We start from the raw sequence: 288,358 nt of genomic DNA on the forward strand, positions 1-288,358 counted from the left end.
ACTAGAAACATCTGGAATATTCCAACGTAGCAGTGCAGATAATGTACCCTTTCTTTCAATAAAGGCTTTGAGAAACATAAAATATCAAAAATGCTTAAGAACTACTTAGAGCCTCTGCTACTTTTTCCTTTGTCTTCCAACATATGCCAAGTCTTGCGTCTTGTATTTCCATGTGTGTGTTTTCATTAATTTTGACTCAGATGCTCAGATTCTTCATTAAAGAGAATTCACATTTTGTTCAATCGAATCTTAATCATATTAATTATAATGCTCAAATCTTGATGAGTTATACTTCTCATATAGGATCATCCCTTTAGATAACTCTATTCCAGAGAAGTAAGACAATGTAGTGTCAACCATAGAATTTCTCAATTATTTGAAAAAGAAATTAAAAAGGAATATTTAAAAGGTATATTTTTCTCATCTATGACTCTAGGTAAGGTTTTGTTTCAGAAACTAGAAGTCAGTTTTGTTCCTTCAAAAGAATTATGTATTATAAGAAACAAGGTGGTTTCAAAGTTGCTATGTCCTACCACCAGTACTGTGAATTCTAGTACAACTAGCAAGACAGAAATCTTGAGTGGTACCACTAGAATAATTCAAAAGAGACTGTTATCCAGGGGTCAGAATTTGCTGCACCTGCAAATAGCACGCTTGTGCTTCTCAGCATCACAGACTGGACTCTGGCAGACCAGTGGGGACACAGGTCCCTGAGTCTGCTGCTTGATAGAGACACTATTAACATGAGAGGGAAGCGGGCTCTGCCATTGGTTTGCTACACAAATTCCACAGAATGCATGTAAGCAGAAGAAAACCACCTAAAAACCATGAATAAGGGTGTATCTGAACAAATTCTAGAAATGCACATTAGAAGTAGGTGGCAAGGTTTGAAAAGAAGGTGAATGTCAAGTCCCAGGACCCACTATTGAGTTTTAAATTTAAAAACTATCTTTTTGTCTGTCTGTCTGTCTTTCTCTCAAAGCCCCTTCTGAGCTGTGTAGAATCATTGATGTGAACCAGTGACTACACATTTCAGAAAATACTTTTTTAAGCCAGGTAGTTCAAACCATTTGTTCCTACTTTTAAACTAATTTATATGCCTTATATAGGATGGAACATTTATTAAATAATATCTGAATACCAAGTGTCATGCAACATATGGAAAAAACAACATTCATTATTTATTTTCCTGGTTCCTAAGGTGTTATGTCAATTGTTACAAGATAATTAAGTAAAATATGAGAGTAAGCAGTTTTATAACATTTATTGTTTGGGTCTAGAAAAAAAATTACAAATTTGAAAGACAGGTGTTAATGAGGAAAGCCAGATAGATTTTTACATCAGTAGCACCAATCACCAAAACTGTATCTTCAACATCTCAATTGATTAAAATGATAAAAATATGCATAATTTAAAAACACAAAAATATATAAGATACCATATGATTATATAAATAGTTTTGTATATACATATGTTTAATAGACCTATCTATTAAGAGAAAATACCTCTTTTTCTCCCTTAGATAGGTCAGGATTAAGACATGCCACAATCAAGTGTTTTTTTCTTTGTTTTATTGAAAGATGTATTCAGATATCCTTCAGTTTCAACTATAATTTGATGCATTATTTCAGTAAACATACTTAGCAATTAAAAAAAGTCACTCAATAGTTGCATTATTTTTCCAATTTCTGTAATTATTTAACAATTTTATGTGTTTTATTCACCACTGTATCTGCTGCAATTTTCAAAACAATTGATACCTAGCTACTTTTCAACATTTGTTGAGCATATGAGTGTTAATTATGGGAGCAATGCTCATAATAGCAAAATAAACTACAAAAATCCTGAAAGTCGGAATTAAGTAATTAGTAGTTTTTGATATTTCATATGATTAAATGTTATTCAGCCAATAAAACATTTGCACCAAATTATTATGACAGTGAAACAATTGTTAATTAACACAGAACAGTCTTATAGTAGTTTGAATATCTCAAATACACTAAAATTTTAAAAATCAGAAAGTGTGACTAATTGTGGACAATGATTACATATGTTTTTAGAATCAGCCCTTCTTACAGGATTCTCCCAGGTAAGAGATATACATTTCTTAGTCATTTTTTCCTTGTGGAGACCTTGTGCTCAACACTTTCAATTTAAGAAAGGAGAGGTTTATTTTGGCCCACATTTCTGTTCATAGTCAACTGGCTGCAAAGCAGGATGGCCTGGCAGAGGCACCTGGTGGAAGAGAGCTGGACCAGGAATGGAAATTAGGAGGCAAAATAAGTGAAGGGAGGAGCAAGGAAGACACAAGTCCTCCCACTTTACTGCCTCAGTGACCCAGCTCTTCTGGCCAGATCCCCTCTCCTAACCGCAGAAGAGCTTTAAATGCAGCAGGAGACCAACGCCCTCCTGATCTAGTCAACTCCTGAAAGTAATACCTATTAATGCGTGAGGCTTTGAAGAAACATTTAGATGTAATAAACCATTACATTCTGCCCCTGGCCCCTCAAAGAATCCTGCACATCTCTTTATGCAAAATGCATTTAGTCCCTATCTAAGGATGACCAAAGTTCTAACAGTTTCAGTGGTACCGAAAATTACAAATTAAGAGTCTCATTGGGAATTTTGAGGCACACTGTTCCCATATGCCTCTTTAAAAACTCAGAAGGTTAAAAACTGCCTATGTACAATGGCACAGGGTAATCATTCTCATTCTAAAAGGATAGATGGGAGAGGGAGAGTGGGCAGAAAAAATGAGGCCAAAGAATACCAAAACTCAGGAGGGTAAACTTGAGAGCCTGTACCTCCCAGTCCACCACCCAGGGCAAACTGTGGCGAGATGTGAACTTCAATCTGCTTGGGAAGCTACAGTCTACAGCTTTGCCACTGGTTGTAAATTCTCACGGCCTCTCTCTTGGGCTGGCTTTACTCCTTGTTATTTTCCTCAGGCATTCCATGCTCTTGGGATTTCCAAATTCTTGGGGTCTCCATTGTATTTTTGGCTTGAACACTCCCCTCTCAAGGTTAGACTGACCCTCCTTTCAGGCCTTCTAAAATGTGGATTGTAGCCGCCATGACCCCACAATCCTTGCCTTCTGCATGTAAATAAAACCAGCACCACATGAATAAGCAGTTTGCCAAAAGCTGGAGCAATATCCAAGCCTCTTGAATCTTGCTGGTGGTTGCAGTGCCTGAATATCTAAGAGATCTAAAATGAATCGCAAGGAACAAATTCCCTAAGTTGCCCATCTCCAACAGAGTACCCTGTAGCTCTTTTCTCAAAAGAAAGTATTTTAGCCTTGCACACTTGAGACTTCAAAGGAAGCGTTCCTGTTTTCTGGGTTGTCCTTCAGCCATTTTTCCTGTTGTAAAGTACTAAGCTTCTTTGTAATGCTATCTTTTCAGCAAATAAGCTTTCCTTGGCTCCAACTTTGAAGGCTGCAACTTAACCTAAGCTTTCTTTTGGGCTAAACTCAAAACTTAAAAAAAAAAAGTTACCTGCGTCATTGCTTTTGATTCTCTTACTAAAACTGGCTAAAACTCCGTACAGTACTCATGTCACAGCATCAACATTAGACTGCCTTGAAATTTCATCTTCCAGATTAGTCTGCTGCTGTTAATCTGAAGCTCCCACATAGTCTTGGGATATAAATAAAATGTAAGAAAGTTTTCTGTTAGTGTACAACATTCATTACCTGGTATCCAACTTCCAATGAAGTCTTTGCTCCCCATTAAAATCTCCAGAGCTTGGTCTTTTCCATCTACTGTTTTATTTTGTTTTGTGTTGTTTTGTTTTTTAATGGGCATTTTGTTCTTTGGAGTTCTGACTAAAACCTCCCATAAAGTTTGGTTTATAATATTTTAGGACTGCTTCTTCAATCAGTATCTCTAAAGCTTTCCAAACTCCCACAGCTCAGTTTGAAAAGCTTCTGAACCCACTTGGTCAGAGAGTATCACAACAACAATCCTCCTTCTGTGTTCTAAAAATCTGTTTTAAGACTTTTCTCATGTCTGGGACACAATATCCAACATCCACAACTTAAAGGAGGAAAGTTTTGTTTTGGATCACAGTTTGTAGATGTTTCAGCCCATAGTTAGCGGGCTGGAAGGCAGAATAACATGAAAGAAATGCCAAAGGAAAGACTGTTCTTGGCATGGTGTCTGGGAAGCAGAAAGTGATCAGAGGAGCCAGAAAAAGCAATAGATATTGCCAGCTCATACCCACCGTGACCTGTCTCTTCTCTGCAGACCTCACCTCTCAACAATTCTTCTATAAGGCCCCATAATTCAGTCATTTTACAAAAGCCCCGGCCAGCAGTGCCTGAAATTCTTAGAAGACATCTTAATATAAACCATAGCAGTACAGTACAGAACTGTCTACATATTGAAAATCCCTCACATGTTAATCTGGTAACTCTAACATACCCTTGAACACTTCTTTGTCTTGACAAATATACATACGACATATAAATTAGTCATCTACTATGCTTGGTTTCTCTATACTCTGGCATAAAATTCAATGCTGACTTCAGGTTAATGTTTTCGATATAAAACATACAGATTTTTTAACCATCATTCATACTATTTTTTTTTTAGTTTGAGATAAATATAATACCTATATCTAACAAAGATTAAAATATGACCAGCTCTTGATACATATTTCAACAAAATGATAGATCCTCACAAACAGTTGTTGAACTGAGAAGTTTCTCCAAATCATGGAAGGTAATTACTAGTTTGTGGCAGATACCACAACAGTCAGAAACCTTGTCTCACGTTTAGAATAAACAATTTCCATTCCAGTGGGTTTACTCACATACTCACATGTACTATATTATGAAGAATTTTAAAGCAAACCCTTCATTTTGTTTCACCCATAAGTGTACTGTTAAAAAATATGATTCTAGTTTCCATCATGTAGTTTTAGATTTATCTGCATACACTGATGACTCCACATAACTTTTGGAATTTAAACACTATAGTCACAAAAGAAAATATGCGTCTATGCCCACACACACAAACACATACGCACAAAAGTCAGAGAGAAAAAGGAAAAAAAAAAAGTTATGCACCAAATGATAAAAGCCAGAAAATTTCTGTAATTGGCCAGAAAGAATATTGTATAAGAAAAAAATAGCTTTTACCACTATCCTGTGTTATTTATTTTCTACTTCACTGCATAAATTAGCAACAAGAAAGATATCAGTGTTCTTGTGGAACAGATTTAAGCTGACCAGCTTCCCTGAGGCATTAGTAATACCAAACTCACTCTCTTAGAACGTCCCAGAGCTGTGTATTATAATATCAAGCAATTATCTCTTCTTAATCATGCTTTACCTTACTAGTTGACACTTAAGCTGACAAATAGACATGGTCATCAGGCAAAATTCTCTCTGGAAGACTTATCTCCTATGTTCTAAAACAGAGCATAGTAAATAACTACCTGAGGGCCAAATTGGCCGCCACTTCCTGTTCTATATGTAAAATTATATTGGGGTACAGCAGTACTTCATTGCCATGGTATCTAAAGCTCCTGTCACACTAGAGAAAAAAGGCTAATTAGTATGAGAACAAATGGCCCTCAAAATCAAATGTATTTCCTTGCCTTTTACAGAAAGAGCTTGCCAACACCTGCTCTAACCTGAGACTGAAACTTGATTTCTGATGCCTCCTCAGCCACATTATGAGCGGAGCTGACAAGCACCTAAGCAAGCTTCCATAGAAAAAATAAAGATATAAAGAAAATAATACCTCATTAAAGGTAAATCAGATAATATAGGCCACAAGAAACAAACAATTTTAACATAAAAATCTAAAACAAATGTGCTTAAAGATAGATGGATTGACAGATATTGTCAATCCAAAACAAAATTAAAAATCTATTTTAAAATGAAGAAGTGTTAGGCAGAAAAATGTGTTGTGATCATAGAAACAAAAACTAGATTATTAGTAGGCTGAATATTCCTGAGATGAATTCATAAAAGGGGCATTATATTGAGGAATTTTAAAGACAACAAGAAAAGCTAAAGACATAATGACACATAAACTTCAAATCATAAAGTTTACCAAAGTAGGAAAGATAACTGGAAAGAGAAAAACATTTGAATAAGTCAATAAAGTGTGGAGACTTTGTATTTTAGTAATATATTGGACTATTAATCTATCACTAAAACAGCTACAATTACTGAATTTTATATTTTCTTCAAAAATAAAAAAGCTGAGAGGATAGGAATTCGCATAGAAAGTAAAGGAACCCTTGAAAACTCAGAGAGATAAACTCAACCTTCAAGTAGCATTTGCTCTGAGGCCATTTGTCAAACGTGACAAATCTGCGCCCTGCCCTCTAGGGTGCAAGAGGACAGAAGAACAGCCTGGGCTGGTCTGAGAGCAGAATCCAGCAAGAGACTTGTGTTAGTGCTGAAGGCCTAGTTGCTAAGCCCATACCTCAGAGTTAAAATAGAAATACACTTAGTCATTCTATATTCTCCACTAGGCTAAGAACTAAATTCCCTTAACATTTGAACTAGGAGGATGGAAGGACCCATCTTTGAAAAGCTGAAGCTAAAAGATGACTCAAGATTACACTACTGGAGCAGTTTCATATTTAGCATATTGCATTTTCTGAGATTCATTTTCTTTTGATTTCGTCTTACTGTTTCACACTATATCATTCAACCAAGATTAATTTATTAATTAGTCTCCTTGTGCATTGTGACATAATTGTCACTGTAAATGATCATCAAACAGATATAGCAATATTAAGACTAAAATGGGATTTCAAGCAATAAAGTGAAGAAAAGTCATTTATTATTGTTTACTTGGGAGTATTGGTGATCCATAAAATACTACTTTTAAATTGTGGGCATCTTAGTTTCCACAGAAACCATGATAGTTGTAGATAAGTGGTAATAAGCTCCTAAAGAAAACATAACCAGGCTTTATTGAAGACAAACACCTCTTCTAAGCCTCAAAGCATAGCAACAGATAATTTTCTAATAAAAGTAGGAAGCTCACACTAAAGCAAAACTAACTGCATATGAGACATTTTGCTATGAGCTGACATTCACAACAGCAATGCAAAACAGAAGAAGACTATTACGTGTTTGTGGTATTAGAATTGTGATTCACAAATTTATAAGAACAGCAAAACTATACTTCATGTGCTGAAGAAGTAGAAGGGTAGCTTGATAATTTTTTAGGAATCAATTATCTATGAGATAATAAAGCAGAATATTTGGGTTCACCAAGAATTCAGTGATGTAACTGAAAAATAGACGCATTAAGATGCATATTAAACACAGCTGAAGAGTAATTTTGTGAAATGGAAGATAAGCCAGAAAATATTTAGAATTCATCAGAGAAAATGAAATTTAAAAGTTAAAGTGGTCTTAAAGGCAAAGAAGATATGAGAAATTATAACAAATATCAAACTTCTAAAAATAATTAAATTGACAGCAAAATTAAAGTCAAAACTTTGATTTAAGAATCTCTTAGTAAATATGCAAAGTGATAGTTGGGAGCCAAAATATTTCCATATGAACTGAACTATCAATAAGGAGAGGAGCACTGAGATATCCTGATTGATTTCCTTTATTGTGGGGTGTATTTGTATAAGAATAGCATATGATCAGAAAAGTATGTGAAAATGAACCTAAAATAATTCTGCGCGCAAACGAACTACGTTGGACACACCACAGCTAAGTTCAAAGAAAAAAAATTCAGGAGCAAAGACAAAATAGTGTTTGCACCAACAGCCGTCATTCTGAAGGCAATTCACAACCTGTATTTCAAAGGTGAGATAAATAGTCTAGAAGAAAATGCTTAAAACAGTGAAACAGATTTAAATCAAAAGTGGAAAATATTATTTTTTTGAAAATAATGTTGTGCAAGATTAAAATAAAATAAAATGAGTTAAAAAGCAATACCAAGTTAAATTGTCAGTTGGAAAGTAAATTAAAGTATTTAAAATACATTATTCAAAAAGAACACTTGTTCTTTCTTGACACATTGAATTATTTTACTATTTGAGAAGAATTCATTTTGTAATTTCTTCAGGTAAATTAAACTAATATGCCAAGAAGTATAAAGGGAATGAATAGACTGTCTTTTCATGGCTGCTTTGATATTCTGAACAATTTCAAAACTTTCAGTGCAATTTCTGACAAATAAAAACCTTACAGCGTGTCTGCATCCACTTAATTCACTGGGTCTGACACTCTGCAGTTTCTAGCTCTTCTCCAAATTCAAATAAAATGATCATTCAAGACAAATAGTTTGAATTAGTTCTAAACATCAAGATAGAACAGAATGAGTAAAGATATTTAAGAAAGAGGACATGCAGAATGGCTTCAAAAAATGCAAAGTGCAAAGTAAATGTGTTTTGAACAACAGGGAATATTTTGAGAGCAATTAATAGAAGTCATTTGACTATAATTCTTTTTCAAAAAGTAAGTTTTAACTATTTTGTATTACATCTTGTATGTTGATTTTAATTTTGTGTGTAAATTTTATTTATAAATGAGTATATTACCTTAGAGTCACCACAGAAAACTTCTCCTTATTCAAATAGCTACAGCATTACCTAGTTCATCTTTGATAATCCTCTATAGGATATGTTCAGAAAGTTATTTAATGGACTGAATATATACATGTTTTCAATGTTTATTCTGCCATGTTTATTTTTTTACATTAAAAGTTACACACGCACACACATATATTAAACTCCTTATTTTACAAAATGAATGATTTTCACCTGTTTCTCCAAATTAAATTACTGACAAAAAACAAATAACAAATTTAGTACTGTGGATATCTGAAGATTATACAAGAGGCTCTCTGAACAAGAAAAAAAACACAAATCCATGATCTTCTGCAATAAAAATCTGAATGATTTCTTTGTGTTTATTCTTTTCTGGATTATGAATTAGCAAAGAAAACAAATATTCTACTAAAATCACATATTTCTTTAGAATCACATATAATTGCTATGATTTGTAAAAACTGTGCCTCTATTGTAGTTAATCTAAAAATCTTTCTTAATGGTAATGGCATTAAAATTTTAAATTGTTGACACAGAGAAGATTTTTTTAGAAAAAGCTTACAATATCCCTTTTTAAAAATAGTGTAGGCAAATAGTTTTGAGTTAAAAATGCAGAAATGGTTAAGTTTGACTTTCTGGTCTGTTTCTAATTCACTCATCATATTACAGCAGAGGAACACACAGAAGTGAGTGCTCTAACATAAAAGCATTGGTGATAGTTTTAGAACCAGTTTCCATATTCTCCAGTCAGTTTAGAGTCCATGGGCACGTGCAGGACGAGATTTGTGATCAGACCTATTGTTCTTGATTGTTTTCGAGACCTTAAATAAAGAAAGGCACTAGGAGAGTTTAAAGATTTTTTTTTCTTCCACTCTCCTTAGGCAAGAAGGAGACTTAGACTCTTAACCAGATCCTTTTAGTCTGCATTTAACTTGAAGACGGTCGACTACAGATGTAGGGCTGACAGCAAACAGCAGAGGGCAGTATTTACTCATGCATGAATTGTCTCTGGGCACACAAAGTTGGAAGTTTGTGGAGTTCCTGTGGCAAAAATGTATGACATATGCCCTACATTTGCATTGTTTGGCTTAAATTCATATTTTGTAAGTTGGTTTCCTTAAAGGGAAAAAATACTGACCTGATTCCTAGTCATTTTTTTTTTTTTCTTTTAAAGAAGCAATGTAAGCGGCCACAGAAGTAGGTACAGTGCTTCCAGGGGAGTTCATCTGAGTGTAATACGTGGCATGTGGACTTTTTTCCCTCTAACATAAATAAGGTTTAAATTTCAATGTACTCATTCTATTTTTCCATGTATATTTTTATCCCGAACAAAAGCAAAGCAAAGCTCTATTAAATTTCCTTTGGCTACAAAATGTCAAGAGCCAAATTACTCCAGCAAGGAACAAAATTCCAAACTTTGCAACAGGAAAAGATCTCTCTCTTTCCAAAGGGCTGCCATTGTTATTGTTGTTGAAACCCTAAGGTTAGGGCACCGACACCTGGAATCCAATTGGGAAGGAAAACAATACAGAGCAAACACTGAGTTCCCCTGGCTGGTCCTACCGGAAGTGAGCAGCTGGTGCTCAGGCCTTTCAGAGCTTATTACCAGGAAAGTGGGGAAGAGGGGCAAGTGGACGCAGGTTTAGGGTTCAGCTCTCCCTGGACTGCATAGAGCTCACTGGTAGACTAGGGAGTGGGAAAGAGTTGGTCCGGATTCTGTGGGATCACAATGCATAGCAGCTCCCTGCCTTGCATTGAGACAGAAAGGGCAGGAAACGGTTAAAGCAAATCTGAGCTGCAGCGCATTCCCAGACAGGCTTTGCTTAATCCTTCCTCCCCGCTTTAACAGACCCTCGCCCCTCGCCTTTGTTTTATATCTCTGGCCCCCCTTACCCCTGAGTTATTACTAGAGTAACAACCTAACGGTCTTTCCCCAGGCCCTGCCACTAGTTATTTATCTGCAAACCTGAACCCACCCCCATCCATTCTGCGGCAGCTTTTTGCTATTATTGCGCTGACATCGGCCAAGATTTGACCATGAAGGAGGGAGAGGGGAGAGAAGGAGGGCAGGGGGGCGGGGGTGAGGGAGGGGAGGAGGGAGGGAAATCCTCCCCCTTCTTAGCGCCCTGGCTCCGGGGCTCCCACACCCCATCCAGCCGTCGGGGAGGCCGGGGAGATCCGCACCCCGAGTAACCACAGTGAGGGCGCCCGTGGCCGGAGCGCCAGGCGGGGCCCAAAGGGACGGGAGCCCGGGAGAGGCCGTGGGTGACACGACCCGGAGCTAGGGGGAGCCCGGCAGAACTCCAGTGCGGGATCCACGAGCGGCGAGCAAAGTTTCTGAGTCCTGTTCTAGCTCGCGGTCTCCTCCCCCTCTGTTTGTGTTTTACGACACTGTGTATGTGCGTGTGTGTGTGTGTGTGTGTGCGTGTGCGTGTGCGTGTGCGTGTGTGTGTGTGTGAGAGAGAGAGAGAGAGAGAGAGAGAGAGAGAGAGAGAGAGAGGGCGCGCGCCCGGGTGTGCGCGCAGCGGGAAGGGGCGGAGGCGGGCGCACCGGGAGGAGGCGCAGAGGGGCTGCTGAGCTCCGCTCCGCGCTGCAACCTTCAGCCCCAGCTCGCGAGGAGAGCGCTGGCAGGCGCCGTCCGGAGCAGCAGAGGGCACCGTCACACCCCAGCGCCGAGTTCCCAGTCTCCGCCGCCAACCGGGAAGGAGAAAGAGGGGCAGACCACCCCCTCTCCCAAACAAAAAGCCTTGTGGATTACAAAGTGAAACTGACATGGGACAATAAAAGCAAAGATAACGGGGACAGGGACGAGGTGCTCTGGAGTGGGCTTCTGATTGAGGCCGCCGGAGAAAGATTCCCATCTGGAATGGTGAGGGGAGGGGACTCGGGGACCCCGTGTGGCTCCTGCCTGACCCCAGCGAGGCTGAGAAGAAAGGGGGACCCGCGCTCGGTCTGGATGTACAAATAATGGGTCGGCAGGCGCCCAGGCAGAGGTGAAAGATGCGGAGCAGCCCAGGCGGTGCCCGGGGCCGGACCGCCGGCTGGAAGCCGCAGCAGCAGGGTCCGCGGCGGCGGCGGCGGCTGCAGGGACAAGGGCGCAGCTGAGCGCTCCGGGTGCGGGCGCTGGGGCGCGAAGGCGAGCGGGGGCAACGCAGCTCTCCAAGTGCCTGCGCGCGGACGCCGCCGCCCGGGCCTGGCCACCACTGCGGGAGGACGCTGGCGGCGTTGCAGCCTCGCTCTAGACGAGCGAGGAAGCAAGGAAATTCCTCATCTCCATTTTTTGTGAAAGGAATTCGATTCTCCCGTTACCCACCGCTCCCTCTTCGGTGCGCAGTTGTGCTGTTTCGTCGCTACCGTCGTTTGTTCTTCCTTCTACAATTTCTTCGCTTTGGGTAAGTTAGTTCTAAAGTTTCTCAAGAAAACTGTTTACAATTAGCCTCTTCGTGTACCTTGAATGCAAGCAACCTCTCCCAACTCGGAACCCTCCGGGTGAAAACGCTTGGACTCTCTGGATTTAAAACAAAGTAAAGGAGAGAGGGGATTCAGGAAGAGGTCCCAGAAACTTTTTTGGGAGTTTAGTTTGCAAGAGGGTTCCGCGGAATGCCCGGGCGCTTTTGGCCGCACCATCGCTCCTGCTGTACGCGTCCAGCTGGCTACCTGGAGCCTTTGGCTGATGGGACTTACTTTGGTTGGACTGGAGGCTCTTGGAAACACCAGAGGTCTCAGACCCAGCTGAATTTTTGTTAGTGCTACTTAATCCCTGTAAATACTATTCCGTTCTCTCCGCTCTTTCGTTCTCTTCTTCGCACCGACCCGGGGAGCCAGGACCATGAACTTGGCAGCAGGCAGGGCTCCTGGGCGCCCGTGGCTCCCGCTGCACACTCTGTCAGGATTCCAGCTCCTTCGAGTCTTTTGGCTGCTGTCACTGCTCTCGGGGCCAGCGTGGGTCCATGGGGCTGAGCAGCGCCAGGTGTTCCAAGTGCTGGAAGAGCAACCTCCGGGCACTCCGGTAGGCACCATCCAGACACGCCCGGGCTTCACCTACCGGCTCAGTGAGAGCCACGCCTTGTTTGCCATCAATGCTAGCACGGGAGCTCTGTACACCACCACCACCATCGACCGCGAGAGCCTGCCCAGCGATGTGATCAACCTGGTGGTCCTTTCCAGCGCTCCCACCTACCCTACTGAAGTGAGGGTGCTGGTGAGGGACCTAAATGACAACGCCCCCGTCTTCCCGGACCCCTCGATCGTGGTCACTTTCAAGGAAGACAGTAGCAGTGGGCGCCAAGTCATCTTGGACACTGCCACCGACTCGGACATCGGCTCCAATGGTGTGGACCACCGCTCCTACCGCATCATCCGGGGCAATGAGGCAGGCCGTTTCCGCCTGGACATCACCCTGAACCCCAGCGGCGAGGGCGCGTTCCTGCATCTCGTGTCCAAGGGCGGGCTGGACCGCGAGGTCACGCCGAATTACCAGCTGCTGGTGGAGGTAGAAGATAAGGGCGAACCTAAGCGGCGGGGCTACCTTCAGGTAAACGTGACTGTGCAAGATATTAATGACAACCCCCCAGTTTTTGGCAGTTCCCACTACCAGGCGGGGGTGCCTGAGGACGCGGTTGTGGGCTCGAGTGTCCTGCAGGTGGCGGCGGCTGACGCAGACGAAGGGACCAACGCGGACATCCGCTATCGATTGCAGGACGAGGGGACCCCTTTCCACATGGACCCAGAGACTGGGCTGATCACGGTGCGAGAGCCGCTAGACTTCGAGGCACGGCGCCAGTACTCGCTCACGGTGCAGGCGGTGGACCGAGGCGTGCCCTCCCTCATCGGGCGCGCTGAAGCGCTGATTCAGCTCTTGGACGTGAATGACAACGACCCGGTAGTGAAGTTCCGCTACTTCCCTGCCACCTCGCGCTATGCCTCTGTAGATGAAAACGCTCAAGTCGGTACTGTGGTGGCTCTGCTCACTGTGACTGACGCAGATTCCCCTGCGGCCAATGGGAACATCTCCGTGCAGATTCTCGGGGGCAATGAGCAGCGCCACTTTGAAGTGCAGCGGAGCAAAGTGCCAAACCTGAGCCTGATCAAAGTGGCCAGCGCGCTGGATCGCGAGCGCATCCCTTCCTATAACCTCACTGTCTCCGTCTCGGATAACTATGGGGCGCCCCCTGCCGCAGAGGTCCGGGCTCGGTCCTCCGTGGCTAGCCTGGTGATTTTTGTTAATGACATCAATGATCACCCTCCTGTCTTTGCACAGCAAGTGTACAGAGTGAACCTGAGCGAGGAGGCGCCCCCGGGAAGCTATGTGAGCGGGGTGTCTGCCACTGATGGCGACTCTGGTCTCAACGCTAATCTGCGTTACAGCATCATCTCTGGCAATAAACTGGGATGGTTCTGTATCAGTGAGCATAGTGGCCTGGTGACCACAGGGGCTACGGGGGGCCTCGACCGTGAGCTTGCTTCTGAGATTGTGCTAAATATTAGTGCCCGGGACCAGGGAGTTCACCCCAAGGTTTCTTATGCGCAGCTCGTAGTGACACTCCTGGATGTGAATGATGAGAAGCCAGTGTTCAGCCAGCCAGAAGGCTACAATGTGTCTGTGGTTGAGAACTCCCCTGCAGGGACAGAACTACTGGTGCTTGGGGCAACTGATGGGGACTTGGGTGACAATGGCACAGTGCGCTTCTCCCTACAAGAGACTGAGAGTGACCAGAGGTTATTCCGCCTGGATCCTGTATCTGGGAGGTTGAGTACTATCTCCTCTTTGGACAGGGAAGAGCAAGCTTTCTATTCCCTGCTGGTTCTGGCGACAGATCTGGGCTCCCCTCCCCAGTCATCAGTCACTCACATAAATGTGAGTCTTTTGGATATGAATGACAACAGCCCTGTATTCTATCCAGTCCAGTACTTTGCTCATATTCAGGAGAATGAGCCTGGAGGTAGCTACATCACCACAGTGTCTGCCACTGACCCAGACTTGGGTCTCAATGGAACTGTCAGATACAGTATATCAGCTGGGGATAGGTCTCGGTTTCAGATCAATGCTCAAAGTGGGGTTATTTCTACAAGAATAGCCCTAGATAGAGAAGAAAAAACAGCTTACCAGTTGCAAATAGTGGCTACTGATGGTGGGAATTTACAGTCTCCCAACCAGGCAATAGTTACTGTCACAGTACTGGACACTCAAGACAACCCACCTGTATTCAGCCAGGCGGCCTACAGTTTTGTGGTTTTTGAGAATGTGGCTCTGGGATATCATGTGGGTAGTGTGTCTGCATCCAGCATGGATCTCAATTCCAACATCAGTTATCTCATTACTACTGGGGATCAGAAAGGTATGTTTGCAATCAACCAGGTTACTGGGCAGCTCACCACAGCCAGTGTGATTGACCGAGAAGAGCAATCCTTTTATCAGCTGAAGGTAGTGGCCAGCGGGGGCACAGTGACTGGAGACACGGTGGTTAACATAACAGTGAAGGATTTGAATGACAACTCTCCTCATTTCCTTCAGGCTGTGGAGAGTGTAAATGTGGTGGAGAATTGGCAGGCAGGTCATAGCATTTTCCAAGCCAAAGCTGTGGACCCAGATGAAGGTGTCAATGGCATGGTACTCTATAGCCTGAAGCAAAACCCTAAGAATTTATTTTCTATCAATGAAAAGAATGGTAATATTAGTCTTCTGGGGCCCCTGGATGTTCATGCTGGCTCCTATCAAATAGAAATCTTGGCATCTGATATGGGAGTTCCACAGCTCTCCTCTAGTGTCATCTTAACAGTGTATGTCTATGATGTAAATGACAACCCACCAGTGTTTGACCAACTTTCTTATGAAGTCACCCTTTCTGAGTCAGAACCTGTAAATTCTCGATTCTTTAAAGTGCAAGCTTCTGATAAGGATTCAGGAGCAAATGGTGAAATTGCCTACACCATTTCTGAAGGAAACACAGGGGATGCTTTTGGCATATTCCCAGATGGCCAATTGTATATAAAAAGTGAACTGGACCGTGAACTTCAAGACAGATATGTTTTACTGGTTGTTGCTTCTGACAGAGCAGTAGAACCCCTTAGTGCTACTGTGAATGTTACTGTAATTTTAGAAGATGTAAATGATAACAGACCTCTTTTTAATAGTACTAATTACACATTTTATTTTGAAGAGGAGCAGAGAGCTGGGTCATTTGTGGGCAAAGTAAATGCTATAGATAAAGACTTTGGGCCAAATGGAGAAGTAAGATATTCTTTTGAAATGGTGCAGCCAGATTTTGAGTTGCATGCCATCACTGGGGAAATTACAAGCACTCATCAGTTTGACAGGGAATCTCTTATGAGGCGGAGAGGGACTGCAGTGTTTACCTTCACAGTCATAGCAACAGATCAGGGCCTCCCTCAGCCTCTCAAGGATCAGGCCACTGTACATGTTTACATGAAGGACATAAATGACAATGCGCCCAAGTTTTTAAAAGACTTTTACCAAGCTACAATATCAGAGACAGCAGCCAACCTGACACAGGTTTTAAGAGTATCTGCCTCAGATGTTGATGAAGGTAAAAATGGACTTATTCATTACTCTGTAATCAAAGGAAATGAAGAAAGACAGTTTGCAATAGACAGCACCTCTGGTCAGGTAACACTGATTGGCAAATTAGACTATGAAGCGACACCTACCTATTCTCTTGTAATTCAAGCAGTGGATTCAGGGACAATCTCTCTCAATTCAACCTGCACTCTAAATATTGATATTTTGGATGAAAATGACAATACTCCTTCATTCCCTAAATCAACACTGTTTGTTGATGTTTTGGAAAACATGAGAATTGGTGAGCTTGTGTCCTCTGTTACTGCGACTGATTCTGATTCAGGTGACAATGCTGATTTACATTATAGTATTACTGGGACTAACAACCATGGAACTTTTAGCATTAGCCCAAACACTGGGAGTATTTTTCTTGCCAAAAAGTTGGACTTTGAAACTCAATCTTTGTATAAACTAAACATAACAGCAAAAGATCAAGGAAGGCCTCCTCGTTCATCTACAATGTCAGTGGTGATTCACGTGAGGGACTTTAATGACAATCCTCCTAGCTTTCCTCCTGGAGATATTTTCAAGTCTATAGTTGAGAACATTCCCATTGGTACATCTGTCATTTCTGTAACTGCACATGATCCCGATGCAGACATTAATGGGCAGCTATCCTATGCCATTGTTCAACAGATGCCCAGAGGCAACCACTTCAGCATAGATGAAGTCAAGGGGACTATATATACTAATGCTGAAATAGACCGAGAATTTGCTAATCTCTTTGAGTTAACTGTAAAAGCCAATGATCAGGCTGTGCCAATAGAAACTAGACGATATGCTTTGAAAAATGTGACCATTTTGGTTACAGACCTGAATGACAATGTCCCAATGTTTATATCACAAAATGCCCTTGCTGCAGACCCTTCAGCTGTGATTGGCTCTGTCCTGACAACAATTATGGCCGCTGACCCAGATGAAGGGGCCAATGGAGAAGTGGAATATGAGATCATCAATGGGGACATTGACACCTTTATTGTGGATCGTTACAGTGGTGATCTGAGAGTGGCCTCAGCACTGGTGCCTTCACAGCTGATCTATAATCTCATAGTTTCAGCAACAGACCTGGGCCCCGAAAGGAGGAAATCAACTACTGAACTGACTATCATTCTTCAAGGCCTTGATGGACCTGTTTTTTCCCAACCCAAATACATAACTATTTTGAAGGAAGGGGAACCCATTGGCACCAATGTAATATCTATAGAAGCAGCTAGTCCCAGAGGATCTGAAGCCCCTGTGGAGTACTACATTGTTTCAGTTCGTTGTGAAGAAAAAACAGTTGGACGCCTCTTTACTATAGGGCGCCACACTGGCATAATTCAGACTGCAGCCATTCTGGATCGGGAACAAGGAGCCTGTCTTTATCTGGTGGATGTTTACGCCATAGAAAAATCATCTGCTTTTCCCAGAACCCAGAAAGCAGAGGTAATGATACGGTATCACTTGTTATTTATTGCTGTGCTTTTAACAATGATCCTTTTTTTTTTTTTTTTTTTTTTTTTTTTTTTTTTTTAATCTGCACCGGGGATCGAACTCACGACCACCTGCTTGCAAAGCAGGTGCTTATGCCGCCGCTGAGCTAAATCCCCAGCCCCTAACAATGATCCTTTTTTATACCTGTATTTACTTTCAATAATTATTTACCTTTATTATCAATTCTTATGAAGAGGAACACATAAAAATGCTGTGTCACAAAGACTAACAGAATTTTGTGAATTGTAACTCTATTTCTGGTTTTAGTCAAATGATAAATGTTTCTTCACTTTGAGCTTCACCTCATAGCAATAACACATATAAGGTTAATGAGGAATATTTAGTCCTTTTAGAAATGGAATAAAAGAAAATGCATTTGTCTAAGCTAAGTCACTGAACTAACCTAAGCACCTTTTAGTAAAGAAGTCTTCTGGAGAATGGGCAATTTCAGGATTAAGAAATCCCTCTTCCAAAATGAAGAGCTTTGGTAGAAATTGGCATGATGCCATAGCTTTTTGAGGTGAGTGGTGATGGACCACAGAGTGATAGTTTATATCATGGGAGTATTAACTTTCACATCCTCAGCAAACTTGGCAATTTCTTTATAGACAGTGAGTAATTTTAGTGTGCTAAGCCAAAGTCAGGGAGATTCCTGATTTTGTCTGCCTTCACATTTTAGACAGTCTCTTCTGACTTATAACAATCATTTGTTATAAGCAACAACACGTGTTACATAATCCCATGCTTTACAAACTGAAGCATGTGATGGGACATGAATGACCAGAGACTGCAAAGTCTTTCTTTGAGTGGGGAGGGGGGGGGAGAACTATGTTGTTTAGTGTCACAATATAGGAAAATGTCCTGATTGCTGTTGAGTAAGAAATTGGTGTTTTGTAGTATACACCAAGAAAATTCCAAGCTTGACCTTCCCTGGGCTATATTTTATGTTACTACTTCCGTGTATCATTGATTTATTTTTATCAATTGAACTGTTGGTTTAATAATCAACTAGAATTGATAAAGCCACAATCTGGAAAGTTCTTGTTTTTGTTTGTTTGTTGTTTTTTAAACTCATTTTCCACTTTTCTTCTTTTCCACTTTACTCAAAGTCACTCCGGTGTCTGTCACTCAGCCAAAAACAAAAAATATCAAATGTGGTTTGTGATAGTTGGCAGTGATCCAAACACAATATACTAGTGCAATTGAGGAACCAGTATTTGTTTTCTTGCTTTCTTCTCTTTTTTTGGAAAGGTGAGTGATTATTTAAATTTTAAATGTCCATTTATGGCTATTATCTCTTGGATTCTCTGTGATTCTTTTTATGATAACTGGCTGTGTCTATTCTGTGCATTCAATGCATGTATGTAGGGTAGTGGCCATTAGAAGTAATTAGTTATACAATTCTTAGAGATACAATTCTAAAAGGAATTCAGTTGTGTCTTACATACAAAACCTGAAAGGCTTTCTAGAGAAATTGTTCCTTTTGCCTATTAATTTTTAGAAAGATTTTTACAGAGGAGCTATTTGATTTAGTTCAGGTCATGATTTACCATGATTTATATGTAATTTTAGTTTTATTTGAATTATCCTTTCCTATACACCTCCTCTATCTTTCTTCTCTACAGTTCTTTCTTTTTAAAAAAAAGTTTGTTGTACAATTTTTTCTTAAATGAAGAGATTTGATTAATTTAAAAGTTTAAATATTTATTAAAGGAATGTAATTTAGTCATTCCCAATATTGGATCAATTTGTTAAACTATGTTACTAGGTGTTATTTAGTCTAGTGTACTATATTTTATTAGGACAATAATGGAGAATGACAGTAAATATTATTATAGCTTGAAGATTTGTTGCTTTGGTTTGTATCTATTGGATAGGCAAAGGTTGGCTTAGCATAGGAATGGGAAACAGTCCTGCCCCTGCAGGCGGCAGGAGGATTAACAAATGGTAACTACCAATAATTCTGTTAGCAGCAGGGGATGATAAATCTTTTACTTTTTTATCCTCAAGTAACATCAAAATCAAAAAGGTACTCATATTTGCCATATAATTGTTTGGTTAGAAGCATAAGGAAAATATAATGTGGTAATTTTTACAAAAATAACAAAGTATGCCAGAATATCCTCTGTGAACTAAAGTGCTGAAATTACAAAGTTTGAGTTTCCAAATTCCAGCCACTACTAAAACTAGAAGCAAATGTTGTTCCCCAAAAGGTATTAAAAGCAATATTTGGGGTTAAAATATCATATTATTATTGATTGTCTCTTTCATGTGTATACAATGAAGTGCTTTTTTTCTCCTGCACAATGGTTTATAATGAATATATATATATATACATATATGTATATATATGTATATATATATATATATGATGTCAGAGGGTATTTTTTTATTTCTTTCTTTCCAAGTGATGACTTTGTGTCATAAAAATTTTAAAATGTATATCTATCTACAAGTGTCTGATTACATATTCATGTTTCTGGCCAGAATCAAGGCCAGTCACATTCCATGTGCAAGCTGAAGGTCAGCAGGTAAAAGAGAAACAATTTAAATTCATGCTTTTTCTAATTCTTGACAGTTGTGTGAAGAGGGGAGGATGAGAACAGGCAGAGACCTATGACTTAGGTATTGTTCATTCCAGAGATTTTTCCAGTGTACACATTTACTTACACTACCTGTCATACCTAAAGGTTTGACATGAATTGAATGTCTTTGAAGAGTTGCTTTTAGGGTCACAGATGCAGGATCTATTATTTTTTATTTTGCCTATCTTCTTTAATGAATAAATATAACCTTGATTATGTTATAATAGCTCATCAGCAGTTTGTATGTTTCCCTAGGTTTAATACAGTATGACAATGTAGCACTTGAATGTTTATTTTTAAATACGATTATGTAGGAGCATGCAATTTGAGATTCTGCTTGGATATCACTGAGATGAAGATCTTTGTTTAATTAATCTTTGTGATTTAAAAACAGTGCACTCCATGCTAGATGTTCAGATAATATTTGCTGAATGACATGATGTATAAACTAAGTCAGAAGATATGTCCCTGTGCCTCAGGAATCATCAACAGACAAAAGCTAAGGGAATGGAAGGGCCTAGTGAATCAGATTCCATTCATCAAATAAACTAAGGGTAGAACATATTAATCATCTCTGCCCTACAAATAAACTGAGTATTGTCAGAATTCTTGAAAAGGAAGGAAGAATTAAATGAGTGGTCTGATAGAGTATTTAAATGGAAAGAGCAAAATATATGCATATGTAGGTAGGGAGTGGCCAGGTTGCCATTTTCACACTTACTGGTTCCAAAAGCCCCTACATGTTCTTAGAAAGAATTCCAAGAAGGCTTTGCTTAGGCTCACCTTAACTATTGATAGTTACTATTTTTAATATTAAACCTATGAAAAAATAGCATTCATAATTTCATGAAATGTGCACCACTTTTTATTTTGTTTAAAAACCTTAATTTTTCAAACTTAAGTAAAACAATGAAAAGATTGATGTTATTTTACATTAAGAATCCTCTAGCATCTGTTTTAACAGAGTGCAGCTGTGTTCTCAAATCTTGTTTAGTCTACTGCAATGTGTTGGGATCCATAAGTTACTATATCTGAAACAAATCCATCCTCAAAGATGTATTGAGTTGAATAATGGGGAAAACTTTGGCTTGATATCCTTTTCAATAATTATTGTTTTTAATATTAATATTAACGAAGTTCACAAGTCATAGTTCCTTCAAATTTACTTGCAGTCTGGAATTTGATCACTATCTGGAAACTTTTCACAGTTTATTATCAAAAACTGCTTAGGATCTTTGTTACTTTCTTGGTGGCTCTTTTAAACTTCTTCATGACTTAGAAATAGCAGACATATATCACTTGGAAAATACTGGTATGAATTGTGAGATCTTATCCAGAAATAATTTTTAAAATGTGCTTGTTTTTGAATTGCCCAATGCAGTTATATGTATTTTATCTTGACTAACATGCTGTCTCAAAATATACGTAGTCCATGGAAAGGCTAAATTTAACTAGCAGATAGGTTGCCTCACATAGTAATTATTTTTGTGGTGACAGCTCATAATTTCCACTTTTTACATTTTTAAAAAGTACAATATATCGTGATTAACTATAATTAAGTTTCTGTACCAAATTCTCTTAAAATGTATTCTAAGTGTAATTAGGTACCCTTTGATCAACACCTGGTCTATTTCCAGCAGACTTCAGTAACCACCATTATGTTCTACTTCTGTGAGGTCAATGTTTTAGATTCAATAGATTAGTGATATATACACATATTTTGTGTCATTTATGCTTTTGTGCCTGCTTTATTTCATTTAACAGCATTAAATACAGGTTCATCTATATTGTCACAAAAGACAGGATTTCACTGCTTTTTATATATGGCAAAATACTACCTGTGTGTGTGCTGGCATGTGCATGTGCGTGCTTGTGAATCATACTTTCTTTATCCACTGATGGACATTTAGGTTGAATTTATGTTCTTGCTATTGTTAATAATGCTGCAGTAAACATGGGAGTATGGATATACCTTTACAATACTCATTTCATTTCTGTTGGGTATATACCCAGTGGTGGGATTACTAGATTACTATTTTCCCTTTTTTAATACTGGTTTCCACGATAGCACTGCAAGTATCCATTTCCATTGCTATAGTTTAAATCTTGAGTATCCTCAAAGGCTCAAGCGTTAAAGCCTTAGTTCCTTGTAAGGCATTATTGAGACGGTGTGGAACCTTAAACAGATGGGGTAGTAGGAAGTGTTTAGAGCAGTGAGACTGCTCCTTTGAGGGAGACTGTGGAACCCCAGTCCCTTCCTCTTTGATGCCTGGCTCAGGCTGTAAGAAGTTTTTTCCGCCACATACTTTGGTCATAATGTACTGTCTTGCCACAGGCCCCAAACAAGCAAGTCATCAATTGGAACTTCTGAAATTCTAAACCCAAATTAGCCTATGCTATTTAAAGTTAAATAGAGTATTTTGTTATGGTGATAGGAATTTGACTAATATACTCACTAACAGTGTGTGCCTAAGTGTTCCCTTTTCACCACATCCTTGCCTGTATTTCCCTGGTCATGTTTTTAATGGTCATTCTCACCAGAGTGAGGTGACATCTCATCACAGTTTTTATTTGCATTTCACTAGGTTCCATTGATGGCCTACATTTTTATATATGTATTGGCCACTTGTACGTCTTCTTTTTAAAACTCTCCAGGTTTCCTGTCCACTGCTAGTCCAGTTATTTGTATTTTACTGTTGACTTGTTTGAGTTGCTTATGTATTTTGGATACTAGCCACTCCTCAGATGTATAGTTTGCAAATATTGTGTCTTTATAGGTTTTTTTCTTCACTCTATCTATTATTCCTTTGTTATGCCTTTCAGTTTGATGTAGTCATACTTGCTAATTTTTGCTCTTACAATCTGTACTTCTGAGATATTATTCCAAAAGCCATTGCCAAGACATGATTTAAAGAATTTCTTCTATGTTTTCTTCTAATAGTTGTACTGTTTCAGGTCTTGCCTTTAAGCTTTCACTCTGTTAGACCTTTTTGTGTATATGGTGAGACAAGCATTTCCAATTTTATTCATCTGAATATAGATATCAAGTTTTTCCCACTGCTAATGAAGATACTGTTCTTTCCCCACTGTGTGTTCTTGGCCCTTTGTTGAAAATTATTTAGTTGTAAATGCATGTACTTATTTCCAGGCTTTCTGTTCCTTTCTATTGGTCAGTATATCTGTTTTTATTTTAGAACTTGTTTTGATTACAGAGAAGGCTTTCAGTGTTTTGATGCTCAACTGCATGGTTATAACTTACTCAAAATTTTAATTTTTACTTGAAAGTTTGAATTTTGCCACAATTAACAGCTTTTTGAAGTGTCAGTTTCTCTTTTCTTATCAAACCACACAGCATAAACTCGCTTAGTTATTCTTTCACGTGAAAATTATAATCCACAAATAAAACAGGGAGGTCACCTCACAACTCAGCTCACAACATGCTTGTCTTTGCAACAACCACTGTTCTTAGGTACAGACTAATGTGCCTTTGTGCACATGTTACTGTTTGTCACACAGAATATTGAAAATACATTGTGACTGAAGTCTTGCTTTAGTATAATTAATAATTTGGCTGGTTTTTTTTTTCTTTTTATCGGTACCGGGGATCGAACTCATGGCCGCCTGCTTGCAAGGCAGGTGCTTATGCCGCTGAGCTAAATCCCCAGCCCCATTGGCTGTTTTTCAAAGAGTTTTCTTTTTGACTTTTAAAAAGAACTGATATTTTACTTTTCCTGTGTGTATTTGGCAATGAAGAATACAATTACTCCTTCAATACTTCGGAGATACTGTTCTAATTTATGCTAAGGTTCTAGTAGTTTACTGCTGCTACTTTTGTACTTTTGATATAATTGTCAGCACAGTGAACAAAGCAAACAATATTTTGCATTATTATGAAAACAGTTTTGCTCCCAAACTTCTTAAATGGATATTTGGTTTTCTCAGAGGTTCATATATGATGATAGACAGAAGTATTGGTCAGATTTGGAAATTCCAAAGAGGAGGGAAATGTGAGAGGAGAAATTATATTAAATTATGGTAAGATTTTTTTTTGAACTGGGGATCAAACTCATGACCTCGTGCCTGCTAGGAAGGCGCTTGTGCTGCTGAGCTAAATCCCCAGCCTTATGGTAAGACTTTTAAGGAGGACAATGACTCACTAAACACTAGAATGAGTTTTAGATATTGGACAAATTAATTTTCATCATGCTGGATATGAAATGAAGAAACTTTTATTTCAGAAGGTTTAGAATCAGAATTCATTCATCTTAAATGAATGTCAATATATTTTCTATATTTTCCTTCATAGATAAAATGTAAAGACTCTCTAATAACAATAGTAATAATTACTCTATAATAACAATAATAATAATTAACAATAGTAATAATAATTGTTATATTTGGTCATTGAGTTGTAATAAATGCTTTATTAGGGATTTTTGTCATTGAAACTTATCACAACAGTAATATCATTCCAATTTTGATAGTTGTGAAAACTGAAACCCAGAAAAGTTAAATAACTTATATTTAAACAGAAAGATCACATCCAGATTTGGGTAACTCCAAAAATTTTATTCATCACTGCTATTAAACCAATAGTGATTTGCAGTTTAAGCTAAGAGAAGAGTTGTTTAGTCCTAGACACCAAAATGTATTTATGCTTTTTAATAATCCTGTTTTTTCTATTTTACTTGTTCTTAAAACTTTAAGAATTATTGTTACACCTTGAACAAATTAAGGGAGAATCCAACTGGTACCTGTTGCCATGAGCATCATCAGGAAGTTGGGGACAGTCCGGAGTCAGGCAGTGACGCTGGCCAGCCACAGTGCCCACATGGGGCCATGTGGGAATGTCTGTGGGGCAGGGAAGAGATGGGAATGAGAGAGAAGAAGCTGAAGCCAGAAAAGGGCCACAGGGAGAGAAAGAGCCATTCTTAAGGATAATGATGGGGTAGGAGGGAATTAAGGATGAAGTTTATTTTAAAGGAAGGAAAACATTTTAATGCTTTCTCTGCTATGGAACTCCACAGTGATTCTTTTTAAAAATAATCTATGATTATTTTCCGATTTTGTTTCCCATATTAACATATTTTAAAATTTATTGAACAAAGTGTTGTGAATTGAAGCTCTTTAAAATTTTTAAAATCAGGAACAAACATGTGTCACAAACACAATTATACATGGCCAATTTTGCTCATGCTGCATATTTTAAATACTGTACGTCTTCCTGATGCTTGATTTGGTTTTGCTTGTTTAGGTGACAGACTTTCATAGATAGAACTCATCTGTTGAGGAACTTACTGTGTATTTTTTTTTCCTTCATTAAAACCTTTATCATTTGAATGCTTAATTGTTCCATCATGTTTTGAGGCAATTACACTAGGAAGCACTTTCAAAAATACTTACGAGGTAAGAATTCTGTGGAATCAATTTTTCATTGCTTTGTCTGTAGCTTGTGCTTTGTCATCATTAGAATGAAAAACTGCCCAGGAACCTCATTAGTCGTGAAGAACATTAGTTGTGACTATAGAGGACTCATGGGCCCCAAAGTGGGTCATTTATTCCTAGAATTAATAAATCCAAGGCTCAGTTCTTTAAAATGGATATCCACTAGGTAGTCTTCCTAATTAGGAGCTTATGAGTGGAAATAGGAAAAGAATAAGTGGCAAATGACATGGGCCAAGATTAACTTAAGTTTCTTTAAATGTTCCAAATGTGCCTGCCTAGCAAGCATGAGGTCCTGAGTTTGACTCCAGGTACAATAAAAGTGTCTCAAATATAGAGTATGGTGAATTTTCTCTAATGCTTTCAGGCTTTGAATAGTCTGTGATAGGAGTAGCCAATATTTAATAGTCTGTTAAGTAAGGAGAGGAGAATACAGGAATGCAGGCAAGTGGAAAATTTAAGAACATCTTATTAGACAAATGTGCTTTAGAGAATTCACACACATACGCATTCATTATGCAAAGACTATTGCTTATTCCTTGATGTCAGTATCATGATGCAAAATTGGAAAATGAAGATACAAAAATGAAATTAAATCTAATGGTCAGATAAGATCTATCTAGTAATTAAGAATTAACTATTCCAACACAGTGTTCTTTACCTTCCAGACGTATATGCATGTCCACAAAACAGTAAAAAACTTGAAGATTTTAAGGAAATATTAGTGACATTTAGAAACATGCATGTCAGTAGTGTAATTTTGGTATTCTTCATGTAATCCCCACACAATGCTAATTAAAGTCACTTATTTTAAGAATGATTAATGCGTTCTGTACTTTTACAGGTGTACAGATTTTACTATGTAAAAGTTACCATGTTGTTGTTTATTTTTGTTCTGGTGATTGAAGAGGGGAAGTGCCATTTGGGTGTTGACTCAGTATTAGGGTTACTTTGGTCCCTATCAACCTTTGTCTGTATTAGCCTTGAATAAATAGATTTACAATCTGTCAATCCTTCATTCTGAGTTATTAAACTGAGGGCAGGAATGTATTTCCATTATCTCACTTACTAACTCATTTACAGTCTTCCCTTTTTGGCAACACTTTAAAAAGAATTGTCTGTACCTGCTTCTCTTTCCATCATTGAAATCCATTCTTAACACACTTGGCTCCTGCCACTTCAATGAGGTAATTCTTGCCATGTTCATTGTAGTTAATTCATAAAGACCATTTGATACAGTTGGTCTCTCACTTCTGTTAAGTACATTCTTCACTCAACTTCTGAGTCACCATAATCTGTGATGTTTTTACCCTATTTTTTGAAAAGTTTATTCTTGTCTATGGTCATACTACCCTGAATGCATCTGATCTAGTCTGCAAAGTTTATTCTCAATTTTCTTCACGAGCATCTCTACATCTTCTCAAATACCTTATGTTAAATGTTAAAACACCTTTAAAATCAGTCCTTATAAGTCTTCCCTTTTCAATTCATAAATCATCTCCTGAGTATGCCGATCAGTTTAGTAGTGTTAAATAACATATGTACACAAAAGGTACCAAAATTTTCTCTCCAACATATTAGTCTCTTCTGAAATCTATGTTCAGCTTTGTAGGACTTCTTCGCTGTTTTCTTGGTTTATTAATAGATATCTTATAATCCCGTTTTTTTTTACCTCTGAGTTTCAATACAACTGTCTCAATAAAAATTAGTCTCAACCATCTATTTCTTAGTTGATGGCAATTTCAATTGTTTGATTATTCAGGTAAAAAAAACTTTGACTTTCTCACACCACATACAATCTGACAAATTATCTTCTTATTTTAAGATATACGGAGGCTTGATCAGCTCTTCTCAAGTTCACTGTTGCTTGCTGGTGTAACTGACTCACCACCGCTGGATTACTGAAGATGTCTTCTTGATGGAATCTGACATCTTTTCCCATGGTTTTCTTCCCTTGCCTTCTTGGCTTCTGACTGCACTGGCTTCTGACTATCCCTAGAACTTACTGGTCACTGATGTCCCTCAAGACCCTCTACAAAGAACTTTGTTTCTTTCAGAAATTAACTTGGGTGGCTGTCTCCCATATTTCTCATATTTGCTCTTGTATTTGATGCTAAATGAGGGTGAACTTTCCTTTATGGATCTCATTCTCGGCAGCACTTTTATGTCCATCCTCCTCAGATTTATCATCCCTTGTCATCAGCTTCTGCTCATCTCCCACAAGCCAAATGACAAAATTCCTGGAATCAGTTCTTGGAATTCTTCTTTCTAGCCTATGATTTTGTTCTACTTGAGAAGCACAACCAACTGCACTACTTAAAATTCATATATGCATCATAGTTGGAAGCATGCGTGTACAAAAAATTGCTAGCCTAAAATTCTGATTTTCTTCTTTTAGTCATTCTATCCTTCATTAGAATGGATTTTTCTTAAGGCCAGTACAGGGCACCTCGGTTCATGAACACTTTTGTTTGCAAACAGTTTAGTCTGCAAGCAGAAATATTCAGCAAAATTTTCTTTTCCTTTGCAAACTCTGCACCGACTGCAGTCATCTTTTCCAGAATCATGGGATGAATTAAATTTTGTGAACTGAGGTACAGCTTTCTAGGACTTTTTATCTGCTATATTTACTAACTGATCTCAAGAGTCTAGAATATTCCTTGGAACTTAGTTTTGTTGACAGACTCATTGACCAAAAGAACTGGCATCTCCTCTTTGGCCCTTGCTCCTCTTGGTTTAGTGTGGTAACCAAGTGATCTTTGATATCATTTCATTTGCTTAAAACATCCCATCACTAATAGAAAGAGACAAATCTTTACAATGACCCATAAAGCCATAAGTGACTGCTCCAGTTACTGACTTTTCTGTTTGCTTTTCCTGTAAAGTTTGCTTAGCAAAGATCCTGAGTGTCTGGTACCTTGTTCTCTGGCATTGCTCCTCAAAATCTCTTCACATAGTGTGCTCAGCCTGGCTTGCTGACTTCCTCAATTCCTTCAAGTCTTTCTCAAAGTATCCTTGCAAAGTTCTTCCTCCCTCCAATGTTTCTTTTTCTCTTTCCTTCTTGTTGTTTTTGCTTAGTCCCTATCATCACCCAACACTACACATATTACTTCTCTATGATGTTTCTGGTGTGTCATCTCTCTAAAAATTTATATTCAGTGAGAGGAAAGGCTTTCATCTGTTTCTACTCTCTGCACAGCACCTACTGGCTAAAAGCAGATGCTCAGTAAATCTGTGATAAACTAAGAAATCACTGCTGATAATGCTGCAGGTGTGTTGCGTAAGCCCTAGGAGCTCAATCAGTGATGCATGCTGAAATAAAGTAGCTGGTTTTTTTTTCATCTCTCAAGTCAAGTCTTGGAATTTCTTCTGAAATTAGTGAAGTTAGCTAAATTGGCTAGGTTTGATTTTCCTGGGTAAAATAACAGGAGCTGAATGACTTCACTGCCTGATAGTCTTGTAACCCAGTCTCTGTATAGGATCTGTGAGCTACACAAGGGCTACTAAATCTTCTTTATGAATATTTGGTAAAGTAAAACATTTCATGTAACATATACATATATATATATATATATATATATATATATAATATGTGTATGTAAACTGAATGAAGCTAGGTATGAGTGCTATGTTTTAAAAATTGCTTCAATAGAAGATAGGGTGGTCATTTTTACCTTCATTTTGAAGTAGAGCACAAATTCTCATGATTTTTGAGTATTACAAATTCTAAATTAACTAGCATTCAGGGTTTTCTGACTTTGCACTGAATCTCACCATTTTGTAAGTGGTTAATGTCCAGATTGTTTATTCATCCATCATTTTATTGTTGCTGACAGTAATGATTTTAGTCCCTTGAGAGAAGCTATTGATGAATTGTAAAATTTTGAGAGGCTTAGTGACTGAGGAAACAAACAAACAAGTAGAATATTAGAAAATGCAGTGTGTCTCATTTTGGAAATCTTATCTACTAGTTAGATAACACTAGTTCGTCTTTTAATATCCATCGATCATAGTTGATTGTTGACTACCATCAAATTGTGTGTGATTAACTGTGAATGGCTTTTGAAAAAACGTATTTGTCAATTACTTAATGAAATTCTCTTAACTGAAGTCAAATTGGCAGGTCCCATCAAATAAAAGCTAAACTGTGTTTCTTCAAAACTCTTTACAAATCATATAAATTTTAGCTACTTCTTCAATAAAGGTTTGTCATTCATAGTTAAAACATTTCCTGAAAAATATGTTTTATCGTTTTGTAAAATTTTTAAAATAAGCAGATAGAATAAATGAAATACACTCTCACTTCACAAAGATGAGATATCGCTGCTTTCTATATTGTTCTGAAGTATTATTTATTGTAGCTATATAATTCTAGTTAAAATGACTACCACTTTATATATTTTGCATCCACTTCATTCTGCAGTGGACTTGAAAGTACTTACAAAAGTACACGCACAATGAAAAAATAAAGTAGCTAAATAAATCTATAGAAATTAAAAATGGGTATATCTACAGATAATCATATAATGTATAAGATTGGCATAGAGAAATCTGTAATTCAGGTAATATTCTGAGTTCATGGTCAGCTTTCTATGGGCCAGATTAGACAGAGAAACAAGATCAGATGTAGAAACCATGGCATTCTAAGAGTAAACAAATACAAAAATTCGAGACTAAACAAAAGAAATACAGATTTTTCTAAAATACAGATTTTAAAGAATTTGTCGCAGTGGATGCTAAAAATTGTGAGGATGTTTTGCAACATCTTCACTAGCCCATTAACAGATTTTCAGCATCTCTTTATTGTGATATGGATTTGTGGCAAAGCCTAACACTGCAATTCTAGCAAATAATTTATGTGTCAAAAGAGATTCCCTTTTGGTAAAGTGCTTTTGTTCAGCTTTTTTAAATGAGTAGCATTAATATTTTATAATCACAGGAGGAGTGTTCCTAATGGAGTTTTTCACATTAACTTATCTGTACCACATTAACACATCTGTAGCACATTACAGGGAAAAGCTGACTGTAGGTGTTTTCAACAAAATTTTAACGTGATCTATGATCAGCGGTTGCCTTTCAGTTATTTCCCAAACTATTCTGCACTCAATTATGCAGTTACTTAGAATACTTGACACAGTCTCCTTCAATTGGTGGCCTAGACGGCTTCCGCTAACTCAAGAGATGGATGCAATTATGCTGTGAGATAACACAATTTGCCACTGAAGATACTGATGCTTTTTAAAAGATGTGTTATGTTTTCAAATATTAAAAATGCAATAGAATAGCTGTCACATATATTTTTCCATAGTGGAAACACTAAGTCCCTAGGGTGGAAAGGCAAGGAATCTGGACTGAGCCAAATGTAGCACTGAATGGAAGCCCCTGGGTTTTAATTCTGAGACAGTCATTTAGCACCTTGATCTCTAATGAGAAGCCAAACTATGTCATAGTAGTCCCCTTCCTTGACACGCCTAGTTGGCAAAGGGATCACAGAGTAGAATTCATTATTTTCAAACTTGTACTTACTGTTGACTCGAGTTCTCTAAATGAGGATGCAACTTCTTTATGATCTTCATGTTTTCATCATCATCTGTCCAAAGATGTTTTGAATATGAAATTGAAGACCGAAGCATTTAGGCTGTGCAAATGTAGCTGCTAGATAACACCTTAGGCCCTGGCCTCTTGTTCTTTCCCACCCCAGCCCACTCAGCTGTCACTGACCCAGCAGATTGCTGTACCTATGCCTTCCTTTCCAGAGTCCAGCAGTAACTAAGAGCTGTAACTTTTCTCTAACATGACATCATTTCTAAATTCATCATTAAATCCAAAGGAGTATAAGTCATATCAGTTGCTAAGGCACATAATATTTTATGCATCTCATTTCTGTAAATTTAAAACAAAAATATGAAATATCATTGTTATTAATATTTTATTAATACATAGTGACAGTACATAATAATTTTGCATTCATTTTTGGGACTTGGAATATGTATATAACACATCTTAATTGATTATATCATCCTTTTCCTCGTGTTCCACTCCCTTCACTTTTTTTTTTTTTTTTTTGTCTTTTTCATTTTTATCGGTACCAGGGATTGAACTCATGACTGCTTGCTTGCAAGGCAGGCGCTTATGCCACTGAGCTAAATCCCCAAAAAGGGGATCATTTTTGATCCCCTTTTTATTTGAGAAATATCTATCTCCCTACTTCCCATTATGTTTTATTTTTCGATTTATTCATAATTTGTGTTTCTTATATTGTATAAAAGAAACCATGAGATATTTATGCTTGTGTGAGCGATTTATTTCACTTAGTATTATAGTCAGAGGGCACATCTATTTTCCTACAAATGACTCTAATTTTCCTTTCTTATTTCATATTTACAATTTTCAGATGTTTGACTGTCTCCGAAATTCCCTTAAAACAATGGACACATTTTACTTATTGCTTTAGTACTATTTTAAATGTCATTACGTCAAAATACGTAATGGTAAATTAGGAACATGATTCAGAGTTCCTAAAGGATACTAGATTACATTACATTACCGTAGCACTATCTCTTAATATTAGTAGCCATATGGCAGCTTTTTAATTGTTACAAAAAGTTGACCAATGATCTATTTTTTAAAATGGTAAATTCTGCCCTAAAAAGATAATAATATTATTGCATGTGCATAGCTGTAGGGACAGAACAGTTTGTGTGGCAGAGCCAGTTGAATATTTTATTACTCTGCAGAATAAAATAGGAGAAATTATCTATACATTAGATTGTAATTAGTTGCAAGTTAAGTCATGAATCCTTCTTGTCCCGAGTCTGGAGGCTGGCAGAGTAGAACACTGCTTGACCCCTGACTTGATGGAGAATGAAAGAAGAAGGAGCAAAAATTTTCTTTGTACAAGATGGTTTTTGGGTGGGAAGGATAACACAAACTTGCCAACTATACAGGTCAAACTCAACACAGATGGCCGAGGCCAATAGAGCTACCTCTTGTGTTTTCTTCTCAACACCTTTGTGCATGTGTCAGAATATTTATACTTCCATGAAGATGTTTTATTGCTCAGCAATGAAGAGAATCCACTTATATTTAGAAATATGGATGTTGGCTGATGCGTGTGAGGGTCTTGTGAATAATAAGTGAGCAGATGTGATTTTAAAGGAGAGGTGTCTGTTCGCTGTGTCTAATGTGAAACCTGCTGTACATTTACTTTTGAGGTCCTATCATCCACCTTAAATGCAATTTGAAATTCTGTTTGAATAAATGACCTAAGAAATAGATTTTTTTCATTGACTAATATACCTTAAATGAACAAAGTAAAATATTTGAAGCATTAAAACTGTAATTTAAATTTTATTTATATGACTTTATAATCTCAAATCCATTTTTAAATCTCCCTAAAATATACTGTTAAACACTTCACTTTCTCAGGGAGTTGTATGTGATTCCTAATATTGAGAACACATGTATATTGCATGATGAAGTAGTAAAATGAACATTAAGTTGGAAGTCTACTACTTTGTTCAAATCCTGCCATTCTACATAGTCTTGAGGCAGAAGCTGATCTCTGAACTACAGTGCCATCATCTGTTAAATGGAGAGAACCCTAAGTTGTAAATAAGTGTGGTAAGGACAATGTGTACTACACATATAGTTTAGATTTTTCTTAAAGACTGTTTTCTTTACTTTTGTTGACCCTTCATTCAGTTGCTTACTCCTTGTGTGGTCCAGAAGGCGATGATTAAAAACACAATGTAAACAACAACTGGTCATGTAAATAGCTACTGTTGATGTAGGAACTTGATGACATTTCTAATGATAGATGGGAAGCAAAACAATGCTATAAATTCTATTTCCTGATTGTAGAAAAATTAATACGGAAGTGCATTAAAAACTCCTTGGTAATTTTATTCATTATATGGTTTTAGGTGGAAAAATGACCTTTAAATTACAGTGACTAGCGAGTGGAAAGGTACAACTAACAACAGAAAGACTTAGCTAAGATTGGGAAGTAGATGTTAAAATATTGTTTTAAAATATGGTTATTTTAAAATAACTTTTAAAATATTGTTATTTTGCAAATGTTTATTTTAGGTAAATTATGCAGTTCTTTTAAAAATTCAATATAGAAGCATGTAGATAAAAGAAAATAATATTAAAGATAATATTTGAATGTTGAACTTTATCATAACCACATTTTACTTTATGTGTGGAATATAATGCATATTTTCCTTTTTAAAGCTAGAAAATGTAATTAAATACTATTTTTAAATAAGAGCAACTTGGCTTCAAAGAACGTCAGTGAATCATATTAAGTTAACATTAATCATATTAACTTTCCTTTTAAGGGAAGATATGTTTACAAGATATGAAAAATTACCTTGTGAGGGTGGGATTTATATTTAACTGAGTTATTTTGCATGTTAATCTAACTTTTGATGGACAGACATCTTTGTCATTGATAAACATGGAACCTAGTTAAAGCATCATGTTTTGCTTTTAGTAGTAATTCTGGAGAGAAGGAAAATATAGAAAATACAGAACATTTTACTTCAACTCAATAACTGATAGTTCACATAACTTTATTAATAGAACAAATAACATGAAATATGAACTATAAAATGCATTTATATGTCAAAACATTTATATACCCACAACCATATATATTTATACAAAGATTTCTTTGAAGAATAGTGTATAGAATATAAAATTTCCCCTATAAGAGCAAGTGAACAGAAAATAAGATGGCTTTGTTCAAATTTGATAATCCTGGGAAGACAAATAAAACTCTGTTACAGAGGCTTATTGTATTGTGAGAAGAGCAAGGACTTCTGACTTAGACACACTTGGGTTTAAATAATAGCCATGTGGAATCTAATATACTAAATTATTGGTTGTTTCTTTTTGTGCCATCTATTTCATATAGTTGCTTTATGATGTAAAACAAATACACTTATGTGTTTATACCAAATAAATAGGTATTCACATCTTTCTTTTTTTATTTGCATAGATGCTAAATTTGTCTTTCATTTAGATAAGATAGCTAAGACAGAGCACTGAGAACTACATAAATAACCTTCACCTATTTGAGAATTTCTTGGGCTGTTTCCATCAAGTATTAAACCTATTTTGCTTTGGATGGGAGATGGAAATGAAAGGAATGTTGATTTTTTGCCTGGGTGTATCTAAATCAATAACCAAAGACTTTAGATTAGAAGGAATAAATACCCATACTTTGCTCCTATTTTTTATTATGAATAATTTATTGGCTTTTGTGTTATCTTCAAATCATCAACTTTCATTGCATTATTCAATGTGCCAGGCATGTTGTTTAATAGTGAAAATTCAAATATTCAGTTTAGATCCATTGCTTTTGAGAGGAAAATAGACTAACAGGAAGAGGTATATGACATGTTATCAGAAAGTATAGGACTACGTTAACCATTGTCAATTTCCTATCATTTTGTATTAAAATTCTGTATCATTTTTATTGTTTTTAATTCTTTTAAGAAACATAATATTCCTGTGATGAAAATAAGTTTCAATAATTGATCACAGAAACTGCTTTCACAAAATTGAGATTATTTTTCACATTGAGGTTTTAAATTTTGTACCTCATAAGGGTTTGTCTGTATGTTTAAATTATTTTAAGGAAAATCATTTTCTTTGTCTCTATGCTGAGACAACATCTGTAAATGACACCTTCCTTTATTCCTTGCCCATTTTTAAGGTATTACATATAAAAATCACTCTATGAATAAATGGAGCTTGATTTAGTGGTCTGTGTATCCCCTGTAAATAAATGGGGTTTGATTTACAGCCTGCCCACGCTGGCCTTGTCCTGGCGTTGCTCTCATGAACCCTGGTCAGGACTGCTGTCAGTCCTGATATGTTCCCTTCCTGTCCTGTTTGTGCCTGTCTGTGCCTTTGCCATCGCTGCCCTCAAGAACCACCTTTGCTCTATGATTTCCTATATCTGTGTACATTTAATGACATATTTATATTTGAACAAAAACGTTATGAAGTAAGTAGCTCACAGAACACAACATAAGAAATGAGTCTTTTTATTAAAAGGTTAGGTCTTGTAGCAGAGATTATACATTTGCACATTTGGAAAATCTTGACAGTTAGTCCAATTTTCTCTTATTTCTCTGAGCTCCCAGTAGTAGCAGCAGAAACAATGGTAGCAACATCAGTAGCTGCAGCAATAATAGCAACAGCAGCGGCAGCAATTAGAGCAGGGAGAGCAGGAGCAGAACGAGTAGTAACTTTAGAAGTAACTTTAGCAGTAACTTTAGAAGTGGTTGTACCACCGTAGTAGTGGCAGTTGTAGAAACAACAGTGGTGCTACTGGTGGCCATAGTATTAATAGGATCAATACAAGGAGCACTAATAGTTACCTTTCCTAAGAGAATAGCAACTCAAAAATTCTATAATATTTTGACATTAGTTAACAAGTTATTGCAAACATTGGTAGCAAACAGTGAAACTATTAATGCTAAAACAAAGGAAAAAAGAGTCTTACTAATTAAATTTTTATAAATATGTTTAATAAAAATTTTTATTGCTCTCCAAGTCTCTCCTCTAACTTCTCAGGTGAGAGATTACATTCAACAGAATCACTTTTATTTATTTGTACACTTATTGTGCCCTGAAAAAGAAAATGAGAATGATACTTTTTATTAGTGCAAACCAATCTTTAACTAATTAAAGCTTCATAAGAAAAGGAGTATCTCAGAAAAAGATGTACAAAAAAAGAATAATGCAATACAACTAGGTTTTAAGTGTTCAGTGTTTCAAGGAAAAGGGATTTCTATAACCCATGCCTCAGAAAATGTATTTAAAGTGAACTAAAATAACATCTGCTTGAGTCATTTTAAAAAATCCATTGGTGCCCTGAAGCAGTAGATATCTGGGAATTTATGCTGATGTTTGAGATGTAGATTTAATAGTATATGATATATTGTAGATCTTCTTTGTGCAGTAGGGCCTCTTATTCTTTGTAGTATAGTTCTGCAGTTGTGGAATTACTATTGGTATAGAGTTCCAAAGTTTTTCTTATTTCTGACAACTTCTTATGGGTGAGATGCTGGGAGTTATAGTAATATCTGTTTATGAGGAAATTGATTAATGGTAAATTGAACTTTTATCATTAGGATAAATTATATGCTCAATATCTTTTTAGAATTATGACTAATATATTGTTCAATATCTTTTAATTCATATATATTTTTTCCTATCTAAGATCATTCACATTTTCAAATAAGAATATCTTTCTTGAACCAATCAAGATTTAACCAGCAGCTATACGTGTAGCATCCTATACATTACAGAATAAAAGCACACAAGAAAAACTGCAATTTAACTTAATTGAAACATGTGCATAGCCATCTGGAGCATATAAAGATGTTTGCTATTTTAAATAAAGGATTTTGAATTAAACTAGAATTCTTTTGTGTCTTCCAAAGACATTGATGTATGACACTATGTGTGGTTTTCCGTCATATACAAGAGATTAATGATTTCCTAAATGTCTTTTCATTCTTTTGTTTCATACAATGTATGCAGACAGTTAAGCAAAACAATACCTTTGTGGATACATAAACAAAGAAAGGTGCCAGAAAGTAGTCCAAAATATTTTGTTGCAACCACTCATCAAAGATATAAAAATATAAAATGTTTTCCCATGTAAAAATGAGCTTGGCAATGTTGAATATTGTTTAAATTATGAATGAACAAATTGATGATTATTTCAATACTACATATAGCTGATTTTTATAAAAGAAATTATTAAGGATTGTAAAATACATCTAACTTTTAATCTGTAAACTTCTAAAATTTGAACTTGATGACTGCTTGAACGTGATTGACAAAGCATTAGTCAAATATGTATGATCTTTTCCAAATGAAATAATTTAAGTGAAGGTATTTTTATAGTAAAATTGTTTTGAAACTCTAATTCTTCTAGTTTGATTAGAAATAATAACTTTGTTGTAAAATATGAAATTCTTATTGGCAACATAAACTTTTTATTTAAATTTTTAATATTTTCATCAATTTTAACTGTATTTATAAATATACTCTTTATATGTATTATTTGTATGAATCATTCTTAAATGAGTTACTTTAATGTAAAATTTTCATGCAAGTTGGTCACCAAAGAAATAGGATTTTGTTAGTTCTTGTCCAGACATATATGAATCTCCATATTGAAAGAAGGGAGACAGTTTTATGTAAGTTCATGTACATACGGCTGGGTGAGAATTACAGCAACAGAAATTCACTCTAAGAATAACATTCAATCAGAGACTATTGAGGTAATTTAAAAACTGGTGAATTCTTTGTTAATAGATTAGATATAAATTATATGTTAAATGTATGCTTGACGTTGTACTTTGTTTTAATGTAGGCTTCACAATGAGAAAAACGTTTTTTCTTTACATTTTTTTCATCCATTTTCTGATGTAAAATGGATATATCATTAAATATAAAAAATTCACAAAATGGTGCATTTGTCACAATATGATCATGCAGGACACAGAATTTTTATAGATATAATCATGTATTTGGTTTTTATTCTGAACAATAACAATCATTTGAAAGTGAAAAAAAAATCTATTAATCCATAGTTAAGCATATTAAAATGAGACATAAAATGTCAGTTTGGAGCATTTGTTGATTCCTTCTTAGTGTTACTTCTATTTCTTAGTATATTACATCAGTTTTTCAACTGGAAATATTTCATCTGTATACAATTCTTTTGAAAATAATCCGTGCATATAAATCAATACTATATAATTTTAAAATTGCAAACTGTGTTATGACAAACTAAACCATTCAATATGAATTGCACAAGTATCTTAGTTCTTAAACAGCAAATTTTGTCTAATTTTAGTGTAATTTTATGTAGGGGAGGTATTAAGCTCAAAATAATCACTCATATGGCACTTCTACATCATAGCCGACAGCTTCTTTAAAACGTTATCTGTGATTTTTACAATAAAGCCTCAATTTTCCCCATGCAAGTAGAGGTATTTACTTGGAGTCTGAATCTGCCCCTGTGCTTAGTTGTAGGTGACTTTCATCCATCGAGGTAGATGATAGTTCAGTGTTTGTCTTACTTAAGTTGAACTATTTATCTGCACGTGTAAAGCAATGATAAACTAAACAACTTCTGGCCTTGGTGTTGGTTAATTTAGGGATGACATCTAGAACCCAAGCGCCAGGGCCCCGAGTTTCTCTTGCATCACTTTCCTGACCCTGTTACTATGTACTTGATATTCCAATTTGACCCTTAACTCTGTCAGGCATTCCCATTTGACAAAAAGAAAAATAGATATTTTGAAGAAACTTCATTTGAAACAGTATTAATAGTAAATTTTTTAACTTAACTTTTGAGCACATTTTAAAATCTGAGTTTGAGTACAGATTATCTGATATAAAATTTTTACAGCTCAAAAATGTAAGTTAGAAGCAAATATTTATCCTTTTCTAAGAGAAAATGTGGGAAGACACCTTATAGAAAAAATAAAGAGGGTAAACATATGGAAGAGGATCCAAAAATGAATTAAACATATTATTGGTTAAGTTAATTTGAGCAGGCTTCCTAAAGGAAGGTTGATCTTGGAATCACGTGGGTTTCATGTAGAGAGACAGCATGAGAAATTTTTGAAGCTGAATTTAACCCACTTGAGCTTGCCTCAGACCGCGTTATGCTGTACTAAACATAATGACTTGGTTTGCAGCACAAGTTAGATGACATGAGCAGGAGGAGTACATTAGGAGAGATTTCTTGCAAAGTTAAGCAATTTACAGTTTTAAAGTTGTAGCAATATTTTATAGTTCAATTGCTACAAAGCAACCATTTCCTAATAACATGGAACAGTTGTGAAAATTTTGACAGAGCACATCCAAAGGACATTGCTTGTGTACTCTGAATGCTAATATACTCTTCAGGAACTTGTCATTTTAATATATTGTACCCTGAAATCTCCTTTTGTTCTGGTGAATGGGTTTTCCAACTACCCATTAAAAATGGAGGCAAATTTATTAGGCAAATTATACCACTTTTGTAAAGTAATTACACAAACAGCATGAGCGTGGTCAGACCAGAAAGCATGCTGCAGTTTTATTTTAATTTACCGTTCCTTGTGAGCTTACTGATGTGGGGATTATTAGACCTAGTACTGCCACTGGCTAGATGATTCTAGAATATTCCCCAAATAGCGGTTCCTACTTTGGAAATACTTTGTTGCTACTTATTTATTTTTAAGGGTGCTCAGGTTGGTGGATGTCATTTGTCTTTTCTCTGTGGCTGATTCCCTCTCATCATCATTTTTTAGGTTAAGAGTACCTGTACGGGAGGAAAATATCTTTAGTTGCCTTCCAAGTAGAATTAATTAATCCCATCCCTTAATTTCATAACATCTTACTCATACCACAAATATAATACTTACCACATTGAGTTACAGTTATATTTGCATTTGCCCCCCTCACCTGTGTATGAACTCTTTGAGTCTCTTGTATTTCTCACGCACTCCTGAGTCTTTTTGGGGAGTCTGAATTGGTTACTGGCAAATGGCAATGATAAATACTAAGAAAATGAATACACGAAAATGAAAAAATGAATTGTGTAAATGAATGGAATGTGCTTTTTTTTTTTTTTGGTGCTGTTGTAGTTATTTTCTGATTTTCCTCTTTTATCCTTAGAAAGTATATGTATAATTTGATCACAGTGCAAATTGATAATAAAAACAAAGGTTATCCTAAAAAGGTTGACATTTTCTTTGACACACAGTAGTCAAGAAGTGCTTAAAACTAGTGAACTAGGTGCCTCCAGGAAACAGACTATGGAGCTAACCAATTCCTACCTAAGCAACATAATATAATTTCTTTCTTAGAAGACAAAAAGAGAAAACATTTTCTGTGAAAGAAAAATATCGGCAACTCAGGTGCTAAACTGGCCTGTTTTGAGTGATTTGAGAACATTCTGTTTGAAAGGACATCAGTACAAACAAGTTTCTTCCCTGTTTTAGGCCAAGGGAAATGTCTAATGGCTGCTTAAGAACTCCTAAGTATAAGAAAGAGGAAAGTGATAAGAATACATATTACTTTCTTGTTAGTAAATTATTTTTCAGTTTTATTTCTAGGCTTCCCTGGATGTTGCTACTATTACCATTTAATTTTAGGTCATGCAAATGGTTACCTTTTGTAGCTCTTAATGACTCTTTTCCTCTCAATACCGCTCTCTCATGCATTAGTTATACACTGTGATTTACATTTCTGCTTGGAATTTCTTTCTAGCTTCTAATTCAATTAGAATGCACTCAAGAGTTTTGAGAGGTTACAGTTTAGATAAATTACCATATGTTCTATAAATAGAATTACAGTTTTATCCTTAAAATGATCTGTCCAATATATTTTAAGCAAATCTACACAGATTTGTGCTTTAAATGTTAACCAGGTAGATTTTTCCCAGCTGTCCAGTCAAGAGTACTGTATTCAGTGTCACAGTTCAGTTGAGCTGTCCTTATCTGTATGAGATCAATCTTTTGTAGAAGGCAATAAAGGTTTTCTTATTTCGTTTGCTTTTACTGAGTCCTCCCCCACTTTTAAATTTTAAGTAATGCTGTTAGTAGGTCATTAGACTTTGAGAATTATTCACTTTGTTAGCTAAACACTAAAACCTTGTGTCTTTTAACTCTGATTAGTGACACTTTAATAAAGTCATTTGAAGTTCAGTGGACTGAATTTTCCAACTTTTCTGATGTTTCTATGGTCACAGCAAAGCAACCTGTATTGAAGCTTGTATACAATCTTTTAAATGCAAATCTTGGTTAAACCATGTGTAATTTTGTACATTTGACTTCAACACCAACTGCAAAATGTAAGGGTTTAAAATAAAAGAAACAAAAGTAGGAACAATAGTATCCTTTTTTATTTTTCAAATAGGGTACAATCAGGGAAGGGAAAGAGAAAAGTTGTCATTTACCAAACTTAGGTCTCTGAAGATAAAACCTTTGGCGATATAAATATTTAATGGGCACACATTTTTTGAACTAGTGAGAACAAAAGCTCATTTTCTTCCACATGATTAGATAAGGCTAATGCAAAATATAGATTGCAAAATTCATGTATCTATCTATCTCTATCTATCCATCCATCCATCTATCCATCCTTGATTTTCTTTTTAAGCTAAATTAGAGTACTTCCAGTTGGCTATAATTCAATCGTGCACGGTAAACTCACTTTAGAGGAATTAATGCATTTTGTATTCCACTGAGAGTTGAGTGAACATTTACAACACGTGAGAATGGAAAGGATGAAAAATTATGGTTGTCTTTGGTTCACAAGAAGCCAAGGTGGCAGGTCATTGACTTGATTTTCATGGGAAGGCTGATTCTAGCCTGCTCGCATATTCAGGGCAGAACAACCTAGTATTGACAGCCTTGGTTTGGGAGGGGAGCATGCGGCAGCATTGTGCCATGGTTTGTTGAGGAAAAACAAGGGAAGATTTAAAACAAAGCTCTGAATAGAAACAGTAGTCCTTGTGTCTTGAAGCTGACTGACTTTTCCTCTGTAGTGTTTCATGAAATTATTTCTCTTCTCTGTAAAAAGGGGTTATAATACATTGGGAGAAATTTTAATGATATAACTCACTGACACCCAGGACTGGGGGCATTTGTACTATTTATAATAAAAGAAATAAATTGGGACCATACATGCAAATACTTTAAGAAAGCCTGAGCCTGAGAGGTGCTCGCCAAGAAATAATATAAGAATATTAATGCTAATACTAATCGGTTCATTTTTCCAAAACAAATGAATCAGTAAACATTTTAATTTGTTCTCGAAATCTTAATATATTTAGATGTTTGTGTAATACATTCAATCATATTGGAAAATAGACTCATCATTTAATTATTGCCTTTGTGAGTTTTACAAGGCATTTTTCCCTTTATACCAATTTAGCTACTCAGTGGATACCTTCTATGAATAATTTTCCTAAAAATTCTCAGCAGTGTTTTCAGAGGCAGGATCCAATGCTTACAAAATCAGGATATGCAGCAGAGATTGAATAAATGATTGTGTTTAATGAGTAAGAACATCAATAAATTATGACAAGTAATGATAACTAACAATAAACATAGAACTTTATTGTGTTTTCATTGAGTAATACTGTATTTTAGGCAATGATTAAAATGAATATGTATTTTTAATTGGGCAGACTTCTGAAAAATGATAGCAAGGGTTATTTGAATTTCTTAAAATTGTTCTACTTTTTGTGCATAGTATTTATGCATGTTTGTGAGATATGACTTGATGTTTTGATTATGTATCTATAACATATTGATCAAATCAGTGCTTGTCAATCACTTTAAGCTTTTTTCATAAATTATTTGTGATGAATATTGTATTAGTTATGAGGTTTTCTTTGCATGAGAGCTTGTGAGAATATTTCACAAGAAATATTTTGCTTTTGATTTTTATAGCTTCAATTAATGAACATCAACCATAAATATTTGTTACATCATATGATTATATGTCATTATTATAATATACATAATATAATATGTATTTATATATGGTCTTCAGTATTAAGACCTGTTTTACATGTTCTACTTAGCAATTTGTAGACATATTGGTAGAAAGGCAAGATAATGATAGTAATTAAAATGATACAATGAAAAGTACAAGAAGAAAGGTAAGAAAATTAATGTAATAACATTTGTATTAGCTATAAAAGTAATTCTCAAGAATACAGTGGGAAAATAGTTCTCTAGAATTCCTTCTCTGTTCATAGCAGCATTTCAGTTAATTGACATTTAAAAGTGTGTTTGCTAACACTAAACCAAAAACTTTCATTTCTGAAAATAAAAATTAATTTGCATATTAGAATATTTACATGTAATATATAATTTGAATGTTATGTATAAAATTACATCATGAGTACAAATCACTTAGTACCACCCAAAATTAGAATTTTTAGAAACATTCACTTTGTTACTTTTCTACTGAGAAAAATATTTTGTTTATCAAGTGAAATTTACATTTACATTTTAAATATAAATACATTTACATTTTACAATCAATATGGATTACTTAAAATATTGAGCTGCTTTGAATGTGTATTTGCTAAAATCTTGATTTTTGAAAGCATTCAGAAGTTTATAGTTGTAACGCTGGATATGTGGTTAAAAATTAATTAGCTTCTGAATTTAGATATATCCTCAATTGGTTTATTCATTGTTAGGAGTTGGCAGTTTTATCAAAATAATTACACTTAGGTATCAAAACCTGTGTGTTTACAATTTGGGTTAACTAGAGTTAAGAGCTAGAGCACAGCAACTTTGAACAGGCAAGAAAAATTATGAGCCTACCTCAGTGGACCCAAGATTCAGACTTTACAACACTTGGTTTCTGAAGTAGCTAAATTTATAATGCTGAGAACATTGCTACAACTTTCTGCATCTGTTTCTTTATCAGTAAAATATCTACTTTAATTACAATATGTACTAATTAGTTGATGTACCAAATCATCTAATGTTGTAGTTTATATATTATAAGCAACAAGATTGAAATATAGTTGCTTATCACATACATTAGAACATGTCTTTTGGTACATAAAATTGCACATTATAAAATCTCAAAGTTCATAGAACTTCACAACAAAATAAAACTGTCTATGTCTGCAACAGAATGGAGCTATTTATATCTAGGTTGTACATTTGAGAAAGGTGAAGGATGGATCTCAATGTCTGTTTTGTCCTGGTCATCCCTGCATCCCAGTGCTGAGCTCAGTGCCCAGGACACAGGGTGTAATGAATGACAAATTGCTGAGAAAATGACTCAACATGACAGAATTAGTGCAGTAAAAAATTATATTCGTAACCAAAAGCTGTACACTGGAAAGGCAACTTTTTCTATTATGCATCCATAAAGTAATAATTTTGGAGAATAAGTAGATATAACACAAATACTGAAATCTGGACATATATGCCTACATCGACAATCTCAGCCATAGAGATGTTGATGATACTACATTGTACTCATGCTTGAAACAGGTGGTTTTTTTTTCTTATATGAAAATGCTGAGTTTCCTATGAAATTAAGTTTATGAAGATTTATTAATATAAATCATATCAAACATATCCAACATAAAACATGAAAGAAAACATAAAAGACATCTTTATTTGAAGTTTATTAAATGATGAAAGGTATTGCTTAGATTATATGTTTTTAGAATTTCTGAGTATATTAAAATCAATGGCTAATATCTCTATCTTGATAGGGATGCACCTAGGAAAGGTAATATTCTATTTTGCATACTATTAATACAAAGTGTTGAGTTTATACCAGCATCCTGAGAAATGAAATGGGTTGCAAGTATAAGTTTAAAAGAGTTTTAAATGAATTTGTGAATACTTTTCATACCTTTCTACAAGTGCCTCTGTCTCCACAGTCAGAGACGCCATACACTCAGTCAGTTTTCATGGATCTTAAGTTTTTGCATTTTAGGGTTTAAGTTCATACCTAGCGAGATTTACGTTGACTTAAGCAGACAAATAGCAGAAGCAGAATTATATATGTCTTGTAGGACCCTGTGTAAATATATACATTTCCATTTTTCTATTAGCAACAGTACATTTCAGAATTTGATAATGAGTTCATTTGGAATAGTATCATTTTGCTAGGCATTCATATAATCACATAACTTACATTCAAATTATAAAAAGGTGCACAAATGCTTATTTTAGAAAAACAAGTATTAAGTTTTATAAAGATGAGGACAATAAAATCTGATTAAAATCTGTCTTAATGCAATCCAAATTGTTTTCAGCTGACCCTAAACTCAATGTGAAATTTCAGATACATGTATTGAATTTACAATTGCTTATTTCATTAACTTTCTTTTGAAACTGTTATCATTTTTCCATGTGTGGATCCATTAATTACAGTTACATTTTGATTTACTAAATTTTTATCCACTGAAAATTGGTTATTTGATACTTGATAAAAATGAGCATTTCACATAACGGGCATATATCTTACATTATGATTTTTGTTGGGTAGGAAATCTTGCACGAATACAAAGGAATAGTAGGTTTGATTCCAGCAGTTCACTAATTTTAGAGCCAATTGAATCCTGAAGTAGTTAGGTTATGTTTATCTTTGGTCACAGTCAATGTTTTCTTTCTTTTTTTCCCAACAAGATGAGAAATTTGAAGCTTTTTCTCTGCTTGGACCATGTCAATTAAAGAAAACTTTGAGCTGACCTTGCAATTGCTGTAGCTTTTTCTTTATTTTCTAAGTACAAATCAAGACTCCATCCTACTTCATTTGGGTGATCTTTTTAAAGTCCTGTTCCTTAATGCTGACTTAAAGCAAAAAAATCAGTTCAGTGACTTAGTTTCTTGTGTACAACAGAAAGAATCCAGTTTGGTCTTTGTAAGGAGTGAAAGACTAGGAAGGAAGTATGTGTTGTATAGCCAGTGTTTGGAGTTGGTAGTTTTTGCTTTTGTTTACTGTGTTTCTCATTCAGTGCGAATGTTCCTATCTATAACAAGCTTTGGAGAAGCACCTTTGTCCCCAGAGCTGGCCTCCAGGAAGGCTTGGATCCTTGCAAGTTGGGAGAAATGGGTACTGGCTGTCATCCACAGGAAAACAGAGCAAGTTTATAGAGCTCCTGCTGATTTCCTTGAAAGTCCTCCTCCTCATGCACTGCAGAAAGCCATTTAGTGTAACCAGGGGACAGACTGTAAGCCAAAAGATTTCTAAGGTATCTATTCATCTCTGCCAGTGGGATAGTCCGTTCAGTTGCAAGAAGGATGACTCACCATTAAGGCAGGGTGGCTTACCGTGCTTCCTACTCTGATGACTCGGAATGAAGGGATCCTCAAAATTACTATGAATATTGGATAGAGACATGTAGATAGCGACCTGGTTTTCTCAGCAGAAGATTCCTGACTCTAGATTGTGCATCGCTTGGCAGCCAACTGGAACCTGTACTTAGTGGTCATATGATGTGGTTGATTGATCAGATTGGAATAAACCTTATTTCTGGCTTTTAAAATTTTGTTTACCTCATCTTTACTAAATGAACTTACATTTCAGGGCAAGGGAATCATATGAATTTCTAATTTTTGTTATTAAATTATAAGTGTGTGGTACCATCAACTTGGAATTAAAAAGTACTATCAAACCCTAAAATCATCACTGATCCAGTGACTGATCTAAAATGTTTCGTAAGTTTTATTTTCATGTAGGTTTTTATCAATGTGCTATTTTATGTTTCATTATTTATAAGTTTTAATGCCAGAAGTATCAGTCATATATAGATCTGCAAAATAAAATTTCATTTTTTAAGAAGTCATGAAAATTACAATGCATTTTCTTGTTTCCTCTGCCATTTTATAAGGATTTATTTTATCAAGTCACATTAACTGTACCAGCCTTGTCAGCATTTTTTTTTTTTTTGTCTTTTTCCTTTTTATCAGTATCGGGGATCAAACTCACGACTGCCTGCTTGCAAGGCAGGCGCTTATGCTGCTGAGCTAAATCCCCAGTCCCCTTATCAGCAATATTAGAAAACTTCATATTTCTCTTTTCCATCAGAAAGGATTGAATTTCACTGTATATGTAAGAATTTCTATTCATGTCACAAAAATTTTACTGCTTTAGATTAATTTATAGAAAACAAAGGCATGAATAAGGATTCAAAATTGTGCTATGTGTTTTCAAAATGTGTCACTGGACATCAAAAATATTTGTACGTGTGTCCATCTGATCATGAAAAAATGACTAAGCTTTTAGAATTTTTCCTACTAGGGTAGCTTCATTCCAAGAAAGTTATCTTCAGAATTCCCTCGTTTGTTACAAAATTCTAGATTTCTGATTAAGAAAAAAAAGTTGGTTCTGAGAAATACCTCCTTTTAGGCACAAGATTTAATGTGATAATTGAAGTCATCTCAGAAAGAGAGAGTCTCTGTGGAATTTTTTTACAGGGGCATGACAACAAGTAACATATATACACTAGGCTTTTTTAAACTTTTAATTAGAACTTTTATTCTAACTAATGCTTTTAATAAAGGTGTTCAGATTGGTGTTATAGATCTTACTTTACTTTGCACAATATGTCATATAGAATAATAATTATGAAAGTTATCACACTTAGAGGTCTGTGCTTAAAGCAAACATACTCAAGTGATTACGTGAAAGGCAGTTACAGGTTTTTGGAAGCATTCTGTTTATCATTTCATGCAATGATTTTAAAACCAGAGCTAAAGAGGCCTCAAGGGTTGGGAGAAAATTTTCCATGAAATTTTTTTTCTTTTTCATTTCAACCACAGTAGCTACATATTTAACTGATTTGAATGATTTCTTCAATCTATCTTTTATTTGACTATAATATTTCATTGTTCAGGATTAAAAATGTTTGAACAGAATAGGTAATTACTAACTGTTTTGTTTGAAAACGTACCAGCATAAAGGTTGCCAGAGGATTTGGGAAATAAATACATCTGTTGTGTTGACTGTTCTTAAAGAGAGTGCTTTTACAATTGTTACATTTTAAGCCTATCAGCATTTCCAAGTACTCCATCTTTGCCTGTAAGAGTGAAGACATGTTAAGTATGGTCATGTTACTTCTCCATAAGGTTAACAAGTAGTTGGGCTAATTTCCTCTCTGAGAACAGTCACTTTTCTCGTATGTAGGTCCAATGGATGTTGTTCTTTTCTGAAAAAGAAACCATGGGTTTTCTTTGCTTCTCAAATGCATTGCAACTTTGACCTTAGTAGAAAAAGGCCAGTATCAATTGTCTGGACCATAGGACTATTAAAACTCTATTGGATGCAGTGAACATATTAGAAAAATATTTTGTTTCCATATTGCCTTGACCCCAGCAGAGTTCCCCGAACATAAATATGCCCTCGAAGGGTCTTTTTAAAATTTGGATTTAGCTATCTTCTAGATGGTGATATTCAGGTATGATTCCACTCTTAATTTGAAGATGTTTTCACATACTTCTGAAATTTTAGAAGGGTGAAAAATTTTAGAAGGACCCAAAGGGTATATTTTAACTACTACAAAGATTTTAAGTGACCCAAACCAGATCTTACTTTTCAAAGAAATTTTAGTTCCACAAAAAGTTTGGCATTCAGTCAGACAGTTTTACAGTAATTTGAAAATGAAGACCAGCCAGCATTTAGTGATGGCCGTCTACAGAAGTTTCAGCAAAACTTCATCACAAACCAAAAAAGTACCCATTGCCTGTTAGGCATCTTAACATCTGTCTACTATTTACTTGTTCATTTTTGTATTATTTAAGAATAGGATGTAAGTTTAAAATTTCTTTATTTCTTCTTTGTTTTATAATTGAGTCTTGCATTTGAATTGGATCAGAAGTATGATAATTGTTTTTTAAAACAAGCCCTTTACTTATTTACTATCCCTTTTTCAACCTGTTAGTTGCTATAAGGCTCGATATTATGTTTAAATTCAGAAATTGCTAATTTTCTTTAGAATAAAAGAGTGCTGAAAAAAATCTCATGATTTTAGAAAATCTCATTGTCATTATTGTGTTATAAAAGAGATATGTTGATTCTATAATATGACTTATTCATACACATCTTCCTTTTTTGAAAATGTACTTTTGTTATATTTTACTATGTGGAATAAAATATTTACCTATTAAAAAATTTCCAAACGAAAACTTAGAAAAATGTGCATTGATTGAACTGTGATATTTGAGAATTTACAAAAACATAATTATAGAATCAACCCAAAGAGCTCAGAAACTTTATATAATCAATCATCCTTTCTTTAGGAGGAATTCAGTTTTAAACTGATAGGTAGATAGATAAACATATGCTGATGAAGAAAAATCTTTTTTAAAAAGCATACAATTTTTTTTTCCAAAGCTTGTAATTTATAAGGTACTAAACTAAATACTGAAGCCATGCAAATTTAAAGGAAATAGAAGTAGATTTCCAGGTCTTTAAAACAATGGTGGGAAATTATATTGCAGCTTCAAATAGATTAGAAAAAAGTCCTGTATACCATATTACTAAAATGGCTTTATAAGATTTTGACATGAGTTTCATAGATCATCAATGGGAAAATGATCATTTTTGTCCAATGAACTAATGTTAAAGTTAATAGAAAATTTTTCTAATGAGAGTTGTTAATGAATATTTTATTATTAATACTTAATTTTTTTGCTTTTGAATATGTTTTCATTTTGTTTTGTTTTGAATTCTGGAGCTGAGGATAGAATACAGGACCTTGCGTGTGCAAGGCAAATGTTCTACCATTGAGTTGTATACTAAGTTGTACCAGCCCCTTCTATATGATTTGTAGTCAAACACAGGAATAGCTAGCATGTGTTAAAGGTTATCTGCGCAGAGTCAAATTTCACAATTCTGTATATAAACTTTCTTTATTGTGTCAAGCTGTGAGTGAATTGTGATTATTTCTTTGTGGTATATGAACAAATTATTGCTCCCTTCCTTACCAGTATACAGTCATAATACATGCTAGGTAAAAAGACAAGTCAATTTAAACAGTAATAAGATTTACCAATCTCAGAGTCAACAAACCTGTTCAGGCCAAAAATTAAACAATAATTTTATCAGTCAAAGACTGCAGCTGTAAAATAATGTCAAATCTCAAAAGTAACTGAAAAAGTGTGTGGAAAGTGAAGAAAGAAGGAAAAATTTATAGTAAGGTGAATAATAAACTGTACTGAGAGTTTAATAAAAGGAATTTTGAAATAGTTGGGTAGGATGAAAAATAAAACTAAAAGCTTAGTTTTTAACTTAATCTGAACCCTGTATCACACACTGGGTCCTGAAGGAATTGTTTAAAACGAGATAGGAAAATTTCTGAGATCTTTTAAATTTTAGAGGGAGAGAGTCATAATGTTTAACTTCAACTGTGAATTTCTCTTATGATTCACCTTGCTTTCATTCAGATGTGAATATAAAATAAATTTGGTATGCTTTATACTTAAAAATTTAAACATTGCACTTTTCCAGAATATTACGCTATATTTCACATATATGTGTCATGTATATGTATGTAGATATGTATATGTGTGTGTGTGTGTGCGTATAAGTTGTTTCCCACTTTGTTAGAGGACCTTCATATAGTACATGAAGGAATTTGAATAAACCAGTAGAAGATATTTTTTAAGAAATATTCATTTCCAAGCAAGTAATTTATAAATTTATTATTAATTTGCTATAATTCTGAAGCATATTTACCTCTCAATCAAAGCAAACAACTTCTAAGCTATTTATTATTTCCTTAATTGTAGCAAAGACTTTTAAAATATTCTGAATAAATTGATATGCACTACAATAAATAACAGTAAATTCCTTTGATCCATCTTATTGTAGAATATATTCCAAACGTGTTTCAAAATGCATTCACATAAATAAAGAAAAGTTTGATCCTGAAGTTTTGATTATATGATGGAAAAACTGGCACAGACTTGGTTTAAATGTCAGACTTGGTTTTGCTAACTTTGTGTTTTTGGCCACGTTTTTTAAACTTTGTGATACTCGACATTCTTATCTGTGAATGGACTAAACAGCAGTCTTAGGGTTTTATAAAGACTAAGTGATGTAATTTTTGTATCACACCTGTACATTTTATGTTATATGTAAAGTATTTTACATCTTTATCTCGTTTGTTTTTCTGGTAATGTTGTTTTTCTGGTAATCTGGTGCCTCGAACACTGTTTCCAAGTAATCAGTAGAATCAACTGAATTAGAACAAGGGTGGTTTGCCGGAGACAAATTTACACACACAGACACACACACACAGACGCACACACACGCACACACATACACACACGTTGCTCATCATCATTACCGTGAGTGCATATGCAATCTCCAGTTTTTTAAACAGATCATTTTGCTGCAAGGACATTGAAAGTTTGCCTTACACTGATATACAGAAGTGCAGATAGCCCCCCACCAATAATGTTTGTGTTGCAGGATGTTCTCCATCACAGCTGCACTCCTTGATTGGCACAATAATATCCTGCAAGTAGCAGCCCTGCTGTGTAGATCATGTTTTGTTTTCTTTCAGCAGTGTATCACAAGTATTTCCTCAGTGGACTGAAAAGGCCCGGAGTGGAAGGGTGATAGCAGCCTGGTCTGCATGAATGACTCTGAATGATTTCAAAGAGAAAAGAAGCAGCTGTGACAGTGTTCACAGGAGCCACTCGGGTGGTCTTATCTTTGTAGTCTAACAATAATAGTACACCCTGGATTGCATCCTCAGCTTGCAAAGACCAGAGTTTCCCTAAAGCCATGCATTCTTGTCCCTAGACATGTCGTAAACCGGCATCTATGATAGAAGGAATGACCTTTCTATCTCCTTGGAGAATTTGTCTTCAGGGTTAGTGCAGAGAAGACAAGTACACTCTATAAATTTCTTCCATGTCTGGATCAATATTTCTCTTATCTAGTTACTTGAACTAGCATGTAAGAGATTGGTACTTACATGGAAACCTAAATATATATTTTTGACCAGGTATAGAATTATAAAAATAAGTCTTTTACTTACGAAGATGATCATGATAGTAATAATATTCTGCTCTTAAGGAAGAGCTAAGTGCATTCCTTTTGTTTTGCCATTTATGGGCCATGAGCTATGCTTTTCAGTTTCAAAATATCCTATATAAGGTTATCTTAAAATGTAACTTTTATTAGTGACAAGACTAAATACTGTAGGAGGACATACTTTGCCACAAGATAGTTTGCATAATATCATCTAATACAATGTACATCCTAGAGAAAATCTCTACAAATAGGAATATCAATAAATTGATTTATCTATATAACATATATATGTATATATGAGGATTCATCTATATATCATAGATATATATGTCAGTAGATACAGAATACAAATACATGGTGGAACGCTGCATGTTGAACATTTATAAATTTAAAAAAGTAAACATTAAGTTCTCGTGGATGTGACGATGTCATTGCATTTACTTTACCTTATAATCTCATTGTAAGTATACCAACGCCTTCCTAATGTGTTTTTATAAAAATTACAGGGTTATTGTGACTGAATAAAATAGAGTGATTGTGTCACATACAATGTTACATAAAATATAACATAACCAATTGTCATGAAGGAAAAGGCTTCTCTGTTTTCAACTATAGAAGCCTAGGTTTGTGAGCACCTGTAAACAGGAAGAAGGATTAAGGCCATCTCACTGGTCACAATAGAGTGCATAGTAAGTTTTGTTTGCCAAATTACTTTCTAGCAAATACGTATTTCTGAATGAGTTATTGATGGTTTTTATGATGAATATACAGTTTCTTGAGTCATCACGTAAGTTAGTATTTGTTCACTTAAATTGATAGAGGATCCTAAAGAGCAAAAAGATCTCTAAAACAAATCCAAAGTAGATTTACAACTTAATTCAGTTAATACATGTACAGGTTTAAACATTTAAGTAGTAATGAATAAAACAGAAAAATCAAATGAAATTTTAATAAGCAAAATTAGTATCTTCCTCATCATCTAAATGAGATGTTTTTACATTTTCAGCTGTAATTAGTAACATTAAGCTTTCACACATAGATCCTGTGGATGTTATCTTATGTGTAAACTCTTATGGATTTTATTCCTTTCACTAAACAAAGGCAAGATGTTTTATTTCTCCATTGCAAGTCAGGTTTAAAGTATAACAATTAAAGCTGAACAGTGCTGGCATATGCTCCACGGATATGCTTGAGTCAAAAGTTTCTCAAAGAACTTAGACTTTCTTCCTAGGGGGCTGTCGTTTACCATGCCTGCTCTTGTTCATGGTGGTGAACAGACTCAGACCACTTTTGACACTATCAAGTCCCACAGATTAATGGAGAAACTGTGTCATGCAGCTCTTCTCCTACACCTGTGGAAAGAAAAGCTGACTACTTCACAGAACTGTAAGAACATTTCCTTTCCCTTTAGCATTAGTTTTTTCCTACTCACTTAACTTTTAATACACAAACCTAACTATAATTCCTTTAAACAAAAAAGGAGAGAAAAAAATCCACTATTTTATGAGTGTCTTCTTCAGAAAAAAATGAAGTGAGAATTCAATTGACTGATGTTAGCTTTTGAAAAAGAATTTTAGGTTGGAATTAAACTTTTTAAAAATAATTTAAACTTATAATGATAGACAAATTGCCTGTTCTGTAGTGAAAACTATGAGTTTTTGTTACTATCAACATCCACATTTGCTATATTTTGTGAGATTTGATGAGGGTTATTGACCTAAGAAGTCAAATTTTTCATTGGGTAGAAGAAAGAAGACAAAAAGAAGTGAAAAATGAGACCATTTACACATCCTGTCTCTAGAATCCAGAATCTAAGTTACTTAAACATGTTATCAATAAAAAACATAATTGAGTATTTCACTGTTGTTTTTTAGAAAGGAGTTAACTGTGCATTATTCATGATCATCATTAAGATTTACTTAGTTTAAATTTTAATCAGAATTAATAGTTGTCTTGTTTATTTTTCACTTGTTTCTGAGACAAAATACTTGATACCCAAAAAGAAAGAAGGAAAGGTTGATTTATCTTACAGTGTTTGGAGGTTTCAGTCCGTACTGGCTCCAAGGCATGGGCAGCATGGCTAAGGGGCAACCATTCAAGATGGCCACAACTGAGTGAAAGGGTGAAAAGGGTGAAAGAGGAAATTGCAGCCTTCCCTCCCTTATATTTTTTGCTGGCTACCCATCCCTGGGCAGGTGCAGCACTCACACCACCAATCCCAGTGCTAGACAATGAACCAATCACAAATGCTAGACTCAGCTGCCTTCCAAAGGCCTGCCCCCCATGAGGCCTTTGGGGGACATCCAAACCAAAACCATAACACCAATCAAACGTTGAACCAATGGAAGCAGCAGCACCCACATTTGCATAGCATATTTTAAGTTCTACTTCATGCACACAGGGGCACATTTAATGCTTTCTGTAGGCCTGTGAGGTAGCTATTTTTACTCTCAACATTTTCCTAATGTGACAGAGATAATTCATCTACTGTTATTAAGGCCAAATGTGAGAACAAATCTTACTCTAGTGAATTATGTTATTTATTAAATATCCATGATTCTGGTGGATATTATTGTTTCTTAATAGTGAACTACCTGTACTGGAATGCTAAATTAGCAATATGTGCTGAAGGGAAATTTACCTCCTATTCCCCAATACCTGGGTCATACATCTTTGGTAAGTGACATTTTTTAAAACAACATACTTCATATATTTAAACACAAATAACCTACATTGTTGTGACTAGACATATTGCTATCACTAATTTGACTAACGAATAGTGTAAGATTTATCACTTAACAAAACTGAAGAATCATTTTTGTAATTCTGCTATCCTATTTTTCTTTTAAATGGAAAACAGCTATCTTAGTGTTAATATGAATATGATAATCTAAAAGAAATAGAAGTTTCAAAGGAAAAGTGTAATAATAGGCAGTAACTGTCAGAAGAAAACTGAACTGAATTAAAACTCATATTAAATCATAACTGTGTGCTATCAGTATTTAGGGAATTTATGCCCTTGTGATTTTCCTTGTTGGTGTGTGTGTTTGGCACTCTTATCTTATTGCTTGTTTCTATCTTTTGTTCCTAGCCCCATCCTGGATCTCTGAGGGATAACAGCTTCAAAGTTTATGCTCCTTAGTCTTTTTTCTGTAAACACCATTTATTGCTTCTCCATTGAGTTTCATTCATTCCAGTTCTCTAGACAGACTTTGTTTTGAACATAACAACTGAAACTCACGTATCCTGAAGTCTTCTCTTTCCTTCCATGATCGCGTTTCTATCAGTTTCTCTATGCTTGCTCAATGTCCTTTCTTTCTGTTAATCAAGTCTCTGAAATTGTGTAAGTCTTATATTCCTTCCTGATGTTCCTCTTTCAGGCCTTACTGGTGCTAATACTTCTACTCCACCAGGAATTAGCAGCTTCTTACTTCTTTCCCGAGTGGACAAGATATCCAGATTCACAGTGTCTGGGATCACATTCCACTTTCATGATTTACTCACTCTGTTTCCTTAGCAAGTCAGTTAACTTCATTAAGCCTCAATCTAATCATCTCCAAAATATGGATAACATTCCTCTCAGAGACCTGTAAGGAGGATAAAATTATGCAGTGACTATAAAGTTCTTTAGCAGGGAACTTGGCACATAGATCACACATTAGCTGTACTTACTATTACGCCCTCAGGACAACCCCACTGTGAAGTCATTATTTCTCACACAGTCCGTGAATTTGGGAGCCATTTAATTAAACATATTACTTCCAATGACCAGTGTGAAAAACTATCATCAGCAAGAAGCTCTCAACTTCCAGGATAGGCTGCCTTGCTAAGGGATGATTGCAGCACACCTGAACCATTGGCATTAAACAAAGAACACAAGCACTAAATAAACAGCACGCACTCCCTGATCTTCTTTCAGAAATCGTGTGCCTTTTGGACAGGGGACTGGACTGAAGATTTGATATATAAACACATCCATCTTTACCTTATTAAATTGTTAGCCTACTAAAGACTGTAAACAAAGTGTGGTTTTGCTAATTTCTCTAATCCTGGGATGAATACACTATTGTACACTGTTTAGGTACTTCTCATTGAATTCATTGTTGAATTGCTAGCTACTATAAGGCTGAATATTTCATTTTTCCCCTCTGAGGCAAAGTTCAATTCAATTAGCTACAATGAATATGTATTAGATGTCAGCTCTCTCAGAGAGATTCTGTGATAAGTGTTGGAAGGAAATCAAAGCTAATAAAGTCTCTGCTGTTTGGGGTTCAATCCATTATTAACTAAACATATGAAGCAGTTCAGTGTGATATGACAATGAAAACAATAAATCAAGGGGGAATAAAAGGAATGAAATCCATCCATCTGTGTTAATCTGGAATCTAGGTGAAATGGGGTCAATGGATGATGCTTTTTTTTTTTTTTTCCTGATGGGGAAAGGCCAACATGGCTTTGAGAGGACTGAGAAATACCAAGTCACCATCTCCACTTTGAAGAATGGAGGGGCAGGTGATGCTCCCAAAGACCCATCTGAGAAATGCTCATTCGAAATGTTTGAGCTTGATAACAGAGAAAGCCAATGAGGCACTGTCTGCCTCCGCTGACCTGGAGTGTACCTATGAATAAGAGCACGCTTCAGGGAATAGAGCAGGGAGATGGTGTGGGGAGGCAAGAACAGAGAAACGTGATGACTTTGTTACCTGTGATTTTTCTGAGCCTCTGATCCATGTCTTATCTTGTCATGGACTCCGTTCATTAATGCTCAGGTGCAATTCCCAAGTGCACTGAGTCAGCCAGGGGTGCAGAGACTTTCACGAGCAATGGGAGAAAAGGACTCAAATCAGATTTCCACTGCTTGGTTACACTGCTGCACTTTTTATTTTGAGCTTTATATTTTGTTACTTCTCTGACAAAGCCACGGGTAGGCTTTGAACGAGAGCACCCTTAGGCTTCTCTCTGTCTCACTGGCTGTATAGATGGCTGAGCCCTGTCCAGGATCTTTGACAGATTCATCTGTAATAGAAGGAATACTTGTTTTCTTTGTTATTTCAAAACATTGATCCTTAATTTCCTACAGTTATTGATGAGTAGTATTTGTGTATGTATATGTTTTCCAATTCCTCTGCTCTTTAGTGACTATTAGGGATATGCTAAATTTAAAAAAATTTCATAGTAAAATACACAAAGGCATTAATCCTTTTCAAAATACTTCCCTCTCATGTCAGATACTCCTAAACCACTGATCTTGTTCTGAAAGTCTTTTTCTATGACTGTCTTTGATTAAAAATATACTGTGAATGTTGCTGCCAATACCATCCGATGAAAAGCCCACTCATAAAACGTTGTGTCATTATCTGCCTTATTCTTCCGATCACCATGAGACTTTTCACTCTTCTCCAAAGTCAAAATGATCACAAAATGTGTTTTGAATTGACTCAGGACATCAAGTCACAGAAGTCACAGAAGTTCAATGAAAGACCAAAAAACAACTTTCAGAACGGCTTCAGAAAGTGGCAAGAGGGATGAGAAAAGTGTGCTGGAGGCAAAGGGAGTATTTTGAAGTAGATTGATGGGAGTGTGCCTGGCAGTGTAATAATGTTAAATATTTATCATACCTTTTACATGGCATATATTTCACTAGCGCTTAATAGCAGGAGGCTGTAAACTGCTTGAGGGTGATAGCCTGTGCTCCTTTCATGTCATGTCTGACAAGAATTTGGGTATGTATTGAAGGCTATTCAATGAGAGAATAAATGGAGATTCTATTACGACAAGAGAACTACTTTATGAATTTTTAAGATAAATCATTTCTCTTTTGAAAAGAGCCATGAAAGGGATAGAGTCCTCCAAAATATGCAAGTAAAGAATTGGTTAGAGGAACTCTTCTTTTTGGGGGTGGTGTGGAGATTCACATGTTTACTTGACCTTTATGACATAGTTGGATATAATATGAATTTAGTAGGAAAATATTCAATGTTGCTATTGACAAAGGAGAATTTGTTAAAACCTATCAATTATTATTTGAGTATAAAACTTTGACAAATAAAATGTTCAGTGCTCTAAGGCTATGAGATAATATCCAAGCTATTACGATCACATCATAAGGAAAAGTAATCTTTGCTAGCTTGGTAATCACTTGAACAATTTGTGTAAGGTTGTGAGCCTCAGAGAATCGATTAGAAAATATTGTCAAATTAATCAAAAGTTTATTTCTTTCATTCTATATAGCAGGAAATGGTACTGAAATTCTCAGTCAAGTTTCAGAGAAATGTAATGTTATATAAAAGAAACCATATTCATGTGTTTTTTGGTACAAATAAGAATAGATACATATTTTTAAAAAATGTAATATGTAACATACAATCATATTATCAGCTCTAATAAAATGACATCTTAATGAAATTGAATCCATATATATGATGTTATTTTTAATCTGAAGGATTAAAATAGTATATATTTTACAAGTATTTATATTCAGCTACAGTTCATTTTATTCCCATTGTACACTAATACTCTGAAGGTGGTTCCCTGAGTTAAACTTTAGTTTTCAAGTAAATTATATAACTTTACAGCATTTGATTGTTTTTCTTGTTACTGTCTGTTCTCTAGCAATATAGCTTACTGTTGAAAACTAGATATTTTTTACAATTTCATAGACTCTAGACCGTTGTATCTATTCACTGTTTCATCTTCACTGTGTGTCAGAAAAAGCCAATTCTCCTTTTATATGAATGCATGTTGATATGTTGATGGCTCCTTTTTTAGTTTATAGTGCATATGTATAGTTCATGTGTATAGTACTTGAGAGGTTTGTGTATATACATAGTACATCTTAATCCTTGTTCTCATCATCTTTGCCTTCCTTCCCGCATCCCTCATCCGTGTCCTAATTTCCTTATTTTGTTTAAATAAATGTTTGCGGGACATACTGTTCCTCATTTCCTGTGTGTAGGGGGAGCACGCACATGACACACCTCAATTCTGTTTTTTAATGAGCTGTCCCCTCCATGGTCCTCTTCTCTCTTTCTGTTTTGGGAAGGTCTCTCCCCTTACTTCCTATTATCTTTTATTTTGCTCTTTAAGTCTGAGATTCTCGTAAAAAGGAACCATCTAATTTATTTTCCGTATAATAATATTCTTAAGGTGTATCATTATCTTACAAATGACTTGTTTGTTTTTCTTTATGGTAGAGTAGTACCCCTTTGTGTGTCTATAACCCATTTTCTTTCTTCAATTATTTCTTGATGGAAACAGACCATTCTCAAGGTTTAGCTATTATGAATTGTCCTACTCTAACCATGAGCATACATGTATCATTGTAATATGAGTTATTTAACTTTTGGGAGAAAGATACACAAAAGGAGTGTCAAATGGAATTTATATTTTCATAATGGAATTTCCATTATGTTTGTACTAGTTTACATTCTCACCAGCCTGCAAAACTTTTAACACTTGGCATTAACACTTTCTTGACACTTCTTTTTTGGTTACTTTTCTGAATGTTCTCATGTATTCTCTCATTTGTTCTCCTTTCTTTCCTCCTGCTACAAATAAAATGCAGTGTTTTTTTCAAAACCTTTCCTTGAACTCCTGACTTTTCTCTGTATAGTGTCTTAACCATTTAAGCAATGTTAGCAATTTTAGCACAGAACCATCAAAATTTCAAATTTATGTCCATCACTCTCTTCTATATAGTAGACAGTATAGTAGTGACATGCTAAAAATCCTTACCACTCAACACACTTCAGTCTGTCTATTGAGGTTTCTAATAGTAGCAAGGTTTTCAATAGATTATGATGAGTACATAATGAGAAATATAAGCTTGAAGAAAATCTTGGCATAGAAACTGCAGTAGACTGTGGGTCACTAAAGGAGTCACAGTGAACATGATTTTAAAACTGTAACTTAAAATTCACTTACATAAATTAGGCAAAGTTCATTGATCAGAAGGCAGTGTTCCAAGCATAAAGCACAGCATATGTAAGAGCATAAAGGTGAGAAAGTATATAACCCTAGATAACTGAAGACTGGGAAGTATTAAAAGGAAAAAAAAGGAACAGGAAACAATAGAGTTGGCCAGGGCATAAGTCTGAAGGGCTCTGCAAATTAAAACTATTACTTTTCTCACACCAAAAGAAGCAGCGATGGACAGTTTTCATCAAATTATGATTTTATCTTTTTTTTGTGTGTTACACAAAAGGCCTTCTCAGTAATATATATATATATATATATATATATATATATATATCACAAATGCAGAGAAACCAGTTAGAAATTGGTGGCATTGAGTCTTAGCTGTGATGTACATAAATCATGGAACTGTATAATGATTGGTGGTGAGGCTGCAGATATATGCTTTAATTTGAGATGAGCCGAAGAAGTGGTACTTGTGTGTCTTACTGAGAAACTGGATGCAATGGGGGGCTGATGCAAGTGACAGAGACGGCATCTAGGTTTCAACAGTTCAACAGTTAAGGAATTGTGTGAAATGGAGGAAGGAGGATAACAAGAAAACAACAAATTAGTTTGGCCTTTTGCAGTGTAGCATTACTGCAGAGACACTCAGTGGAAATGTCCAGGAGGCAGATGGATATGTGATCTGGAGCACAGCAGAGCCAACTTGTTTAAAATTTAGATTTGGAAGTTACTATTCACAGACGTATCCTTCTATGTAGATGTATTATCCAAAACTGAACTCATTTTCATGTTAAATGCTGTGCCTGCTGCATCAAATCCTCAACTCTGTCCCACGAGTCCCATCTCCTTTTATTCTTCTTCTTAAATATAAATCAACTGTGCTATTATTTTTCTTATTCATATCAATCTTTCTAATTCCAATAGACTTCCTAACTTCATGTTCTAACCAGAATTATTACATCTTTAAGGTAGCAGTATTGGTTGTTAGAGGGTTCTTGGCTTATTCTATTAATGTAAAATGGTTTTGACTATTAAGTCCATCATTTGCACAAATATATTAGCTGTGGGGAAAGAAGAATATGGAAAGATTTTTGAGATATGAGATAAGGGAAAAGGGAAAAAAATTAATATTTGATAAAACTAGTAAGGGAGTCATTATAAATGCCTTTGCAAATAAATAGACTAGAACTTTTTTCTTTTTCTTTTTAACATAGCAAATATGCACCACATGATATTAATTTATTGTACCATACTACTACTCCATAAATCCTCAAAATCAATTTGAAGCAGTTTTTGATAGATCTATGAATATATATCTGCTGTACAATTTGGCAAACACTTTACATATATTAAAAATTTAATATTCAAAAAATTATATGAAATGCTTTTTTATCCCACTTTACAGATGAGGAAATTGAGAACACAGAGGTTATGGAATGTTTTCCCCAAGGACAGGTAACTTATTTTTTTCCAAAACCATTTTCTTTCAACAAGAAAAAGAAAAAAAATAAAAGAAATTAAAACAAAATTTCAAAACAGTTCAATCAGGGGACAACAAAGGTACATACACATTGTCATCCCAAAACATTCACCCAGAGTGTGAGATATCTGCATTCAATTGCAGATATCAAACAATAGTAGCACAAATATTTCTCTTCAGTGAACTCAGAGAAATTAGTAGTATAACTGTCTTAAGTATTCTTGTATACATATGCATACACATATAAATAGATAGTTTCAGCTTCTCACACTAATTAGATAACACAATGTTCATACATGTCTCTTATTTATTTCACTAATGAGTATGGTCTCAAGTTGCATCCATATACCTGTAAAAGTCTCTAGTTTATCCTTTCTTCTGACTGAGTGGTACTCCATTGTATAAAAATACATCTTTTTTATCTATTCCTCAGTCAGTAGGCATTTAGGTTGTTTCCAAGATCTGGCTATTACAAATTGTGCTGCTATAAACATGAGTGCACATATATTACTGTAGGATGATGTTTTTAATTGTTTTGGAAACATAACCAGAAGGGGAATACCTGAATTGAATGGAACCTCTAGTCTATTTTTTCTGTGGAATTTCCACACTTATTTCCATAGTGGTTGCACCAGTCTTCATTCCCACCAACAGTGGATAAGGTTTTCTTTTTCCCCACAACCACTCCAGCACTTGGTATTGGTTGATTTCTTGATATTAGCCACTTTATAGGGTGAGGTAGAATCTGTGTTGTTTTACTTTGCATCTCTCAAATGACCAGTGAAGATGAGCATTTTCCCATGTATTTATTTACTATTTGAATCTCTTTATCTGAGTAGTGTGTATTCATCACATATGCCCATTTTTGGATTGGGTCTTTAAATCTGAGAAGACTTGTTTTTTTTGAATTCTTTATATGGTCTCAATAGTAATCCTTTGACTGAGGCACAGCTCAAAAACATTTTATCTCACATTGTGGGTTGTCTGTTTACTATTGGTGGTTTCTCTTGCTGTGAAAAAGCTTTTCAAAAGGGTGAGTTATCAGTTGTAGATTCTTTTTCATAGTTTCTGTGCATTTGGATTTTGTTCATAGAATTTTTGTCTATATCAGTGTCTTCAAGAGTTTTACATACTTGATCTCCCAGCAGATTTAATGTTTCTGTTTTAATATTAAGATCTTTGATCCATTCTGATTTTATCTTGGTGCATGTTGAAAGACATAGGTCCAGTTTTAATTTTTGGCATATGTAGAGCCAGTTTTTCCAGCATCATTTATTAAAGAGGCCATCTTTCTTACAGTGACTGTGTTTGGTACCTTTGTCAAAGATAAGGTGGCTTAGTGTGTCAGCAGTTGTTTCTGCATCTTCTAATCTGTTCCATTGATCTTCAGGTCCTTTTTGTTGTTGTTGTTGCTAGTACCACACAGTTTTAAACACAATAGCTTTATAGTGTAATTTCACATGAGGGATTGTGATGCCTTTGTCTTTGTTACCCAGGATTGCCTTTTGCTGTTTTACGTCTCTTCTGGTTCCAGATGAACTTTAGAATTATTTTCTCTAATTCTGTAGGTAGGCTGTTAGAATTTTGATGGGGACTGCATTGAATCTGTATAACAATTTTGGGTATATGGCCACTTTCACTATATCAGTTTATCTTACACAACAGCATGGGATATCTCTGATTTTTCCAATATCCTCTTCAATGTCCTTTTTCTGAGTATTGTAGTTTTCAATGTAGAAATCTTTTACATCTTTTGTTAGGTTGATTCCTAGGTATTGTATTTTTTGGATGCTGTTGTAAAAAGTATTGTTTCCCTGATTTCTCTCAGTGTTTGTTATTTATATACAGGAAGGATATTGATTTCTACATGTTGAATTTATAACCAGCTACATTATTGAATTTGCTTATTAAATCTGCTAGTCTTTTGGTGTAGTTTTGGAGTCTTCTAAGTAGAGTATCATGTCATTTACAAATAATATAATTTAAATTCTTCCTTTCCTTTCTTTATTCCTTTTATTTCCTTCTCTTTTCTAATTGCTCCAACTAAAGTTTCTAGGACTGCGTTTAAAAGAGTGGACACAGTGGACATCCTTATCTTGTTTCTGATTTTTGAGAGAAAGGTTTCAGTCTTTGCTCATTTAGTGGCTGTTGGTTTGTCATAGATAGCTTTTATCAGACTGAGATAAAGACCATCTATTCCAATTTTGTGTAGGGATTTTTATAATGAATGGGTGCTGGAATTTGTCAGAAGCTTTTTCTGCATCTATTGAGATAACCATATGATTTTTGTCCTTGGCTCTGTTAATATAGTATATTACATTTATGGATTTATGTATGTTAAACCGTCCTTTTATCTCGGGGATGAATTCCACATATCATGGTGTACAGTCTTCTTGATAATTTTCTGCAGTCTGTTCACCAGTATCTTATTGATGATTTTTGCAACAATATTAATTAGAGAAATTGGCCTGTAATTCTCTTTTTTAGTTGGGTCCTTCTCTGGTTTTGGTATCAGGATAATACTTGCTTCCTGGTATGAATTTGGAAGCATTGCTTCTCTTTCAATTTCATTAAAATGTTAGGTCTTCTCTAAATTTCTTGTAGAATTCAGCAGTGGATCTGTCAGGGCCTAGACTTTTCTTTTTTGATAAGTTCTTAATTACATCTTCAATTTCATGTATTCATATTGGGTTATTTATGATTTTTATATCTCCTTCATTCAGCTTTGGTATTTTATACATATCTAAAAAGCTGTCCATTTCTTCTGTATTTTCCATCTTATTAGAATACAAGCTTTTAAAGTAGGTATAGATAATTTTCTGGATTTCTACGGGGTTTGTTTTGATTTCATCCTTTTCATTCCTAATTACATGGGTTTGAATCTTTTCTTTGCTGTTTTTATTATAAGGTTAGATACGTGTTACAGTTTGTGTTTTGATGGCCCCCCTCATGTAGTCAAGGAGGCATCTGAGTCTAGCATCTCTGATTAGTTCCTTGTCTAGTGCTGGGATTGGTGGTGTGAGTGCTGCACCCACCCAGGGGCAGGTAGGTGGCTTACAATATAAGGAAGAGAAAGAGGCATGCTGTCCTTTTTGCTCTTTGCTTGTAGCTGCCATGAACATCTGTCTGTCACCCTGCCTTGGAGTCAGTTGAGTATAGGCTAAAATCTCCAAAGACTGTAAGCTAAATAAAACTTTTCCTTCCTTCATTTTGGGTGTCAAGCATTTTGTCTCAGCAATGAGAAAAACAAGTAACCAAGACAATATAATCTTTCAAAGCACCAACTCTTCAATTCATTGATTCTTTGCATTGGTTTTTTAGTTTCCAGTGCACTAATTTCTTCTCTGCTCTTTATACTTTCCTTCCTCATATGAGCTTTTTACTTAGTCTGCTTTTCTTCTTCTTCTTCTTTTTTTAAGCAATTTGAGGTTCAACATTAAGCTGTTTATATGCACTTGCTCTGTTTTCTTGGTATGATATTTATTGCCTTAAGACTGCTTTCATTGTGTCCCAAAGTTCCAGTAAGTTGTACTGTCATTATCGTTCAGCTATAAAAACTGTCTGATTTCTTTAATTTCATCTGTGACTCATTTGTTGCTCAGTAGGGCACTATTTAATTTCCATGTGTTTATGAAGTTCTTGTGGTTTCCTTTTACATGGATTTCCAATTTCATTGCACTTTGCTGTGATAGTATGCATAGAATAATTTTAATTCTTTTGCATTTACTTAAGCATGTTCTATGTGCCAGGATATGGTCTGTTTTGAAGAATGTTGTGTGTGCAGCTGAGAAGAATGTGCAATCTGAAATTGTGGGGTGGAACACTCTATAGACTTTTACTACGTCCATTTGTTCAAAAGTTTGATGTAATTTTAATATTTCAGTGTTGATTTTTTGTTTAATTCATTTGTCTTTTTGTGACAGTGAAGGTCTCCCAATACAATTGTATTAGGGCTTTGATCTTTCATGTCTGTAGTAATCATTTTATATAGTTGGGTACACTGGTACATGCTGCATATATATTTATGATTGTTATCTTTTTCTCTTGGATTATTTCCTTTATGAGGATATAGTGACATTTATCTCTCTTAATTAGTATTGTCTTGAAAGTCATTTTGTCTGAAAATAGAATAGCTACCCCTGCTTTTCTTTTGGGTTCCTGTAACATTGAGTATTTTTTTCTATCCTTTGACTTTGTCTGTGAATTTATTTTTGAATTAAATGTGTTTCTGGCATGCAGAATATTGTTGTATCTTGTTTCTTGATCCAGTCTGTGTCTTTTGATTGGTGAGTTAAGAACATTAGTTTTGACGGTTATAACTGATATGTATTGACTTAAGGGACAGATAATTTATAACTGCCTGAAACTGATTTTAAGCAGGTGATTTGGCTGCAGAGTCTGTACTCCTATCCATGAAATTACAGTACTGCTAATATTTTAAGCACTTAATTATGTGCTAAAATCATATAAACAATACATAAAATTAAATATGTCAATGTACATATTTTAGATATCAGGTAGGGGAAAATAATATACTTTATAACTAGTTCAAACATCTTATATCAGAGTTAGCAAGTTATGTTCTGGTTCAAAGTGAGCCAAACACTAAGAAAAATGATTAAAACTAAAGCTTTCTATTTGAAAACTCTAGATTGATCATGGCCATTTATAATCAGACATGTATAACCTCCATCTGTCCTTAAATAGAGCATAAGGAACTAAGGAGCTGCTTCAAAGTAGTATTTATATCTGAAAGTTAGGTTTGGTGATCTTTGCTAACAGATTTGTTAGAGTTTCAAACAAGCAGGAAATGTGTGCACACGCACGTGTGTGTGCACACAAGTGCGCATACGTGTGTAAATTCTACCCTGACTCAGCTAGGTAGATATGAACAAAAGGGAAAAAAGCAATTTCCTACCTGATGATGGGGAAATCTCTAAATTAGTTAGCCCAGCAAATCTTGTCCCTTCTGCTTTAGATTTTATGAGATTTTCTAAATTAGGCAGTTGAGTGTTTGTTGCTAGTTTAGAAATTAATTTTCTGGAGCCAGTATGAAGTGCTTAGTATTTATAGACAGAAACTTTGGCAAGGGATTTAGATTTTGAAATGGCTTTTCACTGTGGTAGAAGAACTTGAATAGATTCAAGTGCAAACACAGACTGGTAGAGAGTAGTGGGGGGTTGTAGAAATAAAATGTATGACTGAGAAAGTCATTTTTTCCAGTATCACTTACTGATTATTAAAGCTGTTTTTCAATCTGACTCATTTTGAGGGCAGCTCCATAACATTCGTAGTAAACAATTTATGCAGTTTTAATGTAAAATAGACAAAGAAAAGCAAACTAAAAAGATATTTTAGAATAGAGTGGGATTTGAGCCAGTGAGCATGACTGATAGAGTCTTTGGAGTGAAGCCAGAAAGTCTGTGATATTTCTCTAGCTACACACACACACACACACACACACACACACACACACACACACACGGTATTGGATAAAAACTGTTAACTCTTTGTATTAAATCTGAGACATTCTTGATTCTAAAACTCAAAACAATGCAAATTAATATTTTTAAAAGTACAATTAAAAATAATGCACACACAAATGACTTTGATAAAGTTCTACTTCTCTCTTAAAGCTCTGTTAAGATAGGAAAATATTTTTTTTTTTTTTTTTTTTTTTTGAGAAAAGGAGAAAGTTGGACTGTAGCCAAACGCCTGCTGAGGAATTCTTAAGAGAATTTCTGGAAACTGTACTTTTTAAGGTAATCGTGTTCTCCATGCTTTCGTGGCCCCAAATGTTACTTGAGTCAATTTAAAGTCTCATCTATTTGTGCCTTGTTTTTGTACAGCTTTTAGACTTCAGTGGTCAAGTTTCGCCCTGGCAAGGTGACAAAAAGAAAATATTGTGTTTGGCACTACACAGCCTTCAGATACTTTAGGGATGAATATGCCAAGGGAGAGTCATATTATATTGCTTGAATTATATTTTTCATGTACGTCTCTTTATGTTAGACAAATATAGGTCAACCTTTTGCTTTTCCACCAAAATTAGATTTATATCAGATACTTGATATCCATATGCTGTGGTTGTAGTGAGATGTTTTAGCAGGCAAATAAGATAAAAATCAGCCCAGCGCTAGTATGAATGTAATATTCAACATTTTATCAATGCCATTTGGTTTTTTTTTATAAGGGAGAGAGAACAATTTTGACCATCAGAAATGACACAGGGAAAAACGTTTAACTTCCTTGTAATTATTTGGAAGATATATCTCTTATATTAATCCATTCTATTGTTTAAACTGAATAGTGGAAATGTGGCCACAGATTTTTTTTTAAAATTCTAGTAAATATATATGTGACCTAAAATTTGTCATTTTAATCAGTTTCAATGTATGGTTGAGTGGCATTAAGTACATACACATTCTACTTGCAGAGCATTTTCATCTCCCCAAACTGGACTTCATTATCCGTGGCACTAATTTCCCATCTCTCTCACCTGCTGCCTTTGCCAGTGACCATCCTGTTTTCTGTTCCCATGAATCTGTCTACCTTAGCTAGCTTCCTTTTCTTTTCTAACCAGCTTGTTTCGTGAATTACATCTTCAAGTTATCCTTACTGTAACAGGTGTCAGAACTTCTTTTCTTTATAAGACTGAATAATGTCTATTGCATACATGCACCACATTTTGTTCTTCCAAATGCACACTTGGGTTGCTTCTATCCTTTGCTATTGTGTGCACTGAGTCTTAATATTATGTGATTGTAAAAAAGAAAAGGAGGGTGTAAAGTGATACAAGTTATATTAAATTTGGAGACAGAGAAATTAGAAATAGTTCTGCTGTATATACGTAAATCAGTTCTTTCAAGTTTAGTTTCCTATTTTGTATAATTTATAGAAGTACAGTTGTGTGTCATATTATTATTTAAATTTATATGTTTTTAACACTTTCCTATCTCATATTATATATTTTCTCATTATGACTGGGACTCATAAAGTGGGGCAGTTCCAATTCTCAAAATGAGTACGAGATTGTGACAAATGTTAAAAACTGCTTATTAAACTGCAAAGCAACAAACAATGTAATCAATTATTCCTACCCCTACAGTGTCAAAATACACAAGGATTCAAGATAGGGGCTGAGAATTAAAAGTTTTCTGATATAGCTATAGATAGCACATGGGGTCAACCATCTGAGTTAATGAAGAAATACTGCAATTAGATCCATATGAGAAATTACCAAATAGTGTAAGATGTGTAAGATAAATCTGATTTTTCAATGAAATCAAAGTCTCAATGGCTTTGCTGAAGACTGTATCAGTCAGCCCTTTCTTGCTGTGATCAGATACCTGAGAGAAACAACCTAGAGGAAAAGTACGTGTTTTTTGGCTCAGGGTTTCAGAAGTTTCAGTCCATGGACTTTGTTAATTTTGGGCCTGTCTGAGGCAGAGTATCATGATGCAGGACATGTGGTGGAGCAAAATGACAGCTCGTGGTTGATAGGAAGCAGAGAGGTAAATAATAAGAGCAAAGAACTAAGGGCAAAGTATAGCCTACAAAGACACACACGCAGGGACCTGTTTCACCCAGCTATGCGTATCTCTAGCAGCCTATTCTACTATGAACTCATAAATGAATGAAGCCATGGATGAAGTCAGTGTGCTCAGAATCCTCCAGTCATCTTCCAAAAAGCCTATCCACAATTGCAAGGAGTTCAGAAATTTTTCCAAGTCAAATGAAATGACATAGCCAAAGTTTAAACCCACCAATAGGGTGACAAAATTCGTCTTCCTGTAGAAATTCATTAACATGTTTCCAACTAGGTGAAGATAATAGACATGATAGAAACTAATGAGAACTATATACATTTTATTCTACACTATTGTTTTCTGTTTAAATGAATTAAGATAAATAGCATATTTGTAACAAAGTGAGAGTTTTATTTAGTCAAAGTCATGTACAGCCCACAAATGGTACAGTTACCAACATAGTGATTTAGAAGCTCTAATCTGAGATACGTTCTTTTAGCCTAGAGAGTGAGATGACAGAATTTCATCAACTCTTGACAATGGTAAAATTTTACTGTCACTTTCTATGTTATAGCTGTCTGTGAGTCTTACGTAACAGGTAATTTTCCTCCTCCCCTTTCACATACTTTGTTGTAAAGGGAATCAGTGCAATAAAGCAATTAGCCTATAATCATGTTTGGGTACCTTTGAAGTTGTATTACCCCAAATTTGGTGACAAGTAACCCATTTTCAAAGTTCACCTTTTCCTTTTTTTTTTAAATCTTATCGGTACCAGGGATCGAACTCACGACTGCCTGCTTGAAGGCAGGCGCTTATGCCGCTGAGCTAAACCCCCAGCCCCAAAGTGCACTATTTTCAAACTCACAAGGCATCAATGTGTTGCTGTAAATCAATGGTCCTGAAAATATTCTATAACATTACCAAAATATACTTTGGAAAAACTCAATAAGAAAGCCGGTATCTATAAGGAACCATTTTTCACTTCAATATAGACAAATTTTGTGAAATCAGATTAAATTTCTTTCTATAATTATTAATTGCAAAAGCTGTCTTCCTTACTAAGAGCTTTGCAAGATACCATATCCATACTATAACGTCTGCTGTTCTAAAGGGCATATACCATTCAATGGTTTTTATTGTATTCAAAAACCTTTCATAATGCTTTTTTCTTCTCTCTTTGTTCATTGAGTATCTAGGCAGGCTAGTAATGTACATATTGGTAGTATTCTATAAGGATTTGCTTAATTAGCCATTTGATGAGTACAAAGATGTAGAAAAAGAATCCAGGTAACCCTACCCCTATTCAAATGAAATGGCTTGTAAAATCAGAGGGAATAAGTAAGTATTCTGATATATTCTTCAGAAGAATGCAAATAACTGAAATAAATAACATATTTTTTGATAGTGTTTGTCGTAATGTGGACACATAAAGTCAGTGTACACTTGTTGCTATTAGATAAATTGACCAGCGTAACACTTATTCTTCCTATACCTGATCTTTATTTAGGTCTAGCTTAAATTCAATGAAAAATAAGTTAACACTTGAAATATTTGTTCAAAATTATGTTATTACTTGAGACAAGGCAGCATCATAGTATATAATGATAAAGTGTAACATTTTCTTATAATTTTGTTAGTGATTTAGCAGCTCATAAATCCAAAGACAGGAAAGTGAGATCACTAGTTAGACTCTCTCAGTGATTCTAATAGCAAGAACATTTTCACTGTGGTGACATTCTTTGTTTCGAACTTAAGTGACACAACACATTTGGAAAAGCAATTAAATTATTTAGCAGGAGTTAATAAAAAATAAAACACAGAGAAATCCTTAAGCTTTTTCTATCCTGTTTCACTTTTGCCCCCAGTCAGCAGTGACTTGACTGTCCATTGTCATGACACCAAGGGACACTTTCCTATGTGTTGGCCCAGGCTTTCACAGTCTACTTGGGTGCCCTGGTGAGTGAGATTCCTTAGGGCTTTGGTCTGAAAATGTGTATTTTGAAAATTCTGTCTAGTGATTTTAATTCACAATCCTGCTTAGAAACTGGTCAGGGTCATTAAGTTTATCCAAATGTCTACTCTGGGCTCGTTAATTTTCATAGCAATATATAAAAGCAAGCACAATCATTGGTCATGTAATATTCCATTTCACATTTTAGGCAACTGCTAAACTATTTTGTAAAGTTTAAGAATTTTAATCACTCAAAATCCTGGCTAACAGTGTTATTATTTTTTTTAAAAAAAAATCATAACTCTTATAATGATATGAAATGTTATTTCAGTGTAATTTTTATTTTATGTTTCTTTTGACTAATATTTTTAAGTATCCATTATGTGTTTGTTAGCCATTCATATACCTTTTCTGGGAAAATCTCTATTCAAATTATTTATTCTATTTTAAGTCATATTATTTATATTTTATTGTTGAATTATACCTGTTGCTTAATTATTCTGCATGCTAAGTTCCTGTTAGTATGTGACTTGCCAATGTTTTCTTCCATCCTATGTGTTGTTTATTCATTTATTCAACAAAATTCTCTTTGAAGCAGTGTTTTATACTTCAATGAAATCTAAATTGCTAGTTTTTTATGATTTTTGCTTTTTTCTATGTTTCTATTACTGTAATATGTACTATAATTTTGATTCACATAAGTAAAGCTTTCCTACCTGTTATTATATTTGAACATATAGGGTTATGTTAGGTCATAGAGTTAGGTCTGATTGAATTTTGTACATGAAGTCATGAGCAAAGACCTGAGAAATAGTAAAATGTCAATAAATGTTTGTTGAATAAATTAATACACTTCTGATATTTTTTCAATAGGAAAATTTAAAACTACTGAAGAATAGAATAATTCTGAATAACGAATGAGTTTTTATTTTTTGAATATAATTAATTTTAGAAACTTGTTGGTCATCTTCACACTAAATGCAGAGAGAGACTCCTTCCTAAATTAATTCTGCATGCATGCATATTTAAAAGCATGTCTCAGCCAACATCAGGTAAATCCAATTGCTTGACTTTATCTTGCAAAAGCTGAATGAGTGAAGACTGGCCACTTCCTTTATCTCTATAAAATCAAAATATCCAATGATATAATCTTACTTATACTGTTATGAGTTGAGCAAAAGTATGATTATTAGACAAAATAATCAAACCTTGTATTTTCATGGAGATCATTCATAGTAGTAATGCGGTATTTATAATTGGCATAGCTTTTTCTACTCCTTGAGTCTAATTTCATGTTTTGCACAAGTATACAGATATTTTGCATTATGCTAATTTTTGTTGTAAATATCGTTAGTCTTTCAGAGATTTCTTCAAAGTAAAATATTTTTAAAATATTAAGCTTTTTATCATAATGTTATTACATTAGAAATTTTGGTTCTTTGTGATGATAGGTTTAAAACAAATACAATTCCATGCCAAAACATCTTTTTAAAGAAAAGTTCTTTTATCATTTCATTCCTTATTTTTTTTCTTTTAAATTAGTTTCTACTTTGACTGCCTTCAGGAGATTACTCTTTAGGACATCATATCTCAGTGTAATGAGGGTTGGTGGTTTGTTCTTCTCTGTTCTTCATTTTGTATGAAAACATTATTTTCTCAACTTGCATGTGTGTAACAAGAAAATGCACTAGTGCAATGGACAAACTGGCTTTGAAATCATTGAGAAATATACAGTAAGTGACTGTATGTTAGGCATTAGGCTAAAAATGAATGCAAATGTTTCCTTGATTGAAATTTAGAGGATAAGCAGTTTTTCTGAGCCAAAGGTATACCATATTTTCCTGAAAATAAGACATTACCAGAAAATATGCCATCGCTTGGTTTTTCAGAATGCATTTAATATAAGCCCTATTCCCCAAATAGGCCCCTGTTAAGATCCTCATCCACAGGATTCACTGTGACTTGGGATGTGTTAACATATTGGATTACAAACTAATAGTAACTATAATAAATACTACCATGATGTTAACACCTAAAAATGCATGATAATATGAATTGTGATTAAGTATTTGTAAATACCCAAGCAGGCACCTTTGGACTAGAAAGGTAAACACCTATGTAAAAAACGAACTCACAACTTATTACAGAATGATCAATTGGACAACAGACACAGGCATGACAAATGGGTACACTTGATAATGGAAGGATATGGTTGTGCCCAATACAAATCTTCATAATTCTGTATGTGGTGTGTTGTAGTGATGTACTACCAGCAGATTACAAGGACAAAAGATGTTCATTCAAGGGGAACTCTATTGCTAGATGGGAGACATTGAGGCCAATGATTCTATAGTACAGGATATGGTGTCATAAGAAATAGGCTGAAATTCTGGGTTTCAAGCATTACAGTGATGTTTCAGAAAGAGATGACATGACTGTATTTCAATAAATGTAGATTTTTGTGCAGGAATAAGTAAATAAATGTAGATTATTTTACATGAAAAAAAATGACATCCCCTGAAAATAAGCCCTGTTGTGACTTTGTAGTGAAAAATTAATATAAGACCCTAATTTTTGGAAAAATACAATACGTTGTCATACCAAATGCATCGTCTCTTTTGATATTTTATCGTTATTGTTCTTCTGCAGTGTTCCTAGTTTTGTATACCTTGGTACTCTTAACAAGAATCCAATCTGATTCAGCTCAGATGATGATTTTTTTTTAACTTGGGTCAGATACTCCCATTCCCTATTCCTAGTGTTTAGTTGGTGTGAAAGGGTAGAGAACTAGATACCCCCGGTTTTGAGTTGCCCTTTTTCTCGGATAGTTGTATGAAATAGTGTAAATGGAAAGTTACAGAGAGTAAGACAGTTGTAACACTTGCCACTTTCTGAATCGGTTCTGAAAATCTTCTTCTGTGTCTTTAAGAGTTGCAATAAAAATTCCCATGAATACTGCTGCTGAGCCACCCAGTGAAGAAGCAAACTCTTAAAACCTTTGTCGTATGCATTCATCCACGTTATTGGTAGGATCTGCTGCCATGCGACTTCTGGCTTTTCTTTAAATCCAAGTGAATATGAAAGGTAAATATTTAAATTGATTCAGGAAATCTTGGTAGCGATGGCAGCACAATCAGTGACACTCATGAAAAAGGACTTCCTGAACTGCTTCAGAACGAAGCAAGAATGGATAGATGTGCTTGAAGGAAGGAAGAATGTTTCAATGGAGATTAGTGGGAACATGTCTTACTATAATATTTTTATATTTAAACATTTATTCTTTGTTTTGATCATACTTTGTTCCTCTCTTTTTAGATAGAACAGTAATTCATTATTTCAAACAAAAATTACAAGGAAAAATCAGTTAATGTATTCATTTCTTTGTCCTATTTATCAGTTAGCTATTATGTCAATAATGTTGCATAATAAAAAGACAAAACCTCAAAGGCTCACAAAAATACACCTTCATTCCCTTGAATCTCTGCATAGTTTTAGTTAGGCTTAATATTAGGTGCTTTTGGTAAGGTTTGATGATGGCTGCATAACTCTCAGCTAAGATTCCTTTATTAAATTCATTTTTCTTTTCTGGAAGTAGTGGGCTAATGGAAAACATTGTTTTAATGACCATGACAGAAATACAAAGAGGAAGCACATTTCAAATATCTACTTATGTCATATTTGTAAATATCCCAATGTCCAAAGTAATTGTCATGGCTAAATTCCAAGTCAGGAGACAGAGACAGAAACACACCTATAGTAGCAGGAAAGTAAATTTCTCAAAAGGACAGGTGAAGAGTTGTGGCCAATAATTCAATTTATCACAACTTGTAACTTTAATACAAATAAAACAGCTCGTCTAGTTTCAGGAGTCTTAATGGAAGCCATCTCTATTTACTAATGCATCATACATTAAGCAAGGAAAAAAGGAATATTTTTGTTTATTTACTTCTCATTAAAATTTTTCTTTGATATGTGTCTACCGCATTTGGATTGACATCCACTGAAAAGTGCACTACGTAGTACTTTTGCAGTGTGTTTGTTTTGAAGAATAGTATAAAACTTTCCATGCAAACCACACATATTTTAACTTGATCTTTTATTCTGCATTTACTTTTGGGTGTCCTTAAGAATCTGTTAAAATGCAGAAATTATGTAGTATTGATTTCAGGAAAAGTTGAAGTGGTTGCACATGACTGCCTTTGCCTTAAGAGAAATCCTTATTTGGTTTTAATTTGAACAATATTGAAAGCATAACAACACTAGCTTTTTATTATGTCACCGCACATTTAGTGAGTTATGGAAAGCATTTAGTTTCAGGAGTGGAGTTAACTGTGTCCTATCCACACTTGCAGCCATTCTTGTCATCTCTGGCTACTCTCCAACCCTAGCTCTTACTCATCATATTTCTTTCCTAGTAAGACATGCATTGAAATTCCCAGAACATATGCAGCTGACTGCTGAAAGTTTTAGTGGTTTAATGTAGAGTTGAACGTAATTGCTTTTGTTTGAAAAATATAGTTGGCATAGATACATACATGTTGCTTATATGAGAAATATGTTGTATTTTTAAACTCATTATGCTTATTTTTACTTTGCTTTTAAAAATGAAGCTAAAAGAGCCTAAAATGTGCATGCTTCTTTGAATCCTAATATTCCAGAATACTTGGCTAGACAACACATCTTCATGTGAAGTAAATGGACAGATATGTAATATAATTTAAATTTAACATATGAATTTTGAAACAATATGTTTATTAGCCCAAAATACCAGAAAAGAATTTTCTTACTCCTACATTAAATGTTGTTTAATCAAGTATTATTATTTTATGTTCTTTTATTGTGTTTTCATAAAAATATTTTAAATTGGTGTTTACTTTAACATTTAAATACTAATTGTCTAGTGAAGTGCTTTGCCTAGCAATTTTTTATTTCTAAAGAAAAATATAATTAAATGCACGAGTGATCCTTGAAAACTGATTTTGAGTCTCCAACAAATTTGTGTTCTCAAGTGTTTGTGGCTTGAATAGGCCAAGGTGGCTATACTTAGTAGGTTGCACTTAGCCCCTGCCAGTCTTCCAAAAGGGAATTATAAGGGTTTATTTCTCCAAAGTGCGATTTCTCTCATTTTCATCAAAGATTTCAGTCTCAAAATTTCAGTAACTCCCTCAAGATTACACAGGACACTGTTGTTTCAGGCACCACAGACTCTAGAATTTGGTTGTTTATATATCATAAATGAATAAATAAACACCTCAAAGCATTGTTCATAGAATAAGGTCAGACCTTACATACCTCCACAGTCCAAACATTACATTCTTGACATTTAGGGCATTTAAATGTAAACTGTTTTCTCTTAGGGCCTCCTCATAACTAAAATGTGAGTCACTTGCAAACCATAATAGATTTTGGCTCTGTTACATGATGAAGTGTTCTGGATACAGTGAAACATTTCACCCAGACTCATGGCAGTAGAATTCCCAGTGGTCACCCAAAATAGGGGAAAAAATGAAGAACAAAATTATAGGAAATACGCAGACCCTATCACCATCTTTTGGGGCAGTGCAGCTCTTAATTATGACTAAGAACCGGAAGAGCCTAAACCCAAACATGATAGGGCTAATGAGTATTGAACTACCTTTCTCCTATGGTTAGATTTAACTATATTCTTGAAATTTTACATTAAAGGCAAAATACATTCTACCAAATGAAATTATGTAACGTTTTTCTATAAAAAACTAATATATGTGGTCTAAGTATCTGTTATTTAATTTGAACTTTGACTCTGTAACTACCAAATACATAGAATTTGGGAGAAATTAAAGAAAGATTTGTTTTGGGGAGCCTATTTAGAATATGAAGTTGTATAGATCAATGATTTACATTTCAAGTAGTAATATGGGTTTACTTAAAGAGAAAAATGTGAAAATGTTGTGGAATGTTTAGAAGTTAAATTTGACTATTTACTAGAAGTTGTGGGTCTAATATTTCCATCCTAATGGCTTTTTAAAATTAATGGTGCTCTGTCTTCATTCCCAACTTGAAAGGCAGTGTAGAGACCTTTCTTTGCACATCTGGCCTTGACACGGTGACACTGTGCTGTCAACTAACCCTGGGCCTTTGCATTGTGAGCAAACTCCTATTCCTCTTTCTCAGACAGGAAAGGTGGAGTTTTCCTCTTCAGGGTCAGAGGAAGTGGCAGCTCAGGCATGAGTGCCGTACTGATCCAAGTTGGGTAATTTGCTTTCAACTTTAACTCCTCACTTGAGTCTCAATGCCGAATATTAAATAGGAGATTTCCAGTGTCTTATTTCACTCTGATGAAATAAAAATTGCTTTGAGTGTAAGATTATTTTCCTTACTGAATTTCAGTGGTACTTCCCTAATGGAAACGAGGGCATTATTTAGCTAAGTGTTATTTGGGTAACATCATAATGGCCTATTAAGAGTAATGCATACTTGAAGAAACTCCATTATACTTTGCCTTCCATGTGGTGTTTAGCAGCTTCTGAAGCAGTGATGAACACTTAGAATCTGCTATTTCAAACTCCCAAATAGAACATTTTTTGAACAGAACAAATATATGCTTGTATGAACCTTTTTAAATATTAAGCAAGTATTTCACTATGAAGTTCTTGGATTTTCAGAGTATTATTTAATATCATAAACATTACATATAAAGGCATGAGCAGCATAGAAGGAGCAGGTTAGCAGAATTGGATTGGCACAACTTTTATTACTATGCACGTTGTATACCACTAACATATCTGTTTTATTATTGCACTTGTTGAACATGAGACTCTAGTAAAATAGCATAATAAAAAGATATACTTAAAAGCCAGAAATATTTCTAAAGGGAAAATTACATGCTAAATATGAGTAAGATGTGAAATAAAACAAGACAAATTCTTATTCTCAAAATTTCTCTGTCTAAAAGTCATTAATTTGAGAAGCACTAAAGTACTTTGATAACTTAATGATTGCAATTACAATTTGAGCCTCTCTACTCGGAGAGTCCCTAATCCAAAATGCTCCAAAATCCAAAACTTTTTGAGCATGAAGATGGTGCTCTTGTGGGAAAATGCCCAAACAAACCAAACCAAACCAAAAGGAAGACTCTTTGCACCAAGGAGATAAGAAGGCAGTATTTAATCTTTTTGCCAGCAGACTGTTGGATCTTCACACCAGTGGGCTATTGTGAGTTAGTTCCTCAAAGGAAACGGTGCTGAATTTAGGAACAGTTTAGTCTGTCTAGAATTTAGAAGTGGGAGATACAAAGCAAATGACAAAATGTTACATAATTGGTTGCATACATTGAGTCATATACTGACAGGCAGGCTAGTCTTGAAGAAAATAGATTATTGATCATAATGTAGAAACACTTTGGGAACAGTGGGAGGGGACTCGTACACAGTGAGCACAGTTAAAGGCATTACCACGACAGAAGGGGAGCCTTGAATTAGCCCAGGGTAACAGATACAGAGATATTGAGATACAGAAGATTGCTCTGAGTCAGCGCTCATCAGAGGTGTGCGCCTGGGCTCCAGGCACTGTCAAGGTCAAATGAATCCAGCAGAAACAGCAGAACAAAAACTTGATCAGAGACCTCTAATTGATTAGAAATATCTATAAGTTTGCTGCTTTATAAATATGTGCTTATGATATAAATTGTGTTCTTATGTATAGCCAAATATTTCAAAATCTGAAAACTACTAATCTGAAACATTTCCTATCCCAAGCACTTTGGATAAGAGGCACTCAACTTGTACTATCTTTTCTACTATAAACATTGTTCAAAAGAAATCAGAGGCACAAAATTGTATTTTTCAACCAGATTTTTTTTAGCAGAACTATTGACTGATAAGTGTACTTTAATGTTACCCTGATGGAATACCCTTGTATCTTTAGAGGTAATATATGTGAACTCTAAATGGTATTTTGGGTGTAGTGCTTTGTCTCAATTTATGCAGTTGGGGTGGCCTAGTTTTGTAGGAGGAATTTAATTTCAGGGTGTCAGTTTTACCAAAATGCTGGTGAAGTATATAATTATGTTTGCCATTAAACAAAAACAACAACAACCAAAAAAACCCACCAAGGACAGTTTACCTTGATGCAGCATTTTTTACTATTTTGTAGTCTCTATACTTCCTATCAAAGCAGCTAGTTAGATTTTAATCATTTCCTAAATGAATATTTATGAGCATTTTATCCGTTAATGAAAAAACCCCAGCTTGTTGTTAGTTTATATTTATATTTACAATTTAGCTCATTTCTTTATTTATAATATATAGGCATGATCTTTCTGTTGAGTGATTAATAATTTTCCAGTGACATTGATAAAACAAATTCTTACAGATAATCTTTCCTGAGGTACATATCAAAACTATTAAAAGGGAGTAAAATTGTGCATAAAATATTATTTGCAAATACCCATGGATATATTAATTTATTCAAAGTAATTTTCTTGTTTTTGACATCAATTGTATCTTCGGTATGAAAGGTCGATACTTTTGTGCAAAGATCAAGGTCCTGTGGTGTTAGACAAATCAGGCAGCTTGCTCCTCAGTCCTGGTTGTACAAAAGTCTCTGGAACATTCAGTGGATGACAGCTACAAAGCCTAACATTGTCTTTCTTACATTGATCACTTGGTATTTCAATACCTTAGATCTTATCCTTTGTAAAAGAAAGAAAATCAACATGATAATATTTCAGTTTCCTCAAAAATAATTAATATGACTTCTTGCAAATAAGTGATTCTCTTAACTTTCAGTGTACTGTGTATCTTTCAATGCCCCAAAGTAGGGAGAAAATAATTTTTATTTATATTGAAAACCATTTCATGTGGCTTCATGGGAGATTATGAAGTAAAATATCTTTCAGATTTAAAATTCTGTTCCTTTAAGAATTATTTTATTTATCTAGCAGAGAGTTTATAATTGTGGTCGTGATTGTGATTACCATTTAACTATAATTAAAGAATGAGCTTTCAGTTTTAATCAATGCTTTATATTTGACTTTATATTACATTCATAACTACAGTTTCAATCAGTTAAATGTCATGTTTTATAGTTAGATTCATGGATATGTAATAGTTTGATGGCTACTTTTGAGCAATGATTGGTCATTGATTATGTAGCTGTGTGCTGATCTATTGACCTAAAATTAAAAAAAAATATATCCTAAGTGTAATATCATTTTGGAGTCAGTGCAAAATAATGTGATAAGAAAAAAAATAAAGAAAGAAAACCTGGTATTCATTTTATAGCAACTATTGACACGCTATTTGTGTTTACCTATAAAGATATTTGATAACAATGTTTAAAGCCTCATTTTCAGTTCAGTTTTTACCTTTATAAACTGCCAAAATACTGGACTCTTTTTGAACTAACTGGTCATTAGTTTTTGTTTTCTAATTTGGGTCACATTTTTGTCTTTAAATGTAGTAATTTTATTTGCTAGAATTTCAATTCCCGATGATTCATTGTCTCAGTCATGAAAGTTGTTATTTTACAGACCCTTCAGTGTTCACAAGAATAGTGACACTGGACAATGCCTGTAATTCAGCTTGACCTTGCTGATGTATTTGTTATGATTAAGTTGACTGTGAAGCCACCAACTGTCCGTGTTATTGTAGCCACTGAAGCCACGCATGTCTCAGCACGTAGGTCAACATCTGATAGGAACCCATAAAATATGCAAGTGTCTTATCTCAGCAGTATAATGTTTCTTTCATCTTTGAAGCTCAATTTTCACAAACTTTCAGAATTGATACCTTGAAAGTGGCCTCTGTACTTAAATTATAGGGGCTGATGGTGGCTTAGTTTTTCTTTAAAATATCACTCATACAGAGGAACTTCTGGGTTGATTCTGTGACTTTTTTTAGGTTTGCAAAATGAATTTTCAAAAGCGATTTTTTTTGTTGTTATTTCAAGTCTAAAGAAAGGTCAAAGCATGAGGTAAACATTAAAAGGACAACGCTAGCACTAAAGTCTTAGCTATACATAGTTCTTCCATTGTCTTTCAGAAATGGAATATATTTTACACATGTATTTTTTAAGTTCACGAATAATATAGTAGACCATTTTAACATTTTAGACTCTTAAGGTAAACCACTAACAACCCTTGTCTATAGTCTTTCAAATGATCTAATTTGTAGAGAAAGAAGTCTTTAAAAGTACCATATAATTCCTTAATTATTGTTTTAAGAATTCTTCTCTAAACTTTGATTCCTGTGTTTTATATGATAGCATTTCAAAACAAATCACACCACATCTTAGGCTACAGAGGACATAATAATGGCTAGCATCAATCCTAAGAGCTTGGGCTGAGCACAGGTTAGGGTTTGTAATCACCAGGAGAAATGGTAACTACCACTGTGAAGAACTGAGGCAGTTCAGTTATCGGAGGTGCAGGTCACCAAGATGTCAGCTATGTATTTTCTTGGGAATAATCAGAAATGGTTCCATATGTATATATTCCTATTGCCTTATTTCACTTATTCCCTGTAGGAAATGGTGACCTTTCCCTTTTTTTCTGAATTCCTGGTGATTAATGCCTGCTAATTATTCTAGATTATTAAATGATGATGGATTCTAAAATATTGAATGAATAAGTGTTGGCATCAATGCTGGAACCATCTGGCCTCCAGAAAAAAATGATGCACACTTTTATGAAAATATATTTACCTATCTGTGGCATAACAAAAATTTAATATTATTGTTTTTACTCTACACACATATGCATGAGAGATACAGGCTTATTGCACAGTGGTCTGTCATGGTAGCCAGCTGGGTGACTTTGCAACATTACAAAGTTACTTAATAACTCAGCTTTCAAATGAGAAGATTCTTATTTCTAGAGAGAAAATTTCCTTGTGAAAATTTTATGTGTTCATATGTGTGTGTTTGTGTGTATTTCATGTAATTGTATGGATACTTATACCTAAAAGAATGTATGGTGCTTTGATTTGACGATTTTGTTGTTAACTATTAAATATAAGACGTGCATGATCAATTCATGCACTCCCATTTACAATGAGAAATCTTTTGTTATGCACAATTTTCATCTAGTCTATTACTGTTTCTTGATGTGCTGTTGTATCATACTTAAATACTGTTAATCTGAATTCTCCTCAGTTTCAATATCATTTTCTTTCACATCTATAAATATTCACATGCATACACATTTAGACACATTCACTTACACATATAAATGTATTTACATAGGCACATTATTCCACAAATATTTATACAAAATCATACACACATGCCTATACAAGAGTAGTACATTGTTTTCGAAATAGAAAAAAATCATAAACTTGCAGGTGAAAGGCAATTTAAAATTTTTAAAACTTTCTATTATTAGTTCAGAGTCTAAGTCATTCTAGTTCATTATGTGAGTCATTTGCTTTTCTCCTGTTAAAATACATAAATATGTGAAAGATATGTTATGCATAATATAAATATGTTTATCAATTTCTGAAGAATATTAACAATTCTATTATTGGATAACTACCAGGTCACATTTCAGAATGATTTATTCTTCAATAGCAATTTATAGCCTTTTAAAATTCACATACATGTATGTGTGTACACATTTCAAAATTCTTGCTACATGAACGCTTAGTACATATTCAGTATGTTTCAGAGATAATTAAAAATTGCATTTAACCTCAGTTGTGGAACCTAGAATTATACTTTATTGAATCACTTTTATAAAAACCTCTCTCCATCTCTAAGGAATTCCTAGGATTCACTGGACAGCTTGGAAACCACAATCAATTTTTTTTTTTTATCACGCTTTTCCCTTATGCCAAGGACTATGCTAAGCACTTTACCTGTGTCATCCAAGTTTATGCTTCTTAAAATGTTTAAAGACATATGTTGTTATCCTACTTTTCAGAAGAGGTACTAAAGCCAAAGAAAACATGTTTGAGTTCATCTACCTAATAAATGGCAGGCAAGCATTTGAACCCCAGTTTTAATATGTCTGAGCCTCCAAGACAGAAATGCTCTTCTATGGTGGCAGTTACAGTGAAACTTCACTTACAGGGAGAGGTACAGAGAACCGAACCGTTGTTGCTAGCTGAAGGCAGAAGTGACAGGCTTCTCACTGGGGAGACTGCCCGTCCTTGCCACTCTCTTCACTAATAAAAGCCATTTGCTGTGATCAAAGCTGTCCTACTAAAAGATGAAACTGGACTTTACTTTCTATGTTGTTTCCTGACTTTACTCTTTTTATCAGTCGCTTAACCATTTGTCTGGCTAACTTACCTATGTTTTCGCCTCATTCTTGTCACAGATTAATAGCAGTGCTACTTTTGTGCTCTTTGCCTTGCCTATGCTTCATGCACCCCGGAGAAAAGAAACCAGGATTTTTTGGCTCTCCCCTCTCTCCTGATGCTCATCCTACTCATTCTTGGATCTGATGGAGTTTTTAACAGCGTAACTATAAAAGCTGCCATCTCGTCCCATGAGAAAAATGTCCTGGTTATAGACTTGCTAACTGGATTCCTGGCTTTTCTCCATGACTTAATTTTGTGATCCACCTGGGGGAGCATTCAGCTTTATTAGCAGCTGTCTTTCCTTTTCTTATCAGGTCTTTAGCTTTCAGCACCTCGTTCTGAGAAGAAATGCATGCTTTGAACTTATTATTTAGACTTCACAAATCCCTTCTTCTAAACAATTTTTCTTAGGCAGGAAAACAAACAAATAACTTTGTCTAGAAACTTTCAAACATAGCCCTCAATATTTGTAATCTACATAAACATAGCATTGGAAAGAAATGATTGGTTAGATTTAATTACAAATAAAGAAGTGCTGATGTTTGGTGATGGAGAGACAATATATTTTTCTACCTCCAAAAATTGATGGTTGATTTTAAAATGGAAAATTCTAAGGTTTACTCAAGCCAATATGTGAACATCTTTGTTTTTGCCTGACTTTAGTTGGCAGTATGTGAATATTTCAGTTTGAAATTTTACACTACTTCATCTGAGTGAGGCTGGATTTAATGGTTACATGACAGATGATCTTTGGGTCTTGGTAGTTTTTACTGAGCATTAAAAGGACAATTGATTGGTAGACCTTTTCAAGTATACACTCCATAGTGAGTATTTAAAATTAATTACTATACAAGTCAAAAGATTTTTAACCTGACTTCGTTTTCCTATAAATACGCACAAGTTTCCCAAGCAATATTTTGTGTTGGATGTTCAGGTTCTGATCTATGTCAGGTAGGTATAGATATATGGTTCATGGTATGCATTTTAATTGATACTTTCAGACAAATGAGCTCTCATGCATTATTTTTTACTTTCTCTTTGTAGGTAGAAATAACACTTCAGGATATCAATGACAATCCACCAGTTTTTCCCACTGACATGCTGGATCTCACTGTCGAAGAGAACATTGGAGATGGCTCTAAGATTATGCAGCTGACAGCCATGGATGCTGATGAGGTAGCGCTGAACGAGTCTCTGAATTTTTGAAATCTAGATCTACCATGACTTTTTCAATTTTAAGTATATATTCATAACTTGTATTATATGACCACTTAATATTGTGTGATCCCTCTCTGAGACATTTATTAGTAGGTTTTAAATGTTAGTATTAGAACAGCATAGAGACTACCATGGGGTAATTTTCATTTGATCAGCATTTTAGATTTCTTATCAAAATGATTTTACTTTCCTAAATATGAAACAACCAAATGGCACATTTGCATGCTTATGCCTTTGTCTTTCCAAATTTTCTGTTTATATCAGTTAAGGATTAATTTTTATTTTACTTTTAATTGTAAAAAGCAAGTAATTTTAAAAGATAATATATTTATCATAAAATTTAAGTTTTAGCACATATGTGTATAATTTTAAAAATAAATTATGCAGTTTATGTTTTATGATTCTTTTCAGTCAAGCTAATTATTTTGCATTTTCTTTAAAAATTTCATGCCCTTAAGTGCCTGCCTTGCAAGCAGAAGGTCGTGAGTTCAATCCCCGGTACCGATAAAAAGGAAAAAGACAAAATAAATTTCATGCCCTGATGAATGTGAAATTGGGGCTACAATATAAGTTATCATCTCCTATGTTTGTATTTTTAGTTTATATATGCTATCATTATGCTCTGAATGATATGAAGACATGTAATTTGTAATTTACTTTTCCTACAAAAGAATATAATGCTTGTTCTCTCCTTTTAGCTGGTATAGTGTTTAATTTTCTGGAGAGAAAACTGCCCTTCCCAGATATCAGTATTACTTTTCACATTTTATCTTAACCCTAACCTGACACAGTACAAGGAATTTAATTTGTTACTCTCATTTAAACTCCTGCAATACCTGAAAATTTGACTTTGAGTCAATGAGTAAATGCTTCACAAATTTTCTCTTTAATAATTTTTGAAAGACTACTAAATAGCACAATAACCTTTACAGCAAAAGCAGAACTATCATGGCTTAGTCATTTATAAAATCAGCCAGGCGTGGTGGCTCACGCCTACAGTCCCAGCACTCTGGAGGTGAGGCAGGAGGACTGGTGTGAATTCAAAACCAGCCTGTGCTTACAAATTGAGTTCAAAGTCAGCCTGAACTGCATAGTGAGACTCTGTCTCAAAAAAGACACAAAAAAATTCCAAGTATCTTATTAGCAAAAAGATACAGAAAAAATTATAGACATTTAGACTAGACACTTTTCCTTAATGTTATCTATGGGAAAAGTTTTGGTATTGTAACTTTAGTAGCTGTACTTAATTTTTGATTGATGTGTTCATAATTACTTAAATTTAGTTATGATTGAAAAAGTTATATGCTTGACCATTTATATTATTGATAGATATGTAGAAGCATTAGGTATCATTTTCTTGAAACTTCATTTTATCAACATTTGTTAATACATATATTTGAATATATCACCATGAAATTTCTTTAGTTTTAATTTGAAAATAGCAGCAAGAGTAACAGTAAACAACCATGTAATTGACAGTACAATCTACATCAACCAAATAATTTTAATTGTAATGGTTTTTCACTTACTATACTCTGCAGCAACAGAGCAAATAAAACTCTTTTATTTGAAATCGTTCATCTTAATTAAGAAATAAAGCAATAATTATGTTAGTTTGTTTCAATGGAATAACTATTACTCTGTGGAATAGTATAATTAGAATGGGACTATTTGATACAATTGATAATGAGTTACCAGTGAAATTGTATTTGAAATTTTAGTTTATTTATACACATTTCTCTCTTAAGAGGTGAAAATTTCAGAGGGATACCAACATTTAAGCATTTTTATACCATTGTATTGATATAGATATTCTTTTATTTCCTGCAGTATTTTAATGTAAAATTCAACCCTATATACAGGTATATTTCTGTTTATAAATCTGTGTGCCTCCAAATTCACTTTTTTCAGATATGCTCCTAGTTATGATTTCAGGAGGGTTCTTATATCACTCTGAATTTATACCAACACTGGCTTGAGTGCATTTTGTATTATTCCTACCGAACATTGTTTTCTATGGTTAAAACAAGTATCTTAAGTAACCATGCAGGTGGTATCACTTAGATATACTAATTTTTAAAAGATATCACTTGCAAAGGCATGATACCTAGTATGTGCAAGTAGTGCATATGAATTGGGATGCTGCGGAAATCAATGTGCAGAAAATCACAAGGTTATGAAGTAGGAACAGATAAGGGAGTGGAGAGAGAGCTGTTAGCAATTCGACAGGAGAGAAAGATGCTGAGCGTACACAGGATGTGACCAACAGAAGGCACGATGAGCATTGTCTACTTGGTGACTGTGTGTGTGTGTGTGTAAAGAAGGGGAGAATGGAAGGGAATCAGCAAGTGTGCTAGAATTTTAAAGGAAAGAGTGACATTTTGTAAAAGTGCTTTAGGGTTTTTTGTTTTGTTTTTAAAATGATGCACATTAAATTACTTTCCTTTAGGGTATATTTTCTCTTAATTTTTAAATTAAGTAGCCATGAGACACCAACATTTATTTGTCCCTGTGCCAAAGTAGACACTGAGGTTTTCTGTGTATTCTGTCTTGACTCTTTTTTTTTTTTTTGAGGTGATTGCAATAAATGAATACTAATTCCTTTTGATAATATTCTGTTTTCTACTGTTGAATTTGAGAAATTTCAGTTGAAATGTTTTCTCTCTTTCCGAGTCCTGGCTATGTTTTCTTTCTTCATCTAGTTAAAGCAGACTGAACATAGAAATACCAAGCATTTCTATTAATTTATACTAGCATTAAATTTTCACAATGATCCAGTGTATTGATTCAGAAAGTTTAATAGAGTTATTTGTATATAGATCCTCAGAAAATTGTGTGACAATATATTTTAATTACTTCACGTACTGCTCCATAATTACTTAACCTGACATGTAAGTGTTAAAAATATTGCTCAGCGGCATAAGCGCCTGCCTTGCAAGCAGGCAGTCATGAGTTTGATCCCTGGTACTGATAAAAAAAAAGAAAAAGATAAAAAAAAAAGAAAGAAAAAGTCTTACTAAACCCTGGAGTAAGCCTGAATAAAGGAATTACAATTTCAAAAAGCAACATAGACGTATTGAACTGATATTATTTGAAGTGTGTTGAATTAAGATACATATTTTTGTCTCTAGTTCCTCTATTTATAAACAGAATTGCTGAGATACCATTGCGCCAGATAGTAAAACTTTGTTTCATGGTACCATACTTGTGTGTGACAATACTATTTATAGTTGTAAAATGAATTTACAATATATATCTCCCTATTTTAGAATTTCTTCCCTGTGTTTCTGTCTCTGTGGTGCCTCAGGAAAGCAGAATATTTTAAACAGCATTATTTCTATTCTACTGAAGCTAAAACATGGTATTTGTTTCTTGTGTCACTGCTACAGCATATTCTGGATATTAAAGAAATGGACTTTTCAAAAGATTTAATGAGATCATGTTCTTGGCCATTTTCAGACATTCATTCATGCTCAATTCACTATACCAACATATTTTGTATGTGAAAAATATTGTTTTATGTGCATAGTTTGATGTTTTTCTTCTTTCATAAAAGTTATCAGAACTTTAAAGGTTGAGTTTATTGTTATAGTCATTTTGTAGATGTAGCGTTTCTAAATATGAAGCTATTTCTGTAATAACTATAAGCATGTTTTTGTTTCTTTGCTTTCCCTCATTTCCAACTGTGTTATCATGTTACTAGGTCAGAATTGAATATAGCTACTTTTATACTTGAATTTCTTTACTAAAATAATGGATTTCCTCTTAAAATAGAATAAACGTAGAATGTGGCCAGACTAGCAATCTACAATTCTTACTGAATGTTTTCATTAAATCATAAAATTACAACAAATATGTTAAATGCTGATGTACACCTGAAAATACAAGATAAATATAGGTAATGTGTTCAACTTAGCTACTCCATTATTAAATTTAAATGGGTTTGGAGGCATTCACTTTATTAAATTTTAATATCAGTTTTGGAAATGTGAGCATATAATGATTGCAAATGCTGCTAAGCATAAATTTTGAGACAGGGAATATTTTTGACAGAAATTATCCCTTTATGCATTTGAAAATGAATGGAAAATATACATCTATGACAAAAAATGTATAGAAAATGTGGATGTTAGAATTTTCCACTATTTCAGCATTATATTCCTACACAATTCAACTTGTATTCTTCCTAATAATTTTCTTCAGGGTCTTTAATCTTACTACTGTATTAAATAAATTTCTGGAAATTATTTATTTTAAGTAGCTATTGTTAAATCAAATAGTTTGTGAAGTCAACAACTCCAAAATTACTTATACCTCAATAAGATCAGAAAGCATGTGTAACATATCAGAAAACAGTTTCTCTGTGATATGTAGCAACTCTAATCATGATAAAAACTCTCAATAAAACAGATACAGAAGTACTATACTTGAATATGATAAAAGCTTTTTATGATAAACCAACAGCGAACATCACACTAAATGAGGAAAAACTAAAAGCATTTCCCCTAAAATCAGAAACACAACAAAGATATTCACTGTCACCACTTCAATTCACATACTATTTGAAACATTAGCCAGAGCAATTAGATAAAAGAAAGAATTAAAAGGGATACATATAGGAATAAAGAGTCAAATTATCATTATTTGCAGATGATATGATACTCTACATAGAAGGGACAAGGAACTCCACCAAAAACCCCTTAGAATTAATAATCAACTTCATCAATGAAGCAGAATACAAGACCAATAAACAAAAATTACTAGCATTTTTGTATACCAATAATGATTTTGATGAAATAGAAGTTATGAAAATATTACCATTCACAGTAGCTTCAAGAAAAATGGCTTTCCCAGGTAGTAACCTAACCAAAGAAGTTAAAGACACCTATAAAGAAATCAGCAGCCTTCTGAAAAAAGAGATTGAAGAGGTCATCAGAAAATGGAAAGATGCGCCCTGCTCCTGGATAGGTAGAACCAATGGTGTCAAAAATGACCACATTCTGATTACTGTTATACAGATTCAATGAAGTTCCAGTCAAAATATCAACACCATACTTTTCAGAAATAGAGATGACAATCGGAAATTCATATGGAAAAAGCAAAAAAAAAAAAAAAAAAAAAAAAAAAATCTGGGCACCATTAGCAAACCAAGAACTCTTGCAATATCTGACTTTAAGCTAAGCTATAAAGTTATTAAACTAGCATGGTTCTGGAACAAAACCAAATATGTCAATCAATGCAATAGAATAGAGGACACAGAAACCTCCCCAGACATTTTCAACTTTGACAAATAGGCCAAAATTATTATGCTAGAGGAAAGAGCCAATTCAACAAGTGGTGCTGGGGAAACTGATTATCTGAAGAATATTGAAACTGGGCCCTTGTCTCTCACCATATATTAAATTGAAATCTAAATGGAACCAAGATCTAAACATCAGCAGAAACGTTAATCCTGCTGGAAGATAAAACATGTGAAACACTTGAAAACATAAAAGTAGAAAAGGATTTTCTAAACAGAAGCTCAAATGCACAAGAAATCACAACAAGAATTTTTTTAAAAAATGGGATTATCAGTCTAAGGCACTCCTTTCTACCCTTTAATCATCAAAATTCTTTCCTCACCTGTTCTAATCTACATTTTCAACAATTCTTGTGGCACCTCCACACAGTGAACTTCAAATATTTTTCTCAGATGTCACTGCCAAATCTCTAATTGCCAGATAAACATTTCTGTGGAGCTATCTTTTAATCACTGAATGCTCTGCAAAAACAATTTCACTTCATGTTCCGTATCAAAACTGATCCTATTTCTGAATGTCTTTAAAAAGAGTATCCCCCTAACTCTGACCAGAAAAATCTGCAATTTAAATAGACATTTTCCTTTTGTTTTGCTTGTGCCAATATTTTAGGCTACTAAAAAAAGTAAATGAGAGTTTATATGGCAACTTTGAACAAATGAGACAATTATTTTCATTGCTATATCATTAATCTGTTAATCTTTGTTTTGTCTTTTCTATTATGCTGTATATACAATGATTCAAAGGCTGAATTTCAGAGCAAGATAACCAGGATTCACATTTATTTGTCTTAGTATCTATACATTCAAAATGGGGACAGTGCCTAACTAACTGGCTTCCCCATGAGGATCGAATAATTATTCCCCTTTAAGTGACATGATCAGGGCAGTGCTTAGGATCTGGTAAAAGAATGAGTGAATGTTAATTACTGTGCTACCTCTCTGCCAACTTTCTAGTTTGTGATTCATAGTTTTGAGGGTCAAATAAAGACCTGAAAGGAATCAAGAAGTCCCTCTTAATTTTGAGGGTCAAATAAAGACCTGAAAGGAATCAAGAAGTCCCTCTTAATTTTGAAGGTCAAATAAAGACCTGAAAGGAATCAAGAAGTCCCTTTTAATTTGCAGAATAGAAACTTAGACTCTGTTTTACCAAATTATTTTATTAATTTTTGCAAAATAAAATATCTGGGGGCCATATTCTTCTCATTGTTCCATGGCTCTGTCTTCTTCACACTCTACAGTATAAATATTCCTGAAAGATTGCCTCCAGTTTAAGGAAAAGATCTGGTTTCATGGACTTAGAATTCAAACCAATTTGTGCTACATTTGAGTCTCCAAAATATATCCCTGACCTGATATTTTAGTTCTTTTTCTTATGTATATAAAACACTCCAGTCTGAACTGCTCAACACCAAATAAACTTAACACCCAAGTCTCCCATTCTTTAGACTTCGCTTTATATTTATACTTCATCTTTATGTTTAATAAAATGTCCTTTTTATGAAGCCAAATTCACTATAGTTTATCTTCCTTAAATAAACCAAATCCAAATGGTCATCTCTCTTCTAAGTTCTTTCAGTGCTTACTGTGAGCCCTCTCCTCTAATTTAGCCCTTGCCCTGTGTTTAATCCCCCTTTCGTGTTATGATGGAGAATGAGAAGTTTGTTCTGCCAAATGTGGGTTTAGAATCCACACTGATGTTTACAGCGTGATTGTCCAAAGTTAACCACCACCTCAGAATTCACTGTGGGGTTGTGAACTCAGGTGTAACAATAATTTATACATAATGGTGGTCGTGGGGCTTAGCCCAGGGCAAACTTTTAATAGCCTTCTGGTATTGTGGTTAGGAGTAGTAGTAGAAATATCACTCATGTTTTCCACAATGACAATGTTACTGCTTTCCAGTAATTAAAAAAGACTAATAATGAGAGCTGATATTTGTAAGTGTTGATCACAAACAGTGAAACACTGTAATATATCACACTCTTTAATTTTCATTTTATTTTATTGTGATAGGAACAATTAATATGAGATGTATCCTCTTAACATATTTTTAATTGTGCAATTCAGTGTTATCTAGAGACAAACGTAGGCTAGCAGATCTGTAGAATGTATCCTTTGTGTATGAGAGATTTCTACACATTGATTAGCAACTCCTCTTTTCTCCCATCCTCAGGCCTAAAAATCACTCCACTTCTATAAGAATGTTTATTTTAAACACCTCATATAATTTAAATAGTGCAGTGTTTGTCCTCTGTGATGAGCTTATTTCCTTTAGCATAATATCCTTAATGTTTATCCATGTTGTACAATATTGTGAGAGTTCCATTTTTAAGGCTGAATAATATTCTATTGTATATTTATACCACATTTTCTTTTTTGTTGACAAGTATTTAGGCTGTTTTTAAATCTTGACTACTGTGAATGCAGCAAACAACATCGAGATGCTGATTACTCAGATACTAATTTCAATTCTTTTGTAAACATGTCTAGAAGTGGCTTTGTTGAATCATATGGTGGTTGTATTTGCACTTTTTTGGAGGATACTTCATAATATTTTCCACACCAAGTAAATCATTTTACATTCTCACCAATGGCGAACAGCATTCCAGACATTTATTATTTTTTTATTGTAGCTATCCAAAAGGATTAGGGTGATATATTAGGTGCTTTTGGTTTTTATTTTACTTAGCATTCATAATATTGAGCATCTCTTCATATATCTGTTGGTCATTTTTAGATTCCTTGGACAGATGTCCTTTGTAGCCTTTACCTGCTGATTGCTATTGAGTTTTAAGATATCGTGGTTAATTCTGCAAATTAATATTATATCCAATGCATAGTTGCAAATATTTTCTTCCTTTCTATAGTTACTTCTTCATTTTTTAAGAGCAGAATAAAATCACTGAAAGTAACTTTCTATCAGATAGATAGAGAGAGAGAGAGAGAGAGAGAGAGAGAAAGAAAGAGAGAGAGATTGCGCCAGAAGGGGTTCCAAGTGGGTTGCCAAAGACTTTGTCTTTTCTAGGGACTTTTATAGAGTAAAATCAAGGATTCAAGGTGGGAAAAACACAGGAAATCCAAGGTAGCATAAGGTGGGACAGGACTATGGTTAACCAGTAAGATTAATTACTCAGGTAAAATTGATTAAATAGGGAACAAATGGAGAAGCCAGTCATGTAGCAAGCAGGCATGCTTAAAGATGAGTGACTCTCTAGGGGTTTGGGATGGTGACTCCTGTCTTTGGTGGGGAAATGGAGAGCTAGTTAGAATATGAATGCCTGATGTTTACCCTAAGGAAGTATGTGGGTGCATTTCATTTACCTTTTGTCTTGAGGTCTGGCCCACAGTGGGAGGTGTCTGTCTCCTGCAAAATTGCAAGGTATCTATCTGGTCTTCTGCATAGGCTGCTCTAAGGGCCCAACCCTGTCTGACTCCCTATAAAACTTCTATCTAACTCAGACTCCTGTAACAATTTCCCCTCCAAATAAGTAACTTGAAGTGCAAGGTGATGACCAATCTGGCTTCTACAGACTAAAGGGAGATCATAGTTGTTGCTCTTGCCTCTTAATTTTGATGCCAATTTTCTATACTTTTCCCTAAGTATTTTAGTTTGATAAAATTACTCTTGTTTATTTTTGCTTCTGTTGCCTTTGCTTTTGGTGTCTTCTGTGTGAAATCTCTGCCAAGTCTAATACCATTTTTTCTTCTATAAGTTCTGTAGTGTCAGGTCTAATTAATCCATTTTTTATTAAACATTTGTCAGTGTAAAATGATAAAATTTCATTTTCTTTTTGGTGGATTTCAAGTTTTCACAACACCATTTGATGAAGAAAATTTTCTTTGCCATTGTTTATTCTTTGTATCTTTGTTAGAGATCAGTTGACCCTTATGAATGAATTTACTTCTGGACTTTGAAATCTGTTCTGTTAGTCAATATGTCTTCCTTGATGTAGTACAATGCTGTTTGAATTATTGTAACTTTGTGGTATATTTTGAAATTAGAAAGTGTGATGCCTTTAGCTTTATTGTTTCTCGAAATTATTTACACCATTTAGGTGATCATTTCTGGATCACTATGAAACCTAGAAAACTATCTCTACAGTGATATATCATTGGAATTTTGATAAGAATTGGTCTGAATTAGTAAATTGCTTTCAATAGCAGGAATATTTTAATAATACTGTCTTCCAATACATGAGTGCCTGTTAGCTATGGTGAACTTTTAGGAAGCTTTCAGTGTACAAACAGCCCTTGTGACACGCATGGTGTAGTTTACCAACACTGGTTAGGTCTTTGTGTCTGGTTTTCTTATTTATCTTTAGCAGTGTTTTAAAATCTAGAAATCTTTCAATTCCTTCATTAAACATGTCTCCTATTCTTTTTTGAAATGTTATATACTACCTGAAGTTAAAGCTGAATGTCTCACTTTGTCAAAAATATTTTCAAAAGAAAATATAAGAAACAATGCTTTTATTGTTCCACCTCTAATTGTTAGATGCCTACTCTCTTTTCATAGGGTGCCAATGCTCTCGTCACATACACTATCATTAGTGGAGCTGATGATAGTTTCCGAATTGACCCCGAATCTGGAGATCTAATAGCAACCAAGAGGTTGGACCGGGAACGCCGCTCCAAATATTCATTGCTGGTTCGTGCTGATGATGGTCTGCAGTCCTCAGACATGAGAATTAATATAACTGTTAGTGATGTGAATGACCACACACCCAAATTCTCCAGGCCTGTGTATTCCTTTGACATCCCCGAAGACACAACCCCTGGTAAGTGACATGCCCTTACATGTATCTTGCAAAAATCACTTTTGATTGCAATTATGTACAATGTTTTGGCTGTTCTTAATTAGTGACTAGTGTTTGCCACATGCTACTAGTTATAAAATATATGTGTTAGATTTTCAGATCTTTTAATTAACATCTATGGTACAGATTCAATGCAAATTGCTAGTATTTTGAGTATAAGTAAGGTTAGTCATTATCTGATGACTAATTACAGATATTTCTGCCTATGAAAGTATTTTTGACATGGGTTGTTAATTTTTCTGGCAGCCACAGATTTGATACTCTGTTTTTCATTTTAAAAATATCTAATGAGATTATGTTTCTGTGAATAGAAAGAGTGAGGCAAAATGCATAAAAAAAGAAAAAATGCAATCATGATTCTGGTACTGATAGCTGTACGACCCGTGGCAAGTTAATTACTTTTTCTTAGCTTCAATTCCTTCTGTAAAAAGTAAACAATAACTCCCATTATAATTAGGGCAAAGGTTAATTTAAAAAGCATATGTGAGTTTAGTAGCTTGAGGCTCAATAAAAATTAAGTGAATGTGAATCTGAAATTGTAATCTTTTATCTCTGACTATAGTGTATGTTGTGGTTGCCTACGTATCTCATGGTTGTCTATGTTTCATTTGTACTAGTACAAATTCTTAACTAAAAATTAGTATTTTATTCTGAAATGCATTTGGATGAATTTGCTTAATAAAAAGCATGCATTTTGGAAATTCCATTTGATAAGAGTTTAATGCTTGTAGAAGACTCCTTTGCCATGAAAAATTTCCTTTATTCTGCAAGAGGTTTTCCTCATGTCCTTCATGAAATCTACATTTGTTTCTTGCTTTAATTATAGCACTGACATTATAAGCCACAGAGTGTTCTGCCCAAGACATGGACCTAGATGCTTGGAATTCCCAGTTCCTGTCAATAGCAATGGGTTACAATATATGATCACTAAATTCATAAATAAATTTTTAAATCAGTAGGGTCAGGTAGAAAAATATCAGAAGGAAGATTAACTTCCCGTAATATTCACACTGTAACTTTAGATTCAGTAAGGATCTAAGGATACACATTTTGTTGATATCAATGTCATATGTAGAAATCTAGTGAATATTATGTGCATTAATATTCTGTTAAGATCCTGTTGGGCTATCTTTATATGGATTACCTCTTATTCCATTAATTTTAGACCACATGTTTTATTTGATAGGTTCTTTGGTAGCAGCTATCTTAGCTACAGATGACGACTCGGGTGTGAATGGAGAAATTACATATATTGTGAATGAAGATGATGAAGACGGCATATTTTTCCTGAATCCCATTACTGGAGTCTTTAATTTGACTCGAATATTAGATTATGAAACACAGCAATATTATATCCTCACTGTTCGAGCTGAAGATGGTGGAGGACAATTTACTACCATCAGAGTTTATTTCAACATACTAGATGTAAATGATAATCCACCTATTTTCAGCTTGAATTCATACAGCACATCTTTAATGGAAAATCTACCTCTAGGATCCACTGTTCTTGTGTTTAATGTTACTGATGCGGATGATGGTATGTAATTCTTTTTGCATACTTTTAAAAGATCACTAAAATATTTATATTTATATCCAATATTTATATTTACTTTCTTTTTCCAGCTGTTACAAAAGTTCATTTTATGAATATATGTCCAAAGCTGATAAATAGAATTAGAATTTACCTATTGAGTCAAAAACTGGTTTGTATCAGTTCAATTATACCAGAAAAAGTCCTTTATCATTTAAAAAAATCTTATTATTGTTTTGCTTAAATGTGATGATGTTGCAATTCAATAATGTGAAAATTAAAAGATAGGATTTTGAGTTCGTGTAATTAAATTGTTGAGTTTACATATAATTTTTTAATTTAAGAGAGAAAATTTGAAAACAACTGGAAACAAAAACCCTAAAGAGAAATACTTAAGAATGTAAAAATTAATTTCATACTTTAGGGCAAAAATTCCTGGTGAGACAAGCATTCATCCTTTGAGCCTCAAAAGATAGCTGCAGATCTCTTTAACTATGCTACATAATCAAACCAAGACTGCATTAAATCTGTTTAGATACAGTATAAATTTGATTTATATTTATTGTAAAAATATTTTGTAAACTTATCTTTTAAGTGTGCACTTACTCTTTCTTAAGTCTCTGTGAAATAAAGGTTTCAGGTAATAAAACATTACAGAGGCTTTCTACAGACTATAAGTGTTTAAACCACTTTTTGGCAAGTTAATATGCCTTGTTTTCCTTGCCATTAGATGCAACTAAATGTCCTATCAGTAGAAAAAGGAAAACACAGTATTTTCAAGAGGAAGTAGATGTCTAGCTCAAGCAAATGTTTCAGGATGTAGGCATATTAATCTTAATTTAGAACTCCCTGACTCTACCTGGGGTGGATGATTGGTACAATATCAGAATACTATTCTGTCTCAACATTAATTCTGTTCTACACTTAGTTCCCTTTCAGGGGTGTCTACCAATGACATTTAGAAAAATAAGAGGAAATGCACAGCTTTTTAAATATATGTTTCACTAAATAGAATGAAAAGGCTTTGTTTGTAATTTAACAGTTAGTATATGTTGAAGTTTCCTTCTCTCATCAGTTATAACTGGGCTTGTGAATGCATCTAAAATACATGTAGTTCAAACACTACTGTTGTAACTATCATGACTCTTTTACTAATAATTATTCTGCTCACAAGTGATGCTACTATCATAAGTTTTAGTTAGTTTACCCAAAACATGAATACTTGCAATGTCTTTTATAGATTCCTACATTATTTATTTCTGTGGTTTTGCTCAACTTCTTAGTCAGTGGCAAATATTTTTTTTTTTTTTTTTTTTTTTACTTTGTATCTTTGTGATTTATTTATAACACGTCAGGGAAAGCCCATTGTTTCATAAACTTGTGTGCTGTTTTGGAAAAAATCTGTTTTATTCTCATACCTTAAAATTTAGGGAAATTTGGAAAGAGCAAAAACAAAGCTTTCTTTTCAAAACTCTGCTGTAGTATTCCATGTACATGCAGACAAAGAAATACGGTAACGATTGACTCTAAAGCATTTTTCATGCATTTTTTTCTTTTAATTGTTTCAAGCTAAATTTACCCATTGTTTTAGTTCTGAATACTTTTATCAATTTAATTTCCTGAACCTTGACTTAAAATATGAGACACAGTTCTCTTTTTGAATTTCAAGGATAATGATAAAGTAACCTTGCTTGTTAAAATTCCCAACTCACTTATACTAAATAGCTCCATAGGTATTTCACAGTCCATTTTTAAATATTTATAAATTAATAAGTTAATTTCTATCCACAATCAAAACTTTCCCAGTGAAAATAAATGTAACATTTTGTATTCTCTGTATGTAGATTCTCTTAGAGTTTAACTTTTAACCTTTTAGGTTATACAGTCACTTCATAAGAATAAAGAAAATCTTTCACTGTTTTCATGAGGTTGGTAATAGCTGTATGAGTCTCAAACTTCCCCATATAAAATTAAATTGAAACATCATGAAAATATCCTCCTTGGATAATCATGTAATTATTCTAGAAAGCATACACGTTTTCAAATACTGGGAGTCATATCAGAATGTTTTGATCATAATACAACTGCATTTTTTCTGAATAATTATACCCATATATCCTTGGTGCCCAACACAGACAACTGGAGTAATGAATACGTTCCCGATTCCAGCATTTTGATGGCCTTGTTGAAACTGCTTCATGCTAAGGAATGCTGTATGAAATGTTTCTGTGTATGGCAGCTATGTGAGGTTAAAAATATTCCTTCTTTACAGAAATCATATGATGACATTTATGAATTTTGCATTTAATAAATGCATCTATTTTATAAATAGAATTGTATATGAATATTTTTATCATATTTTATGTATTTATATACCATATGTGGTATCTCCTTACAACTAAATTATCACTGAAATGCAAATATATATAAATATAAAAAATATAAATATAAATATAAATATAAATATATATAATATACATATATATATATATACACATATGCACACAAAAATATAAAACAATAAACTGCCAAGAAGAATTGTGGAACTAAATTAATTTCAGAAAATTGAACACAGATGTTTCAAAATATGGACTGGTTTCAATTTCAGGATCTGGTGGGCTATCAAAGTCCACTTATTTTGGGTTTCAACACTGGTGGATACAATTTTTAAAAATAATCTATTTATTGGTATATGATTCAGACATTTGATGCAAAGAGCAGAGGGAGAAAAGTGATCTCAGCTTTGTGTTTTTCAGAATAATACAAATGTTGAGAGAATTTTGTTTTGATATGTCCTTGTGTATTTTCAAGATGTAGGACACATGCACAAAGTCACTTACTAAACTTGTCAGGAATGAAAAGTCATTTTCTTTAAAGTAAAGTAGCTGTAGATATTTTCAAGGGCCTATGATTTCAGTGGTTAGGTTTCAGTTCCTGAGATAAGAATTATTTATTAGTATTGTACTTAGTGTAAAAATACTTATATTTTTATGTTTTCTCAATGATAAAAATTATTTTGATTTTTTAAAATTTTGTTACTTAATATATTTGTCACTATAAATTGAGCACAAGTTTTTCTTTTTTCATTTTTTTGTTAAAATTTTATATTTATTGCTTTGCCCCTCAGCATATCCCAACAAGCTCTTTCATTTTTTTTTTTTTTAAAGTATCTGCTTTGCTGTTGACAGCAAAGCTATAAAACCTTGGTATTGTGTTCTTTTTACCGCTGTAATTTAGTTGTTTACTCAAGGAAGTAGCATAGATGGTAAACCAGAATGTTCAGACTCAAGTTAATTGCTTACATTGCAGTCGATTTATGTGGCTATCACTTCATCGCTATGTGAAATTTTGTTAGTATGTCTAGTTGCTTTTAATCTTGAATAAAATAATTTCATACATCTTCATAGAACTAAATTTTATATTTCTGCTTGTAAGTATTATTTTTATCCAGGTATTTCCATTATTGAGTTTCAATAAAAATCCTACTTGAATTTGGGCCTTAGAGGAATAAAGATTCAACATTGGTGGCTGGCTTCCGTCATGAGAAATGCAGAAAATATTCTTAGGAAGTAATAAAAGATGCTTTGTATATAATACTTCCACCCACACACATATATCTAAGAACTCTCTTGGTGTCTGTCTTTTGTTTTTATCCATGTATCTCTTTTTGTTTCCCCCTCCCTCTTTCCCTTCTCTCTGTCTCTCTCTCTGTCTCTGTCTCTCTCTGAATTGCTGGATCTTTTTATTCTCCCAATCTGTAGAATTTTAAAACAAGGAAGCGACACAGGTTGTTAACCTTGGTCTGTTAAGATCGTAAAAAAATTCTTGTTTCCTGCTAATAAATTGACCTGTGTATCCCATTAACATTATTTACTCATATTTTTTCTGGTAATCAGGCTTCTATGTATTCTGAAGTTTACAGCTTCTCCTTTGTTCTCTTCTGTATAGTCGTAAGTAAACTGCAAAGATTATGAGTCACAATTCATAATGGGGAGAAAAACTACCTTTACAAAGATCTGCAAAATTATCTTCATAAATATTTTTCCTCTGAATCAATATATAGGCAAAAGAAAATATCCAATCATAGGAAAAGGGTACTTGTGGCATTATTATAAAGAACAGTTCTTAAATGGTAGAAAAGAAATTCCATTAGGCAAGTGATTTATAAGGAATTTAATGAGAATCAAGCAAAAGCTTTTCATAAAAAAGTATTCACAGAATCCTGAGAATGTCTAAGTTCAATACAAAAAAATGAAAGAGCATTTAAATTGTTTTAGAATACTTGACATTGAGTGGACAGCATTTCTGATAAATGGAAATTAGAAATGAATTAGTTGCAATAAACTTCAAAAATATAGGATCTAGTTGAAAGCAATTCCAGTTGCTCCATAGATATTCCCTAGTCCCAGAGTATAAAATCTTTACGAAGGATGTACACACGTGCACAATATATTTCTTATCATAATATCTTTTAATACCCCTAATATGTTTGAGATAAATTATAAAAATGCACATATCATTGTGGCTTAGTGAAGAGAATTCCTCCTCTGAAGCAGAAAATCTGATTTTTCTGTTATCATTACTTACCTTATTTGTTTTTAAATCTCTTACTAAACCAATAGGCTAGTGTATTCTCCACATCACATTTGTTATAAAAAATCTCTACAATTATTATCTGAAATTTAGATTTTTTTTAAGGAGTGACACATATTTCTAGAAAAGAACGTAGCTCAATTATAATATGAACGTTTATATTTGGGAACTTTTACGTATAATTTACTGCTAATAATTTTTAAAGAATACTTTGTAAAAACTTTAAATATATATAATAAAACTTTAGGGAGTGCCATATTCTCAAAGGCCATTTCCTGGCCAGTTGCTTAACAGGAATGAAAAAGTATTTATTGGTTCTGACAAGAAATGTAAAATTAGACTTACAGCATCCATGACTAATGCCATACAGCAGAACATTTTATTACTCTTCTCTGAAAATTGATGTTGGGCTCAATAAATTACTGAAGTTATAAATGCTGGGCCAGTAATACAGAATGTGGCACTGTTAGCTTAAGACCTGAGGGAATTATGTGATAGAAACAAAGAAGTGTAAACAAAAATCTGCTCCATGGATTACTATTCTCCTTTTTACTGGTGCAATTTAATGTTTCACCTTTCTTATAAATAGCAAGTAGTACATAGCTTGGTTGCTCCCTGAAAGGAACCTTCTTTTCAGATCAAAAGTTGAAAAGAGTTATTTGTATGTACTATTTACTAAAAAATATTAGAGCTAAATAATTTAAAAAGTCTTTTGGGGTGCAAAAATATATCCAACATGCAATATGTGCTAGAATTGTTGGTATACTTTAATCTGCAATAAGTAAATTTATTATTATTTTTTGTTTGTTTGTTTAATTTCAGGCATCAATTCCCAATTGGCTTATAGTATTGCTTCAGGCGACAGCCTGGCACAGTTTGCAATAGACAAGAATGGTATACTGAAAGTCATGAAAGCTTTGGACAGGGAAAGTCAGTCCTTCTACAACCTCGTTGTTCAGGTGCATGACCTGCCTCAGCTGCCAGCCTCCAGATTCACAAGCACAGCTCAAGTCTCCATTATTTTGCTGGATGTCAATGATAACCCACCAACATTTCTTTCCCCTAAATTGACATACATTCCAGAAAACACACCTATTGATACTGTTGTTTTCAAAGCTCAAGCATCAGACCCAGACAGCGGCCCAAATAGCTATATTGAATACACTCTCCTGAACCCTCTAGGAAACAAGTTTAGCATTGGCACCATTGATGGTGAAGTGAGGCTCACCGGAGAGCTGGACAGAGAAGAAGTTTCTAACTACACTCTAACAGTGGTGGCTACGGACAAAGGCCAACCACCTCTCTCTTCATCGACAGAGGTTGTAGTTATGGTGCTAGACATCAATGATAACAACCCTGTTTTCGCACAGGCTTTGTATAAAGTGGAGATTAATGAAGACACACTGACAGGAACGGACATACTCCAGGTGTTTGCAGCAGATGGAGATGAAGGCACAAATGGACAGGTTCGCTATGGCATTGTGGATGGCAATACCAATCAAGAATTTCGGATCGACTCTGTCACAGGAGCCATCACTGTGGCTAAGCCTTTGGATAGAGAGAAGATTGCTACTTATCTTTTAACTGTTCAGGCTGCAGATCGGGGCAGCACCCCCAGGACTGACACCTCCACTGTCAGCATTGTATTACTAGACATTAATGACTTTGTTCCCATATTTGAACTATCTCCATATTCTGTAAATGTCCCTGAGAATTTAGAGACACTTCCCAGAACAATTCTTCAGGTCAGTATACTTAAATATAAGAGGTATTGTGTCCACTACATGACCTCTCAATGGCCTCTCTTTGGCTTTCTCAAATCTTCACCTTCTTTCATCCTGAATGTTTGGTTTCACAGAGAGCAAATTTTGAAAAGTTTACGAACAACGTAACTAACATGTAATAACTTTATCATAGGTTAAAATATCCCATTTATCTATGTTCTTTTGTGTATATTGATGTTGCATTTATGAATCTGTATAGTGTAGAATTTTGTTTTACTGTGAGAATAGTATCTTCCCATAGCAGTAAAATAAAACAAGATCAAAATTTGAAAATTTTGTTAGAGGTGTTAGTATGCCCTCTTCATAAATTCCCCTAGCTAGTTGAAAGTGCTATTAAATAGTTTTGTGAAGCCAACTAAAAATGGTATGCTTTAATTTCATTCATATTTTAACCCAAGATATGTGCATTACATACTATTATTTATCACTTTTACTTACTTTTTCCTTGAAACCTGAAACTGTCTATTTGCAATGCTTTATTATGGCTAAGCCTTGTCATATTTATTTGATACATTTTCTTTATGTTGGGTACTGCATCAGATACACTTACATCCATGGTATAAACTATTTTTTTCTATAGGTGATAGCAAGAGATGATGACCAAGGATCTAACAGCAAACTCTCCTATGTTCTACTTGGTGGTAATGAAGACCAAGCTTTTACTCTGTCAGCCAGTGGAGAGCTTAGAGTGACACAGAGTCTGGACCGGGAGACAAAGGAGCACTTTGTTTTGGTGATAACAGCCACAGATTCAGGTAAGTCTAGTTCAGCTTTATTCAGTTGAGGATAATTTCTCTAAGAGTAAATGAAATTATTTCATTCACTAAATCAAATATTTAATGAAATTTATTAATACTTCAAATAATTACTGTATGTATATAATTAAAAGAACATAAATTGCTTTATGACATTTATGGGAAATTGAGCTTAAGCACATCATGAGTAAATCTGCGCTTTCATAAAACACAATGAATCTTTGCCCCATAAGCAATGTGATTGCCTATGAGTGTGAAATAATACTCTACCAGCAAAGTCAGGAGATCTTTAAAATATTTTAGCTTTGAAAACATCTAGATCGTTTTACTTGGTCATGCAATGAGAGTTGGAGCCCACAATTCCACTTCATTAATCCTGTAAATTCAGCAGCTTTGCTATAAAAAGCCTTTGGCAAACCCTAGAGAGTATCATTGAGAAAATGATTCTCACTGACATTTCAGTGTGCTAAACTGCCGTGGAATTGAGGACTAGCAATCTACATTAACCTTTAGAGTTTGGAAATAGTAATTGTACAAAATCGTGTGGCAGGTAACAATAAAACACAACTTTTTTTTAAAAAGAAGGAATAATATGTGTACATTTTAAATGTGAATACATAGACTACCTTTGTAAATGCTAAATACTTCTAATTCAAAATTGAAAGAATTAAATATTTGTTAAAGAACATTTATGACTTAAATAATGTGGATATTGTTTAAACACTTATTGAATAAATGACTGAATGAATCACTGATTGCCCAAAGGATTAATGAATTATGGACTAGTTTTATGTAGCATTTATTTATGAAAATAGATCCCACAACTCAGGATTTATGTATTAAATAATTTAATAATTTAAATATGTTGATATATGATTTAATTATGCTAACATAGTTAAACATTATTTTGGAAAAGTTCTTGCAAAAGGCAGCTTTACGGACTACTTTTCAGGCGTGTGTGTACTGGTATATATAATAACTGTAGAGAAATAAGCATAGATACTTATATAAAACACATGCAAAGATTTCAAATGGATTTTTTTACTCATGTTTTAATGTTTTGCATTAATATGTTAATATTTTTGTTGTATATGGCCAATCTAATTAGATTCAATGCATTTTTCATGGCAGTAGTTTTTTTTAAAAAAAAGTGGAAGATTTTGAGATGAGAAGCAATAAAAGGGTTATATTCAGTACTGCAATGATAGTGCCCTTGATTTTTAAATGAGCTCTTTCTCTTTATTTACACACAGTATATATATATATATATATATATATATATATATATATATATTTTTTTTTTATGGAAAAAAAGATAATCTCTTTATTTTTAATGTCTGTGAATTATCATGTTAGGTTACATGTAAAGTATACAAATTCCGAGGAGTGATCAACTCAATGCAGTGTGATAGGCACATAAAATTTAAACCAAATAAAATCGAAATGTTTCTTCATGTGTGGAGTCAGTGTTGTGTTTCATGGTCTCTAAGCCTTAAGGATAAGCACTCTTGTATGAAATATACAGTCACTTTTACGTTGCAAAAATCAGTCAAGTACTTGAAAAGTCATCTAAAAATAATGTAAGGTGAACTGCTTATAAAGTGGCAGAAAGTCAGATGTTAGAACCAAGGTGTTAATACTGAAACATCCCAGATGAAACATGTTTCATCTTGTGACAAGTGGAAATGCTTGGTCAATACTAGGCACAAACATAGACTGAGTGAAAGTGAAGAGCTGAAAAGAGGAGGAGAAAAATCTAGAAGCAGAAATCTAATTCCTTATGGCATCAGTCATTATAAAACATCCTGCAAAGAAGGCAAATCATAACTCCCCTATCCACACTGCCAAGTGGTAGAAGGAAAGGATTTTGAGAGTCAAAGCTATAATCCATGGAGACCCATCCTGGGCAGGGAACAGCCATAGAAGTTCTCCACAAGGGAATTTTTATTTTGCAACATTCTATGTAGTCAAATTCTGTGGAGAATTAAAAATTTATCATGTGCTTGTGCAGGAAAGGAAGGATTATTGTAAAGGGAAAGGAAATTATTATATTTTACCACGTATCTATCTTTGTAAATCAGTATGCCAGATTATACAGATAGTTACTGATGATTTTACACATGATTTTTCATTATCTCACTTATGCACATGTAAGGGTTTTTAGTTTTTCTTCTTTTCAGAGTTGTTAATAATTTGCTCAAGATGGCATAGTTAATAAATAGCATAGTAGGTTCAGACCATGCCACATCTGACTTCAGAGTGTAGAGAGCACTGAAGGTTTCAGGTGGAGGTCAAGGGAAATTTGGAAAACAGTCCCTTCAAAAATCATTTCATTTACACAGCAACCTGTGTAATAATGAGCAAGATGCAATGATGAAAATACATTTGAACTGCTCTTATTTGAATTCTGATTCTGTCATAATTTTATTGGTAATTCAAGTGAATTATTTCAATGTCAGTACATTCTTCTATAAAGCGTGGGTAATAATAGATACGAAGTACTTACAAGGTTTAATTAATACCACATATGTTAAATTGCTAAGCATTATTCCTATCACAGTATACAAATGATTTTAATAATAGCTATTATCTATGAACTTCAAATATTTAAAAACTCTTAGAAACAATTTCCCATTTTCTTATTACATAATTACTCTCATTAAAAGATATATGGATTGGATTTTCAAAATCTCTACTTAAAACATTATTGTTCATATAGAATTTCATTTTATTGAACTTCATTTTATAGACTGGATATCAGTCAGTGCTCACTAGAGAAACAGATTTAATGCAAAACACATAAATATATAAGGATTTAAAGGATGGGCTTATAATGGCCACCTGTAGAGTCAGGTGTGGAAGAGTGCAAAAGGGCTGTCTGAGGACTGAAGAGATTTAAAGGGTGAAAGCCTAGAGCTCATGGTAGAACTCCTGAGCAAGTCCATGTCATTAGCCCGGAGTCTGCCCTGGAGGCTGAAGAGTGTACCTTGGAAGCCAGGTGAAGAGGTCCAAGGTGAAAATCACGACTGGAGCTCTTTGAAGACACAGAAGCAGCCTTCCTTCTTCATTCCCCCTTTATTCCATCCAGTCTGCAAGCCTTTTGGCTGGTGCCTCTGGCACCCAGGGTTGATCTTGTTTCCTGTTTTTGGTAAATCCCTTCAGCCACACCCAGAGCTGTGCTAATCCAATTTAGTAGAGTGTTTCTTACTCACATTGACACACTCAATTAACTAGCACAGATTGGTACACTGGAAATATTATTTCCTTTGGAACTTTTAAAGTATATAACTCATAGCAGTTATTTTTAAAAATGCACGGGCTTAAAAAACTAGTTCAGCCAAGTTATGGTTAAAGTGGATTGTGTATACTAGTCAACAAATTCAACCACCATTTCTGATGTAGTTTCCATTTAAATTGTAACAGGAAAAGGATATTTCCTTAGGTTAATAAAACAACCAGAAGCACAAAAGAAGTGATAAGAGTTAATCTTTTTTGATAGACATATGTGAGAGAGCTGAAGGAATTTTTACATGATGGTTCAAACACTGATCTAAATGTGCACCTAGCTCCAGGACCAAAACCTGGTTGCAGGAAACTAGATTGCATATATTTCTTAGGGCATCAACTTTGAACATGACAAAAATCAGATGCTTTAAATTCTTAATATTAAGACAAATAATGGAGGTCTAAGTCTAATGAGAAATGTGGAAACTTTCTATGTGCAGGTCCTAGCCAATGTTGGGATAGAAGAGTTACAAGTCACTTTCATTTAAGGAAACTGAAAAGATAAGCAAAATAGGAAAAAATGTGTTTAGAAGTGTTATTCAGAGCCTTAATAGTGCTAACAAACACAAAAAGAAGCATAAATGAATTTCAGTGACACAGTTGCCTTAAACTCACAGAATTTTATCAGTCCTGGAAATCAAAGAATTAAACCTTATCTCAAAGTGCAAATCTCGATGATAATGTTTTGGGGTTGCTTTTGAAATGGACTGATGTTTTTATAGTCACTGGTGCGAAGCTTTTCCATGAGAAGTCTGAAGACTTTTTCAATAGGTAATTTCAAAAGCAATCAAAAATTGTGAGGAAAGCCTAGATGACCAAGAATTATTAACAGTTCTATCTGAACACAATTCTGCATTTAATTAATTCCCTTATATATTTCTGATATCATGAATAAACATGTTTTCAGGGAAATATGGAAGCTTTAGACATGGTGTTTTAGAACTTACCAGTTTACTCCCATTTTCTGGGAATGAAGTTTCTGATACAGGACATATTCATTGCTGTGATTTAGCAGTCAAAATCGGTAGATGACATGAGAAAATTCAGAAGAATATGGTGTCTTATAGATCACAGATGCCATCTTCTCAAACTTGTAGTGTTATGAGAGCCAGTAAAATGTCAAAATATTCTTAAGAGAAACTGTGACAGTTTTATTCCTTATCTCACAAATCACTTATCCTTTGCTCTTTTCCAACTCTTATCTGGTGGCAGCCTGAAGATAATTCAATGTCAGCAATATGGCGGGAATTGAAGCAGCAGCTTTTTGATCATGTGAACCTCTAAATCTTTGATTTTCTTCTTCTTCTTTTTTTTTTTTTTTTTTTTGAGAAAACATTAACATTCCAGCTATCATTGTCTTTTTATTTACTGTCTGCATTATCTATAGAAAAGCACATCTGGAAAGTCTCTACCTACTGTCTGCTGCTCAAAATAAGTTACAGCCATCCTATCATGTGTAAGGCAGAATGCTACGTTGCTAGCAAAACCAGAACAGAATATAACAATTTTGCTCATTTTTCCTATATGATTAAATGATTAAACAAGCTAAAACTCAACTGAAGATGGTGGGTTTTTTTAAACTTTAATTAAAAGTATAGCTAGTCTACTTTCACTCTATGTTACGTGCTGATAGTTCTTTTGGAAATACCAAATAGAAACTCTGAGGTAGCTATAGCATCTCTCTGGTACAGGAATGCAGGTGCCACTGCATGCTTCTTGTAAGACAGAAACTCATTCAAAATTAATTAAGGTCTTTCACATGGTTAGGTGTTCTATTTCTAAGTAGTTTTTCTTATCATAGTTTATCTTCCTATTTGCCATATGTGCCATAAATCAATATCTTAAATGTACTAGTAACAGGAAATTATCAGAGAACGCAGAACAGCATACTTTTAAAAATTAACCCAGAATGTCAGTTTACAAAATGGAAATATATGTTAGAGGTAAATTCATAGGCATTCTAGTTAAACCAAACAGCGAATTTTACCTCTTGTATGTTTTAGCTACATGACTTTAGACAAGTTACCTGTACTTTGTTTTATATCTTTATGTAAAAATACTAATGCCTATTTAAAAGTATATTGTACAAAATAGGTATAAGAATGTCTTATTTAGTAATTAAAACTACTTATGCTTAGTAGGACCAAAGTAAAGCTTTTTAACATCTGTCTGCTTCCTTAAACTTTGCAAATAGCTCTCTGTCCATCATTTCACGATTTCTGGAGATAAATATTCTTCTTGCTACTCTTTCTGGAAGACCATTAACCAGTGAACTCCAGCTCACAAATGTCCAAAAGTTTCTGAACTTATCTACCTTTCTTTGTGTTCACTACTATCACCATTGTCTAGGCCATGACTAGTAACTGCCTCTCTTCTGTCCTACACACTGTCTTCCCAATAAGCAGCTCATGAACTTTTCCAATGACAAATCAGATCATCATACACTATGACTTGCTTAAAAATCCTCTAGTGAGTTCCAAGATTAACATCTAACTTAAAACCGAATGACCAAGTGCCTATGTGACTTCCTCCTCTGATACCTTCTGTGGCCCTTGGACAACCATGATACACCAGCCCCAGCTCAGCACATGATCTGTCTCTTGACAATTTTACGTCAGTAAGTTCTTGTAGTTAATTTGAAATCAGCCACCTTGCAAGTATTTACACTATGAAAGTCAGCAAATCAAGGTGGCTTTTCTTTCAAGAGAAGTTGATAAAATATGTCCACTGCAAATGCCAGGCAATCTGGCTTCTTTAGAAACAGCAAACTTTTCTCTTGCCTTGGCATTTTGCACTTGTAGGTCTCTGCCTGGGGTGTTCTGTACTGTGACCAGACATTTTGTTGCAATCAATTTATAGGGAAAAAGCATTCATGTCTTTATCATTTTGTCATCCAATCTAGGCAATATTTCACCTTCTTGAAGAGAATTTGATTGATCACCAATCTAGTGTTCTACTTCTCTCTCTCTCTATGGAGTGTCTCTATGTATCACTTTGCCTTATTTTTTTAACAGTGATTGCTACCCCAAATCATATGTTTAGTATGATATAATATACATGAGTATGTTAGTTTACCTCATCCACCTTTATCAGCATTAATTTTGAATTTAAAGTCTTATTCAAAACCAAATTCTAAGAAACACTCAAAATAGGACCTGTGATAACACAGGCACAAAGTAACTACTTGTTGAATGAATGATTTAAATAAGTGAAAATAATGATAATTTATTATCAGTCATTGACCCACTAGTTTAATATGCAAAGCTATTCTTATTTTTACCATATCTAGAATTTATTGTATTGTTATAGATTTATCAGTTGCAAGTTTTGTAAAGGGTCTTCAAAAGGAAAAGTGCAAATATTTTTAAGTTCATGGATGACATTCCAGAAGTTTTTGCTGCATTGGTTGTGGTCATTCAAACTGACCTCTGCCTTGAAAGGCAGCACAAATGTTTGAGGCTGTATGGTGTTTAGTGTGATGTGATAAATGGCAGTCATATGTAAGGAACCACTGAAGCATTTTATGGTTTTAATTCAGTTTCAAATGCTTGAAATGCTACTTGAGCCATATTTTCATGACTGTCCTCTGAACCTTCTGGCTCTTATTCAATTCTGTTATCTGAAAGATATTTCTAGACAGGTCTTGTTGCTACTCTGAACTTAGCTGTTTATGTTTTCTTAGTTTAATATGCTAATGCTAAATTCCCCTAAAGAGGAACTATAGACTTTATAAAAGTTTTATCATTTGGCAATGATTTTACACATAAGTGTCAAACACAACAGAAGTATGAACCCTCCATAAAATTCAAATATGCCAGTTCTATTCCACACTTATCCTAGACATGACACAGGATTTGTATAGCCTAAATATAACAAACTGTCACTTTTTACCTTGATGTAGTATAAAAAGTTTACTTGGTTTTAATTTTGTTATGAATATTTTGGAGTTTGGATAGTATATTCCAATGAGACATATACATACGTGAAAGTAATTTGTCCAGGATATTTGGAATTTTTTTAAACTTAAAAATGATTAAATGCCCCCACTGGTAAAATCAAAATCTGTGAGCCACTAATGTCTGCCCCTAGTCTTGCAGAGAACTAAATCAGTATTGGAGCAGGCAACAAAACCACATGGTGTCTCATTGGGGGACATTGCAACCCAGTGTGTAATATGGAGGTATTTTAAAAGAAAATTATATAAAAATTCTAATTTAGAGAGATACGATTCAAAATGATAAACATTTTTGGCATGAAGACATCTTGTAAAGGAGCCAGTCCACTTCCCTTATTTTCCAGATAAGGAAATAAAAACCTGGGACAAATTTGCAGTTTGCCATAGCCCATAGCCCCAGGTAGTGACAGGGTTTCCAAGAGTATCCAATGGTACCCAAAATTTCTGCCTTTCAGCTCTTGCTCTCCTAGATTATATTTCTTACATATTTTAAGAAAGTCAGGCTATTCCTAAAATAACCAGTTGACTCTCTGTATGGTGTAAATTTCTAAAACTACATTTTAAAAGTTCTTTTCATAAGCTATTTTTATCAATACAATATTTAACTATTAGTTTCATTTAATAAATAAATGCCTTAAAACAATTAAAATTAAGCTTAATTAGTAGAAACCTGTAATTTCTACACTGTTTTTGAAAAATATGCTTAAATTTAGGCATTGTTAAAGTTAAGTCACTAAAGAGACCATATAAAACTTATAAAAATTACTATAGGTAGAAGCTGATTATATTATATATGATATATTATCACTGGAAATTGCCATTTTTCCTTTATTAAAATCAAACAATGATATTAACTTAACATAGCTTGTAACTTCTGATTATAGTCAATAAGACAATTATGCTTGTATGGATTTCTTTGTACCAGTTTATCAGAATATATATATATATATATATATATATATATATATATATATATATGGAACTCTCGCTTCCAAATAGACTACTAGCTGCTAAAGAAATGGTGGTGGAAAAAAAAAGTCTCTGTGCTTATAGAGCTTGGGTTACAGGAATTGAAGACAAATTGACTATATATGTGTGTGTGTGTGTGTGTGTGTGTGTGTGTGTGTGTGTGTGTTTGGAGATTTTGCCTGGAAGAGTAGAGCTAGAAAACTTTAGCCTTTTTTGTATGGGAGATTCTGTTCATAGGTCAGAAGAACAGAAGGCTGATAGAAATTCTACCAGTAAAGACCAGGTTCAGGAGATTTCTGCTGGGAAGGACTGCATTGATTGTTGGAGTTCAGACGATGTGTGTTATGGTCTGTATTTTGGTCTTGTCCAGAGACTTTGCCTGAGATGAAAGGCAGTGGACTAATTAATGTGGCATAAGAAATATCCAAGGCAGTCTAATGTTGGGGCAGTGACATAGCTATTATTGGGGGCTTTTAGCCAGATTTATGTTGCAAATCAAGAGCAAAGAATCTAGCAGGATGATTAAAAATGAGTCTGGTGAGAAAGGAAGCTCCAATAAAGTTGTGGACTGCAAAGACAAAGTTAAGGATATCTCTACTGCTGAAAAATAACACCACAACCGAAAAGATCTCTTGAGGATAGCACAAGAAGTAGCAAGTGTCCACCTTTTACAGCCTCAAAAGTGAAAGACTTTGCTTTGAGGAGAAAGCCACAGAGCATCATGTTCCAGAAAGTCAGCAGCCACACTATGTTCCACCTCGCCCTGAAACCAGCTGATTATGGAGTAAAACCTCCAAAGTCTGTGAGCTAAATAAACTTTTCCATCCTTAATTTTTGGCATTGGGTATTTTATCTCAGCACTGAGAGAAAAGTAACCAACACAATGCTCTTTCCTCTCAGTACAAAGAAGGGACCTGTCACATATTGGCCCTATGACCTTCATCAGGCTGAAGAGGAAAAGCAGAGACCTTGGTATACTCACCATTTCCCAAGCGATGTTGTATGAAAATATGTGTTATATTAAGATGTCATACTTCGGGTGATGTGTTCTGAACATGGTCAGATGTTAAGTAGTGATCTGTCTCACTCACTGTGAAGGTGGACTCAAGTGGACTGGAGGATGGAATTGGAAGCAAGTGAGGTTAAGAAATGAGACCAGTCAAACGTGAGTCTCAGGTTATGGACAGGAACAATTTGGAGATGAAGAGAATGAAGATTTTAGGGGAGATAAGAATTGTCTTTTGAACATATTACACTTGAGATATAATGAGATATTCAATAGAGGTATCAAATAGAAAGACATAAATATTTGGCTTTTAAAGAAGACATTCAGGAGACGTGGAGCTTAGGAAACTACAAACATTAGATGACATGGTTTTGTGTATCCTGAGCACATGTACCTATCAGAATTTATGTTTATGATTTCATTTAACCCCACAATAACCCAGTAATTTACCATACTGCTTTTCCATTTTTATGACTTCAAAAAGTGGGGGGGACCCCAAACTGAGAATTAAGAAAAGTTAAATCGATTGATGTAGGTGTTATATAACTATTAATCAGTGAAAATGTGATTTGAAGTCATCAGGCAATTGTTTCTTAATCATTACTCACTTCTTCCTATGATTTTCTTGTCTACCATACATTTTGTTTACATCATGTTTATATGAATTTCTACATTTTAGATTAATTCTTTTTATTGAAGACAGCATTAATTTAAGAAGTGGAAAATTAGTTGCTGTTCTGTCATTAATATAGTTTTAAAAGTAAAACTATTCACAAATTAGAAAACCCAGGCTTATATTTCTCATTAAATCATCAAATCAAGGTATATATATATATATATATATATATATATATATATATATTCAAAGCAAATGTTAGCTTTTATACCAAGATTATCCAAGATGCATAATATACACATGCTTGCATAGACAATGCAGCCATTTGGGTTGTGTGTGTGTTTGCACTTAACATGGAGTGGCAGATTCATCCGTATAAAAACCACATTATTTTTTATCAATTTGTAGTCTAATACATTGTACTACAATGATATAGATATATTCTGGTCATACATTTTGCCAGAAAATTCAGTTGTGAAGTGTCTGTGTGTCAGAATAATTAATAGGTCTTTGGGGAAAAGTCCAATTATTAGCATTTCTAATTAAGGACATTTATCATCCAACTGAAAGAAAGAATAAACTCCATTCTTATGCAGGGGTTGGAAATTACTTCTTAATGGAGGGGAACAAGATCTTTTAACAGAAGTTAATGCTAATAGCTAAAAGGACTAATTACCATGTTTTATTTTCTCAGTGAGGGTATGATGACATTTTGAATTAATGCTGTCAGTCACATTGTTTAGCCTAAGAGGTCATTGCATTACAATTGGCTCTATAATCAAAGAGGTTAGATTTGTGCTATATGACATTTTTCCATCTGAAGGGTTCTTTTAAATGCTTTAGAAAGATCGAATTTTGTTGACAGAATTAATTTTTTGAAAAGCTTGTCTTGCCTGTGATGAATAATTTTAATAATACAAATTGCTTAAAAACCTTTCTTTCATAAGACTAATAATTGCATCTATCAAATAGTGTTAAAGTCATTTTCAGCTATTTGCATTTAGCTTATTGCTATATCTGAGACTATTTGGTTATTTCCATTGGAATTTTTGCAAATAACTTTCTTCCAGTCAACTACTCTGTTAGTAAGAACAACTGCACAGAATTATTTTTAATTTAATTTAATTTAATTTAGTTTTAATTTATTTGTTTATTTATACAGTCTTGCTGGCTTTGAACTTACTTATGTAGCTCAGGCTGGCCTCAAATTCAAAGTGATCCTCCTGCCTCAGATTTCTCAGTTTTAGGATTACAGACATGTGCTACCACACCTAGCAGAATTTTATTGTTATAAATTCAAAAACACATCAGATAGTTTAACCACTAAAATTTTATTGAATAAGAGCTAAGTTGACATTATGTTCTATATGATTAGAATTTAATAAAATAAATTCAACCTATGAATGAAAATTCAGTTTACATAAACTAATAATCTGAGAACACAAAGGAAATATATCTCTGAAATGGCAGCAAGCAATTTCTAACATTAAAAACAGATGATATGATCTAAAACATAAAATTATATATATAGGAATTAATGATTTTATTATGAATATTTTTTTCTTTTTAAAAGTCCTTTAATTTTATATTATCATAATTATTTTGAGGCATACTTGGATAGCTAGTTCTTAAATCTGTAATTTGATGTTTTCAATATGCAGGCAGGTGCCAAGCTGAATTCAAAATGTGTTGGTAGCCTGTAGTATTCCCAAGTTTTAATATTTGTTGATTTTTTTTAACGTCTTCTACATAGTAATTCTGTATAATCTGCTTTTCAGGGATAACATTCTTGGATAACATTGATATAGGAAAGATATAACTTCTGACCTGTTAGATATCAGATGTGCTGAGTTTGTGTCCCTGAAAATTGAATGAATTCTAGGAAACAATGGAGGTTAAGAGTACAAGAAGTTTATTGTGAGATAGCTCCTAAGTCTTGAAAGTGGTTGGCCACAGAGACCCTTTGTCATGGGTAATTTATGAAGCAAAGTCAGAATGTGGGTACAGTGTGGGTCAAGTTACAATCAACACATAAGATAACAGGTATAGTTGCTTATTAATATTGATCCAATAGTGAAGCAGGTCATAGCAAGAGTACATGGAGAGAACAAATGCATTGTGGGAAGGGATGACCCAGATGCTCTGGTCATCCATCTGGGCAATTGATGCTTATTTGGACTTGGGGACCAGGTAATGAAATTAGAGTATAATCTCAAATTGTTTTTTATCACCTAGTGAGGCCTGGCCTTTGCATCTTGGTCTTGGGCCTATTCCTCTTCAGATGCACCTCCAACCACAATTTTGTTGTCTTTATTTTTCACTGACTTCCTTGAAAGCCCAGTACTTTTCTGACTGTATATTAAATCCTTTCTAACTTAGCTGCCTATAATATTATCTAATTTATACTAATATATTTGTAGGACTAGTAGGTATCAAAAATGTTATTTTAAAATATCTTAAAACCTCATGTGTCATATTTAAAATAGGTTGCATACCTATTTGTTTTACATATTTTCCAAGTTCAAATTTAAATATAACCACATTATCTTCACTGTTAATATAGAATGGCCAAACTTGAACATATTCTCAATGGATGCTTTACTTCCTGTGAGAAAAACAGGGAAAAAGATGCTAATACTTCATTGAAACGAAACACAAAGACAGGCACTTCATGCACCAAATGATTAATTCAAAGAACGAAACCAACTGCTTTGCAAAGCTATAGATTTTAGTTAAGCAAAACTTGTATTTTGCTGAATATTTTTTTGTATTTCTGAAACCTATATATTTTTTTAAACATCGTAAACTAATTATTATTATGCCTCACAAATGTATGAAATGTGAAACCAATCATTACTAATTGTTTTTTATTTTCTTCTTTTGCTGAAAAATCTCCTGTTAATTCTTCCACATTTATTTTTCAATAGAGACATTGATATTAGTCTGTCAAGGCTAAATTTCTGCATCAAGTACAGACACACACACACGCATGTGCACACACACACACACGCACGCACACAAACACACACACACACACACACACACACACACACACACATGAATAGTAGTTTCCTTATCCAAAGGAAAAATATTCCAAGATCCCCATTTGATACCTAAAGCCACGCATATTATTTCAAACCCATATATACTTTTTTCCTTTATATACATACACATCTATAATAAATTTCTTTTTATATATTAGAGGTAATAAACAGTAACAAAAATAATAGAACTACAACAGCATATGGTAATAAAATTATTTATAATTTATATTTCTAGAATTTTTCACTTAACATTTTCAAGCCATTGCTGACCATGAGTAATAGAAACAAATTGTAAGGAAAGCTGTTACTGCCATTTGATATGCATTTAATTTGTACCAAAACAGAATTGATGCTTTCTTTGTCACTAGTGAATACTGCTTCAATTCTTCCTATGTGAGCTTAGAACACATTATTTCTTGAAAAGTGCATTTCTGTAAAGGATCACATAAAATGTAATCTGTACAAAGTTTAGTCTTTATTATTTAGTCTCATTTTTTCTGCTTATTATACATTATGTATTTTCTGATGAACATTGTGCCTGAATTTTTTGACCTTACTTTAAACTTTCTTGAACATCACTTTAATAAATTTTAGCTTATTTTGCCACAAGGCAGTACTAGTCAGTTATTTCCCAACTTAAGAGTGCAAAATGTGACTCAGAGAATGCCTAGAATTATCTACAGTGTCTAAAAAGTCTCCCTATGTGTCTGTGTATGTGCATGCCAGTGGATATGTGTGAACACACAAGATTGGATAACATTAGAAAATATCATTTAAAGTACTACGTGTTTTTACTACGTTTAAAAATGCTATTTTTAATGCTAATTATTATAAATGTACCCACATTTATTTTATATGTATATATGTATGTTTATCTGCACATATACCTATATATGTATAAACATATGTAGTTTTGCAATTTACAATTCCTTTTATCTTTTGACTACTAACTATAATTAAACTTTGGAATATATTGTACAAGATATGATGAATACTGAAATTTAAATAAAAGCATTACAGTGCAAGCAAATTGTATTGCTATTAACCTCTTCGTGTGCTCCCCCCTGCTTCAAACACACTCTCCCGTCCGTCTTGCCACTTTCTGAAGCAGTCTTGGAAGTCCTTTTCCTCAGTGTGTTTAGTTGAGCTGCTGTGGCTGCTGCCATGTGCTGAATGAATTCTAAACATTTATCTTTCATTGTCACTGGGGAAGAAGCAGAAGCCCCACGGTATCAATCTAATCTGGATAAGGATACACTGTAAAATTTTTATTTGCCAGAAATCACCTTAAATGTTTTGAAATGATGAGGATATCAAGGCAGTCACAAAAAGACCCTCATGAAAGAAGAATTCCAGAAATACTTCAAAAATTGGCAGAAACAATGAGATAAGTGTATTTGAAGCATAGATGAGAATTTTGAGGAGGATTGATGGCAATATACCTTTTATTGTGATATATATTCTTAAATTTAAACATTCACCATGTCATTTGCTCACATCTTTTAGTTCTGACTTCTAATTGAAATACCCATTACATTCCCCGTACCTCTGTAAAGTTCTAAACTCTGATCTTTTATTTCATTTCTATCACTTCCCTTTGCTTGCTGTCCTTTACTAAGAGTGTGCGTCAGCCTGTCTTGCCTCTTTCTCTGATTGCATCTGGTCCTCATAAATCAGTCCTGCCAGAAGTTAAATAATCGTGCTCTCTCATAGCACTGTGATTATAATCCATCATTATCAGATCTATTCATGCTGAACATTAGCGCTAGTATTGTGAATCTTCCTTTGCAATCAGGATGACGTGGGCCCTTCTGTTTATAAGGAGTTATACTTTCTCCAGCACTTTGACTTTGCTCCCATTCTTTTTCCCTGACCCGATCCTCAAGCTAAGGGTTATATGTCTGTCTGAAATGTTAGCCATGTAGTCACTAAACCAGTTTTTCACATGTGAAATGAAAGAAGTTAATACAGACCAAGCACAAGGCTTGCTGACATGCATTATTGTTTTTGATAAAGATGAATTAAGCAGTATTCTTCTTCTGTCATAATTTTGAAAAGATATGGAAGAAGCATATTAATAATGATAACAATATAAGGTAAAACATTTAATGAAAGCATCATAGTTTTATTTGAACTTAATGCCCTTGGAAAAGATTTTCTTAAAAATTTAGAAGTGCTCTCTCTCTAATATGGCTGAATCTAGAAAGTCTTCTTTTAAAAATTAAACAATAATACTAGGTTCATGGAGTCTGTATACTAAATGAATAATGCATACATAAAGTATTCACATAGACCTGATATTAAATATGTGCTCAATAATATACATATATATAATAATAAATATATATATATACATATATATAATAATAAATATATATATATATATATATATTTGAAAGAGGAAATGTAGTTTTAAATTTTGACGCAGTAATATTAAAGATCTTCAATAATTTGCAAGACAAGACCACAATTAATGTAGCTGGGTATATCATTTTTGAGACAGCAGAAAGCTAGGGATTGAAGAAAAGTCCATAGTAAGCATAGTGCAATTTTAACTTTTCTTTTTCTCTACTGAGGATTGAATTGAGGCCCTCATACATTCTAGGAAGCTGAACTACAGCTCCTGCTCTATACAGCACTTTAGTACTCATACAAATCATGGGAAGCAGAAATATAAGAACCGTAGATGTTTCTTTACAGAGTTGAAAGGAAGTGTTAACAAAAGTGAAAAATAACCACAAAAGCATAGTGTCATTTTCAGTTAATACATAAGAGGAAATTCCATGATCTTTGGTGGTCAAAGACTGAGCAATTATGCCCTCTACAAAACAAACAAACAAACAAACAAAAAACAGTTGTAGAAATGTAATTTACTTGAAATTCCTTTGATTTCATTTATCTGCCTGTAGCTGAGAAATAGTGACTTCTGAACTAGTACATTTTGGTGCACAAATAAAACCTTGGAGTAGGCCAGAATTTTAGTGCCCTTTCCCAAGAGTAAAAGTTAGTAATTTTGAAGACAGAATTCAAATTTAGGGTTAAGTCTCATTAAAAGACTTAGAAATTTACAACAATTAACTTTTTAAGGATTTTACTTATAAAATTGAAATATAACAACAAAAATGTGCATTCTTGGGAGCAAGACGGTACAAAAATAGTGCCATGGGTTCTGTCTGCTTTTAGAATCACAAAACATAAAATATATAAGAAAAATCCAAGTGATTATAAAGTGGGTTGCGGCAGACAAGAGGGGCACTGGAGAAAGGATTTGGCCTGGGAAGTGACCACAGATAGAGGTCAAACCATGTGCAGGACTGCTTCTCATGCCATGATTATCTGTAGTCACCAATATCTTTAAAAGTCATCAGGAAAAATTAGACAATCATTGGTATAAAAGTTGAGACTGAATTTGCTGAATGTTTTTCTGTGTAGATGGTATTTTCCTGTTTACTTACTGACTCAGAAAGTATGTCAGCAACAAGATGTAGTTTGCAAAGAAATCACATGGTCCTGACACAATGATTTAGTCATCATTTTTCAAGTGGTTTTCTACTCGGGTATCACCAGATACTTTAGACACCAAAGATAGAACCTTTGCTTGCCTGCCTGTTACTGAGCCATTTCTTAAGGAGTTTCAGTATTATGGATTGGAGAGCAACGTGTGAAACAGAAGAACTCAGATCTTTCTTAAACTTTCATTGTAAATTTTAAAAATTCACATGTGAAAATTTCCAATTCAAATTACTGTCAACAAAGAAGTGGATTCTTTTGGGAAATAAATGTTTTTTTCTTTATACTATAAAAGACTCATTTAAAAACCTGGGATTTAAAATGTTCTCAATAATATTATCATTGCATAAATTGATAGGTTTATGAAGGGAAAAATTTTGAAAGCTATAAACCCTGAAATCTATAAAATTAACCTAGTCTCTAGTATATTAGTCAATCTATTTTTATTTATAAAACAACTATGAAAACAATAATGAGCAATATAGAACACATTGTGACTGTCCTTTTTGTTTTCTTATGCCTATTGAATTCTCTTCACCACTTCTTTTGGGGAAAATTCTGTTCTTACTTTCTTATTCCACTTTACACATGGAGATTTAGTGAACAGACTAAGATATCAATAAGAGGACCTTCACCTCCCCAAATCCTCTGCCTCTGGGATTTGATTTGCTTATCCTCTTTCTCAGTTACTCCTGTGTACACTCCTCTTCTCATGATGCCCTCTTTTGATCACACAAATAGAGAGACATACTCTAGCTAAATTTATTTATGTATTTTAATGTTATTTGTAGGAGGATGCTAGCATGATTTGCATCAATTTCCATTTCATTAAGCCACGTGTAACTAAATACATGCGCAAGAAATATTGGTTGTCAACAAAGCACATTTGTTTTAGTTTTAACATGTCATATGTGAGAAAGTTTAAGTCCATGCTGAGACCAGTTTAAACTGGAAATGTTCCACCAGTTTAAACTGGAAAACAGCTAGAGTTCCTCTCCATTGGGTCTTCCCTTCCCCTCAGGGTTAGGCTTATTCTCTAACCTTACTGAATGCTGTCCAGAGGCCCATAGCATCCCATCAGGCAACCCTGCCAGGCACAGCACCTTGGCTGTTTCCTGGGATGTACTGTGGCGCTGCATTGCACATCTCAGATCTTGGCTCCATTCCTTACTAGCTCTATGGATTTGCAAAAGTTACCAACTTTTACAAATTTCAGTTTATTCATATCTAAAATGGGCATGACACAAATAGTAATCTAAAAGGTTTAGATAAAATCATAAACATAAATTTGAACACATGCATGTATAGTATACCTAAAAACTCAATAAACATTTGCTTTTAGTCATATTAGTATGTTGTGTGACATTTTAAAAGCATTATTTTGATATGCTTCTCTAACATATAATATTTTTATATGTGTTTTTGGAGTATGTATGTGCAAAATACTTATAATCTTATCATCTTTTATAATGAACAACTCTTAAAACAATTACTAAAAGGATTTTTATAATCATTTAGTGAATTATACTTGTAACCACTGGAGTAGGAACTTTCTTTCATGTAATGTAAAATTAAACACTAATAGATTAGACTTCTATAGTCATAAATTTTAAAATGCTATATATTAATGTGAGAGAACTGCTTAATATAAAGTATCTAATATAACTATTAGCATGCATCCTAAATTGAGTTGTGTAAGTATCTAGGAAGTTATCATGAAGTCTCATATTCCTTAGAGTGTCTATTTCATGTAGTCATACATATTTCTTTGACAAAATTTTTAATTTCTTACATTGAACATAAAGATGACAAGTAGCCTGCCTAAGCAATTGTTTTCTGTACTTTTCTAGTTTTTTTTTATTTTGGTTTTGTATATCGAAGCATAAAAATGCATTTGTATATGCCATCAGTAATTACAATCTATCACCATAGAAAAATTCATGAATAGTGGTGAGAAAATAGCAGCAAATCACAAAATTATTAGAAAAGCTAATAATAAAACAATGAAAAGCTATGAATCTCAACACACCATTCTGTGATAATAAATTTGTACTATAAATATTTAGATGAATAAATGGTTCTTTGAGAGGATTCTGAGTGACAAACACAAGTAAGATTTAAACATTTTAAAGAGAAAATTGAGAAATTACCTTAAATAGACAATGAAGTTATCTGTGCATTTATTTTACTTTAAATAAATGATGTTGAATGGATCTCCATTGTTTTTATTTAGAAGAGTTAAAGTCTGACAAAATGGTTTAGAAAACACAACAAAGATGATTTTCGTCTGTTATGAGGATGATTTACGTTTCAGTTATGAGGCCAACCCACAGAATTCTAACCAAATATGGCATCTGCCCTTCACCACAAACAAGTCTGTTAGCTTTGTGTAACACACAGAGTGCATTCCGATTTTTTGTTAAATGTGAGATTGTAGCTAAATGTTGATAACAAAGCTGAAATAAAAATCAAAAGAAATTATTTCACATATCAAATAGATACAATTAAAATGATTCTATGACAACTCATCAGAATAAAGTTAGTGGAAAATTATAGTTTTGAGATATACTTTTAAGCTTTTTTTAATAAAAAAGTTTTGATGGTTATGGATGTAAATGTCAGAGACTCTGTTGGAGTTTTTGTTAGTAACAGTGATAGTCCTATGTAAGAATAGCAGTCTTAATAGTGCCTAGTTAATTGGCCAGCTATTCAGTTGCTGTGGGTTGCTCTGAATCTGGTTTGTACTATTTTAATGCAATTTCAGATAAATTATTCGTAGTGTCTCTTTTGTGGCATTTAAATAACATTGTTGTGCTCTACATTGTCAAATCAGCACCTTTAAGATAAAATAAGGCCATGACGTATGCTCGTTGTGTAGAATCAGTAGGAAAGAATTCCAATTCTAGGTCATCAGTGAAAATGTTTTTCTCAGTACAAAATAAAAAAAATCACTCATTCGCTTGTTTCATGTGTTGAGAAATTATGTTTGGTGTTCTTAAACTTTCTCCTGTAATTCTGTGTTTGGCTAATTCCTGTTAAATGTATTTATTTTTTATAGATTAAAGACATTAAAACTTTGTTTTCTCTTCTCTCTAGGATCCCCTGCTTTGACTGGAACGGGAACAATCAATGTCATAGTAGATGATGTCAATGATAATGTCCCCACCTTTGGTAGTAAAATGTATTTTACAACAATTCCTGAAGATGCACCGACTGGAACAGATGTCTTATTGGTAAATGCCTCAGATGCTGATGCTTCGACCAATGCAGTTATAAGGTCAGTATATTTAACCATACAAATGTAGGTTACTTTCTTCTTTAAAATGAGAATTTGAACTGAATGAATATATTGTCTAGTTGCACCAGAAATTCCATGTTAACACACAGTACTATTGCTGTTAACTATTCCCAACTTGATTCAAACTATAACAATTTTGCTCATTCTAAATTTTTATTTATTAATTTTATTTATATTTCCATCTTATGATTGTGTAATTCAGGAAAGCAGTGAGAGGTTCTGCTTAATGCAGTTGGCTGGTGTTGGCCAGTGCTGTTTCCCAGGTGTCCAGGTGGGCTGGAGAGTCCATCATGGCTTCATATATCAACTGCTTTGGCACAGATACAACATGCTCTCCTCTCTCCTCTGGTGGATTCAGGACTTCATGATGTGGTTAGTAGAGTAGTTGAGTTCTCACATGGTGTCTGTGGGCTCCAAGAACCTGTGGTGAAAGCTGCCAGTTCTCCTAAACATCATGCCCAGAAGTAGCACAACAGCATCTCCCCAGTGCTCTGTGAGTCAAAGCAGCGAGAGCCAATCCAGATTCACTGGGGGGAGAAATGTGTGTTACCTCTGATGAGAGGAACGTCAAAGAGGTTTGGTCATTTTTAATCCTCCCCTAGATACTCCTAACTCAAGAACATTGAGTGTAGTTTATTTGTGCAAAACTGTATTTTTCTCTTCTGAAAGCCTCTTAACACTCAGAGGGCAATGTGGAAGCTTGTTCCGAGACTGTGAAAGTCATCAGTTTATCTTACCCTCTTCTTCTATGCCCATTTTAAATTTATAAGAAAAAAATGACCTCCGGATTATCTGGAGAAAGCCACAAGACAATATTTTTTCACAGTACCCATCCTCTTCTATAGGTTGGTGTTAATTAAGTTAAACTGGGTTGGCTGGCAAGAAGTAGAATAGATAGGAGTTGGGCGGAACAAAGGAATTATTAATAAAAATAGCATATATATTCACAAAATGATTGATTAATGGCTTTTGTTAATAATTTTCTTTTAAAAAATCATTTTGGGAAACTGGTTTTAATTAGTCTCTTCCTATTGGCAGAGATGATTGGGTAAAAGCAGGATATATCATAAGCATTTTTGAAACTTTAATAAATATTGTACAGTTGATATGAATAAGTCTCAAACAGGGTGATTCTTTCTGAGCTTTTATAAATTTTAGGTAGAAAATTAAATATGCATAAATAAGGCTATTTCCAATAGTGATGACAGACTTTAGATTTGATTTTTATAAAAGTCTATTTGTGCTGCTATACTAAATATCTAAAATTAGATAATTTATAAACATTAAAAGTTTATTGCTCACCTTTATGGAGGCTATCAAGGTGCTAAAAATCTTGGTGTCTAGATGGAGCAACTTTTAAAATAAAACTCTCTTGCCACATCCTTAAGAGAAGATGAAGGTGGTGTCTACATGTGGCGGAAGAGCCCTCGAAAGAATTTATCCATTAAAACTCTATCACTCCTTCTCTTCCTAAAGGTTCATCTCTTAATGTTATCACACTGGCCACTAAATTTCAATAATTAATGGAAATGTATTTGAAGAGAAACACTCAGAATCAGATGCCTTCTAGCAGGAGGCAACTTTTAAATGAGATACAGAAGCGAGTCTAATGTTATCTAAAAGGTCAATGTGGCTGAACCAGAACGAGAAAAGAAATACAGAAATAGGCAGGGTTCAGTTTATACAGGTCATTAACGGACTCTTTGGTTAAGAAATTAGGAGTTTTTGATTTATTTTTAGGTAAAAAAAATGAGAATTATTTTAAACTCTCGCAGTAAGATAAAGTTTCGGTGTTTGGATATGGATGAAGTACTATTCATTTATAAAGTGAGACTTGACAGAGATGTAACAAGTAGACCACTAGGCACTAATTCTCCCAGCAATTCAAACATGACATATAGTGGCCTCACAATTAGGTACAGAAAAGAAAATTGAAGAAGTAGATTTAGAATATAGATCAGAGAATAGAAATGAATCCACTATTCATGTTTTGGCTTGAACATCTTAACAGATTCATTTAGGTACAATTGGAGAACAAAGAAGTTTGGGGGATATAGAGTTTATTCAGACATACTTTGGAGTGACTGTTATTCATGAGAGACATCATCTAGGAAGTTACTGTTCTGCCTGATGATCTTAGGGTTGGGGTCAGTGCTGGATTTGGAGGCTCAGGAGTCTCCAGAAGATGTTTGGAATAAAGAACTGAATGTTGATACTGTAGAAAGTGTAGCAAAAGAAGCAAAGAGGATCAAGAACTGGTCACTGGGAATCTTCAGACAGAACTCACCAAGGCAGTTAAGAAAGTCTGGCCAGAGATCGGAGGGAAATTAGGACACAACAAATGCTTACATGCATTGTAAAATCACAGAAAACAGAGCACACACTTTTCTGCAGAAGACTGGGATCAACTTCCAAGACAAGAGCTGGGTGAATTCCTACAGCCTTATGGTGACAAATCATTGAGGATTTGGGACACGTCAGACAGAGCTTTCTGCCTCTTTGAGTCATTATACGAGCATCACTCTGAGAGGGGCAGATGCAACTGCATTACTTGGTTCTGAAAGTCAAAAGACTAACAAATACGCCTTCCTTTACTTGTGCTACACCAAGTGGTGCAAATGATGAGATTTATAGCCTGAGATTTAGTACAGACTTTTCAGTTTAATGTTACAGTAAAGCCATAGCAACCAAGCTATATGCAACTGAATCCTGACTCTATTATTATGAATTGAAAAATAGGGGAATATTATCAAACATTTGTAGACATCATTTTTTTCATCACTGAACTAGTTATACTAATAGTACAACTGACTCTACAGTGGATAAAAACAAAAATAAATTACTACTTTCAATAACACCTGCAATAAAATATACTTGTTATCTGTCAGTCCATCTTACTCTAATCCATGCAAAGCACTTAGCATCTATCTAACACATATTAATGTTCCACAAGTGAGACAAAAACTTTTACTTATCCATTATCATATGATGATCTAACAATCTTTTATAATTCCTTATGTAGAGGAAACTTCTCAAAGATAATATTTAAATTCTTGGTGTGAAGCTGAATGTTTCCACAGTTGATCTCATAGTTCTTTGATCCATTCATTTACTGTTAGAGTAAATCCTCTGATGTCATTCTGTTTTCTTCTGGGTAAGCAGAAAATTTATTGCAAAATACTGTCTAATGCTTGCAATGTATTGTAATGAATGTAAAATGGGTCCAGGATATATTGTCCATATTTTAGAATGTTATATAAAATTTTAATGGTAGTTTGAATTGAGGATACATATTTTGCTTGTTAGTGGCTGGATTTTAATTTTCCTGTAATATCAGACAGCCAACTTTATACTTACGTGTTTGAGTACATCTAAAGCTCACATGACAAAAAAAAAAAAAAAAAAAACCTTACATAAAAGTCATTAACTTAGTATGTGGATAGTTTTTAGTCATATAAAAAATTAACAGATAAACTTATAAGTAAGATCAGACCAAATTTTATAGTTTAAATTAAAATTAGGCTAATAGATGTATATGTGTGATGGCCTAAACTACAGTTATTTTGGATTGATAGTCTCAATGGTAAGATATATCTTTACAGCAGTATATCTTTTAAGGTATATCTATATACAGTATATCTTTTACAGCATCATTTCTATTCATGGAAGTCAGAAAATAATCCACTGTATCTTCAGGTTAAGAGAACAATTCTATTTCTTTTGCATGATCAGTGTAAGTTTTACTTTTCAAAATTGTTTCCTCAGTACTATCCTATGGAATCAATTAATATATATAATGTCTGTTGTAGAGCTATAGAAACCTAAAGGTTACTAAATTAATTTTAGGTTTTTTCTTTCTCATATATCTTAGTTGTAATGCCTTCCATTTTACTCAATGCCTAACAAATAATAGTGGATGACAATTAAATATACTGAATTAATGATCTTTACATTCTGTAGTTACTACAGCATTCTTGAAAAAGGAGCTTCATTGCTTCATTTGAATTTCTAGCTATTCTGGAGATCTTCCAGTCTGATTTTCTTTTCCATTACTTACTAAAAAATGCTCCATCAGAAAACTCTGATGAAATTTGTTAAATCCAGTGACTTTTCCTAAGTCTTTATATTATTTATGCTTTTTTATAATGTTTGAACTGTCACTTTCTTTCTAATTTCTTCTGTTGAATGTTTATATAAATGTCATATCTTATTTCTCTTCTTGTATTTCTGAGTAGACCTAAGGATGTACCTACATCTTGTGTGTGTGTGTGTGTGTGTGAGAAAGAGAGAGAGAGAGAGAGAGAGAGAGAGAGACAGAGACAAAGAGACAAAAAGAGACAGAGACAGAAAGACAACTATTTCCATGTCTATAATCATGAATTCAAGAAAAGGAGTCCACGTCTGCACTGTGAACACTGATACCTTTCATAGCTTCTCAATCATATAACTCTCTGGTAAATTTATTTTACCTGCACATTCTGCTGACATAAGAATCCCAGGGTGCATGAAACCCTTCTTGTTTCTGTTGTTGATTTTCTGCTTTTTTTCAACAGTATTATCTTTCTTTATCTATATCTTGTGGTAAACCACCATTCTCTTTTTCCTTTACTCAAGTAGTGAACACATGCACCCTTCTGAATGTCTCTGTAACTTCTCCTGCCACAGGGCTGTCAGTCCCTAACTACATCATGTGTGAACTATTATAATAAACAGGTACTTCCCTCCCAAGTTTGTAATCTCCCCATTCTCTGTCTTGCATTGTACTGTACATGGCCCTTGCTATTAACCTCTCACAGAGAGGAAGGATTTTAGGGACACTAGGTCTTATACACTGGTAATTTGTAAACTTATAATCATTGTATTGCCTTGTAAGAAGTTTATTTTAAGTGCAGAATGGTAGAAAGAACAAGTCTGATCAATATAATTTGAGAAAATAAAAAATACATAATTAATGATTTTTAGGACAATAAGTAGTTTATGAGCAAGTAAAGGGTAAAATATGTTGTAATGAAGATGATAACAGGTATAAAATCAGAGCTTGCAAAAGTATGACATTAGTGGAAAAAGGTCTTTCAATATGGTTACAGTAGGTTGGAAATGGACCTTGTACACCATATGAGAAAATTGTAATTTCTTTCTGCATCTATGAGAGAAACAATGGAAGTGTTTCAAGCAGGGCCTTAACATGGCCACTAGTTTATGTTTTGGAATGGTGTCTCTCCCAGAATTGTAGGTGATTTGAAGGCGGCCAGGGCTAAGTCCGTGCCTAAAAGGACAGTGGCTGTAATGTGAACCGGCTTGAGTATTCATTGGCTCCTCTACAACAATGATTCTCCCTGCCCCTCAATCTTTCAACTTCCAATTTGCCTATGGCCTAAGGCCCAGTTTCATATTCTAGCAACTCCATAAATGGCCCCAGTGTCTTCCCAAGCTTGTTCTGCACAAACCCACAAACATACACTCAAAATTTCAGCCTCACCAGATCATTTTCTGCTCCTGGGAAAAGGATCAGAGCTTTCCTCAGCCTCATAGCCAGAGTCAAGTCATTCTATAGCCTAGACCACGGGGAAGCAAACTCCTGCCCACAGGCTCTGGTTGGCTCTGTGCCTGCTTTTGTAAACAAAAAGCGACTGGAATGCATCCATGCCCATTTGTGTCCTCACTGACTGGGGCCGCTTTCCCACTGCAGTGACAAGCTGCCTCCTGTGACACAGAACTTTGACCAGCCAGCTGAAAATGCATGTTTGCTATCCACACCTTCACTGAAAGGGCTTTAAGCTGTTCTTGAAAACATATTTTGTCCCTTTTCCAAGAATATTGTAAACCTTTTCAAAGCTTATTTGAAACTTATTTCTGTTCCATGATGACTTAATTTTAATCGTTCCAGTCCAAATTTTTCTGTATCTTCTGTCCACCTAGACTTGCTCTCTGCAGTGTTATGGAACAACTGCCTTGTCTTACGTATATTTTCCTGTATCTTCCATTTAGGATGTGAGCTTAAAACTAAGCTTCTTTCTGTGTGTGATTTTTGGTTGATCTGTCCATTTAAGTATCTATGTATATGAATGGAATATAATATATAATAGATTATTATTTTATAAGTATACACACTGTATTATGTGTGTAAAACTAGACTTTTGTTTGCTTACCTTTTTCCAGTTACCATGCCACATGATTTACATATAGAATTTTGTTTAATACACAAAACTACCAACTGAAGGAAGTATACGTAGAATCATCAATTTATGAACAACGAATGAAGTCTTAGAAAAAAGTTCAGAGATTTTATGAATTTAAGTGCTACTAGTCTGGTTAAATTTATATCCAAATGAACTGTGTTCAAAATCTGGCCTCTTACTAAATGATTTTATCTGTTTATGATACAGCAAAGTTCATATTTCCTTTATAGATTTCAGGGAGAAGCAAAGAAAGTTTAAAAAATCAAGTGAAGATATTTAGTTTTAAATATACAACACAATAGATTCATTGTTCAGATAACAATGATCTCTGTGCAAATAATGCAAAACAATAATTTCTTATTCTCAAATAAGAAAATAAATCAACACATTTGTTGATTTTCCTTGCACTAAACCCATGTAAACCAGTACTGTATTGACATCCCTTGAAAAACAGTTAATTTTGGTCTTAGCAACCAGATACAGCATTTCTCATCTTCGTTACATTCCCTCAGTTGAGTTTTACCTTCTTTATGTTATAGTTAAAAGGAAAAAGTCCGTGGTTAAGTCACAAAAATAGAAAATCAACTCTTGATCTACCATTTATAGATTGAGATTCTTTGTGCAAATGTTTTAATTTCCCTTAGATTCATATTCTTCATCTGTAGAAAAAATACCAAATTAAAACTGAACTCTTAGAATTGTTTTGACTTTTAAAGAAAGAATAGATACATTGCCTAGTTGTGTTCAATTCATACTGACATATCAATGGTACACTGAAAATCCTTAAATGACTGCCTAGATGTTTACCTGTTAAAAAGATAACACAAAACACAATTCAGTAAACTCCATAACCTTACAAAAATATATGGGCCCACAGAAGCAGAAAAAACATACCTGAGTGATAAAAAATGAAACAAGCCCTCAATAAAGGATGTGGGTGTGGTTTTATTCTAGCTTAAAGCCATCTGCAGAGCTCATTGTATTTCTTCTCTGTTTTCACCTTGTGAGTCTAAATTTTGATGCTACTGTTGTTACAGACTATATCCAATTTGAAATATACTTTTTATCCACTGTAAAACTTCATAAAGTTTTAAAAAGTTAACGACATATGAATAGGACTTTACAAAAATGCTAAATATATTACCTATCAATAGATGGACAATAACATTTATGACAACATAAAATACAAATGCATAGTGTAAGGTTCTTGTGTTATTTATTTCAACCTAGACCAGATGCCTCATTATTTGCTTTCAACACAATGATCCTTCTCCCATACCATGTTTCTGACATATATAAACATTCCAAGTCAAAATGTAAATTGCTTTGCATCATTCATATTTTATTTCATTTATTTTATGAGAATATTTAAGGTACAATTTGATTGAGCCTTGATTTTTGCTGCCATAAAAGTTTTAAAAAAACTCATGCAGTATACATGAATTATTTTTTATGTTAAAAATTAAAAATTGAACCACGCTTAATTTCTAAATTAAAAATGTAATAATTTCTACATACATTGATAACAATAAATTTTCCAAAATAAAATCATATGCATGTTCTACAAACTTGTTTTAAAAGGTAAGTTAGATTGCTTGTTTGAGGAGACTTGAATTCCTGATTCTTACAGACGGAGTCCATAAATCTCTGGTTATTTTTATTTTGATAATGGGAACAGTATCATTTATTCTACAGGGTCAGTATTTCTACTTTATAAAGAGTCACTTCTGGTCCAGGAAGTGTATCTCTTTCTATTGTCAGTCACTCTTGATTCTGGCATGTGAGTGTGCTGAAAGTCTCAGTGTCTAAGCAAGGTGAAGTAATCTGTCAGTCCCAAAGTCATTTCCTAAGTCGCTTCTAAATTCTTTTTCTTGTTTTTTTTTTTTTAATTTTATAGGAACTGTGTTCTTTCTAAATATCACCTCTTACATATTTTATTGCACTAAAGAGGATTAAAATGCTGAAATATTTGTTTAAAGCTGTGAGAATAATGGAATGTATACATACTGGCCACAGTGTAGCTTTTTTTTAAGCTCTGTATTTTCTCTTAGGTACTTTCTATTACTTTATTTATATGGACACTAAGCCTTAGAAGCATGCCTTTAATTCCAACAAGCATATCTTTTTGTTGGAGTAAAGATGACGTTTGAAGACATGTCTTTCCTTGTTATCCTCCAACTTTGTATTATGGATCATAAGCAATTCCTGAACCTTTAAGTTGAGCTACTTCTTTTCTGATCTCTGGGATCTCACCTGAGACATAACATCAGGAATCTGAAAACAGAGAACACTTCACTCTACAAAGAAAAGAAAAGCTCTTCTCAGTGGAAACTGCTGCTTGTTAGCCAATCTGGTTAGCATCAAACTCTCCATGACGATGTCATACCTCCCCAGACAAGAGAGCAACATAGCCATATGAGGAGTGACAGATGAGAGCATTAATAACCAAGAATATCTCTGTATAAATAATAGGTTCCTTAGTTTTCCTGGACAGCCAATGCATGTTAAACGTGGTGCAATGTCTTTAAATAAGCTCTCCAACTGATTTTCGCAGGTTTTTTATGGTATGCAACAGAAAAATAATTCTTTAGTTGGTTTACAAAAATTCATTTGTGGTCCTGGCAACTAGCCACAGTATTAGAGCAAGTCCCTGATTTATACTGTCAGGCTCATTTATTTAAAACACAGTAATGTTTGAGTTCATTTTGTGATGTGTGATTTGAGACTTCTGATAAACTTGCAGAACCCTGCTTGAAGTCATTGGACCTTCTGCAATAACAGTTATCAATGTAATGTCCACATAACATTTGCAATATTTTTATTCTAGCCATATTCTGTCATTGTGTACGATGTTGCTTACAATGTATTTCTTTACATTTATACTTCAGTTTTTCACTATTAGCAAATATTTTCGATATTAGTAAATAAGATGTTATGGCATGGTAACTAAAAACAATATACCTGTCTTTGCTCTCTGCTTTAGTTATAGCATCATTGGTGGAAATTCTCAGTTCACCATCAACCCATCCACAGGACAAATCATCACAAGTGCATTACTAGACAGAGAAACAAAAGATAATTATACTTTGATAGTGGTCTCCAGTGATGCTGGGTCTCCGGAGTCTCTTTCCAGTTCCACCAGTGTGCTTGTAACTGTGACTGATGTCAATGACAACCCACCAAGATTTCAACATCATCCATATGTCACACACATCCCCTCTCCTACTCTCCCAGGTAATCAAATTGATTATGCAACCACATGGACACACGCCAAATATATAAATCAGATATTTCTATCAATATGTTATGTACATATATATCAGATATATTTGATATGTATTTCTTCACAAAGAGATATTTATTTTTATATAAGCTTATTTTGCAAGTTCTGTAAAATTCAAGTTGTTTTGCCAGGTAAAATCGAAGAAGATTTGAAGCTTGTAAATTAACTCTTTTTCCTAGACCCATTGTATACAGCTGTTTATAATTGCTACATCTTTATATTACTAATGGTTAATGTTTCTTGAACATTATAAATACCTAAAATAGATATTACTTCATTTTAAAGATGCTTATAATTTAATTTCTTAAATTATATTTTGTGAGTTTCCTGAGAGAAGGAGCATTGTCTCTGTTTTTCATGTCATATTCCCAGCATCTGAAACATTACCTAAGAGTAGTAGGCATTCAAATATAATTGTTGGTGAAAAATAAATATCTTATTCAATTGTTCATAGATACATATTTTATAAAATATTTAAAGACTATACAATTCTAAATAATATCTATGTTTTATTCCAGTTCTTCTGAGTGTAAGTTTTTTCTATTTGTAAGTTTATGGCACAATTTACAAACTGCTTTCAGATTGACGATATGCAGTCACCTTCCTGCATCTTTTTTAAATTTAGTTGATACCATTTATTTGTAAAATATGTCTCTCTTGTGCATTCTGTCAAATGTCTGTGTTATAGCACAATCTGACATTTGGAATTTTTAGATGAATTTTCAAACAGGAAAATATGCATAGTTTGTGATTAACTTAGTGTTTTTCATTTTCAAGTATTTTTAATTAGGAAAACATGGATTAAGTATTTCTCCTCTTAGTAATTGTTGATCTTTGGTCAACCTGAGAATGGCTAATTGATACCAATTGAAAGTATAAAATCCATAAATGTACATGCTGATGTTCTAGCAAAATAAATGCAAATATCAAAATCGAAAATCTCTGGTGAAAGTCTTTAGGTGAAATTGTGCTTTCAGACCTGATTCTAATTATATGCAGTATGGTGATGCCCTGTAGCATCTCCCCTGCAAAACGAGGTATGCTTAAGTGTGTTTTCCTCATTAGGCATTTTATAACTATAAAATTTACTTCATTTTTTTAAAATAAAAGACTTTACTTTTGTCACACACTCTTCTCTAGGGGTGTTTGGAAGTGTTTCTGAATGAGAATGTAAAAAAAAAAAAATGTCCGTATGGAAGCTTTTCTACATATTTAGACTACAATCTGTTACACTGGCACTTGTTCAAAGCATTAACTTTAGGAATTCAAATTGGGTCTAGCCTCCCTTCAGTTCTTATTCCGTACTACTTTATAGTTGTTTTAATTTATTTATGCACATATATACATATTTATGCTCACACATACTTTCTGTGCAATTATAGGTCATAGGTAAAAGACTTTTGCTATGAAACACTGGTTATCATGATACAGTAATTTTAGAAACATCATTTTTGTTGACATGATTGGTTGTACACTAATTCAAAGGTATTTTAAATCATAATGGGGCAATGATTTTTCCTCCCTCTGGTAGGCACACAGCTCTTTACAAAGCTTGTAAGTTATCATGCTTATTGGAATGTGTTACATACAGATTTTTCTCTTGGGAGCTATGATTTTGAATGATAAGCTGGTACCTTTCATTGTGCTTCTCTCAAAGGCATACTAAAAAATATTAAATCCAGTAGATTGTATGGGTTTTAATGAGCAAATAAAACATCAATCTCTGAAGACTATCATTAAACATATTGACTGGGGAACTTCAGAGAACATGTAGAAGATACTGTAAACATGAGGCAAAAAAGTCATATTAAGCAGCAATATGGATTTTTTATACATTGACCTACTACTAATATTTCATTTGGTTTCTATGTGATTATAACTATAAATTCCTTCTTTTTCTAGGTTCCTTTGTCTTTGCAGTCACAGTTACAGATGCTGATATTGGACCCCATTCTGAACTGCATTATTCTCTTTCGGGTAGAAACTCTGAAAAATTTCACATTGACCCAATGAGGGGAGCAATCATGGCAGCTGGGCCACTTAACGGAGCTTCAGAAGTGACATTTTCTGTCCATGTGAAAGATGGTGGCTCATTTCCAAAGACAGATTCTACAACAGTCACTGTGAGATTTGTGAACAAGGCAGATTTTCCTAAAATCAGAGTCAAAGAACAAACATTCATGTTTCCTGAAAACCAACCACCAGGAACTCTTGTCACCACAATTACAGGATCCTCTTTGAGAGGAGAAACTTTGTCCTATTATATTGCAAGTGGGAATCTTGGAAATACTTTCCAAATTGATCAATTGACAGGACAAGTTACTATTAGCCAGCCTTTGGATTTTGAAAAGATACAAAAGTATGTTGTATGGATAGAGGCCAGGGATGGAGGCTTCCCTCCTTTCTCTTCTTATGAGAAACTTGACATAACAGTATTAGATGTCAATGACAATTCTCCAATTTTTAAAGAAGATCCATTTGTATCAGAAATATTGGAAAACCTTTCTCCTAGAAAAATACTTACTGTTTCTGCAGTGGACAAGGACAGTGGACCAAATGGACAACTGGATTATGAAATTGTTAATGGCAACAAAGAGAATAGTTTCAGTATCAATCATGCCACTGGTGAAATTAGAAGCATTCGACCATTAGACAGAGAAAAAGTATCTCATTATATGCTAACCATAAAATCTTCAGACAAAGGGTCCCCTTCTCAAAGTACCTCAGTAAAAGTCATTATTAACATTTTAGATGAAAATGATAATGCTCCTAGATTTTCTCAAATATTTAGTGCCCATGTTCCTGAAAACTCCCCTTTAGGGTACATAGTTACACGTGTCACTACTTCTGATGAAGACATTGGTGCAAATGCAGTTAGCAGATATTCTTTAATGGACACAAGTCTTCCATTTACAATTAACCCCAACACAGGGGATATCATTATTAGTAGACCTTTAAATAGGGAAGATACAGACCGTTATAGAATTCGAGTTTCTGCACATGATTCTGGATGGACTGTAAGTACAGATGTCACCATATTTGTGACAGATATCAATGACAATGCTCCTCGATTTAGCAGACCCTCCTATTATTTAGACTGCCCTGAGCTTGCTGAGATTGGCTCCAAAGTGACTCAGGTATACGCAACGGATCCTGATGAGGGATCAAATGGACAAGTATTTTATTTTATAAAATCTCAGTCAGAATATTTCAGGATTAATGCCACAACTGGAGAGATTTTCAATAAACAGGTCTTAAAATACCAGAATGTCAGTGGCTTCAGCAACGTGAACATTAACAGACATAGTTTCATTGTGACATCTTCAGATCGGGGTAATCCTGCTTTACTTAGTGAGACAACTGTTACTGTCAACATAGTCGATAGTAATGACAACGCACCTCAGTTTCTTAGCGATAAATATTTTACCCCAGTCACCAAAAATGTTAAAGTTGGTACAAAGTTAATCAAAGTGACTGCAGTAGACGATAAAGACTTTGGATTGAATTCTGAAGTGCAATATTTCATTTCTAATGAAAATTACTTAGGTAAATTTAAGTTGGACAGTGATACTGGATGGATTTCTGTAGCATCTTCCCTGATTTCTGACTTGAATCAGAACTTTCTAATCACAGTCACAGCAAAGGATAAAGGAAACCCTCCACTTTCTTCCCAAGCAACTGTTCAAATAACTGTCACTGAGGAAAACTACCACACCCCAGAATTTTCTCAAAGCCACATGAGCGCAACCATCCCCGAGAGCCACAGCATTGGGACCATTGTCAGAACTGTTTCTGCCAGAGATCGAGATGCAGCCATGAATGGCTTAGTTAGGTACAGCATTTCTGCAGGAAATGAAGAAGGCATTTTTGCAATCAATTCTTCCACAGGTGTGTTAGTGTTAGCCAAAGCTCTTGATTATGAGCTGTGCCAGAAACATGAAATAACTATTCGTGCAACAGATGGAGGATGGGTTGCAAGAACTGGTTACTGCAGTGTGACTATAAATGTGATTGATGTGAATGACAATTCTCCAGTGTTTGTTCCTGATGAATATTTCCCTACTGTTTTGGAAAATGCTCCAAGTGGCACAACAGTTATCCACCTAAATGCAACTGATGTTGACTCTGGGACCAATGCTGTGATTGCATATTCTATTCAGTCATCAGACAGTGACCTCTTTGTCATTGACCCTAACACAGGAATCATCACTACCCAAGGCTTCTTAGACTTTGAAACCAAGCAGAGCTACCATCTTACTGTGAAAGCCTTCAATGTGCCTGATGAAGAAAGATGTAGCTTTGCCACTGTTAACATACAATTAAAAGGGACAAATGAATATGTGCCTCGCTTTGTTTCCAAACTTTACTATTTTGAAATCTCAGAAGCAGCTCCTAAAGGTACCATAGTTGGAGAAGTGTTTGCTAGTGACCGTGATATGGGCACTGATGGGGAGGTACACTATTTGATTTTTGGTAATAGTCGAAAGAAAGGTTTCCAGATCAATAAGAGAACTGGACAAATTTATGTTTCTGGACTTCTTGATAGAGAAAAAGAAGAAAGGATATCTTTGAAGGTATTGGCCAAGAATTTTGGCAGCATTAGAGGTGCTGATATAGATGAGGTCACTGTAAATGTCACCGTGCTTGATGCCAATGACCCACCCGTTTTTAGTTTAAATATTTATAGTGTTCAGATCAGTGAAGGGGTCCCAATAGGAACTCATGTGACCTTTGTCAGTGCCTTTGACTCAGATTCTATCCCCAGCTGGAGCAGGTTTTCTTATTTTATTGGATCAGGAAATGAAAATGGTGCCTTTTCCATTAATCCACAGACAGGACAAATCACTGTTACTGCTGAATTAGATAGAGAAACCCTACCTATCTATAATCTCACAGTTTTGGCTGTTGACTCAGGAACTCCCTCTGCAACAGGAAGCGCCTCCTTATTAGTCACCTTGGAAGACATAAACGATAATGGGCCCATGTTGACCATCAGTGAAGGTGAAGTTATGGAAAACAAACGCCCAGGAACTCTGGTGATGACCCTTCAGTCCACGGATCCCGATCTCCCGCCTAATCAAGGCCCCTTCACCTACTACCTGCTAAGCACAGGTCCTGCCACCAATTATTTCAGTCTCAACACTGCTGGAGTTCTGAGCACAACCAGAGAGATTGACAGAGAGCAGATTTCAGACTTATATCTGTCTGTGGTTACCAGGGATTCTGGTGTTCCTCAAATGTCTTCCACAGGAACGGTGCACATCACAGTTATAGACCAAAATGATAATCCTTCTCAGTCTCGGACCGTGGAGATATTTGTTAATTATTATGGCAACTTATTTCCTGGTGGAATTTTAGGCTCTGTGAAGCCACAGGATCCAGATGTGTTAGACAGTTTCCACTGTTCCCTTACTTCCGGAGTGACAAGCCTCTTCAGTATTCTAGGAGGCACCTGTGATCTGAATTCCCAGCCACGATCCACAGATGGCACATTTGATCTGACTGTCCTTAGCAATGACGGAGTCCACAGCACAGTCACAAGCAACATCCGAGTTTTCTTTGCCGGATTTTCCAATGCTACAGTGGATAACAGCATCTTGCTTCGAGTCAGTGTACCGACAGTAAAGGACTTCTTGACTAACCACTACTTGCATTTCTTACGCATTGCCAGTTCTCAGCTAACTGGCTTAGGAACTGCTGTGCAACTGTATGGTGCATATGAAGAGAATAACAGAACGTTTCTTTTGGCAGCTGTGAAGCGCAATAATAATCAATATGTGAATCCCAGTGGTGTAGCCACCTTCTTTGAAAGCATCAAAGAGATCCTTCTCAGGCAGAGTGGGGTAAAGGTAGAATCTGTGGACCATGACGCCTGCACTCATGGTCCCTGCCAGAATGGAGGGAGCTGTATTAGAAGACTGGCTGTGGGCTCTACGCTGAAGAGCCATGAGAGCCTCCCTGTTATCATCATGGGAAATGAACCTCTGCAGCCTTTCTTATGCAAGTGTCTGCCAGGCTATGCCGGCAGCTGGTGTGAGATAGACATAGATGAATGCCTTCCGACCCCTTGCCACAATGGAGGAACCTGTCACAATTTAGTGGGAGGGTTTTCATGCAGTTGCCCAGAAGGCTTCACCGGGCGGGCCTGTGAGAGAGATATCAATGAATGTCTACCCAGTCCTTGCAAGAATGGTGCTGTGTGCCAGAATTTTCCAGGAGGCTTCAACTGTGTTTGCAAAACTGGATACACAGGTATGACAGTGTGTTCCCTTATTCCCCTAAAACACTAACCATGCCATGTATAGTAGAAAGTACTGACTTTATCATTTAAATATCTTTTCATCAGAGTGAATATAATCATAACATTTTTGAAGACTTTAATATTGGTCAGTAAATATATATATATATATTTATATATATTTATATATATATATATATATATATATTTTTTTTTTTTTTTTACTTTTTGCCAGAAACTTGTAATGTCAGAATATTTATTACATACAAGAGAGTTGGACTGGAGGGAACTTAAATAAATTTTTGAAAGTGATGTAGTTAATTTGTAGTAGTATAATGATTGAAATCTACAGTTAGTTCCACAGCTTATACTCTTTGTTTGCTCAGTGTCTCTTATAAAAAAAAGTTTTTTTTTATTTGTTTGTTTTTAACACAGAGTCTCACTGTGTAGCTCAGGGTAGCTTTAAGCTTACTATGTAGCCAAGGTTGGCCTTGAGCTTGTGACTATTCTCCTGCCTCAGCCTCCCAATTGCTGGGATTACAGGTGTATGCCACCATGCCTAGAACAAGCAAAATATTTTCTTAAAAGAGTGTGATAAATTTTAAAGTAGATGGTTCATGTAAAGCATAAGACCTGGAACATTTTGTGTCCTAAATAATTATTAGCAATTATTGATGTTGATTCTTTCACATTATCATCCTCATTTTATGATCTTTGGAATCATAATCATCCATGTGTTACACACTGTGTACAGAAGAGTCATACTTTAAGACTATGATTTAAGGCCAGGGATTTAGCTCAGTGACACAAGTGCCTACTTGGCAAGTAGGTTTGATCCCTAGTTCCAAAAAGAAAAGTAAGATTAAGATTTAAATGGCTTTTTAGTTTTAGTAGTTGAGTAGAGAACATAATAGGCTGACTTCTCAGGTAAGCCAGGAAAAAAAAAAAAAGAACATTTTAAATGAAATAAACCAGATGCAGAAGACAATTTCCACATGTTCTGTGTCTTATCTGGAAGCACAGTAGTGACTACTAGAGTCTGAGAAGGATGAGGAGAGAAGAGAAAGAGGGAGATTGGATGATTGTGTAGATATTCCTTCTGTTAACGTTGGTTAAATCTAGTGTCTTAGTGAAGCCATGGTTCACTGAGGCCTATGTATATTCACTTTTATTTAGGCCATTTGAGCTATTTAAAATCACCTATATTTTCCTTATGCTACTTTTGTAGACTTTCACTGCATTTTATCAATAGTTTTAATTTATGGAATTACAAATTGTGATGTTTATACTCCTCCTAAATGTTACACCCATGCACACATACACACCCACACCACTGCATATTTTATGTGGTGTTAGAAATAGTGCCAAATATTAACAGACTAAGAGGCTTATTAATTGATGCAAAATGAGAGACTTTAAGAATTATAAAGAGTGATTGTTAGTAGAACAAGGATTTTACATAGAGAACATCTTGCAGTTACATGTGAAAATGAAAATTATAGGACAAAAGTCATGTGAAGGTATGTAAATTAAAATTATGTGGCCACAAATTTAGACCTTAAATGTTTATTTTTTAAACTTCATTTTTAGTATGACTATAGGACCATAAACATAATAAATCTAGAATAGCAATTATTTTTTAAGTGAGTGAATGACTTAGAGAAATTGAATTTATTTTATAACATGTTTATAATGTTTTTAGTTACCAGAAAAAAACACAAAAAAGGCTTTAAAAATTTTAAAATTTGTAACATATTCCATTCAAGTTTCTTTATGTTTCAACATTAAGAACATTTTCTTGTAATTTAACTCTCGTATCACTTAAAGTATCCTTGAGTAACTGTACAAGGTGTTAGGAAAGATTAATTTTTGTAGTATTAAACATGTGACAGATTAATTTCTGGATTTTTCACAAAGTTTAATGACTACCAACAATTACTTCTGTTGTCAATGTACCTTATAAATTAAAAGAAAATATAGTTCATATTATTCACACTTCAGAATTCCAAGAGATTCTAGAAGAAAACGTTAACATAAAACTATAAATCAGTACTTGTCTTCTAATAGAAAAGAAAATGCCTTGCATTTAATAGAACATTAGTAAAAAAATACAATTACAGTCTATAATCTCTTCAGTGTGTGTTTTTCAACACACAGGTTTTCACTGTCTCTAGCACATCCCTGGCATTCAGGACTTAATAGGAAAGGCTGATGTTATACAGTTCAGCATGTAGGTAGACTCTACTTATAAATATGGATCTATCGTAGCATAATTAGCTCCCAGCCCCTTTAACGCTTTCATTTACTTTCACACATCTGGATGTATTTGAGGTGAGCTGTTTGGAATAATGCCCGGGGTTTATCACCAGATGAAGTTTTCTATGTTCTCCAGTTAGGTCCCTCTATTTCAGAGGAGGATGAGATCTATGTATTCACACTGATATCATTTTACAGTTTAAATAGTATTTTCCATATATAAAGGATTGTATTTAAGTTGTGCGTATACTTTTCCTGAAAAAACTTGGTGAATATTTTCCTTCATAAAGATGGAAGGAGTAATTTTTTTTAAAAAATCACAACTATCATATATGAGTACTTTGATCATGGGACATAAAAATCAGAGTGTGAAGGAGTTTTGGTGAATAAATATGGAATGCAGTCGAAGGGCTTAATTTTTGTTTTGACTTTTTTTTATTTCCAAAAGTAAGTTTAGGCATTGAACCTTAAGTGGTGCGTTACCTTATAAAAGGAATAGACATCTTGGATTTCTAGTAGCTTGAATGTCTGTTTCTGCAGAAAATAGTCATATAGTTGTTTTTAAGTAGTCTCAACATGAATATTGTGGAACATCACATATGATCTGGTATTTGTGGATGCTTTATAATGCAATGGTGAAAAAATGGGCATTTGTTTCTCTTTTTACAAAACCACAACCCTATGAAACAGCAAGCTTGGATGGGCTATCTTAGTAGTGCCTCTTAAAATAATGGAAAACTTTTACAGTGTGCAAAAATAGCTACTGATTTAGTCTTCCAAAGTGGTAGGATTACAGTGTGTGCTACAACACCTGGCTAAAATAGATGTTTTTTTGGTAAAATTAATATTTAAAAGCTAATGAACACAGAGATGCAAATTGAATGGCATCTCTTTATCATAGAATAATATTGGTTAATAATTGCATTTCCACATAAAGTGTTTCTTTGATAGTTACCCACAACCCTCTTACCCTCTGCATATAAAACACAAGAGAAGCAAACATAGTAATAACATCATGTAGCATACATATGATCTAAGCCAGTAAGTTGGAGGCAATTAAACTAAAATTTATGAAAAGGCATATCTTGATGAGGTATTCAAATTTAGTAGATAGGAATTTCGTTCTGTTCTATAAAATCTAACATAAAACTGTATTTGGACAAGTGAAGCTTGAAAATGTATCCTTGTATATTCATAGGCATTCACAGTACATTCAGTTTGTTCAACACATCATCAACTTTGGCCACTGAATGTGCAGATTAGGCTAACTTTCTTCCATAAATTTAATCTACAATCTTAGAAATTCTTTAGATACACTGAACTCAATCTTGCTCACTTATTTTAATTGGCAGCAATTGCCATTCCTTATATACAAAGAATTTTATATCCTAAAGCACAATTCCTTCTATCTATGATAAATAGTGCATGTCAACACAATTAATTGATGGATGTCAAAGCAATGAGATCAGTTTATTCTTCTAAACAGCTGCTATGAGAGTAAACAGATCTTAAGAGAAGAAAGCTCCTTGTGTTCATGAGGACTGGCTGTGTTTCTCTGTGTAAGTCCTGTCTGTGCATTTTCAAGCCTCAAGGCATTGGCGAGTATTGTTAATTGACTTGCAGAATTAATTAAGCTAATGATCCAAGAATTTACTTCACAGTGCTCCAACACATTGATTATTAGACCAGGAGCATGGTAGAGTAATTCAGAGTGCTGCATCCTCTGATCATCATTATGCCAGTAACACTACAGTTGTAGGAGCTAGCAATTTGGGACAGTACAGAATTTGCTGTTGATTTCTAATTGGGTAATAATACAGCATGAATGTTCCAAACCTGAGAGATAATGTATTTAGAGTCTTTCTTTTGATTCTAAGTAAAAGTATGCCATTGTTTTCTCATATAAAAGGAGAAAAAAACTTCCACTAATAATTTAAATTAAAACATTGAGTTTTCAAAGTGTCTTTCAACCTAAATGGCATGGCAATCTCTTTGAATTATAAAATAATTTTTACTCAATAATTGGAGAAACACTACATTTATGAATGGTAAATAATTTACATAGTGTAACAAGTAAGACTATTTTCAAAATTCAATATTATTTCCTTTACTTAATTTCTGGAATTAGTTTTATGCATTTTGACTTATTATCATCTCTAAGAAAAAGAACATTTTTTCAATCAAAATGTTAAATAAAGTGTTAATTTCTTTTTCTCTGGCTCATTTTTATTTGTATTATGTTATACCTGAAAAATCATATTCTATTGAGAATTTAAGTTTTTAAAGAAATCTATTCTTAAAACTAATCTTATTAATTTTTAACTTCTTTCATATCTACATTCAGCATGTTTTTAAATACAGGCAAATGTCTTATTCATTTTAGAGAATTTTACCACACTTCTCTTTGAACTAACTACAATAACCTATACTTTGTATTTAAATTAAAGTCAGATGAATATGTAAAATAAATTTAAGTTTGTAATGGGTAAATAAGATAAGTGATTTATGTAAATTATATACAAAAACACCTAAATTTATTTTATTGCTGTTTAAACAGAAATTTAAAAGGTAGTATTTCCAAGCCAGATTCAAAAAAGAATTGAAGAGCCTTATAAAAATCAATGTTTTTTTTTTATATATTCTTCATGCTTTTTGTCAGAGAGAAGAGACTGAGTGTATTTGATTAAGTATAGGTGACAGTGCACCCCTAAAATTGTAATTCTTAGTTCCTGAGATCTATGAATTTAAGAAATAAAATTATCAACTTTGCTGTATCTTATCATGTTATAAATTTTACATAAATCTGCTTGTAATAAAGTAAATAAATAGTATTTTTAACACTACTTTCAAAGATATTTTCAGAAAAACAAAGAAGAAAAAAATAAAACTATACTTAGCCCAGTAGTGTGTGTGCTATGTAAATTCCCTCACACTGAAAAATATGGAAGGAATGGGTAATAATTTTGCTGCTGGTAAATATATGATAAAAGTTTTGCCAGTAGGTCTTATTTATTCTCTATTGCACAATAATGGTTTTGTGGTAAGAAACAAAATCCACATCTCTAAATTGGTTTATCAGGCCTCCATCTGGGAAACAACATAGGAGGGGATTCTATGAAGATGCATCTCTCTAGTGTACAGTGGAGCACGAGTGTATAGTAACGTTGTCTGGTCTGCTCCTGAAATCTAGCACATTGCTGCCATACTGAACCCTAATGTCTGTGACTTCAAATTAGTGACTTCTTTATTTTTTTGCTCGCTTCTTAGAACAGAAAACTATTCTGAAATATTTTACTCAGTGTTTTGCCTTGTAAGCAGGTTACTAATTTTATTTATAAAGGAAAAAATGCTGCCTTTATAATTCTATGATGTACAGAAATGGGCTTAGCAGTGTCACAAAACCTTACTGAAACAATGTCAGGCCAGTAGAATGGTGGCTACGTAATCAAATCACAAAAGCAAAACTCACTTAAACAGGAACTTTGACTATGTTTATGCAGTTGACCTGACAAAGTACAGCATGCTGAACATTAAATCTAATTGTATATATTAAATGTATATGATTTCATGAAATATATACAATAGTGTAATCACGTTGGGAAGTAAAAAATAACTTTACAGAACCTCCCATAAAGAATTACCAGTCAGGTAATAAAAACTAACTGTAAATTATAATATCTAAATGGTTTTTGAAATTGGAAAACTACAAGTATGTTAACAAATATATTGAAATTTAAATAAATAGACTGAACAGTGGCATTGGAACATAGATAAGGTTATATAAGAATAAACAATGAAAACAAGATCTATACAGTACATTTTTTTTACCATGTGATCAAATATTCATCCCTTGTATCACGAAACCTGACAATGGGAGCTAAAGACCTAAGTAAGTCTGTGTCAAAGTTTTGTAGTTTTCTAGACTTCATATTAGATGTTAGTGGGCTTCTCACCTTCACTGGTGAAAGATGTCTCTTTTCATATGGATTAATTCCCTCCATGAAGTCGGAATGCCTAAACTCCATCAACTCAGCCAATACTGATTGATTTTATTTAACAAGATGATGTATGAGAAAAATTTTTATATAATGAGAAATCTGCTGCTTAGGTATTATCTTTACACAAAAAAATGAGAAAGTTATATAACCTGTCAATAGGTGTTTGAAAATATTGGATCTGTTTTCTTCTTATTGTTCTTTATGAAAGGTATGTATGAGGTAAGACACATTCTTGGAAAATAAAAAAGTTGTAGTTTCACAAGGTAAATTAGATTTGAAAATCGGAGTTAAGGAAATCTGTAGAGTAGAAGAATGCTATGATGAAAGTTTCAACTCTCCACATATAAAGGGTGAAACATGAAGGGACACACAGCAAGAAAATAAATTTACAAGAGGATTTAAATATGCTCACTGTACTGTTTTCCAAATACAGGGTTTTTCCCCAAGATGATTATGTGAGTTATTTCCTAAATATTATACTAGACATCTTTACAATGAGCCACTTAAATGTGATTTTGAATTATGAGCTATCTTTCCAATATATCTCAATGCCAAGTGAAATGTTTTTGTATTTCTTTAAGATATAATGTCTTGTGGTAGATTTTTACATGTAGTGACACGGTTATGACCTTGCTACATTTATGTGCAAGACTTTTTAAAATGATTTTACATGTTTTAGGGAAAATGTGTGAATCTTCAGTCAATTACTGTGAATGCAATCCTTGCTTTAATGGTGGTTCCTGCCAAAGTGGTGTGGATTCGTATTACTGCCATTGTCCATTTGGTAAGTATCACTTATTTCTTGATATAAATTATTATTCTACCCTGGCATAAAATTTAGTAATTTCATTTTCTTGTGACCATGAGTGATTAAGAAAATATTGTATTTCCCATGTCATAATGAAATTAAATCTCAAAGATTTAAAACTTTTAAAGGTTAATTAAAAAAATCTTGAATAAATTGCTCTGGATAAACATTAGAAAAATAATCTACTAAGGATAATTAAATAAAGATTGTTCTTCCTAGATTATTTCTTCTCAAATATTTCTAATCTCTTCTTTCCAATCTAGAATTTATTTACTAAAAATCCTTTAAACATTATTTTATGTCATTCTCTATTTCAAATCTCTTTTAGAGTCTGTCAAATTTTTTTTTGTTTTGTTTATTTTCTCATTAATGTTAATCACTTATGAGAAAGGTTTAGTAACTAGATACACAATTTCACAATAGGTTTGTTTTTTGTAGTTAATACTAAATAATTAATAGAAATTCAGATTAATGTGGTCTCTGAGAAAGAAAGTTATTAAGGAGAATTTCTTTGCACCCACCCATGTTTGTTCACCTTGGAGGGATTAAATAAAAGATTGCTTTTAAATTTAATCCCAGTGTTACCAGCACTGGGCTAACCAAGAACTATGAGAACTGGATTTGAAAGAACTTTTACATTAACTCAGTTTCATATGTTTGTGATTCTCCCATTTCTTTAAATGGTACTTTGCCTCACAACATAGAATTTGTCTAGAATTCATCTTCCAGATGACCTTTGTTCTTTCTTTGAATAATAAAGAAATTTCGAATAATATATTTTTTGGTATATTTTGCTGTGCTTCCAGTCTCACCAGCAATGCTCGTGAAGCAGTAATAGGTGTATCAAGGTCAAAATTAACCACAAATTTCGATCTCCTAAAACATTCTTTCTTTTAGTGGTCTCTGAAAATGCTAAATGAGGCTGCTTTTTTTTTTTTTTTTTTTTTAAGGTAACCACAAATCAGGTTTCATGGTTTAACTTGTGTTTTGGAATGAAAGAAAAAGGAATTGGAGTGGAAAGTGGAAAATGATTTTTCAAATGGCTGAACAGAAGTGTTTACATTTGTAGAGATTCCTTTACATTCCAATAAAAAATATGAGGATTTAAGATAATTAATGCCAAAAATGCAAATTGTTGTTGAAGTGTAGCTGATAAGGCTGCCATTCCCTGTTGGGAGGAGATGCTTTGGGATCAGAAAAGACCTTCTCATCCTGCCAGAGATTCCTAGGGAAAGAGGAACAGTACCATATAAATTAAAATGTCTGCAGATGACATGTAGCTGGCAGTGCAATTTCTCCTCCTTATTCCTTCTAGCAAAACCAGAAAACACCATTTACATTTAGACATTGTTAGCTAACAATATAAGCACTTATAAAAGAAAGGAAAACAAAAAATCTGGAAACACCAACACGTAATTTGAGAAAACAAAAATTGAATTAAATAAAAAAAGCATTTTCCTTCTCAAATTCATTGTGGGTGAAAGATACAAATAAAAATAGCAAATGGAATGCCTCAAACAAACAGCTAGAGGTGGGTAACACATGCATCCTATAAAACATTGTAACCATAATTTTGAAGCTGGAAAAAAATTTGTGCTGTTTACCTTTTCATCAGTAAAAGATTTGTTGTTTAGATTTTAAACATTTTTTAGATTCTTCAGATTTTCTTTAAGATTATGTTTGAGGAAAAACAAAGTCCACCAGACTTGGTGAAGGCCATTTAGCCTGTATAATTATAAGCTCTTAGAACTCTTTTGTTATTATCTATGTAATATACTCTCAGAGGTATGATTTAAGATACAATGGATACTTAAATTTTAAAGTTTATCGCAGTAAAAAATGTACTGCTATTAATGCTCCTTACTATACTCCCCCTCCCTTATGAGCTTATCCCGTGGTTCTTGCCACTTTCTGGAGCATTTCTGCAAGTCCTCTTTCATATCGGCATTAGTGCAGCAGTAGTGGCTGCCTGGCTGTCCTGAATTGATTCAAAATGTTTTCCTGTCATGGTCATTTTTTCTTTGGGGAAGCACCAAACACATGGTGACAGATGGAGTGAATAAGATGGATGAGACACAGCAGAATGTTTTCATGAAGCTCCTTTCCATTTGTGTGACACTCAGTAGCAACATTCACTTTATTTTCTTTCAAACCTAATAAAGGCACAAATGAGAAGAATTCGCAGAACTGCTTCGGAAAGAAGCAAGAACAGTAGACCAAGTGTGCTCATAGCAGAGAGGAGCATTGTGAAGAGGGTTAATGGCGATGTTTATTTACATTTAAAAATTTGTAAACATTCACTATATGTTTTTATCACTCCTTGTACAAATATATGATATATAGTATGCATATGCATGCAAAGTTAACTTACATTTTAAAATGATTCTCTTAGGTATATTTTATGCTTATATACATGGCATAAATGTTATGCTTTTACCTGCATACAATAATACTTAGGAGTATATGTATATGGTTTATGACTATTATTATATATTTTACTCTAGTAAAGGGTACTATGTGTGTACATCCTTTAGCAGGGTAATTTTAAATTTCTCTTGAAAGTCTTTAGATTCGTTTCATGTCCTATTTGAAAGACGCATTTAAAAGCTTCATTAAAAGTTATTACTTATAAAAGACAAGGAGCTGGTTTTTGATAGAAACAATAGCAGAATCCCTTAAAAGAGAAGATAATATGTAAAGACTTTAATAGTTGAAAATACAGTATCAATTAGTAAATCATCCTTTTAAAACTTTGCATACTTTCTACATCTATTTATATTGTAATTTTAGCTACAACTTTATGATTAAAATATAACCAGTAGAAACCGAAAAAAATACAAACTTTCTTCAATAATCTATTTAAGTATATGCTTTATCTCTGTTTATTCTTTAACTACAGTTACCCTTTCCACATATAGAAATAATGTACTAAAATACCTAGTTAATATAATGTAATTTATTGTATATAAATATAAATTATATGCCATTATATATAAACAGTTATTACATAGCAAATTTAACAAATCTTGTTATATACAAATAAATTTATACTGTATTATATATTGTGTATAATGCATCAGTCCTATGGCTTTTTTTGGAGTCTTTTTAGCTTCAGTTAAAGTATGTATAATTTGAAAGTAATATATTTCCTGTTCACTTATGATAGTATCATCTCTGGCTGCATAAACCAGGACAAGATAAATGATACTAGGTTTTACAGCAGTCTCTAAACTGTTTTAATTTAAAAGTGTTTGGATATAAAATGTGATACAGTCAAAACAACTAGATTAGATTAGTAGATCTGGCTTCATATTTTGTCTGTATTTCCCATGGTTCTGTGACCTTGAACAAATTTTAAATACTCTGTAAAATCATAGCATCAGGTCCTTCTAGCTAAACAATTCTATGATTCTAAATGCAATGCATTTACAAGACATACTAAGAAAACATTTAGTAATGAAATTCTTATTAACCTTTGAAAGTTAATAAGAATCACAATGCATTGGCATGGATTAATTTTCCAATCATTTGCCACAGTCTATTAATATTTGTGGGAAAAGAATTTTGGCAGAGCATTGCAACATCAATAAAACTCATTTTTCAAGTTGGAAAAAGAACCAGCACAAGCAAATGGGAATGCTGGATTTCTGGGGAAAAAACAGAGTTATTTTAATATAACTTGCTATAAATCTTCCTCAAAGGGTATATAAAATAAGAAAGAGATTTTAAAAAATGTAGACATTTATTTTCTTCCTGGGAAGCAGTGATTCCTTCTTTAATTTTGTGGCTTTGAAGAAACCATAAGTATAGGTACTGGATGATTTTAAGCCAAGTAAGTATGTTTACTATTTTAGATGAACTGAAATTTTTTCTTATAATTTCTTATTATGAAGAAAGTATCTTGATTTAAAACTACAGCATATTAAAACCTTTCAAAAACTGACAAGCTTATTTTGACTACTTTCCAGAAACAAAATCACTTCAGACTTAGTGCATTTCATTGTCTTTAATATTTCAAACAGAGCATATTTAGATAAATCTCTTAATCAAAGGGGGAAACTCAACAACATCAGTTTATGTGTCATCTCTGCTTTAGACTCTGAAGATTATCAATCTGGTCTATTCTAGTTTTTGTTTAGTCAGTATGCTTTGGGGAGTAATAAAAAATGTTAAAGGCATTAATTCATTATTGTAACTTGAAATCTTTTTGTGAAAGTAATTCAATAAAACCTCACTTAATTTCATGTGCCAATTTGTCAATTTCCTCACCTGCAGGTGTCTTTGGGAAGCATTGTGAGTTGAACAGTTATGGGTTTGAAGAATTGTCATACATGGAATTTCCCAGTTTGGATCCCAATAACAACTATATTTATGTCAAATTTGCAACCATCAAAAGTCACGCTCTATTGCTGTATAACTATGACAACCAGACAGGGGAACGGGCTGAGTTCTTGGCCTTGGAAATTGCCGAAGAAAGATTAAGATTTTCTTACAATTTAGGCAGTGGGACATACAAACTCACTACCATGAAGAAAGTGTCTGATGGACAATTTCACACTGTGATTGCCCGGAGAGCAGGAATGGTAAGAAATGTCATCTCACAATGACCTGTTTGTGAGATTAGACCTTCATGTAATGCTTGAATTACAGTACAAATTTAATTAAATTATTTCTATTCATTATTTGATTAGTTATGAATTTCAATAGATTTATAAGTAAATTTATCTTTAGTGCATGTTAAATATATCACTGTTTTAAAAACACTAAAAAGGAGAAAATAAAACAGCATAATATGTAAAAATTCTATTGATACTATAATTTTGAGGTTATGTTAGGACTATACTTAAATAGCTACTTTTCATCTAAGTGTGTTTGCCCTAAGAAACAGCGTAAGAATGCAGGTAGAAGCCTTTTCAACAAATGAATATCTGATGAAAGATAATAATTTTTCAAGGTAATTTTCTCCTCTAGTCTAATTTACTACAAAATTAATGAATATTTAAACCACTTCAAAACATAGAACTATTTTAGTGATTTGCTTTAGAATAATCAAGTGACTATGTGATCATAGTCCAAGTTAGGCACTAAGACATTTCATCCACGCAATCTCTCTGTTCTCAGGGTCTCACCAGGATATTAAATGGATGAAACTTGTGCTAAGAGAGAAAACAGTGGAAATATTGTGCTTCTTAAAAAACTCATCTATAATTGTATATTGTCCTCAATCTCATTTACTCAACATTAACATTCTCTAGCTGCAACGTTTTACTTACATGTTTATTCTGAAAGACAGAACATAAAAAATAAAATTCAATAAATTATTTTTGTATTTTAGACTATTTAGAGTCTAAAAAAAATCTATGAAAAGATTTACAGAACAATACTCTTTTGGAACCTTGAACTTTGTTTATTGGAAGACGACTGGGCCCCAGATCAAACTGGTCTCTTAATAGTGTTCCCACATCCCTGTATTATTATAAATACTAATATGAATCACATATAGAACTGAATTTCTTTTGTACAAAATAGATACTTACATAGGTGTTTGTGATTCTGAGTGGTCACCAACACTGTCTATTCAGCCTTTTCAAATTAAAAAAATTGATTATCTTACTTGATCTCAAACTGAATAAAGTTTAAGTTATGAATAGTGCCTCAATGAACATTACAAGAATTCTAATAAGCAAATCTAAGCTAAAATAACTTTTCTCTTTGTAGTAGGTTGCTGCATCAATTTCTGCATGAGATTTTCAAAATCAGCGTAATACTAGACTACTGTGTTTAGTTGACCTGTTAGAGCAATAAGGGTTGAGACAATCCCAGTATTCCTGATGATTGATATAAACAGGAATATGGACCCTCATAGAATTAGAACAAGCATTTTCAAATTAATGTATGTAGATTGGTAACTATAGTACCCATAATAGCCTTCTAATACTGATAAGGTGGCCTTAATGAGTTTTAGCATGTACATTATCATAACCCAGGCTCCAGATATAGGTACGATAATTGTATTTCTGAGAAGTAAAATAAATTGATGTGTAGATGGTATACTTTCACCTGATGACTTCCAAGCTTCTTTCAAATATCATTAAAATTTGCGTGTGTCAAACAAGGATTTGGGGACAAGGTGACAGTGGAAGGAAGGTACTGTAAGATATGCCAAGAGGGATATTTGTAATATGTGTCTATCATCAAGTGTTGAATATAATACCAAATGTGGAAAAAACATCTGTCACAGTGACTGCAGTCACAGTAAAATGTATCCCTATTTTAAAAAACATTCAAAATAAATTCCCTACTGGATTTTGAATCTGTTATTTTCTACAGTTCAAAATGATTTTGTTGGAAACTGGCAAAATCATTAGCTCTTAGCTTTTAATCATTGCATAGACAGGATAGAAACTTCTCAGTTTACAGTGGTACTGGTAGAAAAATTCAACAGTAAAATAAAGACCATTCAACTCTGAAGATTAAGTTGCATGAGCAACTATTCAAATAAATCAGTATTCCCCTGCTTATTCTTTGAGTTGTACCATCGCACTTTTAGAAATTAACCAAAATGTATTTCATATTAAGAATGTCAAGCATATAATGCAACTATTTTTTAATTTTCTATTTGAGGCATTCATAGGTACCTATATGATACCTTCTAGTTTATAAAAACTTTAGGGATCTCTAGAATGAATATTTTGCACAGTGCCTATACAGAGAGATGTGTTAAACAATGTAAGCCACGGAAGTTTTATCACTAAAGCCCCATAGTACTTTTAAATTTGATATCACTTAATCTAAAGGTAATTGGAAAGAACCATAATTACTGAGAGAAGAAAATAAATAGGGCATGCATAGACTGACACAATGGAAAGCACAAATGTTTTCTTTAAAAAAGGTTAGTACTTATTATTATTTTAGGAGGCAGCAAAAGAAGAACTCACGTGTCACACAGAAGTGTGTAGACATAACAATGGATAGAAATATATAAATATATGTCATCAAAAGTTAAATGTATAGCTCAGTGGTTAAGCTTGTGTTTTGTATAAGCCAGGCCCTCGGTTTGAGACTTAACCCAATATTATTAAACAAATAAACAATCAACTACAAATTGGCTAGTAACATTTGATATTTGCAGCAAAATTACCATAAATCTACTCCATTATTTCTAAGCCATGATATCTCAAATAAATACAAATCTCTTACCTAAACCTATATTCATGGGTAAATCCCTAAAAGTCGCAAGACATTGATAAAAATGAGATATTAAGGAGAGAAATCATTTCCACCTATAAGTGACATTGTCCTGCTTTGTAGGATGCTGCACTTGGTATCTGACTTCCTTGTAGATGAGTAAGGTAGATCGTGGATCGACTTGTTTAACTTATCTGAGTCATGCTTTCTGCCTTTGTTTTCCACTTACTAAAATTAGCCTCAAATAGTGAACATTCCAATAAATGAATCATTGCATAGTGTTTGTATTTATCTCGTGTAAGTACAACAAAGTTGGATTAGCCTTGTTCTGTGGCACGCAGAGAAGCATAGACAGAACTACACTGGGAGAAATCCTTAGACCTTCTGAGTTTTGGTAATGTAGGTAATGTCTCTTCCTGTAATTTCCTGACCATTTGAAAATATCACACTGAGAGTCAACCGTATACTTTCATCATCTATGGTATGCAAACTTTTATTATTTGATGAATTTTACTGAAGTTTAGGGAACAAATGTGGGTCAAAAAAACAGCGCTGCAAAGTCCTGAATACTACAGATACACAATATTGGTCTGAATCCTGATTTCCTCCTCTCTCATTCTCCTTTTGTCTCCTAAGCCATGTTTGATACAAGTCACCATAGCCATGTTTAGTAGCTATTGTTCAATGAGAAAAACATAAATCAATGATTTTATTTGTTGATGAAATGTAATATTTATTGTTTCTATAAAACAAAATAGGATAGGCATTACTCAGTATGCAAATAATAACTTTGTGATTGCATTATTAATGGGAATTATCTAGGGTACAGCAGTCTATTAGAATGCATTGATTATATGCTGTACTGTTTTACTTAGACACAGTAAGGCTTAACATAAATGAGAACACTTACTTGTTTTTTTACTTTATCTCAAAGAATTCAGTGCAAGTATTACTAAAAGTTTCATAGATTGTTATAATATACTGTACTTTCACAATGGTTTTATAAATATTGTTTTATTACTACAATAAGCCTGAAAGTGAAAACGTGAATGCCTTTTCATTTGATAAAATAGCTGAATAGAACAACAAACCTGTTTATTAAATTTGCAACCCCAGGAAGATGCTCTGGAACTACCACGATATTCTAAGGATGATCATACATATTTATTCTCTCACCTATAAAATTTTAGAACTAGAAATTTTTCAAAATACCCTCCCATCTCTTATAGATGAAGATAATCACAGCTTTAGCTTCAGATATATCAAAAATTAAGTGCCTGTAATTTGATATTGTGGTAAATTATATGATTTGTTAAATCATATAATCATATAATGTATTAAAATATACTAAATCAAAGTGTTACTGTGATTTTGAAGTCACGGCCTCATAGAAGCATGTCCAATATAACACTGGCTGGAAAGGCTAAAGGGACAATGGGACCCAATGTGAACTTTCCCTTCTCTCCCTGTACAGGCGGCATCCTTGACTGTGGACTCCTGTTCTGAGAACCAAGAACCAGGCTACTGCACAGTCAGTAATGTAGCAGTTTCTGATGACTGGTAAGTAAAATTATTAATTTGATCTTTATTGTTAACTGAAATTTTAAAAGTATATATAGTTTAGTCACTTTTATCATCTCTGGAACAAAACACCAGACTCCTGCAACTTAAGGAGAGGTTTGCTCACAGTTTGAAGAACTTTTGGTCCTTGCATTTCTGATTGGCTCTAAAGCAGGAAGACCTAGCCCAAGTGCTTGGAGAGCTAGAAGCACAGAGAGTGAAGAGAGGAGCTGGAGAGAAAGATAAACCCTTCCAGGCCACTCCCCACAGGCCTCCACCTGCCTGTGTTGAGCAGACTCATTTCCTAGCAGCTGTCAACCCCATAATCCAATCATGTTGCAAAGAGCCCGCTATGCATTCATGAGGCTCTTCAGTGACAGCTACATGTTAACCATGACAACATACATTTTAAAAATAATCATATTAGTATAAATATTACTTAAAATTGTATTTACTTCCCAAAAGGATTTTTATACTATATAAGAGTACTATAGTTATTAATTAGTGCACAAAAAATTCTGTTAAAAAGGCATAAATCATGAAGATCAGGATAAAACTAAAGAAAATGAAACTCAGTGTAGTTAAGGGCAGTTAGTACTTTTTGAAATATTGATTAACTAATTGCATGTATCCTGAATCCTGAAAGAAGTGTAAGATATGGATCACAGTTCTTTTAAATACATTTTCTAAAAAACTGTGTGAAAATTAATGTATTTTTCATGGCATTTGAAGTTTAATTCAGCATTATTTTATCAAAAACATAGACCATTGTAACAGGAAAATAATAGACAAATATACTGACACATCATCCATTGTATTAACCTAACTTACATGCTGGCTGGAGACAACAAGCAATTTTACCTAAATATTAGAGTTGTTACTATTTCTGTGTATTTTGACTTTTCTGTGGCAATATATTCCTTTTTACTGACTCAAAACTCTAACATACATCAAATTTGCATAACTGAAGACATAATTTTTATAAGTGCCATATTTGCTTTCTTGTTGCTCACACATAATATTTGACAGCCACAAATTAAAGGAGGAAAGTTGTATCTTGGCTCACAGTTTGTAGAGCTTTCTGTCCATAGGCAGCTGGCTCTAAGGCAGGCTGGTGTGTGAGAGGGACATCACAGAGGAGGAATGGCTCACGGCTCGGCAGACAGGAAACGAGGGAGAGAGAGCCCTCTAGGCCACACCCTCAGTGACTCACGTTCTCCTTATAGATTTTGCCTCTCAAAGTCGCATTTAGCCATAAACTCATTGGTGGACTAAACCATTGGTGAAGATCATGTCTCCGTGATCCAAAAACCTCCCAAAAGCCCCACCTATGAGCACATGAGGTTTTGTGGGGATGTATTGATGTAAATAATAACAATAGGCATCACATTTTTAATATCTGAAAAACCAATCTTGCATGTATCTGTTTGGAGGACAAGTGTCAACCTGTAACATTTTCCATTGAAATTTGGCAGAGTACTATAATAAACGCAAGAAATATTCCTTTTGCGTTATGTTCAGGGTATCAAACTCAGAGCTGTGTGCAGGACAGGCAAACAGCTGTACCTCTGAGCCACATTCTTTAGCCCATATATTCACTCTTTCTAAACTAAAAATTTTAGTTTTAGTTTGAAAATCTAAGGTCTTGGCATTCATGTTCTTCTCTTTTCTTTTTCATTTAGGACTCTGGATGTGCAGCCAAATAGAGTCACTGTGGGAGGTATCAGGTCGCTAGAACCAATCCTGCAGAGGAGAGGGCACGTGGAAAGCCATGATTTTGTTGGCTGTGTGATGGAGCTCGCTGTCAATGGCAGGCCTCTGGAACCCAGCCAAGCTTTGGCATCACAGGGCATCTTAGATCAGTACGGAGATTTTATTTCTCTTAATCTTAAAGAAAAATTCCAAGTACTGTATATGTTAATTGACCATCAAAAGATATATTTATTTCTCAAAAATCCCAATGGGTACCAAATACTTCATATTTTACATTTTTTAGATGAGAAATTTTATTTGGCATGAATATAACATGTATTAGAATATGTTTTTATTTTCTAGAGTCAAAGAAAAATATGCGTCTGCATAGATGCTTTATTTTAGTTTCCCTTGCAGAGTTAGAAGGAAAATTAAATTAAGTAGGAAAATCATCATACAGAATGGGGCCTTGCACACTGTGACTAAGTAAATATTAGTTATCAGGTACACCTGTAACTCTACTTGAAATTATTCTATTTACAGATATATGTATTAGAAAAATCTTGATACAACTAGATTAACTATAAACTCTGACTTTTTTCTTATATATTAGTTTCCTTACAGTGACTTAGGAATTGTGAAGATTACATATTTTATCTTAAAATTATTGTTTCATTACAAAAAAGGAAAGCAGAAAAAATACTTGTGGAAATATATAGTCTAATCACCTGAAAATAAATATCTTTTAGTTACTGCCATGATCATGAATGCCTGATATCTTTTTATTGTAACTATTGGGTGCTATAGTTGTTCTTTTTTCTTTTGTCTTCTTGAGAAAGGATCTTGCTATACAGTTCACGTTGGCCTTTAGCTCATTTTGTAGGCTGATCTTGAACTAGCCACGATCCTCCTGCCTCAGCATCTCGAGTGCTGAGGTTACAGGCATGCATCATCATGGCTGACTTAGTTGTTTCTAATTGTATTAAGTAATAACAAGACTATGATCAACATATTTTCACAAAAATTTTTGCTGATATTTTTGAAAACTTTAGAAATATAATTATAAGCACAAATCAGTGTTACTTTTTAATATTTAGAAGTTAGTATTTTAATGCAATTGATCATTTCCCTTATTTTCTATATATTGTTATGATTCAAAGTAACAATTTCATTACCAATGATTGAGTACAAAAAATACACAGTTATGATTGATAACCATTGTTAACACTTCAATGTGCTCTCTTTTATATCATCGTACATGTTCATAAAAGTGTATTTTTAAATATTAATCCTTTTTTGATTTTTAAAATATATTGTGAACATTTTTTAGGTGAGAAACTGCTGAACCAAAAATCTTATGTTGATCTTTGACTTCTGTCTTTCTGTCATATTTCACATCCAATTCAGCAGCAACCAAAATGACATTTTTTGCTACACAAGTCAATTCTTGTCATTTCTCTGCTTCAGATGTGGCAATAGCGTCCCATCTGCCTAGAGGAAAGCCAATGCCCTTACCCTGCCAAAGCTTTCTTGATCGGGCCTCTCCCTCCACTTCCTGGCCACATCTACTTGCTCTTCTTGTTTACTCTGCTCCCAGGAGGGTGGTCCCATGGTGAACCTGGAGCATGAAGATCTGTCCCCATGCTGGGGCTTCCTTACTGACAGCTTCTCTGTCCAGGGGGTCTCATTACCAAACTCTGCTCCCCAACTGTATTAAGGTCTCCCTAATGACAAATCCTTCCTTCGTGGTCTAATCTGGAGATGAGAAACCTGTCAAAGTCGCTGGATTATTTCTCTGTTTTAATTTTCTCACAGAAATTTTTCATACTCAATTTTCCTTTATTGTCTGTTTCTCTCACAGGAAAATATAATATTATATAATATATAACAATAAAATATAATACTTCATGAATGCATGAAATTTCATCACTTTATTCTGTGCTTAAAGTAGTCCTTGACATAAGAATAGGCATTCAATAAACCTTACTTGCATGAGTCTGTCTAATCAAATAAATATATGGCCTCCATGATATATTAAACAAAGGGTTTACTTGACTAAATGTATTACTCAGATAAGAATTAATTTAAGAAAGACATTGTCACCTATTTTTCCCATTTTAGTTAAGGTGTTATTTTTATTTATTTAGTCTTCTGTTTTATTATGAAGCAGGCAATGTTTTAGTCAACTTCTAGTTATTAGTTGCTCCAAATGTAGTTGTAACTTGAGCTTTAGCTGAGTGTCTGAAATTATTCAGGTTTATAAAACTTTATGTCTGTTTTTAACAAACCCTGGTCTGTTTTGTTTGCACTTTATGGCCTTTTTTATGACCTTATTGTAGATGTCCTAGACTGGAAGGTGCTTGTACTCGTAACTCCTGCCAACATGGCGGCACATGTGTGGATTTCTGGTCATGGCAGCAGTGTCACTGCAAAGAAGGACTCACTGGGAAATACTGTGAAAAATGTATGTCAATCACGTCCCCCTCCACTGGAAGTTATAATAACATGGAAGTGTAAATATGTATACTTCAATATACACTTGAATTTTTAAAATTATGACTTTATTCTAGATATTGAAAATATGAATATATTTAGACTGTAGTTTTGTATCATCTAACATTAGGGAATATTTCCCTGGTTAACTTTTTGTATTTTATAGAAAAGTATACACATTAAATGATGGAATGAGCAATGAGCTAAAGACATCATGCAGCAGGAATTAAAATAAATACTTTCTTTTTAATTTGCAGTGAACTGGAATTGATTTTGGGTATTGTTTTTTAAGTCTTTTCATTAGTTGTCTAAGTGCTACTTTTATTGTTAATAAGACTCTAATGACATTGAACTCATCATTAGAAAATGGTGTTCTCCAATTTCAAGTCATATATTCTGCAAACTACCTCTAATAGAATCTCTTTTATAATAATAGCTTTATTTTCAAGTAAATGATTATGACTTAATTTAACTTCAGGTATCTGATTACTTTTTAAGGAGTAATTTGACTCTATTATGAGAATGAACAGAATTGCAGGATAAAATTTAGAATATAACGCACTCTAAGGATCATCATAGCAGAATGTTTGACCATATTTAATAATTTTGGAAATAATAAAAACATAGAAAAATACTGTTACATATTTATTTATAATGATGAGTAATAATTAGGAAAATAATAGTCTAAAATATGAGATAACTCATTTGCTCTAGAAATGTCAGATTTATTTTCTTAAATTAAATCATATTCTATAAATTTATCATATTCTATAAATTTTATAAATTTAAAAATAATATTACTCAGTGTTAAGGGTTTTTTTTTCCCTCAGTTTTTTCATTTCCTTTCTTTAGCTATGCTGTTGTAAATTTTGTATTTTAGAGTTCTTCACTTCTGGACTATGAACACTTTGGAGGTGATCATAAATGATAACCATACTAAGTGGTGATACAGGATGATAAACTGAACTAGCTAGATGATTACACACAATAAATTTAGCTGCAAATACAAATATTTGTATATACATTTTTGTTCAAATTTTTAAATATCAAAAACTACAAACACCAAAAACTAATTATCAGAAGTCATTTTAAACTATGAAAACATAGTTATTAATGAATTTTGTAAATACAGTAAAATTGATTAAAATTAAACTTTTCAAATTCTTATTCTCAACAGGTAATTTCAAATATTTATGATTTATATCATGGCAAATATTTACGTGGCTATTTCCCAAGTGATTAATAACTGTCATAAATGTTGTATATTTCATGGTTCTGAAATGGATTTAAGCATTTGAAATAAATTCATATATTAATTCTAAAATAGAAAACTTTGTTGCCAGACTAGAATTGGGGGATACTAATTCCAAAATCTTAATGTTTTCCTTGGCCTCCTTATTGAGGAGCATTTGTGACTCTTAAAAATGCCCCAAGAAGTTCATAGTGTTGCTCTTATGTTTCCCTTTCTTCATTTACTTTTAGCTATTACACCTGACACTGCCTTGTCCTTAGAAGGCAAAGGACGTCTAGACTATCACATGAGTCAGAATGAGAAGCGGGAGTATTTGTTAAGGCAGAGCATTGGAGGGGCCGTGTTGGAACCTTTTGGTGTGAACAGCCTGGAAGTAAAGTTCAGAACAAGAAGTGAGAATGGCATTTTAATCCATATCCAAGAAAGCAGCAACTACACTACTGTGAAGGTAAGAGAAAAGCTAACAGTGACTTCCTCTGGTTAGACTGCCTGCTGTGCCATGGTTTAAATCACTTCTCCCATAATTTCTGTTTTTTTCGCTACAAAGCTTTTAGAGTTCTGACCAATACTGGATGCTAGTCAGGACTATGTATCTTAACCGTTCCCCAGGCATTAGCCTGAGTAAGAGATGGGAATGCGTTGGTTTCAACACACTTTCGTATTGGTTTGGAGCAGTCAAAAGGTTGGCCAACAAGGAAAATAGTTTTCAGGAATATATTTTGTTTTGTACAAATTTATATTGCTCTCCTCCTGGTTTTAAGCAAAGTAAAACAAAAAAGATAATGTGTCTTTGAAATCTAAAATGTTTCTCCCCAAGAATTATTTTAAACCCTAACATGTATGTGTTTTTTGGTAGGATTAGAATAGAGAGTGTAATATTATAATTTTGTATTTTGTTATATTCATTGAAAAGTGCATTAAAAGCAAAGAAAGTAAAGAAATAAAGAAAGAAGTACAATTTCATTATCTACAAGAAACGTTTTGTATGTTTTGAGAGGCTCAGACATTGAGATCTGCACATTGTCTGTTCAACTGCTTCCAGGTCCTCATGCCATTTAAATGGCACATGAAATATCTCTGTGTGTTTCTCTTTATGTCAAGATGTGTCAGTCAAAATGCAATGTGGCTGACTGAATATCCATTTTTTTTTACCACACATTTTTGCGTTTCCAACAGGACTTCACCCAACTTCTCAAGATTTTGTTACATTGATAGTAAACACTTTCAAAGATTTTTCCCCTGAAGGCAAAATAACTGCTTGTTAATTGCAATGATTACTATAAACCAAAGTGCACGTTTTATTTTGAAATTTTTGGAAAGCAGCTAATTCGGAGATTAAGGGGCTTGAGATATAAAACAAATAGATGAAAAAATAACAATAAGTTGAATTAAACAGAGTCACAGAAAGTAGTTCTTCTCAAAGTGCAAATTATTTAGGTGACAGGGATATAATATATTTCTAAAGGCTGGGAAGCTTCAGATGGATTTCTCATCAGTTAGCTTGTCATTTACCAGGGTACCTGGATTTTTCAATCTTCCTTTCCTTTGGGCAGGGGTTTGTCTATTGACCATTTATTTTTCCTTTTTATATTTTCCATTCTGATTCTTTCTTTCACACAAATACAAAAACACATGCACCTGCACACACATAAAGACACACAAAAGTAAGGTTGGGAAAAGCAGTGAATACATGAGAGTTCCTATGGTAAAAGGTAGGAGAGGGCGTCAGGAGATAGCTATTTGAGGAGAGAGCAGAATATGTTCTCTATATCGGTTCTGCTTGGTAAACAAAGGATATTTCAGGAGAAATCTTGAAGGAAAGCATATTTGGGGGTAATTTTGTTGCCATTATATTTAAAGCATTTTGCAAACCTCTACCCACGGCATATCATGTGGTTTCATGTGTGAAATTCTTTAATAATAGTCAGATGTTGGGCTTTGTTTCTATTCCAAATCAGTTCTCATACAAATTTGTTTGTATGAGGAAGATATAGAGTTGGAGAAGGGTTTCAAAATCTCATAGAATTGACAATAAATTTTAAAAAATACTACATGAATAAATAACCAAGCGAAAAGAAGAGCAAGATGTTTTAGAATTCAGGAAGGATGTAAGTGTTAGGTGGAGTGTTACTAGGAAAAAGAGAAGTCTTCAGAGTATTGTAATTGGAATTTATATTCTTACTCATCTCTCTCCAATTCCATGTCATATCCCAAGTGCTCTTTCATCAGAAACTAATTGAATCAAAAGATGACATGATGTGATTAAGTAAAAGAGAAACCCAGAACAGAGAAAAGGCCCTTTCCGTGCATTTTTTTTCAAAAAGGGCTCTGGCTGTAACTAAAAAGGCATCACTATTTTTATTTAATGTCATCAGTTGTCACTCATTTGACAAAACGTTATAGTCATTTAACTAGAATTTTTTTTTCCTATCTGACTTTAAAATATATTGTGATCTGGAAAAACTGCTTTAATAAAATATTACTATATGACTAACATATGTAAATATGTTAGGCATATTTTCCACAAAGTACAAGTGAACTGATTTTTAGTTCTACCAGATGTGTTTGTTGCATAAAGAAATATTTGATCTGAGTGGCAAAATAAACTGATCCATCTTTTCAATCCCATCTTTCAAGGCACAGCGCCATTTCTTCCTTTGGCCAAAACACCAGCTTTATCTGGCAATTGCTATGGGATTAGGCTCCTTAAACCAAAAAGTACATCTTGCCTCATAAATTATTTCATTTCTAAAGTAGTCTACTTGTAATACTGGAAACTTGGTGGCTGGAAACTGGAGTAAGAGCATCTTGTTACTCAATGTTCTACTGGGTGAAATGAAAGAGACCAAATTTCCCTTAGATAAATGGAAAAGACAGGGAAGGCAGAGACATGCCCAGAAACCTAATCACTAAGAATTCCCTTTTTGTTCATCCTTGTTTTCCGTATCAAAAATGATATAAATAAATAATAGACATCATTTTTTCTAAACCTTCAGTATTTAATAGAAGAGATTGCAAGAAACATTTACTTTTATCTTTATTTTTATAACTCTGCTTCTTTTACAGGTAAGCATTTATTTTTCATTTTGAACGTGGTTGTAACATTTTTTGTCACTTGGCCTTTTATAAACTGACCAATGTAATGCACCAGACAGAACCACTAGACTATAATTATAAAAAAGTGTATTTGGTTAATATAGTTATTCATTCAATCATTGTCTTAATTATGTTCTGGTGAATAATTTTATGCTTGTGAGGTAACAGCATAAACACAAGAACTTTGAAAACTTTCAAAACTAGTAATCATGAAATTACGTGTTACCCAAATTTATATGGACAATATATGCAGTATACCATATCACCAGACTCCATAGCTATTACAATGCTTCTGATTGGTCAGTATTTATGATTTAATTTCATTAAATATTAGTTAAATATGCCATCCTTTGATTGTACTCTATTTTTAACATCTTTTACAGGTCAAAAATGGCAAAATACATTTTACGTCAGATGCAGGAATTGCTGGGAAAGTGGAGAGGAATATTCCTGAAGTGTATGTTGCAGATGGTCACTGGCATACTTTCCTAATAGGGAAAAATGGAACTGCCACCGTGTTGTCCATTGACAGAATATATAACAGAGATATCACTCACCCTACTCAGGACTTTGGTGGCCTTGATGTGCTTACTATATCTCTTGGTGGAATTCCACCTAATCAAGCTCATCGAGATGCTCAAACAGGTAAATAATTTGTGTCAGAAAGAAAGGAAAAAACTTGCCTCTCAGAAAGCAGGTGATTTTTGTGATGTGAGCAAATAAAATCCATGTAGCATGAATCCTGTATACAACACAATTTATTACAATAGTTTATTTTACAATAGTAATTGCATTTCTGATAGTCAGATATTATGAGCATTCTAAAACTCTCATAACTGTCTTTAAAATTTTTGTAATAAATTATCAAACGTTTGCATCTATCTGTCTTACTAAGATCATAATTCAGCCCCAGGGCTCAGATAAGTACCTGTACTTTGCCTGTCTCTGAAGCACTACTTTAGCCATCCACTCCTGTAATTCACTCACAGCCACTCTCCCCCTGGCATCCATGAAACAGGATACAAGCATCAAACAGTCCTTCTCCCATCATTATAGTAATCTGTCATAAGTGATGTGAAAAAAGAATGTAGGCTTTTAAGAGATTTTAAAAGGAAAGAAGAAATAAAAGAAGAAAGAGAAACCTTCTTGGGAAATTTACATGTGTATTTAAGTCTCAAAGGTGAGGGTAAGGAGGAAAAAGTAAGAAAGATTAATTTATATTGAAGGAAGTTTTCAAAGTAGACTAAGTGAAGGATGGAAAATACAACACATTAGTGACTGATGGTCACAGGCAAAGGTGAGACTGAAGACAAAATCTGTTTTTTAAATCATGTTGTCTTCATCTTACTATACAAGGAGGTTTTTAAAAAATTAAGCCTGTACTATCAAGGTTAGATATGCACAAGAGCAAAGATCTTCCCAATTACATTATAGAAAGTAACTGCAGAACCCAAGTAGATTTGCAAAAATCATCTGGAAAGGAACATCAGTAATGTGGGAAGGGTGTCCATTGTTTAGATTTTGACTTAATATAATGGCAAGGAAGAGAAATAAGTAGATAATTGAGAAATAGCATTCTAGGAACTAAAATCGACCAAACTGTTGGTAATTTTAATAAAACTCAGGAAGATATCTGGTTTGAAACTCAGAGAAAGTTAGTTAGTGCCATCAAACAAGGAAACTGCAATGGAATCCAAAAGCATCTCTCTGGAAAACATCAACAGTTTGTTTTGTAATAGACTGAGTCTGAAGTACTTTTGAGAGAGGCTTTGGGACAGGTGGCTGCAAGTCAGAAGTAGAATTATGCTGGAAATACACAGGATTTTCAGGATTGAGCCTGGGTGTGACCATCACTGTGAGGAAGAAAAATACAAAGAAAGCCCAGGGCGTGGTCTTGAGTAACTCTACATTTGTTTAGAGGAGAAAACCAAAAAAGGAGACAAAATAATAAAAAGAACTCCAGAAGTATAGGAACAAAAATAGGAGCGGTCATCAAAGCCTGAGGAAAAAGAGCATATCTGGGGATGGAATTGTCACATGGGTGGAGTGGTCTTTTATTACTCAGGATTGCTAACAGCTGTCCTGCACCCAAGCCTAATGCAGTAGTTAATTTTAATATTCACCATAATCATCCACAAGAATCATCCACTTTTTCTAATCCCTGACATCTCTACCTCAGGAGATGCTGAGCTACAATGACACCTGCTACAAACTTCAGTGACCACAATGCAGCTAAGGTTTTTCTTCTGCTCCCTAAGAGCCTTTGTTTATTACCTCCTTGGTAGTTCTGTCATCACAATCACTGGACAATGCATGATCTTGTTTTGAGGCTATCAACCTTTTTGGTGGTTGTTCATATTTCTCAAAAAAATGAATTTGATTTCTGTGTATGTAAATTTTGGTTTATGCACTATAAAAATAGAACAAATAAATGAATGAAGGAAAGACTCAGAGCAAATCTGTTTGAGTCATTCCTCATCTTCAGGACTTGTGAGATCCAAGCCGTCTGCTCCACATTTTTGTCACAGAAATCTTACACAGCTTGCTAAAGTATGTCAGTAGATACACAGATTTTCTGCCTTTCAATGGGAGGGTGACTTGGGGCCTGTGGTTTCCAAAGTGTCCTGAGGTGACTATGAAGCTTGTGATCAGATCCCCGGGCTGTTTAAACCTTGGATTTTTAAACTCATCTTGCCGCTTCTTCCCTGCAGGTTTTGATGGCTGCATTGCATCAGTGCTGTATGGGGGAGAAAGCCTCCCCTTCAGCGGGAAGCACAGCTTGGCCTCCATCTCCAAAACGGATCCCTCGGTGAAGATTGGCTGTCGCGGCCCCAACATCTGTGCCAGCAATCCCTGCTGGGGCGACTTACTGTGCATCAATCAGTGGTACGCCTACAAGTGCGTGCCCCCCGGCGACTGTGCCTCCCACCCTTGCCAGAATGGGGGCAGCTGCGAGCCAGGCCTGCACTCTGGCTTCACCTGTAGCTGCCCGGAGTCGCACACGGGGAGGACCTGTGAGACGGTGGTGGCCTGTCTCGGCGTCCTGTGTCCTCAGGGGAAGGTGTGCAAAGCCGGCAGTCCTGGCGGGCACGTCTGTGTGCTGAGTCAGGGCCCGGAGGAGGCCTCGCTGCCCCTGTGGGCCGTGCCTGCCATCGTGGGCAGCTGTGCCACGGTCCTGGCCCTCCTGGTCCTGAGCCTGATCCTGTGCAATCAATGCAGGGGAAGAAAGGCCAAGAATCCCAAGGAGAAGAAACCCAAGAAGGAGAAGAAGAAAAAAGGCAGCGAGAACGTGGCTTTCGATGACCCGGATAACATCCCGCCCTACGGGGACGACATGACGGTGAGGAAGCAGCCCGAAGGCAACCCGAAGCCGGACATCATCGAGAGGGAAAACCCCTACCTTATCTACGACGAGACGGACCTGCCTCACAACTCGGAGACCATCCCCAGCGCCCCGCTGGCGTCCCCGGAGCAGGAGATCGAGCACTACGACATCGACAACGCCAGCAGCATCGCGCCCTCGGACGCGGACATCGTGCAGCACTACAAGCAGTTCCGCAGCCACACGCCCAAGTTCTCCATCCAGCGGCACAGCCCGCTGGGCTTCGCGCGGCAGTCGCCCATGCCCCTGGGGGCCAGCAGCCTGACCTACCAGGCGCCCTACGGCCCGGGGCTGCGGACCGGCTCGCTGAGCCACTCGGCGTGCCCGACGCCCGGCGGCCTGTCGCGGCACAGCCCGGGGCCCTTCTCCAAGGCCTCCACCTTCTACCGCAGCAGCCCGGCCCGGGAGCTGCACCTCGCCATGCGCGACGCGGGCGGCCTGGAGATGGCGCACGCGGCCGACGCCGCCACGCCCGGCCTGTTCGGCTACGCGGGGGCGCGGCTGGGGCGGCGCAGCAAGAGCCCGCAGGCCGGGGCGGGGGCGCACGGCTCCAGGCCCGGCAGCCGCCTGAAGCAGCCCCTCGGGCCGCTGCCGCTGGAGGCCTCCCCGCCCGTGGGCCTGTCCATCGAGGAGGTGGAGCGGCTCAACACCCCGCGGCCCCGCAACCCCAGCATCTGCAGCGCCGACCACGGCCGCTCCTCCTCGGAGGAGGACTGCCGCCGGCCGCTGTCCCGCACCCGCAACCCCGCCGACGGCATCCCGGCGCCCGAGTCCTCCTCCGACAGCGACTCGCACGAGTCCTTCACCTGCTCGGAGATGGAGTACGACCGCGACAAGCCCGCGGCGTACACGTCCAGGATGCCCAAGCTGTCTCAAGTCAACGAGTCCGACGCGGACGACGAGGACAACTACGGGGCCAGGCTGAAGCCGCGCAGGTACCACGGCCGCAGGGCCGAGGGCGGCCCGGCCAGCGCGCAGGCCTCGGCCGCGGGCCCCGCGGACCCCACGCTGGCCCTGAAGCTGGGGCCGCAGGCCGGGAACTTCAACTGGGACAACCTTTTGAACTGGGGTCCGGGCTTTGGCCATTACGTAGATGTCTTCAAAGATCTGGCGTCTCTGCCAGAAAAAGCAGCAGCAGGTGAAGACGGCAAGGGGGGGACCACGAAGCCGGGCCCCAAGGATGGGGAGGCGGAACAGTACGTGTGAGTGGGGGTGCTGGCCCCCCAGAAACCAAAAGCAAGAAGCACTCGAGCCATCCATCGTGAGGTCGTGAGGTTGCTGATGTGGTTGGATTGCGTTTGAAAAGCAGGCCAGTATGGACTGGTGGCTGAGAAACGTTAAAAATAATAACCACAATGCTGCTGAAACAGACTCAGATCAACTCTTTAATTTAAATATGCTTGGTTGGATTTGTTTTCCTGCATGCATTGTGCTTTGTAACTAGTTACGTGGCATGCAGCATTTGGAAAGTTTTGCTTCTTTACCAGTGTTTGGTTTGTGATTTTTGAAATTAATACTGTTACCATTGCAGAAAGGAACTTGTGTTTTCGCTTTGGGGTTCTGTGTATTGTTTCCATTTGTATTATTACGATTATGTTTTACATTGCAAGATCCTCGCGGTTTAACCAACCCCTGTAAAGTGTAGAAAAAAAACCCTTCCTATCCTCGAAACGAAAGACTAAGCATTAACACTTTTGAGAATTTTGGATTTCATATTCAATGTTGCTCAGAAATGGCTGAGTGATTAGCTTACGTGTTACATGACAGTGGGTACTAAAGTTACGTCATTTTTGTTCAGCACTTTAATGCTTTCTTACAAAATTTAGTTAAAACTTCTGAAATGTTTTCGCAAATGGTTTGTGTCCTCCTGACTTTCCTCAGGTTTCCACGAGGAACAAAATCACTGCGCGCTGTCCTCTACTGCCGAGAGATGCTGTCAACAGCACTCCTAAGAGACACTTGGAAAAGTTATTTATTGAAAAAGAAAATTCTATGTTTCTACCACTCTAATGAATTGATCTAAGCAAAACCTATGATTGGACTGACTTTTCTTCCACTCAACATTTACGCCAAGTACCCAGTTTTTTATAATTTATATAAAGTCAAACTGCAGCACGTCTTTCTTTCTGTCCTTTTGTAGGTCATTTTTTTAATACCCTGTAAAAACTTTTTTTTACACCTGAGCTGTGTTTTTGATACTGATATTTTCCTATGCTGAATCGTTTTCTTACTTTGAGGAAAGTAAGAAAATGCTTTTTTTACATTTGTTACTTATGTAACGTTCATATATTTCACATTTTGATATTTGTAACATACTGTATGCTTTCTACTTGTAAATGCCAACAATAGAATTAAAATATTTATTTAAAATACTTCGTATTTGCAGTGTAATATTATTCATCTTTCTGTGCTCTGTGCAATCCTAGTTGAGAATAGTTTCTCCTTGTTAATAATAGTATAGCAAGTTGAACTATATGTATGCGCAACATCACTTCTTTAAAAAAAAAATCACCACTGGATAATTGCCAGAAGAGATATTTTAAGGTCACTTTAGTGCATTCTTAGTTGTCAGATCTCTTAGACTTCCCTGGAGTAGAATGAGTCTAGACTAGTTTGGTCTTTTGGGGGTCTCACATTGTTATGAACCAGGTTTAAACATTCTAGCAAGAAAGGTTTGGGAGTTCCCAGTAGAATATATTCCCCGAAAGCCAGCTTTTGACCAGTCTTAGAGTTATGGAAGTAGCCATGAATCAAAGTTAATTACGGAAAAATGTCTGACTCAGATTTTCTCCAAGGATCCTACTCAGATTTTTCTAAGTCCAAAGGTAGGTTGGAGAACTGACAGCCAAAGCTCTGCTACACATACCTATCTTAATTTACTGATCATTCTGCTGCATGTCTTAAACAAATTTCACATGCTGTCTGGGCTGAGACAAACCTCTGTTTCCTAGTAGCCCCCAACAGTGAAACAATTCTGAAGAGTGGTACAGAACAGCATTCATTTATATATAAACACTTATGATTTAAAGAACAAGACTTCTAAAAGTTACCTGTCAACTTCAGAACCTTTTGCAATAAAAAAAAATTGCCTGAAATTTCACATTTGTTCAGGATACTCTAATACTGACCACATCACAAGGAGAAGAGTCTTCAACATACAAAAATTTTAGTCAGTGAAGTACTTAAAAACAGATACCAATATATTGAGATACCTTTATTTATCTTTATTTTGTCATTTAAGAAATTGAGATTATTTTTTGTTTCATAACAATAAGTAAAATGTTTTACCCTAAAACATCTGATTTTAATGGATTAGACACTGAGTAAAATATATTAATACTTTTCTCTTTGTGTGATTATCTGTGATGAGCCAGTATATGATCTGCATATTATAGTTAAGGGGAAAGGATGTGATGGCAAGGGTTCATATTCTTTTTCTGTAAAAATTTTTTGATGAGATAGAATTCTTACTATTCTCCTTATCAATCAATCTCACTTTAGGGAAAAAATGGCATTGTTTTAGAAAAATTTCTAGTTTGTTTTTCTTCTGGAAATATTTTCCACCAATGCGAGAACAGTATTTATAGCTGAACATAACAAATCAGAAATATACGAATGGAAGGTGACTATGAAAAAGGAGATTGACATTTAATTTACTGAATTAATGAGTTAACACATACTATTTAAAGACAAGATTATTATCAGTAATTTCTTAGGGAAACAATCCCCTCAACTAAATGGTTAACAATGCCCTGCATATTCACGCATAAAATCATGACCCTAGAATTTTAATTTAGCCCTATAAAGGCTTATCAGGTTTCCTAAATATAGTCATTTAGGCACTTGGCTCTCACTGAATTTTTGTTATGGAGGTAGTGTTACTTTCAGGTGAGAATGGAAAATACCCAGAGAAATGTTTCCAGGCAGGAAGAATAGAAAGCAAACACTGTCACAGGGCCCAAGTTGCTGTTCTTATGGAGAACACTGCAGTGGGTTTTAAGATTGTCTCTAGAATTTTCTAAATTAGATGACTTATTGATAGTTTGTTAAATAAATTAAAATCATTCTAACAAGTGAAAAAAAAAAAATAGAAGCACCTGGAGCAATTACCTGTTAACAAAGTGCTTATAACAAAGTTCATAGGAAACACAACACTTACGTTCTTCAAAGTTATGTCCTTTATAGATATTTTATTCATAAGGGAAAATAAAATACAACACTTAGTAAGTTTATTACTTCCAGATATTCCATTTAAGAATAAATCACTACTGTCATATAAAATGCACTTTATTTTACTTGAATTTAACATTATTGTAACATGAATCTGTGAAAAGTGAGAATGTTTTAAAATGTTGAATCAATAATTGAGCAATGCAATTTTTCTTTTCCCATTTTATTCTATGCCTAAATTCAGCCTTAAAAGAGCTAACATTTCAAAATGACTGAATTTACTTTCCCTTAGGAAAAATAAACCAAGAAGTGAAATACACTTTAGCACATTGTTAGGCTTTCCGATGTGAAGGAAAACATTTCAGCTGATTAATCTAGTGTCTGTCTCTTAAAGATATTTCGAATGGAAAGTCCTATTATTAACAATGCATATGCTTAACCAACCATGGTGGTTTATCAGACCAAATACGTAGTAAATAGGTCATTGCTATGTATAGATTCAATATTTTTAGTTATTGATAATAAAGGAAAGGCACTGGGTTCTAGCAAATTTGGTGCATACAAATAAGAATCAGTGAGTCATTCTTAACCTCTGTATCTATGATAATATTTGAAAACAAATATATTTATCCTAAAAACTATGAAATACAGCACCCTTTAACAGAAAAATACATTGAACTACAAAGAAGTTCAGCATTCTGGATTAAACTGAATCACAAAAAAAGATCGAATACCCTTTATTTATATGTGAGGCAATCTTATTGCTCATAGGAACAGCATAGTGAAGAAAAAAATTAACTAACATAATGGAACATGCTTTTTTGTAGAGGAGATTACAATCAATGATAAATATAGTGCCAATTATGCTGGTCAATATCTAGGAAAGACAAGTGCTTTTGAGGCAACGAAAGTAGATTGGGGAGAAAACAGGCTGCCTTGGGAGTGGGTGTGCTGTTCTAGATAAGCTGCTTCTGAAGACCACTTCGGGTTGTGGCATCTGAGCAGAGAACTGAGTGTGGCCGGAGACTAAGCCATGGCCATGTGTGACATCATCACAGGCAGAGGGAATGATGTACAGAAGCTGTAGGAGGGTGCTCCGTGTTAGAGAGCTAGCAGGTAATGTAGTCAGGGTTCTCCAGGGAAAATATTTAACACAGGACACATAATTTATAGGATTAATTTATATTTGCTCAAAAAATCAAATGCAAAAAGAATGCAGGAGGTGTGTTTGCATACTTGAGACCTAAAGAATCCAGTTGAGGTCCTGGATCCCAAGGCGATGTCCTGCATGAGACCAGCTGAAGACCTAGAGTCCCTGGCAGTGTCCCCATTGAGTACTATAGGACTGGAGTCCTATAGCCCACAACAGGGTCTCATGTGAATCTGTATCAAGGACCTGCACTGGGAAGGCCCAAAAGTCAGGGTTGGAAACCAGAAAGTCTGCACCAGAAGGATGAAGAATTGTACCAGCAGGCTGAAGGATCTGCGCTGCAGCCACGAAACGATGCTCTAAGGACTGACCTAGGCTTCTCAAATTGAATTGCAGGCATCCTCAGTGAGTGAGGATCAGAGATCCTCTGATGATGAAACCAGCTGAGTTCATATCAAGAAAGCTAGCATGAAAAGCTTCTCCAGGAGGATCAGCTGCATACTATCTTTCCCTTTGGTTTCTCTCTCTGTCTGTCTGTCTCTCTCTCTCTCTCTCTCTCTCTCTCTCTCTCTCTCTCTCTCTCAATGCTGTTGGCAACAATCCTCAGTTGGGCCATCCATCCCCAGCACCACGCTGATTCAGTCCACCTGGGTGTTACAAGTTGACCATTAGTTAACCCACCACAGCAGGAGAGACACGTACCAGCAAAGACTCTACCAACAATGTGCCAGGATGACTTTGTGTGAAAGTATTAAGTGAAAATGACAATTAAGGATAGATCCAGAAGCACAATCACTGCTGAAACAAATATTCAGATGGAAAGTAAGTCCTGAGAAAGTAGGAATGGATTCATTCCACCTTGATGTCTAAGATCCAAGACGCAAAGTGAGACATGTATAACTGAAAGGAATCTGTGCTAACAATGATTGCTTAGTGCTATATTTTATGAGCAACCAAATTGGAGGGATAGTAATAGAAACATATTAAGATATAGGACAGCAAGGATTTGTGTTTATTCATAGTATAATGCACCTACTGATGGAGAAATTGTAGAAATTTTCATTTTAAAACTTGAATTCCATTCTTAAAGAAAGAAATCATGTATCCAGACAATTTTTTAAAGTATGTGCATATATCACTGAGTGGGACTGATCATGAGTAGGATATTTTTGAGACATTATGATGAATCTAAACCTGAATCAAAGCAACCGAGGATCACCAAAATAGTTTTTAATGAGATTTTTGTTGCTGTTTATAGGAAGTATAATTAACTCCATACTTGCATCAGTAGTAAACATTTTTCAAAGAATGTTGGAATTTCAGAAATATTCAAGTAGTGCACTGAAATGGGATTATGAGGTAGACATATTTTTGGCATTAACCATAAAGCTCATGGGGATGTCTTTTTACATACTGTGGAATGTGCATATGTTGGACTCATAATGGTTAACATTTCACATACACAATTCTGTTAGTGAGATTAATATAGATAACTTAAAGGCTGTTTACACTTAGTGCAGGAAAGTGTTGAATGAATGACACTCATCAAAACTTACAGTATGAGCTATATGTGAAAGAGATTGACAGATGTGTTTGGGAGGCAGTCTCCATATTTAAAGAAATGGAAAGATCCACAGAATATTTAGAAACACTCTACTTAAAGGCAGATGATTTTCAGGTGACCCACTTAAATACTTCTAAATTTATTAGTATATAAATCTATATGCCAAACTCCCAAATAAGGCTGCAAAGTACCAAATGAGTCACCATAGTATTCTGGCAGAAAACTGGGATCATAAACTGTGTACCATTCTAGCCCAAATAAAATAACCAACAATGAGCAAAGTTCCTTGGCAGTGTCACTGAGTTCCCTCTCTCAAATTGAAACCATATTGCATGTGGTACAGATGTTGATCGAAATAAGATTCCATTATGCCAGAGTAGTCTTCTCTCAAGTCACTCTTCCCTTATTCTATCTGTAAGTCACAGACCAAATTGCTGATGAAAACCACTGTTGTTTCTTGATATTGAAGTCAAAAAGTAAAGCATCCTAGAGGAATGTGTCTTTAGAAAAACATTGTGACTGAGACAATGAACTATATAACCATTTTTTAAAACTGTTATTTTATAGTTACAGGTCTGAGGGAAGAATAAATATAGGTATGGGTTCTGGGGATAATGCTAGTCAGAAAATCAGATGCATTGTTTCTGGGAAATGGAAAATCATTGGAAAGAGCTTTAGATAAACAGAATGTAAAAAAGAGGACAGACTTTTTGCTTTGACAGAACTAACACTAACAAACTTGAACTGACAACCAACTTCTATTTAACAGGGAAGCATTCATGTCTTAAAAATGTTTTGCCTAATGGAGTCTTCAAAAGCTTGAAGTAGCACATGCTGCACAGACTGATCCATGGATGTGAGAGTAAATCTAAACCAGAATTTGTTTTTTTCCTTTAAGTTTTATAGGCAGTGAGTGCTGGATAGTATTCCAAGAAAGATAATGTTTCGTGCTGTTAGTCTGAAAAGACAGCAAAAGTATTTTCTTTTGAGTTTTCCTTAATTTATGCAGTTTTAGATCAAGAATAGAACAAGTCCAAGAAATGCTCAGCAGATTTTTGAAGCAGCAAAGCCAATTATAATTCATAAGCAGTTTTCTAGTTAAATTAAAGAACGCTTTTTTTGTCCATTCTGAATTTAATGGCTACTTGTGATGTTTGTGGAGTATCAAATTGGAAAATAACTATGACTTGTAAATCAGCTTAATGGTGGGTCTTGGCCATGCAGCTCTCTTTTATTGTGGTTAGCACCAGAGTTACTGGGCCCCACAGAGCATGGAGACCTACACAAATAAAAGATAACTTGCCTTCAAGAAGTTTGCAATTTTTCGTGACTGGGCTCTTCCTTTGCCCAGTACAACTGTTACTCTGCTCAGGGGCCCCAAGGGAGATTTTCATGAGTGAAACCCCAAGGTTAAAGGGCACATGTGTGCAACACATCAGCAACAGCTGGTAGCAAGGAGCACAGCAGAGCACAGAAGGGCAAGAGCACAAGAGCAAGAGCCGCCTGTATCTTTACTGAATAATTCTTACACAGGTTGTCATCTCGTATTTACATTCTTACATAGCACTGTAACAGGCACTTGCACGATTACCTGCACTAAGTCATGATTACATTACTGTACTCCGCTGTGCACCTGTGCTAGAGAAGGGGGTCACGTCCTCATATTTTGAAAAAAAATATTTTTTCAAAGAATTACCGAAGTATCTCCAAATAAATTTGGTTTTATACAAATGTGGTATAGTAGTGTCCTGCATGATTAATAGAATCCATTATTTTCTAAGTTTTGTAGTTATATTGCATTATAAAAAACACTTTTAAAATGGGTTTAGTGAGTTTTGTTTTTATGTAATAATTCATTTTATGTAATAATCTTTTTTTAGTAGTTTTCGTATTGTCTAATTATGGAAGATTTAGCAATGGTTTCTGCTATTTGAAAGCAACTGCCACTGGGCGTGGTGGTTCACACCTGTAATCCCAGCACTTGGGAGGCTGAGGCAGGAGGATCAGTGCAAATTTGAGATCAGCGTAGGCTACAAAGTGACCTCAAGGCCAGCCTGAACTGCATAGAGAGACCCTGTTTCAAAAAGATAAAAAAAGAAAAAGAGAAAGAAAGAAAGCAACTGCCATGAATTAACTATCAGTTTTCCCTAATTTGTACTTATTTGAAAGCTGATTCATTTGGTTTCATGTTAATACTTTGTCATGGAATTTGGTGTCATCTTCAGTAAAAAATACGTGACTTTTCCCAACTGATCATGTTTTGCTGACTTTGTGGTAAATAAGGCTGACACTTAAATTAGCTAAAATCACAGACTAATTACCTCTGACATCTGCCTAGCTGCCTCAAAGTTCCCATTTTCCTTCCAATTCCAGCGCTGCTAATTTTTCATTTTAATTTTTCTTGACTTCATCTGGATTATTTTAGGACCTCTTTGTGGCAATAGTCTGAAAAAGAGACATCTAAATCTCCGATAAAAAAATTGACAAAGTGACTCATTTTTTTTTCCTGCCACTTTTCTTTTACGAATCATACATTTTCCTGATTATTCTGCTTCAACGAGACAAAATAACCATGTGTGCTACTGCAAATTTCCTTTGGAATATTTTGCATAATTTCATATTATAAGATGTTCATTTAAACAAATTCTACGTGTTGTAAAAATTACCGCATGGAGCAGCTAGTGAAGATATTTTATGTCCTTACCATCATGAGATAACTGGAAAAATGCAGTCTATTAATCATGCAGAATATTATCAGTGTCACAAAACACATTAAATGTGTATCTTTATTTTCTGAATTCTAAGAATGCACGTTATAAGAAACGATTCATTGCTGTACTTTTTTGATAGTGTTATTCAGAGTACTTAAGTTCTACATTATGGATATAGTCACCTCAATTTTATTTTGTTTACTGTGTAATTTTCAGCAGAAAGGTAAAGCACTGATAATTTATTGAGAGCACTGTGTAACAAAGACAACATACTAAATACTAAAGAAGGTGATCCAGCAATCTGGGACAGAAAATAACTTCTCTGCTATCATAAGAAATTTCTGGAAATATTTAAAATTTTGGATTTCATGATGTGCTTCATGATATATCTCAATATATGGGATAACTGAGATTTTAGTGGAAATTTCAGAAACAATCAAAAATAAAGAATTTCATATTCACCATGATAAGGTGACCACTTCAATATTCCCCTTAGCATTGAAATAGTTTTAAAAATATCTGTACACAAAAGAGATTAGATAACAAAGAAGGAGGAACGGGCAATAAATATAATAGATTGATATCCTGTGACAACTTTGAAATTACCTACAGACTCTTTAATGCACATATAAACAAAGAAAGTCATAACATTTACATTTTTCATTGAATCTTCTTTAGTATTCTTGATAATTTAATGCTATAGAGACTTGAAACAGTATGCTAATCTTTAAAAATTTTGTAGAGAATACATTAGTAATATATCACATATTCTCTCAGTTTAAAATTATGTCCTATGATTCTGAGACTTGGCACTAAGAAAGAAAAAGGAGGAAGCTGTTCATATGAATTTCAGGGACAGTCTCACGGCAGAGCGAAGTGTAGAGGTGAGGTTTTGAAAAGAAGGCATGTTCCAGGTGAATAGCTGGAAAGAGCATCACACACAGAGCGAAGAGCATGCGTGGAGCTGTCACAGAGGCAAAGCCACTATGCTTCAGGAACTCAAAGGGGCCAAGATGTCACACTGTGGCAAGCAAATAAGAAAGCGACTCAAAATGAGGAATGAGGAGGAATAGCATTAGCACGCTGCAGGTCTTGAATACTCTTTACAAAGCAGGTCATTGATTTGCAACCATGTCTTTGGTTGCTTTTTTTTTTTTTTTTTTTTTTTTAACTCTCACAAGCTAGATCTAACGTTTGAAAACAGGGACTTCTGAAGTTATGTTTCCCAAAAGTGCAACAGACAAGAATCAAAGTTATTTATCTGTTTTGAAGGAGCACTAGAAATCATTATTGTAAGCACTTTCATGCACTCATCAAATATTCATGAAGCACTTAATTTGTGCAAGTCACAGCACTAGCAAACCATCCACCTGAATAAGAAATTATTATCCAATAGTTGGCTTTTGTTACAAAATTTCTAAGAGACATAAAATTTAAAACTCATCTTCTAAATTACATCTTACCATCAATTTTGATTTTATAATTTAGTTATTTTTCAATTGTTGGAATAAATCATTTCTTATTAATTGTTACAGATTTAACAACATAGTAGCTCCAAAATAAGTAAATGACCGTCTTACATAGTTTACTTTAAGATGCCATTTTGATATGCAGTTGTAAGCCATTAGTCCTCCAGCCTGTCACATCACTGTCATTATTATCACTTGGACTCTGTCATATGATATAGCATCATTGTGGATTCTTTAGTCTAAAATGATGATCTAAGGCTTTCCTGCTTCAAACCAGGCTGTCTTGTTAGCTCTTGTAATTTTTCTGTAGATCACTGCTAAGCCCGTGTTTGATGCTTGCCCTCACCGCTGGCAGCCAACCCACTTCATCCCCGCATGTGACAGCTGTCTAAACCTCACTGTCACCTGCTCTCTACCCATAGCGAACGCAATCCTGTCACTAGGAACACATTTTCATCTGCTGTTGTGGAGCTATATAATTAAATCATCATAGTCACAAGAAACTCTCCCTTTTATTTTTTATTCTAAATCAATAAATATTTCTTTTAGAACCAGAAAACTATTAAAATATTGATTAAAAGTTTAGAGAATAATGATCACTAGTCTGTCATTATTTGGTCGGTCTTCTGTTTGTTGGCCCTGCATTTCCTATATGTAGGCATGCTGGAGTATATGAAAATGGTTTAAAACAGTATCCAAGTCCTAAAGGCAACTTGAGTATATATGTATATGTACATATACATATATACTCTTCTAGCGTACAGAAGAGTTTCTGGGTTAGTCAAATCACTAAGTCAGTACTCGTCATTGAATTTGAGGAAATAAGTTCAACTTTTCAAATGCTTCCTATTGAAAGTCTTTTCAGAAAGTCACAGCATATGCCTTGATTTATGCTTTCAGAGATAAATACATATACACTAGATATATATGAATACTATCAAAATAGAAACACACACACACACACACACACACACACACACACACATATATATATATATATATATATATATATGCACCAACAAGATTTAGTTTAGTCCTTTTAAAGTAGATTTATTGGGGCTAGAGATACAGTTCAGCTGCACAGCATTTGCCTGGCAAGCGTGAGGTTGTGTGTTTGATCCCCTGTATCTCATGCCCTCCAAAAAGAAGACAGAAAATAGATTTATTCTGAACAATTTTAATTACAAATGCTGACTATCAACAAAGGTCAGTGACTTCTAATCACCACAAAGCTGGTAAGAGACAGAGCCAAGGCCTGGATCACTAGAGCTGTGTACTAGAATTACAGCGCACTCTCCTTTCACTGCTAGTATTTCCCTGTCTTTTCAGTTTTCAAAGTTTTCAAATGACACATCAGATTTGAACATTGTATTACGCATGTGAGGGTGATCAAGCAAAATGATTCTCACAGTAAAATGTAAGGAAAGCAATCTAAAAGGCTGTGAAAGTTTGGATACTATGGAGTTACTAATGTTCCTCCATAAAAAGACTAACTAACCCTGTATGCTGTGCCCTTTCTAATGTATCATGAAAAAATGTGGAGGGTGGGCGGCAAGGATGACTTTAACATTAAATTACAGGCACATTAGGAACACTGAGCCTGGAACTTTCATATTGACAATAATGGCATAGGAATAATAATTATTATGTATTATAGGAAATTAGGAAGCAATATTAAGATATAAAGAAAACATGACATCAAAAAATAAAAACAATCAAAGCATACCAAGGTCTTTAGATACAAATAGTCCATTTAATTTAATTAATTGATTCTATGTAAACCCCACAAAATTCATAAAAAGTACTAACTTTATTATCTGACTTGCATATGAGGAATCTTGAAGTTGATGATCTTGTTCAAAGTGCAACAAATTTGAAGAATAAAACTGAAATTCAAACCTAAGTGTCCTCAGGTTCAAAGTCAACTTTACTAAAAAATGAATCAATATAAGTTTATCAACTTTTTGGCTACCTTACTTAGCACAGTGCATTTTTGCTATTTTTCTCACAACATGACTCTTATTCCATTTCTTTTGGTTTAAGGTAACAGTCTTACCAATAGGCTGCTGTTATCATCATTTTGCTTCTTCTCTATGGTCATAACAAAGGTGACAAAAATACCTGACCCAGAGGGTGCTTTAAGGACTAAATGGATTTATGTGACGCTCTGAGAACATGAAGTGATTCCCACCTAACCAATCCCCTTAACAATGAGAAGGATGAAGCTGATTTTTATCAAAATATTTAATGGGTAGCTATAAAATTTTAAAATATGAGGTCAGTGTTTCTGTTCCAGGTGGACAAGCTCAGAGGCTTGTATCTAGCGTACAGAAGAGTTTCTGGGTCAGTCAAATCATTAAGTCAGTACTTGTCATTGAATTTGAGGAAATAAGTTCAACTTTTCAAATGCTTCCTATTGAAAGTCTTTTCAGAAAGTCACTGCATATGCCTTGATTTATGCTTTCAGAGCTAAAACTTCTCATATTGAGATGGAGTTGATTTCCCTTGGAGTTTTCAGTCAGCAAATGTGCTCTCCAGGCAGAATTAATAAGGGAGTTCAGTTAAAATCATGGTATCTAGAGCAGTCAATTTAGTAGTTCTCACAAGCCCAGGGTTTAGATATAAATTATCATACAGTCTCTGACAAAATCATTCCCCTTGCAAAGGGGAACCATGTGTGCATAGTAATTATTATTGCTTATCAGTTTATACTGTGAATAATAGGGTAATTCAAAAGAGGTTCACTTATTATAAAGCACAATATCTGCTTAAAAAGCTATCCTATACTGACATCAGTGGAAGCTGAGACTTCTAAACACAAACCAATACATATCTACCGCCCATATTAAATATTGTACTGGGGTTTTCAGTTTCCTATCCCTTGTTTCGTTACATTTGTCATTTCTGTGCTTAGCTCTTTTGCCTTCTTTCCTTCTCAGCATATTCAGTTGATATTTCACAACAATTGCAACAGCACCTTAAAAGCCCACCAATGTAGAATTAAAAAAAGAGAATACTTGATTCAAATGAAACACGATTTATAAAACATATTAATGAAAAGTGACATACTGTCTCTTCCTGAAATTCTTGAGTGTGGGGTTGGTGTGGGTGTGGGAGGATGAAGGGTTGGTCCTTTGATGCCAACTGAATCTCTTGTGGACTCTTGTGAATCTCTTGTGGAGCAAATTGTTGGCTTATGCTTCCTTTCTCTAAAAATTGCTTCACTATTACAATAAATTCAAATTTTCTGAATAGCTGTGCCTTCAATTCTCCTAGGAACTGGAACACTAAATTAAATAGTTTATATAATAAATATACAGAAACTGTTATGCAAAGCAGAAATATAGTTAAGATTATCACCAAGGCACATTTTTTAAAGACTCAAATTCTTGCATGTACGGATTCTTCTAGTTCTGAGGATTGAATAAAATGTTGCTTAAACTGAAAAGATAATGTAATCAAATTAGAATGAAACAATTTAAGTCAAATTAGAGTTGTCTCAAAGTAATATATATGCTTTCCTAGTTTGCAGTGAAGACAAAAGACTGGTATAGAAAACGTATGATATAAAACCTAATGGTTTCTAGTATTCAAAATACATGATATGTGACCCTATAAAAAGAACAGGAGAGGTACTGAGGATTTAGCTCAGTGGCATAAGTGCCTGCCTAGCAAGTGCAACGTCCTGAGTTCAATCCCTGGTACTGCAAAAAGAGAGAGAGAGGGAGAGAAAGAGAGGCAGAGAGAGAGGGAGAGAGAGAGAGAGAGGGAGAGCAGAGAGAGTTTTTATGTCTGAGGAATATAGATGATTAAAGTCTATTGTCTCTAGATAGGATATTGTATTGAGATCAATGTTTTTTGAGATATTAAAATAACATTCTCATATATGATATAATATCAACTAAAACGTATATTTTAGTATGTTTTATTCTTCTAATGAATTGAAAGTCTCAAAAACTGTCTTCCTCAAGCTTGGGGAGTGAGCTCTTAGGATTAAATTCTGACTTCAATGACAGCTACTTGTCAGCTCCACTTCCTAGCCTTGGAGCTTCGTTCCCTGTTTTTAGGTGTTTTGTATGATAGATCTGTAGGCTAGACTGGTGGTCTAAGACTTAGAACAGTATCTGTCTTCACAGACGCTGCTTGTTATTTAGTAAATAATAAAATTTTCTTCAAATAATACCAAAGATGATGACTCAAATTAAAGTGAGTTTAATTCAAAGATTTCTTAATTGCTGCCCCATTCTGGTAGAATATATAATTTTCCATATTTCTAAAACTGTTGGCTCTTTTAGACATGACACATCAATCTTGTGTATTTTTTCCATGTTACTGAGTAAAACCAGAACACAAAGTGAACTGATGATCATTATATTCAACGCAGCAATATCTCAGACCAGCCTTGAGGTGTGCTAATAGTCTAATGAAACGACTATCTTTACGTAGATATAGGAGATAGTTGAGTAATAATATCAGGTTGCTATAATTTTTAGTCTCTATCAGACACACGAAAATATGCAGCACCATATTTTTATAGTCAGTGGTAATATTTTGTCATGTTTTTGATACATGTATCTGGAATCTTTCTGAAAGTCTTGCACACTTAAGTTTTAGGAACAGAGAAAGTTTTAGAAGTTGATTTTAGAAAAATACTCAGGGGATGAACCATGTTACTATAAAAAAATGTTGTTACCTTCTTTCAGGGACTATAACCAGGGAAACATAACTTTTCAGCACATTGACATAAAGGTTGACTACGTGAACCTGTGCAGCCAGACTTTGAACAAAGGTGGAGAGAGCAATCGCCAGGCTCACAGTCTGCTTCTGCTATGAGAAGAGTTCACATAAGAAAGAGACTTCGTGTTCATGCACCCATTCCTCATGGGGGATGTGATTATTTTGTACTGGAAATGTTACTAATAAAAAGAAATAAGACAGAGTCTTCTCCTTCCTCCTGAATGAATGATGAAGAATTGAAACAAAAGTATAAAGGCCACAAATAAGAATAACTACAGGAGAGAAATAAATCTTCCTCGCATGAGTCCCTGAGATGAAGGGTGATTTGTTATTATCGCACAGCCTACTGAAAACTGACTCATAAGTGATAAACTAACGAAACAAATATTTGAGCGATACTGGGTTTCAAGCTTAATAATCTAACATGTTCTTAAAACTAAATTGAAATGGGCTCATCATGTGGAGTAAACATTACAAGATCATCTTTTTATTCTTAATTACTTATATCACCTTGTTTCACTGAAGTATCTTAGTAAATGAGCAATATAAATATATTACCATAGAAAGTCATAATTCTATGTTTACCTCCCAAAAGATGAGAGCAAGTGAGAATTAATTCACCCACATTTTTTCAGTGGTGCTCATAGCCATCTGTTGATTAAATTATTAATATCCTTGCTGAATCCACGAGCTGCTGTTACTGTTCCTTTGGCAACAATTAAGAAGCACCAGTTTGTAGATTCTCTTTCTTCCTGTAATATAAGTTTAATTTATTTTCTATCATTAAAAATTGTATTACAGAGGAGCATATTAAAATATTCAACAGAGGGTAATTAGATGCCTATGTTTTATAAGCAGTAATAATGTTGGAAGCTACTTCTAAATTTAGTAAGTATACTTAGACTGCAGCAAAACAAACTTGTTTTTTGAAGTAAATAATTAATTCAGACAAACCAAGAGACTCATAGTCCCTTGTGAACATTTGAGATTTCTCCGTACTGTCCTCACTCTCATAATGCTTAGTTTTTCAATCACCAAGAAATCATAATTATAGAACTTTCTTTAGATGAGACGCATTTCCACAGTGATTCTTGCTGAGAGACAGAGCAATGAGCAAAGCATTCGAAAATCTGGTAGCAGATACTGTGGTTTCAGTGAAAAAGGATTTCAATTTGCTGATCTATTTTAAAAGTTACTTCAAAATAATTTATTAGCAATGATCTGCCTACTTTTTTGAAATGGAGTTTCGTTGGTGAAGAAACATTTTCATGTGTGAATGATAATGTCTCAAGAAACTGAAAATTGAATCCTGATATCAGCGCAGTATTTTTCCCTTTCAAACTGAGGGTCAAATTAGTGGCTTATTTTATTTCAAGAAAATTTGAATTTTCCAAAGTTGGGTAGGTTGCTAGCAAACAAGATGACTTAAAAATGCATATTTATGCATTCAGTATAATCTTTGCTGCCTTTGAAGTCTAATATCTTCAACTGAACTTTCCTTTGTATAAAGATCGACAAAGACTAAATAATTGACAAAGACTCAGGTTTTCCAAAAGACAAAGTTGAAGAAAACCTGACATTTCGCACAACACTGACAGAGCAAAGAAAATTTTCAGAACAGAACTGAAAATCCATTAAGTGCTCTGTGTCTCCCGGGATCCCCATACCTAGTCTTGAATGTTCAGTACAAATTTTTCCATTATAACTTTTTTGGGGATGAGTATTTTTTTTCTTTAGTAGTAAAACACTCTGTGTTCCTGTGACTCTCATTAAACTATTCAAAGAAAACTGTTGCTCAAGTTCCTCATTGTTTCACTGCCCGGGTAGTAAAGTATGAATTTAAATGTTTTGTCATTGTGTTTTGTTTGACTTGTAGTAATGTTTTCATATGAAGAAGTCAATAAAATGGCTGTGGGTATGGCATAGTGATAGAGCATTTACAGGGCACATGTGAGGCCTTGGGTTAGATCCGAGAGAAAAAAATGACAGCATTAACTATCATTATCCCTTAGTCGACTGCCGCTGAAGAAGTTTTATTAACTGGTTTTACATAGGGAATTTTTATAAAACTGTTGTCTTCGTAAGGCTAAATCAAGTAAACATTCTGGAGCTTTATATTGATTAAGTGACAGTTTCCATAAACTCCTGGCAAAAATTAATCCTACATTAGATCATTAATATGCATTAGTGTCACTTAACAGGAAAATAATTTAAATATAGATGTAAGGAAATTTTTTTTGTAAAACCTGTAATTAGTATAAATATTTGAAAAAGAAAATATTTTATATATTACCTGAAAAGGGAGAAATTTATGTCTTTCAGCCTGCCAGGTACCTACTATATTTATAAATCATCCAAAATATGGTCAAATATTAAATTGTATCTTTGAACCAGAGTAGTTTATATTTTAAAGTAACAAAGTGAATCTTTAAAATTCTACTTTAAAAAGTAAATACAAATGAAAATGATATAACTTTAATTAAGAAATTTGTAATATTCCAGGAGCACAGTTCTCTCAAATGTAGTGTGTAGAAAAGAACATTATATGCATTCCTATATGGTGCTCCTATTTATGTGTGTTAAGTATCATGAATATGGTTTTACAAATTCATCTCCTTTTAATACTATATATCATTGACACCTCTACAAAGAATTTTCAAAAAAATTAATGGGACAAATAGCTTTTTACTGCAACTCACTGAACAAGAATAGAAAGTTATTTGATTGCCTATATGCAGTCTCACTGAGTGATCCAGAAATAGCTAGAAGGTATGTGCCTCTGGATTATCAGCTAGTTATAAATCCAACCAGATCAACTTGCCTGCTTTCTGTAAACCACGAGGCAATTGGTCTGTACCATACTCTCCATCAGCAAGGGTCTAGCCAATGGTATAATGGCTGGATGAATATGTTGCTCGTGTTTCTAATAATTAATCACTGAATTAGTGCCTTTGAAGAATGGTGAATGGTTCACAACCACCGTTTTCATTGCTTCCTTTTATTAAGCATTCAATAAGGGGCAGTGCATATGGAAACAAAACGAGGAGAATAAACATTGAAGAAACTTTCAGGAATTGTATTCTCTGAGCACTTATTAGTTTCTTGCTTATACTTTTAGAAAATTAACCTATGTGAAAAGAGAAAAATCACACTCAAAAACATTCCTAAGCAAATGTATTTACCTTCCCAGGTTTTAATCCAATCACTCACTTATTTGATGAATATTTATTCAGTGCCTAATTTTTCCAGGCAACAATGGTAAACAAGAGTTAGAGACACGAATTCCTTTACTCAGAGTGTGGAGACTGCAAATTTCTGAGTCATAGCATAGTAGAAAAAGAAAAAGAGTGCTTGTCTGCATAAGGTTTTCCATCAATGCTACACTATGCTAACATGAATTTAGAGACTTGAAACAATACAAGTTTATTGCTTTTTACTTTCAGAAGTCAGTTCAAAGCCAGTTTCACTAGTTAAAATCAAGCTGTCAGCAGACCTGCACCCAGGTTGGAGGCTCTGTTGGAGAACTGAGTTCCTACAATTTCCAGCTTTTAGAGACCACCTGTGCTCCTTGGCACAGAACCTCTCTCCATTATCAAAGCCAGCAGCATAGCACCTTTTCCTTCTTTGATTCCTGCCTCTCCATCTTTACATTTTCAGTCTCTGACTCTGATCCTCCTGCCTTTCTTTTAGAAGATACATGTGATTGTATTGGGCCCAACTGGATTATCAAAATGATTTCCTATCTCAAGCCTCTTAATCACATTTACAAAGTTCCTTTTCCATGTAAGATAATATACTCATAGGTTGTGGGACACAGAATGTGAACACTGAGGGACATAACTGAGCTTATCAGAGAGGCTGATGAACTAAGACTTGAAGAATGAACGGGGTGCAAGCAGGTGATGAGTGAGGCAGACATCAGCTCCTCTGAGTGTGCAGGGCCTTGTATAAACGACTAGAGTTTTAGTAATACAATGAAGACTCCTTGAAATTTTCATTTGTCTTAAATTCAAGAAAGAAATTTACATGGCCTAATTTACATCACTTGTTCTGTGGATGGACATTTTCTATATTCTATATTCTCGTATATTCAAGTGGAAGTGTTTGGAAAATTAAATAAGTAATGGGGCTGATGTTTGGGGGATAAAACACTTTATTTTAATAAGTTTACTCTGAAAAAGAACATTTACTTCTAGCAACTATAATAGGAAAGTTATTATTTGTGAAACTTGAGAAATAACCACCATAGTGAGCATTAGATTTTTCATGTATTTAGAGTTCATTATAAACTGTCAAAAATTCATGAGTTCTACCAGACTGTTAATTGAAAAACAATAACAAGAACTTATTCTGACTTTATGTAACTAAACCAATTGCTCTAAAATACAATAGTCATGGCGGTTCTCTGCTACGATTTAAATTATCTCTTTAATTTTAATATGATTGTTCCAATGCTTTCAACTAGTTGAATGCCCCTTAACTTTTATTTTATTTATTTATTTATGGCTTGGTTCTATAATGAAACAGTTACCGTGTAGGTTATAGGCCCTGTGATGCATGTGGAAAACATTTCACCTAAGCTTTGGGGATCCACTGAATCCCTTCCAGGTTTATCATGGTTTCCATTATCCTGATTCCAACTACCAAGAAACACCATTGCTAGGTAGTATTAATATTTACTGAAAGATCCCGCTGCCGAGTTGGTCTGGCTCCCGTCATCTCAAAGAAGAGGGAATGGCTCCACAGCTGTAACAATTCATTTTGTTCACCTTGTAGTTCTGTTGCCAGGTGATTTCTCACAGGAGAAATTGTGTTCGCTTCTGGGGCAGAGGTTTGGCTTTGATCTATGTTGTCTAATTTGAACCATCTGAATGTTGATTGTTGACCTCTGCTTAAAAGAAAATGAATGTTCAGTGCTTTAAAACAGTTTTACACAATTTAAACTGAGAAAATTGAAGGAAAAGCTAAGGTAGAGTCTACCATAAAGCTGTAGGCAGTTTCACAAGCTTCATAGATCTGCTCCCTACACATTCTTAACAAACTCTTAAGGCTATGTTAAGGTCTTCTTAACACCCAAGGAGCACAGCAGCACCAGACCCTTAGTGCATATTAAGGTGTCTGAGACAGTACTCCCTTAGCTACTGACTGCTCCTGATCTGGTCAATGTGGGCAATCTTAGTGTGCATTTGTGTACAACACTGATTTCTGGGAGGATGTGATGCACACATATAATTGTACAAGTAATGCTGGAAGTGTGCTCTAATTTTCTGACCACAAACTATTAGTGATTTCCAGGTAAATTTCACAACATGACATGTAATTTTCACAAGAAAGCTGAGCATGAACAAAAGCAATCACAATTGTATCATGATAATTCTCCTTTACTGACTTTTTAAGAAAGATCAGAACACATCATAGAGGCCAATGGAGACCACTTTTTTTATATTTTGAAAATTGCGTATATGTTATACCCTTTTATTCAATTTATTTTTCCTTCACAACAAAATTTAATAGGAGCTTAAGAATAATGCAGCTTCTCTGTGTAGCCAGTCTTACCTAATGATTAAATAGCCTGGCTCCAAACTACCCAGCTCATTATTTTTTTTTACCCACAGTGTGAAAGAAAAATCATCTTTGTGCCAACCCCACATCATATAAAACCCTAACAATGTGTTGAGTGTGACTTAAGAACCCATAATGTATTTTTCATGAAGGTAAGGAAAATCCATTAAGGAGATTAATTTGTGTTTGGAGAGCTACCTCTCTACAGCCAAAAATATTTGTTCTGTTAACTGTGGTTTGCTAATACACTATGATAGTACTGTGGCCTAGTAATGTCAGTGTTATTTGTACTATTATGCTTTCTGCAGATGTATCATCTATGAATTATTAAACAGCTAGTTCTCAAAGAAAACTGTTGATTTGGTGCTAAACATTTTTTGGGGGTAATTATTATAGGCAAGTTTCAAAAAAGAGAGAATTATAGGCCTAATGATTCTTTCAGAAACATTTATGTTGCAGAAAATTTCTGTTTTAGATTCAGGTAATATTTATCTGTTGCTACTCAGTAAAAACTTTCTAGAAAAAAATTCCCATGTCTCTGATAAATTGACTAATTGTGGATGCAGCTGCTTGATTTCAAAGAATAATAATTGACCTGAGTCAAATTCTGAAGTGAAGCAATGGGAAATAACAAAATGGATCTTTTAGTTTGTAAATAATTTGACTCACATTATCTTATGGCAAAGTGAAGAAAGAGAGATTTAAATTTTACCTTTAAAAACCTCACAGCTCAATTTTTTATTCAAATCTGCAATGATTTTCAAACTTTCCAATTGCAACCTCTTGAAGCATTTTTAAAACATAGTTGTCTATGCTCAGAGTTTCTGTCTTACCAGAGCTGGGACAGATCTTGAGAACTAAGAGTTTTCCAGGTACTCAACTAGTTCCAATAGCCAAAGGTTAGAACCATTAATCTTGAAAAAGAATAAATCAGCCAGTGGAATACCTTTGCTAGAAATGGACAATAGGAATAGAAGGGAGCAGATTTGATTTTTTTTACAAATATTTTCATCAATCAGTTTGGTTTTACATTTTCCCCTTGGTGATCTACCTACAGCTGTTGAAAATGTTGTTAACTAACAATTGAAAGCATTTGAGATCCTAGGCTCTTAGAGGCATTAGTGTCCTGGACTTAAGAAGAATCAAGGGTACTGCACATATTTATGCAAAATGTTAACAGGCAAAGACACACACCTGATAATTAAGTGTCATCTGTGATCTTCTTTTCAAACTGTATCCTGATACAGAGATTTTACCCCCAGAGGAATATTTACTTTTGTTTATGCAAAAGTGCCAAACATGATGGCAATAGACCTGGAAGGAATGGTAGGCTGTAGATTAGATTACTGCATCAGCCAGCAGAAGATGCCACTGAATCAAAATGTATGCTTTTTTTCAGAGGAAAAAAAAGTCCACGAAACCATGTGGCAAGTCCAGCAAATTCAGCCCAAGTCTGGACCCTGACATACAGACATCAGATCTCCTTGACAGTAATTCTTGACTAAACTACAGAGGTCAGAAAGAGGATGAACAACTGTGCAACAGTGAAAAGAAAGGAACTCAAAATAAACAAAGGTTAGAAGTGAGTTATCAATAGATTAATGCATAAGGAAATGTAGTATTTATACACAATGGATTACTTCTGTACCATAAAGACAGATAAACTTAAGTTATCTGTAGGACAATGGATGCACATTGAGAACTTAATGTAAAATGAAATAAATCAGACACACAAATTTAAATATCACATGGTTTGTCTTAATTTCTCTGGAGACTATTTTTCTCTGTTTGTGTTTGCACAGCTAGTGGTCTCCTCTTACTTGCTATCTGATGCTTTTCCTCATTCAATGAGTCCCTGTTCAGGCGCCAATTGCCAAGTCCCATGCAGTTCTCCAAGTTCCCAGGGTGAGGATGGTGAGGGGATGGAGAAAAAAGGACAAGAGTCAGAATACAGAAAACTGAGGTCAGATGGAGCCCTCTTTCAGGTGGGAAGCAAGGAAGGAAGAAGAAAGGAGAGGAGGAGGAGAAGGAGAGAGGGAGCCACTTGGTTTCTCTTATATGAGCAATCTAAAGTGTATGTAATTTAAAGCGCAAAATAAAAGATTTATAAAGAGATTCAGGAAGATAGCTTTTTGCAAATAAGGAGACCAACAGAGGAGGGGGTGGAAAAGGGAAGAAAAAGAGTTGAGATATGCTGTGTGCATGTACTGACTCCCCACAATGAATACAATCATTATGTACTCCAAACATGAAAATGCTCATAACTCTGAGACAGAAAAAGCTGTGACGTGATCTTACTACACAGGATACAAGCAATGAATGCACTGTTTAAGAGACAGAGGTTTGAGGTAGCCACTTTTACTCTGGGCAAACTGATAAAAAGAAGTTATTATAAAGTTTCTTATAGGGAAATTTATATCACATCCATAGAATATAATAAGAATTTTAGAAATGTGTGCACACCACAGGGATGTGTTAGTGTTACTAGTATTACTGGATAGTTCAGACAGGCCACACTGGACAAATTAAGAGGATGGTGAAGCAAAATGTTTAAGAATATGAGATCTACAGTCATATTAAATAAAATTCAATTTTGTGTGACTCAGTGAAACTTGAGTAACTTTTTACACTCCTGTTTCCTCAATTGAATAACAATGGTGATAATGGTCATGATTTTAAGGACTAAATGAGATAATCCACATGTAGAGTTGAGTTCAGAGACTGACACATTAGTACTTCATATGATTTGGTTATTATAATTTTTATTACTTAGTTCTTAATCTAAGCTTAAAAAAAAATAAACTCATTGGCATCAAGTCTGCCAAATATTGCAAAATGCTCCAGAAGTGTTTGCATTACAAAGTAGCCTTACCCACTGAGGAAACACTTCTTTTTTAAACTTTCATAGTTAAATTAAACCATAGACTTAGAGAAGGATGTGTTTCTAAAACATTGGCATGGTGCCTGGAATTTTTAAAAAATAGTAATTCTTATCAAACTTTCAATCATCAGAGTCACTATATTCACTGCCAAAATACTTCTTTGTTGCCATAGAGACTCAAAGAGACCTATAAAGATATATTAAATAACAAATACTATTTAACAAGAATAGCAAAAAGGACAAGACACTCCTATTTAAATCCTTGAATTAGATTTAGTTTTGCTAGAATATAGACAAGAAGGAAACATTTTGCTTTACCATCCTCTTAATGCTTTACCATCCTCTCAATTTGAACAAATTGACCCTTCTGCAAGTTTAATCATAAAGCATTTTTTAAAACTTGAAGCATAATACAACCAGTATCACACTAATGGAACTCCTTGAATATAATCAGGATTTTGTATTTCTCTATTAATTGTCCACAAGTGGGCATTCTATATGTGTGTAATTCTTGCCTTTTTGATAAATGTAATCAAAAGATTTTCCTGGATGCTCTCAGCTAATAAAATACCATTTGGTGACCTTAATTCCCCCAAGTTGTCACAATTCCTAATGTATTTTTATTTTGTAAAAATAATATCTAGCATTAAATAATAGTAAAGATTCTGCAGTTCATTCACAGAACGATCTCCTGATATCTACTCTCTTGCTCTGCATGTTTATGATAGGTTGATTTCTAATATGCACAGTAGGCCTATTGTAAACAAGCATATAGAAGCTTTTCAACATCTGAATCATTAGGGAAATGTGTATCAAAGCTACATGGCCATTTCATGTCACCTCTGTCAAAATGGCTATCATCAAGAATACAAAAACCTCGATAAATACTGGTGAGGGTGTGTGGAGAAAGGCGCCCTTCTAAACCCCAGGTAGGAAGGCAAATTAGCATACTCACAGTGAAACTCAGTATGGAGGATGGAGAATCTGAAAACAATGACTAGAAAACAGAAAAAAGACTACCACTGGATTGCAGAAGGGAAAAACTGGGGAGTAAAGAAGGGAAGTTTGGCTGGCTAGAGGGTAAAAAGATATGATAAAAATATATTATACCCATTAAAACCCTAAAAATGATGAAACTAAGAGAGCGAATGATGGAATGAAAACACATAGGTTATCTATATGTACAAAAATGATAAAATGAAAACTAGTATCCATATAACCAATATGTACCAGTAAAAATGTGTGAAATAGAAAAAAAAAATGCTCCAAATTCCCAACACTTCTACCTCCTCAATTTCATCTTCACTTACAGTCCGAAACAGCAAAATGACCCAGATGATGGGACCACAAAGACTTGGCCCCTTCCCTTTGCACATTCTTCTTAAGAGTTCCTCATACTCATTTTGGACTATGGAGTGAGTTAAGGTTTAATGTTCTGCAGCCTTAGTTGAAATGTTTGCTTTTTAATACTCAGCTGTATAGACTACCTGTGGTGAGGTATATCTTTTTAGATGGGACAAGGGCCAGATATTTTGGTTCGATTTTCTTTAGTTCTTAAACTAAAAGAGTGTTGGGATTGGCCTTATTCACTTCTGGCTGCCTATTTCCTAATTTGTAAAGAGTCATTTGGTACAATACAGCTATCATTTACTCTGAGACATAAAGTGAGTTGTTACTGGAAAAAAGTACATCTACAGTAAGTCACTGAGCCCTGAAGATATTGGATCTTTGTTTAATTTCCTTTACTGCCTTCTCTTCTTCAGAAAAGCTAATAGTAACAACAGCTAGTAAGATTTTGGTATGTCAGGCAAAATGTTGAAGAACACTACTAACGCACCTTGAAAGTTGGCTTAGGCATGATGCTTGACAACACTAAACCTCCCACAATAATGTAGTGAAGCCCAAGGCTTGAACATTATAAGTTTTGGCCAATACTTTTACAATTAATTCCTCTAATGTCACTTTACCAGTGAGAGGATTTATCAATTTCTATTTTCTAAAAGAACTTAGGCCAGCATTCAAGGTTTCTATGGATAAATCTTATTTCCTGAAGAGCAGAAAAGCACTTTGTTCGTGTAAGAATCTGGGAAAAGTTTTTGTGCAACTGAAAATATGCCATTCTTTCTTTATAGACTGCAACAACACCTCCCACCTGTCGTAACTATGTATACACCCACAAGAGGACTGAATCATTTTCCCAAGCTTGTGGGGTGCGTTCATCCACTCCTCATGCAACATACAACGTGGGGGAGTACATATTCATGAGGAGGAGACTCATTAACTCCAGTGCAATCTGTGGTTCGAAGTGCCTATTCTGCTGAAGATCAAAAAAGGTTACACAACACTTATTTTAAGCAACATTTCCAAAATGCTAAGATAGACTTGTTTTCTTTTTAAAAAGACGGGGTGGAGGGGGGAGGCTGAAATAATTCCTGCTAATAGTGTCAAATACACTTATGGGCAGGCATTTGGGAATAAAAAAATTCTGTGCCGATTTTCAAGGATTTAAAGCTTTTCAAATAAATCTATGCACCATTAGCATTCACTCAACTATAAAGGCTTTGATCTTCCTTAAAAGAAGCAAAGGGGAAAAAAGAGAGAAAAAGTAGTGAGAAAGGGAAGCTGTCAGCAATTTAAACACTGCCAATTATTACACTGCTTATAAAGAGCTAATTAAACTTGATTGCTTCCCAGAAGAATCATTTTTACTCTTTTTTGTGTTCCCTTTTTATTTGTACTGTAAAGAAACTTGATTATTGATAAGAGCCACGTTGCAAGCTGAATTGGTAGTGCATTTCTACAATAAGAGCACCATTCCTTCAGCACACTGGGCCCCAGGCTGCACGGTTTATCTGGATTAGGCAATCTAGCCTCAATCTCTACCTTTAATACAATTTCAATAGTTTGCAAATAAGATGTAGGAAATTATCTCTATCTCTATCTATAACCTTCTATATCTAATTTGTGTATACATTTCTATGAATTTTTACTAAGAAAGAAGTATAATCTGTTCATTAATATTTCCAACAAATAAGTAATTGTTTTGCAGACCTCTGAGACATTAAAGTATGCTGTTTCCTCTGGCTTATCTGACCGCCCACATTAGTCATTAAGCCATGTTTAAAACTACCTATTTTCAGTTATCTCTTGAGCACTTTGCTTCCTGTCTGTTTCTACTGCTTCTCTCTAACCCTCATGTCTTCTCTAGGATGACTGAAATTTTCCAACAATTCTGGTTCTGCTCTCCAAGTTCAGCAATCTCTTTAGTAATATTTCTCTCACTGGGACCGAAATAAGTTTAAGACATTTGCAATGGGTGTATGAATTAAATAATAATAAATACAGAAAACACTGCATGAGAAAATTGTGCAGTTTTAGTATAGGCAGATTACATCACAAAGTACACGTCTGGGAATGTACTGCAAGTCCCCATGTACAACATGGCGAGAAGAGAGATTTCAGTCAGGCCTGACCTCAGGCTCCCAGTGCTGTCTAAATATTTTGCTGACCTTGCATGGAATTCTCTCTCTTTTTAAATATATATTTGTATATAATGTTTTATAAACTGTATTAATTTTCTCTTCTTCATTAGTACATATTTTGGAACATAATGTTCACATTTCCTGTGTGAGCCCAGGTGTATACGTATCACATCTCAGTTACTTTTTTTGACTCCCTTCTTCTCCTCTAGTTGCCTCTTCCTTTCATCTATTTATCCCCTTCACATCTGAGAATACTTTATCTCTCTGCTTCCTATTATCTATATTTTATTTGCTCTTTATTTATATTTTGTGTTTCTCATATAAGAGAAACCATGTGATATTTAAGCTCACGTCTGACTTGCTTCACTTTATATTATGGTCTAAAGGTATATATATTTGTCTACAAATGACACAAATTTATCCTTTATGGCAGAGTAGTACTCCATGGTGCATAAGTACTATACTGTTTTAAAATCACAATGAGATTTATACTTTCCCCTCACTGATTTTTGCAGTTAAAGTTTTTTTCCCCTACATGGATTTCCACTGTTCCATATCATGAATTGAAAAGCTGCTGCTCCTCACAGGTGTGTACTTTCACGTTGATTTTACATCCTAAATGTGTATCTTTATACACTCCTTGATCTTGGCCAAAAGGAAGAGAAACAACCCTTCAGTCTGTGTCTGAGGTCTCAACTTCTCTATTACTGGATTATTTTCGTTTATAGTACAATGTTATAATAACTGCAATTTTATAATAAGTCAAAGTCAACTTGAATAAATACAATACTTTCAATATATCCTTGGTTATGAATTCTTATATATCAATTTTAGAACAATTCATAAAGCTTTGATTGAGATTGCATTGATTATATAGCCATGTGGCAGAATGATTTCCCTATACAATAAAATCTCTTATTTTATTTTATTTTTTTAAGGAGAAAAAGAAAAAAAAGCAGAAAAGGGGTACAAGTTGTACAGAATTTCAGAAAAAAACAGTAGGAAATCACTAGTTAATGGATTACATATTGTCATCTTAGAAATATTTGTTCAAGTTACAAAATTAAAGCTTATATAGTATACATTCAAACAGTGAGACCAAACAGTTCTGTTCAATGATCAACAAAACTCAGTAATATCATTGTCTATGTTATACACTTAAATATACATGCAGTTATATCATTTAGAGCACTTTCTTTTCCTCTCTTTTGTACAATGACTATTACACATTTTGGGTTTTATTGCTCCCACAGTTCTTATACTTTTTTGGAAGAGAGTAAAACCAAATGTGACATAACAGAACAGAGTTGGTTAAATCGAAAGGGTGGACATAATAGATAATGTAAAAACATAATACAAGGTGATCAACAATGGTTACCATAATGCCTCCCACTATCTCTAATAGAATTGCCTATATCATCAGTTATAATAAAATTCAACAAAACAGTAAAGAACAAAACCAACAAAACCAAAACATTGGAGACATTATAGGTCTTCAAAAGTAGATAATAGTCAACCAGAATGGGGGGTCCTAATGAATCCCACTATCTTCACAGCTGTTGCCTAAACTTTGGAACATCAGTCAAAACAAGATGGTGAGAGCAAACAGGGCTTCAAATCAAGTTAATAGTAAATCAAAGTGGGTTACTATAATATATCCTACTATCTTTTACTTATTTTTCCCTTAATTAAAAGGATAAAAATAAAAAAGTAAATAATAAAATGGAGATTGAAATAAAAGAGGGCATAACAACAAAACAGCACAGATCAAAACATAACCATTTAAGCAAAATAGTGTTTCACCACAAGATAATCCAGATATAAAAGTAGTTACCATATTGTCTCTTTCCTTGAAATCTTTGAGTGCAACTTCGTATACTGTAGTGTCAAATATATCAAAACAATGTAAAACCATTCAAGAGAATGACAGTATTACAGGGTATTTAGAATCAGCTAACAGAAAATGAACAATGGTTTCTGTATAATCTCCTTGTCTATAAAAGTTTTTGTTTATACTATCACATATAATAAAATCCAATAAGATACAACATGTTAAGACCAATGGAGACAGAAGAACGAAAGCTTGATGAGACTTCAAAACAAGATGATACTAAATCAGCATTACCTATTATGACGTCGTTTGCTCCAAAATAGCTGTTCCTATCATCCAGTCTTCTCTGCCTCATTTCTGTTGAGCTCTTTTTCTGTAATTAGTTGTCATTTTGTCTTCTTCATTTTGTTTTCTGCTCCATTCATTGTGGCCTCTCTGCCACTATTTCTGGATTCTTGGTATTTTTCTTTTTTAGAATATCCTGCAGTATTGTCTGTAGAGTTGAACTGGTGGTTGCATATTCCCCTAGTTCCTCTTTATCCTGGAAGCACCTTGTTTTTCCAATTTCCAGGGATAGTTGTGCAGGATTTATCAATCTTGGCTGGAGGTTATTATCTTTCAAAGCTTGAATTATTTCCCCCCACGCTTTTCGCGATTTGATGGTTTGTGCCAAAAAGTCTGCTGTAATTCTGATGGGTGTTCCCTTGTAAGTGGTCTGTTTCTTGTCTCTAACGGCTCTTAATATTCTGTTCTTTTATTACATTTCTGGTATTTTGATTATTATATGCCTGGGTATAGCTCTGTTTGGGTTGTAGGTGGCTGGGGTCCTGTATGCTTCATACATCTGAGTATCTTTACCTTTTGCTAAATTAGAAAAATTCTCCTGGATTATTTCTGCGAGTAGCTTTGGTAGTTCATTTGTTTGTGTCCCTATCTCTTCTTTTATATTCTTAATTCTTAAGTTATAGGTCCTCTTATCATCTTCTAGTCTTTGTATTATTGCTGTTTGTTTCTTTGTTATTTTTAAGAAGTTTTTCATTTCATGCTCCCATATTACAAATCTGGCCTCCAGTTCAGACAATCTATCCTTAGTTTCTTTCAAGCTGTAATGCCAGCTTTCGATAGAGTTTTTAGTTTCCTGGTAATCTCTTTGAACCTGCTTCACGTATTCTATGCTTTCTCTATTTTCTCCATCAAGCAATTCTCCCCTCTTTTTCTGTTCTTCCATTCCACCATCTGTTTTTTCTTGGGTGGTACTTAGCATTTCTCTAACTATTCTGTTTATGTCTAGCTTCAGATCATTAATAGCTTCAATCCTGAACTCGTCTATGAGGCTCTGGAGAAAGTGCTTTATGTCTATTGGTGCTGTGTCTGCTATTGCCTGTTTCTCAGGATTGGGGGCCGAGGGGCCTTTCTTGTTGCTCCCTCTTCCCATATTCTTTGTTCCTTATATATGTATAAGAGGCCCAGCTTCCTTCCCTGTTGGCCACAGGCTGAATGAATTGCACCAGCTAGGTGTTCCCACCCACCGCAGCGCACCAGGGAGTTATAGACTGGGCAGCCTATGCAGGGCCCACCCTCCAGGTCACCTTCAGGCCCTGGGACCTGGGTTTTGCTAGCCTACTGGGTGTCAGCCAGCAGCGTCATGTAGGCTATGCACTGCTTACCAATCCCGCTTGAGAGGGGGATACATAACTGAAGTCACTACAGCACCCTGTTCCAGCAAGTCTGCCTGGTCCCAGAATGTCCTCTGTTGGAGCCTCCTAGGCCATGGAAGAGTCCCTGTTTCCCTCACTCACCCACCGCAGGTCGATGCATGGCTCCCTGCCCGTCCCGCTCTCAACTCCGTTCACCGATTCCCGTTCTCAGCTTTCTTGTGTCTCTCTCCCTGCCAAGCAGATTCAGATGCAGCCTTGGCAGCAGGAGACCCAAGTCGCGGCTTCCAATGGCACAGGCTCCAGCTTCCATGCTGAGGCTTTATCTGTTCCTGTTGTAGCACCAGGATTGCATTCCCAGTTGGTTTCTCTCAGCCCAGTTCGTTCTTGGGTCAGCAGGGCATATCTTCTCTTGCTTAGGATTCCTCACTCCGCACCATTCCTGGATTCTAAGCTGGGTCTTTCAGAGAGCCTCCATAGTTGCTGCTATCTGTCCGCCATGTTCTCCCGGAAGTCTCCAATTAAATCTTTAGAAACATTAATATGTTGTAATCCTCTGTATATTTGTCTTAAAATTTTGTTAGTCACATTTTATTTCTTTTCATACAGGTTTTACATGGATCTTACATTTTCTATTTAGTTACTACTCATTTGAAATATTTCAAAAGTATAAAAAATATGTAGAGATGGATAGATTATTTATGTGAATAACCATGCATTGTATTTAGAAATAAACTTTGTATTGTATGCCTCATTTTACAAATAAAACATTAATTACAAAAATTTTTATAGACTTTAAATTTTAAGGCATGTGGTTATAAAATCTTTGATGATTTATTTTTGCCTTTAAATTGTATACATGTTTTCTTTATCTTGCTATAATATCCCAGCATTAGCTTTCATTTAATCTCTAGAGAGTGGTTTAGTAACAGACATATTTGTCTTTTTCCTTTTCTTAATGGGAAACTTTTCACCTTTAAATATGATGCTTATGTGATTAACTAATGGTCAACTTGTAACACCGAACTGAACTGAATCAGGGTGGTGCTGGGTGTGAATGACCCAGCTGAGGATTTTGCCAACAGCATAAAAAAAGAATTGGTGTGCTGTTGATTCTCCTGGAAAAACTTATTGCACTGGTTTTTCTGATAAGAACTTAGTTGTTATCATCACAGGAGCTCAGGTCCTCACTGTCACTGAGGATGGCTACCATTCTCTTTGAGGAAGCTCTGGTCCTTAAGCATCGCTTCCTTCCTCCAGCGCAGATCCCTCAGCCAGCAGACACAGATCCTTCATCTCACTGGCACAGGCTTTCTAGCTTCCACCACTGACTTTGGGCCTTCCCTGTGCAGATCCTTGATACAGACTTGCATGAGACACTGACATGGGCTCTAAGTCTCCACCTGGACTCTTGGAAGACATTGCCGTGGGAGCCAAGCTCTCTGGATTCTTTGATCTCCAGTGTGTAGAGAGATCTCCCACACTCCTTTGCATTTGACTCTTTGGGTGAATATTATAAAGCAATCCTATGTATTATGTTTCCTATATTAAATCTTTTCCCTGGAAAACCCTGACTACAACATTTGCAGAAAGTTGTAGAATCTTTTATTAAGAGAAAGAGGTCCCTGTATACGTTTTGTCTTACATCTTGTTCTTTATTATATAAAGTTGTCGAGTTTATCAGGTGTTTATTTCTGTATCTCATGTTGACTGTGGAATTTTCTCTTTCCATAGAAAAACCTGAAAGATTTTTGTAAAGTGATAAATGAGATACAATCAGAGATTATTTAATTATGATACAAAAATTCAGGAAAAAACTCCATCACATTTTCAGATAAATCTCTGGTAATAAAATTTAATGATAGTTATTCTTTAAACTACAACCAAAAATATAATATCTTATTTGCAATATTTATTGGTTGCTTATCATTTTACAGACATAGCTCTAAGTCTTTTAAATGCTTAAATTCATTATTCCTTTTCTTGATTTCTAAGGTAAGTTATCTACATTATTTTGAATCAAACATCTTTAAAAAGAGAGTACAAGAGACTAGGTAATTTGTTCAAAGTCATAAGACCACTAGGTATCAGACTCAGGGTTCGACTAAAAGCAATTTAAAAAAAAATGTGCATTTTAAGCTCTTAAGTGTTACACTGTATTTCCTCAAGCAATACAAACTGTTTGCCTTTGTTCATCTGAAGTCCTAGAAGCACTGGAAGTCCCAATGGAATTAATTTATTTCTTGATTTTCAAGTTCCTTAATTGCATAATTATCACACACACACACACACACACACACACACACACACACACATTCTCCTGTGTAAAGAATCTGTTTCCCCTCACTCAGTAAATATGCACTGTTTCTCTATGTGAAGGATTCGAAAATGTCATAGCATGGTGATGTAAATACTTTGGGTTCTGATCTTAAAACTTTTTCAATGTGTCACAGACAATTGTTTAAATGAATTGTATGTTTGTTTATGCTCTATAAAATTAAAAGAATAATAATACCTACCTCACTGGGGACTTATGAATTCCAGCGAATGATATTTGTAGATTTTAGAGCTGTACCTGGTGCCAGGTAAGCGCTATGAAGGTGGATGTTAAACGTTTTTAAAGTATGTTATTGATTTAGTGCTTTAAAATAAATGAGATTAAGGAATTTGGCTTTTAAAGTAATTAAGGAGGCAAACAGTATTTTATGAAAGCAACTATCAGGGAAGTTCTCTGGAAACGTTTCTTGCATCAGAGACCTGAAATACGAGAGTGTAAGCCTGGCAGTAGTTGCTGGTGTGGAATGTTCTGGGCAGGGGGGATAGCAGATGTGCTAGGCTTAGGGAGACATCAATCTGAAGGATGGAAGACCAGCGGGCAGAGCGCAGGAGGTCTACAGGGTGCAGAAAGTCCACAGCAGGGCATGAGGGAAAAGAATGGTAGAGGGCTGAGATCAGGGAGGTTGTCATTGATTAAGTAAGAGTTCATACTTTTTATTGAGACTTAGGAGGGTCAAAACATGCAAGACAGAGGGCTGTCTATTAGTCAGGAATCATTACAGCAGCCTATGAAGGCTTAGGCTGCAGGGTGGGTGGGAAGACTGTTGGATACTTGTGCTTTTCTGCTTTAGGTACCTCTAACTGAGCTCCTCATGTGGTCTCCCATTCCTACCCTCTCAGAACTTTTCCGATCTTCCTCATTTCATTAAATAAGAGCTCCATTCTTTCAACTGTTTAGGTCAAATATCTTAAAATCGTCCTTACTGGCAGTTTTTCTTTCACACCTTGTATAACACCGTCTCAGTGAATCACCGTGTCTACCTTTAAAACATACCTTCTCATCCACCTCTCCTGTGACATCTAGAGTCTCATTCTAATTCTCCCTTAGTTTTGCCCACATTTTGGAAATAATATCCTAATACTTCTCTTGTTTTACTTCAGTGCTGCTTAAATGTATTCTATGTCAAATAGGAAGAAAAGTCATTTACAAACATCACACTGTATTATTCCTGTGTTCAAAATCCCACTTCTCTGGGGATCGGTGCTGAAATCTTAGAGATTGACCTCAGGGGCTCCATGATCTTCTCTTTTGGTCTCAATTGTACCTTCTGATCTCCTATTTACTATGAATGTTTAGATGCACACCTACCTCAGTCTATGTTGTTTTCTGCTGGAAACAATCTGTCCTAAGAAATCGACATGACGATCTCACACTTCTTTTACTTAGATCCTTGGTCCAAGCCATTCTATGAAATTCACTCCAGCAGTCAAATCTAAGGTTCTAAACTCATAACTTTCCACACAGCTCATTTGCTTTCCCCTCTCTCTGTTTTTCATACTGATTTCACCACCATGGTTTTGACATCTCAAATTGTGTCTTATAGTTGTTTTAGTAAACATTTTTGCACCTTAATAATTAATTTTATTAACTAGCAGGCTAAAGAATTTCTGAGGACAGCAATATGAATATGTAAGAGAAAACAATATTATAGAAGACACATAAAATCATGGATACTTTGCCATGGTGTATGGAAAGATCCTTCACTATTGGCGGGAATATCAACTGTTACAATACCTCAGGAACAATGTGGCGGTAAGTATTAGGGATTAAAACTGTGGAAGAAATATGTGAGGGGCGGGATGTGTTAGGGGCCATGAACCAACTTCACACAAAGAATGTAGCATTATGTACTATAAATATGTAGCAAAAATCAAGAAGAGGATAAAGCAATTGGTAGGGGGAGGAAGGAGAGAAAAGGGAATGAAAAAAGAAATTAAGCATGTTTTGTATGTGTAACAACTTCCCACAAAAAATGACTGAACATACACATTTTGTACTATATGCATCTACTAACTAAAATAAAATTTTTGAAAATTTTCAAAGATAGAGTTTGCTCAAAACACAATTTTAAAATGAATTTAGTTATATAAACAGGCTAATTTGAGAAGTAGTTTAAATATAAGATTAAAAATTTTATATTTGATCTTCCCAATAAAAGTGAAAAATTTTTAAACTTTACTTTTATGGTATAATAATTTCTATAGGAAAAGGAAGACATAAAAGAAAATAGAGACTTCTAACAATAGACATGCTTTTAGCAAATAATAATGAAAATGTTTCTGAATATTTTGAGAAATATTGCAAAAGAATACTCACAAAAATCAAGACCTACTAGATTTATATAAAAAGAAAAAAATAAAGATAAACTAAATTTTGCACTCAGAGCTCCTGAAATCTTAATACAAGATCAATTCCAAGGAATTATGAAGACCAGTGTCTTTTTTATTTAAATATGTATTATAATAACTTCAATAACAACAAAAACTCAAAAATTATACAGTAAGTTGGAATGTAAATTTAAAAAGCAAAAATTAGAATATTAATACTACATGACTTAGTAAATTAAATCCAAGTTTCTGATTTTATTTTCAGGGCATTCATTGAATTAATTTCAATAATATAATCAAGAAAAGTTTCTCTTTCCATAAATTATTCTGTTCTTTAAATAGCATAAAAACATTCTAGAAATTCATAGACTTTATTATGTACAGGCAAGTTTTAAATAATAATCATATTTTATAATTTTAGTTTTAATTATGTTAATTGTTAGTAACAAATAGTTAAATGTAAAATGAACATTAGTTAGGGGTAGCAGTGATTCTTTATTATGAAGAAGAAAGTTTAACAGAACCCTATTTTTATGTTTCTTTGATGGACATTTTCAGTTTAATCAAATACAGATGGTCTGTACAAGATTAAAATGTTTAGCTTTTAACTTCAATGTTTATTAGAAACTAAACCAACTGCTTATCAGTTTTATATTCTTCCTCAAAATATACATTTGAATAATAAACCATTATATTATAATAGGGACAGATGGGTGTTTACACCTAAACTGAATGATGTATAATTTTGTGGTCATCTTTTTCCCTTTTCAAAAGTCTATTTTGGCTTTTTTCCAGTTACCATCTACTTCATTAGTCCCCTATGAATTGTCCAACATGACAGTTATTTGATTTAACCAATTCAAAAGCATCCTACTGAGTAAGTAATCAAGGCCTGCTGATTCAACATTATACTGTGGAGAATCACTGTTTCAAACTGTATTATCTCACAGCATATAATTAAAAACACTTGGATTTTAAAGTTTGATAGAACTTGACAATTTTCCAACAGAAATGTCTGACTAGGTAAAGATTTACCCACTTACAATTAAAACACTCAAATCTAATTTGCTTAGGAGAGAAATGAAAATTCTGTATATGAAATGGCTGTATTTTATGCAACTTGATTTTTTCAGCAGAAGAAATCCTACATAGTTTATGATAATATAGTTACAGCATCAGTATGTAATAACTCTGTAAATTAGCTCTTTGTTGTTGCTTGAGCTGCTGTTGATTTGTTTGTTGTGTGTTTTTGTTTGAGATTCTGAGTGCTGTTCCACAATGCCGCGCGTTTCTAGCAATGAGATGTACCAGCTGAGATGCTTCCAAACCAGAAACTGGTGCTTATTATCCTTTTCCTTTGAAACTAAAGATGATTGAAATCATCTACATATGATGTGACATCTTCTTACTCAAATCACATTGAAAAAAATATAGAATATTATGGAAATGGTCTTTCCTTTGTATCATTTGGCATCAAGTCTGTTGTAAATGCAGTCTTGAATTCTTTACATATAGATTCCTCTCTCCTTCATTCAAGGCATCGCTCACAGCCTGCTTATCTTCATCAGCAGTACGGGAATTGATAAAATCAGCAAATCTTCTTTTTATTGTCTGGCTCAGTTTGGAGACTTTACTTCTCAGAAAATACTCAGTGAAAGACAAAGAAGTGAGATCACATAATCAAGAACACAATTTCTAGTTAAAAATCAAAACATGCTTGGCATTTTGAGTCCAAAGAGATAAAGCAATGAAATTTGTGTTGAACTCTAAGAAGAGAAATAGCTCTTTCTTAACTATAAGCACCAAAATTATTATAAATAAAAGTTTCTACAGAATACTCATTATGGCGTAGATCTAGAATGTTCCCCTGAAACTTTTTTGTGTTCAGAGGTAGGTTTTTGGAAGGTGATGGAGTTATGGGACTCTACAGTCCACCTGCTGTTAGGAGGAGGGTCTGATGGAAGTGTTGGGTCACACCAAAGGGCAAAGTGGCTTTTCTTCCCAGAATCCTCCATCCTCCCTCTGCTTCCTGTCCTCCATGACCTGAAGAGCTTTTAGCTCTCTATCATGCCATGTTGGCCACAGAGCCAGCCCACTATGAGCAGAAAACCTCCAAAAACTGTGAATCAAATAATCCTCTCATCAATGAATTGTAGGCGGCAATCATCTCCTCAATGATATTTTCTCCCAGCAACAAGAAAATGACTAAGATATTATGTATTTTAATAATAAATAGGATTAGCATTGTGTTAAAATATACTGTTGTATTTAAAAATACTCATAAAAATAAAGACACTCTTGTAAAAGCCAGTTATAGCTTAATAAATCAATGTACTAAAACACAGATATGTTTGAATACTTGATTTTAATAAAAAGTGGTTTTAGAAAACAATGGGAAACATTTCATTTTCAATTAATACTCCCAGAATGGACTTAGATAGAAAAAAATAAATAAAATTCAGTCATAGCCTTCAAGCTTCACAGTATCACTGCTGTTGGATTATAGATTGAACTATCTAAATGGAAGACTTATAAAAACTGACTTAAACAGAATTACTTTTTGAGCTTTAATTTGAAGAATATTTTTTAAACAGAGCACAAGCTTTTTCAGCAATAGCAAAAAGATGTAAACGGACTGAAAATACACTCAAATATTATATTTTCAGCCCAGCAGTTTAAATTAAAAAGAAAATCACTAATCATTTTGGAGATTACTTATCTAGATCAATTTCACCTGGACTTATATAACATGTAATCTGAACATCAATATTCCTCTTATTGCTCCCAAACAATTGTATGTTCATGTTGACATAAAGAATGTATAAAATATTGAGTGGAATTACCCACTAAAAATATGTCAAAAGTTGATGAAGAAAAAGCAAAATGTGCTCCAGAGGAAAAGATCCAGGAAATTAATATGATTATTTCACTCTGTATATGAATGAAATTACAACTTACACTTTTATAAGAAGAACTGAATTTCAAAGTAGAATTATATTTATAGAAAGTATCAAAAATTTAAGTATAAAAATAACAGCTCTCTTAAAATATTACCAGTTATTCTCTCCATGTATTTAAGTATTTTACATATATTTATGGAAAACATAATTATATTCATGAGTAATTCATTTTTGAAAATGTCATGTTTCCTTTACTATCTGGTTATAAAATATTGGTTTGTAGTCATGTGATATTTTATTCATGTGTAGGTTACAGTGTAATACCATTTTTTCTCAAATCTAAAATTATTAGAATATGAAGAAGCTCCCTTTGGAAAGAAAATTCTAAAAGAGTTTTTTGAGATCTTTTCTCTCATCCAGTTCAAGTTCATAGTGCTACTAAGCCCTTCCTTCTTTTCTAAGTATCATGCTTTGATTGGCTTGAAGACATATACGGTTATCGTTCAAACCGAAAGATGTAAAACGTAATCATTTAGCTAGCTTGTAAAACAAAGTTAATTTGTATTCACATTTCATAGTGTAGTTAAGCAATAAAAAATGTTACAGACTGAATGTTTGTTTCTCCTCACAATTACATTGAGAGTAAAACCTCCACTGTGGTGGCTTAAAATTAAGGTCTTGGGGAGGTTATTTGGTTAGACAAACTGATGGGGTTGCAGACCTTTGGTAGATTTGGTGCTTTTACAAGAGTATGAGTGGATAAAGCAGACATGATATTTACACACAATGGAGTATTATGCTGCTATAAAGAACGATACATTTGAATCATTTGTAGAAAAATAAATGCATCTTGAATCCACAATCAGATATCAAAATGTAAATAGTGTATTTTTCTTTTATATGAGGAATCCAAAATACTAATAGAGAACAAAATAAAACACAAATAATAATAAACAGATATAGATCTTTTGCAAATGAGAAATGGACCAAGAGATGAAATGAGAGGGGTAGGAGGGAACGGAAGACAATATAAAAAGATGAAAAATGTGTCATGCACGTATTCTAACAATCCACTATGAGTGTATTCACTGTGTACTACAAATATGTATTAATAAGAATGAACAATTTTTTTAAAAGAGAAAAGAGAGCAGAGTGTCCCCCCCTCAGCCATGAAAGGATAAGAACCTGGACAACTGCACGCTAAGAAGAAGGCCCCCCACTAAGACCTTGAGCTTCGTGTGCTGTGATCATAGACTTTCTAGCTCTGTAACCATGAGAAATAATACTATCCATCGTTTAATTCACCCAATCTGTGAGTGCTGTGAGTATTATCCTGGCACCATAAGTTCATAAGAAATTAAAATGCAAATTTAATACTTCTTTAAAGTTATTCTAATAATGTAACATTCTCATACTATTTGCATACAAGCTTAAAGAAGAAACATTTTAGATTAGTTTATGTTTTATTTTATGAAAACTTTTAGTCCACACATGCTCATACAGACTGAACTAAAATACTACTCTATGTTAACTATAAAGTAAGTAATATACTTAGAGGTTGTAATTTTCTTTTTCTTTTTTCTATATAAAATGGTATGGGTGTTTTCAAAATATATGAAACACTAGCTAAAATTAGCTCTGAAAAACTAAAATGAGTTCAGTCAGAAGCTATAAGATGAAGATAGCTTTCTGCTACCATTCAGTGTTAATACTGTAATAATTTGCAAATTCTGAAATGGTTAACAAGATGGCTGAAATGATGATATGACTTCAAATACTAGAATTTATCAACCTGCTTGGTGAAATTTTGAATATTTTTGTGAGTCTTCTAGCTAGCAAAGACATTCAGTTGACCCAAAAAATAAGCATTTATATGAATATGAAATTTGATGATGAGAAATTAAATTCTGAGCAGAAGCATAGTGTATTACATTAAATAGCATTTTTTTTTCTCATTCAACTGGATAGAAGCATTTCAGGGATACCTCTAAAGTTCTAGGAAATGTAACCCTTGGCTATGCAGCTATTGCTTGAAAACGGATACACAATTTTTGGGAGACTACAGGAATTGTTCAACATAAAAATCGTTTAGTTTTTAGCTTACCTGTTCTCCAATTATCTATTCATATATAATATGTCTTCAAAAATGCAATGTTTAAAAATAGAATTTTTAATTTTTTCTATGGCATGAAGTATGATTAGGAGCAGATGAGTTGCTCTTACTCAGAACAGCTCATAGTTACAGGAAATTAGTGGCAGAGACAGAGTCATCTGAAAGCTGCATGGGGCTGATCATCTGACCTGGCTCGCTCATGTGGCTGGAGGTTAAATCAGGCAGCCATGCGGGAGCTCAGCGCTGTCTACTGGGTGGGGGGTGTACGTCTGGTTTTTGTTTCCCTGTGGCTTTTCCCCTTCACTCTGTCAACTGGAATCTACAAGCAAGTCTATCCAAAGGACAATGAGTGTACCTTGCCTGAGTCTTATGGCCTGAGACTAAAAACTGGTGCAAAGTCATTTTTGTCTTACTGTGTTGTCTGAAGGAATCAGAAAACTCTCTTATAATTAAAAAAAAGCAATTTGTACCTCTTGGTGGTAGAAATTTCAAAGGACTTTTTGTCATCTTCAATCCACCATCATTTTCCTTTGGGTACATACTCATGTTCTGTCTTGTCCCATCCACAGCCAAATGCTTGAATCATTGAATCCCACGACCTTTAAGTTTTATCCCAATGCAACATTAGGGGTTTTCCCAAATAATGTAATCTAAACTACATACAGATGTTATGATGCTCTTTAGGTGTTGTTTCTTGAGTAGCCTTCCTCATAATCTAAGTGTGTGCCCTAAAATGATAAATTGTCTGCTGAACACTTCCAAACAAAATACAAAACATTATGCAATAAAAAGACAAAAACATTAAAACCACCATAGATACTCCACTCAAAAAAGAAATTCATCATAAAATAACATTCACTATTTCAAAACAAAACCAAATTTAATCTGGAAATTAGGATTAGTTCTCTGATTAGGGCTGAGTTGTGTTTCATGGTAATATATTCTGCTTTCCTTAGCTCTTTCCCAGGGGCTTGGTTTTTTTTCTGGTCCATATTTTCAACTATAGAGGTCTGTTTAGAAGACTAGGGGATTTAAGGCCTCTTTTAATATTTTCCTCAATGTAGTTATTTGTCAAATGTATTGTTGTCCTGCTGATACATTTTTATTAAAGTTTTATATGGGTTTTCATTAATACTATTAGATTACTTGAGGAGATAAGATATTCTCTATCTTGAAAAACCCTATGTGAGGCTTGTATGATAAAATACCTGTAAGATACTTATAAGCATTGTTTCAAAAGAAATACACAATAATTTCTTAAGATCCCTTGGCCTTTGACTACCAAGGGAATATGCGACACCAGCACACATGATTTTGAGGCCTTAACAAAGGAATTTTTGGCTACATCCTGAATTTTGTATTTATCTTAATGTCATTTCTTCTTTGTAGATTCTTGTGATTAGAAGAGAATATGGACAAGTAAAAGGATTTTGAAACCAGGAAGTTGTTACCCCTTTCAGTTCCTGTGTTAACTCTCCAAAGTTGAACATTTGCTTCTTTAGTTCATGTGTATCTGTCATGCTCTCCCACAGGTCTCTAAGATTTAGCCCCTTTTACAATCTAGTTGGAAATCATGAGAACTAGATCTGCAAGTTAATTTTTTTCACACTGTTGTCTAATGTTTTTGCAACTACATCATAAGAATCCTATTTTCTCTAACCAGAAACAACAAATTCCTCTCTGTCTTCCCAGCCTTTACTAATAATTCTTTTGATAAACTTCCAGATTTCAAGAATCGCTCTGTGCTTATTCTACTTGCTTGTCACCTGATATAAAAGTCAGTGATGTTTCTATGTTCCAGATTCCACTGTAGTTGTCTGTGGTTGCACAATAAATTATCTCTAAAATGAGATGCTTAAAACAATAATAATTTAACTTTATCTTATAAGTTTGGGAATCAGAAATTCAAGAAGGAATCATCTGACCAAATCTGCTTCATGTGGTGTTGATTTAGGTCACTTAGCAGTGTACAGCTGGTGGGAGGGTAGCTTGGAGGGACTGGTGTGGCTTCGTTCATATGTCTGATTCTTTGTCAAAGAAGATAGGAGACATGGGCTCAGCTTAGACTATCAACCATAGTAACAAAGCGTGGTCTCTAAGCAAGATTGTCAGAATAGTGATACTTCTTCATGGTAGAGGACGGCTCTTGGAGAGTAAGTTCCCAGAAAGAGACAGTGAAACTGCCAGTCTGTTTTGTGAAGGCCTAATGCCAAAAACTAGCAGAGTGCCTGTTCATCATTCCACGCTGCTGAAAGTCATGAATAAGGCTACCCAGGTTAAAAGAAGATGAGTTGGTAAAAGAAATAGCGCTCTATTTAATCTACCACACACATATTTACGAGAGAGCACTCATAAGAATTTATTATTATTAGAATAAACCACAAAAATAGATAGAAATCAAAATTAAAACAGTGTTTAAAGCTATGATAAGCAACCTAAATTTTAATATTAAAAGCAAAAGAAGATATCAGAAATGTCCAATTATTAGCAAGTTATAAATTTTGATATAGGAAATTAGGAAATATATTAGTGAAACAAGTAGAAATGGAATAGAATCTTAATGGAAAACTATATTTAAATGAAGTTTGATGGTTACTGCTTCTGTTTTCATGGCTGGACCGGTTTACACATGATATGAACTTTGAGGAAGAGGCCTGTATAGGAGGAAATATTGGTACATAAAGAAGAGTGGGCTCAGCTTCCAGGACCCGGAAAAAACAAAAAAGATCAACGCATGAAGTCCACCTCTGTCCCATGCTGTCCTGAAGCTGCCGTGAAGGGCCAGGAGCAGAACAGCAGTGCGCTGGCCGTGGAGCCGCCCACCAGACTCGAGTTTCTGCACGCAGAGCTTCAGCTCCAAAGCAAGCACCAGGGACGGAACTACTCCGGGTCATTTCTGAGGCAAGTGTTTACATTTTGTGTTTTCATTTTCCCTTCTGTGGACGATTCTGTAGCAATCTGAAGATGTTTTGCTCTACATTGTAGCTAATACCATAATATTCAGGGCTCTTTAAGCAAAGGGTGTCTTTGTTGGTGCTCAGCAGGCTCAGCTGGCCATGACCACGGCAGAGGTCACTCTTCTTTGGAGCCATGAAGTAGGTCTGTTGGTCACGGTGCACTGATAGTTGAGATGAGCAGCCCCTTCTGCTAAAACTTTCACTCTCCTCCCACTGACCGGTTTGTGTTTTTCTTGAGTCATTTTTGTTCTTTGAGCTTATTTTTATATAATGCATGAATTAAAAATTCTCAAAGAAATTACCGTTTTTTTAAAAAAAGAAAGAGTAGGATGCTCATGGATGGAAGAAGATTGTGGATGAAACCTGGAGAAACAGATGCTGAGATTAATCTTGCACAAAAAAGTTTCTCATTTTCTGGAATCCAAATGAATGTATTAAGGATGGCCAAAATATTAAAATTTTGAATTGCAATATGTGGTAGGATCACAAAATGTTTTTCTCTCTGAAGGACGTCTAGTTCCTAAAGCCAGGAACCGGTGAATATTTCATGCTATGACAAGATAGATCATGATACCAGAATTTAGATTGTAGTTCTTGAAGAGGTTATTTTGATTATTTTGATGCTCCCTAAGAACAGTTACAGGTATGCCTTTAAGAGAAATTTTATACTGCAAAAAAAATTTGGTAATGTCAAGACAGAATAGAAGAGGTTTGAAAGTACTGGTTTAAAAACTGAATGGGGAAGCCACAAGTTAAAGAGTGACGATAGCTAACCAAAGATGGAAGCACAAGGAAGAATTGAATTCTAGCGCCTCCACTAAGAGGGTGCCCTTGCTGACATCTTTATTTTTTCTCTGACTCCTGAAATGTGAAAGCATAGTTTTCCATTGTTTAAGACACCACGTTGATAGTAATTTTTTTACAGTAGCCTAAACAATTGTAGGAGGGATTAGAATTACATAACCACACTTTGGCATTCTAGCTCTCTTTTAAATCTCTTAGGTGAAGTTTCATATAGTGTTTGTTAATCAGTATATAGAGACAGTCTAAGATTCAAACAGCATTGTTGTATTAGTCTCCTTGAGCTATTAGTCTCCTTGAGTACCACAAACTCCGTGGTTTGGCCGACAGAAATTTACTTCTTTGAAGTCAGAAGCCTCAAATTTCAAGATAGAGGGATCAGCCAGTTAATTTCCAGTGGAGGTTCTCTTCCTGACATTGAGATAACCCCTGTGACTTCGTAGGGAAGAATGAGACCTCTGGAGTCTTTTTTGCTTCTTTCAGGGCCACCAGTCTTACTGGACTGGGGGGCCTCCCTTGTGACCTTCTCACTAGCCTTATCTTCCACACTGAGGGTCAGGACTGTATGAATCTTAGAGCAGACACAGTTACATTCACAATATGGCCAGGCTTTTGTGTCAACTATTGATTCATTTATTGACTCTAGACAAATTAGTTAATAATTCTTAGTTTTTCAATTGAAAAATGAGAATGAACCTAAAGCCTAATTTACCATGTCACTGGGATGATAAATGCAATGTATATAAATTAGCTAGTAAAATGCACTTGGCTTTTGCGTATGTATGGGGGGGAGAGAGAGAGAGAGAGAGAGAGAGAGATTGAGAGAGAGAGAGAGCACATAGACAGGGAGCAGTTTACAGAGGTCATAGTTAGATTTAGCCTTGGGAATCAGATTCTACTTTTAATTCCTGAGGTTACTACTGTTCATGTTTGAAACTTTTTCACTCATATAGTAGGTATAATCCTTCTGAGATCCAAATGAAACAATTGATAGAACTAATATGAAACATTAAGTTACCATTATGGACATTACAAAAGATACTCATCAAAATTTGTTATCTTTGGGTTTTCCGTAAACTAAGAGATAAACAGTTAATATCATGCCACGTGTTTTTGGCCAATTCTTCTAAAGTTGGAATTATTAAGTAGAAAATTGCTCACACACTGAGCATAACAACTGTTTTATTTTCAGTCAAACACATCATGATGGAATGTCCAAGAATTGTTCTTTTAAAAAATATTGCAGCTCTTTTTTCTCCATAAGTGCCCAATATATTTGAAATTTTATTTTTCACTGAGTACCAGCAAGTGAGTATATTGTTGTTTTATCACAACTATTAGATAACTTAAATACACATGGTATATCTTACACTTGCATGTCTGTAATCATGGATACAATAGATGAAACATAAAAATATACATTGCTAAAAAAGAAACTGGCTAATCTGTATAATTCTCCAAGAAGATACTTCCTCAGAATATTCAGCTGTGAGGGACCACTGGAATCTCTAATTGAGCTGAATAATGAAGGCCTTTCTCCGTTCAGATTCATGTGCTAAACCCTTGTAGTAGTAGCTGATGTTTTTCAAATGCACGCTTCCAAGCAAAATATAGCATATGAGAAAAGTAATACATGGGAAATATGGAAATACAGTCTAACAAAATAAATCATGTGGCTCAGTCTTAATGACCTGGAGATATATGACTTCTCTAATTAATAATTTATAATGGTTATCTTTAAGAAAATCAGTGAGCTACAGAATAGACAGATAAATAAAATAAGGAATTTGAGGCAAGAACAAAATGAGACTTTCAGCAAACATGGAGATGCTAAAGCAGACACAAACAGAAATTCCAGAATTATGAAGAATCTATAAACTTGAGATAAGTTGAAGATACGTCATTACAAATTGTTGAGTGAAAGGAACTAAAAGAATAAGAAGAAGGAGAAAAAGAAGAGGAAGAAAGCAGAGGAGGAAGAGAAGAAGACAGGATAAAGAATGAGACTCAAGATATAGCATTAAGTGAACTGGTATCCGTTTATGAGAATCTTGTAAGAACAGAAAGTAAGGGAGCACTTATTTGAAGAAATATTGGTGAAACACTTAATAAATCTGGAAAAAGTGAACATCAAAAAGCAGCTAAGTCTTGGGAACAACCCAAATGCCCATCAACCACAGAATAGATAATAAATGTGTGATATTTTTGCGCAATGGAGTTCTACTCAATTATAAAGAAGGGTAAACTTGAGGCTTTCACAGGTTAAATGGATGCAACTTGAGACGCATAAGTGAAATAAATCAGACTTGCATGTGTAAACATCATATTGTCTCTATTGTAAAAAAACTAAAAGAGTAAATAATACACAAAATAAAGTAGGTATTGTGAAAGTGAAAGGGGAAGAAACTGCTCAAAACTAAAGAACAACTGGGATGGGGAAAGGAGAAAAAAAAGAATGGAAAAGATTTTATACATACATATATAACATACATATGTGACAGATAATTATACTACTAATCTGTATTGACCATCAAAAGAACAGTTTGTGCTTTCATTTTCTGATCATTTTTGATGTCTACAATTTGTAATCTGAGCAACTACTTTGAAGATAACAACATACAATATATTAACCATTGTTAATATTCTATTATTTTGTTAGGAATTCTGTATCATCATCTTATTCTTTTTTTAAATTTGAAAAAATGAACTGAAACAATTCAAGAATTTTAAAGCATTCCACTAGGATGGATGCAAAGAAGCATATGTCAAGATGTATCATAATCAAGTAGTAAATACTCAAAGACAAAGAGAGAATCTTGAAAACAACAAAAGAGGAACAACTTGTAACATAAAAAATACCTTCTATTACATCACTAGCAGAATTCTCAGTAAAAACTTATAGTCCTGAGGGAGTGGGTGATATATTCAAAGTACTGAAAGAAGATGATTTTTAAAAACTCCCTTTCAACTAAAAATATTGTGTTCTGTAAAACGGTCTTTAATATAGGAGAAAGAGCAACCTTATAAAAGGTGAGAGAGTTCCACATTATACCTATGTTATAAGAAATGGTAAAGGGACTATTTCAAAAGGAAATGAAAGAATGATAGCAACACAAAGGTACTGGAAGATGGAAAGCTCTCTAGGAAATGTAACGTAGAGACAAATATAGAACTCCGTAGTACTATTATGGTGATGCAAAAATCACTTCTAAGTCCAGAACCGACTTTAAAAAATAAAAGTATAAAATAACTATGCAGATAAAATTATGTTAATGGATATGGAATATGAAAAGATGTGATTTGTGACTTTGATAATACATTGGAAGAAGGGAGACATAAAAGAATGGAGTTTTTATGCAGTAGAAATTGAGTTGTTGCCAGTTTGAAATAGATTGTTATAAACATAAGTTGTTTTGTGAAATCTCCATGGTGACCATAAAGAAAATGCATACAAGAGATATAAAAAGTAAAATGAAAAAAGAATAAATGCACATCACTACAATAAATCAATGAACACAAAGGCAGCAAAGGAGAAAAATAGGGTAAAACTAAGCATAAGAAAAATAACAATATAGGTAAAGTAAGTCCCTGCTATAATTAATTACTTTTAAATTCAAATGGTTTATATTCTTTGACCAAACTATCCAATCAAAAGAGATCAAATATTTAAAAGACCAAAAAAATAAAAAGTGAAAACAAAACCAAGATCCCACTATATGTTTTTCACAGAACTAATATTAGATAAAAATTAAATACAGAAATTAAAATTCAAATGTGAGAGGATAAACTTTAAAGATATTATACTTTGTAAAATAATCCAACTGCAAATAACAAATATTAAATAGTTCCATTTACATGAGATATATAAAGCAATCAAAGTCAGAGAAGTTGCTATGAAAAGCTTAAATAATGCATGTTTTCTCCTATATGGAAAACTCAAAATAGAAATAAACAGCAAAATGAAAGCTAGATTACAGGAAATAGGGAGAAAGTCCTCTTGCAAGTGGGAAAGGGACCAAGAAATGGAAGCAGGAGAAAAGGGAGAAGAGAAAAGGAATGAAAAAAAGAATTGAGATATGTGGTGCACTTGCACCAATTCCCCACGAGAAATGTAATCATTATCTACTGCAAATACATACTAATAAAAATGAAAATTGGGCAAAGGTTTCAATCAGCTATAGTCATGCCTTGGAAAAACCTCATTTGTTAGGATACTGTGCCTGCACAAAGCTTAAAAATGAAGACTTAAAAAGTAGAAATAAAAAAGAAGAGAAATTAGAATGGTGACTACCAGCTACTGGTACGAAAAGAAAAGGTAACTTGTTCAATTATTGTGAAGCTCCATAACATAAAAAAGTCCTAGATATCTTTTGCACAACAATGTGGTATAGTTAAAATTATGGTGTTGTACACTTGAAGAAGGTGAAGATCATAAATTCCATGCTACATTTTTAATCACAAAATATTCCTTTAACACTTCTATCATGGTTTATGTCCATGGTCCCTAAACCTCATGAATTATGGACTTGACCAAATCTAGCATTTGGGATTGGTTCCTTGTCTAGTGCTTGGATTGGTGGTATGAATGCTACACCCACCTAGGGTGGAGCCAGGATATGATGTAAAGGGGAAGAAAGTGTGTCTCTCTCCCGCTGGCTGACGCTTGCTGTTTGCAATGGGCCATGAATGGCAGCCCACCGTAACACCCTGCCACTCCAAGCCAACCGGGTATGAATTGAAACCACCAAAATTGTAAGAAATAAACCTTTCCTTGCTTCATTTTTGGGTCAGGTATTTTGTCTTAGTGACAAGTAAAAAGTAACTAAGACACTTTCTTTCAAGTGTGAGGTCTTGGGGAATTACAGTAGGAAGTTCTTCAAGTTGTTTTAAGTCTCCTTAAAAAAATGAGCATAAGCATACAAACAGACAGCAATTACATAGAGTAGAAATGCTAAGTACCAAATGAGCCATTCAGATCATGCATGTGGTTGTTACAGGATATTTGAGGGCTTGGTGACCAAGACCCCAGCCTTCAGTGTCAGGCAGATGTAGGTTTTATTTTTTGACTCTACACTTCTCTTTGTAAAATGCAGGGTAAGTTTTTGTTTGTAAAAAAAAAATAAGAAAGAAAAATGGACACAATAAAACCTGCTTTTGACAGTGTTACCGTGTGCATTTAAATGGAATTGTTAGGTCAAGTGCCTAGCAGAGGGTGTGACTTACAGAGTGTTTAATAATTTGCAATATTCTCATTACAAAGAGAAAAAATGAAATAAAAAGGGCAAAGTATCCCACAAGAATTTAGTCATTATAGACATGGTCATTTATTAGGAGGGATTGTTCAAGCAAAGCTCAGAGTCCAGTTTCCTAAACTACTGGACCTCCCACTACCAGAGAGCATGGAGAAGCTGTCTGAGAAGGGAAGCTGGGCTGCCAGAGCTCTGCAGGACATGCTAGCAGTGCGGGTGGGTTGGAGATTAGCACAAAGGAACCGCTTTAACTAACATCACTGCCTTTTCAAATATCCCGATAAAAGGGAGACTAAATAAAAGACTTGCAAGCTTCAGGGATCTGATGATAAAGAGGAAGAAATGAAAAGCACTGGAAACATATGCCCTTTATTCCTCAGACTTCAAGTTATTTGAAGACATGATTTGTTAAATATAGATGAAATTACTAAAGATTTAATATTCATTATGAGAAGCAGCAAATCACTGAGGCTTAATTCTCTGAAGAGAGAAAACACATGGAACAATGTGTAGTCCATCGCCAAAAGCTAAGCCCTTAATTTGTTCACTTCTTTGGCTAAAAAAATGAAAATAAAAAGCACAGAGCAGGGTGATGCTTGATTCCAACACTGCTAAATACAAGTGCAAAGCATTTCTAAAGAATAAGATTCTGAGGCTGTGAAAATCCTAGCTTCAGATGGAATGTGGAAAAGTAAATACCACCAGGTTGGTAAACTCTGACTGCCGTCTCTAATTTCCCACCCGCAATCTGCATCTGTTTTCGTGTGCCATGTTTTCTAAGCCAAAGAAAAAAGTGAAAGTGTGTGTTGTGTATATATTTCATTTAATGCTCTTATTTTTTATTACTGCTTTTTTTTGTGAAATGGTACATTTGCTTTATAGCTAAATATTAATGATACTTGATACTTTTGGAATAAAAAATAGAAATTCAATGTTAGGAATTTTATAATACCACTTTTGTAGTGGCCTTATCACATGAATACCAGCAGAGAGAGAGAGAGAGAGAGAGAGAGAGAGAGAGAGAGAGAGATTTTTCTAATCAATTAAAGATATTTCTTTAGTATCTTATAGGTAGAGGTGCTATGCACTTTGTCAGATTTGGGATTTATAGTAAGGGACACTCACACATTTTCCTGGTTTCACAGATTCCATATTCCTATAGGAGAGAGAAAATAAGTAAGTGAACACATAAGTCAGATGAATAAACAGAATTGTGATTAGTGTCATGAAAAGCATAGAAATACTGTGATAGGAAAATAAAGTACCAAATGAAGTAACTACTTAGACAAGGGAATCAAGAAAGTCTTCTGAAGAAGTGTTATTTATTTAGTGGGGATATGAAGGAAGGAAATGTGTTCCGTCTGAGAGCACTGTGGGTGAGGTCTGAAGGGGAAGAGACAAACATGAAGCAAAACATTCCCAAGTGAAAGGTCTGCGCTGATGAGCTTGCAGTAGGCAGAATTCAAAGATGTCTCTTTCCAAGATCCCTTTACCCTGACTGTCCAGTCAAACACTACCCTGAGGGCTACAGGGAGGAAATTTTTCACACTGAAACAGAGTTCCCAGTCCTTTCATATTAATGCACAGAAATTATCTGGGTGGGTGAGTCTGTTACAACCTGGTGACTCCTGAAGCAAGAGTTGTCTCTGGCTGGTTGCAGAAATCAGAGGGATGAGTTCTTGGTAGTTTTGAGAAAGAAAGCAAATAATTAAGTTCTGAAATATTGGCGAAGAGAAGAGCCTTCTAGAAGCTGAGAGACTCCACAGAAAATAAGGAAACAGGGAACTTGGTGCTATGGTAACAAACAGTTAATCAAACTCCTCGTGAGTGTGGAAAGGGAGCACCAGCCTGAGATGTGGAGCTCAGCCCTGATGGACACTGTGGTGGTTCCAGCTGTGAGACCTAAACAGAAGATCCACTAACATTACCTGACTCTGAACCCACGGAAAATGTGATGTAATAAATGTATCGTGTTTCATGCCACTAAACATGCACCGATTACTATGGGAATACTGTAAAACTATTACAGAGCTGTAGAAGCAATCAAGGTGTTACTGGCATGCTGGAGCTACCTGAGCCCACAGCTACAACCTGAAATACTATCAGGTGAATGGTGAATTGAAAATAAATTACAAAAGAATTTTAGGTGTAATTAATATGAAATTAAGCTTTAGTTCAACTATGTGAATTTATTATTATATATAATTTTTATCTAAAATAAATCAGACTCCGTGGTGTACAATGTTCAATATTAGCTGTTTAAGATGCAAAGGTCATTAATATAGAAAAGTTTATAATCAAGGAAACAGAAATACACTTTCATTGGTACAAAGAGATATGATGCAGAAGCCTGTGTGTTCAGAATAAAATAGACAGATTTTAGAGGGATGAAAAGTGACTTAATATACCTGAGATAGATATTGTGTTTTTCCTGATGGAAATATAATGAGATGTGCACAGCATCAAAACCAATCAAAAAATGAGCAAATATCCAAAAGAGGTATTTGTGGTGAAGACTTTAAAGTTAATTATCATTATGGAGAAATACAAGTGATGGAAAAACGCATTAAAGAATACCAGGATGACACATATCCAGCCAAACACACAATCTAGACATTTTTAAAAAAATAAGATTTCGGGTTGCCAAAAAATTAATTACACAAAAATAAACTTAAATAATTACAATGTAGACCTTGTTAACATCTTGATTCAAAAAAATAACTGTACAGAACTATTTTAAGACAATTTTAGAAAAATACAATAGAATAGCCACAAAACAATATTGAGAAAATATTTCTAGTTTTGGTAAGATAATTCTTAAAGCATATTTTGTAATAAATGTACTGAGTCTGTTTGGGAAACAGTACCCTACTACCTTATATTGGGTGACTTAAAAACAAAAGAAATTTATTTCTTATTGTTTTGGAGGGTGAGAAATCCAAGATCAAGATACTGTACAGGCCACTTTGGTGTCAATTCCTGGCTCGTGACTTCCAAATTTTCACAATGTCTGCAGATTTTGGAAGCAGTGACGGAGAGTCTTCTTCAGTTTTAGAAGCACACTCATTCTGTGTATGAGGGCTTTGTTGCCATGAACTAATTTTATTACATTGGATTAGGCTTCAACATATGAATTTTGTGTGGACAGAAACATTTACTTAATAATGGACATGTATTGGTGTACTTATGATTAAAATATTATGATGCCAATTCAGTTTATTAATTATACATTTTAAAAATTAAGTTTAAAAGTATAGAACATTATGAGACCCATTACAAATACATGGCACATATTGAGGAAAGATATTTCTAATTTATAGAGATTTTCAGAACAATTTAAACAGTCATGCGTGTCTAACACATGAGACTGGTAGAGATCTGAGTATTAAGTCACTGGATGAAAGTCCCAACTTATTTAAGCAGTTTGGGCTTCATAGCATGGAGGCAGCCCTGAACAAAGGAAGGAATATCGTGTGTATGGCTCTTTATGATTGCTTTATCCTCTGGCAACTGAATCTGCTCTTTCAAATGTCAAAACCAATTATTCAGTCCTAAATTCTCATTTGCTCTTTATAGTCCTTGACATTTATTTCTTTCTTAGACATTGAAGCTAGATATTGCATCAAATTTTTATTCTCATTGTCAGACCTAAATCACCTGTCTCATAAAAAATCGTCTGCTGCTATGGCTTCGAGCAGCACTGATGGTTTAAATTTCAGAAACGAATCTAAAGGAATTCTACTCCCTCCAGAATCTCCTCTGCCCTGATTGGTTCTCTCCTTACTTAGAAGGAAAACTCAGAACATTCAAAGAATTCTGCCTTTTCCATTGGTTGTTTGCTTTTGAGATAGAGTATTGCTATTTGATCTAAGCTGTACTTGAGCTCATCGCATTTCCCTGGCTGGCCTCAAACTCATGATGATCCTCCTGCCTCAGCCTCCTGAATGCTGCAACTAAAGAGGCCTGCCACCACTATGTGTCTTACATCAATATTAGTTTACTGTTTGATATTATATATGCGAATTCTGTCTCATTTTCACATATATTGTCTGTCACTGTTTGACTGTCAACAATTTTTCAAATAGGTGACTACTGCCAGAATTGTCTACTGCTACTTACCTTCCTGCTTTTTCTCAATTTTACCTGAGAACTTGAGTTTTACTTACTCAAATCTCATAGATCCATTCTTTAAAAGAGAAATTTGTAGTTTTGTGCTCAGTAGGCCATGACATCTTGTCAATTTTACTGTTTAAATGTAAACCCACTGACATTCAAGGAGCTTGTTATGGTTTACGTCTAAGTGTCCCCCAAAGCCACTTTGTGCTCATAGATGGGACTGCTGAAAGGTGACTGATGAGCTCAGAGTTAAACGTGATATTGCAGGGCACAGACTGTCCCAAGGAACTGGGGACGTGGCCCGTTGTTTATCTCCTTCCCCTGCACCTGCCTTTGCTCTGGTTTCTGTCTGCCATGCCATGGGCAGCTCTCCCTTGCCCCCCCCCCCCAATCAGGCTACCCTCCCTAGAGTCAGCCAACTGTAGGATCGAAACCTCTACAAACTGGGAACCCAGAGAAGCATCTTGTTCTTCAATATGCTAGTAAAGGTATGGTGTCCTAGCTCAAACAATGTAACTAAGACCAAATTTGTACTTATGTTGCTGCTATTGTATGGGAAGGACTATTGAAACATTTGATAATGTTTTAGTAGTAGAAGCCTACTTACTGTGTTCCTCTTTTGTGTATTTTGATGTTCAAATAAACTTGCCATAGCACTCCAAATTTTTCTCTTTTTGAATTAAGTGTTTGAAATATTTCATTAATTTTAATTTGATTCCTTGACTAACTCGGAGTTTGTCTGAGTCTACAGACTGTCTCCACTTCATATCATCCTGCTTCCTTGGACAGGTCTGATGGGTGCCTATTTCCTGAACTCTAGAAAGTTCGGCCCATAGATTTAGAACTATGCACTGTAATCTCATAGTATCCCATCTACTGATGATAGTCTCTTCTTATGCGGACTCCTTCAAATTAAAGGTAATATTATAAGACTTTATACCTTATGTTAAAATAATGAAAACTAATGTTACATGTTATACTTGGTAAATATTAAATGCACAATTTATCATATTTTCATTCCATTTTATATCATTTTTTGACCATTAACATAATGTACGGATATGTAAAAAGACAGCGCCTCATCATAAAAAATATTCATATGGCAAAAACTATAATGCTTTACACTTGTATGGATTTAATTTTCTGGAAATATAATTTCTGCAGATGCAAAGATGTTATATGATGTCTTTCACATTATTTATAAAAATATTTAAGAATATAGTGAGAATTATGGAAAATAACAGGAGTGTATAGAAACACAAGATCTTATTTACTACATTATTTGTTTTATATGTTTAGATTAATTTCCATTTATGAAAAATATACTCACAACTCTCAGTAATTTTATTTCTTACTTGATCTATAAACAAATTTAGGCATTGTCTTTTTTTGCCAAAGCTTTTTAAGAACAGACATGTTGAAGAACGATGTTCACTTTATTTACGCATTGTTCACTACCAGAATTAATTAAAACCCATTTCCTTTAATTTTTGAAAGGAGGTGCAGAAATAAATATCAAAGTAAGCAAATTAATGTCAAGTAAATTATGGCAATTTATTGTGGGAAAAACTTAGCCATGCCTTAAAAATAAAAATTTCCGCCTTATTCTTTACTAATTTGAACTTAAATCTATCAGAATGAGTCTGAGCTTTCTTCATTATATACTGTTATTGTGGTAGGAAAAACATAAAAGGTTGTAAAAACTTGTCCAAATTTGGAAAGGATAATTTTTCTCTCTTTTTTTTTTTTTGGTATTGGGGATCAAACTCATGACTGCTTGCTTGCGAGGAAGGCGCTTATGCCACTGAGCTAAATCCCCAACCAATTTTTCTCTTTTTAGTTTGGACATAACATTTTACATGACCTAAGTGAAAATATTTAATTATTTGTTAAAAGATTTTTTCTGTATGTTTAACACTCAAAAAGCCTCCATTAGTTTATGATATGTATGGGTTATCAGAGCAATACTATTTTATGGTATAAAATATGTATTTGTATATATATATATATATATACATATATATATGTACACATATGTGTTATACATATGTGATATAAACATATTAGAACATTGTATTTAATTCATTTGAACTGAAGATTAAAATTTAAGAGTAGTTTTATGTACTTTGATTTGGTTTTAAAAATATAATCAAAAATTCAAATAAGTGCATTTCACCGAATCTTTTCTTACAATGTTTGACAAAAATCTATAAGACATTTAGCTACATATAATGAAAATTTAACATTTTTATATTTGTATTTTTATTATTAAATATATGAAGTAATGATCAATTATGATTTGTTATACTTATTTCAAGTATGTGTTATACTATATAAAGAACAAAAAATTTAATGTCTGAATCTAAGAATTTAAATATGTATTTTTGATCACATTCAATATTTTATCCTTAGGCTTATTGTACGCTCAAGTATCTAGATTTTTATGAGATTATAAACTGAAGACCAGACTTTCAGATGAACAGGGCTGTTCTTGTTTATCTTACATTTAACAAATATGCATCTCATTTATCATTTATGATTATTAATTAATCTTTCAACATTTGTTCACTTTGTTGACATTAGAACTACAGAGTTAAACAAAACAGACCTAAGAGAAATCAGTCCTTCATATTGTTATGCCTCCAATATTAATGCTATGTTTCATGAGCAAAATATTTACATATAATATATAAAACTAATAACTTTCAATTCCAGTACCGTCCACACTATAGAAGCCATTTATACAACATGAGACAGTATATGTATGTTTGCAAAGTGAAGATCTGCTAAATATTTATATCACATTTACAAGGCTATCTGATTGTGTAATGGAAAAACCTTGTCACAGCATATAACCAGTGCTAACTCCATGTTGCTGTGAGAACTCAACTTCTAATTCCTTATGTAAAGGGCTTACATATCTCAGCTTAGTACTATTCTGATATACTTTTGTTGCACTTACATTTCTTTGCACATGATCTTGTAGGAGGATGCATCTGCAAATGTATGTAAATATGTGTTTACATGCGTGGATAGACCACAATACCTAAGTTGCTTTGCCCTGCCACATAGATCTGCATGTGGATTGTCATCAACAATTGCAGGAAAGATGATGTTGTAAGAGTACTTGGATCCTACGGTAAGTAGTAAAGCTAAAACAACATGAGTTTAAGAGCAAAATATCTGCATGTGGTGTTTTTACATAAGGAATAGATTAATTTTAGTATGTTGGCTCGAAATATAATCTTGCAGTCAACTGTCAATCTACAAAATTTTTATTAGCTTCATTAGTCTTTGGTTTCAATTATAATTTTCTGCAGGGAATGGAACCATTGGCCCACAAATGTCAATTTTCTGTCAAATATTTCAATATGTACAGAAATTGAAACAAAAACTGAATTTCGTTGATTGCATGCTTGAAGTAGAAATATAATCTGTGATTCACAACTACATGCTGAATTCTTCATCGAGCCACCAACAAGAAGCAATAAAGCATCATAAAATTATATTAAATTTATTTTTTCCTTTAAGGAAAATTGTCATCATTTAAATTTCTGTTTTAAAATGCCAGCAAGAACTTGCCATAATAGAGAAAATTATTATATTAGAATTTAGATGTCTATTTCTAAATGTTTTCTTATAAACCTGAAAAAACAAGATCTGTATTGCTTTTCTGAAAAAGTAATCAACTTAGTAAAATTTTAAACAAATTGAGATTTGAGTTAAAGAAAGGCCAAGAGAACAGTAGACTTTAATAGGGTCTTCATTTACATACTTCATTTCAACAAATATGGCCCATGAGTCCACTAAAGAAAAAGAAAGTCAAGTGGCAGTAGAGCTAGGGTAGAGGTCATTACAAAAGTAGAGCGGGAAAGAGTTCTGAGAGGTGGCGTGATATAAAGCTGCCCACTTCGGGGATTCGGAACCTAGAATCTAAAAAGTCACAATAGCAAAGACTCTCACATTTTTCTGCAACCCAGAGGACTTATATGAAAAGAGATGCATTATTCTCCTTAGGAGCCTAGACCTCTGGTTTTTTATGAGCTCTCATAGTGACTTTGTTATAAAGCTTTGAAGACATAGTGTGATGGAGTGCGTGGACTCCCTGAAGAAACACAGAAGAAACATCAGTGTGTGTGTGTCTGTCAAGTGATTGGATGGTTGGAAGAGTATGCTCAACAATGTGGACATCTGTTTCCACGAGTAGAACAGTAAAAATTTGGAGAGAGAATTATGCTTTGACTATGTAGTATATATGAAGGAATCTATAAACATGAATATCTAAGTGACAGAAATGATAAGAGGGAATTGGAACCAAAGTTCCATCACCAAGACAAATTTGAGGACAAGTATGGTTTTTTCTTTTGAGGTAGAAGAAGAAAGTTTGTAAACACAGCAAGCTTAAGAAGATGGGAGAAGGAAGTACCTGTGCTTTTCATTTATTTTTTTACTTGTAAGGACAAAATATCTGACACCTGTAATTTGAAAGAGAAAGGGTTTATTTCTCTGTTGATTGGCTGCCAAGCAGAAAGGGTGTGGTGGAAATGTGTAATGATGAGGAGCTGCTCTGCCTGCAGCATCCAGGAAGCAAAGAGAAGGGAGGAGCTGAGGACAAAGATGCAGAGCCTCAAGATCACACCTCCAAGACCCACCCCAACCAGGCTCCCCATTTTACCAGCACATTCAACCAGGAACTCATTACCAGATATACTCACTGATGAGTGCCAATGCCTCCTGACCTAGTCATCTTCTAAAAGTTCTACCTCTGACACATGGGAATTTTTGGAAATATTCTAAAGCCAAACCATAGCATTCTGCTCCTGGCCTACAAGATGTTCACGCAGATCTCATTTTGAAAATGCACATAGTTTACCTCTAAAAGTCAAATTCTTAATGGTTTCAGCATTGTTCAGAAGTCCAAATCCAAATTCTCCTCTGATACAAACTGAAAACAGTTAAGTGTGAACTCTTGAAAAAATTTTTTAAATGCTTCTAAAATACAATGAGATAGGTGACACGTTGCCATTTCAAAAGGGAGGAATAGGAGAATAAAAAGAATATTATCAAAATCAAGACCAGAACTCAGCAAACATTGAATCTTGCAGCCCCATGTCCAGCACCAAAAGCATGTAAGAATAAATGTGAACTCCAAAGACTTGGGAGGCTCCGGCCTGATAAGCTTACTGGAGGTAGCCCACATGCCATCTCTATTGCGCTGGCGTTGCTCACTGCCTCTGGCTTTCCTTGGCAGGTGTTTCACATTCCCAGCTTCTTCAACTTCCTGGAAACTCTGCTGAAGCTTTGACTTCACTTGAGAGTTTCATACATAATGCTCTCAGTGGCTTTTGTAAGGGACTGGGGTCCTGTCACATATTTTTACCTAGCCTCCCAGGCATTGAAAAATCTGGGTGGAAGCCCCCATGACCTCATGACTCTTGCATTCTTAATGACTATAAAACCAGCCCCATGCAGAGGTGCCAAAATCTGCCACCACCTTGAGCAGTAGTGGGGCCCCTTAGACCAGGGCAGCAGTTGCCTCTGAATGTCAGAATGTTTGAACTCAGGGATACACTCCCCTATGTGGTCTAGAAAAAGTAGATTACCCTGAGACTGTCCTCTCAAATAAAAGTCATTCAAAGAAAGTAGGTTTTATTGTCTTGAGCTTCTAATTAGAGAGCTCTGTTCAATTCCTGAGATGTCTTAAAGCTATCTTTCCTATAGTCTAATGCAAAGTTTCTTTTTAATATCACTAATGTCTCTAGCAGCGGAACTCTGATGAACTTGAATGCCACATGAGCTTCCTTTTTGGCCACAGTAAACATTTTTCACATTTCTTGGTTCGGTTTTTTGCTCTTGATTCTTACTGTAAATCTGGCTGGAAACAACCAGCAGTATCCACACGGTTGTCTACTCTTGAAATGCTTTGAAATTTCTTCTACAGATTCATTAGCCTGTCACCTTTAAATTCAGTCTCCCATAAAGTCTTGGATATGGGCAACATATAGGCAAATGCTTTGCCAGAGTGTAATAGAAATGGTCACCAGTTCAGCTCCCAATAGAGTCCTTATGACCATCTGAAAGCTCATGAGCTGGGATGTGGCAGTAATATAGAGGATTCAGGATTTGATGAGAATATGAAGGAATATAGAAAATTCAAATTTTTGCTCCAGAGTAACCCTGGGCGGGTAAAGGGAACATAAAATGGAAAGCCAGACAAAAAGAAGATAAATGGGACTAGAAAGTGCCTTTTTAGTCTTAATTTGAAATCCCAGAATTGGGACTGAGCAGGTTGGAACTGAAAATACAGTTTATCAACTGGAGCTCTACCAGAAGTCTGCTTGCAGAATTCCATTTATTAACTGGCACTGGCAAAGTAGACAAATGAGACAAAAAATTGTTCTGTGGGGTTGTGCAGAGGCAAAGTATAAGATTATGTCCTCACATTCACCATTCCCATAATACACACTCTCAGGAACATAGAAAATGTAAAATTCTATCCTTGTCCTGGAAGAACAGGTGACCAGGCTGGGCTGGTGAGTCCACCAGAGGGACCTGAAAATCCAGTGTCAAATTATCCACCAGAAAACTCCAAAGGAAAGAAGCAAATGCTCAGGAGAATCACAGCAGATCCAAGAAGTTGTAGAAAAATATTTGTAGCTGGAAATCATAAATATTGTGTGTCAGGTGCTAATTTACTGTTGTGAGAGTGTTATGAATTCTGAATAAAATTATATTATTGGAAGTCTTTTAAAATAGTACAAATTATTTTGAATATAGGCTGTTTTAAGGTGTTTTGTATTGCTGTTACCAACAACTGGGAATAAAATATTGTGTGTTGAGGAATTGAATAATAATGAACAGAAATTTATTTGTTTACAGTCTAAAAACTGGGAAATCTAAGCTCAAGAGGCTGGTGAAGTGCTCTTTACTACTTCATCCCACAGTGCAGGACAGAAGGACAAAGGGGCGAAAGAGAGACAAAGGAAGCCAAGTTTAACCTTTTATGAGAGCGTATGTCCATAAGGATGAACTCCTTCCTGTGATTACTGCATGAATCCATTCTTGAGGGTAGAGCCTTAAGGGCCCTACTTCTTGTTACAATGGCAATTAAGTTTCAATATGAATTTTAAAAGGGACATTCAAACATGGATAGCTCAGACATAAAATGGGACATACATGTCCTCATAAAGGATGTTCTCGCCTCCAAAATCTTAGAGACACATTTATTTATGTTTGATGGTATATGACTTGAATATTCATAGTTTCTGTACTAATTAGTATTGCTCAGAATTATCCCTGACTTCCAAGAAGCACACTTGTAATTCTAAACCTCTAAAGTAATACTTGTTTAGAGATATTTTTCTTGGAAGAAATACTCAAAGTTCAAACTTCTTTCACATCTTCTGAATACCAAGATGGAGATTCAATGGATACGCTAGAACACTGCTGAATGTTATAATCAGTAATCATTGTGTTTCTGGCTCTCTAGAAAAGTAAAGTTGTTACAGATGGGTAACACTATTTCTTAACCAAGCCAGATTGGGGAAAATGAAATTTGGCTGATGACCAGAACTCGCTGAAGAACGGTTTTTATTAATTAGACCAGATGGAGACCAATAATAGCAATATTGTAGAAAAGAGCTAAATTAAATTAATAGCTGTTAATTAACATTAGCAAAATGTTTCTGAGATTAGAACAGTTTTTTTATAAAAGTTTACTTTTTGGAATTAAGTTCTTCCTGTGATTTTCTCCAGTGTGAATTTATGAATCCATCAAAATTTGTGATTACTATAAAGAAGTGTTTCATTCATTTATAAATTGGCTTCAAAAATGTATATTAAACATGCATTAATTTCAAGTGACTATGTGAACTTAAATGACCTGCAAGAGATTAGGACTCAAAGTCACAACAAGTTTAAGAAGCAGAAAACCCAGATTATTAAAAATTTGTCACTGAACATAAAGATAAGTTTTCAATGTAAGAGACAATTATCTATGCCACCATTGGGCAAATACTAATTTGCCCAAAATACAGTTTGCCAAGCACAGCAAAGTAGAAGTTAAAATTGTCTGATAAGTTTTAATTTACTTCCCTTCATATTTCCTTTTCTTTTTATGAACTTGTTTTCCTGAAGGAAATTGATGGCTTAAAGTCACTTTACTTCCAACCATGTTTCTTTAGAAAGCATAGCTGCCAAGAATGGCTAGAGAAGTCATATTCGCATAAGAGGGAAATTCTGATAGTAATTTGAAATTAGAGATTAAATCTTCTGTTCAAAAAAAAAAGAGTTGTTACCTTCTGTTAAATTAAAAAGGATGAGCTGATGCCTATCACTCTAATGCTAAGAAGATCTATGTAGAAGTGGGAGAGAGTAAAGAAAAATTCATTGATCTTTGGAGCAGGATCAGTAGTAGAAATTTTTCTAGTAAAGTTGTCTGAACTGATTCCACTGGTGGTTATAGAATAAAATAATGTTGGAACACTGAAGATATGTAATCTTTCATAGGCCAGAGCATCCAAAAGCAGATGAAAATTCTAAAAGGGAGAGGATCAAGAAATGGAAGGAAGAGGTGCTCAAAATAAATGAAAATGTATTATATACATTTCCAACTCCACAGAGGTAATATAAGCATTATATGTCACAAACGTGTACTAATTAAAAAAAAATCTATGGAGAAGAAATGGTTGTTGTCATTAGTGGAATAAACTGTTGTGGTTTTGGCTTCTGTAGATGATCAGATGGATGATCTATAGGGAGTGTTGTGATAAAAATTTTGCTTAGATTTATAACAAGAATGTCAATGTTATAAATAACTACATGGACTTAAATGAATAGTAAACCATCAAACCAATAAATCATTTTAAAATCTTAAGTCAATAAAAGGAAAAGATAATCAGACAGCATTTAAAATTAAAAGAGGCAAATCTATTATCAAAATTTATAAAGTCACAGATAAAGGAAGCTTGGAAAGAAGCAAAACATACAGAACAACAACAAAAAAGATTTCCTCACACTTTTAATTTGAAGTTTAACAAATCACTTAAAAAGATAACCTGCCTCAGTGCAGATTAGACCAAAGCTATTAACAGCTTTTTAGGAAATTAACAATTTCACCTGCTGACTAGAGATTTTCAATTTAAAATAATAAGACAGGAGATGGACTTTCAGCAAGAGAGCAGCGCTGACCTACCATCAGGATCCGATGAGGCTCCTTGTTTTAGTGATAATGGAAACTGTATCTAGAATGACGATGTGAATGTACAGCAAAAGCTTTAGCTGGAAGTAAAAAAGAAGACAAGGAAGCTACTCACGTTAGTAGTAACACACACAGTTGAAGGGGATGGCACAGGTCCTCCCACAGCGGGAAGAGGCCAGTGTCAAGGTAAAGAAAGGTGGGATGGGACTGGCCTTCTCAGTCTTGGTTTTCTAGCTCTGTGAATCCTCCTGTCTTGGGAGCGGTTCCCTTCCCAGAAAGTGGTTTCTCCTGTTTGCAGTTGCTGCAGTCACTGAGGTTCTGCGCTTTCCTATTGTGACTACTTGGAGCTTTTAGCCCCAACTTTAAGTAGGAAAAGGATCTTTTCACACAGATTATACTCATGCGGTGGTGACTGTGTCTTTGCCGTGATGGATTTAGAATACTGGGGCACCAGTTGTGGTTGCTGTGGTCCGGGAAGCAGTGATTCTATGCAGAAGGGAGCTCAGGCTTTACTGGAGTCATCACAAAAAGTGAGGCTGGCCATTGTCCTCTCGGCTCCAGGTCCCTGCCAGAGAGTTTGCCTGGGAGAAGAAGCAGTTCGTAACTCCTAACTTGTTCTCTAAAGTAAAGTACTGTAAAGGCAAGGCAAGGTGAAGTATTGGTTTTTGTTTTTGTTTTTTTGGTACTGGGGATGGAACTCACAAACCTATGCTTGCCAGGCAGGCTCTTATGCCACTGAGCTAAATCCCTGGCCCCAAAACTAGGAAATATAACCTAAAGTACAGTACAATATAGTACAGTAAAGTAAAGGTAAGCCGGAGAATTGCAAATTCTAAATGCATTTCTCAAGTAAAAGCGATGTGAAAGTGCATGTGCTGATTTCATGAAGATTTCATGAAGGACTAACTAGGCTTCCAGGAGAAAACTATAGAATAATGCAGCTGGGCAAAGCCCTCCTTGGGTCAAAACAAATATTCAAAATATTCAGTGAATTCAAAAACAACTCTTAAAAAGAACCATCAACTGATTAAAAAGTTTGCCAGGCAATTTATGCCCCAAGTCTTGCTTACCACAGTAGAGCAATCACCAGCAATTAGCTGAAATTGTGCAGTTAGAGGCAGAGTTGAGCAGATCACTGCCAAGGCCATTGCCATCTTGGTTGACTGTGGCACTTTCCTGCACAGCAGTGTCAGGCTTAATGCTGGAGGACGAGGGGGTCAAGGAACTGAAGGGGTTTCCCTGATTTTCATAATTATTTATCATTATTAAACTATAATTATTTGAAATAATGTATTTTAAGATGAAAATTACCTTATTATTTATTGTAGCTATGTTATTTCCTTATAGACATTAATTAATGATTTTGATGTTTTGTTTTAATCCAAACAAAATCACTGATTTGCCAAAATATTACTGTTTGAGTAAATCATGATCAACAAATAAACATATTTCATAAAATTTCTTAAAATTGTTTTTAGAATAAAAGAAGAACTCATTTGATTAATTATTAAGTTTTGAAAATAAAATTAAACTCAATGAAGGTTCTAACAAATTCAGAAGTAGGTGTTGAGCATGCCTAACAGGCACAAGGCCCTGAGTTTGATCTTGAACATAAAGAAAAAAATTCAGAAGCAATTAATATTGTTACTCATAATCATATTGTCATCACTCATTAGCATATTAATGAAGTAATAATAATTTAATTTTAATTAAAAGCATTAATAGGTGTTTATTACTATACTGAACTTCTTTAAGGCAAATCATGTTTGATTAATTGTCCTTAAACCTTATTAAAGTGTTACACATAGAGTTGGCTTTCGATAAATGTTTAGTAGATAAAAAGTATAGAGATGAAAAATGGAAACATAAGGTCTCATTTCATGGTTGGCAGGCTCCAAGTCAAAAAATGTAATAGAATGAGAGGGCAGAGGAAACTTGTCACTTCATGGCACCTGGGAAGTAGGAAGAAGGAAAAGAGACAGAATAAGTATCCAGTACAGTTTCCAAGATCACACCCCACAACCCTCCCAGACATACCCGGAGATGTGCTTACTGATCTCCTACCCAGCTGACAAATCCAACTGAAAATCATTATTCCTCATCACCCATTGTATAGTATGGCACAGCCCACTGTGATCTGAGGCTGTCGTATATTTCTTTTACTCTGAATTTGAGTCGACAATGAATTTGGGACAACGGGAGAGATAAATATCACTAGCTTCATGTTCATTGTGCTATGAGTATAATCCATATGGTTTTGTGAAGATCCTACTACAATGTCCTATATTCATGATTAAAAGAAGACTTCTTTAGACAAATGAAACAGTGACTATTAGATGCTGTAAGGGTTGGGAAAGGAGGAATAGAAGAAAGGTGAATGATACAATGTGAAACAGAAATTGTAAGTTCTAGTGTCCTACTGCATGGTGTGGACTGTGGTCCAAAATAGTGTGTTGCACATTTTTATCAATAGCTATAGGAGAGAAATTCGAATATTCTAAACATAAAATAAAGGAGGTGTAAATAATAATTAACTTGATTTAATCAGTGCACATTTTATACATGTAATAAAATATACTACAGTCCATAAATATGTATAACTATGTGTCATTCAAGTTTAATTGTGAATATTATGTATATATAAATACATTGCATAGGTCATATAAATTGAGCAAAGGAATATAGAAGCAATGTTTAAACAGAATTTTCTGTTCTCAATTAACATTCAAGATTTCATTATGAAAATAGGAGATGAATGTTGTATTACTGTGTTTTACCTAATATAACAAGCTATGGATTGGTGATTTAAATAACAAAAATCAAGTCTCTCGCAATTCAGTAGGCTGGAAAGTCCAAGTGCGAGCTTATTTGGTTTCTGTGGACTGCTCATTACCTGACTTGAAATGACAGTCTTCTTACTATGGCTTCACATAGCAGAAGGAGGTGCCTCTCCTTCCCATGAGGCTACCAGTTTTAAAAACCCAGTCTCCACATATAGTCACACTGAGGGTGAGGCCTTACACATCGGAATTTTGGGATCTCACATGGAGCTATGCTTCCACAACAGAACAACAGTAACTTTATTACATCATTCTTCAGAGTTGTTCTGTGAAACACTATAAAAAGGATTATTCATCACTACAGTGTCCAGATAAATGATGACACATTCACACCAATAAACTTTACATAACCAAAGTGTTAGTCCACTTCCCAGTATTATCACAAGATAGCTCAAATTTTTAAAAGGAGAGGCTGATTTTGGTTCACAATTCTAGAGTCCTAGTCCAAGACTGGAGAGAATCACAACTTTGGGACTCTGATGAGGCAACACATCATGGTGGGTACGCGTGGTACTAAAACTTTGTCTCAATAGAGGAAAGCAGAGGGAGATGGGGAGGGTGGAATCCCACAGTCCCCTACAAGTACACACGCAGTGACCTGAGGCTCTCCCACCAGGCTACACCTCTTCACTAGTGCTACCGCAGGAAGCGAGTCTGGAACACATGTGCATTTGGGGACAGTTGTCCAAACTGTAACAACCTACAGAAAGCAACTCACTGTAATTTAATCAGAGCAGGGATTTTGTTGATTTATATTAAGTGAGCAAAACAAGATGTAGTAAATATGCATAATATGTTTTCATTTATGTAAAAATAAGCAATGACCAAATACTTTATATGCATCAGATTATACATGTCTGAGAAAATATGGAATAATGCATAATAGGTTGCCTTGGGGTTTACCACTTAGTGCAAGAATAAATCTAGGGGGGAAAATGGACCAATAAAAAGAAACAGTAGGGGGAAACTTCACACAAAAAGGCAAGAGTCAAGAGAATTATTAGACAAAGCATGGACTGGAAAAAAGACAGCCATCCAAAATCTTCAAATTTAAAATTAAACACTACGAAATCAACCACTTGATTAAAAATGAGCAAAATATCTAAATAGGCACTTCACCAAAAAATAGATGATATTTAACAGGTATATGAAAATATGATGCAAGTCATATGCACCATGGACTGAGTTTATCCTCTCAAAATTCCTAATTATGAAAGCCTGACTCTGAGCATCACTGTATTTGGAAACAGAGTCTTCAGAACTCTTGTCTTTAAGGAAGGAGTTAAGGTTAAGTAAGGGTGGACCCCTAATCTGATAAATTGCTACCTTTAAAAGAAGAAGTAAAAAAACAACAGAGATCTTTCCTCAGGCACACAGATGCCATGTGAGGTCACAGTGAGACAGCAGCTGCCTAATAAGGGACCCAAAGTGATGAGCAACTTTTGTGGCCCTAATAACATCAGATGCTGATGAAGATGCGGAGCAACAGAAAGTCTCTCTCTCTCTGTCTCTCTCTCTCTCTCTCTCTCTCTCTCTCTCGCTGATGTGAATGTAAAATGCTATGCTCACTTTCACAGACAGCTTATCCCCTTCTTTCTAAAGTAAGCATATTAACATACAATTCAGCAATCATGCTCCTTGGTATTTACTCAAATGAGTTGAAAATTTATGTCCATGCAAAAACCATGTATGTTTATAGCAGCTTTAGTCATAATTCTTCAGAGTTGGAAACAACACATACATTTTTCAACATGTGAATGGGTGAATAAACTACAGGACGTCCAGACAATTGAATTTTATTTAGTGCTAAAAGAAATCAGCTACAAAGTCATGAAAAGCTATGATGGAAACTTGATTCCACATAAGTAAGTGAATGAAATGACTGCGACACTGTGTGATTTCACCTATGTGAGATAATGAAAAACACAGAAACTGGTGATAAAGTAAAAAAGTTCTGTCGTTCCCAGCACTAGGTGGATGAAAGGATAAATATACGTAATGCAAAAGATTTTTAAGACAGGAAAATATTTTGTCTGTTACTCCAATATCTTAGCCTCTTTCTCATCACTGGGACAAAATAGCCACACACAATTTAAAGGAGGAGAGATTTATTTTGGTTTACAGTTACACTGATGGTTGGCTGGCTCCAAGGCAGGAATGACATATTGGAAAACACTGGAAAGAGAATGGCCACTATTCCATGGCAGCCAGGAAGCAGAAAACAAGGGAGGAGCTATAACCTCCAAGGAAGGAAATACAACCTTCCAAGGCCCCAGTGACCCGCCTGTTCTGATCAGTCCCTATCTCCCAATAGTACCTTTAGCTATGAGTGCATTGGTGATTCAGTCACCTTCCAAAGTCCCGCCTCTGCATACATGAGGGCGGAGGGTATTCTAGGTATAAATGATAACACATGTCACAATGTGTTTGTTAAAGCGCAGAAAATGTAGTCCAAGAGCGTAGCCTTATATAAACTTCAGACATGCAAGGCACACTCAGTGTGAGGGGTTTGGCATGTGCAAGGGCAAGAGGTACTGTGAGGCATCTCTGCGCACTTCGATCAATTATTCTTTGAACTTAAACCTGTTCTAAAATAAAATAGATTTTTAAAAAGAACACCACAAGTACATATTTATTTTAATTGTTATACCTGTTTTTGAAAAATAATGTGCTAAAAAAGACTATAAAAGAATCCCTAAGTACTTGTGAATCCAGAATTTTTTTTTCTAACTAGATTGTCTTCCTGACAATTGTGTTTTGTGTGATGACAACTGAATTTTTTTACTTGTGCGTTAGTAAATTTTCTTATATTTTCCCATACTTTTTTTGTTTTCTCTTTCTCCTTTTTTAATATATATATTATAATTTATTCACTTCAATTTCACTTATTCACTCTTTCAATATCATGTATTAAATTAAAACAATATAAAGAACAAAACAAGAGAAAACTAATAGGAAGAAGGGAGATAGATATTTCTCAAATGGGAAGGGGGAGGGTAAACAGATAAGAAAGAAGCTGATAGGTTATACACACATGCCAGCTCCTTACAGGGAATGTAAACACGAATGGCAAGCTTGTGCTAATAAGTAAATACAGCCTTTTGTTTGTTATTTCATAAGTACATTTTATAAAACAGATTTCAAAACAAATATGGTAATTAAAATATTTTTAGGGTAAAGCTAAAGGAAACAGAGCAGATATAAAATCTTGTTTCTATCGTTTCAAACATTTTTTCACAACTTAAAACTGATCTATATTATTTTTATTAAAATAAGAGAATAATGGTCAAATAAATATTTTTGTGCATGAATATTTTGTGGAAAATCTGTTCACTCAGATAACTATTCATAGATTGCATTTTCTTAAAAATGTGTTAAGACTGCAAATAATTGGCGATTCATTTTTTCCTTCTAAAAATTACTTTTGTTTATATTTGGGTTTAATAATTTTATACACAAAACAATACAACATGCTAAATTATTGTAAAAGGAATGTTACTGGCTTCCGATGGACCTGGGAGGGTGGGTAGGGGTCTGAGCTATGATCCAGGATCAGCAGTGGGATTGAACCTGGAACCCAATGCCAGGATCACAGAGGACCAGAAGTCAGCCTCATTCCTGTGTTCTAACAGATGCTGCTTCTGCTTTTCCCACGCATGTGTGTACATCCTCGAAGGAGTGCACTGGCAGAAACCTGTGCACAATAATCCAGATTCTACATCTAGTGGTTTTGGAACAAGTAAGCTTGACGGATTCTGGAAATTGTGAACAAACTGAAAATAAATCAGAAAAAGAGTATGAGTGGGACTGAAGGGGAGGCAAAATATTTGGTAGATGTTGGAGCTCAGAGGGGAGAAATTGTGCTTCACAGATGGGGTGTTCCCAACACCCCAGAAGGGCCAGTGGAGACCAATAACCTGGAAATCAGGCAAGAGTTACAGAGATCAAAGAGTAGTCCAGAGAAAAGGAGGTGGCGGAGCCTGCATGGGGCAGGCGGACAGGCCTACGGAAAGGGCAAGCAGGAAGGGACTTGGCCTCACATCTCGCCTAAGCTATAAAAAATCCTACGGGTTTGGGGGGAGGAGGTCTTCCACATTTCTTACCTACTCCTCTGTCCAACTGTAGAATTCCCATAAAAGCCCAAATGGACTGGGAAATGAGACCTGGCAGCTTTTACTCCTTTCCTACTGTCCTAAATTTCCCTTCCCCAATATACGTCAGGGTCATGAAAACATGAAACCTGACACTGCTTGCTGTAGTTGAATTCTGATTTCTTGGACTTAGAGTGATATTTAAACTTTGCTGCTGATGATGGTGAAGATAAATAATAAGGAGCAAAGGAGACAGGATCTTTGTGTTGGAAGACTGGTGGAAGCTAAAATTGCTTGTAGAACTTTTTGCTGTATAATTTATATCCTAAGTGACAGGATTTGGCTGAACAGGATTACAAAATGTGTCAGCTGAGTAATATACTGTGGGGATAAGCTTAGCTTCTAAAACATTTATCCAGGATGTGGCTTCGATTTCAGTTGGAACTTATTACTTTAGCTTTCACTCTAGAGCACCCTAAAAAGACCAAAAAGGAAAAAATATTTCTTTATATACATATACATATATATATGATTGTTCTCAAGAATCTCAAAATTTTACTTGTTTCACTGTAAAACAGATAAAATGTCTTTATTTTACTGAAGTCAAATTTATTTATTACAGTTTCTATTGGTTGGTTCTAGGTGTCTCTACTGGATTTAGACAGAATGATATTTTTGTGAATATGTTGAGCTTTCATTCTACCACAAACCTAAAATATGCTCCCTCATCTCTTCTTTTCTGTCGCTCTTCTCTCTCTCTCTCTCTCTCTCTCTCTCTCTCTCTCTCTCTCTCTCTCTCTCTGTCACACACACACACACACACACACACACACACACACACACACGTGTCTGCACCCCAGTGTGTGTTTTCCTTTCCAAGTGAAGCATAACATTTACTATCTGCTCTATTTCCTTAGACTGTCCTTAACATTTTCATTGTTTTACTAAAAATAAGCCACAAAGAGTGGAACACAATATTGTGGGCTAGCTATTGCTTACTTTAATGTAATACGGATAATGTCATCCTCTTAGCTCATGTCCAAATATATTGTCAGCACCTAGTGCCCTATTTCCGTCCTTTTTATTTTCTTTTTGAGACAGGGTCTTGCTGTTTTGGGTCAGGGTGGCCTTGACCTGACTTTGTGACCCAGGTTAGCTGCAAACTCACCGTGATCCTGTTGCAGCAACTTTCCAAGTACTGGGATTACAGGCGCGTACCGCCATGCTCATCTCTGTCCTCTATTTTTACATCTAGTTTTACAAAACACTGTTTTTAAAGCTTTGAATAATATTTTTTAAGAACTTGACCTAGCAAACTAATATAAATCATACTTTATGAGTCTATGATATTCTTAGTTCTTTTAACTACTTTGTGATTCATTCTTCTTCTACAGGGATATGTGCAAATAAATATTATCTATAAATAAAATGTTTTTTTTTTTTCTTCTGAATTCCATCTCTCTGTCCTACAAACTGATTTACTTGGCTAAATTAACTGAAGCTAGGTTGGGATTTGAGACCTTAAACTGGAATGTTTTACTCTCAAATTATGGCACAGACACATTGTTGACAACAGAATACATGTTTTTTTATAAATGAAGTATTCCTTCTACTTTACCAGTACATTTAATACTATGATGTACCTCTTGAAGAAAGCACATAGTATCACGCTGTAGTAGTCACCTTAGAAAATAATTAAGTGAATATATAAATTAAAAAAAAACAAATATGAATCGCCTATAGACCAAAATAGTGATACAAAGATCATATTGTTAAGGCAAAATCCAGATGAGATTTTCAGGATATGGATAACAAAGGAAAAAAATTGATAACAAGTATTTGGTTGGAAGGCTATGTTTAATATATACATATATATAACATATATATATATATCTGTTATATATATATATATATATATATATATTACATTCATATGCATATGGACATGTGTGTGTGTATTAAAGACTTTTTTTCTGAAGGCGTCTGCTTGACTCTTTACATAGTAACAGCTGCATAATGTGTTTGTCTTCCAAAAGACAAAATATTATACAGGATAAAAATATATATACATTGAAATTTGTACATTATAAGTTAAATATACTTATTTTAGTTTTAACTAGAAATTTGAACAGTGGATATTTGATGTAGTAGAAAATTATTTTTATTTGTGTAGATAAGATTATGGCTATTTTTTAAATGTTCTCATCTATTAGATATCAAAATGAAATATTTAAGATTAAAAATCAATTTCTTGTATTTGACCTAAAAATAATCATTGAATATGAATTGTGTAAGTAAATGTGTGACAATATTAGCTGTAAATTGTTTATAATTGGTAACGATTTAGTATATGGAAAATCACATTAGTTTATATAGTTTTTATATATTGATGTTTCCTATAAAACAGATATATGTACATAAGATTTTAAAAATTATTTTATTGGCTAAATAACTGATAAAAATCATACACACAAACATAAAGAATCATATATGTAATTTGATTTTATTTAATCTTCTAAAGGATATAATTCTATCTCTGTTTCTGGTAATATTTAGAGGTGCCTTTAAATTAAAATTCAGTAATACATTCCTAGTATTAACACACAGAGTTACAAAATGTGAGTTAATGGGTTCCTGTCTCTTAAACTTATAAGGAAGCAACCAACAATGTGAACAGTGTTCTAATATATACAAATCAATGTTTTTCGGAAAGCAAAAGAAAAACTAATTCTGTCCATTAAGTTGGAGTATGACACATTTAATGGGAAAGATAAAATCAGATAACAAAAAATGGGTTGGCCCTTGAATAGAAAAACTTTTAATAATTTGTCAAAAAATTGTAGTTCATTATATATTGTCTGTGCTCTTCACTGTATAAAATTACCTTGAAAAATAATGGTATAAATGAAAATATTTGGGAAATCTTGTGAAGCATTACCAAATGAAAAGTAATGATGAGTGACTTGGTTGGAAGGTTATGCTTAATATACACGTAGGCAGGTGATAGATGTAGATAGTGATGGCTATTTTCATAGGAGGCGCTGGTGTATTACTCCACAAAACAACATCTGCGTTATGCATGGCTGCCATAATTGTAAGGATGATGTACATAGCATTCTTTTAAAACTTTTGTGGCAAGAAATGAATTTGAAATTGAAAATATCTTATGCATTACTATAATTGTGCTACTCAAATTTGACTAACTTAAGTGTTGAGTAGTTTTTAAATGACCTAAAAATAAATACATATAGAAGTGCTTCCTGTTTTGCAAAAATTGTACTTGATAATTTTGCCAATCAGGCCCGTACTATTTAAAATTATTAATTTAATTTTTCTCCTTAGGAAAAAATTCTCTCAAAGGAAAAAAAAATAGTATTTCACACTAACTGATTACAGGATAAGGAACGAAGACGTTATGAACCTCAGCGGTTATGTTAGATGGATGTTTATTTCTGTCTCACAAAATCGTTCAGTGGTAAGAAACCACCCAAAGCCCATGCATGGCTCTGCTGCTTTCTTTATATGGCTACCAGGTGGTCCAATGTGCTCCAATTCTGACATCTCAGGAAAAAGAAAAAAGATAAAAATTATAACTATATGCTTTAAAGAATAAGACTTAGGAGTAGTGTACATATTTTTAAAATTCAGATTTTCTTTTTTCCAAACGTTAATAGTGCTTTCTGCAGACCAGATAATGACCACAATTCTTTTCAGACTGGGATATGCAGTGTTCCGTTTTGTATCCATGAGTCAAAATAAAGCTGTTTCTATGAAAGAAAGGGAGAGTAAATATAGGAGATCACCAGTAGTCCACTACAGGGTTGAAAAATACATATATATATATATATATATATATATATATATACACACATATGTATTTATTCATATATGCATGTATATATTCATTTATGAGCACACATATGCACATACACTTATATATGTATATACATATGTACATGTATGTGGAATGTTTCATACATATATGATGTTTTTTCAAATATATATATATGAAAAATGGTAAGGTTGACAAAGTACATTAAAGAAAATTCTTTAAGTATCAGAGCACCCCATGTATATGATGATTGTTTATAAAATTTCTTACCCTGCTATTTTGGGGGGGTGGTACTGGGGATCAAACTCATGACCTCATACTTGCCAGGCAGGCGCTTGTGTCACTGAGCTAAATCCCCAGCCCTTGTGCTCCATTTTTTTTTGACTAGATGAAGGAAAATAGTTTTGTTTTGTTCCTATAATGATCATATTTTTCCTTTTTAATTAAAAGGAAACATTCAAATCAATGTATTTTTTTCCTTAAAAATGTTCATGAGTATTAACTATTCAATTTTTTCTTAAAAATTTTGGATAGGATTGAAATATAACAGAGCAGGGCTGGGGATTTAGCTCAGCGGCATAAGCACCTTCCTTGCAAGTGTGTAGTCGTGAGTTCAATCCCTGGTTGGTACCGATAAAAACGAAAAAGACAAAAAAAAAAAAAAAAAAAGAAATACAACAGAGCACATTTTTCTTATGTTAGAATTCAGTCAAATTTAGTGTTATAAGTTATCTTTATAAAAAAACTGCTAAGGAAAATTGCTTGTATTGTCAATTGAACTATATAAAAACACTTTGGATGAAATTGACATAAATGCATATGAACCATAAAATAATGAAGAAAACATTATAAAATTTTCTTCAATGTACAACATAGGCATTAACTGTAAAGCTCATTTGACTCACTGTGCTTGTGGCCAAAAGCAGATAGAATAAGGAAGAAAAAGAGAGCTATCAAATTGCAAGTAGCTGTCCGCTTTCTGGGACTGTCCAGCGAGAGGTTCTTGCCTAATCATCACTTGGTCCTGACAGTGAGCGTACAAACCACTCCATGTTCAACAGCTCCTGTCTTTCAGTTCAAGAGCTAAGAAACATGCGGAAATGGAAACAGACAGGCTTTGAACTTTTGATACTTCTTGTGAACCTTCATGTATACATTTCTCAGCTGTTAGTTCTCACTTTAGTTTCAGAAAAGTATTTTTCACCTAATCTCCTTATTAAATCCCATTATATGAAGCGAGTAAATGTATTCTTTCCTGGGATCCTTGAAAAATGACTTAATTTATCAAAGAAATAATTGTCCACACTTTCTGCATTTGATCATGGACCATCGTCAAACTTGAAAATTAATACCCTACCTTTGTATCGGCAGACTTCCCCAAACTAACAGGAGTAATAAATAAAGTATTTAGAGATACTTTAAGTAGTCTAATTCCTTTTCAGTACATTTGGACATTTAATTAGGCAGGGATAATAAATACTATTGTACCGTAAGAGCAATTATAATAATGTAGATGCCTAATTTTTTAGTCCCTAAAATTAAGGAGAATTTTAAATTAAGGAGAACTCTACATTGTTGTTAATGTGTCAAAAGTTGAATTCAGACCTTATGTAAGTTTCATATTAGTCAACACTTTACATAGAATAAAAATGATAATTTCAGCTATAATAATTTACTTAATTTACATATATATATATATATATATATCACTCTTGTAGAAGAGTTTTATGAGCAGGGAATATTTGAGACCAAAATTAACAGGGTATGATAAAAAGCAAATGTGCAATTGAAACAGATATTTCACAAAATCTAAAGCAAAAAATGAATTAAAATATACATCACTGGATGTAAAAGCAAGACTTACTAAGAAACCAAAAATCCAGGAAAAAAACATCTGGCTGAAAAATAAGATTGGGTTAGATAAATTCAGAGAAAAAATAGATATGATTGCAATTAATTTTAAAGTTAATTAGTGTGGGAACTATCTAGGGGATTAGTGAAACATAATTTTGGAATGGACAGAGTAAAGCCCCGGTTCAGAAGATTTCAGGTAGGAGCGAGGACTCCACTGGATGATGAATTGTGTCAAACTTTGAAAGAAAACTTGTTTACCTTTACCTGTGCCCAGAGACTTGAAAGTGACTAAGATTAAGGACAGCAGGAGGGCAGATGAAATGTCAAGGTAACCCAATATTCAGGCTGCTGGCTGAATATTTATAGCAGATTTACAGAGAAGATCAGTCACAAAAAGCAGAAGGGAAATACTTTAAAACATGTAAAATCCACCACGAAAGGAACTACATGTAAAATTGTAGTCAAATAGATACAGTTGCTGAAGATTATGACCACTATTTAAAAAGTGAGTGCTTTGAACCAGACAAGAAGAAAGATGCCTTGAGGTCATCTCAGAAATCAACAAGTACCCATCTGCAGGCTCAAAGATACAAAAGTGTCAACCTTTCCTTTGAAAAGAGAGTGTGGTGACCCCTGCTTGAGGAGGACTGCCTAGGGAATCCATACTCTGTAATTCATTTCAACATAGTCAGCACTCCAGGTGCTCAAAGTCTGCTACAGCCATGGTAAAACAGAGCTTGCTTCTGCCTGCATTGGTGGCAGAAGTTAGTGTTGTCCGTGTGAAGCTGGTTGTTCAGGCACACAGCATGCAAATGTAGGGCAATAGAGGCTTCCATCTAGATTTCCCTAGGAAGCCAGGTGGTTTGGCCATCAGAGGAAAGTGCCTGAAGCTGTGGGAATGAAACCAAAGACTCATTGGAAATCCCAAGAATTTGAAGATGCCAGCAAAGTGAAAGGTCAGCCAATGAAAGCGGTAGGCGGCTGGCCAGGTCAGCCCCAAATAGAGGCTGTGGAGGCGAAAATGGCAAGGGCATGGAAAAGGTGCCACTCAATCCCTCTGAGACTCATATCTCGCCATCACGTGCCCCGTATTCTGGACATAGGGCTACCAAATTTAGTGTTTATCCATCTTGCTTTGGTCTGATTCGTCTCTATTTTCCAGTGTCTTCACTGGGAATGTTTATCCCTTATACTGTGGGATTACACAATTTGTTTTGATTTTTTACAGTAAGAGTTTATATTTAGTCTTATAAAAAAAGCTTTAACTTATATTCTTAAAAGCTACTGGAACTGTTAAGACTTTGTGGAAGAGATTATTGCATTTTCAATTGCATTCAAGATAGTTACACAGAAGTATTAACTTAGTATTGTGTTTATGTGGAGTTTAAGAAGTTATGCTTGGGTATCAAGCTGAGAAGAGAGGTTAAGTGATGATGAAGACTGTCAAGTTGATTGGCTTGGCAGCCACCTAGCAGATTAGTAAAACCCACTTCTGGGTGTGTCTGTGAAGGTCATGGAGGTATGACGCAGGATACTGTGTATGACTCTTAACCTTTTCTTCTCTGACATTTTTCCATGATTACTTCCTATCCGTCATGAACTATGCAGCTTGTTCTATCATGCCCTTCACCTATGCTGTCAGCATCCTGGAGTCAGATGACCACAGACTGAATCCCCTGAAATTCTGAGCTAAACTAAACTTCTCTTCCAACAGTGTGTCTCAGTGAAGGAAAAACTTCCTGATACTGTGCCTGACATTTATGATGGAAGAGCATGCACGCAAGAAAACTTAAAAAACAGTTGAAAACAAATCTCTCCTTAGTTTACATAACTTCAATGTATCAGTAAAAAAAAAAAAGATAGGTCATATTTAAGTGCAAATAAAGATACAAAATTTCTTTAAAAGATAAATGCTGGCAAAAATTTAGTCTCAAAAGTATGAAAAATATCTGTTAGGTATATAAGTGCAAAAAGTTTTACTGCACAGGAGCATACTTGTATTGTACTTATCTAGTATAACTTTTAAGTAACAATGTGTAGTATTCCAGCAGGTTGATAGTATTGGAGGAAAAAAAAAAGAGTATTTTTTTCAAGTATTAATTGTGATAGCTCAGACCCTGGAATAAAATCCAAGGAAGCAAGAAATTAAAATTTAGGGAGCAAAGGCTTTATTTTAGGCCAGGCCTGGCGACACAGCCTTGGGGAGCCAATATGGAAGACTGTGCACCTCACAGCTAAAGGGCTGGGCTTTTAAAGCCGAAAAAAACCGCAGGAATGTTGCGAACTTTGACACACTTTGATAGCATCTGGGCTTCTTGGTGTCTCCTGTAATTTACTTGTGGTTAAACGTTTCTTAAGGAACAGCACATTTTATTACAGATGGGCAGAAGGGGGTGGGGTTTTTAAAGCTAAAAATCACAAAGCTATTGACCTATTTTAGATAACATTCTTGGTACATTCCAATGCTCTCTGTGGTTAAACATTCTCCTGGAATGGTACACCTTGCAGAAGCATGTGGAAGGGGGTTGGAGGGATTTACAAGGAGCTGAAGCTTAAGTCTTTACTAGAAATGGAATTTTAATTTCTATTGAAACGGCACATACAGAATAGGAAGGAGGCGTGTTGGTTAGAACTAGGCCACAACATTCCCCTCTGATGTTGTGACTGAGGCTAACTCTTTGGCCAAGTACTTAGTGATCTGGGGGAACAAGCTCATAGGTGTGCTGGCATAACATCATTAGCTTTATGCCTTGCATTTGTTGTCTGACATAAGCAGTTATTCTATTGAGTGTATAAGGACCTACTGTGACCAAAAGCAGTACTCCTAACAATGGTCCGAGCAAGGGCAGGATTTCATTTTAGACACTTCATAAAGGGTTTTTAAATAGCTCTCTCCTCTTTTTAACTAGGTCTTTCTGTAGTCTCTTGATTTTATCTCAGACAATGCTGGACTTATTTACATAAAAGCAGCATCGTTCCTGCAATGCCGCACAGATCCCTCCTTGTTCTGCCATTAGGAAGTCTAGTCCCCTTCTGTTTTGGAAAACTACTTCAGCCAACGAGTCTATTTGGTCTTGAATGACCTGAATGGTACTAGATAATGCCTGCACATCACTAACGATCTGGTTGGAAAGTTGGACAGAAACCCCTACTCCTGCTACCCAGATACCTAAGGCTCCTGATATTTCTAGGCCTACCAATAAAGGAATAAATTTTCTGTGCTCTTTGAGTGGCCTGTAATGTAATCTAAACTAGGAATGGGGACAGGCTCATCCCAGGGTAGGATCTCTGTATCAGGCAATAGGACAGTTGTTACACATATCCCTGTCCAGTTAGTTGAGAGGAAAGTATAGGCTATATTTCCTCTACAAATAAATACCTGTCCTTCTGCAGGATAAAAGTAGGTAGTCCGATTAACTATGGAACTACAACTAGTAAATACAATGAAACCCATCTCATTGTCAGAAGTATCATTATGAAAGCCTCCTTGGAGACAGGAAGAGTCCTTGAAGCCTACTGGTTGAACTCTAAAGGGGGGACCAGTACTACAATTTAAGTAATCTTGTTCCTCCAGAGTGGTCAGAGAAACATTGGTGGGGATTGCAAGGGGCATGGGGGAGCCCTGTGCTGTGTGTAACCAGCAATCTTCAGCCAAAGTTAGGTTGGAAGCATTTAAGGTTTTATGAATGGCTTCTAGAATATCAGAAGTTTGAGCATCCAGATCAATTCCCAGAGATTTAGGTAGCATCAAGGGGTGGTAATGTATCTGGGGAAACATTATTTTTATTAGCTGCTTGACTCATTCCTCAACCATGAGTTCTCTGATATTATCTTGGGGGCCGCCCCCATCAGACACATGTATTGGGGCTACCCTGCTCCGGCACACTGATTCACCAACCGTGCCATGACATGAAGCTTGGGCATACTTTGGATTCCCCATTACTGTCAGATTGGTGGACCAATCACCTCCAGCACTTCCAGCCCATGTCTCATAAGCTCAGCAGTGAAGTAAGTTTTGCTATCTATGCCTGTACATTCTTGCACAGAGTAATAGCAGGAGGAATGCATTTCTGAATAATAAGAACAATTCTGAGGGCATGGCCCTGGCTGGCTGCCTTTGTTAGGCATCATGTGAGGCTTTAACTTACACATCCACATTTGAATCAAATCCCTGTAACTGAGCGTATAGCAACAAGGAATGCTAACTTGTCCCCACAATCTGTCCGAAGACTCTATGTATATAATTTATCATTTATGTGGGAAGGATCATGATCCTTTTTTTCCTATTTTATGTTTAATTCCCCCACCCCCAAGCCGGCGTCTTTACCTTTAGTATAGCCCCCTCTGCAATCACAGGGGCTCCCATACAAGGATCTTAACAATCATTCTTTGCTTACAGGAGGACCAAAACCACTGTGCAAGGTCAGCATCAATGTTATTAAAATCCCCAGCAGTAGGATAGAAGGAGCAAAAGCAAGCAAGCTAAAGCAGTTCATGACTGGTATAATCTAACTATGTTTAGTCAATTTTAACTTCAAGGGGTTACCAGTCTTTTGTATAGTCCACTGAGTATGTCCCTCATTGTCTGCTGTTTCCAGGGGCTTTATGTGAGTATGGTGAATCCATGCAGTTTTTCCTGCTACCTTGATGGCAGTGGGGGTACTGAGCACCACGGTGAAGGATCCTTCCCAGTGGGGTTCCAGGGAGTCTCGATGGTGACGTTGCACCAGGACAGAAGTTCCTGGCTTGATGGGTGCTTTGAGTGGCATCTCTGAAGGCGGGTCCGGGTGTTTTTGTCTAAACAGCTGGTGAATCAAGGCCAACACAGGCTGGAGAGTCTGCAGGGACTTAATGAGATCTTGGTTCATTATTTCAACTAATTTGTCCTCTCACAGTCTCAGGACCAGTGGAGGGTGCCTTCCGAGCATAGCCTCAAATGGTGAAATTCCAGAAACATAACGAGTACATCTAGCTCGCAGCAGAGCAAAGGGAAGAAGGCTCACCCAATTATCGCCAGTTTCTAAAGACAGCTTAGCTAAAGTGTCCTTGAGAATTCAGTTCATATGTTCTACTTGTCCTGAGCTTTGTGGCTGATAGGCACAGTGAAGTTTCCAATCAATTGGGCTAACTTTTGGGTGACTTGGGCTATGAAAGCCAGGCCATTATCGGACCCCATTGATAATGGAAGGCCAAATAGAGCTATGATCTCATGCAATAGCTTTCTGACTACCACTAAGGCTGACTCAGACTTAGTAGGGAAAGCCTCTACCCAGCCAATGAAGGTGTCTACTAATACCAAGAGATAGCAGTGTCCTTGTAAACTAGGTTTTACCATGCTCGTAAAGTCTACTTCCCAGTGTTCTCCAGGGCAATTCCTCGATGCTGGGTGGTCTCCAAATGGAGAGCTTTTGTTCAGGTTGACTAACAAGCACTGTGGGTATCTGGAGCTCAAAGAGGTGGTCAGTTTGGAGAGTCTTGGAATGAAAAACCAAGTTCTGAACAATTCAGCAAGTTTAGTTCCCCCTAAATGGGTGGTTTAGTGAGCCTGGTGCAGCAGCTCACATCCTAATGCCTCCGGGTAACAACACTCACTTGTCTGGTAATTGGTACCAACCTCTTGAGGTGAGGGACTTAGCTCCAAGTGGAGATGCTAACTGCAGGTCCTTCTTTATGTAGACCAGTTCTGATAAAGTGGGAGGAACCAACATCAGAGCTGTTACCTCCTCGGTTGGCCCCTCTGATCTAGTGGCTATTTTTTGAGCGACCTAATCTGCCAAATTGTTTCCTAGGGTGATGGGGTCATCTCCTGTCTGATTAGCCTTGCAATGAATAACAGCAACCCACTGAGGCAGCCAGACTGCTGCCAGCAAGTCTAGGATCTGTGGAGCATTTTTTATCCTAGTCCTGGCTGAGGTTAAGAGACCTTGTTCTTGATAGATGACTCCATGTACCTGTACAGTAGCAAAAGCATATCTACTGTCAGTATAGATATTTACCCTCTTTCCCATAGCTAACTTTAGTGCCTCAGTCAAAGCAATGAGCTCCACCCTTTGTGCAGAAGTACCAGACTCTAACCACTTAACCCAGAGTACCTCTTTTTTGGTGGTCACTGCTGCTCCAGCCACTTGTTTGCCATCCTGGATGAAACTGCTCCCTTGAAATAGTTCTCGGCATTTCCTAAAGGCTGGTTGGTGAGATCAGCCTGTAGGTTCTGCCGCAGTTCGAGGATGTCAGCAAACTCGTGGAGAGGGGCGCATTCTGAACCTCCGGGTTGTTGTCAGGCATAAGGGTAGCTGGGTTTAAGGCTGAAGAGGTCTTGAATACCACTGACTCTGGGTCTAGAAGCAGGGCCTGATAGTGTAGAATTCTGGCATTCAAGAGCCACTTTTCGGGAGGGGTTTTGATAAGAGTCTCTAAACTGTGGGAGGTCATCACAGAAATCTTCTGTCCAAAAGTGAGTTTTTAGCCTCTTTAAGTAACATTGCCACAGCAGCTAGGATTCTTAGACAAAGGGGCCATCCATCTGCCACTGGATCAAGCCTTTTGGAGAGGTAGGTTATAGGCCTCTTCCAAGGGCCAATGTCCTGGGTTAGGACTCCTTTGGTAATGGCTCTGAGTTCATCTATGAACAAAATGAATGGCTTGGTAACATTAGGGAGTCTCAGGGCTAGAGCCTCTGTTAGGGCCCACTTGAGCTGCTGGAAGGCCTGTTCATATTTATCCGTCTAGTTTAATGACTTTTGAGTCTCTTCCTTAAGGGAGTCATACAGCGGGCAGGCTATTTCAGTAAAATTTAGAATCCACAGCCTACAGTATCCAACAGCCCCCAGAAACTCGCATACTTGCTTTTTGGTTCCTGGGGTTGGAATCTGTAATATGGCCTGGATTCTTTCTTTGGATAAAGTCCTTTTTCCTTCTTGCAGTTTATAGCCCAAATAGGTCACAGTCTGGCAGCACCATTGGGTCTTTTTGGCCAAAACCTTATAGCCTAATCGCCCCAAGGTCTTTAACAGCTCCTCGGTTGCTTCCTGACAGGATACTAAGGAGGACGAGGCTACAATAAGTCATCTACATACTGCAGGAGCACTATCTCAGGGTGTTCTGCCCTAAACCTCAAGAGATCTCTGGCAAACACCTCATCAAAGAGGGTAGGTGAGTTCTTAAAACCCCGAGATAAGTGAGTCCAGGTCAGCTGTTCTGTTACCCCTGAATCTGGGTCTGTACATTCAAAGGCAAAAAGGGGTTGACTCACCGGGATGAGAGGCAGAGTGAAAAAGGTGTACTTGAGGTCCAAGACAGAGTACCAGGTGTTCTCCAGGTTGAGGAGGCTGAGCAAAATATAAGGGTTAGGCACTGTGGGGTGTAGAGTCAATACCCATCTATTAACTTCTCAGAGATCTTGCACAGGGCGATAATCATTGTCCCTAGTTTCTGGACTAGAAGTAGAGGCGTGTTCCATGGGGAGGCACACAGAATGAGGGTACCATTGTCCCTTAGTCTCTGAATGTGAACTTTAATTCCCTTTTGAGCTTGTAGGCTTATTGGATATTGGCGCAAACAAATGGGGTGCACTTGGGGTAGAAGCTCCACCACAATGGGCACTTGGTTGACCACCAACCCTAGAGGGTTGGTTTCAGCCCAAACCTCTGGAATTTCTTGTTTCCATTTGTCTAATAGCTCTAGCTCCAAGTCAGGAGATGATGACTCAGGCACACTGGACAAGTTTCCCAGTAGGTGGTAATTTTCCCCTTCTGAAACAAGAACTAGTACTCTGATGTCTTCAGGGACTGGGCTTGAGTCTGCCCCCAGTCTTAGCCTTGGCTCATTTGTAAAGAAATCAATTTGCACTTGCAATTTATGGAGGAGGTCTCATCCTAGGAAAGGGTCTGGGCACTCTGGTACCCATAGAAAATCATGTTGGACCAGCTTATGTCCAGGTTGAGCCAAATTAGCTGTCACCTTTGGGTAGGATTTTTGTCCCCCTGTGGCTCCTATTACATTAACTGGGTCCTTGGTTAGCTTTCCTAAAGGTCAGGTCAGCACAGAATAGGTGGCTCCTGTATCGACCAGGAAGTCCACTGGTCCCCCCCCCACTTGGAGAGTTATCTGAGGCTTGGGGGTGGCAATGAGCCCTGACCTCCTCATTGTTGAGACAACAGGGTCTTTGCTTCTTTCTCTAGCTTAGCCTTTAGCGTTGGGCAATCCTTATGCCAATATCCCATTTCTTTGCAGTATGCACATTGTTCTTTATCTAGAGGAGGTCGCTGACCTTGGGCCTCCCTCTTGTTCGCATTGGCTGATCTTTTAGTTTCTTTTTCACAGAGCAATTCTAACACCTTGGTCATTTTTTATTTGTGGCTTCCTGCAAGCTCTCTCCGTTTTCAAAGACCTTTTGGGCTATCTCTATCAACTGGCTGAGGGGCATCCCTTCAAATCCCTCAAGCTTTTGTAACTTTTTCCTAATATCAGGGGCTGACTGTGACCTGAAAGCAATATTAATTGCTTGTGTGTTTTTGGGTGCCATCGGATTAATTGGCATATGTAATCTATATGCCTCTAGAAGGCGCTCCAAAAACATAGCAGGAGATTCTTCGGCTAATTGTCTTACCTCAGCCACTCAAGATAAATTGGTGGGCTTCTTGGCAGCAGCATAGAGCACATCTAGAAGCCTCAGGCAATAATCATTGAGAGCCCTCTTACCTTCATCTGCATTGGGGTCCCAGTTAGGTCGGGAGGAAGGGAACAGGCACATGATTCTCTGCTAATCAGTGGATGTAGATCCGTCCAGTTCTCAGACTCCTCTCTGCCCAAGAGTGCAAATGCACAGTCTCTCTTCAGCCATGAAGAGGATGCACAGGATCTGTTGGCAATCATCCCAAGTGGGGCAATGGGTGGAGAATACAGATTCTAAAAGGTTAATCAGAGTTTCAGGGTCCTTAGAAAATGGAGGATTTTGGGCTTTCCAATTATAAAGGTCTGAAAACAAGAAAGGGGTGTACACAAACATTGAGCTACCATCTGGCCGAGGGACCTCTCATAATGGACAAAGTGGAGTTGCCTCAGAGCTTTGCTCTGAAGACGCCTCTGGCCACGGATGTCAGCGGGTGCGAACAGGACATGGCGGGGATGGAGCCGAAGAGTCAGGTTGAGGGCCAGAATTGGGGTACAGGGGAGGCAGCAAGAGTGCCTCCAGCGGGTCAAGGGGGTCTTCTTCGGAGGGCAGGACCAGAGGCTTGGTAGGATCAGAAGGCAGCTTCTCAGGTTTCACTTTTGGTTTGAGGGCCGCAATGACTCCATCAAGAGAGGGCTTAATCCAGGAAGGGGCATCATAAATTATGTCTATCCAGATCTGAATATAGACAATTTGGTTAGGGTGAGCAGAGGGCCCAAAAACATACCAGCGAGCAGCTTGTGCTGTCTCCATGTTAAAAGACCTGGAGGGGGGCCAGACCCCCTGGGTCCCTAATGGCCATTCCTGTGTGAAAAAAGTTGCTAATCTGGCTTTATGAACTCTTTCCCCATATGAATTTCCCCTTATGAATTCCCTGAAGTGATCAAGCGCAAGGCTAAGGGGTGTGCTGAATTTAGATTCAGCTTGCCCCATGGCCAGCAAAGATATCAGTTCCTTTTTTTCTTTTGTGGGAGAGTCTAAGAGACAAAAATAAGATTAGGAGGAAGAGACAGAACAACAATGAGATGCAAATAATCATCAAAATCCCTTTGTATATTTTGGGCTCGTAGAAGCGGTTCCTAGGAGAAAAATGTTCTATTAGATTTGGGTACCCAAAAGGAGAACAATTAGACCAAATGGACACACAGACAGACATACAAGACAAGACAAGCTGCAGCAAAAATGGCCTTTGCTCAAAAGTTGGTCAAATTTTGGGATCTGGAGGGATTAACAAATTAACTAACAGAGTAGTTCCCCACCCAAGGCAGAGTCACAAACAGATGAGATTCATCCCAAAAAAACCAATTGACTCTGTCCTCAGGAGATCTTCGCTCCCCAAATTGAGGGCATCCCCTCCCAACAGACCAGTTCCCCACCCAGGGCAGAGTCACAAACAGATGAAATTTGTCCAAAAAACCAATTGACTGTCCTCGGGAGGTTTCTGCTCTCCAAATTGTGGGTGTCCCCTCCAGAAGTACAAACTGACCGTGGTCTAAATAAACCCTCCAGAGTACTTACTTTTAGATGTTCAGAATTGAATCAGGGGTCTTGATTCTGTCCCGGATGAGCCCCCAAATGTGATAGCTCAGACCTCAGAATAAAATCCAAGGAAGCAAGAAATTAAAATTTAGGGAGCAAAGTCTTTATTTTAGGCCAGGCCTGGCAACGCAGCCTCCTTGGCGGACAATATGGAAGACTGCGTGCCTTATAGCTAAAGGGTTGGGTTTTTAAAGCCGAAAAAAACCACAGGAATGTTGTGAACTTTGACATGATTTGATAGCAACTGGGCTTCTTGGTATCTCCTGTAATTTCCTTGTGGTTAAACGTTTCTTAGGGAACAGCACATTTTATTAGAGATAGGTAGAAGGGGGTGTGGTTTTTAAAGCTAAAAACTGCAAAGCTATCAACCTATTTCAGATAACATTCTTGGTACATTCTGATGTTCTCTGTGGTTAAACATTCACCTGGAAAGGCACACCTTGCAGATGCATGTGGAAGGGGGTTGGAGGGATTTACAAGGAGCTGAAACTTAAGTCTTTACTGGAAATGGAATTTTAATCTCTATTGAAACGGCGCATACAGAACAGGAAGGAGGCGCATTGGTTAGAACTAGGCCACAACGTTAAGATGCCTCAGCTTGTGAAAGAAGTAGGTTTTGAGATCCTTCTATTGGTTGTAACTGAACGAGACTGAAAAGTGTTTCACAATGCATGAGCAAAATAAAGGAGTCATTGTCTTCAGCCACTCTTTTTGGTTATACAGCAAAAAAACAACTGTAACCACTACAGACTGTATCATTCTTCTGAAGCACACTGGTGAGCAGACCATCTCTGAGGTGTTTCATTTCAGTACCTGAAAGATAATTCCCAAAATGATCTTGCTAAGTGAACGTTAGCCAGAAATTCCGAGTTGAAACCTCAGTCCTAAAAATATTCACACATGATGAAGTTCCTTTTTGCCATTTCACACATAATGCTGAAATCTAAAATAGTGCTGGTTAGTTTAACTACAGCTTTGTAAAATTACCTTAAAGACAAGAGTGCCCTATTTAACAAAGAAAAGCATAGAATGCAATTATCATATAAATTGTAAAGAACTTTTTCTACTGTATTCATTTAGACCACAAATCATTGTGTAGATTATGCAAACAGATGGTCATTTCAATTTTAAATGTTATGTAGTTAGCTGAGACATTAATAACTTGATCAAGGTTTGTAGCATGCAGTTACTAACCAATGGTCATGCCTAGGTATTCTAATTTCAGTTCTTTACATTCTGCTGTGATTTTCTAACTATGTATTTATTCCTTTACTATGCAAATATTTATGTAGTATCTACTGTGTGCCAGACATGTTTCTCAGCATTAGAAACATCAGAAAATAGCAGAAAACTTATAATTGTATTCCAGTAAGTTTATGTTGTATGCATGGTGTGAGGTGTGCTTTCTGGGGTAAGGAAAGAGAGCTGGCAGAGACCCTGATGTTGGAGGTTGCCTGCTATTTTAGGAACTGAGTAACATTATACTGGCTGGCAGAGTGTATTTGGGTACTGGTGATTGTTAACTACAAAATGAGGACACAGTGATATTTAAGGAAATATTCTATTTGGCTTTTTACTTCAGTTTGTTAGTTGATTGATGAGAATTAATGCAGTGACTTGGAAATTGTCTTTAATATTTTATGGTATAGATTTGATTTTCATTGATCCATTGAGAAACTTTACATCACTAATCATTTAACTTCTTAAGCTTTTGATAATTCCTGTATACAAATGATAACAGTTAGTGATTCAAAGAGATCATATGAACATATAATTAGATAAACTGTATAAAATTTTTATTCTTAGAAACTTCAAATGAATTTAAATTTTGACCTTTACATGATAACATATGCAAAATTGAACTCAAAATTAATATTAAGCCCAAAGGTTAGCTTACAATTAGAAGAAAAACTACAGAAATTTAAAAGGAGGGATGTTTTGTGACTTTATTTTTAGATAGATTTTGTGACTAGGGACCTGAAAACCATAAATCTTAAAAAAGCCATACATTAAAATTTTTAAAATTAAACCTTTCCATTTTTTAGAAGTATAAAGTTGGGCTGGAGATTTATCTCAGCGGCATAAGCACCTGCCTTGGAAGCAGGTGGTCGTGAGTTCGATCCCCGTACTGGAAAAAAGGAAAAAAGAAAAAAAAAAAAAAAACAAGCAAACAAAAAAATAGTGTAAAAGTAAACCAAAGACAGGGGGAAATATCTTCAAAATGTATCTGACTAAGGAATTGTATCTATAATATATTTTATAGGAATTTTGATTTAATAAATGGTACAACTTGACTAAAAGATGATAAGATTGACATCCAGGGACTATAGTGAGAGATATTTTAGCGTGATGGAAATGTTCTATATCACAGTTAAATCATAAAGTTCCACTCCAACTGTACATAGTTAGACAAGATAAATTTTAAAGTTGTATACCTACATGTATGTTAGAACTGATCAAGCTATTGATAACAATATTTTCCATGAGTTGCTGAAGTGGTGAAAAGTAAATGGGAATTCATTACACTATCCTGTTACTGATTTTCTGTATTCGCAGTACATACTGACTACATTCATAGTGAAAAATTGCTACATGTACCTTACCTGAAGTGCTTTCTGTTCTCTCTCTCCTCATTCCATCTCTTGGTCTCTTTCCCTTTTGTAGAAGTTCTATCTCCCTCTTTCTTACTATTTATCTTTTATTTAGCTGTTTAACTCATCTGTACGAGTTTCTCACATAAGAGAAAGAAAAACTTAATAAAATTATGTCTGAATTATTTATGCATTCTTGAAGGAAACTGGATCAAATCTTATCTTTCCATTCACTGCTACAATTTACTCACAGTGTATTTCCAGAACAATGTAGCATTCTGGATTTTCATTTGGAAAAAGTTGAAAAACATATTTTCAACTAAAATATTTCCAGTCAGTTTTACAGTCTTTAGAAACATTTTGTTCAGTTATATCATCAAATACAATTAGCAAAGTTTTGCTTTGTTTTACATTCCATTTCATTTCAGTTTTTTGCTACAGGGCATCATACGTGAGAATCAAGCACACTGTATCTAAACTGTGGCCCAGTTCGTAAGCTCTACTTTATTTTGAACCCTCATATATGTTTTAGGGTGGTTTATTGTGACTAGACTGTTAAAAAATTTAGAGGAGAGAATAGCCTAGAGTACTGTATAAAAATATGAATCTGAGAGGAAAATACTGAAATATAGACCCTTTCCAAATAAACACTTATTGTGATTTAGGAAGATGCCCAGTTTTTATTATTTTTTGACATCAAAAGCTAATATAATCACTGTTACAGTCAGACAACAGACTTGGCGTTGCTAGCAGTCATAATTCTGCATCATGTCCTCTGCATCCTTGGAACTGAGTAAAATTCTGATTTTTTTGCCTATGGTTAAAGGAAATCTGTGTGGGGTCTGGAAATCACCTACTTTCTGTGAGATCCTCCCCTTTCCCAGCGGGTCCCTCCAGACAACCTTCCTGGTCTTTTTTCTCAACTTTTTGCTTTCTTGTTAGCCTCCCGCCCACCCTGCCTCCTCCCTTGTTTGCATAAAGCTTTGTGCAGAATTTTCACAAACTGTTAATTCTCTAACAGATAAAAAAGAAAATGTGAGATCTGTACAATGAAAATGTCATTTCTGAGTGGTCTTTTAATTCACTTTGCTCCTTTCACATGATAAAAGGAGCCCCCACCCTTTGCTTCTGGACCTAGTCTTTCATCCTTTATCTCTGAATGCTCCAAGGCTAGATAAGCCACACATACCATTACAGTATGCTTAATTTCCTTCCTTCCTTTAACTTCCTCTGTCTTAATTTCTTTCAAAGTCTGGTACTGGTCAGTACTCGAGAAAAAAAATTTAAAATAACATGATAGTTGTATATCTACTCAAGGAATATCTGAACTGACAGGATTTCTTACAACTTTATTTTCCATGAAAGCGCTAGTGTAAGATCTCCCCTCTGGGTTGCTGATACCTTCCTGAAAGAGTGGCGGGTCTTCTGCAGCTGCTCCTGTGCTTTCTGCAGCCAGCATCTGTGTCCAGTCTACACAGCATCCGAGTTGGCACCGCCAGGTGTGGAGACAAAGTAAGATCTTGATCCTAGCTTGATAAAGCAACTTCAAAAGTCCAACAGTTCATGCTTTTAATATTTAAAACACAATTTTTTTTTCAAATTAGAAACCTGGGAGCCCTAGGATTTATAAGGGATTTCATACGTGACTGTGCTCTCCCACGCTAACACAGTGACGTGTTGGTAAACAAGAGAGTCTCAAAAGGATCTATATTAACCATTGATTTCTCTGGTGTTCTTGGCATTGCAGGAAAATAAAGTGGACCTGTTTCAACCAAATATTTTGGTTTAATCTCAACTAAGCTGACATCTGTCTAGATAAGACATCCATATTCTATTTGAGAATTATTAATCATTCTTTCTATTCTTAGGGAATACAAACCAATCTCCTTTTGTTGTTGTTGTTGTTGTTGTTTGTTTGTTTTTCTTTTCCAAGGCCTAAGGCCTCTTCCTGCTTGAGACCTACATTTATCTACATCATCAAAATTTCAATTTCAACTGTCCTCCACCCTCGATATGCCCATTTTAGGTTCCTGATCTATTCGTTTTATCAAGTGGTTATGCAAGGAATCGTCAGTTTAATTCATCATTTTTGCTTTCCAATATTTTTTTCATGTTGTGAACATTTGCCTTCCCTTATGGGCTTAACCTTCTGCAACTTAGGGGAGAGAGTCCCTTTTTTTCTCCTTGTTAACATTACTTTCTTCTTTAAGTACAAGAAGACTAAAAGGGATAGTATCAGGGACTTGGCCAAGATCCCCAACAGACTGTTGAGGGGGTATGGTGAAAGGATGAGACAAGGAAGAGACAAATTCAGTAACTCATGATAGGGGGTTGGGAGGTCAGTGCCTCACGATGAAGAGAGACTGAGATACTCCACAGCAGCCACTATTTATTGGGTGCATACAATGTAGAAGGGCTATCAGAATATTCAAGTCAGAACATTCAGAAGTTGATGACTCAGCAGGCAATAGATAATCCTGGGATGACTCAAGAGAGCAGAGATCAACTTATGCAGAGAAAGATCTTGCCCTGGCATATTCTCTTTAACCTTAGTAGTTTTAGTTTAGTCTTAGTGGGTGGGAGAGGATGGCCTAGCCCCAAAGAGTTAATGGGAAGTCTCAAAAGGGATCTCCCTAATCCCAAACCTTCATTTATCCCTTCGGGAAATATACAAAATTAGCCATTGTGAATTTTTGGGCCCCAATGGTCTAGCATTTAAATTCTGGAAAAGAAGGATCAGGGAAGGAAGCTATCAGGGGAGGAGAAGAAACTTTTCTTAATGTAACAGAAATATCACACCATGCTGCATTACTGCAGGAGTACTTCTTGTATTTTTACTGAATGTTTCTATCACAAGTACAGAAGAGTGAGTGACTCATTCACAAGGTATTTACTTCAATATTAGATTCTGAAGAATGTAGAAATTATAAACAAAAACTGAAATTTTAGTGAACTCCTTGGGAAAAAGACCAACAAGACCCAGGACATCTTATGATAATGGCATTCGACAGCACAATGGATGAAACTGATATAACTGCTGGGCCTGGTACTAACACCTAAGAAGGTTGCATTTCTAACACAAAATCTCAGGATACTCAGTAAACAATAATAGAAAAGGGTCTTTAAATTAGAGTCACAAGTTTGAGATGATTTTGTACTGTGCTATTGAATGGAGGGCCTAAGGGCTGAAAAGAATCAGAGCAAGGATGTGACCTGCGGATTAGGGCCTGAGATGGTCTCCCAGTATATAAAAAAAAGTAAGAACAGCCAATCTAAGATCATTGCATAGAACTATAAAATTAGAAATTGACATCATCCCACCCAGCAGATAGATAGGATGAAAATATATGTATATATTCATTGAATATATATGAACATGTGTTTGAATATATTTAAAAATACATATGTCTGAATATAAATAGATCTATATATTTGCATGTATATGAATATATATATATATTTTAATTCATTCTATTCATGTATTCTACTATTTATATGTTGAATTAATGAATTTATCTACATTATATGTATTTGTATTGATTCTATTCATATATTCTACTATCCAACTATACATAATATACATAATATGAGAATTAATGTTATCTATCTTGGCAGAAGCCAAGAAATTAATAAAAATTTGAGACTGGATATAAGACCAAATAGTACTTATTTGAGACAATGTTTTTCTCCTCTTTCCTCTCTAGTTTTCTTCTGTAGCAATAATTGTCAGCTGACGCTGTTGATTTGAAATGTTTATTAATACATTTTCTGTGTGTTCTCTACCCTCGAATCTGTTATAGATACAAGAACTTGTTTGATTCTCACTTGCAAGGGAAAAGAGCTGCTGAAAAGTTGATAGTGAAGCTACTGGAAACAGTGACATGCCAGCAGCTACTGATGTAGTCCAACACATTTTCATTCTGATAATTTCAGGAACAAAGAAATTTTAAACACAATTTTTGAAAGAACTTCTTTTAAAAAGATAAACAGCTAATAATATAAGCAGAAATGAAAAAATTAGTTTATAAATTTCAAGTATTACACTCACAGCTTTATTGTTTAAATTAAAAGCCCCATCAACATGTTAAAGATAAAAAGTAAAACAAAACTAATGAATGAACCTTACTTTTTATGTCCTGGAAAGCAATGTAAATCTCATGAGAAATCTTTACATTCATGGATAAAAATGTAGGGGAGAGAGAGGAGCATGGAGAGAGGAAGGGAGGGAGAGGAAGAAGAATGAGAGAGACAGGAGAGATGTAAGAGCTGTAGGGAAGGAAAGAGAGAGATAAGAGAATAAGAGGAAAGAAAAGAAGGGAGAAAGGAGAAAACACAGTGACAGAAAGGGAAGAAATGAGTATTAACTTCAAGAAGGTCAATGGTTTTTTGATGATCTCTGACAATTGCCAGTGATTCATGTCTTAGTTACTTTTCTTTCATTGCTAACACAAAACAATGCTCAAAATTAAGCAAGATGTATTAGGTCACAGTTAGTGGAGGTTTCAGTCCATATCAGCTGGCTCCAAAACAGGGTATCATGGAAGAGGGAAAACTTTCATGACAGTGGAAGACAGCAAAAGCAACAAGAGCAAGGGTGTTGTTGGTGGTGTAGAACTCACAGTATCTCCTTGCCCTCTTGCACTAATAACATCCTCATCGTGTGTAAGAGGAGAGCATAGGGATTGTGTAAGTGCTGTACTTACCCAAAGGATGTAGCCTGCATGTGATATAAAGGAGGGGAAAAGGATTTTTCTCCTCTACTTTTGCTCTTGCTGATTTTGCTGTCTTGTGTTGCCTTTAAGTGTTACCCCTGTGCCGAGTCACCCTGCTTCACAGCTGATTATGGACTGAAACTTACAAATAATCTAAATAAATCAGTTCTACCTTAATTTTGAGTGTTGTGTATTTTTTTCTCAGCAATAAGAGAAAAGTAACCAAGACAGATATTTACAAAATGATGACCCTGGTCTCCTACTGAGTCACTTAGTTAAGCTTCTGAACTATTCAAGTTGATACAATGTATCCAACCATTACCACCTATCCTTTGTCAACTTGGCAGCCAGACACATTTCTCTAAAACAGTTTCCAAATACAAGGACATGCTTATTCTTATCATTTTGCAATTTAAAAACTATAATTTAGCCTTAACAATTCTTAAGAATCAGTACTTTCTATCAATATTATATTAGAACCTATAGCATTCCACCTTTCAGCCAACAAAGATACATGCACATCCCTTTATGTAAAAATCATTTAGTCCATCTTCAAGAGTTGCCAAAGTCTTAAGAGTTTCAACATTGCTAAAATGTCCATGTCCCAAGTCTACTCTGAGATGTAAGGCAGAGTCTTAGCTGAAAGTCACTATACAAATGAAAAGTTCAACACTTCCAACATTTAGTGGCATAATATAAATATTTTCATTGCAAAAGTGACAAACAGGAGAAAACAAAAAGCAAGTCCAATATTCAGCAGGGAAAATTTTTAGTTCTTTAGTTCCCTGTGCAGCACCTGAGGCAATCTGTGGCATATTGTAAGCTCCAAAGACCCTGAGTGGCTCTACCCCTTCAGCACTTCCAATAGTTGTAGCTCCTATGGTTTCTCTTTCAGCCCACTTTACTTTCTCCTTGCATCTATTCATAGATAATCCACATTCCTGACTTTTCTAGACTTCTGGAGTCTCCATTGAACTTTTGGCATCACCCCCACAGACTCACATATTGCTCTCTCAGGGACACACTGTCTGGCCTCTTAAGCCTTCTGAAATTGGGTGGAAGCCTTTTTGATCCCACAACTCTTGCATTTTGCATGCAGCTAAAATCAGCACCACAAGGAAAACATTAAGGACTGCTGCTAGCTGGACAGTGGCCAGGCTTTGCTCCACTGTGCTTGTTTGCCATGATGTTTCTGCCTTGGAGTCAGGTAAGCAGGGGCTGCAACTATGAGTGAAAAATAAATCTCTCTTTGTTTAAGATATGCCTGCATCACACAATGGCTATAATCAAGAGAAAGTAAAGCCTTTCTCTTGCACAGAAAGAAGTCTGGGAGCTACAAACACTGGAGGTGAGGTAGGGGTGGAGCCATCCAAACTGAAAATTACAATGTGTTACAGGTTGCCTCAAAGGCTGCACAGGGAACTACAATACTACTGTAGTTTAATATATGTTAGGTATTTTGTTCGGATGACATGAAGCTGACCAATGCATCAAGTATTAAAAGATTATTTAAAGAAGCATTTAGACTATGGCAGAGAAATACAAACAAAAGAATAATTTGTAATATTATGCAAAATTTACTTTGAATTGGCTAAATCTATCTGTGCATATATATATATATATATATTTTAAAATATATGGATAAGTACATATGTTATTGTTAAACTTAAATATATTTGTTATAATATTTAAAAATCAGAAAGAACAAATGAAGTATGAATGATGACTAAGAATAAGGCTGAGGATATAGCTCAGTGGCATAATCACCTGCCTGGCAAACCCAAGGTCCCAAATTCAATCCCTGGAACCAAAAAAATAAGTTAATAATAGAGCTGTCACAGTTTTCAAGATGTTAGTATTTAGTTATAAAGTAATGAATAAATATTTTAAAACAAAATATCTGTTTGAAACATTAACTTTAGGGATTATCCTAATATATTTTCATATTAATTTGAAAGATTTGATTTATATCCCTTACTCTGCTATTTATATTCATAACTGAAACTTTAGAAAGTTTTTTTAGAATTATCATGATTTAAGTACCTTCATCTAAATATTCATCAATCTTTACATAATAATACTTATTGACTAAATTAATAGCTAATAAAATGGTAAATTAGAGTTTTAAACTATCTTTTAAAATAATACAGTATCATGTTTTCAAATGGTTCACATATATTAAATAGCTCTCCACAAATGATCCAAGAAATTATGACTAATATTTCATAGATTATATCTACAGATATAGTCTGTAAGCAGAGATAAGTACAAAATTTTTGAGTTAAATATTTATCAATTAGAAGTTACAAGTAATAGAATGTATTGAGGAAATCTCTACCTAACTTTGTATGTTTTCCAGAAACTAAAGATTTAGATGGACTATGAAGACAGAGGTAGTATTATTGAGTTTAGAAAGAAAGTATAACATTTTTTCTAGAATTGCCTTTAAAACGTACTTCTGAAGAGTTTTGTACTTTGGGGGAGGGGTGCAGGGGATCAAAGTCATGACCTCATGCTTACCAGACAGTTTTCTACTTTTAGAAAAGTTATGTTTTTTAATTGCTGCTCTCTAGAATGAAAATTGCTTGCTCATTGGTTTGCTTACACATGTTTTAGCTTATTAAATTAAGTTAAAATAAAGATAGAAATCTATCACATGCTACAGTAACTGACAGACAAATAGCTCATAGTTAAGGATACAAAGTTGGCCAAAAGAGGGCTCCTAACTGGAAAGTTTACAATCTCATGATAGAAAAACGATGTAGCAGCTGCTTTTGTTCTTGTGTGCTTTCATGTTTATTTATCAGGCACATATTCAAATATGTGATCAAATTTTTCTAACCACAAATTTTAAACAAGAATCATAATCTGCAATGTTAATATATTTTTGAAGAGATTTCACAGGAAAAATAAAAGTAAAATATACACAGAGGAATAAATTAGAATACTACTCAAAATACATGAAAGGAAAAAAGACAGCTTCAAAAATACTCGAATAATGACATTTATTTTCAAAATAAGGCCTATGTAAGACAAGAGATTGTAAACAAACCACAGAGGGACACAGTAACCAAAAAGAATTTCTTAATTACTGATACAAATAAAACCTGAAATTGTTCCTAGAATTCATAACTAGGAAAGAAAATTTGGAGTACATACTAATCTGAAATTGTTATTGCTCTTCTCAGATGAAAAATGTAGGTAAGACTCCTAAAATTTTCAGCAGTTCTTGAAAAATAATAGACCTGGCTCAAGAGTAATTTGTGTAAACTCCTTGAGTTTTCCTCACTCGATTCAAATAATTTACTTAAATTAATATTGACCTCCCAATATTGGTAGAAAAGTAATTCACAGACAAGCAAGAGGCTTCCATTTTCTCTGCAGATAAGACTCTTGTGAGTCTTCACAAGGGAGAGAGATAAGTGATTGGTTGAAGGTAACAGAATTGTCAAGACTGTATGTATAACCCGCTGACAAAGGCGGACCATTCACACTGTGAGTGGCACAGCTGCTGGTGTCTTCTCAACTGAGACCTTAGATTCTCTTAAGCACACATAATGACTAGAGTTCACGCCATTCATTCCTTTCCAGGGCACTGCCTATAAAAAGAGGTATCTTCCCTGTAATAACTTACAAACACTTCTCTACTTAAGAAACAGATCTGCTGTGCAACTTTGGGGAACTTTGTTCAGAAACATCCTTCCTAGCTGCTTCACAACGAGGCTCTGACTTCTCCTCTCCCAACAATTCAATTCTTTGTGAGGACCTGGGTCTTGGAATGTGCAAGCTTCAGCTCTCACCCACAGGAAGAATATCCTCAGGCTCCTGGAACTCAGCCCTGCCAGCTCTCTTTAAGGGCCAGAGGAAAATGAACCTCATTCTTTTTTATTTGGAAAACACAATTAAATTCTTCTCCTAGAGGGCTATGTAAAACACATTTAGGTAACCTAATTGCTCCTTCTCAGATATCAATTTTTTAAATAAGTAAAAACTGAGAATAAGTAGTAAATTCTCAATACTAAGAGAACAGTTGAAAGTTATATTATGACTTTTGTATGTGGAAGTTAAGATACCAAAAACATGCATCAACAATAACAAAGAAGAGTGAATAGGAGCAAATGCAATTAGCAGAAATGATTTTGAGGCATTTTCTTCTGAAAAAGATGATTATGGAATTCATGTTTTCCAAGGACAGTTTTCTGGACAGAAATCTTCACAGATTTTAATCCTTAAGGGACTTTTTATTGCTTGGTTTTCAAATATGTCAATATCATATTGTTATTTGTTTCATTATAATGTCACATAATCATACCAAGCAGATCATGGTGCTAAGTGACCAGTTGAATGACCTGGAGCCCAAATGCTGAAGATATCTCAAAATTTATAGATTCTATTTTTTTAAAGAAATCTGTTGAAATCGAAACAGACCACAGTCAAAAAAATAACAGATTACTTGATTTTTATTTATTATTTTTCCTTAGGAAATTCAATGGAATAATTATATTAAACACATTTGATTTTCAAACTGAGGTGTTTTGACATTTTGAACTCCAAAGTGGCAAGTTGAAAATGTTCTTTTTCTCTTGCTTATTGATTTTTAAAAATCAGTCAACCAAATCAAGTAACTAGAAAAAAATTGCACTCTTTTTATGAACCAAAACTTCTTCATAAACCCAGAAACTAATGCTATATTCCACTTTAATCAGGACAGATCAGTTTACAAGTATAGATTACAATCAAAATGATTTCTGAAAATGGTAATAATTTTATTTTGTTGTATAATCTGTGGGCCTGTTGCCCTGGATTCTGTCGCTAAATTATGTATTTATTTGTGTTATGGTGTAATGAATAACAATTCAATCATAATTAAAAATGGAAAACCTACAAAAATGGAAGAGAAAGTTAAGTAGTACTTCATCTATATAATATAAAGCAAAAGTTGAAAAAAACTGGTTCCCAAAGGATGTCAGTGACAAATATGTTTTGAATTTTTGGGTCCAGATTTTGTCCCCCTAGTGCAAATTTGGCTTCATGGTTACTATATCCACTGTTATCTTTGCCTCTTCTGGTGTTGCCAACATTTTACACAAAAATGGACTGCACTTGTATACATGAAATTCATGACTGAGGTAAAAATAAAGAAACCAACTGTTTCTTTATCCACACTTCATCTTCCTGTATAAAATTTATTTCTAAACAAAATGTTGATATCTTGAAAAAAGTTTTAGCAAATAATTTCTGTATATTTATATTAGAAGTTTAGAGAATATTTTAAAGTGAGTTGCCTTGGATAATTTGTTTCTACATCTAATTACTGTTCTAACTTTAATTGCTCACTAGTAAATGTGTTTAAAAAGTACTCATTATGAATCGGTGCCTTATTTGCCAATAATTTTAGTGATTATGAGGAGAATGTGATTATAAAGTCTATGCCCCTAATCTTTGTGATTCAGCAACAGCCAATGGTGAGTTACAGGGCTGTTTTAGAGAATGTCTGTGTTGCTTTGGAGTCCAGGAACAGCTATAGCATGAAATTACACAGAGGCCAATCTCTCTACCCTCCTCCCCAGCAGATCAGGCTCATCTCTCTTCTGAAACACTGGTGGATAGTTCTGGGTATCTGAAGGCAGCAATTCGACATGAATGGTGACATTCTGTTACAAGACTCTGCTGTAGTATCTTTTAATTTTTTGTGAGCAGTAGCTATGAAATTAGTATAAAAGAACAAAATCATGATGGATGCCTTATAGCAACTGTGGCAAAATACTCTTTTGAGGACTATTTTGGTGGAAATTCATTTAGATGAGAGTGTCATTGGTACTCTATTACAGTCAAAAGGATCCAGTGATATAGACCAGATATTGATGTTAATCAAACAAATTAATGTGAATTTCTTTTTACATATGAAGAATTTATTTATAATTTTAGCATTTAAATGAACCAAGATGTTATATATATCAATTTTCCCAACTGTGTATCTATCATCTGTAACATATATCTATAATAATTATATATCTGTGCAATGTATATGCATGTAATAATATGTATCTGATATGTATATGTAGTACGGTTATGTTTTCACAATTTCTATAGGATCTCGTGAGGGGGATTAACATTGGAATATGATACAAACCTGCCCCTCTCACAAGCTTGACTGATTCAGTGTTAGAACTTCCTTCTAGCTGAGCATCTCCCCCATGAGAGGAGAACCAAGTATTCACTGCTACTATTTATTTGATACACAGACAAAACAAGGCTGTTATGGTTTAGATCTCACATTGCCTCAAAGTCTCATGTATTTGGAAAGTCATTAGATCACGCGGTGCTGTCCTCATCAGTGAATGAATCCAATGATGAGTTCAGCAGCCCCTTGTGCGGATAGGAGGGGGTTGTAGGTGGAGAAGTTAGCCCACCTAGAAGGGGATAACTCCCTCTCTCCTCTTTCCTTCTGTCTCTGCTGCCTGGCCACCATGGAGCCAGCTGATCACACACTTATACTTCTGCAACTGGAAGTCAAAACACATCTTCATTAAGTCACAAATGTTGGGTATTGTGTCTCAGCAATGAGGAAAATGACTAAGACAGAGGCAAACAGCCAGCATTCAGTAAACATCTTTGCAATAAATTTGGATGACTTTCTTTGTATCGTAATGAATCCAAGGTTTATTTCAATGCGTAATCAACCTGATCCGAAACTGTTGCTCTTCCTGCATGCAGTCTTGTGTTTGTTTTTGACTTAGCTGTTCACTCCCATCATGAACCTCTAACCCTTCACAAAGCTTAATTTCCACCAACTACTTTCTACTCTCCATAGATCATCTCTTAACCAGCATGTGTTTTTCTTCCAACAATTTTTTGACTCTTTAAGCATCTCTAAATTCATATTTTTGCTCCTATCTGATCTATGGTCAATTTCATGGCTTTACTTTTCTCCTTCTAGCCCCCCTTTGCAGTTCCTTTATTTTATCTATTCTCTCTCTTTTGCAAAATTTCAATCCTCTTTAAGCTCTGCCTTCACTCAAACTACTTAATGTGCTGAGACTGAAAAGATAGGAGACAACACTGATTTGATTTCCTTAAAATCCTTACAGGTAACATGTTTTCCCCACTTCTAATGTTTTCTTCTAAATGAATATAACTCAATTAGCCTCCTTTCACTAATTGCATTTTAGAAATCAAGTAGAAACAAAATTCCACTACTTCAAATTAGATTCCAAAGGAGAGGACGAAAAAGAAATTATTAATTTCTGTATTTCTCATAAGTCTAGATTTTAAAAAATAAATCAGTATATCCTCAAAAAGGGGTACCTAAGATTATTTTATAATGGTATTAGAATAATTGTAACACAGTAATTGGCAAAAAGACTTTGGATTCTTCATCCCTGCTATTAATCTTCCCTCCGTTTCTGGACTTAGTTATGTAATTTCCTCTGCCCCATGGGAAGGTAACAAATACAATTCAAGCAGAGATTTGCAAAAGTGTTTGTCTATTGCTTTATAAACTCTTGCAGCTCTGCCTCTGCCATAAGTTTTCTCCTGGAGCAAAGTAAGACAGAGGAGGAGCAGAGCTAATTTACCCCAGTCAGCAACCAGCAAAGCCCAGATGGTCCAGCTTACATTAGAGGAACCACCCATCTTAAATCACTGAGCCACACACCACAAGCTAAACTGATGCTCATTGTTTTAAACATTGATTTAGGAGTGACTTTTTTTCCAGCTTAATAATGCAGTATAATTAGTACTGTAACCGTTTAAAAATGCAAACTTTGTAAATGCCAAAATGTACACTGATTACACATATCTCACAGTACTACACAAACATAGTGAAAGGAAGAGAGAGATAGAGAAAGAGAGTGGGAGAGAGAGAGGGAGAAATGGAGAGGAAGAGGGAGATGGAAAGAGAGAGACTACTAGGGCTCTCTCTGTTTCTCTCTCTATATATATTTTGTTCAAATACTATACATATATATAGTATATATATATATATATAGATAGATATATATAGAGAGAAAGAGAGAGAATATGTGTTTTTAAAAAGCTACATGATGAAAATCTATGTGGATGTATAAATACGAAAGAACTTAGTCCAGTTTTAATATTCATCTCTACAGCTATATAATAACTTAAACTGCTGATAAAATTTTCAAACTTTCTTACTTACTAAAAACAAATGAATTTAAAGAAACAGAATAAAACCACCAATCAATAAAAACCAAGATTAGTAAAAACCAAGTTAGTACGAAAGAAGCAGCAACAAAAGATTGAATTGCAGTTCCTTAGGAGAAATATAAAAGAATGCTACTGGGGGACATTTATTATAATCAATTAATAAGTGATAATTATGGGAATGACTTTACACAACAGAAAATTAGAATTGACAGTCAAAAATAACCATAAAAAGAAATGTTAAAAATAACAATTAGGATTTATTTTGTAGAAGTTTATAGAAATTAACTTGAAACCCAGATAATTTGCTTTGTTCCAAAAGGAAAAAAAAATCTATAACCTACACAGATTAATTACCACTGAAGAAATTTTAAAAAAGTATTTGAAAATTTGATATTTATTTTAATTGTTGTCTGAACTGGACACTATTGGTCAATAAATTTAAGTTGGTTAACAGTGATTTGCATTTCTACAAGTTGCTACAATCCTTAAATATGATTTTGAGTTCTTTCTCTGTTATTTAGCACATTTACTACCCATATTCACTTATGAATATTTTAAAGCTCTACAATAAACATTGATCTGGAAGGTTTATGCCTTCCCACAGAAATATTTTTTCTAATTATGTGTAGGGAGCCATTGAAGTTGGAGATTGATGACATGTGTGAAGCTAAAGCAAAGCTAGCCCAGAGAAAACAGAGAGACCAAAACAAGCTATGTGGGCAAGTTGTTCCGGGGCCCAGAAGGCCAGGGGCGCAAGCCTGCCCGGCAGTGGGTTGCTAGGCGGAGGGGCTGAAACTGACGTCATTTTTCCCAGTTTATAAATAAAGGCGCTGCAGTGTTGAGCAGCTCCTTTCCGCCCATCAGAAGGACCAGGGCTCCACCTGACCTCGGCTTTGTCTTTTCTTTATTTTTCTCATGCTTTCGCAGTCCTTAACCCCAGGAACCTCAGGAGCTGCATGGGTTGCGGCAATTGTGCTCTGTATCTTTAGTTTTCTTTGACTAACCCTAATACAATAGCTAACTTTTGGTCTGTTTACTGTTGGCATAGACATTTTCATCCTTCTGAGTCTTTCATAGTCCTACCTTTCAAGTGTATCTGTTTTACATGTAATGCTTTTGATATATTTAACCAGTAAGACAAATTTTGTCCTTTCAGTTTGACTTTAGTTGTTGAACATATATTAAAGTCTTTGATATATTTGCGTTTAATATCTTGTACCATGAATTTTTCATTTTTTCCTTTAATGTACTTTTAGAATAATGTTTGTTCAAATTCCATACCTTCCCTGCTTCTGTGCATTTCTCCTTATATCTCTTCAATTTCTTTTTAATATTTTCTGTATAAATAGTAATGTGTACTATTGCCTTCTTTTTTGTTATTTTCTTTTATAATCTCAGTCATGATAAAAACATAGTAACTCAGACATTAATGCCTTATTATAAATTTGGAAGCATTATGAAGGTATTTTTGACTGGTTGTTGTCTTGATGAAACAGTCTCACTATGGAGTTGAGGCTGGTATTGACTCACTTGTAGCTAAGGCTGCTCTTGAACTTTCAAAGATCCTCCTGCCTCAGCCTCCTGAGTGCTGGGATTATAGGTATGTGCCACCATTCCTAATTTATAAAGGTATTTTTTTATGTATACCAAATTACAACTATTTCAAATGCATGATTTGATAACTTTTTACATATATATATATATATATATATATATATATATACATGATTATATTCTCACAAATAAGACCATGAACATATTTCCAATTTTCAAAAGTTGCTTTTGCCTCTTTACAAATACCTTTTCATAATACCTAGAATAATACCATTGATTTTTCTGTTCCTGCAGATGAATTTTTAACTCTAGAATTTTATATAAACAAAAAAGTAGTATGTTCTGGTTTTTTGACCTTGCTTCTTTTTTCTGTATATTTACTGTGGAACTAAATCTATACTACTATATGACTAAAAATTTCATTCTTCATTACTTAATATTATTTTATTATATTGTGTGTGATGGCTTTTAAAACTATTCACTTACTAATGGCTATTTGTGTTGTTCATAGTGTCTTAATTAGTATGTATCAATTGCAGATTCCTTTTTTCACATGTACACGCTTTTGTTTCCCTTTGGACATTTCTAGGAATCAACTATTTTGCCATATAGCACATGTAGGTTCAAAAATAAGAGGTTCAAAAAATATTTACTCTGAGAAAAGTAAATAATCAGGAGGGATATTAACCTGAAAGGAATATAGGAGCTTGTTTGACTGCTGAAAATATTTCTGCCTTGCTCTTAGTATTTATATGGACAAATTGTTGGGCAAAATCATTTATCTGTATGCTTAAGATGTGTGGACTTGATTTATGCTTGACCTTCGCTAATAAATAGTAATAATAAAAGCTAAGCCATATAAAAGATGTTGAGGAAATTTTAAAAAAAAATTTATTTAAAAACAAAACAAAACAGTAAAAGGGTACAAGTAATACAGAATTTCAAAAAAACAGTAAGAAATCACTAATTAATAGATCACATATTGTCATCTTAGAAATAGTGTTCAAGTTACAAAATGAAGCATACAAAGAGGACATTCAAACAGTGAGACTGCAAACAGTTGTGTTCAATGATCCAACAAAAACTTAGTAATATGGTGATCTATCTTACATACCTAAAAACACTTGCAGTTGTATCCTTTAGAGCGCTTTCTCTTTTACAACAACATTTACACATTTTGGGTTTTATTACACCCACAGTTCTTATAACCTTTTTTGGGAAGAGAATAAAACCAAATGTGACAAAACAAAGCAGTCAGTCAAAACAAAGGATGGACATAGTACATGATGTAAAAACAGAATACAAGGTGATCAACAATGGTTACCATAATGCCTCTTGCTACCTTAAAAAGAATTGCCTATATCATCAGATATAATAAAATTGAACAAAAGAGTCCAAAACAAAACCAATAAAACCTAAACATTGGAGACATTACTGGACTTTAAAAGAAGATAATAGTCAAATCAGAATGGGCATCATAGTGAATCTTACTGCTTTCAAAGTAGTTGCATACACCCACAAACTTGATACTATCAAACAACAGAATAGCATAAAATTAGTAAAAGCAAGATGGTGAGAACAATACAGAGCTTCAAATTGAGTTAATAGGAAATCCACAAAGTTATTATAATACATCCTGCTAATTTTAAAAATTTTGTTCCCTTAAATAAAAAATAATATTAATAAATAAGTTTTTTTAAAAAGGGGGAGATTGAGATAAAAGAGTAAATAACAACATAACAATGCAGGTCAGAACAGAACAATTTAAGCAACATAATGTTTCACCACAAGATAATCTGACTTAATAGTAGTTATCATAGTGTCTCTTTTCCTTGAAATATTTGAGTATAACTTTGTATACTATAGCATCAAACATATCAAGACAGTGTGAAACCATTCAAGAGGATGAAAGTATTACAGGGTAGTTAGAACCAGCTAACAGAAAGTGAACAATGGTTTCTATATTATCTCTTTGCCTATAAAAAATTTTATGTATACTATCACATATAATAAAATCCAATAAGATACAACATGATAAAACCAATGGAGACAGAAGAACAACAGTTTGATGGGACTTCAAAACAAAATGATATTAAATCAGCACTAGCTATTATGATGTCTTGTTTTCTTCAAAATAGCTGTTCATATCATCACAAACAATAATATCAAACAGCCCAGAATAAAACCATTCCAATTAATGAGGGAAAACTTTATAAGCCTTCAAAGCCATACAATGGGGAATCATGATTACCACATACTTTTATGTATTTGTATCATTTCTTACTCTAGGGAAACTATTCGGTATTCATACATGTGAGTTTGATTTATTTCACTTATGAGTATGGTCTCAAGCTGTGCCCATTTACTTATAAATATATCAATGTGATCCTTCTTTATAGTTGAGTAGTACTCCATAGTATAAAAATACCACAATTTTTTTTATCCATTCCTCAGTTGATGGACACTTAGGTTGTTTCCAAGATCTGGCTATTAAAAGTTGGGTACACATATATCACTGTGCTTTGATGTTTTCAGTTCTTCTGGGAGTATGCCTAGAAGTGGAATAGCTGGAACAAATGGGACTTCCAAACCCAGCTTCTTGAGAAATCTCCAGACTGACCTCCACAATGGTTGCACCAGTCTACACTCCCACCAACAGTGCAGGAGAGGTCCTTTTTCCCTGCAGCCTCTCCAACATTTGTTGTTTGGTGGTTTTCTTGATCCTGGCCATTCTTTCTGGAGTGAGATGGAATATCAGCTTGGTTTTAATTTGCATTTCACTAATGACTAATGATGATGAACATTTTTCATGTATTTATTTGCTATTTGTATTTCCTCATCTGAGAACTGTGTATTCATCTCAGATGCCCATTTTTGGATTGGGTCTTTGAATTTTAGGGGTCTGATTTTATTTAGTTATTTATATGTTTTAGATTGAAGACCTTTGTCTGAGGGACAGTTCACTAAGATTTTTTCCCAGTTTGTGGGTTTTCTTTTCATTATGCTGGAGATATCTTTTGACATGCAAAAACATTTTAATAAGAGGTAATCCCAGTTATTGATTCTGAGAAGTATTTCCTGTGCGGCTTGAGTCCTGTTCATGAATTCTCTATCTACCCCTATGTCTACAAGGCTTTTACCCAATTTATCTTCCAATAGATTTAGTTCTGTTTTAATATTTAGATCTTTGATCCATTTAGATTTTAATTTAGTACATGGTGATAGGCATGGGTCAAGTTTTAGTTTTCGGAGAGCCAGTTTTTCCAACACCATTTATTAAAGTGACTGTCGTTCTTCTAGTGAACCTGCTTGGCTCCTTTATCAAAGATAAGGTGGTTGAGTGTGTTTGTAGTTGTGGATGTATCCTCTAATCTATTCCATTGATCTTCGGCTCTATTTTGATTCCAGTACCATGTTGATTTTATTACGGTTGCTTTGTCGTATAACTTGAAGTCAGGGATTGTGCTATCTCCTGCCTTGCCTTTGCTGCTTCGAACTGTCTTTGCTATTCTCAGTCTCTTTTCACTCCAGATAAACTTTAGAGTGATTTCTCTAGATCTGTGAGGTATGCTGATGATATTTTTATTGGAATTGTACTGAATCTGTAAAGCAGTTTTGGGAGAATGGCCATTTTGGCAATATTTATTCTTCCTATCCATGAGCAACGAATGTCTTTCCATTTTCTGAGATTGTTTTCAATTTCTTTTTTCAGTGTATTATAATTTTCCCTGTATAAGTCTTTTACTTATTTGTGAAAGTAATCCCTAAATATTTTATTTTTTGGTTGCTAGTGTGAAGGGTGTGGCTTCTCTTATTTCTCTCTCTGTGATCTTGTTGTTAGTGTATAGGAATGCTATTGATTTTTGAGTATTGACTTTTTTATCCAGCTACATTACTGAATATATTTATTATATCTAAGAGTCTTTCAATGGAGTTTTGGGGGTCTTCTATGTAGAGTATCATGTCATCTGCAAACAATGATAATTTAACATCTTCTTTTCCTATCTTTACTGCTTTTATTTTTCTCTCTTGTCTAATTACTCTGGTTAGTATTTCCAATATTATATTAAATAGGAGGAGTGATAAAGGATATCCTTGTCTTGTATCTGATTTTAAAGTAAAGGCCTTCAATTTTTGGCCATTTAGTATGATACTGGCTGTTGGTTTGTCATAGATGGCTTTTATTATATTGAGGTAAAGGCCATCTATTCCAATTTTCTATAAAGTTCTTATCATAAATGAATGTTGGACCTTATCAAAAGCTTTTTATGCACTATGGAAATGATCATGTGATTCTTACTTTTGGCTTTATTGATATGGTGGATTACATTTATTGATTTACGTATGTTGAACCATCCCTACCTGCTTGGGATGAATCCCACTTCCTGCTGTATAATCTTGATGATTTGCTGCATCCAATTTGACAATATTTAATTGAGGATTTTTGCATCTGTGTTCATTAGGGAGATTAGTCTGTATTTCTCTTTCTTAGTTGGGTCTTTCTCAGGTTTTGGTACTAGAGTAATATTTGCTTCCAGGAATGACTTAGGAAGGATTGGTTCCCTTTCAGTTTCATTGAAGAGTTTGAGGAGTGTTGGCATTAGGTCTTTGTATTTCTCATAGAATTCTCCAATGAATCTGTCTGGGTCTGGGCTGTTCTTTGTAGGTAAGGACTTAATCACATTTTCAATTTCATTAATAGAAATTGGGTTTATTCATCAGTTTTACATCATCTTGACCTAGCTTTGGTACTTCATATGTTTCCAGGAATCTGTCTATTTCTTCTGTGTTTTTAGACCTTTGAGAGTAGAGTTTTTCAAAATAGGTGTTGATGATTTTCTGTATTTCTTTAGAGTTTGTAGTGATTTCACCGTTTTCATTTCTTATTGCATGAATTTGAGCTTTTTCTTTCCTTTTTTAAACAAGGTTTACTAGGGGCTTATCAACTTTATTTATTCCTTCAAGGAACCAAATCTTTGATTCATTGATTCTTTGGATTGTTTTCTTAGTCTCTATTGCAATGGTTTCTGGTGTGATTTTTATAATTTCCTCTCTTCATTTTGCTTTGGGCTTGACTTTCTCATCTTTTTCTAGATGTTTGAGGTATAGCAACAGGTTGTTTATTTTTATTCATACTGTTTTCCTGATGTGGGAAATCAGTGCAATAAATTTTCCTCTGAGGACGGCTTTCATTGCATCCCACAGTTTCCAGTAAGTTGTATTTGTGTTTTCATTTGCTTATAGGTATTGTTTAAATTCTTCTTTAGTTTCCCCTATGACCCACTGATTACTCAACAGTGTGTTATTCAGTTTCCATGTGTTTGTGGGATTTTTGCAGTATCTTTTATCATTAATTTCTAATTTCATAATGCTATGACCTGATAACATGCAAGGGATAATTTCAACTTTTTGCATTTATTTAAATATGTTCTGTGAGCTAATATATGGTCTATTTTAGAGAATGATCCATGTACTGCTGAGAAGAATGTGTATTCTGATGTTGTTGGATGGAACACTCTGTATATGTATATCAAGTCCCTTTGTTCACAGGTGTGATTCAGTTCTGTTATTTCTTTGCTGATTTTCCTGGTTGATCTGTCCTTTCATGTCAATGGTGTGTTAAGGTCTCCTGTTATAACTATGCTACTGATAATTTGTTTTTTTCATTTCTGTTAATACTTGTTTTATATAACGGGGTGCTCTGGAATTTGGCACATACATATTTAAGATAGTTATCTCTTCATCTTGAAGTTTGTAGAGTATGTAGTGACCTTCTTTATCTCTTCTGATCACTATTGGTTTAAAGTTCACATTGTCTGCAAACAGAATGACTACTCCCATGTTTTTTTGTGTGTGTTCCTATTGCATGAAGTATTGTTTTCCATCTTTGCATTTCTGTCTGTGAGTATACTTTTGGATTAGATGGATTTCTTCCAGACATCATGTAGTTGGATTTTGTTTGTTGATCCATTCTGCCATTCTGTTTCTTTTAATTGGTGGATTTAAATCATTTACATTAATGGTTATATGTTGGTTTATTGTTGATATGTTATCTTTCTGCTGTTGCATCTTTATCTTTCTGTTCTGTTTAATTGTCTGCTTTGCTCAGTGGTTTTTTCTTAAGTGTATCTAAACTGTCTTTCAATATTTTTTGCAGGGTTGGCTTGGTGATCATGAAGTTCTTCAGCTGTTCTTTGTCATGGAAGTATCTTATTTCTCCATGGATTCTGAAGGACAATTTTGAAAGTCACATTAATCTAGGTTGGAAATCATTTTCCTTTAGGATCTGGAATACTTCTCTTCATGCTCTTCTTGACTTTATTGTTTGTGCTGAGAAGTCTGCTGTGATTCGGATAGGTTTTCCTTTATAAGTGATCTGCCTTTTCTCTCTGACAGCTTTTAATATTCTATTCTTATGTTGGATTTCTGGAATGGTGAATATTATGTCTGGGTGTAGTTTTGTTTTGGTTAAGATTATTTGGAGTTCTATATGCTTCATTGATCCTGCTGTTCATTTCCAACCTCATATTTGGGAAATTTTCAGCTATTACTATTACTTCTCTAAATATCCTCTTGACATCATTTATGTTGTCCCCTTCTTTTTCATTAATCTCTATCAATCTTATGTTGTTTTGCTTTGTGTCATCTTGCAGTTGTTGAATTGTTATTTCCTGCTTCCTTGTTATTTTTAAAAGATCTTGCCTTACCTCTTTACTAGTTGCAATCCTGTCTTCAATGTCTGAAATTCTATCTTCACTTGCATTGAGGTGGTTTTTAAGCTTTCAATGGAATTTTTGATTTCCTGTATGTCTCTGTGCATCTGCTTTATGTATTCTCTTTGTTTCTTATATTGCTCATCCAGGGATTCTTTCTTTTTATTTAGTTCCTCCAATTTTTTAAATTTTGTCTTCTTTAGGTATGTTCAGCATGTCCTTCATTTCTTTTATCACTTCTTCTTTTACCTGGGAGATTATTTCTAGTTTGAATTCCCGGAGTTGTTTCTTTATTTCAGTTGCTATTATGTTCAATATTTCAGGTGTATGGCATATATTTTCTTCTATGTACATTGCTCCTTAGGTTTCTTGGGATGGACTGGAGGTTTTAGATTGTAATTTGGTCTTTCATTTTGTCATTTTCCTATATTTCTGTGTTTCAGGTGTTTCAAGTGTTATTCCAAGGCTTCCCCAGAGTCTGTTGGAGATCCTCTTCTATGCCCTCAGCTCCTGGGACTCTGGCCACCCAGCTCCCCGGATTGCGAGCGGGTCACTGGGGGTGGGGCAGGCCGGCCCAAGCCCAGCCCCTGGAATTTGTGGCACCCGCTCACCCAGAACTCCAGAGTCCTCCAAGCATAGCTGGGAGCTGGGAGGCCACCACAGGCCCACCCAGGACCTGCTGCATTGGTCCAGTGCATCTGGAAGCCATGAAGTTCCCTGTCTAGGGCCGAGCGAGGGTCCCAAACTACCTGGACTGCAAGGAAAGGTGCGGGGGACACTTTCACCATGCCACCCACCCTCTGGAACCTATGGCACCTGCTTCACATTGAGGAAAATTTAACATACTGGATTATTTAATAGCAATAATGGATAATAAATATTATCTTCATTTGTAATAAGAATATTGTCTTAGTGACTTCCATTTTTTTTCTGGGACATATTCCCAACATGCAACTTAAAGAAGGATAGGTTAGTTTTCACTGCCTGTTTCAGAAATTTCATTCCATAAATGAAAGGCTCAAATGTAGAAAGAGTGAGTGGAAGGACCGTCCAGAGAAGAAGGCTGTCCAGGTCATGGTGGCCAGGTAACAGAGACAGAAGGGAGGAGCCAGGGAGAGAGATAGCCCTTCCAGTCATACCCCTAGTGGTACACATTTTGCTGATCATCCCACTGCTAAAAGCACTTTAACTATCCAAAACCCAACCCACTGACTACTGTAGGGCCTTGACACATGAGACTTTATAGAGGTTTTTAAAATCTAACCCATAGCGAATATCTACTGTTTACTAGAAAGCATTTATAACAGTTAAGGTTGCATATAGATATTTATTGGTAAAAAGATATGATGCCCAAGATTTGTTTGAAAATAAACAGTGTATGTTGGTACAACTGAAATAAGGTTGGTCATATTCTTTGTCAAATTTGGATTATGTGTATATTGAATTAATTATATTAGTCTCTCCACTTACATATTTTTCTTTTGTACTTGTCAGGCAGGCACTTGTGCCGCTGAGTTAAACCCCCAGCCACTTATGAATTTTTTCAGTAATAAAGCTTTTCCTTGGGAAGGATCACCAGATTTCTGTACTAAGAATGATCATTTTCAGACTTTCTCCCAGAATAGGTTGATGCAGTTTTTCCATCCTCCCTCTGTGCTCTTCCAGTTTATAGCAACAATGGCTGTTATTTACCAGCTTCTTAGCAGTAGCAATCGCTGGACTCTGAAATATATATTTTATATATGTGAAAGCAAGATAAAGTAATAGGCAACAGATATTTAGATAAAGGAATGGAAAGATGGTTGACTTAAATATTCAGATCTCTCCTTTTCCAGTCTATATGAAAATACGTCAGCCTTTCTTTTTTTAGATTTCTAATTCTTATGAGTGCCATGATTGAGAACATCAAAGACATCCACTAGTTCCTTCATAGATTTAATTACAGAAATTAGAGCTTATTCTCAGAAAAAAGGTAAAAGATGAGAAGAATTGTAGCAAAGACAGAGGCAGCAGCATTCCTTAGATTAGATGCAGAGAACTGTACAGAGTTTCCGAGAGTAGGGGAAGCTAGGACCAGCTCACCTGCTAGATTATGAGAGACCGGGGAAAGTGTTTCTAAAAATAATCTGACCTGTATCACAAAGGAAACCCGTTTCTAGTTTTTTTTTTTTTTTTAATTCTGCAGTTCAGTTTTAAATTTACTTTTAAAATATTAGTGGTATTTACCTAATGCTGTACAGTATACTTACTTTTTTGTTTCCAAGCAGCCATTCTAAAGTTTCTGAGAAGGTCTGACAAACAAACAAACAAACAACTCACTGACAAACAAAAAATCCACCAATTTTTTTTGGTCTTTAACATAGAGATTCTCATATGCACTGGGCTACCCTTCTGGAACATACAACCACAACTGGTGTTCAGGGTCCCTCTCCAAACATAGTGCTGGAATTACCCCTTGGGTAAATACCCTCTTAGCTTCACAGACCAATTCATTTGTGCTTTGCTTCAACATATCCCTTCTCTCTGTAGTTGGATTTTGCCCTGGTCTATGCTTCTCACCTGCAGCTTAGCCCAAGGCCGCCAAGATTTGCTTATGAAACAGTACTTTCCCTTTTACCCTTGACAGTACATTTTTAAAAATAGCTTATTTGTTGTCAGTAAATATTCCAATTAATTATCATTTTGAATTATTGCCAATATGAAGTTTTATGGTTTTCTGATTTTATAAAAAAAAAAGTATTGCCTCACAGGAGAGAATGATGCTGGAGGACAATGCACTCAGAGAACTGTGTTTCTAAAGGGCAAATGAGTCTTTTGAATTCACACACAATATGCTTCTCCAAAATTAAAACCCTGCTATTTTAATTAGGTTTGTATTTGAAGTCTCTGTGAGTTTGCTCTTTGCTGAACCATCTTTAAAAATTTTTTTTATAAATAGCAGTAACAAAGCAAGTATCAAGTCACTCAAGAACCTAGAAGAACACTGTGAACCGTCAGTCTTCAGCTCAAATATTTTGTTGCCTGAATTGTAGTGTTTGTTGGGTAATGTTCACTATGACAGAGACTATCATAATTCTCTCTCACTTTCACGGCAATTGTTACTTGGCAAACTTAATCCACTTAGATGTTTCAGTTTGGTCCTTTTTCATAAAATTTCAAAGAACAACTGAATCATAAGTAGATATAGTGGCTGTATTTTCTAAAATTAAAAAGATGAGCATCTTGGTTACTTTTATTTCTGGAACAAAATACCCAAGACCCCAAATAAAGAAGGAGAATGTTTACTTAGCTCACAGTTTGCAGAGGTTTCAGTCTAATCAGATGGCTCCAAGACCGGGTGATGTGGCACAGAGGCTTTACTTCAAGGCAGCAGAAGACAGAAAAATCACAAGACCAAAAGGGAAAACAGTAAGCTTCTTTTTCTCCTTTATATTATAAAGAGGATACTGAATCACTGAGCCAAAGTGTAGTACTCAATCTCAGGGCCCTCCTCTTGCACGAGATGAGGATATTTACAAAGTGAGGACCCTGGCTTCCTGCTGAGTTGCTTAGTTAAACTTCTAAACTCCTCAAATTGACACAATGTATTAACCATTACAGTCTACCCTTTGTCAGCTTGGCAACCAGACACATTTCTTTAAAGTGGTCTCTAGATACAAGAACATACTTATTCTTATTTCACAGTTGGAACATTATAACAGATTTAATAATCTTTTGGAGCCATTATTAGGTCTATCAACATTTTAATTACATTAGAAGCATAACATTCCACCCTGGGTCTCAAAGACTCATACACATTGCTTACGTAAAAGGCATTTAGCCCATCTGCAAGAGTTGCCAAAGTCTTAACAGTTTCAGTGTTGCTGAAAAGTCCGGGTCCCAAGTCTCCTCTGAGATGTAAGACAGACTCTTAGTTGTAAGCTCCTCTACAAATGAAAAAATAAACACTTCCAACATTCAAAGTCATGAGATAAACATTTTCATTCCAAAAATTACAAAGAGGAGACTACAAAGCATTGGGACCAAAGCAAGCCCAAAATCCAGCAAGGCAAATATTAAGTCCTGTAGTTCCATGTCCAGCATCCGAAGCAAATGAGTCACTCCACCCCTAAGGCAACTTCCGGTGTTTATGGCTCCCTGACTTCTCTCTTGGATTGGCTTTGCTCCTCCTTGCTGGTTTCCCTAGATGATCTATGTTTTTGGCTAATGGAGTCTGCAGTGCACCTTTGGGTTCACACATTGCCCTCTCAGGGCACACTGTGTGACCTCCTAGGCCTTCTAAAATTAGGTGGACATCTTCTTGATTCCACAACTCATGCATTCTGCATATACCTAAAACCAGCACTGCGTGGATGATGCTAATGTCTATTGCTAGCTGGAGCAGTAGCCAGGTTTTTCTCTCTTGATTATAAAGGTTGAGTGTGTCAATCACTGGGCACTCTAATCCAATTTTGAGAAACAAATTTTCTATGCTGCTACCATTCTTGATCATGGTGCTCTGTAGCTTTTTTTTGCTCTGAATGTAACCTTTCACTTTTGCAGTTTCAGGCTGCAAAGGATGAAATCTTGCTGCTTCTCATGATGCCCTCAGGCTGTCTTTTTTGTTCTCCTATCTTTTCTCAGTAGTTGAGATCTCCTCAACTGTGTTTTTGTAGTCCACAGCTTTACTGGAGTTTCCTTTCTTGCCAAACTGACAATATATTAAATCATCATTCTCAGGTCTTTGTTCTTGATTCTTAATATAGATCTGGCAGAATGTTCCCAACAATAGCCATACAACAGCCTCAACATTCAACTGCCTTGAAAGTTCTTTTTTTTTTTTTTACTTGTACCAGGGACCAAACTCACAACCACGTGATTGCAAGGTGGGCGCTTATGCTGCTGAGCTAAATCCTCAGCCCTGAAATTTCTTCTACCAGGATAATTAGTCTGCTGCCTTTAATTTCAATCTCTGCCATAGTCTCTGGAGATGAGCAAAACGCAGACAAACTTTTTGCAAAGCCATTACATACATGGTTTGGAGTTCAGCAGCCGATACAGGCCTTCCCAGCAAAAACCTCCTGAGCCTTGTCTTTATTGGCAACCTTCGTACCAGGTTACTGGTCTTCTGAGCTCTGACTAGAATCACCCATACAGAAAAGCCTATGGTGTTCCAGCATGACTGTTTAAGGTGACATCTCCAAATCTTCCCACACTCTTCCTACAAGCCACTCCCAAAGATTATTGAAGCACATGATCTTGAATAATCACAACAATAACTTCACTTCTTCAGTACCAAATTCTGTTTTGGTTACTTTTCTGTTGCTGGGACAAAATTCCTAACACCACAAATTAAAGAAAGAAATGCTTTATTTGGCTCACAGTTTGTGGAGGTTTCAATCCATAATCAGGGGGCTCTAAGCCAGGGTGGCATGGCAGAGGAGCAACCCTTCAAGGCAGCAGAAGACAACAAAAGTAAGAACAGAAGGGCAAAGAACAAGCCTCTTTTTGTCCCTTATATTATAAGCAGGCTACTGTCCCCTCACCCTGTCCCCAGGGAAGTGTAGCATTCAAAATCTCAGGCTGTGATATTTACACAGGATGAGGATATTTACAAAATGAAGACCCTGATCCCCTTCTAAGTTGTGTAAATTCAAGTTGACACAATGTATCAAACAGTACAGTAAGCCTTCTGCTTCTAAAAGTATTTCTTTATATAAAAACAGCAAAACTTGTCACAGACTGGATCATTTATTTAAATTTTACTTGCTGTATTATATCAGTGTTAGTGAATAAAAATCTTACAGTAATGAAAGTGATTGAAAGGCTTAAAAGAGAAACTTCTGGAATCAAAAAAACAAGTAACAAAGATAATTTTCCAGGATCCAGTATAAGTGAAGAGGAATATTAAATGTATGTTTAGAATCAGAATAATGTGGTAGAGAGAAAATATAATTATTTAAGAAAGTTTATCAGAAAAAGAATAATCACAGTGAATGATGACAAAGTGATTAGCAAAAAAGATGAGAACTATGTGTGAACTGTAAATGCTATATAAGTGGAAAGAAACGTGAAAGGAACTGGGTTTTCTTAAGACAACTTCACTCATTTGAAAAACAAAATTCAGTTGCTGAAGTTTAAATTTAGTGGCTATTAGCCTATTTTTTTCTGAAGCTTGATAAGAAGACAGTTATATTTGGGAAAGTCTGAGTTTTTGATCAGTTAACATATCTTTTAAAAATGTTGATGATAAAATTGTAGTTAGGCAACTTTAATCAGGAATTATCACAAATTTTTTCTCTGTTCCACTGTATGATGGCTTTTACCTTAACTTGGCTTAAAATTCTTAAAACTGGGGGCTAGGGATTTAGCTCAGTGGCATAAGCTCCTGCCTAGCAAGCAGGCAGGCAGTCTTGAGTTTGATACCTGGTACCAATAAAAAAAAATTCCTAAAACTAGAGTCATTTCTTTAAGTTAAGTAAGAAACCTGACTTCAACATTTACAAAGGAATAGTTCTAAAACTCTAAAATTCCTGAAAGAATTTATGCAAAATATTTAATGCAATTGCTAATATTTACACATTATATTTTTTTCTAATTAATTTAGGCTGAAAATGATGTTGAAATACAGAATGAATGAATAGTGAGAAAAACTATGAGCAAAAATATCAAACTGGAGATACCAAAAGAAGTAAACACAAACTGATGGTATGAGGAGTACATATTACATAGGGTGATTATGTTAAGTATGTTTTTGTATAAATGTTTTAACTACATACACTATTATAAGTACTTTAACTCACACTATTATAGCACCTTCCATATCCTGAAAATGATGTTGTAGACAGTTTTAGTTGCTATTTCACAAGAAAGCATGTGTAACAACATAGAATTCTGTACCTAATATGAACCAATGATATGATTGAGTATCTCTTTTCTAAGCTGTAATACAAATGTGATAAAAAATATGATGTACTTAAATACAAAAAAAAAATTTGTAGCATGACACATTGCCAGAAATCCTCTCTAAATATTCTGTTACTTCAAACACATTTATAACATCATGCTTACCATTTTCTGAAGTTCTAGAAATCCTTTTACAAGTGTGTTTATGAATTGTGATTTTAAAATTATGGTGAATGCTTCTACCACGTACCATACGATAGGAAAGTATGTTGATAAAAACCTCACATCATCATCCAATCTATTCACTGAATCTGGCATTATGCGACCTCTGGCTCTTCCTCCAAATCAAAGTGTTATAGATTAAATACTAGTGGTCAACTTAACACCAGCGGAATTAAATCACCATGGTGCTGAGTATCGATATTTCACCTGAGGAAAGTTGCCGGCATAAAGAGAAACATGGAGAAGGAGGATGGAGGTGTTGAGGCCTTGTGGGTTCTCCTACATGTTGCTGTCTGAGCTGTTGGTTTTCCTGGAGAAGCTCTGTCCTCACATCAAGTATTGCTCCCTGGCTCTGGAGGGGAAAACCTGTGCTGTTTAATCTCCAGGATGAATTCATCATGGTGGCTTCCTGGAATTACTCAACTGTGCTTATAGTCAGAGGAGCTCAGGGCCTCCGTGTCACTGAGGATGGCTGTGGTGCTTTTCAGGACAGCCCTGGTCTTTGTTTTGAATGTGGCTCCCGCCTAGAACCCTCAACCTACCAGCACAGCTCCACCCTGCTGGCATAGATTTTTTAACTTCCACCACTGACCTTTTGGCCTTTCCAGCATGGATCCATAAAAGAGACTGGTGTGAGTCCTTCTTGTGGGCTCTGTACCTCCAGTTGGATGCATGGGAGGCATTGTCATGGCCTCTAGATTTTCATGTGGACTCATATAGCATATTGCTGTGGGTTTAAGGCCCTTGACTAAATATTCTGTATCTTTAGTATAGTGGATAGATTTCCTGCACTTTTTGTGTTAACTCTGGGTGACCATCATAAAATACTATAAATTCTATGTCCTGATGTTAATTGTTCTCCTCACAATCCCTGCCTAGAACACAAAGTGACCATGAAAGGTAAAAATTTTAAGTCAACTTAGCACACTGATACAAACACAACAAATGATTAAAGACTCTCATGAAAGAGGACTTCAAGAACTGTCTCATAAAGTGCCAAAAACAATGGATAAGTGTGTTCAAACCAAGAGGAAATATTCTGAGGAGCAATAATGGTAAATTGTCTTTTATTATAATGATTATTTCTTGTTCATACCTCACTATATTTCCAGACCTTTCCTTGTATTTGTGCCTGGAGGAAGGAATACATGCAACAAGAAAATTTAGGAATGGATTAAAAAATAATAAAATAAATAAATAGAAAAATGGGCAATTAATCTTCTAATAGTACCTACAGGCTTGGTTCAATGATTCAGTACCTCTAAGCCTGACTGCATTCTTTATATGTGGTGTGTCCAATTAATCAGTGAACGGTTTCATTTAAAATATCCGCATGTAAAACATCCAAAATTCAAATGATTATCTTCCTCTGCAAAACTAGTACATTTTTCCACCACTTATATTTCTATAAAGGTGTCCCAATATATATCTACAAAATATTTTTTCCAACGTAAAAGTGTGGAGGTATTGGAAATAGCAGTCTAGCTATTATTTTAGTGTAAGATTAATGTGTGTGTGTGTGTGTGTGTGTGTGTGTGTGTGTTTGGGTAACAGCTAACAATTCTAGCCTTGAACAAGGCAGGAAGGACATACCCATTTCCATGGAGACTGAAATCAGATTGTATTGTGTGTCTGACTTTCAAAGGAGCAATACCACAGTTTTCAGATAAATACCACAGCTACAGCTCTACTTTTATTTTAAAAATTATATATATGAAAATGGAAATATATATATTCCTCCTTTCTGGAAGGAGGCTCTAAATAAGCAATGAAAAATTAATAGAATACCATTTCTATTTTCACAGTGTTTCATGTTAGGAAGACCTATGCTATCATTAATGAGGATTATTTACTTTATAAATTGTCATTCAATAGCAAAGGAATACCTTTCTTTGGTTCATGATTTTAGGAAGGTAAAACCAATCCTTCTTGGCAAACAATCTCAGAACCAGAGTTATGTAGATGTTCAAACAGAGTATCTTTTCAAAGCAAGGATACAAATATTTATAGCTCATTCCAATGTAGACAGCATAATGACAAAAATAGCTATCTATTTTTATCTGGTTTGAGAATCAATTTTCCTTCCATGAAGATATAAAAATATGATTTATTCACTTTCAAGCAAAACCAAAAATGTGATTTTCTTAAATTCTATATTTCACATTGCAAATACATGTAATCTCTTACCCAGTTACTGAATTTCTTGCTTATCAATCTGATGTAAAGTTATCCAAAGATTTGTAGGTCCTTTTATTCAAAAGATAATAATACCAAAAGCATTGATGGAAACTTACTGTACATGCAGAATCTCAAGTCCCATTACAGAGAGACACTGGATTATAATTTGCATTTTAACAAAATTCTTTAGTGATTCCAATGGATATTAAAGTACCCAGTTGTGTTGTGTTGTTCATAATGGTAGTAGCAAGAAGCAGCCTGATGGGGGTTATTTTTAAATATCTGATTGAGTAAGAGGATTTAATCATGATTACTATGGATGAATCATGTTATAGATATAAATAAGTGAGATCTGGCTCAATCTTATTAATTAAATGGTGCATTAACTTAATCAAGCTAGCTTATATATTGTTCCTTTATCATTTGATCTTCAGTCTTCATATTTGGGGATAAAAATCTAGGCTATCTTTTGAGTATTTTAATACTATAAGTATTCTACTATTTAAAAGAGCATAGAGCATCTCAGATAAAAGTTTTCTCAAATATATTGTTTGCTAATTGTCATGGTTTATGTCTGTGGCCCCCAGGCCTCATGAGTTTACATTGTGCAGTTGTGATTGGTTCATTGTCTAACGCTTGGATTGATGGTGTCAGTGCTCCACCCACATAGGGGTGGAGCCAGGATGTGATGTAATGGCAGGAAAAAGGTGTGTCTGGCTCTTTTGCCAGTTTCTGCCTTGCTGTTTGCAGCCTCCATGAACTGCGGCCCAACCAGTTAGAGCCAACTGAGTATGGACTGAGATCTCCAAAAACTATAAGAAATAAACCTTTCCTTTCCCACTTTGCACATCAGGTATTTTGCCTCAGCAATGAGTAAAAAGTAACTAAAACACTAATCTTCATTAATTATGTAAGCCTTCAGAAAAAACACTGATTGGGAGAAATTTAGGCATAATCTGCTTTTTTTATTTTAATGTTTACAGTTTTCCCTGTGCTGTAGCCCCTGCCCAGATACACATACACAAAACAAACAAACAAACAAACAAACAAACAAAAATCAGGCATTATTTTTTTTGTTAGCACATTTTTTTAGTTACAGAAGTGAGGTTCCTATATATAAGTGGGACACCAAATAAAGGTTTACTTCAAAATTTTCCTTATTCTAATGCGCAGCACTGAATTGTAGTATAATTTCCTATTCTTTGATTAACTCTGCAATCTAAGAGAAACTGGTTTTCTCAGCTTTGGATGATGTCCTGTCTACAGAATCATTTGGGTCTTTTACCAGACTTAAAATGGAATGGGTTTGAGTCAATAGGAATGAGAATAGATTGATCTCTTCTTTAAAGTGACAGAGATTAACTTACATTCTCCATGCCATTGCATACAATAGATGATAAATTTATAGACATGCATATGTCCCTTATAAGTTTGTTCTTTATGATCACCTCTTTATTTTTTGGTACCAGGTATGAAACTCAGGACCTTGTATTTGCCAGACAGGTGACAGCCACTGAGTTTTATCCCCTGCCAGCCTCTATTTTGTATTCATAAAGATATTTAATAGTTGTTTCTGTTAAGAATTATTCCAGTTTTCATCAGTGAGTTTTGCAGCTGCTTGGAGTTCCTGGCAGACAACACTGTTTAAGGCTGTGTAAGTTTAAAATGTTTTCCCTAAAGTTTCAGTTCATATTGAAAACAGGCACACGCTTTTGGATGTTTAAAGCAGAATTTTTTTTTTTCTGGCAAAATTTTCAGTGTCAACATAAAATACTGTAGAAGAAATTACATTTAAATTCTCTTTTTTCTTTTTGAACTTGAAAATCAAAGAAAAAGAAATAGGATAAAAGTAAAGGGAAAGATGGACAAGCACAAGGAAACATGAAAGAGAAGAAAATCACTACTGGTTCATCCAGAGTTTATCTACACTAATTTTAAGTACATAATTATTAATAATCTATGAAGTTTTCCCAAGGAAGTTTAAAGACAGCCAACACTTAAAAGAGCTTTCCATTTAACGATCTCAAGCTCAGAAACAAAAAATGCAAAATTAAACCATGAAGGGAAACAAGTTAATTTTTACATAATGTAGTTCACTCTCTAGCATGTAAATGATTTCTTCAAAGCACATCATTTCAGCAGTTTTCTTGCACTGAGAAATTAGAACATACTAGTTTCGGTGTTGTGGCACAAACTATAAAGCCAGCGACTCCAAGAGGCTGAGCCCGGAAAACTGCAAAATTCGAGGCCAGACTGGGCAGCAACTTAGTGAGATCTTGTTAAAAAAAAAAAAAAAATTCTAAAGTAGAGAACTGCATCAATCAAGCAAGCAAGCAAGCATATGACTATCAAGAATAGCAGAAATAAACTCATCTTAAAGCTGTTTATTGCTTATATGTAAGTGCATAATGATAGGAAACCTTTAGTTTTCAAGATTAATTTTTTTTTATGTACTGGGAATCAAACTTGTGATTCTCGTTTGTCAGGCAGGTGCTGTGCCATTGACCTATATTACTGGCCTGTCAAGATTAATTTTAAGCCGATGAGAAAGATTGTTTTCAAAATGCCATCATCCTTGATTGATTCCAGGACCCGTACAGACTCCAAAATGCAAAGATACTCAATTTCCTTACGTAGAGTGGCATAAGGTTTACATATAACCTCTGTACTTTGTTTTCTAGATTATTTGTGAAATTTAATAAAATGTCACTTCTATTAAATAACTAATATGCTGCATCATTTACTATTGATAAGAAAAAATTCACACATGTTCAGTATTTATACACAAACACATACAAACACAACTTTTAAAAATATTTCTGTTCCTATTATACCATAGGAGG

At 34.9% G+C, this 288,358-nt stretch overlaps 1 protein-coding gene across 1 annotated transcript; it reads left to right on the plus strand.

Annotated features, from left to right (window-relative positions):
* The first annotated feature begins 12,358 nt into the window (after positions 1–12,358).
* Fat4 (FAT atypical cadherin 4) lies at positions 12,359–168,824 on the plus strand. Its single transcript, XM_063260749.1, has 17 exons — positions 12,359–17,543; positions 84,392–84,523; positions 94,381–94,642; positions 95,868–96,218; positions 101,628–102,550; positions 103,170–103,344; positions 122,826–123,006; positions 132,190–132,440; positions 134,392–138,741; positions 145,661–145,765; positions 150,065–150,372; positions 154,452–154,537; positions 156,220–156,399; positions 158,569–158,693; positions 160,205–160,422; positions 163,454–163,715; positions 165,782–168,824. Exons 1-17 carry the CDS (start codon positions 12,369–12,371, stop codon positions 167,656–167,658), a joined length of 14,961 nt encoding a protein of 4,986 aa, XP_063116819.1. The 5' UTR covers positions 12,359–12,368; the 3' UTR covers positions 167,659–168,824.
* Positions 168,825–288,358: the final 119,534 nt, after the last annotated feature.

The sequence above is a fragment of the Cavia porcellus genome, unplaced genomic scaffold (assembly GCF_034190915.1).
Source record: "Cavia porcellus strain 051 isolate PalLab524CR breed Dunkin Hartley unplaced genomic scaffold, mCavPor4.1 scaffold_14, whole genome shotgun sequence".
Lineage (NCBI taxonomy): Eukaryota > Metazoa > Chordata > Mammalia > Rodentia > Caviidae > Cavia > Cavia porcellus.

Bases quoted from the DNA above. Each gene is read 5' to 3' on its own strand.
- Fat4 (XM_063260749.1), top strand. From the start codon at position 12,369: ATGAACTTGGCAGCAGGCAGGGCTCCTGGGCGCCCGTGGCTCCCGCTG. The intron at 102,551-103,169 runs GTCAGTATACTT...TTTTTTCTATAG, and splicing joins TTCCCAGAACAATTCTTCAG to GTGATAGCAAGAGATGATGA. The intron at 163,716-165,781 runs GTAAATAATTTG...TCTTCCCTGCAG, and splicing joins TCATCGAGATGCTCAAACAG to GTTTTGATGGCTGCATTGCA.